The 244177-nt window shown below is 45.4% G+C and overlaps 8 protein-coding genes and 1 long non-coding RNA gene across 16 annotated transcripts; 6 read left to right on the forward strand and 3 right to left on the reverse strand.

Annotated features, from left to right (window-relative positions):
- Positions 1–46182: 46182 nt before the first annotated feature.
- Positions 46183–52869, reverse strand: LOC144097055 (uncharacterized). Its single transcript, XR_013306897.1, has 3 exons — positions 52681–52869; positions 48963–49039; positions 46183–46260 (listed from the first exon to the last, which is right to left on the reverse strand). It is a non-coding gene; the product is annotated as an uncharacterized LOC144097055 (long non-coding RNA).
- Positions 52870–69087: 16218 nt separating this feature from the next.
- On the forward strand, positions 69088–81555 carry Kat60 (katanin p60). 2 transcript variants are annotated; one of them, XM_077631851.1, is made up of 10 exons: positions 69088–69299; positions 69757–69933; positions 70632–70831; positions 71423–71627; positions 73094–73300; positions 73731–73889; positions 74376–74502; positions 75824–75949; positions 76396–76522; positions 80222–81555. In XM_077631851.1, the coding sequence occupies exons 2-10, from the start codon at positions 69763–69765 to the stop codon at positions 80418–80420; spliced, it is 1521 nt and encodes a 506-aa protein (XP_077487977.1). In that variant the 5' UTR covers positions 69088–69299; positions 69757–69762; the 3' UTR covers positions 80421–81555. The 2 variants fall into 2 exon arrangements, with proteins under 2 accessions (XP_077487977.1, XP_077487978.1); XM_077631852.1 differs by having other exon boundaries at positions 69089–69137.
- Positions 81556–83511: 1956 nt separating this feature from the next.
- On the forward strand, positions 83512–188865 carry LOC144098908 (intermembrane lipid transfer protein VPS13A-like). 6 transcript variants are annotated; one of them, XM_077631857.1, is made up of 82 exons: positions 84742–84855; positions 84966–85034; positions 85180–85321; positions 86811–86854; positions 87301–87343; positions 87484–87678; positions 89431–89486; positions 89622–89780; positions 90617–90709; positions 91274–91331; positions 91405–91526; positions 93293–93474; positions 94370–94514; positions 95133–95366; positions 96094–96313; positions 96894–97006; positions 97441–97581; positions 98443–98510; positions 100234–100312; positions 101908–101995; positions 102792–102909; positions 103822–103996; positions 106780–106906; positions 109861–110160; positions 111808–111881; positions 114337–114479; positions 115860–116056; positions 118301–118407; positions 118829–118867; positions 118950–119087; positions 119177–119254; positions 120308–120525; positions 121981–122128; positions 122764–122854; positions 123187–123359; positions 124503–124669; positions 125074–125186; positions 126576–126889; positions 127547–127663; positions 129492–129650; positions 131290–131395; positions 131492–131667; positions 132684–132812; positions 135073–135289; positions 136537–136758; positions 136888–137021; positions 139711–139821; positions 141722–141828; positions 142242–142377; positions 143050–143127; positions 143736–143816; positions 144430–144650; positions 145951–146068; positions 147109–147243; positions 147368–147457; positions 148362–148583; positions 150017–150103; positions 151486–151596; positions 153508–153594; positions 154386–154451; positions 156299–156424; positions 157638–157771; positions 158034–158169; positions 159619–159724; positions 160627–160769; positions 164116–164151; positions 165221–165457; positions 166348–166482; positions 168287–168444; positions 169680–169782; positions 169897–169962; positions 170180–170236; positions 170300–170436; positions 171475–171670; positions 172627–172702; positions 173396–173481; positions 173570–173693; positions 174578–174701; positions 175226–175292; positions 175714–175862; positions 182195–182321; positions 183471–188865. In XM_077631857.1, the coding sequence occupies exons 3-82, from the start codon at positions 85225–85227 to the stop codon at positions 183609–183611; spliced, it is 10431 nt and encodes a 3476-aa protein (XP_077487983.1). In that variant the 5' UTR covers positions 84742–84855; positions 84966–85034; positions 85180–85224; the 3' UTR covers positions 183612–188865. The 6 variants fall into 6 exon arrangements, with proteins under 6 accessions (XP_077487979.1, XP_077487985.1, XP_077487982.1 ...); XM_077631853.1 differs by lacking the exons at positions 84742–84855; positions 84966–85034 and adding an exon at positions 83512–83710; XM_077631856.1 differs by lacking the exons at positions 84742–84855; positions 84966–85034 and adding an exon at positions 84622–84717.
- A 3907-nt stretch (positions 188866–192772) lies between these two features.
- LOC144098911 (INO80 complex subunit B) lies at positions 192773–197677 on the forward strand. Its single transcript, XM_077631862.1, has 2 exons — positions 192773–193510; positions 197080–197677. Exons 1-2 carry the CDS (start codon positions 192998–193000, stop codon positions 197485–197487), a joined length of 921 nt encoding a protein of 306 aa, XP_077487988.1. The 5' UTR covers positions 192773–192997; the 3' UTR covers positions 197488–197677.
- On the reverse strand, positions 197646–202155 carry LOC144098909 (ankyrin repeat domain-containing protein 16-like). The gene is made up of 8 exons (XM_077631860.1): positions 201826–202155; positions 201613–201771; positions 201318–201440; positions 201152–201249; positions 199511–199662; positions 198886–199044; positions 198718–198796; positions 197646–197747 (listed from the first exon to the last, which is right to left on the reverse strand). The coding sequence occupies exons 1-8, from the start codon at positions 202032–202034 to the stop codon at positions 197668–197670; spliced, it is 1059 nt and encodes a 352-aa protein (XP_077487986.1). The 5' UTR covers positions 202035–202155; the 3' UTR covers positions 197646–197667.
- Positions 202156–202171: 16 nt separating this feature from the next.
- Positions 202172–204562, forward strand: LOC144098910 (solute carrier family 25 member 32-like). The gene has a single exon (XM_077631861.1). The coding sequence runs from the start codon at positions 202329–202331 to the stop codon at positions 203295–203297; it is 969 nt and encodes a 322-aa protein (XP_077487987.1). The 5' UTR covers positions 202172–202328; the 3' UTR covers positions 203298–204562.
- Positions 204563–206600: 2038 nt separating this feature from the next.
- Positions 206601–211849, forward strand: LOC144098913 (zinc finger protein 277). The gene is made up of 13 exons (XM_077631865.1): positions 206601–206707; positions 206788–206974; positions 207038–207132; positions 207218–207300; positions 207404–207495; positions 207559–207623; positions 207699–207744; positions 207842–207974; positions 208081–208157; positions 208570–208672; positions 208737–208823; positions 209561–209685; positions 211641–211849. The coding sequence occupies exons 1-13, from the start codon at positions 206692–206694 to the stop codon at positions 211789–211791; spliced, it is 1260 nt and encodes a 419-aa protein (XP_077487991.1). The 5' UTR covers positions 206601–206691; the 3' UTR covers positions 211792–211849.
- Positions 211850–212507: 658 nt separating this feature from the next.
- On the reverse strand, positions 212508–214650 carry LOC144098914 (mitochondrial intermembrane space import and assembly protein 40-B). Its single transcript, XM_077631866.1, has 3 exons — positions 214479–214650; positions 214150–214239; positions 212508–213559 (listed from the first exon to the last, which is right to left on the reverse strand). The coding sequence occupies exons 1-3, from the start codon at positions 214498–214500 to the stop codon at positions 213207–213209; spliced, it is 465 nt and encodes a 154-aa protein (XP_077487992.1). The 5' UTR covers positions 214501–214650; the 3' UTR covers positions 212508–213206.
- Positions 214651–214845: 195 nt separating this feature from the next.
- On the forward strand, positions 214846–237341 carry LOC144098912 (UDP-galactose translocator-like). Of its 2 annotated transcripts, none has more exons than XM_077631863.1 (5): positions 214846–215443; positions 215790–216037; positions 220380–220463; positions 222208–222845; positions 237146–237341. In XM_077631863.1, exons 1-5 carry the CDS (start codon positions 215371–215373, stop codon positions 237237–237239), a joined length of 1137 nt encoding a protein of 378 aa, XP_077487989.1. In that variant the 5' UTR covers positions 214846–215370; the 3' UTR covers positions 237240–237341. The 2 variants fall into 2 exon arrangements, with proteins under 2 accessions (XP_077487989.1, XP_077487990.1); XM_077631864.1 differs by lacking the exon at positions 237146–237341 and adding an exon at positions 231798–231973.
- The last annotated feature ends 6836 nt before the right edge of the window (positions 237342–244177 follow it).

The raw sequence follows: 244177 nt of genomic DNA on the forward strand, positions 1-244177 counted from the left end.
CCAGCGCCCCCTACGCAGTGCGGATGGATGCTTGGATTCCCTCTCTAGGGTGGGCCTATGCGTTGCCACGAGCGAGAAGAACCAGTAAGGGTGCCGTGAAAAAATAATAATAATAAACGAAAGCTTGAAGCATGCTGCTCAACGAGCGAGACGAACCGGTGAAATAGAAGAGCGTCCGTTACACCGGTGTTTATACTCACTGAACCACTAATTTAGTCTGGAAAATGCCGGCTCAGATTAAACTTCGATGCAATGACTGTGTTATACTGGCACCTTGGTGCATTCGTAAATCGAACACTGAAGTCAAGCGTTCGTTTGAAATACGACAAAAAGCACAGGGGGCGCTGGTGCGCGCTGTCTACTGAATTGATTCTACTGTCTAATAATAATAAGAATTGGTTTTGGGGGAAAGGAAATGGCGCAGTATCTGTCTCATATATCGTTGGACACCTGAACCGCGCCGTAAGGGAAGGGATAAAGGAGGGAGTGAAAGAAGAATAAGAGAAAGAGGTGCCGTAGTGGAAGGCTCCGGAATAATTTCGACCACCTGGGGATCTTTAACGTGCACTGACATCGCACAGCACACGGGCGCCTTAGCGTTTTGCCTCCATAAAAACGCAGCCGCAGCGGTCGGGTTCGAACCCGGGAACTCCGGATCAGTAGCCGAGCGCTCTAACCACTGAGCCACCGCGGCGGGTACTCTACTGTCTACAATTGTCGTTTCGGGAATGGCTATGGGCACGAACAGCTGTTCTCCATCGGTGAAGGTGAAGTGCAAGTGTAAGTAGCCAGTGCCAGGTGACCAGGTGACTTCGGATATAACGAACATTAGCATGCCACCTTGTATATAACATCTTCGAGGGTGTGTCAATCCCGGATATAAGTATAACACACGTTTGGCTGCGAACGCGTTCAAACGATCCACCGAGGATAACGTAAGAGTTTTTATTACAGCGACAGCATACGTTTTCGGCTTAAAGTAGTGTTTAAAGATATAAAGAAACGCCAGATTCTCGAAGGAAGTCCAGTAAGGGCCGGTGGTGGAGCCGCGAGATCCACTCTTCCCCATCCGGCGGTCAACCGTGGGGCGGACCGCGTCGGAGGAGGTGTTGCTGCCGGAGGGCGTGCGGGCAGGGGCAGGTTCAGCGGAGGTGTCCAGTGTACACCTCGCAAGTAGGAGCTGGACAGCCAGGACAGGAGCTGGACAGCCATCTGCCGGTGCAGTGGCGCGCCGCTTAGCCGCTGCGACACTGCGCCAGGAGTTGGACGAGGGCTCCCAACGATCTATGAATGAGAGAAGTAGGGAATGACCAGTTCCGTGTATATGGGCATTAAGCTATTAACTCTGTCTCGTTAGGGGACACTTAAGGCGGAGTTTAATTGTCCCCTCCAGTTTTTGTGTTAGCGGTGTATCAAAAATGAAATTTTACGTTGTTATGCCCGGGATGCCGGAATTCCCTGACAACTCCATCCTCTGCTTACACTAAGTTTTCAGGATCCGTTTCGTCCATGTCGAAGCCCTCCGCTTCTGGAGTGAGGATTTCCTTCTCTTCTGGTTCCTAGATCTGCACCCCTGCACGCATCCCGAATCGTATACGCAATGCCGAGAAGGGCAGTGACCTTTAAAAAAAACTGATGACCTTTTCGCCGTTTTCCGGGCCGAAAAGGGGACCACGAAAGCTGCATGCACCTACCAACAAGAGCGCCTACTGCCTATAGGGCACCTTAATCGCATGACCTCAAATGGGCTATCTGGACAACGCCCATTCACTGGCCTACCCGGCCAGTGAATGACGACGTGATGACGTTGATGCCGTTTACCGCAGAAAAAAGTCCCCATGGTCTTTTCCAGCTCTCTACACCGCGAACGAGTCCTCATTCAAGTGGAAAAGGTGTCAGTGAACTGGATAAAGGCGGAACTTCTGGCAGCGACTTTTAACTACACGGAGCTATAGGGACTGTGCTGGCATCAAACTCCCGTTCCATACCTACTGAATTCATTATTTTCATGATTCCGGCCTCTTACTTCTTGAAAACAGTTGCTGCCACCTTCCGGTGGAAAACGTTGAAGCTCCACATGTCTTTCGACGGTGGGTGTCGAGGGAAAGAAACTTAGTCTAGGCCTCTAGATGCCGTTACAATCGCAGCAAAATTTCTGGGACAGTGCGGTCGTGGCTGGAGCAACGCATGGGAAATGCCTTAGTTCTGACGTGAACGTATAACGCTGCTGCTGCTTTGGATGATTTTCTTTAGCTGTTAGCCAAGCCACCATACTACCATAAACTGAGCTCCTCGCTTCGTTAGCTAGCTTTCTCATTCCATTGCCACACCTTCGCATTAACCTTCGTTGCTCTCCAAGTTCCAGGCTATTAGTACGGGATGTCTGCTCCGGCGCGAAATTCGAGAAGCTCCCAGAAAGCATTGCGCTCGAGCGCGCCGGGCCCATCCAAGCGTCCAGAGCGGGAAGCACGAAGGAGCAAGCGGTGCGTTATCTGGTCGGACTTAGTGTCTGCGTCCATTCTAGCGGCGCGCTCTGGGCGTCCAGCTAATGAACGCTGGCAGTTTGCGCGCCTGCCGAGTTGCCTCTGTACTCCGTTCAACCAGGTAGTTGCGTGCACTGCTGGGAAGGCCGCGGTTATGATCGATACTATTGTGCGAGCAGATACCTTATTGCCCGACACTGGCGGCCAATCTCTAGTCTTTGTTCGAAGTATCTGCATTTGCCAGCTGTCTCGCAAGGTCACACGGCCATCTGCCGGCTGTCGAACGTTTTGTAAAAAGTGTGAAAACGTTCCTGTACTAAAAGAAAGATCGTTGCTAAATACACCTTCATAGCCTGCTTTAAGCAGACGCGGCTTCAGCATAAAATCTTGCTCACTAACAGCGTGCTGCAATTTAAAAGCGATTCATCTTGCTACTACTTCAGAGATTGCGGAGCGAGCGCACAATGTCTGGCAAGGCCCACCATCTCCAATGCCTCGAAAAAGAGTTCCGTATTACGGCGTTGTTCGGTTTGAGAAGGAGTTATCGGAATTTCGTTCATGTCTGCTCCCTACCAGTGTACGATCACCAAATTTTGTAACGGGCGTTTCCGCCTCTTTTTCGGAGAGAATTTAGTAATTGGCATCAATTCGCCAATTGCCAACGTCTCAGTCCCCAATTTTCCTTTTTTGTCTCCGAAAGATCTCTAAGGGCAATGAAGCAAGGTCAGCCGGCAGATGTCACCGGCTGTGGCACGTGCAGTCACGAGTAATATAAGAGCGAACCCTGAAGATCAAAATTTACTTACACCTCCGCATAGAACCTAAAATAAATATTACATGGATCATGTTTCTTGGCAAAAACTACTCACAGACGGAAAATCGAGCTACTCACTGTTTCGGCAATAATCATAATCATTCACTCTATTCCAATAAAGTGCCCCCCCCCCCCCCCCCTTACTTCCCTCATTTTTCTTGCACCTGTACGTCGTTAGGCAAGAACTGCGGAACACAAACATGGGCGTGAAGAGCACAATGACAGACGCGGAATCATGGGTCCATCTTTGTGTTGCGCAGTCCCTTGCTTAACGAGGTACGACCGACTTGAACAACAACGGCCACTCTTGGACCTATACAGTCTACTTGTTGACTGTAAGAAGGTATCACTGGACTCGCGAGGTGATGCTACTGCGCGACGTCGTCAACTCGAACTTACTACCTCCATAGACTTTCGAATTAACTTCCAATAACTCCGCCCGCCCTCGGTAGGCGCAAAGAGGATTAAAGCACCAATGCTGCTCCCTTTGTAGTACATCAATGCCAGTGCAGCTATTAAAAGTGACTGCTGGGCGAGTTGATGTCGAGCCATCGCTTGAAATAGTGCAACAAATACAACGGCATAGGGTTATTGCTTATTACTATTCTGCTTATCTGACAAACAACACAGAATTTCTAATTAGTTGAGTGCACAGGTGGGAATAAGTCCACCCCCCCCCCCTGAAATCTTCAAACAAAAAAGAAAAAACACAAAATCATTCAATGTATGTAACTTGAAAGGCTGACTAGGATCTTCATTATCATAGGTACGTCGACTTCAATTGACAAAGGCCTCTTCTACTGATTTCCAATTAGCCTGCGCCAACTGGCTGGGCCTGCTGTCATGCGCCAGCTCTGGTCGCCGTGTCTTCGAAAACTTCCTAATCTCATCTACCCGCCTGACCTTCTGAAGTGCTCTGCTATAGCGCACGTTTACCTTAATGCAATTTACTTCACTGACGAGGCAACCGAAGGCTGACTAAAGGAATCCAGGCTACTATTTTTAATGAACAACAGAGGCTTCGGCTACTATACTTTCCCTGCGAACTCAGTGGCAGTACTGCGTTACGACTATCAGTGCACCCAATTAGCGAAGCTGAGTGCACGACGAATATAGGGGATGCTGAGAGCGAGCAATCGGGCTGCTCTCGCTCCGCTTGCTATACCACTTCTCTGCGCCGGGGCAGAATTCGCGCGCATTCGAGCTTCGCACGCGCTCGAGGAGAGAGTCCCTTCTTGCGAGAGATCGCAACTGCCGACTCTCCACCGCCGCTGTTCGCTGGCGCAGAAAGCACGCGCCGGTCAGTGCTCGCCGGTCGGCCGAGCGCCCACGCATCCTTACCGGCCGATGTGTGTGGGGCAAGCGAGCACAACTCGAAGCTGGCCGAGCCTAATTGGGGCACTGAGTTGCTTGCCGACCTCGAGTGCGATATTATAGCAAGGGGAGTTGTCGTTCGAAACGTCTGTTACATTGCACGGAAAAGCGGAACTGGCGGAACCGACTATTAGAGAGGGTTAGAGCATAGCGCGCTCCGCGATCCGGTACTAGAAACCGGTTTCTCGAGGCGCGCCAGCTGCGCATGCGCAGATGGCCTCGAGGGGCGCACTCCTGCTACAGCGCAGGCGCAGATTGGTCCGCGCGGGAGCGGTTCAGCGTAGAGGAGGAGATCGCGGATCGCGCTATGCTGAACCTGTTTATTATGAATACCTGAGCCGCATGCACTCGATATTCTAAAAATTTCGGGTGTTTCAGTTGCTTCTGGCTAGCACACTTCGCATTAGAGTCAAAAATTATATTACCAAAAAGAATAAGAGTGGTCATTAGACAAGAAGAGGACCAGCACCTGTTTTACTAAGGGTGGACACCGGAACCACTGAGTGAAAGACTGGTTATCAGGAAATGAAAGACGCAGTAACTGTCGCACTTCTTGGCGGACACTTAACCAGAAAGAGAGATAGAGGCGCGGTATTGGAAAGCTCTTTAACGAGCACTGACATTGCACAGTACAGGGACACCTTCTGCGTTTCGCCTCCATTGAAACGCGGTCGGGTTCGAACCCGAGTGAAGGACTGAAGCAGGATGTTAAAATAAAGAAGAGAGAAATAGTTGTCGTAGTGGACGGTTGCGGATAAATTTCGACCACCTAGGTACCTTTAACGTGCAATGACATTGAACAGCACATGGTAGTTTTTTTCCCCATTTTCCATTTCGCCTACATCGTGAAGCAGCCGCCATGGAACGTACTGTCTCGTTCTGAGCAGCCGAATGCCGTAACCGCTGATTTGAGAAAACGCGGCGATGGTTTCAAGGCCACCTTTCTGGAATCGGGCCCAAAGTTCGTGACTTGAGAAGTTTTGGTATAGAAGGCATTCTCTGCAGTGTTCGTCGCTGCTCTATTTTAGGCATGAAATGCTTTTGGCTCCCATTTTCGCCAAATTCAGGCGAATATCGTCCGGAAACTGCGGCGAACCTGAAGCCGAACTCATCCGAAACCTCCGAATTTCTCCGTCCGAATCACATCCAGCAGAAAAGAACTTCGGTCCCGAGCGGGATTAGAACCATCGCTGCCGGAAACAGAGCAGTTTCGTTCCCCTATGCTTTAGACCAATGTTCCATCGCCGCAGTCTATGTTCTAACTGGTCGTCTTTCGTGCTGCTGCCTTAATTCGTCACTGCCTTCGTCATATTTCATTTGTTACTGTGGCACTTGGTACGATGAGTAGAATTCGTGGTGAAAGCGGCGGCCCGTCCAGCAGCCAAAGGGTCCGGCCAATACCCGAGTGTCACTACCCTCTATGAGGCATCCTAATGTGTGCTACGCCCTTCCTGCTTGCATTTCAGTCGTACATCTACTCTCGACGATGAGGTAGGCTACAAATTTTCACGAACTGTGTCCTCGCGGTCTTGAGAGCGTCCTAACAAGTTCTGAAGCAATCGCCTCGGAAAGCGCTAAGGCCCGTTCATTTTGTCTGAATAATCTTAAGTTGGTGAGTGCATTTTATCGGTGGTACTTTGCACTCGCACTTTTTTTTCATTTAGATGGTATTTCACGAGATATTTGTACCTTTATCTGGGTCGCCGGCTCGTTCTGTCATAAGGAATAACTGTTTAGCGCAACAAGAACACAACTCCTTCCATACAAACAAAGTATATGTGCTATATAGGACATTACCGCGCAGAGCGCAAGACTCTTGCAGCCATTACATATACATAAGCGCGGATTACACTTAGGCTATTGCTCAAGAGCAACACAAACACCAAAAGCACTCCATGGCCGCGCACTCAGTTCTCAATACGATTGCGCTTCACTAAAATTTTCGATGCATGGCCAGACATGGCCAGGCAAACGTACTTATCCAGATGGTTAGTCTCTTTTCTACCAGAAACGAGTTAGCCTCCTTCAGCATAAAGCTCCAAATTAGCCTCCTCACATTTCGACTTACGGCGAGTTGGGCTAGTTGGCATTCCATCGCAGCAGCAACGCGGATAGACGATGACACGAGGCCTATACCCTAGCTCTCGTGTCGTATATTCGCTCCGCGGTCACCATGGATTCACTTCGGGCTTTACCTATAGAAGATTTCACAAATATTTTCCGCTTTATTTCGAGCTTCCGGCATCGTTGTCAGTGATTGGACGTGCAGCCCAGGAGCAGACGAAGCTTTTTTTGCGCTGTGAACGAGTGCCTTCTCTGCCGTGGATGAACATCCACCAAGCGGAGCCTAAGCACGGGAGAGAGGCACACGTCCACCTAACGGGACACTCACCCTGTGCTGCTCCCCCGTCTGACGCGCGCCCCCGAGAACGCCGCCGCCACTCGCAGGGGGAGGGCGGCGAGCTAGGAAAGCGCGTGCGGGACCACCTGATTTATGGGGAACACCAGCGGCTGAGCCCGGCGTTCATTAAAAAGGAAGGGGAAGGGATCGGTTCTTCCGCGTGAAGATCGCTTCCTGATGGGGATTAAGAATCCCGACGGGGGACTCCGTCCGCGGCGGTCGGTCTGTGTGACTGATGGCCGAGCTCGGGGTGCCGATGGCGTCCCTCGCGTGGCGTTCGTCCTTATCGAGTCGATGGGTCGGGAGCAAAACCGGCCTGTCAGGGAAGCTTTACGGCTGCCCCGCCTGTCATTGACATCCCTCTCTGCCCAACACAAGGGGGGCGGTGGAAGTGCTGCGAGGCCCTGGGTCCTCGTTCGGCGGAGATTCGCTTCCCTATCCATTCCTTCGTCATTTTGCATTTATAGATATATAGCGTCTATGACGTCAGGTCGGAAAGCCAGCGAGCATGTTTTTCTTTTCTTTTTATCGGGCTTTCATATACCCGTTGAGTTTTAGACCGCAAATCGACCTCAGCGGTTGCTGAACTTGTGGGTTGCAGTGAGAGAAGTTATTCTCCACATCTGTGCAGAATCTCCGAAAGCGTGGGGCATAACTTGTGATTCTAAACCTGCGCTGCAATTTCTGAAATACTTGCTGCGACAAGGTTCCTACCAGAACTTGGCACTAAACGTCGCACAGCTGCATGCATCTTAAAAAAATTGGACCAAAGTGTTATATTTCAGTGGATCCCGGGACACTGTGGGCTGTACGAACTTAGCATGCTCACGCTAAATGAAAGATCGCCTTCAGCAATGGCGTACGAATACGACGGGTGGGGCTGTTTTCGAGGCCGTGCGCCGCCTGCCCAATTTACGATTTTATGAGCTGTGCGACTGAGAGACACTGGACACGACCGGGCTCTCGGCACAAAGTCTGGATCCAACTATGACCTTTACCACTCCGCGTGGCATTCGGCGTAACCAGGCGAGGTTTCTACGTAGACTGAGAGTGGGTGTCCCTTTTACGGTTGATGGCGCCTGGATTTTAATGGACGTGCGGACTCTTAGGTCTATCCCGACTGCTCTTCTTGTCACGTCACTGAGACTGTGGACCATGTAGATGGGTTCTGTATTTTTTTAGGAAGTGAAATGGCGCAGTAACTGTCTCACTTCCCGGTGGACACCTCAGCCGCGCCATGATGGGAAGGGAGGAAGGTGGGAGTGTAAGGAGAAAGAGGTGCCGTATTCGGCAGGTGACGCGGATTGGAATCGGCGTAACACAGGCGCCGGAATAATTTCGACCACCTGGGGATCTTTAACGTGCACTGACATCGTAAGGCACCCGTGTGCTGTGCGATGTCAGTGCACGTTAAAGATCCCCAGGTGGTCGAAATTATTCCGGAGCCCTCCACTACGGCACCTCTCTCTTCCTTCTTTCACTCCCTCCTTTACCCTTCCCTTACGGCGCGGTTCAGGTGTCCAACGATATATGAGACAGATACTGCGCCATTTCCTTTCCCCCCAACACCAATTATTATTATTAACACAGGCAAAGGTATACGCTTGCCGCTTTGCCGTCACTCGAGTACCTGCGTGGGCCCGCACGGCGTGTTTCCGCTCGCGACGCGCCGGTTCCTTAACGTGCACGAATCTGCATAACATTCGGTATAGAAAGTTTCGCGAAGTTCGCTTCAGGTTCGCCGCGAACCCCGAACGGTGATCGCCTGGGTTTGCACTTGTCGGCAATCTTGAGGAGTATGTCGCCACACTACATTTCTACATCAGTAGGCTTCAGCGTAGCGAATAATTCCTAATTTTTTTTAACGTGCACTGAAATCGCTCAGCACACGGGGCGTGTTTGCATTTCGCGTGCGTTGAAATGCGCCGCCGCACCTGCATGGGATCCAATCCTGCATGCTTCTTTATGCTGAGCAGCCGAACGCCGAAGCCTCAGTGAGCCAACCCGAAGGATAATGTAATTGCGTATGTGCCTGCGCGCACTGTGTGTGATTTGAATGTGTGTACACTTCATAGTTCGTCATCGTCATCTGTAGTTACCGACTGCCAGGCGTACTGCCAGACCAACTTCTTCAGTAACCACTAAGTAGTGCCTGCGTCTCCTCCTAGGCTTGTTTGATTTCTTCCAATTTACGCGAATTAAAGCGGACCCAAAGAAACCAAAGGCAAAGAAAGACAAAGGACGGCAGCCGACAGGCATAGCACTCTTACTGGGAACGCTGTGACTCCAATGTCTTTCCACGCTTCCTCGCGGCTGCTTCCGCTCCCAGAACAGCAGCGAGACTCAGAGGCGGCTAAATGAGGTTTTACCACACAGAGGTACACACATCCCTGCCCCTTTGCTTCGCGCTGTGTTGAACTTTTCGAAAGTGGTACCTCTCCACCCTTTCCCGCCCCTGGCTCCCCAGAATTGACTTGCGGCGTAGCTAGCGGGTTGTTGCGCGCCCGGCGTGATCCGATTTGCGACCGCACGGGCTCTCTTCCCTCCGGACGACAGAAGCTGACGGAGCCGGCGGCGTACCCTGCTAATTCGATCAGCGCGCCGCCGTCGCTCGAGCCTGGTGACTTGGCCCGGCAGCGCACTTGTCTCGGCGACGCTGGCGTTCGCGTCGCCTCCCGCGGGCGTCTGCTCCCCCCCCCCACCCCCCCCCCCTTTTTGGCGACAGGAGCATCGTTCTTGTCCCTTTGTCTCGCTGGTTCATTCGCGCAGTGGTCGGCGTGGAGGTGGCCCAGAAGGTTTGGAACGCGCAGAGCGAGGACGTCTGAAGAAACGCTGCACTCGGGGCCTAATGGAAGCCCGTCTCACGAGCATTTGGCGGGCGCACGAGAGTGAGGTTTATCCAGGAGAAATCAGAGAGGCGAAGAGAATTCCAAATGTGCCGCGTATTTTTTTTTTTTTTTACCTGCCACGGTGGCTCAGTGGTTAGGGCGCTCGGCTGCTGATCCGGAGTACCCGGGCCGCGTTTCGATGGAGGTGAAACGCAAAGGCGCCCGTGTGCTGTGCGATGTCAGTGCACGTTAAAGGTCCCCAAGTGGTCGAAAATTATTCCGGTGCCCTCCACTAGGGCACCTCTTCTTTTCTTCTTTCACTCCCTCCTTTATCCCTTCCCTTACGGCGCGGTTCAGGTGTTCAAGGATATGAGACAGACACTCTGCCATTTCCTTCCCCCAACAACCAATTTTCAAATTCCGCGGGTTTTTACGTATGCATTTCACCTTAGGCACGCAAGATTAGGAACACCATGGAGCCAGTTGAGCAACTTTGACATGAGAACATTAGGTTACGTTATTGTATTTTTACGTGCCATTAAAAAAAATTGGCTTTAAGAACGCTATTGCAGGCTAGTCGGTGCATTGTTTTGCCGGACTGCATAGTGCTGTGTCCCGTCCCTTTCGCTCTTATTGACCCTAGCTGTCATTCTGCGCTAACAGCCCGGGAAAACTAGGCTGTGAGGTATGCTGTAGTGGCGAGCTCCGAATTTCGACCAGGTCGGGTTCCTTAACGTGCACCGAAATCTCAGTAACAAGTCTGAACATTAGTAGGGTGGCTTGGAAATTTCACTTGCCCTCACACAGTGCTGAAAAGTTATCCAGTGACCATTTCCTACCCGGCCAATGTCTCGCGAAAGTGTTTATCGACGCGGCTCCCTGCACAGCTGTTATCGCGCGCGGCTCAAGGGTCTGTCTACACTGCTTCTGCACTTGCGCTTACCCGGCCCTGACCACGTGACGTCACAGTAAAAAGAGACGTCGGGCCTACGAGGAAAACGGCCCACCTCGCCTTATACAAGAAATTATTTTGGGACTAAGAAAAAAAATTCACAAAAAAGGATCGCTGCCCGTGCCACTCGATATACGGGCTCATCCCGCCTTATACAGCCAGCGGTGTAAAAACTGCAGTTGTTCTAGTTGGGTTTACAGAGGGCAAATAAATAACGGAGCAACGCTGGCAGCAGAGAGTGCACCACGCCGGTCCGGCCCGGTAGAAAGAGCACCTGTGACCCTATAGACCCGTGTTCATACAGCAGGAGCGGTTGGGCAGGTGCCTTCTTCTCTTTATACGCACGCGCTCTGTCCTCAACGTCCGCGAGGAAGCAATTTCAGTGAACTTGCGCGAGGCCCGTCTGCTGGACTTGTCAAGTATGGAGAAGACGGCGAGGCGTATCCCTGTCCTCGAGAGCTGCTCCTCCGCCTGAGTCGATCTGCGCAGAGCAGTGATCCATCTTGCGGCCCGAAAGGCTGGATGGCCGGCTGGCGCGAACGTCCACGTAGGAGAGGCCCGCCAATTTTGGCCTGTCGAGCAACGCGCTGCCGAGGGCTTGGCTTGGAAGAGCGCCCGAGATGGATGCAATCGTTTGTCGCTCTGTGGTCGCTTGCGCTTCGACCGCGCCATTTCGCTACGACTGCCAAGCCTGCGCCCCCGTAGGGGGGGGGGGGGGGGGGGGGGGGTCTAAATCTGCGCTGCCCGCCTGACCAAACTTATACACTTTGCTTTGACTCGCTTCACGCTGCCCGCCTGTTGTAATACGGTGCACCGTGCTGAGTGCAGTGTCGCAAAATTCTCGCTCGCCCGTACGAATAGTGCAAATGCTATATTGCGCGCCAAATGCAGATACGAACTCGACCTGGGCGATCCAGTTTGCAAGTGTGCATTTGTGGCTTGTCGGGTTTACTTTGTGGTTAACGCAGAAATGCTGCACCAGGATTTGACAGCGTAACTGTATCCAAGTGCGTCTTTCGAAATGGAAGCAATAGGCTGGGTGTGAGTTTTAGGGACGGGAATTGCAGCTTAGACAAACATGACCTGGGTGATCCAGTTTCAAAGCGTGCATTTGTGGCTTGTAGGGTTTACTTCGTGGTTAACACAGACATGTTGAAGTAGGTTTTGACAGCGTAAATGTATCCAAGTGCTTGTTTCCAAATGGAAGCAATAGGCTGGGTGTGAGTTTTAGGGACGGGAATTGCAGCTTAGACAAACATGACTGGGTGATCCAGTTTCAAAGCGTGCATTTGTGGCTTGTAGGGTTTACTTCGTGGTTAACACAGACATGTTGAAGTAGGTTTTGACAGCGTAACTGTATCCAAGTGCTTGTTTCCAAATGGAAGCAATAGGCTGGGTGTGAGTTTTAGGGACGGGAATTGCAGCTTAGACAAACATGACCTGGGTGATCCAGTTTCAAAGCGTGCATTTGTGGCTTGTAGGGTTTACTTCGTGGTTAACACAGACATGTTGAAGTAGGTTTTGACAGCGTAGCTGTATCCAAGTGCTTGTTTCCAAATGGAAACAATAGGCTGGGGTGTGAGTTTTAGGGACGGGAATTGCAGCTTAGACAAACATGACCTGGGTGATCCAGTTTCAAAGTGCGCATTTGTGGCTTGTAGGGTTTACTTCGTGGTTAACACAGACATGTTGAAGTAGGTTTTGACAGCGTAACTGTATCCAAGTGCTTGTTTCCAAATGGAAGCAATAGGCTGGGTGTGAGTTTTACCGGCGGGGAATTACAGCTTAGAAAAGTTTGCAGTTTAGACAACTATGTGGAATTTCGTCTTCAGCACGCTAACTACAATGTAACAACATTTTATTTTTATAGCCAGCGTAAATCGACAGCAGGATATAACCAACAGATCGCCGTGGCGAAGATGTCTTGGCTTTGGCTTCAGGAAAAAAAAAGAAAAAGAAAAGAATTATCAGAACAGCATTCTGAAAAAAAAAAAAGAAACTTTATCGCCGTATGCGAGTACCGATTGCGAGCACGAAGTAGACCGGGGCTGTGCTTCAATGAGAAAGCGCTTTATTGTAAAATTAGCTGAACGATAGCTACTTACGCCTCGTCTTCATTATTAAGTTTTTATACTTGTTCACGCGACACTGCTCGACGTACCAGTTGGTCTCAAGTCGTGCACGCTAGCAACATGCAAATTTGCTTCCGACCTGAAATTGACACCGTGAGGGAGCAAAACATATCCCGGGAACTCCAACCTAAACAATGGTTTGTGTCCCCCAGTGGCCGGTCTGTCTATTCTTTCTGGGGTATCGGCGTTGGCGTGCACGCAGCAGAACCTCATTCGAGGAGGGTTAAACAGAAGCCACACCCCGAAAGGGACAGACAGCTTCCGCGTCTATTCTTCAAACCGAGGAAGCAGCGCGTCTTCTCGCGCTGTAGAGCAGTGCCTCCTGAACGAGCCATGCAATCCATCCTGAGCCAGAAGAAGAGGCGTTTCCTGTGGCCTTTGCTCCACGCGTACAACTGAGTCGCACACCTGGGCAGAGTCGACGACCAGTCACTACCGCTGACGGCCCCCATCGCCTGTCACACCAGCTCCTATCAAACCAGTGCCAACGGCGTTCGCTCACAGTGCGATGGGCAAGCGACAGCCCACCGCTCATGCCGCAGTGGCTGCTCTTCACGAAACACACACACACACAAAAAACGCGACACAACGCAGCACATCACAGCAAAGCAACAGAGCAAAGCGGAGTAGATCAAAGCAGAGCAAAACAAGGCAGAGCAAAGCAAGGCACAAAGGAAGAGAACGGCGGTGAGATTTATTTACCATCCACGCGACCACAACGTTCTCACCTCCGTCACATGACAACGAATTTTTACAGCAACCTCTGTAGTACTGTGTGGTTGCAAAAGCATTGTCATGTTGCATAGGCTCGTCACACTCTTCGACACATATCGCATATCCTATCGCAATCACTGGTCATTCCTCGCGCAGAACCAAATGCATTAATGCATTTAATATATTGTGCATTTTAAGCCATTTTTAAACTATTCAAGTTTTTTTTTTTGCCCAGGACCACCGAAATATGCAGTGCTGTTGATCATTCTTTGGCAAGTTGCTCTTTCCAGTGTTCAGCAGTATACAGTCGTGGACAAAAGTTTGCGGGATGCAGGTTAGCGGTAAAAAAAAAAAACTTACTTCTGCTCGGTGAGAAAAAGCAAGCCAATAAAAAGCATAGATGCATGAGGAGAAACGCGTGCTCTACGGCTGGAAGAATCCTCGTCATACATCATTACATACCCTTTTATGTCCTGAGGCAATAAACATCGCTTTTAAAATAAATAACAGCTAAATGCCAGCGAGGAGACGCAGAAATATGTTTTTCCGCACGAATCTGCATCCGCTAACTTTTGTCCATGACTGTACACTGGCTTATTATGTGACCTGCAAATAACTTGTTCTCCTGTACCCGCTCTATAATGTCTCTTGACAGAGGCAGCAGTATTGTAAGTAAAGAAAACAGAAGAGCACAGCACAGTGCAGCACAGAGCACAGCGCAAGACAGCACAGCACATTCCAGCACAACGCAAGGCACAGGTTGAAGGGGCCCGGACGAGTGTCCTATGTCAGTAACCTTACTTAAATCAGTTCCTCAAAAAAAAAGAAACAAAAAAACTCGCAGGGCGGTTACGACTTTGTAACCAAGGTTCAGCGATAGCTGTTTAGGCGCGCAGTTTTGGGAATATTTGGTGGCGCACTGGTGTAGTGGTCACGTGGTGCACCCCTGCCATCGCTTACGCCGACGGCGACGACGGCGGACAACTACGACGAGAAAGCCAAAGACGGGAGCCTAACAGCTCTCGCTGTAAAAAGATGAATGTGGCAGATGTTTCCAGCTCCGCCTATATTTTCTCGACTGAAAGTATTGAGTACCCTATACATGTGCTCATTACGTCCTCCTTACAGGTGAAGATACCTGTTTTAGCATTAGTCTAGGGATTGGAATTTTCCGCTTTAAACCGAGAAACACTAATAAATTTACAAGGAATTAAATTATCGAAATTAGGTTCCAATCGAAAATGGTCCCAATCCTTGAAACGCGAACCACGGCTTGCTAGTTATGTAGTTGGAGTCGCACGCAGTGCAAGGAGAAAATAGCAAGGCACGGAATCCAGGGAAGCGGTGAGTCTGTGTTACCGTTGGGTCAAGTAGAACAATAGTGCGTTTTCAGGTATTGCCTCTACATTATACGCCTTTGTCGGCAGCAAGGCTTCAATCTTCGCCAAATGTCGTCTGCTAGCGTAGTGCTGATGACTGCTATCACCCGTTTAAGGCAATAACTTTTTAAGTAGTTTTCTTCTCTGCATGTATAAGCGTCATGCATAATCGTCACGAAAAAATAAACACAGAAGAATGTAAAACGAGCATTTAAAAGTCAAAACTTCAATCCCTAAGCCTTACGCAACCACCCGTTTGATCATACCCTTTTTTGTAAGCTTTTCCAAATGTTAAAGTTCGCAGCGTGCAATGGTCAGCGCAGCGCAGTAATATCTGGGAAGAACGGGGCTGCCTTGAGCTTCGTGAATGAGGCACTTTTGTTCTGTGCAAGCTTACGACGGCGGCATTTACGCCATAAAAGTCAACCTCGTATCGACGGTCTAAATAAGAAGCTTTTGGGCGCCTTCCTTTCATTTTAATCTCTCTTCATGCTCCTATACGCGTGCAACTGATCTAGGCCGGGCACACAGAAGAAAAAACTCCCATTCCAAAGAGGGTTCCTGTTAAGAACAGTCACCTTAGACGACTTAACGATAACTGCTGTACATATAAAAAAAAGCTCCGTGGTTTCGGGTCCCACCGGTGGCGTGTGGTTGTTTTCTTCTTCTAATCAATTACCTTTAAGCAATAAATATTGACGCTATTAATCTCCCATTGATCAACACCACACAAAAAAACACCCCTTTGATCCTTGGTTTCGGTGACTTGGCTTTCTTCATGCTTTTTAAAAAGGGCATTCTTAGACGTCAAAGCATTTATTATAAGCGGGGTGCTAAACCTCTTATAACCCCTAATTCTTGCTCATACATCAAAAGAGATCGGCATGAACGAAAAGGAAAATATCCAAATCCGGTTTGTGCTGATAAACGTTAGCGCCTGCACGTCTTTCTAACGAACATGTTCTCGTTTCGCGCGTTTTTCTACGGCCAGCCATTACTGTGAACCAAAGCAACCAGATGGTACCGCCAGCCAGTAATAGCAGCGCCATGGTATGACGACCGTGAGTCTGTGAGAAGGTTTGAAAGCAGATTCAAAAGGTATTTTTTTTTCTTTTTTAAGGTCCTTATAGCTTGGAACTATATTCTTCACCTCACAAGTAGTTTGCCGCGCTGTGAGCGGTAGAGCTATTTCATCCAACCTGGGCCAAGGAAGACAATGATTAGTTCCTCGAATATTTGACCAATATTGTGACTACTTTATAGACAATTATTGCAGTAATTGAAAAGGTAGTTCATGATGACGTTTTGAAAGTAGAGCGAGCGTTTCATTCACTGATTAAATTAGCAGAGAAAGTCCGCACGACCACAGCACTCCGGAGCCCTGCTGAGAAGTGCCACGCGTGCGCTATGATAGTGTGCCGCCATTCGTAAACACGGCGTCCGCGCAGTCGGCCGAGCCTACTGCGTGCAGCAGCTGGACACCGGTGCTCTTTCTTCCCCGTGATGGAGCCACCAGTCGAGGGGTGAGGGACGCGGAGTAACACGTTTTGCAGTGCATGCCGTTGTGATTGGCTCAGTTCGCCGCAGCCTACACAGCACATGGAAACGAATTTTGAGATGAAGTATAGGCCCCGCCGCGGTGGCTCAGTGGTTAGGGCGCTCGACTTCTGATCCGGAGTTCCCGGGTTCGAACCCGACCGCGGCGGCTGCGTTTTTATGGAGGAAAAACGCTAAGGCGCCCGTGTGCTGTGCGATGTCAGTGCACGTTAAAGATCCCCAGGTGGTCGAAATTATTCCGGAGCCCTCCACTACGGCACCTCTTTCTTCCTTTCTTCTTTCACTCCCTCCTTTACCCCTTCCCTTACGGCGCGGTTCAGGTGTCCAACGATATATGAGACAGATACTGCGCCATTTCCATTCCACCAAAAACCAATTATTATTATTATTATGAAGTATAGTATTAATGGCGGCTTCTTTAACACAACGCTCTTGCAGCCTGCCCACAAAGTCTCAATGTAAAGGTGCGTATCAGGTTAAGTCAGGCCTTGCAGCCAAGCAGTTCCGAGCACAGTGACTGTTCGGTCGTTTGATCGCGATTTGCCACGACTTGCCAACCGACGTATGACTATCGACGTTAAGGGATAACAAAGTACGCACAGCCGACGGCAGGCGGCGAGTGTGACTTCCGGTTGACTATATATAACCTATGGCTGCCGTCTTCGCTTTCTGGTACCTCCGGCACTGCATGCACAGACAAAACAAACACGCCGTTTTTCCGTGGCCGTGTACTCGCGAAAGCTCGGCTCCCGGATGACCCAGCTGCCCAGTGAAGCAGGGAACTCGGCTTCCGCCATTAATCTCGCCCCGGCGACAGCCTCAGCGCCCTCCCGGTATACCGTGGCGTGTCAACGGTGGCCGCGACGCATAAATGGCCCGTAATTAGCGAAAAGGGCTGCCCAGGTATACACCCCGCCAGCAGCGCCGCCAGGGGCGCTCGGCGCGGCCCCGCGGCGGCACTCTTTGTTTTGCTCCCTGATATCCCGGCAGCGCAAGTCGGCGGAAGTTTGCACACGTCGCTAGTTTTGGCGGAACTTGCGCTAAGTGGTATTCCATGCGCCGCGCACGCTAGGGATCAGTTGGCACGGGGAAGCTGCGGTGCGCGACAGTGTGTGTGTGTAGTACGTGCGGACCCCCCCATATACAGGGTGGTGCCACTACACGGAAACGCCCTTAGCGCACCACGTCAGCCTGCCGGAACGGGTTCTGTGTGCACACTGTGGGCGAAAGGAAGTTGCGTGGGTGTGCGCGCCTTGACTGCATGCAGCAGCCGAGTATAGTTGAGTATAGTAACGTTTGGCGTCAGGTGTTAAGTCTGGAACGAACTATCACGTTCCGGAAAAGACTTCATTCTGTAAAGGGAGGCTAAGTAGACACAACTGCGGCCAGGACTAAACCCCGCCGGTACTTTGGATGGTTAAAAACACGAATGTATATCATGAAATTTTGACCAAGGTCGTGGGGAACGTCGACTAGATGAGCGGAGAACTTAGCTTTAAGCTCATTTCAGTACAGGGGGCGGTAAAATGATAGGAAACAGTTTGTATTCATACAACCAAGGGTTTAGTGCGAAAGCTCTGCTTAACACGGTCAAACCCAACCAATAATCTTATGGCTTGCATGACCTTGAGCTTGACCTCGACCAACCTGCAGAAATAAAATAAACATTGCTGCGACTGGGTTTCGAACACGCGGCGGCGCCAACAGATCAGCTTCGGTGGCCACTGCACAAAAGCACTATTCTGTCGCCGCGCGCGCAAGCTCGCACGCATGCACATACGCATATACATGCACACAAAAGCAAAATCACACAACGCATAAAATTCAAATGCCAATGCGCACGACACTGCGATTAAGATTAGATTAGCTTTTGGATGTCATGCGTCAACCGGATTAAAAGACAATTTATCTTGTTTCTTTAACCTTGTCGCTCATTCATATTCTTGACCTACCGGCAAACCTACTTTTTTTTTCTCAGATGTCTTCGCCTCTTTTTCGAGGGGACGTTTGAGGGCCAAAGCCATCGTTCTTATAAAGTTCTTATTCGAGCGAATTTCGGCTCAAGCCGCTCATCGTCTCGACTCGGCTCGAAGCGGATCGTCTCCTTGTTCCCAGGGCGGAATCTCCGAAGGCCACGCTCTTCTTCCAGGGTCCGACGTCGCCGGTCTCGTGACAAGAGTCTGAGCTGATCGGCGACAATTCGTCTCCATCGAATGGTTCCTCGCAAGCGTTCGCCGGGGTCGTCTTCTGTTCGGAGACCGAAGGATTTGGCGCTTACATATTGATGCCCCGTTGGAGCGAAACTGGAAATCCCATTTGGGATCTCCCCGAACAGCGGACGAAGGCAGAGAAGGAACCGGATTAGCTCGGCTTATGGGCGCGATTACGCTTTTATGCGTCCCCACTCAATCACCCGGCGTCGGAAAGAATGACGGGATGGAAGGAGGGAGGGGGGGGGGGGGGGGGGGTGCTCGCAGAGGGACGACAGTTCGATGTCCGGCGGCGCCATATTCCTCGAGGCAGAATTGACCTTTGACCTCTTATGGTACGAGCTATAGCACTAGCGTGTAAGTGTGCGCGTGTGAACCGCAACGAGTCTCGTGATGAGGATGCTGCCTCCTCTTGACACCAAAAGTTAGGTGCAGGGCGCTGCGCGCAGTTTATTCTTTCGGGAGGGGGGGGGGGGGGGAGGGGGGGGGAGAATTGGCGGCCCCTTGAGCATAGTCCCTTGGGTTGCCGACCCCGATATTATAGCAGGTTCAAGTCACGTTAGGGTGCAAGCTTCTCAGTTCAGTTGTGGTTAGTCTTTGCAGAAAAAAATACAATCTCATTTTCAGTGTGTGAAAGTTCCTGAAATTTTCGCTAAGTGCGTCGAGTATCAGGGTATAGTAATGCGGCTTGATGAGCCTTGTAGTGGACATGTATATGCGATGGAATTTAACCTGCTGCTGTGCTCAGCGATCCTCCTCTCTGCGGCGTCACTAAGTTCAGGGGCACTCCGCACACAACACAACTACATCCTCAGGACGTCCTGAGGATGTCATCTACTGATCCGCAACAAGTCCTCACTTAGTCTTGTTGTCCGGCCTCGTATATGTCCTCTGGACATCCTCAAATTTCCTCTGAAGGACCTTCTTAATCCGTTTTCAGAATGCCAGATGACGATTTAGCCTAGAGAATGCGGATCATTATTTGCTTAATACTTGTAAGCAGTGTGCACAGGAATTGTGAAACAGCTTTCTCTTTGATTCTTTTGTCTTGGATTATAGCAAACAAATTTTGCAAAAGTTTTGCCATGTTCAGCAACTGACTGGCTCGTTCACCGCGTTTGTTGGTACCTACAGGTTGTTCTTCATGCAGCGACGCTACAACTCTCACAGGCGTTAAATTCTACCGCCTCAATAGAAAAGCCACCATGACAATCTAGTGGTCCAAAAATCTAACAGTGCACCATCAGAAGCATGCAGTACATAAGACCAAGTTTAAAAGCCGAAGTATCTTAAGATATCTCCTCAAGGCACATAATTTTTTTCAGTCACAACGCTTTCCTTCATTATATCGCTATTGTACACAAGTATCTTTTAATAAACCTGGAGTTTTTAAGTAACGAAAGCCGAGTGTGAGAGATAAAGCTGGTTCTATCTCAGTACAATGCCGCAATATTTTCTTCTGATAAGCTGTTTGCAGGACATTTGAAAAATTTTCACCCTCTAGTCGTCCAGAAAAGTACGAACTGAGGACATCCTCATTAAAACATTTGGCCGTGATGCACTCAATAAGTACACAGAATGTCCTGCTCGGGATGAGGACGTTTCGAACATTTGAGGACGTGAAACTCTCTCTGGGTCATACGATAAGTTAGTATGCGTTTCATGAAAGACCTAATAATGATCAATTTCATGTTTATATTTTTAAGAAGCAGAAAATAAGTGCGCGATTTCTTTTTTTCTTTTTAAAAAAAGAAAGGAACACGGATGAGGCGATAAACACAAGAAAGGTTTTGTGACACGTGGATAACTGTCTGAATTCGCACCGAATATAAATAGGTGGAAAATTGGCAAGGAATACAAACATTTCTCGAGCATGTACATGCGCATGTATTTAATGTGTGTAGTGCCGTGTATCGATACGCCTACGAAATTTTCTGCTCTCAAATCAAGTGCAGGTCAGAGGTGAACGCATCTTCATCGCCACTCGCGACGTTTGAGACATGAAGGGTCGAGCGACCAGCGCCGTCGCTTCTGCGGTCACCCTCTCTCGACGAGCAGAAGCCCCTCCCCCATCCCCTTTTGACGCCTATGCGCCTTCTGCTAGGGCGCCTACCTCTGTCTGCTACTCCCGAGGGATAATAGCAGAAATTTTTGCCGCTTTCTTTCATTTCCCAGTTCAATGTCAGTGCCCGATCCTCACGATGATACAACTTACAGGTTTCGTAACTCGTGCACTCGTGCGTAAAAGTGCTCCTTGGCGGTGGGATACGTTTTAGGGCGCTCTAAGGCGTTGAACATGATCCGCGAATTCCGCACGGTCGAATCGGCTGGCTCGCCTCGCATCCTGCAAGTAGCAGTAACAGGTATTCTCTAGGCACTGTATAGGCATTGTGGAATACTTCAAGCGCTAGCCAACACGACACAGAAGGGGACACAGCTCTTCCCTTTCTGTGTCGCTGTTTGCTAGCGTTTTAAGTATTCCAAAGCTAACGTTTACCAATTTGCCCAATTGTATGCCTTCATTCCACCCTAGGTATTCTAGAGCAGGCTGGATTGCCGGCTGCCGATCAACCGGGCCCGCGAACCGCGCAAAAAACCAGCTCTGTGGCTCCATCTAGGGAGCGCGGCAATAAACTGTGTTGCAGACAGCAGCACGACAGGGAGAAACGCGCGAAATCCGCTCGGCCACGGAGTCCGGCCTAATGTTCATTTTTAGACCGACCGGATGGCATCGTGGCAAAGCAGAGACTGCCTCCGAAGAGCTGAATCCGAAAATCAATTATGTTAAGGCTACGTATTGTGCCATGCTACCCGCCGGCGTATGAATTGGTAACCTATAGTTAAGAAAGTGTAGTGCTACATACCTTGGCCGAGCGATTGCTATTTTACCCTCTTTGGCATCGAAATAGTCTCGCCCTAAAGTTACAAAATAAATTTAACTGGTACAGAATGAAGTCAGACAATTACAAAATAAGGGCATATAATTATTTTCTCACAGGGTTGTATGGCTATCTTTTGTCGAGATCACACAGCCTGAAGGTGTTCAATTACCTGTCCTTTCTTCTGTGTTGCCTAATATCCTGCTCAGATTCACTCTGCATCATGAGTTTTACACGTGCGTATATGTACGCTGATGATACTGTGCCCTTTTCTCGGTTTCTGTGGATGAAGAAATCTTTACAATTAGTGCATGTATTTGAACAACAGTTTGGCGGCATTCCCTCCTCTGCGCAAACGTTTGCCGGACCTGTTTCTCCGCTGTCCGACCTACAGACCTAATCTTGAGCTCTTCTCTAAGCTGTCATCCTTTAAGTTCAGACTGTCAACTACCTGCTGATTATGCGTGCAGCCGACGCCCTAACTTTGACCAAGCCTTCGGAACTCTATGGCCTCCGAGCTTTGGGATGTTGCATAGACTGAGCGACGAGAGCTTGGGAATCTCATATACATTCGTACCATCTAACATTTGAAGTGCATTTTGTTCTCCAGAGCGTCTGTATGCAAATTTCGTCCCATTGCTCTTCAAGGGCCTGCGTCTTTTCCTGCTGTTGTGCAGAAAATTGTCGCAAATGGAAATTCCCTTGGAAACGCAGATCCTGAATATTTTGGTGCTTGGCCGTACAATTTTATTGTTTTTATTATATTGTTGGCGCTCTACTAACCAGTGCACACAACTCCACAGCTTGGTATTAATAGGAGGCGCGGCTAAAGCAGGATTTTGTTGAATCTATATTGACTTCCTCGGGGAGCAAACTTTTCGGTCAATGCAGCTGGAATTCCCGTTCACGAGATGATGCTTGTCTATTTTGGAACTAAAATTTTAGCTCAAGTGTCTCTGCTGACCCGTTCTGCGTCTAGAGTACGAAAATTTTACCATGGACAACGCTACACTGGCAACCTATGCGACCATCTGAGCAAAACTGCATGGTCCTCACTCCTAACTTTATCCTACATTCCCTTCCCCCTTTCCGGCCGACCTCTGTCTTTCCCGTCAACAAATTTTATCCCCCACCCTCTCTCTCTATTCGCTGCACCGCCTTAATAAAAACAAGGTGTTAAAAATTTGGCTTCATCAGCTCAAACTTGAAAGCTCGGTCTCCACCGTTCCTTCCATCCTTCACATTTGGACCCACTTGGAGGAATATCCCCGTGGTCACGTAGAATTTTCTCGTGTTATTGTCGCTGTTGATTTCGGAAAGGTAGAATCGAGGCTGCGCCATGCCGTCTATGCCATCGCCAGTGACGTGAGTTTATCTTATTTCGTTCACACGCACCATACATATACCAGCAGTCCTGCTACAGTTCTTAAGAAAGGACACTGTATGAACTAATGAGCTGATAACTCGGGTCCCAGTACTGCTATCTTCTCGTGACCTATTCAGTGGTGCTCCAGATTGGCTTACAAAAACTGGGAGACACGCAAAGGCGTCTATGAGGCGCAGCTATCCTGGAGGTTGATTTCGTTCTGTATACACACTACGCACCCGCGCACACTACTCTTAGGGAGGGACCTCGCCGACCGTCATGGCTTCCCTTGGTGGTGTGTTGCGCTGCTCTTGCGGAGACTGCAGAATTTTTGTTCACCAAAAAACGTGGCACAACACTTGATAGTTTTTCTTGAGTGGCAAAGGCCGAATAATACGCAATTTAATGCAAAGCAATGGTCAGTGGGTTAGGCTGATTACAAAAGGAACAGTTTAGAGACCACGACACAAACTGTGGTTTAACTCGTACACCTGTCAAAATCGGCGTATAAGCATTTCTGCGGCAGTCATTATGCTATTTCTCTGGAGACCTTTGAACATGACGTTATCAGGCAACCTTAATACAATGCCACCAGTACTCAATGGGCATCGCCACATTGCTCGCTGAGCTGTTGTGCGCTCTTGGCGCTAGCTCGGTGGAAGCGGCAGTGGAACCGGTTTGCAACAGCCCAGAGAGGAGGAGCTTGGACTTCCTCTTCGCCCGATGGGCAGGGCTGTAAACATGGGCCGGTTTATGCGCCTTTCCACCCCAGGCGTGAGTGAGTGAGTGAAAACTTTTATTGATCCATTCAAGAGATTCGCGGATTCGAAAGTCAGTGGTTAGGGCGCTCGACTACTGATCCGGAGTTCCCGGGTTCGAACCCGACCGCGGCGGCTGCGTTTTTATGGAGGAAAAACGCTAAGGCGCCCGTGTGCTGTGCGATGTCAGTGCACGTTAAAGATCCCCAGGTGGTCGAAATTATTCCGGAGCCCTCCACTACGGGCACCTCTTCTTCCTTTCTTCTTTCACTCCCTCCTTTATCCCTTCCCTTACGGCGCGGTTCAGGTGTCCAACGATATATGAGACAGATACTGCGCCATTTCTATTCCACCAAAAAAAAAAAACCAATTCGAAAGCTCCGTCGTCTTCGTTCTTGGCGCTGGCAATCGGAGTCTTCTCTTCAGCATGGGTGGGGCCCCTATTCCAGGGCTCCACTGAGCCATGCTGCATCGCCCGCGTGCCTCACTAAGGCCCCTTAGGCCGTGAGCTCGCTGCTGGTGAGATGGCTCTCCCATTGCTCCGCACTCGGGTGTTCGTGTTTGTGGAATGCTTTGTTGCGTTCGCACTCCCAAGTAATGTGATAAAGTGTGGGCGTGGCTCCGCACCACGGGCCCTGTATTGTGATGGGAACATTTTGTTGAGTATGTGTAGGTTGGAGAAGGTGTTTGTCTGTAGTCTACGCCAGATGGTGGCCTCCTCCTTTGTCAGAGCTTTGTGTGGTGGTGGATATTTGATTCTGATCCCCCTGTGTAAGTTTAAAAGTTCCGCGTATCCCCCCTCGCAGGCTTGCAGATGGAACTCCGGGGCGTTAGACTGTCCTGCTCGGATTGCTTCGCCTCGAGCTAGGCTGTCTGCCCTTTCGTTTCCCTCTACCCCCGCGTACGTGGCCCAGACGTGAAAATTCTAATAGGAAAGCCAAGCTAAACTCCATTTTCGCAATAAAAATATACAAGGAATGCATGGCTCTAATGGAACTGCCCACCCCTCCCTCAGCCGCCCCCCTACAAAACAGACCGATGAAACTACCCCTCAGTATAAAGGGAATCAAGAATGGTACAAATGCATGTTACATATTGGTCAGTTACATTGTTGTATAGCGTACAGTCTTTCAAGTGACGCAAGTGTTTGTCTGTACAAATACAAAAGAAAAAGGTGGAATCGCTCGGTAACTGTCCGATCCTGAATTCAAAACATCGTTGCTCTCGATCTCCGCGTGAATTCGTTGCGTGTCTTTTCCCCCTGCTTTCCTTTTGAGTCAGTCCGTTGTCAAAAGGTCGCTGAAGACTTTTTGAGGCGCTTTGAGACTATGCGAAAATGTTGCTTGGAACGGTGTTCCTTGTTCCCGTAAAGCACATCGCAGTTTGCTGCGGGGACTCAGGCTGCCGACGTCATGTCCCGACATGACCGACCTGATGTTGTGCGGGACCGCGCAGTGGCCCAGGGACCCAGCGGGGTCTAAAACTCACTTGCAAAATAAAGTTCTTCTGGCTGTCTGTCTGTCCATGCTTATAAGTAACATTCCGGTTTCTAGCTGTCAGTGTCTTCTTCAGCATTGTTTATACCTTCTTGAATCAATGTCCATCTCACGGTCCTTCTTCAGCAGCCTTTTATACCTTCTTCAGATAGCGGCCGAGCGATGATGTATCATACCCCCTCCGGCTCGACAGTGCAGCAGGGCTGCTCGAAGACCGCGCAAGCCTACCGAGGTCGCGGCCGGCACCGCCTCCAGTTTTTTTCTTTACCACTCCGAGGTCAAGTTGAGGGCCTGTCGAAGCGGCGTCTCTGGACGCCTCGCCTCTCGCCTCCTCCGCTGCTGCCGCCGCTGCCTCCACGCGGTCGTGATCACTCTTTGCAGGCCGCCGCCGCCAAGAGTGGGTTCAACCAAACACACGGTCATCCTCCCGACACACCGCGCGGTCACCGTGCATGCATTGCGGCGGGATGCACCGACGCCCCATGTTGACTGCCCGCTCTTCCTTGATCGAACGCGCGCCGCTTTTGAAGGGACCCCCGACCGGGGCCATGAATCATTCAGCCGGGATCGGACCTCTCGCTGGCCCATACGCGAGTCCTCGGCGATAATTGTGTCCCTGTCAGGCGCGAACAAAGACGGTGGGTTGATGTTCTCCTTGTGTGCGCCTGCCTTGCAGTCTCTGGAGGTTCCATTTCCTCGGAGTGCCTTCTCAGCCCCGAGGGCGCGGCGGAAGATAAACGATTCGGGATGAATACACCTCGTTCATCGATGACCCGGCTGTGCCCTCGAAATATGAATGTTCTGTCATGAATTTAGCGCAGGTCAGTACCGGAAGGCTAGGAAGTGCTTAATGCCAACTATCGCTTCACGAAGTGTGCGGTGTGATTCTGGGTATGCAGCCCTAAAACCACTAGCTCGGCCGCAACCACGAGTGTTTTACCCGTGAACGTGGTTACAAGGCAACGGGGATGAGACTTGTCATCCGCTTCACAGCTTTTTTATCATATACAAGTCGGGACACTCCCTATATGGGGCTCGTTATCAAGATTTCGCACTCGAAATGTTCCAGAAACGCAGATTAATCGACTGTCACCCCCCTGGCGACGTTCACATGGTTCGTGAATACTTTTGAGGTTAATCCCTCTTTCAAAGGAGCTGGTCGTAACATGAATTTGAAGTGCGTGCTCGAATTTCGAAAATATTATAAATTTTGAATACGAATGTCAAATACCAAAATTTTCAAATGATAGCGTTAAAGGCCTCGTTCACCAGGAAATCCGATGTTGGCGTTGTGAGCGAAAAATTACGAGCATGACTCTGGCAGGTGGTACTCAGAGAGCAACCTAGGAGGCAGGTGGGCCACCTTATTGATCAATTCGCTCTCGCCCTACCATATGCTAGCTGTCCCGTTTAGCTCAGTTGGTAGAGCGACTGCTCCGGAGAAGCGGTAGTACTGGGCTCGAACTCGGGACCAGGACGAATTTTTCTTTAACTATGAAGTTTATATTAAAGCTGTGTAGCTTTCCTCTGTAGCCGTATGGCTTATGGCTGCGCTTGGGTGGATGCCAGTGAGTAAGCACTTCCTTATTACAAATCTACTCCGGCTTGGAGGATTCCCCTAAACATTGGCCCAACGCGCTTATACCATAAGTGTACCCATAACAGTGCCGTGTATTTTCCTCTTGCTTTTCGGAGTGATGAATTCAAACAGGCGCCCACACAGCGTACTCCATCTTCAATGCATGTCCACACTAGGTTCAGTTCTATCATCCAAATTTAAACCGACGTGGCGCTGGTGCACAACTCCATCCAACTTGGCTTCGATATGCGTCAAGCCCAAGAAATCTGGACAGACGCTCCTAGTTTGCACGACTGTCACCACGAGCGGCGTGGCGCTGCACTCAAAATCACCGCTGAAATTTCCAATGTTCAGTACATTCCACTGATTTTCTACGACCGTCGGAAATAGTTCGTGCTACTCAGGAAGCATTTTATAGGCCAGGTTTTGCAGCGACGAGGAACAGTCGGCCATTATAATAACCATGTTCGTGCAGAGCCTCTCGGGACTCTATTTTTTTTTTAAATTCAAGTTTAATATATCCCCTCTGAGTTACGCGGCGTAAGTTACTGGCGGCCAACAGATGACGCTAGTTGCTAAGTGTCCAGGAGAGCTGGGCAGGGGCCACTCGGAGCTAAAAATACTTTTTGCCCGGTACAAGACTCAACGACACACGGAACGTTTTCATGGCAAGTGCTCGCATGTTCGCTTGAAGCGTTTGTCTGTCGTGAACAAGGCGGAGTTTCTTATATCTCTGTCCTTTCGTAGACTGAAATTAGATACTTTCGAATCGTGACGACTCCACGAGAATCGCGCCGCAGTTGCATATAAATCTACCAGACTTATAAAACCACCTTCTCATTGATTTTCGTATTCCTTTCTTTCGGTACTACTGACGAGGTATGCCCCTTGTTCTAGAAAGCTATCTTCTGTACGCTCTCATCTGTTCTCGTTACCGAGAACCACGCGACTCTCTTGGGAGCCCGAAGACGAATATTTAACTATGATACCCTCGCTCAATTATAAAACCTACTCATACGCGAAGACGAGCCCTTGTTAACCACGTCTGCGCTGTATCAGGGCAGCGAAAAAAAACAACAACAAAAACAAGACAAGTCAAAGAAAAAAGGTCGGTTCATCAATTAGCCTCAGGAGAGAAGACCACTTTAGCAGGGTGACACCTAAATCTCACGTCTCTGCTCTGACTTTAACAGGGTAATTTAGGCGACGAGGGCTTTTAATAACGAAAGGGAACGCTCTTTACACAATTATTTCAAAAGGTTTTTTACTCTCGCTATATCCGCACTATAGCTGTTGTCATATTCTTAAACAGGACGTATGTTCCGCGAGTGTAGGCATGCGGCGATTATGCGTTTCTTCTCGTATATGTGCATGCTTAGTGCGGCTAAAATCTCCCCGCCGCCCCCTCTGCTTTTTCACACGTGTAACCAGAAAACAAAAAGAACAAGACCATGAGGGGGGGGGGGGGGGGGGGTTAACGTGGACAAAGACGCAAAGCGTGTCTAACCTTTGGGTATGCTTTTCCACTTCCGGTTTCCCACCCTCATCGTCTTGCGTGCTATCCTCCGTGCGTACACGCAGACGGCGGGTATTTTTTTTATCTCGCTGGTGTGTCGACCGGGTTCGAGAGGGTTTTGATGACCCCGCCTAATGATTAAAACGCACTTAAGCGCACGAAGCCTCCATTAATTGCGCCTACCGCCGCGTCCGCCGAAGAACGCCCGGGGCTGAGGCAATCCTTCATCTCCCTTCTCCGGGGAAGAGTCGTTTCTCTCTCGGGGCTCGGCAGCAAGAGACAGATGCCCCGCCGCACATTGTTTGTTGGGCGCGCTGCACCGCGTGGAGGAGGCAGCCCCGGGAATCCAACCCAAGCAGCACAGGTAATCGGGCCAAGGTTGCAAATGGATGGCCTCACCCTGGTCCTTTGTAGGACCGGCCTTTGTCAACAAAATTAAATAATAATAATAATAATTGGTTTTGGGGGAAAGTAAATGGCGCAGTATGTGTCTCATATATCGGCGGACACCTGAACCGCGCCGCAAGGGAAGGGATAAAGGAGGGAGTGAAAGAAGAAAGGAAGAGAGAGGTGCCGTAGTGGAGGGCTCCGGAATAATTTAGACCACCTGGGGATCTTTAACGTGCACTGACATCGCACAGCACACGGGCGCCTTAGCGTTTTTCCTCCATAAAAACGCAGCCGTCGCGGTCGGGTTCGAATCCGGGAACTCCGAATCAGTAGTCGAGCGCCCTAACCACTGAGCCACCGCGGCGGGGACAAAATTAAAACACGTATCCAATATTGGGTCTGTTAGGCACGCAATATTGGGCCGATTACTTTTTCAATTTTGGGCCGGTTACGTATCCGATGTTGAGCCGATTCGACCTTCGTGAACAAAGGTCGAATGCGGAATGCAGAAAAACGAGATTAAAAAAAAATAACGAAAACACCACACTTTGCTTTCTCCGCCTCGCCTTCGCAATGGTCGACCTCGTGCACAGGATCAAAAATGGTCTGTTCGGAAGAATGCAAAACGCTCTGCGCTGGCGGCGGCATCGTTTTTGTTGCAGACGTATAGCTGTAATAAAATGAATGTTTGCCAGGCGCTTTGTGTATACCTTCGCTAAATCGAGGAAATGACTGTAGCACGGCAAATATGCACATTCAACACATTTTTTCGGAAACATTCATGTCGATATGACGTTGCGACGAAAGAGATGGGGTTATTTACGAGGCTAATAATGATGGAGTTCAGTCGGGAAGTCGTGGAAAGGTCAGTGTTCAGCTAGACCTCCAGCTCAGACCTCGTGCGCTTCAAGTGCGTCACTGCACATAGTGTCTGCACCTAATTCTGCACACAGTGTCTACCGAAGGCTGCAGATTTATTCCATTGAGTGCATTTTCTTTTTCATCCGTTCGCTGACCGTAAATATTGTCAAAGGCTGGAAAATGCGTGTTGACGACGGCGATGACATCTTCACTGGACGAGAATTTCTTTACGCCGGGATAGATTTTCATATCTATGAACATTATGAAATAAGAAGTGATCAAATGCGGAGACTAGAGGGAGGTTGGGAGGAACCAACTGGAAACCTAATTCGTGCGATTGAACCAATACAATGGTCGTATTATGAGACGACGCGTTTTGTTGGTGAAAGCGCACTTTCTTGCTCGACAATGTGGGGCGTTCTATTTAGCTCGACTCTTTTTTTTTTCAAATAGTCCCTTAACACTGTAAAAGGCGCTCCGGTTATTACTTTGCCCTTCAGCAAATAGTCGATGAGGATATTCTTTGACTGCCCCAGAAAGCCGTGCCATCACAGCCCTAACCGACACAATCCTCACTCCTTTCTACGGACGCCATCACCTAACGTGATCCTCTGCTTTGACGGCTGTTTCAACTCGGGGGTGTGGCGGTGAATTCATGTTTCATTAATGGCCATGAATCTACCAAGTATGTCTTGCAGATTGTGACTAAGCTCCTCCGGACACTATGGTGAATTGCATCCCCGGCTCTGCCGCGGCAATCATACCAATCCCGCTAATCTCTTACGCGGATATTGCAAACCATCTACGCCTCTGCAGGAGGGTACTCCCTGGATCCGCCAAGGGTCTCGACAGAACCGAGGAGTGCCACCTTAGACGGCTCCAAACCGGGTCTTTCTTAAATCCCGCCATACTAAAACACTACATTCACGGGCAGGTGCAAATTCTGCGGGCAGTATGCCGACCTACCCCACATGGTGTGGGCCTGCCAGTACAATACACATATAGCCGTTATAAGTCAGCCAACTAAGGAGGGCTGGGAGGCGGCCCTGTCCAGCTCGGACTTGGATGTCCAGACAACACGGACGTCCAGAGAGCACGGGCAGCGGCGGTGGCCAATGGCGTCAAGGAATAGGGACTGCCACCCGGCCCAACACTCATCCCCACCTCCCATTCCCAATTCAGTACAACGAAGTAATAAATGTTTTCTCCTCCTTCTCCTCCTCCACTTGTGTTTCCCTCGCAATCTTCTTTCATCTATGTCTTTCATTGTTTGCGTTCCCTGAGATCCCGTCATACCAACTATCCCCGGGTGCCATAAAGTTACTGCGCCAAAAGTCACGCGCTCCATCTTTCAGGTTTGATTACATCGCAGTGGTATAACTACCCGTATACAGATTGCGCATTGCCAGCGAGAGTTGCTAGGGGCCGTAGGGACAAATAGGGCATTATTCATCGGGAGCCAGCAAGACAACTGCGGTGACGGAAACGATGAAAGTGAAGTTGCCCGTTGCCGTACTGCGATAAAAAGTGCAATTCGCGGCGTTTGATGAGCGATGTCAAAGTTCGAAGCCGTGTCGTCCTTGCCACTTACGCAGTGTCCAAGTCTATAGTGCATTCGAACTCCTCTATAACGAAATGGCTTATGACAAAATAATGGATATACCGAAGGAATAGTCAATCCGCTTGAATGCTCACCATGTAACCCATGTAACTGATATCTCGTTTTTATGAAGTAAAATTTTCCTACAACAGGATGTCTAGCCCACTTAAACCGAACCTGACGGTCATGCGGATTGCTTTCGTTATAACTTATATCCAATGTTCGTAGTATGGGGACGCCCCCTGTTAGAGCCAAAATTACTGAGTCCACGAAAAGTGGCTTTAATTTTGTAAAAACTGCTTCATATACATGAAGCTGTTTTTACGAAATTAACGCCTCCCTCCTCGTCGAGACTCTTGCTGCCAGAAATCTGCATTTTTTAGGGATGGGGTATAACTAATCCTGCTTCAAGCGTTTACAGCAGCCGGGGCAGGTCGGCCACATTAATCAGATTCCTAGTGGCTGGGGAGTGCTCGTATTTTGAATACAACGGCAGAGCCGGGCTCAGTCAGAGCCCGGCTCTGCGATGTTGTCCCCGCACAAACGTAGTCATCCGAGTCAGAATCCGGCTAGCTATGGGTCAGCGACACGTTGGCACAAATCTACATGCGTCTGATCGTCGATGGATGGATGGAAGGTAGGAGCATCCCCTTTGAAACGGGGCAGTGGTTGTTGCCACTATGCTCAGTTTTTTTTCTCTTTACTTTTGTTTAACTCTGCTGTGTGTTGTTAATAAAATTCGCCATTTTCTTTAAAATACGTCTTCCTTCACTTTAAACGTTATGTCACCTCTATACTTTTGTGCCACCAATCCTCCAATCGCTTTTTGCTAATTTCCACCGCAGATTTATTTACATGACTATTGTTATCTCTAACCCCTAGGGCCTCAGGAAGAGTGAGTGGGCCTGCATCGATATCGGGATGGATACCATCACACTTTAGGATGAGGTGTTCTATTGTTTCTACAGATTTACCACACACAGCACATGTGTCATCTTCGTTAAATTTCTTTTTGTAGCTGCGCGTTCTAAGACACCCTGACCTAGCTTCAAAAAGGAGGGCACTGCCTCTTGAGTTATCGTAAAACGTTTCCTTCCTGATCTGCCTTTTCCAGCATCGATATAGTTCTACACTATGCTTCCTTTCCATTGAATCTATTAAATTTTTACCATCGACGTTTTTAACCTGTCGTTTAATGCTCTTTCTTTCTCCTTCCTCGTCTCTGGCAAACTTTCTAGTTCGTTTCCGCCACTGTGTGTCAACGCTCTTTCCGTGTCTGCTTTTGACAGCGTCATCTATTTTTTCTGGGCACATGCAGCGAAGAATGCAGCGCAGCGCATGGACGCACATAATGCATCAGCTGCACCATCTGCTGTAGCGCTGCCTGCACATGGTAGCAGCACATAAGGCGGAGCCGGGGCAGGCGGTGCGTGGCCATTCAAACTTCTCAAATCGCTGCCGTTACTTGATCCACGACCATACGTAGGATCTGCTGCTTCCACTTCGAACGCTTTGACTAGCCGATGCACATGCAGGCGATGGTTGGCCTTGTAGGCAATCGGCGCGTGCTTGACCGGTGGTTGCATGCAGGTTCAATGCCACCTTTTCATTTTCTTTCCGGGTCGTTGTCACGGGAGCTGAAGCGCTCATCGGTCGCCCCGTTTGCTGGAGGCACGAGATCTTCGACTTCGAGGTCGAGTTTACGACGCCTCCTCGTTCGCTGAAATCGAGTCGTACGGCCAAAGTTGTTCGTTGTATCTGAGACGATTTGCCATTGCTCTAATGCATACTTTGACAGTAGCTCCGCGAACGTTCGTTATATCTGCAGCCACTACAAGTGGGCTCGACTATAACGAACCTCCAATGAATTCCACTGGCCATTTCGGACTCAGTATGTCAATTTATAATGGTGTCAAGCCATCTTTACCGATTCGATGTGGCGAACTGCAGTTCCCGAACCCCTCAACCTCCTCGCTGCACACGCGCTACCGCTAGCGCACTCTGGTTCTGTCGTTTTATGAGCAGTTCAGTTTGTTTTCGCAGCATGTTCGCGTGGTCAAAAGTATTGGGCAGTGCGCCTGGTTTGCTTGGCAGTATCGAAGGTCCCGCTGGTTTCACAGGGCCAGGCGGCGGAGAACAAAAGTATAAAACAATTTCCATTGACCATCAGATGGTTGCCATCATCAGAGTCTGAAGTAAGCATTCTTCGCAAGACACTTCTGTCATGCGAAGAAGTGTGGAGTGTGTGCTGGTGAACTGTGCGGCGAAGCCAACCAAAACTGGTACTCGCGACGAAATCGCCATCCCGGGCACTCTTCTACAGCGGCATGGGTCGGTTTCAGCTCTTAGTAAAGAGAGCGAAGTATTCTGAATAGGTCTCCTCCCTGTCCCCTACGACAGTATCGATTCAAGACCCATTTTCTAGCCTCTGAGGCCTATGCAGGCTGCGGTAGCACAGGAGCCTGTTAACAAGGTTCACTCGGTGCGCGTGTTGAAGGCTTTCGCAACGCACATTGCCGGCACACTAAACCTCCGCTATGTTTTCCTTGGTATAAGCAATTACATGCAAGTCCATTGGCCTTGCAGTACCGCTATAACGAAGCAGCGGCTATTACGAAGAAATCGTGGGGTTCCTTCGACTTCGTTATATAACGAGGTTCAACTGTAGTTGGATATAAACACCTGAGCGTCGAATTTATATTCCATTTTATCCCTTACATCTAATTCCCCGCTACACGAGGTTGTATATGCGGCATACCCTCGAGGAAGGCCGTATGGGGCACCCGATGATATCGCGCCTGTTTCAAAAATCAGCCGAATGTAAACCACACTGGGAGCGTGCGTCAATGGCCGTAAGGAGCACGCATGCCACCCGACCTGCCGTTCGTTCCGCTCCAAATTAACTTTATGGGTTATAACGGCAGAGATAAAACTTCACCTCATTTGCGTACGCTCGCACGCATATTCGGAATCTCCGAGGCATACGTGTCATCGCTCCTTCAGTATACAGCTAGCGCCACCGCCGGGGAAAGGAGCCATAAAACCGTGCGGCGCCACTGCATGCTTCCATGCATACACCTGACTAGATAGGCGCGTTAATATGCTAATGCCCGCAAACCTGCCGATGGGCTTCCGTTATGGCGCAGGCATGCTCCCAGCGACGGCTCGCGTTTTGCACGGGCCTGATCATTCTGAAACGTAGGCAATAACCGCGTTGGCAATCAAGCAGTCGCCCCGCCGCCTGAGGTGTAGACTCCTCTGTATGCAATCTCACGTCTCGTCGCCTTCTCGCGATGCTATAACCGGGACGATACTGGCAAACTTTTTTACGGCGGTCTATAAGCGTGCCTCGACCCCTCTGTCCAATGTTGGCACAAAGTCGGGCCCGCATCGGTAGTGGGATAATTCTCCATTCGAGTTTGCTTCCGGAAACAATGTCTCATAGGCACCGTAAGCTACGTTTAGGCGTATCCTATATATAGGCTTGTTTGAGCCTTTCGCGCTGTATCCGCTATTCATTTCTGGCAATGAAAGGAATTGGAGGGAAAACGCTAAGGCACCCGTGTGCTGTGCGATGTCAGTGCACGTTAAAGATCCCCAGGTGGTCGAAATTATTCCGGAGCCCTCCACTACTGCACCTCTCTCTTCCTTTCTTCTTTCACTCCCTCCTTTACCCTTCCCTTACGGCGCGGTTCAGGTGTCCAACGATATATGAGACAGATACTGCGCCATTTCCTTTCCCCAAAAGACCAATTATTATTATTAATCAAAGATTATATTCATAATTTATTAGAATTTATTAGACGTCTTTTGAGTATTCTGGGCGGTTTGTTTGGGATCAATCCCTTGGCTTTGCAATAGGCATAAAGTGACGGTCCTGCACGTTCGAACAAGAAGTTACTGGAGCAGATTCTCATACATGCGCCTTCGGTGCGCACTACCCTGGATGTAACTTCTCACTTACACACAGCGAGCCATTAACTAGAAAGGAATTCTTTGAAATAAATATGCTACCGTGATACACACACGAGCGAGGACCGAACATACAGGACGTGGACAGATGCTACCAGAGACTGACTTAATTCTGGGCCGAAGCGCTGCAGGTAGATGCACGAGAATATATGTATGCGTGTTGGATTGAAACCACATAATAAAAATGAAGATCACCTATGAAGAGGCGGAGAATTCTTGCTACCCTAGGGGATGCATCATTATGATGCATCCCCTTACAGAAATCGCACTCCTGAGCCTGCGCGAAAGAAGCGAGGCATAGAACTCGCGGTGGGGGAGCCAACGGCAGAGTTCGGAAAACAGCTGTCACACCTGCATTCCCCTCAGTCGCGGCGCAACCCAGCATAACGTTACGAGACCGTCGTTATATAGAGTCCATTACCGTCTCGAATCATATGGACCTGAGCGGACGTTCTTGGCAAAGCTGTTCGCATGTTATGGAACTACTTTCGTTACGTAACACTGAGCAGTGACGACTGATGTATTATCCGTTACGGGAACAAGTTCAGATCGACGTTTACAAATGCAGTTATTTATCCGTGAGGGGCAGTGAAAAGTTTGGAATCTTTTAATGTTATTATTCCAACACGAATGGAGCTCTAGGCCTGGAAAGAAATGACTTCCGCCTACCCTCTATTAGGCAACAGACATAAAAGTTTTCTGTCGACCGAACGCAAGGCATACGCAACGACATTACGCAATTGCGAAGAAAGCTTTCTTTATACCGAGAAGGCCTGCAACGCCACTCAGCCCAGCCACAAGTGCAGTTATTTCTCGACGTTGTGGCCCGCGATGCGATCCTCGGTGCTACATCAGTCACGGCCCTCGTTCACGTATCGCCTCGGCACCCAGACGCTCCACTCTGCGACGCTTATATCGCGCCAAAGTTGGAATCGATTCTTCGCCCAGAGCTCAGCGCACTGCGCAGACTAATTGGCGGCGTCGTTCTTCTTCATAAAAGCCGCTCGCGCGAAACCCATTCATCCGCATTAGTGCCTCGCCTCCCCGCTCGCCTCCCAGCTCGTGCAGCGGGCACGCTCTCTGCGACTATTTTTGCATTTTCAATTTTGCATTTTTTGACCCACCGGAGCTGCTTCGGTTTATACTATACTCGCCACAGTCGGTCTGCGCCGTTGTAGCATTAATCAAACTACCTGCCTGCAGAGTTCGGCAGCGGAAGTATTTCCTAACAAAAGGGCGTGGATTTCAATCACTGGGAAATGCGCAGGAGCACAATCCTTCCATTATTTCTTTCCTCCTTTCCTTCTTTCGTTCTTTTTCACTTTCTTTCTCCCTATCTTTCTTTCGTTCTGTTCACTTTCTTCCTTCCTTTATTTTCTTCTTTTTTCCTTTCTTTCTTTCTCTCCTTCTTTCTCCCTTTCTTTCCTTCTCTCTTCCCTTCTTTCTTTTCTTCTTTCTCTCTTTCTTTATCTCCTTTCTTTATCTCCTTCTTTCTATCCATCCTTTTCACTTTCTCTTCTTTCTTTCTTCCTTTCGCTCTTGACTGAGGTACACATGCAATTTACCTCAGCCCCGAGGTACTTTGTCACGGCAGTCATGACTGCAAAAAAAGTAATGAGGCAGCTTCGCCTGTATCCATGCCTGTCTCTCGCAGGTGGCGCGGCATTACACAGGCCGGTACTCACCGGTTGTCGTGCGTATGTGTGACCGGGCTATGTGGACAGTGAGCAGCGCAAAGGTCCCGTTGCAAGGTTTGCGGTTGCAATGCTGCGTGCTTCGCGGATGCTTCGTGGGATATATAATGTAACACCGTCGGCTATAGGGAGTTCCGGTTTGATTTCGATCAGCTGTGGTTCGTCAACGCGCAACGATATCTCAATCCAAGAGCATCTTTTGCATCCAGCCTCCATTGAAATGAGCCCAACCAAGCGACCGGAACCTAACCCGCGAGCGTTTCTTACAAACGCACCGAAATGCGCTTAAGTTTCAAATTCGATGACTTAGTTTGAACTTAATCAACTGACTTCATAATAAAGTGCAGAGAGTGCATGGGAAAAAGAGCGGTGAAAAAAGTAAAGCACCTTGATTTGGCTCAGGGTTTGCGGCGACACTTACACTGATGCAAATTTATGGTCGAAAAATCTCCTTTGCTGCACTGTACCATAACAAGGTTAGATATATGAAAAACTGGACCCTTGTTAATGTGCGTTGTCAGCTCCTGAAAACAGGTCATTCTGTTTCACACAGATAAAATGAAAGACAATAAAGATTCGCTGACGTAATTGACTTTATGAAGGGTTTCAGAGAAAATAGCATGCTCTAAAAAGGCCCTCAAAAATGGAATTCGATCGCTAAATTAAAACTAAACTATCTGACTTGATTTTCAAGTGAATAAATTCAATGATAAATACAAATTTGTCCTTACAAGATCTGCTTTTTTGGGTCATCACGAAGAACAATTTGTGCGCGCAACCTCTCTCCTTTGCGACACAAAGGCGCCTCGTCATTCCAACGCTTTTGCGGCAGTGGAGCTTTCAGAGATGTCAGCGCTTGGGAGTGAACCACATCCGCAGAATAAACTTAACCAGCTCATGCAGAATACGAGATGACATTTCTTTTTTCTGAGCTCTTCATGTTTCTCTGAATAATGTGGTTGTACTGAATGATTCTGAATAGGATTATTTAGACAAGCTTTGCCGCATGACGTAGTCGGAGTGTTGCTATGAACTTTGCAGACCGTCAGTCACAGTCCGCATGCTTATTAGTTGTGCTTGTTCCGACAGCGCACTGACTTTCACACTCGCTTCTGAAAGCCAAGTCCTGCCGACTACGACCACTGCCGCCTATCAAACAAAACTCCGTACACTACTGTAATGCACTTTAGCAGCATAGCGCCATTCATGAATGGCGGCAGTATAGTGCGGCGCGGTGTCATGGTGTTGTTCGGATATTCGAGAAATCGGCGTTAATTACAGTGGCAGCACTTTCATATTATGAAACACGCTCCCTGCTTATTCTTGTGTGTCCTTCGGCAAGATCACGGTGGCACGCCTGTCTACCGCAAATGTTCCATGAAACTGGGTACTTTAGCGAAAAGGTTTATAGTTGGACTTGAAAGGCAAAGCGTGTATGTAGCGAAGTTTCTCTCTCTCTCTTCATCCGTTCTAACTGAGTCTGATTTTCTTCAATGCTGTTCTTGTCCCAACTGCGGCTGGCTCGCAAAAAATCTTGACAGCGTCAAAGGACCACGACACTCAAGCTGTCACTCAGAGTTGCACATACGACACGCCTTATTCTCGACGAGTTTATTTGGCGTGTTGTTGTCGCTGCCACAGAAAATATTATGCACATACACAATAAGTATTAACACTCTTGTCTGGGCGAGTTGGTTCATTTCTAACAAAGGATACCCTCTGTACTTGTCGTATGTGTTACTTTGTTGTGTCCTGTGTTCTTTGCGCAGGTACATTCTTTGTTAGACAATAAGTATTTGCGACATGCTCTGCACACGCGCATCGCACTGTACGAACCAAAATAAATTGTTAAAAAATGCTTTCTAGCAGACTATTGATCTGCGCTATTGAGGGAATGCGAAGGCTAAGGCTATCACACGCCGAACAGAGGTGAGTAAACACGTCCTGTGTGGTAGAACTTGCGCTTTTGCCACAGTCGGGAGTGCATACTATCGCGTCATTCATGTAACGAGCGTGCCTGGGTAGCTTGCATTTAATCTAACTCGACAAGAGCTTAATGGATGGAAATAGTTGTAGAAATCAGCCGATACCGCTGTTCTTTGCCATGCTCGTTATGTGCACGTCTTCGGCGACGTAAACATTTTAAGGCCTGCAAAATGACAAGAGCTATATGGCATTTATAGGCTAGAATTGACAGTACTTGGTTATTATTTAGCTTTTTTTTACGCCTCAGTATCTAAATGCATACAGAGGTCCATCATATAATAACGTGAGGCAGTAAGAACACCTTAGGTTCATATATACTAAAATATTTTTTTTTCTCATGATTATACACAAACACCTCGCTCTCGATGACAGTTACCACTCATCCACTAACCTGAGACTCCGCCAAAAAGACAAATTAGCGACTTGAAGCGTGGGAGCAGAATATCACTCGTTTTGCTCACATCAGTTCCTTTAAGAGCGCAAGAAACAGGCGAAATCCACAAAAGAGGTGGCGAGGGGGGAAAAAGGAAGTTTTCTGCTGCAACCGCATTAGACGAAAACCGAAAACTGTTTCGTCCCAGCAGCTGACCATTACTTTAACCACGCGCTGCGCAGGCGCTACGAAAAATAGACAAGCCGTGTCAAAATTATAGGCTTAATCTTCTATTAGAAAAAAAAAGCAAACGTTCGTTTTACGGCGATTATTCATCGGTCATAAATCGGACAACCAACCTGATTTCGTAGATTTTAATGACGTGGAGTTTTCTCCACTGGCCTGAGAACAAGACGTATCTCACCTACTAAATATGCTTCGAAGACTCAACATAACATATTGTTCGACAGTCAAGGTCAAATAAAAAAAATTCATTTGTATTCGTCGCCAACACGCACGCCATGGTCTTTAAAAATCTTATCCACTAAAAGATCCTTTTTTTACATCCTGAAGAGAAAACTAACGTCGTGACTATAAAATCTATGTCAACATTATGCAGGAATGTTGATTCGCCGCCATGCTGGGTTATGCATAAGTTGCGCCAATCACACTTGACAGCTCTTGCGTTTGGAGGTTAGAACGAGCTTGACAGATTGTTAAATTCGTTCAAGCTCCAAAATATTAATTATTTTCAAATTTAGCTGGCCGTTCCTTGAAAAGACTCGTGACTTAAAGGTCGCCGTGTAATGCCAACCATCTAAATACGCCGGCGAGAAAATTATTTCATCAGATTCAATTCATCAGATTTCATCAGCAATTTCCGAGAAGAAAACGCTGCAGCTAGCAGTCGAACACCACAGCCACTGAGCTACTTTTGCGGGTGTAAATTCGGATGTGGGCTCCTCTACCGACACCCTTATGCTTGTACATGAAACAGCAGTGTTCCTCTATGGGACACTAGGACCACCCCATTTAACTGTTGTTCACAGCAAAGATTGTTTTATTATTCTTTCTGGCTACCCTGACGTTCACCAGCCACCAAAAGACGTATTTCGCGACGAGAATATTGGATTTGAAAATCTCCCCGCCAGCCAATTCAAACCCGTGACGTCCTTCGAAATGGACGAATTACCACCGTTTTGAAGTGAATGGCGGTGTAGCGTGGCCTCTGTGATCCGCACTTAAAAAAAGATGTCGACGCACGCATTTAGTTGCGAAATCATCCGGTCGTGGCGACACATGTATTTCATTTCGAAGCAAAACGCTTCACTACGCTAGATAAAGCAGTCGTCGCGTAGGCCGGCGAATGAGCTTGAACGACCTTCAGCCCAACTAAGGATAGCCGTGTATGACCATATGTGGTATATATATAGGTATACAGCTATGGTGTAGAACCCTTGACCCCTGACTTTTAGTTGACCTTTGACATTGGGTGACCTTTGGGTGCACATTTGACCTTAAGAACATCCGATGGGGTGATGTGAAGCCACGTGATGACGCGGTTAATCAAACGCAAATTAAAATCGCCTTCTGTTAAATTGAGCGTCCCGGTAGCCGGAATTAGAAGTAAACTGAACGCCGCGGCTATGGCGGTGTAAATTTCGTATGCGAAGCTATAGTGTCTGTTTGGAAAATATCACGGCCTTGCAGACGTGTCAACGACAAGCGCGCTTCAGCCGACGAGGATGGCCATGCAAAGCTCAAATGGTGGCAACCTTGACTTTTCCTGCGTTTCCCAACCTCCCCTTTGTAACTCAGTATTCGCTTAGACCCCGTGGAAGATTTATACAAAAAACAGCTTTTGCTATTTTTTACGCGTTCCAATGACTGTATTTACTGTTGCCTTTGTGTCCTTACAATGTCTGCATGGCAAATGAGTTCAATTTTTTTTATAAGTACTCTTGGCTTTTCAGTTTGGTACGCGTCTGTCATCTCGCCTACGCGCACGCCCTCTGCTGGACCAGCGCCGCACTTTGCGAAGGGGGGTTCAGTGGGTTACGCATGATGGCGCTACGACTGTACCTTTATTCGGTTCTTGCGGAGACGCTCTGTCCACAACTTCAGTCCATAGCGCCTGTCCGCACCTTCCGATGACGATACTCATGAGCCAAGAAATGCTTCCGCGTTAAAAAAAACATTTATTATCAACTGAAGTTGGAGGGAGGCCTCCAGGGGGTGGAACCCTTAGTCCACGGCCCCATTTGCCGTAGCTGTCCGATAGTTTAGGCTATGATGTCACGCTGTTCGTCCAGAGCCGTGATTGAAAGGGCGGCTTAAGCATTGGAGTTTGAGGAGGGAGTATGAGGGGCACTGAGGGAGGATTGGGGTATTCCTATGTGGAGTGGTAGAGAGTTGGATGTGCGCCACAAAGAGGGCAATTTTCGGGGTGGCCTGTGGGATAAAATGTGTGCCCATGAACAAGATGAGGGAAAGTGTTAGTCTGGATTTGGCGTCAGGAGGCCGCCAGCTCCCGTCTGAGTTTTTTTTTTTTTTTAGATTTAGTGAGTATGTTCTGCAGAAGAGGAGTCGGTAATGTTGGAGTATGTGCGAATAGGTCAGTGGGATGGGTTCCACATCCTCTGGGTCGGGATGGCCTTCCGCTGGCGCCCAGAAAATAAGTTCTCGTGCGGTCACATGAACGCGCTCATTGCCAGGGAGAGAGAGAGACGAGCGGGCATGTAGGATGCGGGTGCGATGTAGGATGCTATGGGCGATAAGGGTGATACGAGCGCTCTACGCAGAGTAGCGGTGCATAGCGTCGTCTGCGTCCATAGGGAACCACGCAGTGGCATTTCGGACCGCACACTCGTCCTTGTCTTTGTCCAAATGTGCACTATATTTGGGAGTGTAGAGACAGACATATAATTACTCACAGAAAGGGTAGAGTATAATACGTGAGTTATGAAAAGCTTAAGCAGTGAAAAAGTTACAGCATCACGAAAGTGTCGTTCAAACTGAAGTCTATGAGCTTTAGACTAAACTAGATGCCTCATAAGGCGTGTTCCGCGTGCATGCATCGAGGAACCTTACACCGAATTTAAGTGAAACCAAATTACATTAAAAAGCCACTAGGTGGCCTGTCACTATCCTACAGTTTACTGCACATATCGCGCTTGGCGCATTCGCTTCGTGCATGAGAAAAGGCGTTAGGGTGGTAGCTCACTCCTCTCCATATACCGCGCATTCGGGACACGCCCTCCACACCCGGCCTCTCTCCAAAAACCGCGCCAAAACACGTGGGAGGCCCGAGTACGACCCCCTCTCCTAGGCGCCTACGTCACTAATTTACTAATGTAAGATGGTAGTTGCTGTAACGTCGAATGTGAAGGAACCAGCCGGCGCAAGCCCGCACCTGCTCCGGCGGGAATTGACAGAGGCGCCGGTGATGCAGACGACGCCAGTGCGCATGAAGGAAGGCAAACTCAGGAGAGGGGCCCTCGCTAACCCAGCTGCACGCCAAAAAGTGTTCCGGAAGTCCCGCGCTTTCGCAAGGACTACTGGGAGTCTGGCCAAAGGCGCAGCCAATAGTAGCGCTGGGCGCAGCTCAGTCGTCTGCTACAATGTTGGCTGCGCATGCGCAAGCGCGATGGCGGTCAAGTAGTGGGGCAGCAGACGAAGCCTTCGCATCCGGCTTCAAAAAATGTGACGTAACAGCGCCTCTCCTGAATTCTTTCCTCCATGCCACTGCGCTATGAGCCAAGGAATCTCAGTATTCCTTGCGAAAACACGTGACTTCCGGCACACTTTTTGTCATGCAGCTTGAATAGCGAGCGTCTCTTATCGCCCCTCCTTCATCCATGTGCCGTTGTAATGAAAACGAAAGGCACGCGCATGTAGCATATGTGTTGCACGCGTTGTTGTTAAACATCAACAAATTAAGTGCGCATGCGAAAGCGAAAGCCTTGCTATGTTACTTACGCCAGATGTGCCCTACAAGGAGTGTGCACGCCGCGGCCTATGATTTTTGGCCTCTTCGTATGGCGCATCTGTCCATAGGTCTCGAAAAGCTTATTCTTGAATCGATCTTAAATAAAGCTTACAATGGATAATACTTGTATGGCAGAGAAATTGAGAGAATGATGAACTTTTTAATAAACCACTAAGCATAAAATTATATTTCTGCTCAATTAGTGATTCGTTCACATTAAAGATATGGGAAAGTGCATTATGGGTAGCAGCGCGGAAGAAAAAGCCGTCCTGACAACGGTTGCCCATTCATCAGTAGGCTGGTAGTGAGATTATTGTGAAACGCTCAGAGAAACTATTAACAAAGACACTTAAAAACCAATTATTATTATTATTATTATTATTATTATTATTATTATTATTATTATTATTATTATTATTATTATTATTATTATTATTATTATTATTATTATTATTATTATTATTATTATACGGTGGAGTTTAAATGTCCACCGAGAAGTGAGACAGTTACTGCGCCTTTCATTTCCTCAAAAAACAATTTTCAACTTTTCACTGACCCGTTGCGGTGGCTCAGTGGTTAGGGCGCTCAGCTACTGATCCGGAGCACACGGGTTCGAACCCGACCGCGGCGGCAGCGTTTCGATGGAGGTGAAACGCAAAGGCGCACATGTGCTGTGCGATGTCAGTGCACGTTAAAGATCCCCAGGTGGTCGAAATTTTTCCGGAGCCCTCCACTACGGCACCTCTTTCTTCCTTTCTCTCAGTCCCTCCTTTATCCCTTCCCTTACGGCGCGGTTCAGGTGTCAGCCGATATGTGAGACAGATGGTGCGCCATTTCCTTTCCTCAAAAACCAATTTTCAATTTTCATGAAAGGCTGGGCGGTTCGGGTGTCCATCGAGATGTGTGAGAATTACTGCGCCATTTGGTTTCCTGAAAAAAAAAATTAATAATAATAATAATTGGCTTTTGTAGAAAGGAAATGGCTCAGTATCTGTCTCATATATCGTTGGACACCTGAACCGCGCCGTAAGGGAAGGGATAAAGGAGGGAGTGAAAAAAGAAAAGTGCCGTAGTGGAGGGCTCCAGAAAAAGTTCGTCCACCTGGGGATCTTTAACGTGCACTGACATCGTACAGCACACGGGCGCCTTAGCATTTTTCCTCCATAAAAACGTAGCCGCCGCAGTCGGGTTCGAACCCGGGAACTCCGGATCAGTAGTCGAGCGCCCTAACCACTGAGCCATCGCGGCGCCATTTGGTTTCCTGAAAAAAAAAAAAACAATTTTCCATTTTCAAATGCTGGGAGTATTTGTCTTCATTCTTTGAAGTCATTCAGAATAAAGACAAAATTAGAAGAAGTATAACAGAGTAGTTATTTGAAACGGATGGCATTGAAAAGGTAGCGCGAATATTAGAAAACATCTAAAGGCCCTGAACTTATGCATCTTCTCGTGTTCTATACTACATGCTGGCGAGGAGAGGGGTAGCTTTTGGCTGGGTGCAACAACATGCGGTGTTGCTGCTTGTCTCACTGTCGTTCATTAGCGCGCGCACACTTGGTTACTGGAGACACAACAGAGCGTTTAGACAGTATCCATCCTGATCGGCGTTCAGGAGGCGTCTGGCGTGTGTTTTGAGGAAGGGAAAGGTTTTAAAGCGAAAGCTTTACTGGGCGCAGGTTGAGCAGTTTTTGCAAAGTTGTCAATGCCTATGAACACCGTCGGCTCACTGGTCTTGTTTGGTTTTTGAGGAAAGGAAATGGCACAGTAACCGTCTCACATATCTCGGCGGACACCTGAACCGCGCCGTGAGGGAAGGGATAAAGGAGGGAGTGAAATAAGAAAGAGGCGCCGTAGTGGAGGGCTCCGGAATAATTTCAACCACCTGGGGATATTTACCGTGCACTGACATCATACAGCAAACGGGCGCCTTTGCGTTTCGCCTCCATCGAAACGCGGCTGCCGCGGTCGGATTCGAACCCGGGTACGCCGGATCAGTAGCCGAGCGCCCTAACCACTGAGCCACCGCGGCGGGTGCACGTATTAAGTCTCGAATGCAATTCATCACGCGCCTAAAATAAGTTAAAACTGTGTATTCGCCAATTAATTTTTGTATGCGACACCAAGCGAAGCAATCTGCAACTCCACATTCAATCTCTCTCCGACACAGAAGTCCCCACAGTCATCGCACTACAGCAAACTCAAGCTCCTGTCAGATTAGTCAACTACACTCCCCACGCGCCAATGAACAAACCCACCAAAAGGGTAGCAACCCTAGTTCACAGAGCATACAGCGCTACAGATCACCCCATAGAGGTTGAAGACAGATTGTCACCTAATAGAGTTCCTTCCCAAAACTAGAAATAGCACTAGCTTATACATCCTCAACACATACAGCAGCCCGAAAGGCAAAGCAGCCCCCTTCCTCGCAGCCATACGCAAAGCGCTCCATACCAGCGCTAAACACCCGCTTATAGTGCTCGGTGACTTTAATGCCTGACACGTCAGCTGGGGGTACAAATTTAACTGCAGGAAAGGAGCACAGCTCTGGACACTAATACAGAACGAGGGACTCACCCTCGTCAATAATCCGCAACAACATACGCGCATCGGTAACAGCGTGCAACACGACACCACTCCCGATCTCACACTAACAAAGAATATCACACAATGTCAGTGGTCGCACACGCAGACCTCCCAAGGCAGCGACCACTACATAACTGAAACGTCACTCTCGCTAAACTCAATCACCCCTTTCATGAAAAAGAAGGTGCAGATCATAGACTGGGACAAGTTTCGGAACCTCCGGAACGAGGCCCCCACCCAAATCAAACACCTTGCGAGGTGGGTAGCAGAACTCACAAAGGACGTCGCTATACAGCGACATCTGAGATCCCGAGCAATCGCGAATCGGACGCGGTCGACAGCAGTCTCCTTCGCATGTGGGAGGCTCACTCCGGCCTGCAGATACGATGGCTTCGTAACAAACACAATAGATCACTCAAGTTGATCAAGGAAATAGAAGCACACGCGGCACAACTAACCCGTCAGCAATGGGGTCAGTTCTGCAACCGCATGGAGGGCAACCTGGGCCTAAGTGACACATGGAAATTTCTGCGCTGCCTCTTAGAACCCCACAACACGAAGAGCACGCAACAGCGTAATGTAACGCGCCTCATTCACAGAATAGGTATGGATAATGATTTCCTGATCCAGAATCTCAAAGACAGGTACCTTACAACAACTCCCAAATTACCCCTCCCTTGCTACTTGGGCGCAGAAAACCCCGAGCTCAACGCGGACATAACAACGTGGGAGGTTAGAGCAGCAATGTTCAAACTTCACATCACGTCTGCGCCAGGAGCAGACAGGATCACAAACAAAACGATACGAAATTTGGACGAGAACTCCATCCAAGCCCTAACAGAACTTTTAAACAAGCACAGGAAAGAAGGTACTCTTCCCTCCGAGTGGACCCACGCGAGGGTCACTTTCATCCCCAAGCCCGGAAAACCGCTGGACGTGTTAAACCTCAGGCCAATCTCCCTCACCTCATGCTTGGGAAAGCTAATTGAGCACGTAATTCTAAAACGACTGCAAAATTACATGCAAACAAAAGAGCTCTTTCCCCACACAATGCTGGGAATCCGAAGCCATCTATCAACACAAGACGTAATACTTCAAATATCAGAAGAAATCCTACATCCCAGACATTGCAGACGCACATGAGCACTGCTAGCCTTAGACCTCACTAAGGTGTTTGACAATGTCCAACACACAGCCATACTGGATGCCTTATCCAATCTAGGAGGCGGGACTCGAACACATACCTACATAGCAGCTTTCCTACGAGACCGCACAGCGGAAATCAAACTAGGCCCCATAGAGTCTCCCTCCTTCCCTCTGGGCAGCAGGGGGACACCCCAGGGGTCAGTCTTATTTCCCCTACTTTTCAACATCACTCTCATTCCCATGGCTCGCAAGCTAGAGCGCATCCCAAACCTCTCCTTCTATGCAGACGACATTGCCTTATGGACCACCATGGGCAATGTTGGGACCATGGAAGAAACCCTTCAAGCAGGTGCGGACGCGGTAGTGGAGTGCGCAGCCTCTATAGGCCTCGCATGCTCCTCTGATAAGTCTGAACGCTTGCTACTCTACCCGACCCCGAACCCCAACAGGAAGGAAAACCCCTCCATACACGTCGATGTCAATGGTCTACCAGTGCCAGAGGTTGAAAAGATACGCATCCTAGGCACGTTCTTACAAGACAATGGACGCAACACGGAAGCCATCTCCAAACTAACAATCACGATACATCGAACCATCCGACTGATTAGAAGAATAGCCAACAAGCACCGAGGCATGCGTGAACATGACCTGAGGCGGCTGGTGCAGGCATTCGAGATTAGTTGGATGGTTTACTCCCTTCCCTACCTCTACCTCACAAAGGCGGAAGAGGAGAAGGTAGATGCACTAATAAGACAGGCATACAGAGCAGTCTTAAGTCTCCCACAACGAGCTCCCACCACCCATCTCCTACGCATTGGAGTACACAATGCACTACAAGAACTAACTGAAGCTCATCGCACGGCTCAGATTGGCACTTTCCTCCACAAATACAGGTAGATACACTCTCCCCTTTCTAAAGATTCAGCCAACAGGTCCCCCCCCCCCCAACAACACCCACGCCATCCCAACACACATCAGGGACAGACTTATAGTTCACCCTCTGCCCAAAAACGTAAACCCAGTTCACAACCAGGCCAGACGCGAAGCTCGTGCCAAGGCTTTACACAAAGCTCGTACAAAATACAAAGACGCGGTCTACGTGGACGTGGCAGATTACACCGACAATTCGGCCTACGCCATCACTGTAGCATCGCATGACCTCAAACACATAGCCTCGTGCTCGATTAAGGCAACAACCTCACTTGAAGCCGAAGAAGCAGCCATAGCGCTTGCCATTTCCTCCTCCGCTGCCACACTCATTCTGAGTGACTCTAAAACAGCAATCACCAATTTTGCACGGGGACAGATTCTTTCTACCACCCGAAAAATTATCAATTCTTGCTCCCCAGAACCCCGACCAGTTCAAATTGTTTGGGTGCCAGCCCACGCAGGCAACCCCGGCAACGAAGTGGCTCACTCTTTGCTCGAGCGTACGTCAACCGAGCAGGGCACACCGTAGACCGGGGTAGCGCTAGGGACCGGCTCGTCACCTATCATGAAATAACCCTCCATTACAGGGAGCAAAGACTCGTCTATCCCCCACCACACACCTCCCTCTCGAAAGAACAACTACCTGGAGACAGCTCCAGGCTCGCACATTCCCTTCATAGGCTTTGTTAGCCTTATCCATCCAGACCAGTACAGACACGAATACTCTCATTGTGGAGCTCCGAGAGCCAACTTTGACCAAATTTGATATCTCTGCCGCGAATTCCAACCACCATCTCGCTGGAACCTCACGGACAAAGATGGTTGGGAGATCGCGGTCTCCAGCTCCGAACCGGCCTCACAAAGGCGGCTGGTAGAGTGGGCTGGACAGGTCGCTGCACGTCATGGACTGTTGACAACCACCCGGGATCAAGAGCCAGACCAACGATAGGCAGTAACTCATCCACAAGGCTGATCAATAAAGTTTTCACCTACCTACCTACCTGTATGCGAAAAAGTAATGCAATATACCTCAGCGGGACAAGCAATAGAGGTCGGGTACACTGGCGGAAATCCGCATCTGAAAGGAAAATCACAACAGTATAGGTCATTGGCGATCTATTGATGGTCAGATACAATGCATGTATAGCGAGCGGTTCGGGGCTGTCACGCTCTGCTCATGCTCTGCGTTCGGCTGCCTTTGCTCCAGGCGGAGCGCGCCACATCGTGGATAACCGGTGAACGCGGCGTTCGCGCTGCCCTCATTCCGATTCACTCTCTCACCGGCTGGCGCGCTGCGCACGGCACCTCTCTACACGCGTGATGCGCTACAAGGGGGACAGTGAAAATGAAAATTGGTTTTTGTTGAAAGTAAATGGCTCAGTATCTGTAACATATAACACCTGAACTGCGCCGTAAGGGATGGGATAAAGGAGGAACTAAGAGAAGAAAGGAGGAAAGAGGTGTCGTAGTGGAGGGCTCCGGAATAATTTCGACCACCTCGGGATCTTTAACGAGCACTGACGTCGCACAGAGCACGGGCGCCTTGGTGTTTCACCTCCATAGAAACGCGGCCTCCACGGCCGGGTTCGAACCCGGATACTACGGATCAGTAGCCTAGCGCCCTAACCACTGAGCCACCGCGGCGGGTGGCCCAGCTTTATCCGTAAGGGAATGGACAACGGCGCGGTTCAGGTGCCCACCGAGATGCGAGACAGATACTACGCCATTTACTTTCCCAAAACACAATTTTAATTTTCTGCGACAGGAACGCCGACGCCGGCTTTCCTGCAGAACGGAGCCCTTACGCTGTCGCGTACCCGCCTCAGGCGCTCGGCTACTGATCCCGAGTTCCGAACCCGACCGCGGCGGTTTCGTTTTTATGGAGGCAAAACGCTAAGGCGCCAGTGTACTGTGCGACGTCAGTGCACGTTAAAGATCCCCAGGAGGTCGAAATTATTCCGAAGCCCTCCACTACGGCACCTCTTTCTTCCTTTCTTTCACTCCCTCCTTTATCCCTCCCCTTACGGCGCTGTTCAGGTGTCCAACGATATATGAGACAGATGCTGCGCCATTTCCTTTCACCAAAAGCCAATTATTATTATTACGCTGTCGCATAAGGATTTCCACAAATTTTAGGGTTCCAACCCTCGGCCCTTGGATGGCCAGCCAGGCACGCTACCGACTAGGCCGCGTAGGCACGTTCAATTGTATAAGGTACAAGAGGGAGAGGGGGTGATGTGTGTGTAGTGCTGGAAATTATTCCGGAGCCCTCCACTACGGCACCTCTTTCTTCCTTTCGTCTTTCACTCCCTCCTTTATCGCTTCCCTGACGGCGCGGTTCAGGTGTCCAACGATATACGAGACAGATGCTGCGCCATTTCCTTACCCCAAAAAACCAATTATTATTATTATTATTATTATTATTATTATTATTATTATTATTATTATTATTATTATTATTATTAATATTATTATTATTATTATTATTATTATTATTATTATTATTATTAATTTGAGGCTTAGTAACATTGCAATTAATGGAGCAATATAGACGCGACTATTGAAATACTAGAGTAACATTATGTGCGTAAGCAGCAGCGTGGAAGAGATAAAAGACAAGGATGTGGAAATGTGTTGTGATAATTGCGAAAAACTGTGAATGTGAGCAAAGAACTGTGTGTTAAGAGAAACCGCGGAAGGGAGCCATTACTGCTGTCGGGTCATGCCCTTAAAGGCGGAGCTTAAGTGTCCCTCTAATTTTTTTCTATTTTTTCAATTTCTCTCTGCACGAGAGGTTATTTCCTCAATTTTCTGCTTCTTCTCTTCTTTCTAACCCACCGCGGTGGCTCAGTGGTTAGGGCGCTCGACTAGATCCGGAGTTCCCGGGTTCGAACCCGACCGCGGCGGCTGCGTTTTTATGGAGGAAAAACGCTAAGGCGCCCGTGTGCTGTTCGATGTCAGTGCACATTAAAGATCCCCAGGGGGTCAAAGTTATTCCATAGCCCTCCACTACGGCACCTATTTCTTCCTTTCTTCTTTCACTACATCCGGAGTTCCCGGGTTCGAACCCGACCACGGCGGCTGCGTTTTTATGGAGGAAAAACGTTAAGGCGCCCGTGTGCTGTGCGATGTCAGTGCACGTTAAAGATCCCCAGGTGGTCGAAATTATTCCGGAGCCCTCCACTACGGCACCTCTTTCTTCCTTTCTTCTCTCACTCCCTCCTTTATCCCTTCCCTTACGGCGCAGTTCAGGTGACCAACGATATATGAGACAGATACTGCGCTATTTCCTTTCCCCCAAAAACCAATTATTATTATTATTCACTACCTCCTTTATCCCTTCCCTTACGGCGCGGTTCAGGTGTCCGCCGATATGTGAGACAGATAGTGCGCCATTTCCTTTGCTCAAAAACCAATTATTATTATTATTATTATCTCTTCTTTCTGTCTTCTTTCTTCTCCTTCTTTTCATCTTCTTTTCCTCTTGCCTTGGTTTTCTTGGACTTGGCGCCAATCCGCACGGATCGATTGCCAAAAACTGCAGCGGCCTTGAATTACACCACGTCTCACGGTGGGCTCCCAATAACGGCTCTCGCCTTAGAAGACTGCGGGTGTGACGCAGCCTCTTCAATGTCATGTATAACGTCAATATTAAATATCTCACTTCTACCTCACAGTTAAAGCCGACTGAACGCATATTCACATTTAGACTACAAAAGCTGGCCAGGTACTATCGGCAGCAAAAGTTAACAGGACGCGAGTGGGCGGAAAAAAAAGTTTTATTCGGCGCAGTCACGTAACGTAGACCTTACGATTAACAGCTGGGCGCGCCACCCCAGCTGTTGTATGCAAAGTGTTGTGCGCGTGTGTTTTTCCTTTCTTTTATTAACTCTGCACGCGCGCAACTTGTACAAATGTATTGTTACGTATTTATCACCTCTCCCTCTATCCTCACCTCTATCATTTCACTTAATTCTTCAAACTGCCCGCTATCCTTTATTTCCGCTGCCCCAGCTCAGGTGCCGCCGCCGTAGTTATGGCAGATGCCGGGGTTAGCAAAGAGCCCCGCCGCGGTGGCTCAGTGGTTAGGGCGCTCGACTACTGATCCGGAGTTCCCGGGTTCGAACCCGACCGCGGCGGCTGCGTTTTTATGGAGGAAAAACGCTAAGGTGCCCGTGTGCTGTGCGATGTCAGTGCACGTTAAAGATCCCCAGGTGGTAGAAATTATTCCGGAGCCATCCACTACGGCACCTCTTTCTTCCTTTCTTCTTTCACTCCCTCCTTTACCCTTCCCTTACGGCGCGGTTCAGGTGTCCAACGATATATGAGACAGATACTGCGCCATTTCCTTTCCCCCCAAAACCAATTATTATTACTATTAGCAAAGATCTTTTACCTTCCTTTTTTGGTTTTATTTTATATTAAACACTTACTACTACTATACAGTCACGTAATCAAGTCTCGTGACTCCTGATATTTCGCGGATAGTGCACGCTTAGGCTCTATCCGCTGGCAAGAATACCATGCGACTAAGGCACAAGGCGGATACCGTAAAATTTTTCCGAGAACACGCGTCGCGTAAACTTTTACGGCTGATAGTACATCAAAAAATTCACCTGCATTTCATTATTCATACTGTGAGTTGCCTATGGCACCGTACTATTTCGGCTAATGCAACAGCACATATTGGTTGAAATGTCCCCAAGCTCATATACTTACTCAGAAACGACAGCCACCAGAAGAAGCAGAGCAACCACCGTAAACTCCATGTGAAATTACTTAGTGATTGCAGGAAAAATAGCCACTATCGACAGCTGCGACGTTTCGAACTGGGAAGTATTCTCGTCTCTCTACCGGATGCCAGCTCCCTCGTCAACGAATTATATGCCCATCACGATGATCGCAGCAGTCATGCTTTAGTTACGAAACTCAGCGCGTAGGTGAAATTTCATTTGAAAAGGCGTTAGAATTTCTGCAATGCAAGAAAGAAGCTCACATTATTAGAAATATCAGCTTGTCATATCCGCGCTTTGCAAACATAGCGCAAACAATGTTTGAGAAACTGTCCCGGCATGCATAATTGCGCTTAAAGCCGCATCCATAGTCAGAAGTGTTCCAAAAGTGTGGCCAAATTATTTTGGTGTGGCGTTTCTATATAGGAATCGTGGCTTGTGCGTTTTACATAATCGATGTGCCCTTTGCGGTAAAGAAACGCACGCACAACTTGGGAGAAAATGGCGGAATATCCTATTATACAATGCTGTAACAAAAGTATCCTCAAATTAATGCGCTGTGACATTTTTAAGAATTATGGCTTGCTTGTTTTGCTCATAAAGAGTTCGAGAATTGCCAGAAAAATACTGAACTAAAATGTCCTTTGAATTCCAAGTTAACTGTCCTGAGAGAATTCGAGACTACTGCCTTTGAGCCGCCGTAGTGGCTCAGTGTAGTTATGGCACTCGGCTGCTGACGCGAAAGACGCGGATTCGATCCCGACCGCGGCGGTCGAATTTCGATGGAGGCGAAATTCTAGAGGCCCGTGTTGGTTGGTTGGTTGGTTTTTTTGGGGAATGGAAATGGCGCAGTACCTGTCTCGCATCTCGGCGGCGTGCACAACAAGGAAGTAAGAATGCAAAAGGAAACACACAGGAAGGAAATAGCAATGTGTTTTACTTGCTCGCTATTTACCTTAATTATTTAATTTAATTATCTAATTTAATTATTTGATACAATTATTTAATTTAATTGACAACGATGCCTCATTGCATTCTGAGTTGGCAATGCGGTAGCATTTGTAGCTGTTGTTGATTACATTACCGGATTACTCTGATTACTCTGGACTCACCAGACTACGCAGTTTAATTCTTAGTTTTCTACGTGTTCAGTTTAGTTTTTACAATGTTCAATAATTTTATAAGGGCTAAAAAGCCGTCTTGAGCGTGCAGCTTTTGAAAGGTGCACGTGCGATCGCGTCTGCTTGTTATGCGCTTAAATGGGTCCTTGTGATGTAATACACACTATATGTATTAAAAAGGTGCGAATTTTTTTTTTACGGATTGGTACAATCGATTTCGGTGGCGACTAAAGTCTGTTCGAAACGTGGGTAACGTAACTATTTTATCGTGGAGGAGTGCATTTCAATCTTACAAGAGTACGACAGCGCTGAAAACGCTTCAGTTCGTCTGAATTTATTATCATTGTGGCAAGCTGCAACAGCTTGCTCAGCCAAAAAGCCATTTATCCAGCTTTGGGAGCAAGTCAATTAAGTGTTGGAGACAACTAAAGCATACGAACTTCACACCTGCACACACAGCTTGAAGAGCGTATCGAGTCCATAGACCTACTGCTGCAGGTTTTTTCTTTAGTCAGACGCACTCTTCAAGGCAACAGGGATGGATGATCTACCACTATACTACCGTCAATGCTGTTGTCTAACGAGGAATTCGATCTCTCACGCTTACAGAACTTTTTCCTGGCTTCCCTCGCAAAACCATTGCAAAATAAAAACCCAATTCAATTTATTATCGAAAGTAGGAAATATAAAAAAAGTCCCTGCCAACAATGTTTTAAATTATATATACCTACTTATCTCTTCCTAATATCGACTGCTAAGAGCGCAATGTTCGCTCCAACCGCGGACGCGGTTTCAACCAGTTGAAGATGTGGCTCTAGAAATTATACAACAGCGAAAGTCAACGCTAGCAACGGCGCCAGGCCCTGTAACGGTAACGTTGAAAACCGAGGATGTGCATTGTACATTTTTATTAAAGAAGTGGCATTACGCAGCTGGCCGAGGCTCGTGTGATTGTACGGCAGTGCACGCTAGAGAGAGAGAGAAGTTGTTGCCAGGAAGAAAGAAAAGGAAAGTGCACAGGCCTGCCCACTGGCTCAAGCCGAGCCACAATCGCTACCACGTGCAGAAGGGAGAGTTGAAAGATGGGATAGGAAGACAGGATAGTAAAGAACGCGCTAAAGACAAGGCCGATCCCGGAGGTAGTGCAATACCGGGCCAACCGGTGGCGGGAGTGAAGCATCCTTCAAACTCTCCGCCACATTTCCAAAAATAAGTCCAATTGGACCCGTAACAGATATTCTACGGGGTCCGGACATTCGCCGCCCCTACTCACGCTACAACTAATGACGGTGCGCACTATAGTTAGCACTGCCACAGAAACTGGTCCAGGCCGACGCATCTGTGCACACAAAATGATCGATCGCTACAATACCAGATGAATTTTCCGTTCACTTAAATGCAAAATAGCGATGATAATGCGCGACGCTTAAAGCTTAAATGCGCGCATTAAAACGGCAACGATATAGTTTGACTTTTTTAACACGCTTGCCAGCCCCAATTGTTGCCATCATCAGCATCAAGAGAGAGAGAGAGACGGAAAGGCATCGCTTCTCGGCCTTTTGGCTAAGATCAAGATCAGCATCAAACTTCAAGCGAAGCTGAAGGCGCGGTTTTAGCGTGCTGGCGCTGTCTAGAAGGACCTGCAATTGGTAAAAGATGAGCAGTGCAAGCAGCGCAGCAACTGAGGCTTGGCCTTTAAAATTCCACTCGCGATATTCATGACAGCTTCATCACCGGTAACAAGAAAGCATGAATTGCAAACAACGCACCAGCTTAACGAGCTAGACCAAACCTAAATAGAAACCGGAAGCAGCGGGCCAGTGGCAACGTGCGCGGTGTCGCCAGATCACCAAGTAGTTTCGCGTGTCGTCTGCTAATAATAATAATAATTGGTTTTCGGGGGAAAGGAAATGGCGCAGTATCTGTCTCATACATCGTTGGACACCTGAACCGCGCCGTAAGGGAAGGGATAAAGGAGGGAGTGAAAGAAGAAAGGAAGAATAGGTGCCGTAGTGGAGGGCTTCGGAATAATTTCGACCACCTGGGGATCTTTAACGTGCACTGACATCGCAAAGCACACGGGCGCATTAGCGTTTTTCCTCCATAAAAACGCAGCCGCCGCGGTCGGGTTCGAACCCGGGAACTCCGGATCAGTAGTCGAGCGCCCTAACCACTGAGCCACCGTGGCGGGGCTGTCGTCTGCTGCCGAAAATATTTTTTCATTGGTTTTTGAGGAAAGGAAATGGCACAGTATCTGTCTCATATATCGTTGGACACCTGAACCACGCCGTAAAGGAAGGGATAAAGGTGGGTTGGTTGGTTGGTTTTGGGGGAAAGGAAATGGCGCAGTATCTGTCTCATATATCGTTGGACACCTGAACCACGCCGTAAGGGAAGGGATAAAGGAGGGAGTGAAAGAAGAAAGGAAGAGAGAGGTGCCGTAGTGGAGGGCTCCGGAATAATTTCGACCACCTGGGGATCTTTAACGTGCACTGACATCGCACAGCACACGGGCGCCTTAGCGTTTTGCCTCCATAAAAACGAAGCCGCCGCGGTCGGGTTCGAACCCGGGAACTCCGGATCAGTAGCCGAGCGCCCTAACCACTGAGCCACCGTAATCCGCTGAAGCCCGTTTCCTGCCTCATAGTCTCGGGTTTAACTTTCGCAAGCACATGTCGAAAAGCCTATATATAACTTTGCAATCGGTTCGCCACCGACACTCAAGAGGTCACGCGAGGAGACCATAATTAAGGCAGCGAGTTGCACGCTGTAATGCCTGTTCTAACAGTAGAGGCCTCTTCACCCACTGTGGCTTCTCTGTTACCGTCCAGCTACAACAAAACATAGGAACAAAAAACAGGCTCGCATATCTTATGAAATGGAGAAGTCATCCTCTGCAGGCCATATGCTTCGCTCGAACTGCGTGTTAACGCTGTCGTACCTTAGACAATTTGTTTGGGAAACTTTTCAAGGCTGTAAACTTTGAGAGTGTGCCCAGTGCACCCTGTTAGTTACGGACTGCGGACACGCGAAAAAGTCATCTATCTTTCTCTCTCCACTTTCTATCTCTCTCTCAGTTCCCCTTCCCACGTGTAGGGTAGCATACTTGGCGTCGCCTATAGTTAACTTCCCTGCTTTTCCGTTCATTATTCTCTCTCTCTATTTCCCTCTCTCTGTTCTGTAAAGAACACAAAGAATTGAAAAAAGAATACAGGACTTGACAGAAAAAAGAGGGAGGGATTGTATATAGCGTGCTTTCATTATGAAGACGGCTTAGCTCGAACATAAAGAACGAGAGGAGGATAAGTGCACTATACGGGTACTGTGAACGAAGCATTTATTGGATGCCCCGCAGAAGACCCGGATTTGCCCGCAAGCTCAGTCTCCTCAATGCTCCTAGAAACCTGGAGCAGTACCACCGCGAAATAGAAGAAATAATACGATCGTCAGGAGATACGCGAGTCGTTAACATCGAGTGTGGAAAATTACAGAGCAAAGGCGTGTGTTGTGTATTCTGTCTTTTTTGGGGAAAGGGAGAGTGCGTCTTCCACGAACGGCATCGTTTACTACTGCCTGTGTTTCTCGTCGCCCGCGTGCCCTCCTTTGAGTTTTGTGTGTGTGTGTTTCCTTCGCACGTGTGCGCGACGGGGTGCCATTGGGGACTGTAGCAGTGCGGGACACTCCCAGTTTTTGGAGCGCCGGTGTCTGGCCCGGGATCGGGTTTCGACGACGGCGCCCGGGAGGCGAGTTGGGCAGCGGAACGGCCGGAGGCAGCTGAAAGCGGCCGGGCCCCTCGGACTCTCGGCAAGACAGTGGCTTCTTAGACGGCAGAGAAGAGAGACGTTTGTGCCGGGTGTTCCGTCTGACCACTCTTTGTGTATCCGTAAAGTTAATACAGTTTTCCTTGTCTGTTTGTTAAAGAATACGCCTCCGAGTCGTCACTGTTTCCTGAATTATTCACCGTCGCACGATTCGATTCGCTCTCCCACACGAAGTTTTTCTCAAAGACAACAGCGTGTGCTGTGGAGTAGGTAAGCCTACGTGTGATGCATTCGCAGCCGAAAATTTAGAACCAAAGGTGTGAAGACAGGCTGACAGTTCCTGCTGATCCCAAACTATATTGGACTGATTAAAGAAAATTCCCCATTTTCTGCGCGGCGCCCTACTTATGCTTCGACTATTATGCATAATGTTTCCTGCAAAACTAAGATGATGGCAAGCAAAACTAGTGTGCCGTTAAGACTTACAGTGCTTCAGAACCTGAAAGGTTTGCAAAGACAGCAAATGAGTAAAAAACACAGAATGGCACATGTGCTGTTTTGTCTGAATTACTTTGCTTTTTATGCATTGCTTTCTTTTCCTTGCATGCTCACGTGACATATGACCGAAGATTAAGTAGTTAGTACTCAGGAAATAGTTGAAAACCCGCTAACTGTCTTCGCCTGCCGTGTGTTGACCCCAAGACAACATAAGAAGCGAGCGTTCAGTGAAAGTACCCGTTCACTACATAAGCTCGAGCACGGCCCAGGTCGGTCAGCTTACAAGTTTACGGGCCCACATACCAAACCCGGCCCCGGCTCAGGTCTGGCAAGACCTTGCTGGGCCGGGCTGGGCCACACTCGGGATTTCGGGTCAGCCCGCGCCCATGGAGTGCTCCAATGTAGACTTCACGAACGCATTTGACTATTATCATTCCATTTTACTTTTTAAATTTCGGAGACGATTAAAAGATTTTAAAATTGCGGCGGTTGTAATCACGGAAGTAGTAATTAAGCGAGTAGCAAAGTTAAAAAAAATTGAAAATTGGTTTTTAGGGAAAGGAAATGGCGCAGCATCTGTCTCAGTTATCGGTGGACACCTGAACCGCGCCGTAAGGGAAGGGATTAAGGAGTGAGTGAAAGAAGAAAGGAAGAAAGAGGTGCCGTAGTGGAGGGCTCCAGAGTAATTTCGACCACCTGGGGATCTTTAACGTGCGCTGCCATCGCACAGCACACGGGCGCCTTGGCTTTTCGCCTCCATCGAAACACTGAAGCCGCGGTCGGGTTCGAACCCAGGAACTCCGGATCAGTAGCCGAGCGCCCTAACCAATGAGCCACCGAGTAGTAAAGTGCATGCGGTATTTCATATCCTATATATGCTTGAAGTGGTATAGTGGCGCCGGCTTGTGGCGGCCACCGGAAAACCCTCACGACCTGATGTCCGCTGCCCCAACAGACCGCGCTCGGGAACTTCTCATTGTCAGTTGATGCAGTCTGTGTGCAGAGACCGCCGAAGGGGCCCATTAGTGTCTGCCTAATTTTTTTCTTTGAACGAAAGGAGGGGGGCGGGAGGCGAACCCTTTTGAACCACGTGTTTTTTTTTTGTACTTGTTTCGTGGAAAAAAGAAAGTGCAGCATAATTTGTCTACGTAAATTTTCTCGCCTGTTGAGGCAGACCACCCCCTCCCTCACAAGAATTCGAAACTCCGAATGTATGTTCCCTCGCGTTCCTCGTTAAAGGTCCGCAGGTAACTGAAGTGATCCCAGAGCCCCCCCATTACGGTAGTTCTCTCTCTCTTCCTTCTTTCACTGCCTCCTTCATCCCTTCCCATAAGGCTCTGTTGAGGTGTCCATCTAGATGTGAGTCAGTTACTGCGCCATTTCATTTCCTCGAAATCAGTTTATTTATTATTTACGCGCTCGTTTTAAAGGGTACAGCCGCAGTTCATGATCGTCGTCATTACCACGGTACAGCCGACTGTTGTTGTGTTGGCGCCCCTATATCCATTAGCTGTTTTTGTTTTGTTTTCTCTTCGTTTTATTTCTTGTTTAATTGTTTATGTATGTTTATTACCATCGGCTAGGACGCAAAATATGTGCGCGCCCTTTTTAAAGGTAAAAGCCAGACTTTCATCATCATCATCAACGCATTCACAAAGACAAAGCCAGAACCTGGCGACGGAGGCTCTCGTGCGCCTCGTGTTCGAACGCGAGCCAGTCTTCGTTTCTCTGGCTGCTTCTTGAAATGATCTGCCTTCCGAGAACGCCTCCAGGATTGATCAGAGTGTGTGGACGCATCTGAAGACCCAGAAATTAGGGCAAGAAGTAAGCGTTCTTGTTCCCAGAATCGCCTCGCACGCTTTGTGCGTGATAACGTGGGTACCAACGCTTCGTCCAATTGCGGCTTAGATCGTTCTGGAAGAAACAGACCCTGCTTCATCTGATATCACGGTGCACCATCAGGATCTTTCACAGAAGCACGAGTGGAACCCTGGATACCAGCATGGACAGCGAAGAGGGCCGTTACACATGGCGTTGGAGCCTCGGACTCTTGCTACGTGGCCTTAGCACCGAACGCTCCTGCTCCCCGCGCGAAATCGCGGAACGCTGGCTCGTCGAACAGCTAGCCTCCTGGCTGGTGGACACTGAGTTTGAGCCGGGCAAACTGCGTCTGCGCTCCTACTACGATCGAGATAACTACGGGTCTGGGTACAGTGGAAGCGGCATTTGTAACGACGACGCTTTCCTGATGGCCTCGTTGTCCAGACAACACCAGTGCATCCGCGAGGTCCGTGTGCACGACCGAACGAACTTGAAGCGACTGGCCTTCGTGCCGTCTGTCATCGTTGGACCGGCGCCAATCCTAGAACGCGCCGTGCCCGCAGCAAGCTTGAGCCTGACACCGGTTTTCTCCAAGCCTTCGGCCCACCGCAGTGTCTCCGTCACCTCGACCTCACGAACACTAACATCAGCGACGCCCTCGCACCCAAGGTGGCCGATGTGCTCAGAATAAACGCACCAGCTCTGCACATCGTCAGCTCGTTGGAAACTCGTTTGTCTTCGGAATCCGTCGGCTCCCTGCACTTCACCCTCCAGGACAGCACGTTTCTGCCTGCGACGTCACGGCACAGGACTTCAGCAGCAGCAGATTTAAGAAGCTGTGCTTGGTGGGTGTGTGCGGAGCTGGCATGAGCTGCAGGCACTTACGCGAAGACCGAGAGCTTGTATTTGCTGTTTTGACAGATCTGTCAGCTGCGCTACAAGGGTTTATAATCTTTCAGCACCTGGCACTTGAAGAAACATCCGATAATGACACGATGGGAGAGGCATTGCACAAATTTGTGATTGGAATCACCCACATCAAACGCACCCGCTGCTAAACTAGTTTTCATAGCAAAGCAGTCGCTGCACTATCTGCGAACTGATCTTTGGATCATCGCGACTGGCAGAATTATTGTCTTCAAGCAGAAATCGTCAGCGCGTTGTGCTCGGGGTCCTCCTGAGATCTGTGAAGCGTCGTGCTGCCAGAGATCAGCAACACATCGCCTGTTATCACAGGAAGAAAATCCCACCCTAGAGCTCATCAGGTTGCAGTGTCCTGGACGCGTTTAGTTTCCCATATTTGTGCACGTGCCGTCGTTCGTGTCGCCAGTTATGTATTAATTGAATGTATTATTAAGCGTAGAAATCTTTTTAAATAAACACGAATGTATTTAAAGACGAAAGCTGGGGTGTTTGTGTTCTTAAAACCGGCGTCGTCGCTTCGGCGGACGCGGTTTTGCGATGCGCGTCCATTCTTTCAACCTTTTCTCCCTTAACGTCTCTCTCAACTCTCCCCTGTCTACACGTGGCAGCCATTGTGGCTCAGCTCCAGCCAATGTTCTGGCCCGTGCAATTTCCTTTACATTCTTCCATCAATCGCAAGAACAACACGAACAACGAACCTGTCGCCACCCGTGGCGACAAAATAAAAATGGCTGTCTGGCAAAGCCTCGCTAGACGACATCATGGCTGAACAGCATGCCGGGCACGCGCGGCAATAACCCGCCTCGGTGGCTCAGTGGTGGAGCAGTACCTGGAGCAGTACCACAACAAAACAGAAGAAATAATACGGTCGTCAGGATATCTGAGACTCGTCAATCTCGAGTGTGGAAAATTAAAGAGCAAATGCGTGCTCTGTGGAGGTGGTAAGCCTGCGTGTGATGCATTCGCAGCCGAAAATTTAGCACCATAGGAGTGAAGACAGGCGCACAGTTCCTACTGGCCCCAAACTATATTGGACTGATTAAAGTAAAATATTTCTTTATAGTTTTGGACATCGTACTTATGCTTCTACTATCATGCATAACGTTTGAAGACAGGCGCACAGTTCCTGCTGGCCCCAAACTATATTGAAGTGATTAAAGTAAAATATTTCTTCATAGTTTTGGACATCGTACTTATGCTTCTACTATCATAGATAACGTTTCTCGCAAAGCTATATATAAGTTGGCGGCAAGCAAAACTATAGTGTGTCGTTAAGGCTTTAAGTGCTTCAGAACCGGAAAGGTTTGCAAAGAGAGCAAATGAGTAAGGACAGTAGAATGGCACAGGTGCTGTTTTGTGTGAATTATTTTGCTTTTTCTGCATTGTTTTCTTTTCTTTGCACGCTCGCATGACATATTACTTCAGATTAATAAGTTCGCACTCCGGAAATAGTTGAAAACGCGCTAATTGTCTTGATCTGCCGTTTGTTAACCGCAAGAGAACAAGAAGCGGGCGTTCGGTGAAAGTACCCGTTCACTACATAAGCCCGAGCACGGCCCAGGTCCGTCAGCATACAGCCTTACGGGCCCACAACCCAAACTCACCCCGGCTCAGGTCTGGCTAAACATTGCTGCACCCGGCCCGGCAGTCGGGTCGGGCCGCGCCCGGCCTTTCGGGTCAGCCCGAGCCCATGCAGTGCTCCAATGTAGATTTTACGGACGCATTTTACTGTATTATCATTCCATCTAACTTTTTAAAATTCGGAGACGATTAAAATATTTTTTAAAATTGCGGATGTTGTAATCACGGAAGAAGTAATTAAGCAAGTAGCAAAGTTAAAAAATTGAAAATTGGTTTTTAGGGAAAGGAAAAGGCGCAGTATCTGTCTCACTTATCGGTGGACATCTGAACCGCGCCGTACGGGAAGGGATAAAGGAGGGAGTTAAAAAAGAAAGGAAGAAAGAGGTGCCGTAGTGGAGGGCTCCAGAATAATTTCGACCACCTGGGTATCTTTAACGTGCACTGACATCGCACAGCACACGGGCGCCTTAGCGTTTCGCCTCCTAAAAACGCAGCCGCCGCGGTCGGGTTCGAACCCGGGAACTCCGGATCAGTAGCCGAGCGCCCTAACCAATGAGCCACCGAGTAGGAAAGTGCATGCGGTAGTTCATATCCTATGCTTGAAGTGGTATAGTGGCGCCGGCATGTGGCGGCCACCGGAAAACCCTCACGATCTGATCTCCGCTGCCCCAACGGACAGCGCTCGAGAACTTCTCAGCGTACGTGTCTGCAGTCTGTGCAGAGACCACCGAAGGGACCCGTTAGTGTCTCCCTATTTTTTTCTTTTTGAACGAAAGGAGTGGGGGGAGGGGAGAGGGGGGAGGGAAGGCGATCCCATTTGAACCACGTGTTTGCTTTACTTCTTTCGTAAATAAATTAAGTGCAACATAATTAATCTACGTAACTTTCTTGCCTGTTGGGGCAGATCGATCACCCCCTGCCTTACATGATCAATTCGCAACTCCGAATGTATGTTCCCTCGCGTTCCACGTTAAAGGTCCGCAGGTAACTGAAATGATCCCAGGGCCCTCCATTACTGTACTTCTCTCTCTCTTCCTTCTTTCACTGCCTCCTTCATCCCTTCCCATATGGCTCTGTTGAGGTGTCCATCTAGATGTGAGACAATTACTGCGCCCTTTCGTTTCCTTGAATTCAGTTTATTTATTATTTACGCGCCCGTTTTAAAGGGTACAGCCACAGGTTATGATCGTCGTCATTACCCCGGTAAAGCCGACTGTTGTGTTGGCACCCCTATATCCATTTTCTGTTTTTTTTTTGTTTTCTGGCGTATTATTTCTTGTTTAATTGTTTATGTACGTTTGTTACCATCGGCTAGGACGCAAAATATGTGCGCGCTCTATTTAAAGGTAAAAGCCACACTATCATCATCATCATCAACGCATCGACACAAAGACAAGGCCAGAACCTGGCGACGGAGGCTCTCGTGCGCCTCGTGTTCGAGCGCGTGCCAGTCTTCGTTTCCCTGGCTGCTTCTTCAGATGATCTGCCTTCCGAGAACGCCTCCAGGATTGATCAGCGTGTGTGGACGCAAGTGAAGACCAAGAAATTAGGGCAAGAAGCAAGAGCTCTTCTTCCCAGAATGGCCTCGCACGCTTTGTGCGTGATGGCGTGAGTACCAACGCTTCGTCCAATTGAGACTTAGATCGTTCTGGAAGAAACAGACCCTGCTTCATCTGATATCACGGTGCACCATCAGGATCTTTCACAGAAGCACGAGCGGAACCCTGGATACCAGCATGGACAGCGAAGAGGGCGGTTACACATGGCGCTGTAGCCTCGGACGCTTGCTACGTGGCCTTAGCACCGAACGCTCCTGCTCCCCGCGCGAATTCGCGGAACGCTGGCTCGTCGACCAGCTAGCCTCCTGGCTGGTGGACACGGAGTTTGAGCCGGGCAAGCTGCTTCTGCGCTCCTACTGCGATCGAGATAACTATGGGACTGGGTACAGTGGAAGCGGCATTTGTAACGACGACGCTTTCCTGATGGCCTCGTTGTCCAGACAGCACCAGTGCATCCGCGAGGTCTGTGTGCACGACCGAACGAACTTGAAGCGACTGGCCTTCGTGCCGTCTGTCATCGTTGGACCGGCGCCAAACCTAGAACGCGCCGTGCCCACAGCAAGCTTGAGCCTGACACCGGTTTTCTCCAAGCCTTCGGCCCACCGCAGTGTCTCCGTCACCTCGACCTCAGGAACACTAACATCAGCGACGCCCTCGCACCCAAGGTGGCCGAAGTGCTCAGAATAAACGCTCCAGCTCTGCATATCGTCAGCTCGTTGGAAACTCGTTTGTCTTCGGAATCCGTCGGCCCCCTTCACTTCACCCTACAGGACAGCACGTTTCCGCCTGCGTCGTCATGGCACAGGACTTCAGGAGCAGCAGGTTTAGGAAGAAGCTGTGCTTGGTGGGTGTGTGCGGAGCTGGCATGAGCTGCAGGCACTTACGCGAAGACCGAGAGCTTGTAATTAGCGTTTTTTTGACAGATCTCTTAGCTGCAATAGAGGGGTTTATAATCTTTCAGCACCTGGCACTTCAAGAAACATCCGATAATGACACGATGGGAGAGGCATTGCACAAATTTGTGATTGGAATCACCCACATCAAACGCACCCGCTGCTAAACTAGTTTTCATAGCAAAGCAGTCGCTGCACTATCCGCGAACTGCACTTTGGACCATTGCGACTTGCAGAATTATTGTCTTCAAGCAGAAATCGTCAGCGCGTTGTGCTCGGGGTCTTCCTGAGATCTGTGAAGCGTCGTGCTGCCAGAGATCAGCAACACATCGCCTGTTATCACAGGAAGAAAATCCCACCCTAGAGCTCATCAGGTTGCAGTGTCCTGGACGTGTTTAGTTTCCCATATTTGTGCACCTGCCGTCGTTCGTGTCGCCAGTTATGTATTAATTCAATGTATTATTAAGCGTAGAAATCTTTTTAAATAAACACGAATATACGTAAACACGAACACTGTTGTGTATGTGTTCTTAAAACCGGCGCCGTCGCTTCGGCGGACGCGGTTTTGCGATGCGCGTCCATTCTTTCAATCTGTTCTCCCTTAACGTCTCTCTCAACTCTCCCCTGTCTACACGTGGCAGCCATTGTGGCTCAGCTCCAGCCAATGTTCAGGCCCGTGCAATTTCCTTTACATTCTTCCTTCAATCGCAAGAACAACACGAACAACGAGCCTGTCGCAAGCCTTGGCGACAAAATAAACATGGCTGTCTGACAAAGCCTCGCTAGACGACATCATGGCTGAACAGCGTGCCGGGCCCGCGCGGTAAAAACCCGCCTCGGTGGCTCAGTGGTTAGAGCGTTTGGCTACTGAGCCTGAGTTCCCGGGTTCGCACCCCGCCGCGGCGGCCGCGTTTCAAGGGGGGCGAAACGCGAAGGCGTCCGTGTGCTGTGCGATGACAGTGCACATTCCTCTCTGGCAGACTTCCACACTCCGTCGCTCCCATTCTGACTACCCCACAAGTTCAAAATTCCACATGCAAGCACCAAATCACTTGGACTCCTGGGCACGAGGGGCTCGAGGGAAACGAGGCCGCGGACAGTCTAGCTCGAGGATATACTAACCGAGTGACTAACCTCCCCGACCTCACTCCTCTCCCCTCTACGTACGGCGAGCGCCTCCTCCTTCTCCGAACACAAAGACAAGTCTATCCCTTACCACACCGTAAGCTAACGGCGGCAGAGGCGAGGGAATGGCGACTACTACAGACGAACATCTTTCCTAACCTACGCAAGTACCACATCATCTTCCCCGACAGATATGACAGAATCTGCTCCTGGTGTGGCGGAATTCCAACAACATATCATGTAACATGGGGCTGCTCCTTTACCAAGCCCCCTAACTAGACAAACATCACTCCGAGGAACAGTGGGAGTCTGCCCTGCTCAGCTCTGACTTGGCGACGCAGCGAAAGCTTATATCCCAAGCAAGAGCAACTGAGGTGGACATTGGTGTCCTAAAATAAGGACTCCACCAAAAATCTGTATTTTCGCCTCTCTATCCTACCTTTTTGGAATAAATGTTTTCTACTACTACTCCTACCAGGTGGTCGAAATTATTCCGGAGCCCTCCACAACGGCACCTATTTCTTCCGTTCTTCTCTCAGTTCCTCCTCTATCCTTTCCCTTACGGCGCGGTTCAGGTGCCCGCCGATATGAGACATGCACTGCGCCATTTCCTTTCCTCAAACACCACTTTTCATTTTTTCCACGCTTATCGCCTGCGTGGACCGGGATATCAAGTGCTCTTTTATATACTTTGCGCATTACGCGATAGCGTATACAGCTCGTTTGGTCGAAAAGCCATCGGCGCAGTCGGCACCGCGTGTCTGAAATAATCGGTGGCTGCGTAAAAAAAAATCGTATCATGCCAGCCGTTTGCCGTAGAATGTTTCGAATGGTGTCATATACGATTCAGCGCTTCGTGCAGCATAAAATTACTAGTTAAGTTAACCTAGCTCGTGGCAGCTAGGATTCGAGCCGGTAGCTTGTAATCGGGGCTGCTTAAAAAAATCGTATCATGGTACTTTGTGGTTCTAGTGATTTACGGTTGATTGGTGCGTGATAGGCTATGGTGAGTTAATGAAATAATTGTAATCAATTTAAGAGGGTCTGCCAGATACTTCCGGTTCCAATTTTCTCCCACACCATAACGTCCTCTATTTTTCTATGCCCACACTTTGCCTTTTGCATTGAGCACGTTTAAATTCACTCAGACATCGGTCATCATACAGCATCATGGTGAGATCAGCGCGTGCTGCACATGAACGTGTCCTGAGCTCAGAAATCGACATTAGAGAGCTTTAGTATTGCGAGGTTTGCGTGACTGCGAGCATAGCGGATTAACGGGTCCACAGTGCGCATGCGCAGAGCGCTAGCGGAGAGAAAGCGTTAGCGTGCGCACGCAATTGGGTAAGCGTGTTTTGTTGTGCTTATAGTATGCCAGCGTAGGCTGGCTATTCTGCATATGCATGGCAGTCAGTTTCACGTGAGGTTGAACTAGTTTAACGCGTCAATCACTGAATTGAATTGAAAGTCCTTTATTCTGAGAGGAAAGCACAAGGCCACTGGGGGCCTCTCTACGAAGTGCTGAAGCGTGCACAGTTTAGCAAACGATAGATGTATTTTCCTCACAACGTGCGAAGGCTGCCAGTGGGCTAGCACAACACCCTCTCTGTAAAAAAAAAAAAAGTATTGAGAGGGTGTTGGCTGGCAGACGATACAGATATGCCACTGCGTGCGCAGTGCTTTTCAACACACCGCATTGCATACGCGTACAGCGTGTTTCGCAGTCAAACGCGCGCCATAGTACAGTGTCTAGAATATACAGCCAGTATATTCTAGGCACTATAGCCATACAATATTCAAGCTAAACTTCGCACAAACATGGCATTTGGTCGGCAGAATTGTTTTATTTCATTTTCTGAGGGTACTTGCCTGAATAATAAGAAAAGGTCGGATATTCTCATTGTCGTCGGCGAGGACGAAACGAAAAAAAAATGGCTTTGGTTTAGCTCTGGTTAAGCCTGGTTGAATTGCGAAAGCAGATTGCGAATTGCGAATTCGCGTGTAGCTGATGCAAACTGAGCCACTCGTTCGATGTCGTCACTTATTTGCACAGGTTCTTCAGTAGAAACACACCCATTTTTCCTCCCCCGCTTTTCAAGACGTTCGGCATACGCCACGGGCGGTTAGACCTGGCGTAGAATTGCTTTCGCAATAAAAGACCGCTTTCTCACCGATTGCACCCCGATTTCACCGGTGGCGTCATCCCGTTTCTAGGTCGTGCAGATTCGGCTAAGGAGGTTGGGCAGCTTGAGGGAGGTTTGAAGACACTGTACCACTAAAGCCTTCACTCTTAGTGCAGTTTTGGCCAAACTAAGATTTTTGTGATCATTGATAAATCATTTATTGAAGAGACTTCAAACCTCCCACAACCCCCCCCCCCCCCCCCTCCTCCACCCTCAATATTTGCCTAATCTTCATGATCGACCAACGAGATGGCGCCACCGGTGCAAATGCTGAGAGAGCGACCTGTTTTGTTTCGTGGTCGTTGCAGACGATGCGAATATTCGACTTTTTCTTATTGATTCAGGCTAGTACCCCAAACAAATATGGTATAACACAATTCTGCCGCCAAATCTCATTGTGCGAAATTTGATCTTGAGCAATTCACTCGTTTAGCTGTGAGGTGCATTCTACGGGCACGCGTTTAGTTGCGGAACAGTCTGTAGAAAGCCTCTTCCCATTTACATAACTTTGCATTTCGTGCGAAAACACACTACGAGGCAGAGCAGAGTCGACGTCTCGCTGTTTTTGCGATAATTCAATATTCAGTAGAACGAACGATATTAACACAGCGACTGCCATGAATCCAGCGAGCAGGGGGAGAAAGTTGAAACCGAAAGTAGCCGTAACAGACGACTTTCCCATGATCCTTCGCGCCTTTGCACTGACTCTAGAAACAAACAATTAGTGGCTTTATATTGACTTTAAAGCAAGTAAAAAAAATTATTTACTACGAGTATTGCGGCATGCATTGCGAAAATATTTTAGCCGCTCTACTAATAAACTTCTTTTTTAAGAAACTAGCGGCCTCAGACGGCAAAACTCTTCAAAGGGCACTTTTTGCGCTACAACTGTGCAGCCGGCCACAGAATACGGCTGAGGCCTCATATGTGGTTTGGCTAGGAAAGCTGCATCATAAAGGAAGTTCGCTGTAGCCGAGGTCCGTTTTTGTGTTTCGTGGTGTTGTTCTCGTGCAGTGGTGGAAGTAGTTGACGCCGTCTGCTTCGCAGCTGTCAGCGTAAACTTGCAGGTCGTTTTAACGTCGCTCCTACTGCAAGAATATCTTGAGCGCATCGTTTAATTGCCTGGAGGCGATGCGAAGGTGCGTGGTCGTAGAAATCCCGTTATTCGCTCTTCTTCTTGAAGCTATTGTTTTTAAGTTGTAACCTTTCTTACACTGTTTTGGTACTCAGTGAAGCCACCAGTATCCTGCAGTCATTCTTTTCACGCTGATACACTGTACTCTTTTACTCGGTAACCTCGCCTATTAAGAGCCTTTTGAAGCAGGTGCGACTGACCCACTTCTCGAAGCGACACTTGTTTAACTTTTTCTGTCTGTTGACTTGCTGCTGTCTGCTGTTGGGAATTCGCAGCTATAGTCACGCCAGGTTTTCGCTCGCATTTCCTGTGGTGGTAAACGTAACTAATGTAACAGAGCAAGCAAAAGCAGTAGCTCATGCAGGTGTTGTTCACAGGAACGTGACGCTTGTGCGAAAGCAACTGTCGTGAATACTTTCTACGAGCGCCCAAGCTCACTGTGCGCTTTCCGCGTTTTCCAGGCCGACATGAACATCAGCGTTGCGGATATTTGTCAGAACACGCGCATGGGCCGAGAATGCGCGCTCTTGGGCAACTACGAGTCGGCCATAGTCTACTACCAGGGTGTTATACAGCAGATACACCGCCTTCTGCAGACCATCAGCGGGGACCCGATGCGCAAGGAACGCTGGCAGCAGGTAAGGTTCCCTCGGTACATTTGCTTGTTACTTTTTATGTTACGTTGAGTACTACATTCAGCGGAACCGTGAGGAACCAGCGCTCAGGCGCAGTTCGTGTCTTCGGGTATGCTTTCATATTCATGCGCGTGCATTGTTTCCTGCTGCAAAAAAGTGAACGGCAACCGCTGTCCGCTTCGGCCCCTGCCACTGTAACGAAAAGGAGAGCCGTTGGCGTTTACTTGTACCGGACTTCTTCAGTTCACCACACACTACTTTTTGACAAGCTCGCAGTCTAGGTTCTAATGGCAAAGTTAGTTTTACTGATTCAGGATGTCGATGGTTAGGGGTCAGAGAGTTACTATTCTTTGACTCCCAGTAACATTTGGGGGCATGTGTGCATGCGCAGTTTATGCAATGGGTGTAGATGGGCAGACCGTAAATTCCAAGGTTATCTCAGAATACTCGTACCGTGCTGCTGTTATATAAGTTAGCATTTCTCTCTCATGATGCCTTGGCCCACTTTGGGCATTGATGACTGCTTGAAGCTTGTCTTTCTTTGGCATGTCTGTACTGAACGGCTATTTTAGCCGTGCTCGCCCAGACACCTTCTTAGTGCAGTGTGGAATTTGTAGACAGATATGCGCACAAAGAAAAGGAATGAGTACTGCAAAGACCTTGAAGAGGGCTTGGCTTATGTGCAATTCTTTGCTTTGTAGATTCAGCAAGAACTGGCCCAGGAATACGAATATGTCAAGGACATCCAGATGGTGCTGAATGGCTTCCGATCTGACAGCCACTTGGAGCGCATTCCCACAAGTCGCATCAGCTATGAGGATGACGCTTCTCTTGATCCTGAAGCTTGGTTCACGCCACGAGACCCTGAAGTCTGGCCAGCGCCGAACCCAGTGGAACACAAGTAGGCCGAGAGCTTGAAATAGTTCTTTTTGTGCGACGAAGGAGCACTGGAGTTGCATAACGAAAACCGCATACATTTACGGTACATTTTCGATTTGTTTCTCTGCTCCACCATATATATGCCTAGCTAGATGTATGAACCAGCCTTAGAGTGGAAGAAGATGCATCATTCTAGTGAAGTCAGTTCCTACACTGGGGCTCTGGTTCTCACAATCTTGCAGCTTCCACATAATGAGTGCACCATATTTTCCTTGAATTAATGAAAAAGGAAGCCATTAGTGTCACCTGTTGGGGGAAAGTGAGCCTTTTCATTACTCCTCAGTTCATGAGCTACAGCATCAGGTTGGTTGGCGAAAGGTATATTCATTTTTCCAGCTGTCAACTTTCTTTTTCGTGAAAGGAGCAGAGAACCAGCAACAAGAGGTTTGCCAATTGCTTGAAACGAAGTGCACTGCCTTAACAGTTAACACAGCTAATTGGGCAAGCCTGTACCATTGCATTGTAGCCTTACCAAGCTGAGAATAAAAATGTAGCATGGAGTTCTTTAGTGGCTTCTCCCATTCGTCTGTCTGACCGCTTGGCTATTGTGCAGGCCGGGTCCCTCCATTCGCCAGGTGAATCGGAGCCGGCGAACCGAGACATCTCGGACAACCACCAACCGCAGCAGCTCAAGTGGCAAGGGCAGTGGAGGCAACAGCACCCTCAAGCGAGGTGGCGACACAAAGTCATCTCGAAAGGAAGATAGCAAGCCACGCAACAAAGATGCCAAAAAAGAGGAACCGACGAGCAAGGAGAAGGTGTGTGCACTTGCGACTATTTTGGGTCATAACAGAGGGTGTTCTAGAAGTCTTGCTTGTGCAGCCACTAGCAGACACAAAGGACAATCGGATGTCCTGCATGTCTCCAAGCCGCATCAACCAATTTGAACGGGTAGAGACAGCATCACAAGAACAACTGTCAAATGCTGGCCCAGAACTAAGGGTTATTCATAACTTGCAGAGCTTAAAGAATGGCACGTGCTCAAAGAACACAAGACATTTGGGCACAACATTTACCAGCATGACTTAACTGCTCAGCTCGAGCTCGGTATCATGAGCATTGGGCAAAAACTGGATTTTAGTCTTTGCCGCCTTTTCTTTGAAGATTTGGTCTTAATTTGCTATCGTAGCACTATTATTAGCAAGTAGTTAGGCTGATTTCCTCTTTGCACTCTAATGTTTGGTTTCTTTCAAAATGTGCTTGTTTCAAAATGTGTATGCTTTCAACACATAGCACCCACAGGGACACGTACATGTACAATATTTCTTAAAGCCGACAAAGAATTGGTGCATACCAAATACTTGGCACCAAATAAAAGAAGTAGAAATAGCAAAAATAACATGACAGATATAGTGAGCCTGCTGCAATAAAAGATTTGTTCCCAAATATATAACGTGACCAGTTGGAAAAATGTGTTCAGAGTGCTATAAACGCTATGCCCGATGGGAGCCCTAGTGCAACTCAAGCCTGCTGCAACTCAAGCTGGCAGGAACACCAGCAGCCTAAAAGCTGAGCAGGAGCCAGGGCAGTAGATTAAGTTGCTTAATTCTCATCTTCAAGCTGCCGTGGTGGCTCAGTAGTTATGGTGCTCGGCTGCTGACCTGCAAGACACGGGTTCGATCCCGGCAGCGGCAGTCGCATTTCAATGGAGGTGAAATTCTAGAGGCCAGTGTACTCTGATGTCAGTGCACGTGAAAGAACCTCAGGTGGTTGAAGTTATGTGGAGCCTTCCACTATGGTGTCCCTCATAGCCTGAGTCGCTTTGGAGCATTAAACCCCATAAACCAAATCTAATTCTCATCTTCACGTTAACAGAAGTGGAATATATGCAATACATTGAAGGTACGAAGAGGGGTGTGGTTTTAGCTTGAATTCTAGCCATTTTCTATTTTATTGGTAGGGCTTTCGTACACTGAAACTGTTTGGTCTGAGTGAGGGCTGTGAACCTTGCTGGTGTACTGTAAAAAGCCTCAGGCATGTTTTCAGTCATGTTGATCAAGAGTAAATGGGCTTCCTATCATTGTTGGTGTGGGTGGACTAGAATTGTATTTACTTCTAGTCTCTCCATACAAAACTGCATGCCGATTGTCATAGAACTGTTCCTTCTATAATGAGTAAACCATTCTGTACTCTCTGATATTTATTTTGCTATAGGAAGAGCAGATTAACCAAATAGGGGGCTTATGCTGGTTGTTCATATTTCTGTCATTTGTTGTGTTTCTAGCAAGAGCCTGAGGAGAAGAAATTTGACAGCACGGGCTACGACCATGACTTGGTGGACATGCTGGAACGGGACATTCTGCAGAAGAACCCCAATGTGCGCTGGGATGACATTGCAGACCTGCAAGAAGCCAAGAAGCTGCTCGAGGAGGCTGTTGTGCTTCCCATGTGGATGCCCGACTTCTTCAAGGGCATTCGGCGACCCTGGAAGGTGAGGGAGCGGTACCTCAGCCATTGGAGCAAAATTGCTATAGGGTTATCTGTATCGGTGCAGTAAAAAAAGACACACTCCCCAACTTCCTTCAACCATACCTGTAAATAATGCATGTGCTCTTCCCAAAGCAGATGGTTCCTTTTCTGCAGATGCGAGGAGGGATTTCATACCCTTCATCAGAGAATGATGGCGGGGAATAAAATGACTTTTATGTGCTGTATAAGTGAAGAATTTTTGACCAGCCTTATCTTCTTGTTTATTTCTGGTTTGAACGGCTGGTAGCTTTAAAAATCCTCTCTGTAATAATTGAGAAATATGATACACAATCTAAGGATCATTTGATATAGGCAAATTTCAATTTGTCCTTGGTGACCCTTTAACCATTTGCTCTGGCATGCTCATGGCAATGAATCTGCGCACTCTTCAGGGGGTGCTCATGGTTGGCCCTCCAGGCACTGGCAAGACCATGTTGGCCAAGGCAGTGGCCACCGAGTGCAGCACAACCTTCTTCAACATCTCATCGTCAACACTCACCTCCAAGTATCGTGGAGAGAGTGAGAAGCTGGTGCGCCTTCTCTTTGAGATGGTAAGCCAGTTGACTAATGTAGCAAATTGGGCGTATTGGTGCCACGTGACCACAGCACAAAAAGCACGGCGAAGAACGGTGATTTCTTTGCTCGGTCCTTGGTCCTGCTTCTTGTACTGGTGTTGATATGTCTAGCCAGTTGTCGCTGTTGATTTAGCTTCATTACTGCTGTGTGATTTGCCGTGCTAGTGGAAGCTGCCCAGCTCATTCCTGTGATGTCACACTTGGACCTTGCTGCATGGGAAACTGTGAGAGGAAGCAGCTGGTGGTGGGATAATACCAAGCCTGCACTAACAAGCATGTTTATGGTCATTAGGCAACCCCTGTGTGCTACGTGGATGAGAGTCGGAAGGGCATCTTTGACTCAGACCTCTCAGTTTACTTGCTGCAGGGAATTTTTCCCACTTTCATGCTGTTAGATCATTTCAGATGTACATGGTTGTTGGAGCTACATGTGGGCTGACTTGCCATATCCTCTCTGTGCAGGCCCGTTTCCATGCTCCGAGCACGATTTTCATTGACGAGATTGACTCCCTGTGTTCTCGGAGAGGCTCGGACTCTGAGCATGAGGCCAGTCGACGTGTCAAATCGGAGCTGCTTATCCAGATGGACGGTGGGCAGCCTGTTCTGTCTATTATTGTGAAACAAGAAGGGCTAGCTTTCATAGGAACAAAGTGGTGCAAAATTTATTTATGTTCACTTATTTACCACGATGCTGTGTCAGTGGAGCATCAGCACCACTAAAGTTCTTCCACTGTTGCCTAGTGGACTAGTGGAGCCCCTAGACATGTAATGTTAGAAATAGTTGCAGCTTAAAGGGACACTAAGGACAAATTGAAGCGGGCCTGTATCAATAGATTACCGCATTCTAATGATAGACAGGTGACTTTCACTGAAAACAAGGCATTTATAAGCCAGAAAAGGCAAAAAAAAAAATTAAATATCATATTTAGTCGTGTAATGGACATTCTTCTTTTTTTTAAGGAAAGTTGACATCAATTTGGGAGCGGGGAAAAAAATGTTTCACCATATTGTTTTTGTAAGAATCGAAATTTCGTGTATCGTATACCTGTAGGTCCATCCATCCATTCGCCTGCGTGCCTGGCCCTCCAACCGGCTGTGCATCCATCCATACATTATCAGCAAAAGAACACAGTTTACATGTAGCGTCCCCGTGCCACTAGCGTTTGTGTGTCACTCATATTTAGCATCATTTACTTCAAAAGGCGTTTGCTGTATCACAGCGTGATCCAGCAGTTTTGTATTTGTCAGCGGCAGCAGCCAATCGCGGCGAGATAAAGCAAACATGCTGAACGCTGGCCCTGATGGGCGGGTGCGTGTTTTTTACATGGCATTAAAAAAAAAGAAAGTAAATTCTCAACAACAAAATTGCGGGATGGGTTCATTATGTGAGTGGGTTGATTACACAAGTAAGCATGGTATGTGCATCACCACCTACAACAGTTTTCACTGACAAATCACGATGGCATCATTTCTTTTCTTTTTTTTTAACTCGGGGACTAGGCCATGCTGTCTTTGACTTCGACACAGTGACTTGCAGTCTTTTCTAAGTCAAGGTGGTGGTGGGGGGGGGGGGGGGGGGGAGGAGGCAGGGAAAAAAATGTTCTATTTTTAAAGCCAATTTTCTGAGCAATAACTGTTTCTTTTGTTGCCGAAGGAACGCCAGCATAGCTGCAGAGAGCCACACAGTCAATTCAGCTAAGAAAAATTGGGTAGTGCTGTCCTCAGCAGGATGAGGCTGCTTGGCTGGAAATTCATCATGAGCCTGTGTGTGCCTCATGTTAGCTGGTTCATTGTTTTGTCCACAAGTAACACACAGGTGCTGCTGGCAAAGTAGGTTGAACATGCTCCGTGGCCAGATGACCAGTGGTAACGCGTGTGGTGCGTCACTGGCCTTTGTGGGGATGACGCAGGCATAACCAACAACGAGGACCCTGCCAAGGTGGTGATGGTACTGGCAGCCACGAACTTCCCATGGGACATCGATGAGGCCTTGCGGCGGCGATTGGAAAAACGCATCTACATTCCTTTGCCCAACAGTAAGTGCATGTTGCAGAGCGGGCAGGTGCACATATTACCCCCAATATCCTAAATTGCCATTCAGGGTGCAGTTATTGTGAACTTCATTTTGCACTGCACACACACGCTGCTTCTGTTTAGATCGCCCTTTTTTTTTTTTGTTCCTGTAAGCAAGTTGCCTGAAACTGTTTGCTAAGCATTAATCCACTAGAAATTCATATGGGCAATGCCAAGAAATTGACTTCCATGAACAAGGGGAAAACCAAGCCGCTGCTATACTATAGAATTCTGCAAGTCCACATCTGTTTTACTGTGTGCCTGTGTGCTCATTAATAAGTATTTCTTCATGAGCATGTGCCATACCAAAACAGGCTTGTGCATCTTATCCTGCAACTAGCTCATCACCAATAGCAGAGATAGTTCTCCCTGATAGTTTGCCTTGTCTTCCCCTTTTCTTTCTTTTGAGGTTCTGGGAGAGAGGCGTTGCTGAAGATCAACCTAAAGGACGTTGAGGTTTGCCCAGAGCTCGACGTCAATGACATTGCAGAGCGGCTCGACGGGTATTCTGGAGCGGACATCACAAATGTCTGCAGGTTGGTGCTTTTGCGTGCAAGTGGGGCTGTGTTTGAGCCTTTTTGTCACTAGTTGCAGAGGGTGGGGGTTCACTGCGTGCTTCCCTGCAACAAAAAGCATTTCACTTTCCTGTTGTGCGTGACAGTGGAAGTGCTTTTGTCACGTGATGCTTCTCAGCAAATGCTTGCATTGCATGAACTGGGCTGTTCGTTACCTTTACTGGGGTCTTTAGGTACCTAGCTGTGCTGGCTGTGAAACTCCCTCGAAGTTTCTTATAGGACAGTACCAGCCGTTGTAAAAGCTGTGAGCATTGATTAGAGAGCAGAAAGCTGCTGTTCTGCCATGAAAGACTCCTCTCGCTTGGTGAAAGATAGCTGCGCTAGGAGTATCTAATAGCAGCATTAGTTTAATAAATTGAAGTGGAGTGCGAAGTTGTCAGGCAATAAAGGTTATTCATTATTTTTCAAGCAGTAAAGGTATAATTTAGACACTTAGGCACATCTTTTATGCTTTCCTAGTGCCTCTGTGTATGTTTTAAAAGATAAATCAGTGGTCTCCGAGCCTGTGTGTGCTAATGGTACTACCGTAAAAACCCGCACATAATACGAGGTTTTTTTCTCATAATTAGCATCCTAAATTTCCGCCTCGTACTATTTGCGGATCTGAACAAAAATTTTCGAAGTTGCTCGAAGTATCGGTTTCGTTATTGCGGCGTGGCTACGGCTTGGCTTCGCTACTCTCGACAAATGACGTCACGATGTTGTTTCTTTGTTGGTGAGCCGTTGGGTGTGCCGGGGGGTCGTGGTGTGCCGTGTGCCTGTTGACAATGCACGTGCTCGCATGTAAGCCACGCTTCGTGGAGTGGATGTTTTTTTGGGAGCAAGATGTCAGGGTCTCGAAAACAGTACTTGGCTGCTATCAAGCAAAAAGTGATTTTAGCTGCAGAGAACATCGGCAACAGTGTGGCCGGGAGGCAGTTTGGTGTCGTCGAGGGAAGCATTTGTGGATGGCGACGACAGGAAGAAGCCTTTTTCGTGAGCAGCGGAACTTGACGAAGCTTTTGCGACCCGAAGAATAACGTATTCCCAGAAATTGAACTTGACCTGACGGAGTTCGTACGGCAACAGCGAGCCGCACATCTAGCTGTGAACGTGGAGCTTATGCAGGCAAAAGCTAGAGAGCTTGCAAAAGAAAAAGGGCTACCGCGCTCTGCCATCAAAGCGAGCAAGCACTGGATCCATCGCTACATGTGCCGTGCAGGCTTTTCACTACGCCGGCGGACCTTGATTTCACAGAAGCTGCCTGAAGCGTTCGAAGAGCTGCTTGTGAGTTTTCAGCGCCATGTTATTTTTTTGTGCAAGTCAAAGAATTTTCTGTTGGACCAAATGCAATGCCGATCAGACGCCAGTTTACCTGGACATGCCATCGCCCCTCATCGTGCACGAGAAGGGGTCTAAACAAGTTAGCGTCCGGTCCACTGGCAACAAGAAGATGCGAGTTACAGTCATCGTGCACTGCAGATGGCCGCAAGCTCCCCCGTTACGGGATCTTCAAAAGGAAAACAATGCCGAAAGGTGAGGAGGTGCCGAAAAATGTCATCGTGAGATGTCATGAGAAAGGGTTGATGAATGAGAATCTAGTCTTGGACTGGGTAAAGTCCGTGTGGTGTAGGTGATGTGGTGCACTGTTGTCTCTGCCGTCCATCCTTATGCTGGATGCGTTTCGTTGCCATTTGGCCGAATCTGTGAAGAGGCTGCTATGCGACTGCGGCACTGAACTCGTTGTGGTTCCGGGTGGGATGACGTCACAACTACAGCCCCTTGATGTTTGTGTAAACAAACGCTTCAAGGACGCAGTCAAGCGTTGCTACGCAGAGTGGATGTGCTCAGGTGAACCTGCAGTGACGCCAACCGGGCGGCTGAAGTGGGCTTCGCCAGCCACGCTGTGCAAATGGATCGTGGACGCGTGGGCGGCCTCCCAGAAGATCTTGTGCGTCGTTCTTTTAAGAAGTGCGGCATCTTGAACGCCCTCGATGGCACGGAAGATGAGTACATTTGGGATGATTTGTCGGACAAAGAAATGTCCGAAGAAAGCAGTGCTGAAGATGAAAGTGATTGAAGTGAAGTGCGGGATGTGATTTGAATAAATGTCTTCTCTGAGCTTTCGTCACTCTTACTGTACGCGGGCAAATTTTTTTTTTCCATTTTGCGCCTCTAAAACTTCACCTCGTATTATATTCGGGTTGGTATTATACGCGGGTTTTTACGGTAATCTTCCTTTAAATAAAGGCTGTGCTCTGTAATCAACAGGGTGCAGTCACTCAAGGCAACATCCTGAGCTTTCCAGTAGCATTGCACAGTAGTTTCATAACCAGTAGGAAGGCTTAAAAAATTCCTGCCTCCAGTTATGTCACAAGCACATCTACTATACTGACACATTATTCGTGCTGGGGAATATTGCTTAGTGTCCATTGCATACGATAACCATGTGTTAAATTTCTTTTAATATTTAGATGCTATGGTAGATGCTAAAAATGGATGCTAGGTTTGCATCTGTCCATAAGTGTAATGTTGCTTGTTGTTGCTACTCTTTGTGTTTGCAAATGAGAATGAGATTCATGGCAGGAAACACAAAACACAAAGGCTTCCTGCACACATGCTTCATTGGCCCAGTGGCTGTGCGTCCTGCTGCTGTTTGCAGTGTGACGGCTTTCATTCTCGGCCATCCTGGCCACATTTCATTTTAGGGGCAGTATGCGCTGCCATTCGTATACTGAGGAGCTGTAGGTGATGAAAATCAGCCTGGAACGCTGCTCTACAGTTTCTCCTATGGCTCATTTTGCAGCTAGGTATCGTAAAATTGTGGAAATGTGTGTTCCTTGCCTTGTACACAAACTGGTCATTTTGCTGAAATGCCGCCAATCGGGGTGTTTTCATCCTTTGTTTTTAATCGGTGTCCAAGCATGTACTTTCGCCTTCTCTGCCATGATGTGACGTGGCAGGTTGACCTAAACTGGCATTCCGTTTGCGGACTGTAGCACCGTATATACTGTGTTTCAGTGCTGGGACATGCTGGGACATTGCTGGGACATGAACCTCTAGGCCACTCTTAATTTTTACATCAGGGTCTTCGTTTCTAAAAGCTCAACTTGCTCATCACGAAGAAGCAGCAGCAAGTTGGGAGCAACTAATGGAGAAAGGCAGTGTTTCTAGCTCTGGGTTAGTGTGCTATCCAAGCCGTCTCATGCTGAGTGTACTAATCTCCTTGAGAACTTATCATTTTACTGCGAAAGCAGTACTAGTGTCATGATTCGAAGTCTACCTGTAGCCTTGGGAGTGAAGTCTCCATCCTCCAGAAGCACCACCCATCCGCAACCTCCTCACATCACTTCCTTAGCTAGGGGGCTGCCCACCACCCTCAACTGACCTCCAACCACCTTCACCCTCCTGAAAAAATCTGTTGCCTGTTTGAAGCCTTGGGTTAGAGTAAAAACATCATCCTTCATCGCAACTTTGCCCATTGATGCCTTGAGGCTATAAATCACGTTAAAAAAAAGCATCAAAGTAATCATCAAGGGTAGATCCAACTGCTTTTGCAGAACTGTCACATTAGACGCCTGATCGTCCAGTAAAGTTTTGTTCTAATCTTTCTTCTTGTTTGCGCTGATGCTCTGTGCATACTGTCCACTGTCACAGTCCTGTTCGATGTGTTCTATGCAGGGATGCCTCGATGATGGCCATGCGGCGAAGAATCCATGGTCTCACACCGGAGGAAATCCGCAATCTCACAAAGGAAGAGCTGGAGCTTCCAGTCAGCCGGGAAGACTTTGAGGAAGCTATTCGCAAGATCAACAAATCTGTTAGTCGTGAGGACCTGGAAAAATACGAGAAATGGATGTCTGAATTTGGGTCTACGTAGTTCTTTGATGACAGCTACCAGAACAAGACTGGGACGGGATTTCCTAGCACACTGTGTTTGTAGGGACGAGCCAGTCTGCTATGCATTCCTTGTTTACATGCAGCTTAACACGCGTTTCGATGCACTATACTACTAGAGCTTTTGCTTAGCAGTAGCTTCCAAAATGCAGAAATTTTTGTGCCACTTGGTTCCACGCTCAACTTGAGGCCTCTGCTGACTAACAACATTGAAAGAGCAGAACTAGCAGTACTGCGGTATCTGATGAGAAAGTAGTGCAAGCTGGAAGCCTCCTGTTAAGTACAGCAGATTCGTGCCTAAAATTCCCCCTCTAGTGCTCAAAAGTTTCATGCGAACTTTTAGATGCAGGGCAATTTGAACAGTGCTCAGTTTTTCTGTAATCGCTGATATGACTTGGTTCAAGGCCAGTAACACTTTTTCTCGGCCAAGCGGCGTTTTCACATTCCATACGGCCATGCTAACTGTGAAGTTGAAGTGGAACCGCTCATATTACCACAGGAGGGCAGCATGGCAGGACAAGATTGAGGGCTGTTCAGCTCAAGCTCTTGCAGAGGCTTCTTTTTGCAGGGGCTTCGTAAATATTCACACACAAAAGCCAGTTTATGTGACTGAAGTTTGGGATGCACTTTTGGCATGCCTATTTTTATATCTGCTTTTACACATCCAGTACACATTTCAGCCGCTCGGGTGCTACTTTCCAGGTGCACAGTCATGCAGTGGGAGTGACATTTCTGTCCAGCACCAGTGCAAAAAAAAAAACATATTTAGTTTGAAAGACGAATGGTGTAGGCATCTGTGACAGCTTGTGTAAATTGAACAAATATTATGTGGTTACCCTGGTAGCCATGTAATAATGTTATATGGTTCTAATATAATACGGTTGCCCTGGGGCCACCACAATTCAGCACTGCTGCACATCTAGGCTGAAGACACAGCTGCTCAAGTCTATCCCTGGGTTCTAGTTGCACCTTCTGTCTCCTAATGACTGCTACTATTCTTTAGCGCCATGTAGTGTTAACACTGTGATATTTTTCTTGATAAAACACCTGTAATGTCAATCACTCTGCTGGCAGAACAACTACCACGAATAGTGTTAATAAATACCTTCTAGTACTGATATCACGCCTCATTGTACATTCTATGCTTGCTGAGTGGTAATGCGGAAATGGCTACAGCATGATGAAGTATGCCTTTGTTTTGTCTTCGCTGCAGAAGGCGTTGTGCTGCCAAGCTGTGTACCTTATATTTCTGGCAGTGGAAGCTGAGTTTTGATGGCATAAAATTTCAACATTGCCTCTGTGCTGGCAGATTGTTACATGCTGCCTTAAGTAGCTTTGATATGTGTCGTTATTCTTTGTTGCTATGAGTTTGCTTTGCAGCTCCGAAACGCTGAATGGCACAGAAATAAAAAGTGCTTTGTTCTGCATGCAAAGGACACCAGGTGGTCTGAAAGGCACAGAGATGCCCTCTTCAGTGTCTGTTGTGACGTCAACCTAGTAAAAGTATTCACATTGTATACATGGGGTGCAGGGTTCGATTCCCAATGCTGCCAGGTTCTTACTGGTTTTCCAATAGGTATGAGCTTTTCTCCTGGCTTAAGTGCATGGCACCTCTGGGATAAAATGGTTTGTTGTCTCATCGAACTGCTGGGCACTAGATCACCATCTCAGTTTCCTCACCATGGCATTCCATCAAATGCTCCTGAGGGCCTTTTTCCCTTTTAATTGCACCTTACGTACGTTGCCGTGCACCTTATTTGATTTATTAAAATTCATTTTTTCTCTAAATTTTCTGCTTTGGGCAGTTGCAGGCTTCTATTCTTTGTTTTTGGTTGGCTTCCAATGGGCACTGATGCTCCCTTGGATGTCCTGGGGACGTTTCGAATGTCCAGCGGACTTTGATTCCATTAGGTGCACACTCTCTGCACTTCTCTTTTTGCCTTTTCTTGTAGGGCCCTAAACATGGTAAAATTCTAGGAAAAATGGGTCTTTTACCCATCTCACGCACACCCAAAACATGATATAGCCAGATACGACTCTAGAACAAAGCGGAAAATCACCCTCTAGGGAGACCGTCCAGCCAATCGTAGCAACCGATTTTCATGATGTCGTGGTTGATCACTGTTAACCTGGTAGCGTGAAATTGCAGGAGGTGGCAGATGAAAGGGAAAGATGAACCATGGTTTAATTGGATTAACTGCGGGGTCATGAAAAATCGATCAACACCATTGGCTGGAGGGCCTTCTTTAAAGCACATCTGCCTCTTCGTTCTTGTGTTGTACCTGACTATAGCCATGGTGCTGTTCGGGCAAGCTGACTAGCATCATTAAAAACTATGATCAGCTGTGTCGGGATAGAGAACAAAACAGTATGAAAAAGTGAGCAGCATTTTGCGACGCTACGCATTTAACATTGATTTAATGAAATGTGTATTATGAGCGTGTCTTATTTTTCTGCCTTGCTTTCACAGCAACTGTCTTTTTCCAAAATTTTTAAAGTTAACTCTAGTCGTAACAAAATTCTTGATTTAACAATGCTCTTGGCCAAAAGTACGCCTACTTTATACCAAAGAGTTCTGAAGGCACTGCTTCTCTTGTGGATTTTACTACATTGACTATGATGAGGGTGTCTTGCTCTCTCAAGACAACTGATGAGAGTCTGTGCATGCATGTAACATATAAAAAAAAAAGGTGCACTTTCTGCGATACCCACAGCAGTTAATATTTTAGAAGGGATAAAGAGGGACTGTCGCTTATGTCTTACAAATAAGGATGATTAAGCTAATTAATGATTAAGCCCCTTTCAGCACAGCTTCAGAGTCGGTCCTCCTTTTGCACCTAGACACTGCAAGCTCCAGAGGCGCACAAGATTGCACAGCTCGCTGTGCTGTGTGCGCGTCTCGACGTTTCCGCGTCGGCTTCCGGACTAAATAGACTTCTCGGAAATTTATTCGTGCCTGATCGCCGATTCCTAGGAAAGCCGGTCAAGTGTCTTGAGCGCTGGCATCAAGAGATGGCGCTACGTGTAACCCAGCCGAGCGCTGCGGTGTGACATTTGCCGAAAAGCCGCCCGGTGGACTGCGCGGCGGAACGGCATCGTGCTACAATCGATAACTGTGGGTTCTCGCCCCCGCTGTCGCCGGTGCCCTCCATGACGGCCGCTTGACACGGATTTCTGAAAGTTTGCCTTGAATTGGGACACAAGTGGCCCCGTGGTATCCGGCGGATACTGCGGCTCGGGGCCTGCTAATCGCGTCGTCTGCTACAGCTTTACGTAAGTGGCGTACACTGCTTGCTACTCGAGGCGTATGGCTTAGGAGCAACGAATTTGTGTTTCCTCACAACATGTTTCAAAGAAAATCTATATTGCTGACCCAAAGGATGGTTAGAGTCGCATAACATATATTCTACTTGCCCTGATCGCGGTGTAAATTGGATACCCGCTCGCTTAGCGTTAGGGTATAATTAAAATCAATGACATTTCAACAAACAGAAGGGCACTTGCAGCCGGGCACTGACGCACAACTGTTGCGTCAATTTACGGATCATAGATCATTTCTGCTGCACTCAAGGCGTTTTTATTATTATTATTGCATTTCCGATAAGTACGCGCGCGGTGCTTCCGCGAAGCTACCGCATAAGGATTCACAACCGGTGTACTACAATTTAATGCAATCAATTTATTAATCAGAGCTCTTATGTGTCAGTCGTTGAGCGTTTCTAATCATACTCCATTCGCAAAAAAAAAAAAATCGTGGATTTTGGGTAAACATTGAATGCGCTAGGCGCCCATATATGCGTAAGTTTTGAAATTGAGCTTAAATAACGGCCCCTTTAAATATTTTGCCGAGCCTACGGCACCGTACACTGTGAGCCAAGTGAGCCTTCATCTTCGCTTATTTATCTCGGCAGCAGCCTCGATCAGGTCGTGGTACATCGTAAAATTTCTGTTTGAAACCGTACTTGACTTCACGGCACGTACTTACAGTACTACATGGTACATACGTGTACCACCCCCCAATAAGTTTGTGTTTGTTTCACGCTTAATTATAAACGTATCACAGCTTTTTTGTGGCACTTCATGTTTTGATAACTACAACTTTCCACCCACCTGAAAAAAATATAAAAAGACGTTCTCGACACTGATCAATCCATGCACAATCAAAACCAATCCAGTTCGCGCAAGAAAGCGTCCTTGGCGCCATAGAAACAGTACCACAGTACGCGGCTTGCGCTTGCTGCGAGCTTGTGGGTTCGCTGCTGTTGATCCACACTGTGGATGTATGTTGTGCTTATCTCGGGCACCGTATTGCAAAGCGGTAGTGCACGCGGTTGTTCGTGACAATGTATAAGCTCAAGATTTTGTTGCGAAACTTGACATTCCGTGTATGGTAATCATAAACGCGCACATGAAAGCAGGTGTGTAAACACTCTGTGGGTGTGTTATCTGCTGGTCTACCTGTTGTCATATCTCGATCGCGCTGCGCCAGCGTCGACACTCGTGCTTACATAGAGAGGCATTTTTGCAGTTGATTTCCAGCGCTTGTCCCCAGGGATTTATCGTCCATAGTGATTGCATTGGGAAAATTCGTGGCCCGGCGAGTGCTGTGTTTATTACCGCGTAGTGCGTGACATGATCTTAACTCACTGCATGGTGGCCGACCGCAAAAGAGTGGTTTTAAAAACTGTCCCTCTTTTGTCGCTCAAAGCATGTGGTTGTGTGTGTTTTTTTTTTCTCTCCAGACTTCGCTACAGACATGACCAAACTCTGAGCAGAGTGGAATCAGGATGTTTGAAGGTGTCGTTGCACATCTTCTGAACAAATACTTGGGAAAATACATCAAAGACCTCGACAGTGAAAATCTCAATGTCGGAATCTTTAATGGTGAGTGCCTTTACCTCGGAAACAAATCAGTATACATGATAAGGCAGTGTTTAAGAGGGAACGCGGCTTTGAAATGACCAAACTTGTTTTGTTTTTTAATAACTATTGTATCCGCTTGTGTGCTTCTTTTTTTATGCTGTTCGGAAGTTACATAAAAAAAAAAATTGACTCGTGTACCGCGGGGGCTGTACATTGCTTGCGGGGAAACGTTCAATTGGCGTTTTTCTCCATAACGGGTATCTAGCTGCCTGGCTATACTCACCTTCAGAGCAATTTCTTCAAGACAGTTTTATCTATTTGGACCCCTTTTGTTTCGTTGCACTTCTAGGACCATAGTGCAGATCAAGGCATTTTTTTTCCTCTAATTTGTGAATTTTAAATTTCTTGCATGAAGTTTTCTTGTCACTCCAGATATGCCAACGGCAACTGCATCGCAAAAATTCAAAATCAGAGTTTGTGTTTTGCAAAAAAAGTTCTGAGAATGTCTTGACCTGTAGCATATGTCAGTACGAATGCAGTGAATGTTAAACCATATGCCTTAATTCTTGCTGCTACATTTTCTTCTCTGCAGCATTTTGACATTAAGATTCAGGAAAACAATTTTCTGAAGATAGAACAGAGAAACTGTGTGAGAGTAGTCAAATAATTATTTCCAATATGCTCAAAAAATTTCATTTAAATACATCTAGGACCATCGCAGCAGTGGCCTTTAGGTTGAGAATCTGCCTCGCATGCAGGAGGTGCGGGGTTCGATCCCCAGTGCCGCCGGGTACCCACCGGTGATACAATGGGTACAAGCTTCCCTTGACCTGGTGCTCGTCTTATTCAGGGTGAAATGCTTGGGAAATGGGTCTTCGACCCCACCTTGAGTAGAAGAAAACACCTTGTGCCATGGCGCTGTTTGGCCGCAGATGCTTTTGTGCCATAAAAATTCACTATCATCATTATCAATTCATCTAGAAATAAAAAAAATTGCTGAAAGCTCTGTCTTTCCTTAAGTTACCCACAATTAACGTATCTTCTATTTTTGACAGAAAAATGAGACTTACAGGCCCTTCAGTTGTGCTCTCAGGATCTTGTTAGGTTTGGATGAGACCTTGCAGCTTGGCATAAATTTTGTTTCAAAATTAGTGGTGCTTAATTTGTTTTTAAAAATAAGTTGTTCTTATTGATTTTGCTTTCTTTTTTTTGTGCTGTAATCATAACTTCGCCATTTTATCTACTATTCCGAATTCCCATGCTGTGTGTCGTGATGTTGAGTGAGAAATAGAAAACTGCTTCTCAGCTGTGTAGGATTAATTGTTTGTTTGCATAAACACCTATACTGTATTACATGAGCTGAACTGGAGTAGACTTTGTGTGCAGGTCACGTTGGGATATGTCTCTTTCCTGGCAGTATCTGCATCACACGGTTCAGAAAATTGGAGCAGAGAATTTTAGCACACTTATTGGAATACCTCCTCGTGAAAAGAGTGTTTTTTTCTTGCAGGCACCGTGCAGCTTACAGACCTCAAGCTGAAGGCAGAGGCCTTGGTATGTTTGTTTATGTACTCACCTTCCACCTGTACAAGGTTTTATTCACACTTGCGATTCATAAAGGCGAATGACCAGCTATGATTTTTGACCAAAAAACAGGTCAGCAGTGCTGATGGTCACACTAGCAAGTGTGTCCTGCTGGTCGCTTTCCCGAGTGGTGTCATTCATGAGAGTTGCTGGTCTTGACTCTTGCTAGCAGTGAGAAGCTGGGTGCAGAACAAGTTTCCATTCGCTTCCAATGCACCAGTGATTGGTTTAGCAGTGTACAGCTTGGGGTCGCAAGGCTGGAAAACAGAGTAACTTGCAGCCGTCTTGTGACTGCTTTTGTTAAAAACAGCCACACAACCTTCGTGACTTGCAAGTGTGAATGCACATTTATTACACGCTTTTTAACTTTTTGTTAATTTGTTAGCAGACTCTGACTCGCGGTCACTGCATTTCAGTATGAACTAGAGCTTCCCATTGAAGTCAAGGCAGGATGCATTGGTAAGCGGTGCTTCTTTCTTGTTTCTTCTTACTTGTTGATGGTATGGCAGTTCCTTTAAAAGTTGTCGTCCTGACTGCAAACCACTATGCTGTCCAGCATAGCATCACCTGGCTGAGCACTCCTCTTTCTCTTGGCACAGGCAAAGTATCTGTGGACATTCCCTGGCTGAGCCTGTCCTCGGAGCCCGTCCTCATCCACGTGGAGGATGTGCTCATCTTGGCAGGCCCCATTAGCGATGAACCATATGATGCAGAGAAAGAGCGGCTGCTGGCAAGGGCATGCAAGTCCAGGAGGCTTGAACTCTTGGAAGAGCCTCTTGCTGAGAATGAGCTTGGTGCGTTCAGGCTCATTTATCACAATCAGCTTTTGCTGGTTTTATATGGAAGGTTTACAAAAAGAATATGCAAAAGGAGGTCCCATTGCTGGTGACTCTCAGGACCTCCTCTTGTTGTCAAGTGAAAGTGCATACAAATAAAGCAGTGGGGAACAAGAAGTAGTGAAACACAAGCAGCTGGAAGAATATAACAATCAAAGAGTTCACTGAAGTAACTCTAAAGCAGGGATGTCATTTGTTTGCGGAAGTAAAAATGGTGAAATATGAGTAGTAGAGACAGTGCACTTGTGAACTTGGTATATTGACCATTCTGCTCAATGACGGCTCATCACGAATGTTTTGTTCTTTGTATGAATTCCTACCCTTTATGTAATGCCCCCATATGGGGGAACTTTAAGGTAATAAACTGAACTGAATTTACAGAGAAAAAAAAAATTAAACTAGTAATGGCTACACAGTAGTCGCGTTGTGAGGGCTTAGGCTCTTTCATGGGCTAGTGTCACAAAGTGCAGACACCCAAGAGAGTAAGACAATGGGTGATGATCAGTTGTTTTACCCTGAACGCATTTCTTACATGAAACAGAGTGAGAAGAGTCATTCTCTCGAGAAGACACTTACTATTACAACAAATGTGAAATGTCAGTTTGGGAAGTAATTACTCATTAGCATCTATCTGAGCACAGCCATACTGCTACAAAAGAACTGTGCATTTTTCTCATAAACATTATTCATTTGTTCTGTGTCAGGTGGATTCCAAGAAGTAATTATGCCTCTGACTGAAACCTACTTTTTCTTGGGGGATTCCTCTAAGTGCATTCAGCTTGTGTGAAATCTCGTACAGTGTGGCTGGCAATTTTTTCATCAGAATAGGGTAACATCAATGTGTTCTTGCAATTATTGTTGCTATTTTTTGTTCTTTATAATGTGACTTTCAGTAAGGTCTTATACTGCACTCGTTTTACGTTTTTAATTCTTATGTGTTTACTTCCACTACACACGTGTGTATGTGTGTGCTTGTTTGCATATGTGAGCTCGATTTGTTGCATACTTTTCTTGCTTAATTTTTTTATTACAAGCTCAGCAAAGCAGTCTAACAGCGTACTTAAAATTTGCACTGATGAAATGTGTGTAATTGAGGTTGTTTCGGTGATGTGACCACGCTGTCTTGCCTAGAATAGTAGCTCTAAACTTTGCTTGCTGATTTTTTTCCTTTGTTTACCTAAGATTTCTCTGTGCATGCACATGTGCATGCCATGCTGGAATTTTATGTGTTGCACCATTCTTTGGTTTCCTTTGGTTGGTATGCTAGCCACTTGGCAACTCTATGCAAGATAGTCTGACATAGGGCAACCAACAGGTGTAGCTGTTTCTAGTTTTGCCTCACTTTCATTGTCTGTAGACATGTTGCATGGCTGTCAAGCACCTTCACTTCTGAAATGCAGGGCATAGTACAGTACATTGCTCTCCACGGTTCTCAACATCAGCTCTGAAAAAGGGAGTACTAGTGCTTTCAGAAAAGAAAAGCTTCAAATGTGAATGGCTATTGCTGTCGTCATTTGTCCAGCTGCTAAAAGCTGTGATTCGGAAGTTTGTGGCATGGCTGTCTCTGTGATTTCTTTTTTCTTTGAAGAGAGCAAACAGGCTGAGAATTTTCTTTTCAAATGAATTTCTTTTTGCTTGCTTGCTTGATTGTGACCGTCAATCTGCTGTCATAACAAAGGAAGAATTTATTTTCCTTTTTTGTTCATGCAGACAAACCAAGAGGATTCTTTGAGAATCTCATTGGGACCATCGTGAACAATGTGCAGGTACGTTTTTAGTTTTTCTGACCATTCCTTTTTTCCAGCTTGAGCATACTCAAGGAAAAAAAATTGAGAATTGTTTCTTTTCATCCGGCCTGTGCTCTTCAATGTTCTCATGCAAAAACAAAATCTCTGGTGCAGATATCTGTCCAAAACGTGCACATTCGCTATGAGGATACAGTGAGCAGCCCCAAGTATCCATTTGGATGTGGCGTAGTACTCCAGTCTTTGACTGCCATCACCACCAGCAGCAAGTGGAAGCCCATCCAGTTGGACTCATCATCTAAGACCATCTACAAGGTGAAAGCCATTGTGAATTTTTCTTTGGCTTTCGTGCAGATTCTTATTTGCATGAGAGTAAAAAAATATTCAATCCTTTTTCTTTGTTTTTGGCGCAAATATGGGCTAATGTAAAAATTCTACCAGTTTTTTTGATAGCGCAGGTGCACTTTATGTGGACACGACTACGTACAGAAATAAGCTGTGACTGAACATGAATTTGAACACACTAGTTTTTTGTTTGCTTGAACAAGTGCTTAAACTGACTTTCTCACTTGTCAGATGACGTTAAGGTGATTGTGGGAACAGAAACACAAAATTTTAAAAACATGGCATGAAAAATTGGTGAAACGCATCTCATAATGTATACAGAGCATATAATTAATAAACAATATATTGATTAGTAGCAAACAATACGCAGTTATGATTGCGCTTAAATTCAAAAGCATCTTTCAAGCTTTCCATAAAAAGATGTGACATGTGCATTAAATTAACACTAAATTTTGTTTGGCTATTGGGGAAGGTTACCATTGCAAACATCAGTGCTCTGGGAAATACACGCCCTGAATGCATAGTGAGAATATTCTGCATTTGCATTATGCTCAACCTACAAAAATCCACATTATGTATCGGGATCAAAGTAATCCCTGGGACCCCTACTACCTTTTTCTCGCCCTTTCTATTATTTGTCTGTCCAGTGTCTTAAGCTTTTAGGGTTTGACCAAGTGTTCATAGACAGGGAAAGTTAGACAGCAAGCAGGCAATTGGCACGCATCACACTAGTATGCTTTCTGTGCACCAGAACTACCCTGTCATAACTTGGCACAGATATTCATGCATTGTTTCTTTGTTTGCAGCTTGTGAAGCTGGAGTCGTTCTCTGTCTACTGGAGTTACTGTTGCTCAAGCAGTGGTCTTATTCGACATCAGCTACCGTCCTCCAACTGGAAGGTGATTAACTCCTGTCAACATTATAGAAGTTTCGTTATGAGCATGAATGGTAGTTGGGTTACTTTGTGCCTAGTGCATCACGTTGAGCACTCCGCTAAGGTCGATTTCCTCCAAAATTTTCTGCTTGAATTAATAGTTAAAAGAAAAGTTTTTTTAATGTACTCTATGAACAGAAAATTATCACTTCACAGCTGTTATTTTAATTATGTTGATAATAGTAATATGATTACTAAGTTCTTGCATATTTTTCTCTTGACTGATAAGTTCACACTCCACCTAAGCACGCATTCCTTGTTTACAAATTCAAAATAACTTCAAAAGTGAGTATATATTATGCATCCAAAAGAAGGAAAAATACAACAGCACATAGCAGCATAAGCAAATAGAGCACACTTTCAGGTTTTTGTTGGTTGGATGGCCTGCTGCAGTTAATTTAATGCACTCAATGTAGTGCTCAAAAAGGTACTTACGGCTCATTGTTATATGAGCAAGACATTCATCTAATCTTTTCTTTTCTCTATCCCTCCCTCCTGCCTGTCTGGCTCCTGTTATGTCCTTCCACAGAATTTGATGAAAAAGGCCCTGCAGACATTCAGCATTGGAAACGACGAGTTTGACTTTGGTAGGTTTGTAAAGCTTGTTCAGTAAGAGCTGCTTGCTTGAATGCCTTGCTTTATACTCATGTTTTCTACCAGTTCTCAAGCCAATATCAGCAAAGGTTAAGATCATCTTCAACAAGTCTCTGGAAGCAAAGATCCCGAAGCTCCTTGTGGATGTTCTGCTGCAAGATGTGGCATTGCAGTTGTCTAGGCAGCAGGTAGGCCGCTTCTTTCTATTACTTTTTTTTGTTCAGGCTTGCTTCAAATGAAAAAAAAAAAGCACTCTTAGGAAAGGTGTTCCTCCTAGCCTGAGTTGCCTTGGGGCATTAAACCCCGTAAACCAAACGACTTGTAGGAAATAAACTCCACCTTAAAGAAGCCCTGAAACGATTTTGACAGCCATATCCTAATGTGATGAATCTATAGAAGTGGCCTTTGTGAGTGTTTGAGTCAAATTTAAAAGCTCTGCATGGACCCTATGATTTGCAAATGATTTTTAAAAATTGCTACTCACAACTGATTAAGGCGATACCTCACTGTGTATTGTTAACTGCCCCTCCCCTCTTACAAAGGGGGGAATCTGGGCAAACCTTCTCATTGGGCAGGCCCGATTGTCTTGGGCGGGATGTGGCAAGGCAGGGCACAGTTCCAGCCTGTTTTCTTTATTTTTTTTTATGCAGTGTCAGTGTGTATGAGCCAAGAAGAGGAGCTTCATTTTTAATCACTTATATTTTTGGTTTTAATGAAGCTAGCTTAAAAATTTTTGCGGTGCAGTGATGAGTGTTGGATTACCAATTACTCGTGTGCTTTTCCTAACCTTAGTAATTTTTGTTTCATGATCCCTTTAATGGCATTGTATGGAAGAAAAAAAAGCTTGCCTGTAGTTTAAAAGCTTTGTGCTCTGGGTTCTGATAAAAGCGAAGTCTAGGAGGTTCAGGACTATGGTGTAAACAAAGGTGGCCAGGGCAGTGGGAGCAGTTCTGGCGCTTATGACTGCTGTTCAACTTTTTTTTTTTTTACAAGATGTGTTATGTGTACGTTGAGCTTAGGTTGGTCTTGTGATTCCCCATCTGCAACAACCACCCTCTCCCCTCCAGAAACCTATATGAGCTTAGAAACGGGCTGATGGTTTTCACAAGCAAGTTAGTGAAAAATCAAGAAAGTAATCACTTTTTGCTGTATACCATTAGTTGACTTGAAAAAGAAATGTGCATATATTATGATGTTATGATAATAGTTAAAAAATCACAGCATTGCAGATACATGAAAAGAAAATACTGGAAAATAGAAATGTGCTGTGTGGCATTTCTATTCAACATTTAGACTGACAACCTGTTGACAACCTTTGCACTTCATATATGCATAATGCTGTGCTGACTAAGCCATAATGGTGGCCATAATGGTCACTGTCATTGTTCTTACTTTCATGGGCGTTCAGTGTGCGTGCGTGTGCATGTTGCAAGGAGAACATGCAGTCTGATGATGTCTTGTGTATTCTGGCCGGTAGATGCATGAGCTTGAACGCATTTCAACAGTTGTTGGTCTTGGTCAAGGGGTTCATCCTGGCCACATGGGGGAGTCCAAAAATAATGCAGCCGGTGCAGTATTGATGTATAACTGATGTTGGAACGAAAAGTAGGAAGCAGGAGGTCTGAAAAAGGGCTGTTTGAGCTTGCTGTTTCTTGAAGAAGGCCAAAGTGGAAAAGAGGAGCCCATTTAGGAAAACAGCTCGCTATTTGAAACAATGACACCAAGTTGAGGATATACTGTTAGCCTTGCTCATTACGGCAAGGGTCATTCATCCATCATCGTTCATTTCTAGTTTATGCAAGTCTCTGTCCTCCCATTTCCTTTCGTCTAGCTCCTTGAGTTTATTACCAGCAACAAGAAGTCTCAGTCATACTGTGTAGAATAACTGATGCCTGTCCTTAACTGGCCTGCTGTCTAGAGCTAACACTGTTCTTTGCTGACCTCATCCTTTCAGTACCTGGAAATGATTTTACTTGGCCAGTCTTTCACACTGATGGAGATCAACCAGCGCTACCGGAAATACCGGCCGAACATTCCTTGCAAAGGCAATGAAAAAGTGTGGTGGAAGTATGCCTATGATGCGGTTGTCGGAGAATATGTCAGGCCCTACTCCTGGAAGGCGATAAAGGAACACAGGTGGGAGATGGATGCCATTGTTCTGTGTGCCACTTCACAAAGTGTCCAATGAGTGCTGGTCTAGCTTCTTTTGCACCTACACCAAGCAGCCAGGTTGTGGTTTGGCAACTCTTAAAAAGGATGCTAAGGAAAATTCGTACCCAATTTTTGTTCTTCGTAAGATTGGTTTGTTTGGCTTTTTTTTGTTTCTGTTGACAGTTGTTTGGCAGCAAAAAATTTATGGCTGAGAAACTTAAATTTTGAAGATGAAATGTATTTTTTCCTGTCTCTTTATTCTACTGGTAACGTTGATAAAGGCATCAAGAGAACTATGGACTCCATTATGATCACTGACTCGTAGTCGATGGTGATGTGGGCTAGTATCAGAGATCTGCAAAAAAGTACTTCATGTGATCAGTTTTGTTGTGAAAATAACCTGGCTTGGTACTGCTTTAATTTTTTGGCCTTTTCTAGCTTACATAAATTGTGCTTAGTAAAAGCAGCCTCTTTGTCATTAGAAAATTGTAATAATCTTTTTAGGGCAAATTCATTTTGTCCTCTGTGTCTCTTTAAGCTGGTCAAAAGAATACGGAGGTTGCAGTTGTTGACAGAGCACCAACTGCTTTTATATAGTATTGCAAGTGAGTGAGCATGATTGAACAGTCTTGCGATAGAGCTTTTATTCTGTAGATTTCTTCATTCGGGGGTGCCTGGAGCAATGTTGATGAGCTTCTTTTGCGCGCAAATAAAAATCTTGTAGCTTCAAGTTATTCGTGATTATTAACACATCTGTTATCTTCGAAGCCACTGTGGTAAGTCATCTTGCTGGACGTGGCCGTGACAACTATTCCTAGAATGTTTGCAGTGACAGTTTGAAAAGGTATTTTTTTGGTGACATATGCAACCCTTTATGCAGGCAAAACTATCGCCAGTACAAGGAGATGTACATAAAGCGGCTGCAGATGCCGAATGATGCGGAAATTCGGGTTGATGTCCAGATGCTGGAAGACAAGCTGAATATTGCCAATGTTCTCATGGCTAGAGAAGAGGCCAAACTGGAAGTGAGTGTCCTTTTATATTTTGCTTCCTGCTTGTAAAAAGACCATTCAACAATGTCGGCAAATGACGTTAATTTGCGTTAACTTCTGGTAATTAAAAGAGGAATAGACAGGTTAAGGGTGTGTTTAAACATTCTTCTATGTGCCTACTCGCCCCCAAAATAATGACCAACGGGCACATCAAATGTTGTCATGCATCTAGACATCTATGCTTGTTAAACATGTAGTTGTGCTCTTATCATATGTTTTGCTTGTGCAGCAGCTTCAGAAATGCAGATAGTAGGCATTTCTATTTGAAAGGTTAACTTCAGTCCGGAGCACTAGATTGACTTCGAAGTGAAACACACATGCGCTTTCTAAATGCATAGGCTTGATTTGGTGTTTTGCTTTTTCTTGCTGTGGGCAGTATTCACTCATCTTTTGTGTGTTTGTGAACAGGTCACATAGTACTGATGAAATTTTTCAGCTGCCAGACAAAGGGTTTAGGTGGAAATCTTCTGGGGCACTTGACTGGGATTCTGCAATCCTGGCTGTGCAATCCTCTTGATCTTGTAATGTCAGCAATGTAGACAAAGCACTCAGGGTGGGAATGCGCACCTTAAGACAAGCACCACCTTGCAGCTCCTACGCAGCGAGCCGAACCGTGCTGTGCCACGGAAGAAGGATGTGGGCTGGTGGGCCTCCTGGTTCGGCAGCAGTGCAGCGGATGAGGCAGAGGAAGAGATTGAGGTGATTGGCGAGCGGGAGCGCAGCTTCTGGTCCCGCCTCACCCCAGAAGAGAAGGAGAAGCTGTACGAAGCGATCGAGTATGCCGATGCTTCCACTGAGGTGCCTGAACACTACATCGCCCACAAGGTGGGTCTCTGTTACTCTCACACACTCTCTCTAGTGCTGCTGGCACCATTGCCAGGATGGGGCTCCGCTGTTTCTCTCCTTCTGTTGTTTGTCATTTCAATGCATGGAATGCATTACTTGTTACATTTAGACTTTCCCATGTCCTGTCTACCCCTTTCTGGTCTCACGTGGTTCGCTTGTTTTCGTCTGTCTGTCCGCCCACTCAGGTGCACACCTGTATACTAATGTCACTCTTCCCCTACTCTGCTCCTGTGCTTATACCATGCAGAGGTGCACCTTTGCACCAATGCGGACACCGAATGCCATGAAACCAATTAACACGTCTTTTACAGCTAGCATTGATTACATGAGCTGCAGTGGGAGGCCACTGAAACCCGCGTGTGTTATCACAAGCACAGGTGGGTTTTTATTAAAGCTCTGGTAAGATGAGCAAAATGAGAAGTCGTCTACTGCACAAATGAAATGCACTCAGACAAAGGTAATCCAGGCATAGCACAAATCACCACATTTCAAATTTTTTGGTCATTTTTAGTTTGCTTTGCCTGGTTTTGCCACATTTCGCCTGTTGCTTTACCAATGGCACGCATTTCGTGGTAGAGAACAACGGTGCCTCACTTATGTGTGCATGTCATTTAGAGTGGCCTATCTTTCAGGGTCCTCAAATAGGACCTTGCTAATGACTCGCTGAAATGTGCCTTCAGACATGATGTGATGACCTGCCACGCAGGTGAACTTCACATTGGCCAACTGTACACTGTCCCTAGTGGGCAGCACCAGCGGCCACGAGGTGCTGGTTGCCACGCTGAGCCAGTTCCTCACCAGTCTTGAGACGCGGCCCGGTGCTCAGGCCTTCAAGGTGTCGGCGCGCACTGAAGGTTTTGTCATCGAGGGCGCTTCTAGCGACCATGACTTGGTCACCGTTCTCTCTGTCGACAAGTCAGCCAGCGGTGAGAAGTGCCAGCTTTTGTTTTGGGGAACTGTCAAGAAAAGTCTGGTTGGGGGTGTAAACGGGTGTCTTACACTCTGTCGTCTCTGCAGTTATCAATCAATCAATCAACCGATCGATCAATCAATCAATCAATCAATCAATCAATCAATCAATCAATCAAGCAATCAATCAATCAATCAATCAATTCAGTTTGCCTCGGTACAACATTTAATGCTACTATCCAATGGAAGCAAATACAGGCGTTCCTTTATGTTTTGCTTATTTGTATCTCTGGAAACGACCTGTGATCTTTTTGCTTGCCTGCATACACTTTGCTTTGTCAACTCAGCCTTTGGACCAGCCACATGTCGAATGATACAGTTTGTCTCGGAAAGAAAAAAGAGCAACTATGGACTATACCCAGATGGGGCAAGCCATTTGTTATTAAAGCTTTTGTACTTTATGTGGGAATATCGTTTTCATTGCACCAAATTAATGATATTTAATCAGTTAAAAGATTATTGATTCATTTAATGATTGGAATATCAATTTTGTCTCGGTGTGTTAATTTTATGTTTCTCTGTCACTTTGTCTTGCAGAGATCTCCCCGCAACATGTGTTTGCTTTGGACTTTGAGCAGAATCCACTAGACATAAAGGCTAACTATGGAGTTATGCTGTATGCAGAACCTATTGAAGTTGTTTACAATGAGGTAAATGTTAGTTGTTTTTTTTTTCAAACAAATATATATTATTTTTTTCCAACACATGTGGTTATTTCAAAGAAAAAAATGTTATTAGGCCAAAGAGAGTTAAATAAGCCATTGAGATTTGTCTACATTGTCAGAATATAATTTGAATTTTTTTTAATGGGCAGTCTTAATGTGTTGGTGTTGTCTTTGCAGTATCCTCTTAAAAGAGGTCGTTCAAGCTGCTGTCAGTCTTGCAGGACAACAGCCTATGCTTCCTGCTCAGTCACACTTCACCAGTAAACCATGACTCAAATGAGCTGTATCCTGCTTACTTGGTGTTTCTCCAGATAATTATTATTCACTATAATGCTTGCAGGAAAAGCAAGAGAGAACTGGACAGCTTTTATTGTAAGAAGTTTGTTGGCTTTGTACATTTTTCCTTTCTCTTATTTCAGCATTCAGTGTCAGAACTGCTGACATTCTTCAGCATTCCAACTGTTTCTGCGTCTGACATTCGTGGCCTTGCCGCCAAGCAGCTCAACACAATAGCAGAGTGGAGCAAGACTGGTCTTCTGCATGCCTTAACACATCGCAAGGTGAGCTTCGAGATTTATCCTGTCAATTCAGATTGTTGGCTGGCCATCACAATCTATGAGATTAAGTTTCAGAAGGCTCAGCTGTGTAGCACGGATTTTTGAATGATTGCCCATCAAAGAGACATGAAAGACAACTCTGTCAGGCTTTTGTTTTCAGTAAAATTCAACAGCTTGTCCTATCATGACTCTCTCAACATTTGTTTGGGAGTAGAAGATGCTTTCAATGCTAAAAAATTTGTAGTTTGATGTTGAGTTATTTTTTTAACGTGCTGTCACTCAGGCTTTTTGTCCTCAGTACAATACGTACTCAGTCTCACTAAAACAGCCTGGTACCATGGAGCCCAAGGGCAGCATTAGTGAATCGCAGTTTGCAGAACGTTTTTTAAGTGTCTGCAGTTTTGTGAATTCAGTCTTTAACTTAATGATGCTGGCTCCACTTTCTACAGTGCTATGCTGTTGTAATAAGACAGAGTGCTGTGGGTAGTCAGATATCGGCAGTGTGGACATGACAAGCCAAATCGTGCGGATTACCAGCCTCGTGTTCAGAGGGCCGTCCCAAGTTCAGAGTTATCAATGTCCTTGAATTATGAAACAGCGAGATTGCACTTTGCTTGCATACTCCATCACTGTCCTGACTAGAAATGGAAAAGCTCCGGTACCTTGTTTTTGCACTGAAATTCTGCAGATTGTTTTTCTCATGTGTCCCTTACTCCTCTGTAGTGGCTGCTTGTGGGTGCTTCACTTCCTGCAATCTTCTTTAGTGCCTTTTCATGATGCACCCATGCTTTACACGTGCTCATGTAAAAAAAAAAAAATGTGGTGTTTGAACATCTTTTGGCCGTCTTTCATTGTTTCTCCCAGACATTCTTCTTCAACATTGAATTCAAGTCCCCATACTTTGTTGTACACGAACATGGATCATTCCAGAAGTGAGTGCTCAGTTTTCTTCCTTATCTTGTTCAAGGGTTCTCAGACTGGGTTGTCCGTAGAACTCTTGCGTTCCTTGGAGTGCTTCTTGGGCTCTCCAAGGACCTGCTGTATCCATGCATGCCTCAACTTCCAGTTTTCATTTTATCACTGTATTTAGCGACTAGTCGAACTGTATTTGCTCTGTTTGCAAATATATAGTATTAATAATGACTGGTTGCATTGTTTCACAATGCACATTGCATTGCATTGCATTGTTTCACAATGCAATCAGTCATTATTATTTGAGTACTTGCACTTTCTGAGGGGCCGTATGCATGCACTTTCATTTTATATTGAGATTGAGAAGCCATGATTAAAGATTGAGAACCCATGGCCTAGTTCATGCCATAAGAGACTACTTAAACTTTACATGGCTGCAAAAATGGTTGCCATGGTTGTTTCAATGAGGGCAGGCAGATTCGTGTGGGAATTTTATTGAGAACTCAATTGCACATTAACTGTAAACCATGTAAAGTTCAGTGGTTATCAGCAGCCTGTTGTGTTGAGGCTTCTGTTCAGAATAACGGCCTGAGGGGTGAGTTGGTGCATGATGCGCATGTGGTGTCTCTTTCTTACTAGTGTCCTTGTTGCGCCACCGTTCATTTCATCAGGCTTCTGTTGTGTGACATTGTGCATGGGTGGATAGGGGAACATAAAAGACACACAACAGATGCTGCTAATGCCTGATAATTGTGAAACGGCTGAAGCACACAGCTAACACCAGTGCAGGTCCTACATCCTTGAAGATATTGAAGAAACACTAACAGTGAAGTGCTCAAAGGTGTAGTGGCAAGGCTTTGCTTTTGGCTACTTGCATTTCAGGTTCTGCACTTATATATTTGGATTGTAGACTGCATTTTCCTTTTCACTGATTTTGCTGGGTATTTTAATGTAAGGTTTTCTTTTGTCACAATGCAGGGCATCCCACTAAGAGTGTAATCAGAACCGTTGTATACTGTGGGAACGCATCCTAAGCAGTATTGTTGGCAGGTGCCTAATGCAAGCAATATTTTCATTTTTTGACGCCCTCATTAAATACTGTACTTCAGGTTTCAGGTAGATGAAAAGCTTTTGTTTACAAAAATCCCAAAGCATCAAAAGAAACTCTCAGCGGCAAACTTTTTCCTTTCCTCTACTATAAGCAGAGCAGATAGTAACTAAAACATTTTTAGCAGAAGAACATATTATGAATACTTCTTACTGTCTGTTTCCATAGTGTACCTTAGTTGGTGCAGCTGCATGTGCTATCACATCATTTGAAATGTGGAAAGAGCGCTTAGAAAATGGCTTTCTTTCTTCTTTCTTCATCCTTAATTCCTTTCTTCATTCCTTTTTTTCTGCTTGAAACTTTCCTTGTACCTTGGGCAGTTTGAAAGGTAATAATTGACATTTGCTCTTTATTTGGGTAACTACGAATAGACATACATTTCTATTTGCACTAGGCAAGTGCCAACGATGCTGCTTCAGTTCTAATTCTAGAATGTCTATCGCTCGTGAACGCCTTGTTTGAGAAAAGCAGTTTTTGAACTGTCCAGTGAAATGGTAAACTGGCCATTGAAGTAACTCTTAGGTGGCATCATTGACATTGTGTGGTGTACTGCGAGCAATGTGTCTGACTAGTTTCTGCTGAATGGTCAGCTTGGTTTGTCTTGACTCTTTTTTTTTACTTTTTTGTCTTCCTAGGAGTGGCAACATCCTGGTGATCGACATGGGAAAGTTGAGTTTCAAGAGTGATCTCCAAAGCGACTCCCTTCATCTCGAGGTGATTTCATGCTTTTTTTTCCTCGTGCTGTGTTGTCTGTGAGGGATTCAAAGTTTGACATTGGTCCAGCAGTAAATCCCATGCATACAGCATATACCGTATTTACACGATTGTAAGTCGGCCTATCTTTAAAATTTGAAAATCCGAAGTGGGGGGGTCGACTTACAATCGAAACGAAAACATCGCACTATAAGTAAAGGGGAGACAAACGAGATATCGGGCATGCTACAGCATGGTTGCATTTTTGCTGCACGGCTCCGTCACATCGCTCTTGGTGCTGGCCTTGAGCAGCTGCTATGTCAACGTACGGAACTGGCATACCATCCCCACACGTGCGGGCGGCGGCCGATGGTGGCTATTGATAAGCAGCAAACTAGTACCCCACACGTGGCTGCTGACTGCGGTTGCTGATAAGCGGCAGCGGCGGCCCGATAACACAATCGCGTTCTACGGGAAGCTCAAGCTTCCAAGTTTTCTTTTTACTTTCAAATGCGCGCTCGGCGTTCAAGGGAGCATGATAGTTGATGGAAGGGCCGCTGTTGCAATCGAGGCGGCACCCCCACTCGGAACGGCAGCGATGCCGGGGAGTGTCGGCAGCCGACGGAAGAGCCAACGCCATTCGCGTGTAGTTTCTCTTTGGCTCTGACGCATTTGACTACTGCCGGCCGCATTTCACAAGTTTTTAATGTAGTGCTTCGTCAGTCATCATTTGTGCTCCAGGTCCGGCAAGCGACCGGCGCTCGTTCATAGCTACATTCAAAATGGCTGCCATTTTTTACGCCGAAGAAACGAACAGCCGCGCGCCAGGCCGCAAGTTCGACGTTTGCAACGGGTGATACAGGTGTGGCAGCTGCAGTGAGGAAAATTTTCAGCTGTTCCATGCGATGTCGTGATGTGGCTGTTTGCGAAGTGTGGGATTTTGCTGTGCGACGACGTTAGAACGACGTGCTGTGGGACAGCAGCAGCAATCACGACGGCAGTGCTAGTCAGGATGATGGCGCAAGTGTGGACGAGTAGTCCAGTGACTAATACATTTTCGTTTTGGAATGTGTCCACGGGCACACCCGCGCGCGGCTGCCGATAGCGGCTGGCGATAAACGGCACCCACTGGATAATGCTATCGCGTTCAACTATTCAAGGCCAAGCTTAAACAACCTCGGAAGTTTTTTTATTTTTCGGAAATGGGATTTGGGGGGGTCGACTTACATTGGAGTCGACTTACAGTCGTGTAAATACGGTATCTGTTAACAAATCGAAGCATGTATGTTCCAGCCACATGTACAGCCACGTCTACATGTACAGCACATGTACATAATCCCTTGCATAAATTAGGCTGGTCATTGATAAGAAAGTTGTAAATCTTGCAGAAACGAGACCGGTGCACTATCTTAGAGAGAATTTATTTTATGAAGCAGTAAAAGTACCTTTGATGCAGTTAGGTGGGCCTGTTGACAAGGTGAAAAAGACTTTTCTGTAATGATGATGAGGTGAGGGGGGGAGGGACTTAATTATATGCAGGAAATGAATACAGGTACTTACAGTGTATGTCTCTGTGGTGAATGCCGTCTTGCTCATTGTACACTGAAACTTTTCAGGATGCGACCAAGATGGAAATTGAAGAAAAGCTCTATGACAGGTTCAACGTGTGCCTGTCTGACATTCAAGTGCTGTTCACCGACTCGGGTATGCCGTTTTCTCCTTTACCATGGCTATTAAAAGTGGAGATCTTTGGGGCACCAGCTGCTTTCGCTACTGGGCACCAAAGGGGCTCAGTAGTGAAAGCAGCCAACAGCTGAGGAGCAGAAAATAATTCACAGCTGCATGACTAGCACTTTTTATGAGGGATTCTCAAACTGTATTTCGTGGCACCCTTGGGTTATTTGGAGTGCCTTCAGTGTTCTATGCATCCACCAATCCCTACCTTTCCTTCACGTGTTTTATTTTGGCTGTAATCATACTTTAATTCCTTATGCCAGACTGCTTCACCATACAGTCAGTGATTGAATTTGTGCATATTTTGAGAGGCCATGCGTCTGCATGCTTTTTTTTTATGAATGCTTGTTTGGCATGAATGGATGAAAAACAAGACACTTGGAGTGTCTCAGCACCTTTTGAAAGCTGAGGTTAAAAAGACAGAAAATTCCTGATGCACATTCTTGCATGCTTCAGATTACCTGATAATTTCTAAAACGGTGCATTAAACTGTGAACTTGCTTTCACAGATTATGTAACACATTTTCCAGGTGTCTGCCTTGTCAGAGTTAAAGCTGATTGAGCACCATCTTAACGTTTGTTGGGAGCCTGTCTGTGGAGGTGTGCCCATAAATGTAGGCGTTTGTCCACGTGTTTCGTCTTGTTCTGTTCTTGCTTGAGGGGAGGTTGCTGCCATGCTGCTGAGCAGGTGAAAGGGTTATGCAAGCCAGTGGGCTTGGTGCATGCTTTGGCAGCAGAAATTGAGGGGTGCACTTTCTTGCCACAGGTGATGAGTGGAGAATGGCTCGCCTGCTTCCCGAGTCAGAGATGCACCTGGTGCCCAAGATTAAGGCGCAGGCCCTCTTTTCCAACAGTGTCAAGCCTGACTACCGACACCTGCCCAGGTGAGGCTTAAGTGTGTACACTTATTTGTCTCTGTTGCTGAGTTCCACTAGTACTGTGTTCCTCGAAACACTTTGCCTCCTGGGAATGCTTTTTATGTTTTCTGACAACCCAAATACATGCATGCCTCAACCCTCTCTTCTCTTTTCTTTACCTACTTCATTTTGGAACTGACCACTCTGTGATTGCTTATAGCAGGCTACCACCACTTTGTGGAAGGGCTATATATTCACGAGTTCTTTTTTTGCATGCACATCAGGAAGGAAGAGACAAAAGCCAGGATACATGGGGCTCCTGAGCACCTTTTAAAAACTGTTGTGGTGACCCAGGGTTAAAACATGTGCAGTTCCTGGTCTAGCATCGGAGACTGACTGGCCTTGGAACAGCTTTCATGACCAAGCAAAATGTTAGGTCAATCTGAAATGAAATTGATTTTTGGGAAAAGGAAGTGACGAAGTATCTGTCTCACATGTCGGTGGACACCTGAACAGAGGGAGCAGTAAGTGAAGGGATAAGGGAGGGACTGAGAGAAGAAAGAGAGAAAGAGGTGGGGTAGTGGAGGTCTCGGGAATAATTTTGACCACCTGGGGATCTTTAATTTCGCCTCCATGGAAACGTGGCCGCCGCAACTTGGTTGGAACCCCCCGGGTACTCCAGATCAGTAGCCGAGCACCCTAACCACTGAGCCACTGCGGCAGGTTAGGTTCAACCTCAAAAATGATTTTATGACATGAATATTTGTATGCATATTTTTAGCGATCAAGTGTGTTGCTGGTGTAGCAGAAGCAGTACTAGTTTTCATACCTTTGCTGGAAGACACTGCTTGATGCTTGGCAAGCACGCAGGTTCCTTTTTTTGTGATGGGGAAGGTCCCTTAGCAATGAACAAAGCGCTCTTCAACTTTTGTTTTCCAGGCACAAGCTGAACGTCTCAATTTCAAGCCTGAAACTGAACTTGTCAGACAGACGCCTTGGCCTCCTAGTTGAATTTGCCCACAACTTCCCGCTGCCGCATCTGCTGACAATTGGTGATGCCGTCGACGGGCTCAGCAAGGAACGCCTGGAGGAGATGGTGTGCGAAGCGTTCAAGGTGAGGCCTTCAGCTGGTTCCATTGCCGGTGTGTTCACAAAGCATGTCAGCACTAGTTAAGACATTATTGTATGGACGCAGTGCATCAGTCCAGCTTGCAATCAGAGTGCTTGAGGTCGAAGACACCAAATTTTTGATGTATGTCCTTTGTAATGGTGTGTAAGACATTAGTAAGTATAAATCATCACATGGAATTTGCTTACACTCTGTAAATAATTCATAGTTGAATCTCTTCTTTCACGTCATTTCAGTTTTGGTTAAACAGCTGAATGGTGACTGGGACGTCAACTTGGACTTCAGGTCGCTTGAGATGGAAAGAAAACTGCAATATGCTTGTTCATTTGTTATTATTCAAACTCTTGCAGCAGGCTGGCTTAGTAGTCAGTGTGAATTAAAGGGATGAAGTAGCGATTATATTACAGCTTTTTTATGCCGCACACGACCTGAAGACCAAGTTGAAACCAGAACAGCATGAGGGAAGAAATTCAATCATACAAAATTTTTTTACCGGGGGTGCGTGAATTCTACAAAGGTGTATACGTTTGCTCATGTCTTAAAAAGAAAATGCAAGCAAGAGAAAATGCAAGCAAAAATTTGCTACTCTTTCGAAAGAAGGGATACCAAATTTTTGTTGCGTTTTTGTTTTTATAATAGTGTGCTACGCATTTGCGAACGTGGATTGCTATGTGGGCTCACCTGCACCTAGTCAGTAATCTTTTTTTTGTCTTGAAGTTTGTTTTGGTTTCAACAGCTGAGTGGTAGTTGTGGCATCGCAGCTGGGGTGGAGGTCACTTGAAGCAAACAAACACTGTGGTATACTCACTGCTTTACTGTTGATTTCTATAGCAGCTCTTACATTATCGTTCCTCAGAATCCATAGCAAGAACAAACAGCATTACTGCTGTTTGTTCTTGCGATGGATCCTGGTGACATCACAGCTGAGTTGCTATGACAACTCCAGCTGTGATGTCATAGCAGTACAGATCTTGAGACTTGAGAGCTGCATTGGAGAAAAACCTGACCAGTGGTCATTAGAATTGCCGCGGCAAAGCTGGGACTGCAATCACCTCAGTTATTATTGCTGAACACGCCAAGCGTGCTGAGTGTCTGAGTGCACCGCAGGCGGGGTTCGTGAGAGTCAGCACAGGGTCGGGAGCAGACATCGTACACGTCTGTTTGCTTCCAGTGCCAGAGGAGAACTCGGCTCTAGTACGCTCCAGTGATGTGGCCAAGCATGGGGCACGCTGAGCTGCGCTCTGCTTCTGCATGCATCAGAATGCAAGCCGGCTGTTAGTTTTTGTACACTCCGCTTGTGGCGCGGAGGTTCTGCTCTCCTCTCTCATGCTTTTTGATGAACACTGTGGCTCTACTCTATTTCCCTTCACTTTCTCTGTGGTTCTTCTTACGATGAGGTTTCATCCTCCAACAATGGTGCTGATGTTTTGACAGAACGGCCCTGCCACTGCTTACAAGCAAAAAATTCTATTGTAAATTATTGTTCGGCACAGGTAAATTCCATGTGGTTATCCATGTTTGCTAACATCTTGCGTATTATTCACAAGCAGGAAAAAAACATGAAAATTAGGTGACCCTACTTCATTAATTAAGGCAAACGTCTTGATGATGTGATTAGTGTTTACTGTGAATGCCAGTATTTAAAGAGATAGGGACACCAGATTTGTGATTGTGCATTGTTTCTTTGGATTACACACACAGAAAATAAACAGTCAGTAAACTTCGGTTGCCACCACATCGAATTTGGCCAAACCTGATGAATAGTTTGATTTTTGTTTAATGTTGTTTTGGTTTTGGTTTCAACAGCCGAACGCTGGCTGTAGCATCACAAATGAGTTCACAGGTCACATGGGGCATAAGAATCTGCAATGTGATAGCAGTATTTTCATTTGTTGTCGTTCCAGCTTTTAGGGCAGGCTAACGCAAGATTTGGGGGGAATTAAAATGACAGAACAGTGATTTTATCGCGCTTTTGTATGACTTACTTAACGTCAACATTGACTCAGCTTGCCTGTCATGTCATAACCATCGTGCAGTGGTTAAACTGAAACCGAAACACGTTGAGAGACAAAAATTGCATTATGAACTATTTAGCGGGGGCATGCGAATTTTACATAATGATCTATGCATACCAACGCCTTACTCATCATTTCAGAATAATGAACAAGCAACCAGAAATTCGATGTCCACAGTTTTTTCAAATCTGGATACCGGTTTAAAATATTATTTAAAGCTGACCTAAATGATCGCACCAATTTGAAGACAGCACTTAAAGTTTGTTCAGGCATATCATGCTTGGTACGGTGTGACATTCACAGTGCTCCCAGAGCACCTACCGGTTCGTAATAAGGGAGCTATTACTCATTGGCCTCCACACAAGCGCAGCCATACAGCTACAAAGGAAAGCTATACAGCTGCCACACAAACTTCGTAGTTAAAGAAAAATTCATCCTGGTCTGGGGTTCGAACCCCGGGGCCACCGCTTCACCGGGGCAGTGGTCATGCTAGCAGTCCCAGTTAGCTCCGTTGGTAGAACGACTGCTCTGGTGAAGGGGTGGTCTTGGGTTCAAACCATGAACCAGGACAAAATTTTCTTTAACTGTGAAGTTTCTGTGGAAACTGTGATAGCTTTCCTTTGTAACCATATGGCAGCGCTTGGGTAGATGCCAATGAGTAATTGCTTCCTTATTACAAATTTACTCTACCTTGGGGATTCCTCTAAACTTACATTGGACCGCCTACCTGTTTCTGGTTCTTTTTTTCATTAGGCTGATGAAGACACAAAAATCGAGCCCTCAAGCGAAGAGTTGAAGCTCATAAAAAAGCACGTCACTCAGGCTCCAGTTGCTGCAGCGAGCAGGCCATCACGATCTTCCACTCAGCTTTCCATTGCTGGTACGCGTTCCAATTTATGTTCACATCTCTCTTTCAAACTGTCAGCATCAAAAGAAATGCAAATAGTACTATTCAAGCACGAACAACAAAATAAGAACATTTTATGTAAGGGACAATAAATGCTTGCATACATCTTGCATATGCACTTCAGCAATGACTGCTTTTCAAAGGTCACAACTTGTTGCATTTGTTGGTCACGTTCGAGGTGCTCTGTTTGTTTTTCACTTGTTGCCAACAATGCCACGTGCAGGAATGCCTGCTTAGTAAGAGGCCATGACATTTACGATATCTTGATGTAACCTTCTGTTGTTGGAGCACTATTTCTATTCTGAAAACTCCTGAGTTTTTTAAACATCACCCCATGAAAATTATTGTATTATGCCATCACCAACCTTCATTAGCTCTTTCCCTTTCCTCCCCTTTCCCCTGTGTGGAATAGCAAGTCAGGGTCATGTTTCCACTGGCTGACCTCTCCTCCTTTCCTCTCATTAAAATTCCTTTCTCTCTCTCTTTTGCTGAGTTTTTCTATGAACACAATTTTCTCTCATGTTATGTGTGTCAAATGGAGCTTTAACATATTTACTGCTTCATTTTACAGTTGACGACTGATTTTTTGGACCCTCTAGGTACCGCGAAAACAACCGAAAAGTCGGGCAGTCCGGAATATCAGATTTCACCGAAAAAATCACAAACTTATTACCAATATGGCAAAAGAAAGGGAGGAAGGAGCCTTGTGCATATTCTGAAGCTCCTCGTGACTAAGTTTTGCAGTGTTTCACAGACGACGGTCAGGACCACTTTCACGAGCTCGGCCTGGTTGCGCTGCCCTCGGCAAGTCACCGATGAACGCATGGGTTGGAACGAAGTCTAGATGCAAAAGTGAACACGTCACTGCGGTGACTTCACTGCGCCTGCAGTACGAAGGGCCTAGAACGAGAACGCGAAGATGGCAAAGCGATAAGAACCAATAAATGACTGAAGCAAAGCACTCCTTAGGCGTAATTAAGCCTAGCGACTAGAGCCAAAATCAGCATTGCATCCAGCGATATGCATTCTTCGGTGGCTTGCATATGGTGAGAGGCATCTTGCGTGCCATCGAAACGCCAGTTGTTTACGGTTTTACAATAGCAAAGTCAGGGTTGCGGTGCGTTTTTCCGCGGGTACGCCGACCTTGCTTTGAAGAGCCAAAATCAGCATCGCATCCAGCGATATGCACTCTTCGGTGGCTTGCATATAATGAGAGGCATCTTGCGTGTCATTGAAACGCCAGTTGTTTACGGTTTTACAATAGAAAAGTCAGGGTTGCGGTGCGTTTTTCCGCGGGTATGCCGACGTCTCTTTGAAATGCACCACCATTTTCGTCCACGATCGCCATCTCCGTGACAGTGTAAGCCTCCCACGCGCTTCGCTGCTACCTCTTACCATGTACAAGACGAAAGACCTGGCACAGATGAATTCCGCGAACTCTTGACTACTGTTCAAGTTTGTGCGGCGTCCGACGTTCAAGAACAGTGCGAATTCGAAACCACACGGGCGCAATGTACCGACTCGTTCAGAATTTCAGCATCGCAATTCAAGAGGCTCCCTTTAAGCTTGAATTTCGTTTTGTTTGACGAAGTTTTCGATCTCTTGTGCAGTTTGAATTAATGAAGTTTTATTGTACACATTATATGGCGTCTTAGGTATTAGCAACAAGAGCGAACGAGGTCCAAAAAATCTAGCAGTCAGTTGCGGTGCATTCGAAATTTCAGGCGCTCTTATACATTGACTCTATGGGCCATGTCGCAGTGCCTCGAAAAAGTCCGAATAATCAAGCATCTCCGAAAAATCAGGCGTCTGAATTATCGGTCGTCGACTGTATTAGAATAGATTTGTGAAATGCTTCCAGCTTTTTGGTTTATGTATTAGTTAATATAATCATTGCTCTCTTCAGGTGTTGAGTCTATTCATATTCTTTTATTGTACTATTGAAGGCCATTTAGCCAATCTCTTGCTGCAATATTTTGCAAAATTTTCTCTTTTGAGTCGCTTTTTTGTCAGGGATTCAAAGAAAGTGCTTGAGATTTTCAATAAGTTCATGGCTGCTCATCACTGAGGCTGAGAATATTACCGTGCCTGTGGAGATTGGCATACAGTGATGACCGCCATAGCTTAAAATTAAGCTCCTCTAATGCAGCCTGCCTACATTTGCAGGCTTGCATTGTAGCTTTGCTAGGTATTGAATAATTTACATAATTAGTCATTTCTTTTCATGCTCTGCTGGTTTCTGAGAATAATTTTGAGTGGTAAGAAAACATTTCATCATGACCAAATCATTGACCGATGATTGCATAAGAAATATTGCCATGTGCACCAAGGCATTATGTACAGAGTATGTTCTCTTTGACAGCATAAAATGACCTTCTCAGATTACAGTTAGGCTCAGAAGAACAGGCTTTCCAATTCTGATTCACATGTTCACATGCAATGCAGCTCGTGTCACCTTATCCATAGGTTTATCTGCTATTCTCACATTTCCCAAAATTCTTTGGTGCTCTCTGCTGCCTTTGCAAAGGTACTGCGTAATACAACTGCTTGAGTGCCACTTCTTTTAGTTATATGTCAATACAAATGTCAAACCAACTGCCTTGTGTGGATGCATTATTTTATTAACATTCAGTCAGTTGTTACTTTCCTTGTCACGAGCCTGCAATTATCCACTTGATGCTAAAAGCTTCTGGCACTCTGTGCAAGAATATAGCTAAAACACGGTCAAAGGAGAGACTCATAGGCAGAACTAGAAGATAGATGCCATCATTACCCTTCACTTCATGATTTTTTTTTTGTGCGCAGTAGTTAGCTTTGTTTTTAATCGGAATGAACCATCTTGGCCAAACAATTGTTCTGCTTCATATTCAAGAACATGAGGTTTTCTTAGCAGCATGGTAACTGCTTACACACAATACACACCCCAGGCTCAGACCAGTACCTGTCGGCGTCCGACTACTCGGATGAAGAGCCAGAAGACTGGGGAAGGACGCTGGACGTGCCAGGCTTCGACGACAATGTGTCGGCCAGCAACACGGTCAACTCACTGCTGCGCTTTGTGTTGGGCGAGGTGGCCCTACACCTGGCACGGTCAAGTGACCAGGCAGACAAGCCATACCTGATGCTACGCCTGGACAAGCTCTGTGCTGACGTCGCGCTCATGGAGTATGGACCAGCATTCCAGGCCAGCATCAGCGGCGTCTACCTTGTGGACAAGCTCCACATTGGTGAGCCACTTGCTTTCTGCTCTCATGCTATGGTAGCTGTTGACATCATCTGTTCACTGCCAAATTTCAGGGGTACTCTAGTTTGGTTATGACTCATGAGAGATACAAATCTTTATGGCGATAGCTGCTAAGGGCATCAACCCTGAGATCCACACCATTGTCACAGTTTTCAGCGCAGTGAAGGAGTGTGGGGGGTAGGAGAGGAGGAGGGGGAGTAGTAGGAAAGGGTGTCGGATAACTGTTACACTGTGCTATATGCACGATGTTGCTTCCTTTTACTGACATTTTTTTAGTCGCACATGTAGCACAGCATAACAGCTAATTTTGTGTTCTTGCATTACACACCATACTGTGTATGTTCGCCAGTTCTTCGTAACCTTATATCTTGTTGCAAGACTTGCATAATAAGCTTGTCGAGAAGAAAAAAAATACCGTGAACCACAGACGTGTTCACAATGCTGCAACCAAATAAAGGAAACAGCTGTTCCATATGATCCTTATTAGAGGCTCTGATAATCTCATAAAAAAGAAGTTTACAGGTCAGCTATGGACAAAATGTCAGAGAGGCCTATTTGTGTGAAATGGACGAGAAAATGCGGTAACTTGCTCAGGAACCAAGATCGAAAAAGCTGTGGTAGCACAATGTGGAGAGGGCACAATGTGGAGAGGGCACAATGTGGAGAGGGACGTTCTATTTGGCGAATTTTCTATTTTTCAGGGGTAAAACATGCCAAAAAGGGAATTTTTATGGAGTTTCAAGGAACTTTAATGTCCGATTATGTCAACTTTTCCCAAATCGATGGAGTTTTCAATCCAAATAGGGAATTTGGGTTTAATTGAGGCAATTTTCTGTAGCGGTATGTATAGAACATCACTGGCTGCAGGACACAAAAGACTAGTGCCATTAAGGAAAGTAAAAAATTTGCTGTGTTTCACTCTCATCACACACTAAAGAGCATCTAGAAGACAAAGAACAATTTAATTTTTATCTCGATTTAGTGGCCATGAGAAAAGATGGCAACAGTGAGATGAGTTTCCGTTGACTGAATGCTGCAAAAATGTATGGTGTGGAGCGTTCTGCGATTCATTGCACCTGTTGTCGTAGCCTATGCATATTTCAAATGTCGTTGCATGAACCGAGTACTTCATGCCTAATTCTGATTTCATTATATCAGGGTACATACGTCAAAATTTTAACCTATTTTACTAAAATAAACTAAATTGGAAAGCTTTCTTTCTTTCTATATACCAAAAATTTTGATTTTTGGGAATTAATCGCAAAGAAATGACGCAGTCAAATCTTGCAAAAAGTAAAATGTATAAAAATATTTTCTTCTAAATGCTTTTATACATTTGAGTTGTTTAAATGTCATCTCATTCTGTTGACTACACTATCATGCACCTCTAAGGATCCTCTTCCAAAGTATCACCAAGCATCATTATAATATGACAGGCAACACTACTGCCTGCAGCTGGCTTGTTTCGTGTTTTTCATTCGGCGGTGCTCTTTTTTCATGGCCAGTTCTCTTTTCTTTCTTGGTAGAGATGTGAACGCTTGCTTTCAGGTGCTGGCACTCATGTTGGGCTATTGTGTATAGCTTTCTTGCCTGCACTTCATGGGCTGATGGCAGCGGTCAAACCTTTCAGGTCCCACTGGCGAATATCTCGAACTGCTGAGCTCTAAGGCTGCCGAAGACATGGTCTCAATACTGTACCGCAAGGTAAGGGCAGTCTGCTTATGATACTAAGTGTACTTGCTGCACAACTGAAGTTTAGCATCAACCTGTGGGGTAGAAACTTGAAGGTTAATGAGAAAGCTTGAGATTAAATTGCATGCAATGAAGCAAGGTGGGGAAATTATCGGTGTAACATGAAAAGACAGGTAGAGAACAGGGTGAATTTAGGAGCAAACACAAGTTAACGATATCCTAGCCTAAATAAAAGAAAGGAAATGGGTATGGGCGAGGCATGTCATGCAGAGGACAGATAACCGATGGTCCTGTAGGGCAACTGAGTGAATTCCAAGAGAAGTAGCAGAGGATGGCAGAGTCAGGTATGCAGATAAGATCAGGTAGTTTACAGGGATAGGGTGGCTGTAGTTGGCACAGGAAAGGTTTGAGAGGGGATGTGGCTTTTATATTATGAAAAATGACCAAAAATTTGGGTTTTCACTGCCTATGTTACTCGTTTTCTATACTGTCATGAAGTTTCTCTGCAAAAGCATACTGGGAAGTGCTAAAAAAAATCAGTTTATGACCTGTGGTGGGGCATGATGTATGTCTTGAAAGGATAAAAAAATCAATATTTTTTAATCCTCAGTATCTTTGCGGCACCCCAACTGATCGGCACTGTCTTGTGCTTGGCAGAAAGCTTGTTTCCTTGCTTTCATATCTAGTGCTGCGGCTCAACTGCACATCCAGAAGCAGTGATGCAAAAAACAGGTTTCCCAGTCTTGCCATGTGACTTCCGTGCGTCAGCGTTGTTCTCCTCCGCTGTTGCCCCTAGCAACCAGTGAATTCTACGAGTGAGCCTATGAAACAGCGTCTGCTTTTGTGATCGGTTGGCTGCACTTACTCAATCGGCTCGGATTATATTGTTTTGGCAGCGCCATAAAATAGAGGAGGTATTGGTTTTGGGTTCAACCTTCTAAAATCCTACATTGACACTCTTTTGAAAAGTCAAGGGTTCATTGTTATGGCAGCCATAAGCGAAAGTTGCCAATGGCCAAGAATGGTTAGAAGACTTCTCTGCAGGCTGTTACTAGTGAAATTATCATGGAGGGCGTCATGGACATATATCTAAGCTCCTCAGGCTCTGCTGGCAGCGCTTGTGTCAAGTGGCTTGATCAAGTGGCTTGATGGTGCCCACACCATGGATTTGCAGCGGAGTCCTTTGTGCGCTGTTGGTAGCCGAAGACTACAGCTCTTGTACCCTCAGGAGAAGTAAATGTGGTGGTCAATTTCGAATGCTTTTGTAGCGAGAGCTACACTTGGCTACCAGTCGAGCATTTCGCCGTGGTCCGGAGAGGCCAGTTGTATACATGCGCGGCGGCTGGAGAGGAGCAGCAGGTGCGCCGCGCGTGACGTCAGAGCTTCGCCGCTGCCGGCGCCGCGCGCCGACTCCATCGTCAGCGCCGCGTGTGACATCGCATGGTTGTGCGCATGCGCGGCAACCAGAGAGGAGCAGCTGTCTGGCCTTCGCCACTGGAACCATGCATGACACACGTGGATGCTGCGTGCTAGCTATGCGCATCACTTCACACACACCTGCATGTATAAAATGCGGAGGTGACACGGTGACCGTGTCACAGTCATTTAGCATGGGTGACGAGAAGGAGAGTCCGGCCGCTGTTCAGCGGCGGTATCGACAAGAGAAGATCAATTTCTCGCTACGTATAACCTGGCATAGCCGAGCAAAGCCACTGCCAATTTTTTTCTCAACATTGTTTTTTTTTTAACTTGTTGCTCATTTTGTGCTGCTGATTTTTTCGGAAATTTTGTTTATTTTGACTGCATTTGTTTTGTGCACTCCTGGGACCAAACTACAAGTCAAGATATTCTTGTTTTTCAATTTTATGGTTTAAAATTTTTTTGCATCCAAGTTCCTTCTCAGTGTAAACATATTTATGGCAGCTGCACTGAAAAAATCCCAAACTGAAAATTATGTTCTAAAAAAAAAAGTAAATCAAGCATGCCTTGATCTGTGGCATGCTTCTAGAAAGGCAAATATAATGCTGAAGGAGACTCCTTCTGCATTTTTGTTAATTCTGCAGACTTTTAGGGGAAAAATAAATTGTAGAACAAAATTTTTTTGAGATATTAGAATGAAATTTTATGAGAGTAGTCGCAGTATTATTTCTAATATGCTGAAAAATATTTTTGCAAATTCACTGAGAAATAAAAACAGTTTTGCTGAAAGCTGCATCCCCCCTTAATTGGAGGTTAGCAGCAGTGACCTTTGTCTCATTGTGGGTGTAGTTGGACACATGATGATGATGAGCATTGTTCTGTGTAGTCTCAGCAGCTATTTTTTGTATGGACTCGCTGGTCTGAAAGTAGTAGCAGGTCAGATCTTCATATAGCAGGTCATTCTCTAAGCTTTTTTTTGCATAAATTTCTCCTTTCTCTCACTCTGTTTTGGTGAAAGAGAGTCAGTGAAATGCATGCGTTCATGCAGGTCAAAGCCAGCTGCCCAGAGTTCAAATCGGACTTCTACCAGGTGGAGCACTCAGCTGTGATTGACCTCTCTTCTGTCTCCGTCACATTTCACCGGGAGGCACTGCTCACTCTGGGGCGATACCTGCTCTACGTGTACCAGAAGTACGGTGTGCTTGGCCTTGCATGATGCCTTCCTGCAAATCACCATAAAGCAGCTTTCCCCTTTGCCTTCACTGCATTTCTTTTTTTGCTTTTTTATAATACGTGGCTGCTGTTTTCGTGTGGAGGGGTTAGCTTTAGAAGTAGGCTAGTGTTCTCTGCAAAAGTTAGTTGCTTACATATCTAAATTAAGTGTAACTACAGTGGCATTTTATTTTACTGTTTTACATTTTGACTGCCTGAAATTTTGAAATTCTTAATTTCATAAGAAGACCATTTTTTTGCATCTAGCATTGATAAATGTGGAGGCAATGACCATCATGGCTTTGATAGCAGCCACGGGGAACTAGTACATCATGTGATCTCACTCTGTGACCTTGGGCTTCAGTGTTGTGTGGTAGGTTCACTTTACTTTTTTTTCAGAAAGTATTAAAGGTTCTGTCGACTATGAGCACTCAACGGAAATTTTTGCCTGCTTTTTGCAGACTTGTAGGAAACATTGAAAATGACATTACTTCAAGCTTGTTTAGAACCTCCTGCCTTTCTATTTCCGATACAGCAAATTAGGACGTGAAGCTGCATGTGCATTTGTTCTCTGATAAGAGAAAAATCTAGTGGTTCTGCAAATTACCTGGGGTGCTAAAAAGCAGCAAAGGCTACAAAATCTGTTTCAAATGTTAGAATTGTACCACAGTGAAGGCGACCGGCACACCAGGTCTAGTTGTGAGTGGTGTCACGGGAGGGCGCTAGTGTACCTTGCAGTCGCTGAAATATGGGAGGCTGCCAGGTTGCCAGTTGGCTGTGAAAAGAGAAGCACGTGTCGGATAGGCAGTATGACTGGATGTGTCACGTGACTGTGATTGCCTGTGAGTCTGTGACTGTTCCAAGTATGCCTTCGAGAAAAAGCGTTTAAACCAATTTCCGATGGCAGGATAGATGGGAAAATATTAGTCTTGATGCTAGTGATCAATGAATCCTGTGTGTTGTGTGCAACCTCAGCCTAATGTTAACCATGGAGAGGTACCACATTTTGTTGACGCGGTATTGTTTTTGTAATGTCATGAGACTTGCTACCAATGCTAAAAAGACAATGATAGAAGAACAGTTGGAGGACATCGTGCATGTTGGTGAGGTATGTTCAGCATACGTGGTGTGCACGTCACATTTTTTTGCCTTAATTTTTCACTGGCAGTAAGTCTCACTTCATAGCAACCAACCAACAAGTCGATCTGTTTGCTTTGAACAGTTTGCAAAATTTCATTTTGTTCTCCTTGCTGTTTTTTGTGTGCTGAATATTTAATTAGCTGCTCTTGGCCAATAGCTTTGTGTTGTTAAAAAGTTAGTGCAGCTCATGGTACAAGAACACATCGTGGATGATTTCAGGCTGAACATCAAGGACATGAACTACAAGGACCTCATCCCAGAGGCAGCTGTCAAGCAGGCCACGGGGCTCTTTCTGGGTGACCAGGACCCGCCAGTGCCTCCAGGAGCAACAAAGCTCAATGTTGCCCTTCGCGTTCATGATGTCAAGGTCCGGCTGTGTGATGTCGACCTAGAGCTGGCTGACATCTCTGTCTCTGGTGAGTCTCTAGTAGGCAGGATTTTGGCAGCAACATCTGCAGAGGGCTATGTTTGCTCCAGTTGGCCTGGCTTGACAAAAACTATTCTCTCCCCTTGTTGCCTTCTTGGTTGTTATGGTTTTACTTTAAAAAGGGTGCATGTTTATTGGTCAACTTCAATACCTTTAGTGCAGACTGTACTTAAATATTTGCTATTTCTTAAAACACTTCACTCTAATATTGGGTGTTTCAAGTTACCCAATCTGTATATTTCTTTTCAAAGCTGTGAAAGGCATGCTAGCGCAGTCTATGCAGGGAGATTGTAAAGTAAGGCAGACGTTATGTTCGTAATGGAGTACATTTAAAAGGTGATTAAAATAACAAATCAACTTTTAATTTCTGATTGTAGGACAAAATCTTATATTCCAAAATTGAAAGCTGTCAGCATCGAAAGCGAGCCCACTTTTTAAAATAAAAAATTTTAACGATGCTATTTACCTGTATGTTGCATGGGAAAGCTAACCTAACAAGTTAGCAAAAGCGCACAATCCACCTGCACGGACTGCATAAAAGTATCGCTCATGACTAGCAAAATAAAAATATATATCACATGATTTGAAACAGCTAGTATTTGGTAGCAGCTGTATCACTTAACTTTCCATATTCTGTATGCTAATAAAGAAAATGTGCAAGGGTGCTGTTTTCACATAGTGATCTGTATATGCTTCTGTGCAGTAGTTTTTCAGTGGGAGATGGTATTTATGCTATGATCCTGTGATCCTTATCTTATGGTGATATGATCTCATATATTTAAGATGCAAACTTGCTGCTGTTACAATTGGAAGGTTGGTTCCACACATATGAGATCGTACGGTTTTTTATATAAATCGAGCTCGTTTTTACAAAAGCTGTCTAATTTGTCCAACAAATCAGCCTGCAACAATCACCATGCACATTGTCAGGCATGCACTGCTTTTGGTTTCTTTTGACAATTGAGTCTCTTTCCCAACCATGTGAAAAAGGGCTGTTTTTTTTTGTGGGTCTTGATTATATTTTCTTTTTTAAAAACACTTCCAGACATTATGTTGTGTTGCACATGGAAATGCAGCTAAATGGACGTGCTTTTGGAAACTGGGAAGTGTTACGCAGAGACTGAGTATTTACTATGAAATTTAGTTCGTAAAGCACATAATTTTAGTGAAGATCGGAAAAATTTTGCAAAGATAAGGCTATGTTCACAATAAGAAATGCATACAAAGAAAAATCAGCTATACAAAATGTTCCCCATTATAACAATAAAACGATCTGCAAAAACTAACGTTGTAGATCATAATGTCTATGAGGTATAAAAATTAAACTCAACCCTTACGATAAACTGTCGTGCGGCAAAACAATCCCATGACGAGGCAAAGAACAAGTTGACTTCACATGTCTTGCAGAAGGTGTTTGTTTTATGCTCCATTGTTTTATGCTCCATTTTTGTGCATTTTTAGCACTTTTTGCGATTTCTGCATGTTGATTTATGCTGGCCTGTTCTTGATATCTGCGGGTGTGGGAGGGTTATTAACGGTTGATGCGTCTTCAAGTTCGAGGACTTGTCACAAAAATCTAAAGGCAAGCTGCCATCATTGGACTCGCTGCTGCTGTCCAAGTCAGAAATGTCCATTGAAGATGCAGCAAAACTGCAAGATGCGTCGTGATACTGCACTTATGATGGGCTCGTGTTGGCAGCCATGGCTGCCAGCGGTCACGATGCAATTTCGATTTCATGGCTGGTTTTAAAATCGCACCCTGGAGGCCAGGGATCCAACTATGTAAAAACTGAAAGTTTAGTCACTAATCTACAATATGGCATGGCTACTCAGTTGGACCCGCGGGGGTAGGGATACATGGGATGGCTTTTTTTAGAAATTTTTTCTAGATGCAGATGACTGCCTGAAGGCATTTCATTACTGAGAGATGCAGGAAGCAATAAAAATCTTGTGGACACTTGCCATGGATGTCAATTCAATCATTGCACAGACAGTTTGTCTGCAGTTTTTGTTGTCGTGAGTTTCACTTGTTTAATAGCTGCGTTTGTCTGGAGTAAAAGCTGCCAGCAGTGTTCAGGGGCCCCATTTACTTGCCCATTTAAGCCAAGAGTGCTTGTTGTCGCTGTGTGTTCCTCTGTATGGTGTCCCATGTAAATTAACCATATTCTATCTCACTGTGATCAGTTACTAGCAGGGCTGATTTACCATGGTTCTTGTTGTTATCTCTTGTCAGGGCTGGAGTGCGACTACATCCAGAAAGCAAACGAGAAACTGATTGTTCGAGTGGACTTGACGCATCTCTCTGTGGTTGACCTTCTGGAGTCAACATTGTACTCCAAGGTGAGCGCTGTCGCTCCTCTTACCTGCAAATGGTTCGTGCTGTATGTGGCCTGTAATTGCAGTAGAATCTCAGTGATATGAATATTGCTTGGTTGAAAAGATATTTTTATCATTAAAAATTCATATCACCAGAGAGCGGACAAAACCCATATGCTGAAACACAGGAAATATATTCATGCAAATCTGTTCATGACTGATCATATATATTTCCAGATCTCGGCAGCCCAACTTATTTTTTGCCACTTTTGACTGCAGTTTTTTTTCTTTTAGTTGGTTTTTCTGCCCTTTGGCTTCATTAACTTGAACTATAAACTTATTTTGGATTACCAGTACATACACAGCATTGAATGTATGTGCCTTTTATTGCTTAGGCCTCAATGCAGAAACGAGAATATGAAAGGTGTGGTTCTCTGTCTTCCAGGTTTTGTTTATCGAGGACGACAAGCTTTTTGATTTGAAGGTGTGTATGTACACAACTTTTCGATTCTATCTGTGACTCAAATGTGAGCGTTCAGTGAGTGCTGCATAATTGTGCTTTTTAGTATGTGAGGAAAGCAGCACGAGCAAAGTCGATCGAGTCGATGGAGGACGAGAAGCTGAAAGGCCCTGACGGCAGCATTCGCCTGCATGTTGGGCGAGTGCAGTTGGTGCTGCTCCGGAGGTTCTTTGTGGACGTCCAGGTGGGCTTTGTGCTTTGAGCTTGATTGACAATTTCATCCTGCACACCTCGTTATTTGCAAGGTCTATATGTGGTCGACCAACTTTGCAGAAATTTCTGGAGCCATTCGTGCAGTTGGACACAAAGTCCGTCATGGTCAAGTCAGCCGAGAAAGCTGTTCAGCAGCAGGTAGGCTGCATTCTGCTTTTCAGCTGACTAGGATTGAGCTCTTGGGTCATTTTCTGGGGGAAAAAAAAATTTCTAAAAAAAATTGCTACTTTTGTGTAATGTAACTTGAGTATGGTGTAGTATTTTTGTTTTTGATGTGCATTGTGGTGTGGGTTTTGGTGTGGGTTGTGGATTGTGGATTTGTGCACTATATCCTCAGTTCTAAAAGGTTTGCACTTCTGCTTCTCATCTTGGCGCAAAAGCAGAACATTGTGAAACACTATATTATCTGTCCACTGCTGTAAGTGTGTTTTTGGATTAGGGATTTGTTGTAAACATCCAAAATGAACTTATGCCATGTTGCTAGGTATGCAGGGTGTTTCACCTAAGATTTCACACAATTTTTAAAAATAGCCTTTTTGAGTTAGGTTTTTTTTTTTTTTGGCAACATTTTTGGCAATATCGCGGCAAAATACATGCGCTTTCAAGAAGCTTGCAGGCAAAGCAACCTCTCCAGTGCACGCAACTCGTCGAAATAGTTCAAATTTGTTGGGCCACAGCACCGAGAGTAGCCGCGTTTTCGAAATTTAAAAAAACTGATATGGACATTACTTATGGTGGGCTGCATGCTCACAATAAGTAAGAAGTCTAACGGTAATAATTAGAAAGTTAACTATTAAATATTAGTTAACCAGGCACGTCTTAGCTATATTCTGATGTACTACACTGGTGACAATGCTATGGCAAAAAAAGCGCTCTTCTAACTCAAAAAAGTCTATTTTTTTAAATTGTGTAAAGTCTTAGGTGAAACAGCCTGTATACAGACATGCTTGCGAGATGATAGTGCTGCTATCTGTCAGTCAATATTGTGGTGACAATATCATTATTAGCAACTTTTTAAGAAGTCACATTTTCTTGATTACAAGATTAGGAGCACTTCGGTTCTCGAGTTTACTGCTGACATATTAGATAGGCATAGCAGCTGTAGGCCATCCAGATACCTTTCCTTGCCAGTGTGCCTCTTGCAGGCCTGTTATGGTTTCCAATCTGTGTAAGCAGGCAGCTCTGTTCCAGGTGGCTGACTTTGCCCAGAAATCTGTGATGCTTCAGCTGTCGATTGACATCCACGCCCCAACGATTCTGGTTCCCCAAAAGTCCGACTCGCCAAACCTGATTGTGCTCAGCCTGGGGGATCTGAACATTGAGAACTTTTTCAAGGAGATCTCGGCAGGGCCCAAGCCAGACTATGTGGACAACATCCTTGTGCGCCTCAGCTCACTGCACATGACCAGGTCTCTTCTCCTTTCCTTCCTTTGCTAGTACGCCCACCCTAACAGCAGCTGTGCCCAGTGCGCAAGCAGAGGTTTTATTGAAATATAATACATGAAAATATTTGTACTTGGGGGCAGTGTACTATCGGCAGCACAAGTGAAATTAAGATTAATAAAAATGTCCGCAAGCAGACTAGAGCAAGAGTTCTCTAACTGTGTTCTGTGGAATCCTTGGTTTCTTGGAATGCGTCTTAGATTCCTGGAGCACCTACTATACTATCCACACTTAAAGACCCATCTTTCCTTTTACCCACTTTCTCTTGAAACTGACTATACTACAACAGCTTACGGCAGACTGTTTTACTCTAAAGCCAGTCATTATTATTGAATTTGGTCATTTTTCTGAGGGGCTGTGTGACTACGCTTTTTTTTTGTGTGTGCATGTTAGGCAAAAGATGGAAGCCAAGACGCATGGGGTTCCTGAGCACCTTCTGAAAACTTTTGGGATTTTCTGGGGCTAGATATATTGAGGCTTTTCTGAGTGAAAACCATTCAGAAACTTGGAGAAAGCGCACATTATTCTTGCTCCGTATTTATATTTTTATGTTATTTATTTCCGCACTTGATAGAGCCGCATGGTGTATGTAAATTGCATTGATTGCTTTTTCTGTCTCTTCAAAGTGTAGTGAAATTTAAGACATTCTTCCTGAATGATTTTCATTTGTAACACTTGTGGGCCTTTTTTTTTCTGACTACTTTTACGAACTGTTGGCTTGCCCCCAAACTACCATATTTACTCACGTAATTTGCGCCTCCATGTAATTTGCACCCCTATGTAATTTGCACACCTCTAAAAAAGAGAAAAAAAAATGTAACTAGCACAGTTTACACTCCCTGCTGTGCCAGGCCACCAGCATGACGTGGCTGCGCGCTAGGAAGGCTTGGAAAGATCGGTACGGCTGCATTGCAGTATGCAGCTGCGAAAGATGCGAGTGGCAAGGGGACGTCTCCAAGCCAGCCCCCTCCCCCAAAAATTGAATTGCACGCTGTTTACCCGGCTCGCTCTTGCTTGCAGTGGACGAATAGTTGCAAGAGCAAACCGCCAGTAACCTATAGCGTACCGCAATCGGTAACTACCAAACTGTTTGCTGTTCGATTTGCTGCTAGTCAGCCGGGTCCCACGTGAGGCTGCTGTGTTATCACCTTTTATCTCCATTTTTCTGTAACTGCAGCCTTTTGTAATTGTATCTATTTTTTTGGCCAACAAGATGTGCAATTTGGGGGTGGTGTCGATGTATAGGCAGCAATATACGGCATGTATTATGCTTATGACTTTTGTATAGATTTTAGGGCATTTTTGCAAAATCTTCATGCAATTTTCATGTCCCCTTTTCGAAGCTTTAATTTAAAGAAAAGAAGTTTACAAACTAATGTGCATTTAAATATGGTATTTCATTTATTTTTTTTTCCCCGTAGAGCTATTATTTTGCTTGATGGAAGCACCCAGCCACAGGAGTCTATCCTGGAGCCAATGAAGCTCAACCTTGATATCAAGAGAGCACTGACACTGTTCAACCGAAATGTCATGGAGTATGAAGTACGCGGCACAATGGACTTAGTTAAGGCAAGTAATAATAGAAAAATTCTTGCATGACTTGTTGAATCACTGTGGGATCAGAAGTAGTGATCTAGGTCTGTTTAAAACAAAGAATGTTCAGTACTCATTCCTTGAGTGGAGCCAAAGGGTTGAGAGTAGCAGTGACATAAAATCAAATAATGGGTTCTTAACTTCTCATGTACAGTCTTGGACAAAATTTTACAGGATGTAGGTTTGAGAAAAAAAATGGTTTATTGCTGTTTGGTTGGGTGAAATCAGTTCACTGATAAGCCTGGAAGCATGAGGGACATGTGCATTCTGTCCACAGGAACAAATACAGCTGACTGGGTATTGAGGTAGTGCAAAAGTAACTATTTTTTATGCACAACTTACCTTATCACGTAAAATTTTGTTTATAACTGTACATGTAATAATCTTCAGATCTATTCTGTGTCAAAATGTGGTGAGATTGCAGAAAATATCTTGTAATTTTAGAACTGTTTTGGACAGCTTTGAAAGTGTGCAGGGCAATAGACATCATATATTTTGATGGCGTAAATAGAAATACTTGTGGTTCACAAAGAAAACACAGATGGGAACAAAATAGAAATTACTTTTGGCTGCAAACAGCACAAACTGATTACGTTTCCTTGAATGATCAGGTCAACATTGGACAAAAGGACCTCAGCACAATCTTTGCCATCTTCAAAGAGAACTTTGAAGAAAAGGAGGTCATCGAGACTCACAACCAAGGTACTATGACGGGCTGATAGGTGTGACCCACTCCTCTACATGCACCTAAATACTGGTTGTTATATTCCTGCTAAACGTCTTTAAGGATAATTCATGAGATTGAGGCAGTACCACCCAGTACTCGTTTGCTTTTCATGTGGGTTTAGCTGCACAACTAGATGGCTAATCAGTTTCTTAAAAAAAAAAAAAAATTTTGCAATTTCATTTTTGTAGAACTGAGTATCTTCTGTATGTAGCTTTGTTGCACTACTAAGGTGGAAGGCAGTCTCTTCCTTGAAAAATATTACGTGCAGTTTGATTCCCGTGGGGCTCAACTGTTCTGCTGCTTACAGTTTCAACACCGGTGTCTCCGCCGCTTGTGGCCTCCCCGGCTCCTGCGGATGATACTGTCAAGAAGCTGCAAACATTCTTGACTACCTCTGTTGATGTCTACAAAAAGACAAATGTCTTTTTCACCATGGAAGGGCTGCATGTTGTGCTCTACACAGACGCAGAAGATGCTCAAGTAAGAAAAGAATCTGTTGTGTTTGGTGCTTTTAGTAAGCCATTTCAAACTACTACATAGCTGATCTCATAACGCTGAAAACTGAGTGGTGGTTGTACAGCTTCACACAAAATGCTAGTGTGGCATTTTTTTTACAGCAACACCTATCAAGCGCCCGTTCCTGGGTTCATGTTGTCGTTGCCGTCGTAGTAGGGGTATGCTGTAATGGTCGGCATAATCGATGCGTGCATTGCCATGGAAACCACTTGGAGGGTGCTTGCCGTGGAAGGAGGATATGGTGTGAGCAGAGGAATGTGTAACTGGTGGGCGATTACTACTGGAAGCACCCAGAAGGTGGTTACCACAAAAGGAGGAGGGTATCGTGCGGGCAGAATCGCCAACCGGAGTATGGTTACCATGGAAGGCAAAGGGAATGGCGAGAGCATAAGAAGGAGCAACCAATGGGCATTTTCCATAGAAACCGTCTGGAAAGCGGTGGCCATGGCAAGAGGAGGGTGTGGCGAGAGCGGGGAAATTGCCAACTGAAGGATGGTTACCGTGGAAGGAGGAGTGCATGGAGGGTAAGATGGTTGCCACCAGAACCTCCCAGAGGGTAGTTACCCAGAAAGGAAAAGGAGGAGGGTTATCGTGGAAGGAGGGCATGATGAGTGTAGAAATGGGTAACCGTAGGGTGGTTGCCACGGGAACCATCCGAAAGGTGATTACCATGGAAGGAGAAGGGAGAGTATGGCGAGAGCAGAGGAATGTAGAGGAATGTGTGGAAAACTAAAGAGTGCGCTTTAGAACTATATAGATATAAAGTCACTGTTATATTTTCTATCTCATCTAATCGTATAATATGAATACAGGTGTCATTGAATCTCGCGTTACACAGTCTGAACTATCCTTTCAGTTTTTTATTACTTGTTTAGGACGCAAGTTGTCTGTTCATTTCTTGTGCTACTTATAGCTTATACTTCATTTTCACCACTTGCTTATTGTTTACTGCATGAACTTTGAAATATAATAGTGGCACATTTACAGATTATATAAAGGTGTGCCTTGGTTTGCATGTGCACCTTGTGGGTGAGGATGAAAGCATAGTTTCTGGCTTGAATCTCATCAGGACGGCAATGTGCACTGTTTTGTGATTATCTGCTTCAGCTTTCGTCACCTGTACGAGACCCACTCCATGCTCTCTCAAGACTGGAGCTGGAAGAGGTCACTATAAACCTCGACCTGTTCAGTGACCATTCACTCGAGGTCAAGTGCTCCCTGCAAGGCCTGCTGCTAGAGGACACACGCAGTGATGCCACGCTCGTGCACACCCGGTAATGCTGCCTGCCACCTGTAGCATGTTCGATTTTCTGATTTCTCGATTTCATTCCCTGATTCAAATCCATGATTCAGTTCCTTGATATCCCCTTCAGGCTCTGTGTTCACATTTGTGAACACGATCTGAACACTGTCCTCTAATGTGTCCTCTAACACAATGTGCTCTAATGTGGATGCAATAAAATGTGTGCTGAGATCTGAAAACTTATGTAGAGAAACACATCAAGCCAGGCATGTGAAATAAATACAGGAAATCATTTTTAAAATGGACTCATTTTTGTGTTTTACGGTAGCTGTAATATGGCTCCATTGAGTGTATGTTTTCATTTACTTGTTTTGCTAGCATGAGGCCCTAAAATGCCCTGATTTCTTTATGATGCCTTGTGCCTTCCTCTTGCAGGGTGTTTTGCTCCAGCAGCGGTGATGCTGAGACGATGGCTGCTGGTATCAGCGTCAGCTCTCCAAACATGATTGACATTACGTACAGAGAGACCACCTCAGGCGATGCAACTGGTGAGCACTAGAGCATGATGGTATCAGCATGGCTACCCTTTAAAAACTGAAAAATTCTTAACTAGGTGCACTTGAGACGCATAAACGTTTGTGAAGAGCAAATGCAGTTCTCTGTGGCATCAGATGTAAACTGAAGCAAATCAAGGTGTTGGTTACAGTTTGTGGGCAAGATTTAAGTCTATAAAAAATGTGAAATTTTTAGAGCGTTGACTTGAAGAATGCTTTGGTAATGTGTTCCTCAAACTTGGTAACTAGAAATGTGATTTTTCAGAATGTTTATCATTTAGTAATGACAAATCCAAAATACATTTCAGTCCATAAGAAGATGAAATAAGCCAACATTCAAAGGGTTAACAAACTAAGCATAAAGTTGCGTGACATGTGACAGCCATGCCGTAAACTGCAGTTCTACTTTCCTCATTTTTACGTGTACCTAGACTAAAGTAGAAGGTACCAGCGGCTCCAATATGAAAGGGAGCACATTATCCCTATTCGACCAATGGTTGCGCCATAAGTGTGACTGAAAAGCACACGTTAAATAGTTTTCCTTTGGACATATAATCTCCTTTAGACATTTTCAACTTCAGTGTAGAAGCAACAATGGAATTTGTTCTTGCATGTACATTCAGCGGCTCAGTTTTATAGTGGTTTTGGCGAAAACACAACGCCAACTCAAGCAAAGCATTTCAGCGCAGCGGGCTTTTGCAGTCATGCCTTTCTATATTGAAAAGAAACCTTGTCTTGAAATAAACTATCTTATACTATCAGCCATTTGCTTTACACTAGCATAACATGTTGCTGCGAGAGATTTTTCTTGAAGCATGTTAGGAGAGTCTCTTCTTTTCTGCAGCTTTGCAAAATCTATCTAATTTCAAATCGATTTCAAGGAGTTGCATTTCTGAAAAGCATTATGGAAGGTGCATTAAACTGCTCTGAAAATTTAATGATTTCATATCATTGAATGCAGTAAATTTTCTATTAAGCCACGCTGAAACAAAAATCGACCTTCTCCAAACTGCTTCAGAATAAATTTACACCTGGTACTCTGAAGCAGAGTACTTTTTGTTATAAAATTTAACCCCATACTTCTTTGTGCTGCACTAGTCCGCGTGAAATAATGAATGCCCAAGTGCTTTAGACCTGATGAGACGAGATTAGGCATAGAGATGCACACATGGTAAACTACTCTGTCCTATGCATGTTTCAGCATCAAACCTTTTCTGAGTAGCCCCAAATAACTAGTGCTTGTCCCATAATGAATAGCATGTGTTTTCTTTTCTTTTTGTTAGAGTGGTTTGTTTCCAGCCCAGCTGACCACTGAATTAGTGTTACAGCTTAGTCTCTCAACCCAAGTGCTCTGCTCACAGCTTCTGTGTGTTTCCCCTGCAGTGGACGTACTGATAGAGGAGACATCCCTACGGGTGTCTGTGCCCTACCTGCTTGCTCTACTGCACTTTGTTTATGAGGCCTTGCCTCCACCATCAGCCGACCTGCGTGGTGCCACTGAGGACCCTCAGGGGTCCACTGTGCCACGACGCCGTCTGCCATCGGACAACACAAGCGGTTACCACTCTGTGGTGAGCGGAGCCGCCGCACACTCGGATGATGCCATGGGTGTCTCCTTGTCACTCGTGCTCAAGAGGCCCGAGATCGTCTTCTTTGCTGACCCGAGGGACCAGGAGAGTGAGGTCATCGTCCTCAAGGTGAGTGCTTTGGTTACGAATTGTGGGGCCCCTTCCTGCTGTCTTGAGTAGTGTTATACACCATGCTGCCGCAGCCTCACGATAGTTCACTCACAAATATTTTGTACTTGCGGCTTAGTTGTGCAAATAAATGAGAATTTCAGTGATTTGGTAGTTAATTGCAGGGTACAACTGCTCTTTTTTATTGAAAAGTGCTGCTGAAAACAAAATTGTGATAGGTGAATGCTGGGTACAAGTTGATAGAATGTTCATTGCGTGATCTTCATTGGCTTTTATATCGTCCTGGATTATATATTTCCATTCATTATACTTTAGACATTCATCAAGCTTAATTGCATGATTGATTTTGACAGAGTTGTTTGCCATGAGCACAACTCATTTTGTGAGAATGTTGTGTTTAAATGCCATCCTCTGACCAAGTGCACTCTTGGTTTTTTGTCAGAGGAAATGTGCACTTTGCATAGAAAACTACGAACTATGACTATGAGTCAGCAGTTTTCCTTTGTGCAAAGGTACAACACACAAGAAGCAGCCAAGAGAAAGTGAAGGTGGCAAAAACATGCCTCATTAGAGGAATTCTGTTGTGCATTCAGCACATTCTGAGATGTATGTTGGAGTGCGTGTTTGCGTGTGGTTGAGAGGGCACCATGTTTTTAGATGGACGTCATGGTGGACTACTGCCAGAACATGGGACAACAGACCATGACTGCCTCTGTAATCAACCTGAATGCTTCGTCATTCTACTGGGGACGAAGAAAGGATACCACATACACTGTGAGTGGCTGACGTGTCTGTGCAGTACAAGGTCTTTGATACTGACTCGTGCATGCACTGGCCCAGACCAATCTTGGAATGTTTTACAGCAATAGCTGTTGGTGGCACACACCCTAGGGACCACAACATTGGCGTTGACATACACATGCCAAGGGTGGGTAGGAGGGGTTATGAAGAGGGAAATTTGAAGGGGGTGTTGCATAGCCCAGTGTAACAGCTATCGTTGGGTCCTCACATTATGCAACATAGCCTAAAATTTTGTTAGTTTTTTCCCTAGGGAACACTTATCTGGCAACTGGCTCAACTCGGAGCGGAGACTTAACAGACTGCAATAATGTAAAGTGATGCTTAGGAAGCAAGAAAACAGGGTATTTGTTGTGAGGGCTGCTGCAACGAGAAGGGTCCTGATCACCACATTGTCCAGCATGTGAGCTGTGCTTTCTGCAATTCTTCATCATTGGAGCTTATGTGAGAGCATCACACAAGTGCTGCTCTTTTGTGAATGTAACATTATCCATGGGGAGTGCAGGACACAGTTAGAATAGGTATGCACCTCAAGGCTGATTTAAATGCACATGTATCTTGAATGTGCACGCCTGTAGAACAGGCTTCAGCAGTGATTGGGAAGATGCAGAAGGAATAATGCTGAGCCTCATATCTGTGGTGGCTAAAATATGTGTCACTACCTTTTCTGCCCACCTTGAGCGTAAATACTGGCCTTTACCTCCAAATTAGTGCACACAGTGTGTGAGAGGGCAATTAAATTTTTTTACAGATCACAGAAATTTTGTGTCCTTTCATGTTGAAGAAAGGTAGCATTACGTATATATGGCACACAGTAACAGCAGTACACATTAGCGAACTTGTGAACTCAAAACAAAAATCTTACATCTTACGCAGTGCAAGTCATCTAAGGATTCAGCTTATAGATAGAAAACTCTCAGTAGTTGCCCAGCCACTGGAATGTAAGCTACTTGTGCCCACTGATTTGATGGAATTTTTTATGCAGAAACAAGCACACTTAAGTTTTACTATCTGAGGTCACCAACACTTGCCATAGCTACACATTCTGAGCTCTTTCACAAATATGTCAAGTGGAGAGGCAAAAGAAGGTCCTGGTTCTTGTTTCCACTTCCCTTTTGTGTTTCCACTTGCTGTTTGAACAAATGCTTGGCTGTTTAGTTCATAATCCTGTGTTTACAAATCTAAGTTACCTTTCTAGATGTTTTCATGACCAACATTGGAATTATTTATCAAAAATTTAAATAATTATTAATGTTTGTTATTATGTAAAAAGCACTTGTTTGCTATTTCACATGATTTGCTGAGTGACATTGATTACACTTTTAATTCACTCCAGTTACTTCTTGTTGATGTTCAACACACAAGGACGAAGGTGCCTGTTCTAGTCGTTTTGAGTCTTTTATCCTTGTGTGTAGTATCATGCTGTGAAGTCAACATGAACGGTCACCAACTGGCCCAAACAAGAATTTCGATCCAGCATACTTCTTGTTCTTTTCAGTGATCATTTGTTTAGAATCTTGCCTTAAAATCTATAGTACAATATATCATGCCATGGCTCAGTAGAAGCAGTGTTGCCCAAGACATGGAAAAGTTTGTAATATCGCACAAGCACAAGGCAAGACATGGGACAGATGTGCTTTTCCTATGTCCTGCTTCGTGTTCATGCAATTCGTTCAGACATTTCTGCGTCTCAAAGAATGGATCCACAAGCCCAACACACTCTGCTCGAGAAAGAAAAGAAGTGCCATGTCTTCATGTGCTGTGGTAGCATTTCTGTTGCTCATGGAGGTACTCAATTCCTCAGGTGGTCAAGCCATTCAACCTAGAACTGAACCAGTCATACAAGCCAAGCAGTGAGGAGCAGAAGATGTTGGCCAAGTCGAGTGACATCAGTGTGCACCTGTCACCGCATGTGATGTCAACGGTGGCATCGATAGTTGCCGAGCTGCTCTCCAACTTGAAGGTGCTGCTTTCTTCATTCATGCTTTGTTTACTGCAGATAGTTAATTGGTTTGAATGCACGTGGCCTTTCATGTTGCATTGTGGCTAGAGCAGGTGCCTGCCACTGCTGGGGTGGACCAGCACATGCATGTTAACGGGATGCTGAGGACAAATTAAGCGGGCCTATATCTACTGATTACTGTGCTTAGTGGTGAAGGGGCTACTTTCACTGAAAATGCAGGTTTTATATGCTATAAAAGACAAAATAATAAATTACAAATGTTGCTGCTGCAGGCCATTTTCACAAGCAAACTGCGACGTTGGGTGCTTTTCTTTGTATGCGACCTCTGAGGCTAGACCTCACCACCGCTCACTTACAGCTGGTGATCATGAAGTGTCGAATGCAGTCGACATCATTATCAGAGGCATGAGTTTGAATCAAGGAGTGAGGAAAAATTTTCCATCCTTAACACCAAGTTTTTCAGCAGTAAACAAATCTTTTGCTGCTAAACAACATGAGCAGAGTCACAAAAAGCCAAATCCCCAAATTTTACCAAGAGCAAAAACCTTATGGAGTTATACTCAGTGTGCAAGCAGTTTAAACAACAGTAGGGCACAGCAGGTCTGCAGTTTAAACTTTCATAACTATGGTTGATTCTGTGTGAATGTTTTGGAAGGCCACATTCACATGTGAAATGCTGTTTTATTTATTTATTTATTTATTTATTTATTTATTTATTTATTTATTTATTTATTTAGCAAATACTGCCGGCCTGTGTTACAGGCCTTAGGCAGGAGTGGGGTACAAACATATTGATAAAAATGACAAGTACGTTGCAAAAGAAGCAGATAGCAAACAGAGCAAAAACCAGTACATACAACATAAAATCGATTACAAAGACATAGAACATATGATGACATCGATCCTGGCAGCAAACGAAGGCATCGGACTTGGCCCAAAACAAGGGTACATAAGAGCCCTATACATCCTTCAGAGCTTGTAAAAATAAATTCACCGATTCGCAATTGACAACATCAGCAGGTAAACCATTCCACTTAATGATAGTATGGGGAAAGAACAAATACTTAAATACATTAGTTTTGCATGAAAACGCGGCAACTTTCTTAGTATGGTAAGAGCGTGTAGCGTGTCGAGATGTGTGCTCAACTAAAATTCCTTCCTCTATTGTTAGTTTATTGTGATAATACAAGTAGAATAACTTTAATTTTTCTCAATGACGACGCATGGCCAGGTGTTCAAGTCCTGCGGTTTGCAGTAGGGCTGTTGGGGAAATATTCCAACTGTAACAATTAAAGATAAATCTAGCAGCTTTGCGTTGGACATTTTCTATTTTAAGTTTGTTACTTTCGGTCCAGGGATCCCACACTGCCGCAGCATATTCCAACATTGGCCGAACAAATGTTTTGTAAGCTAAAAGCTTTATTTCTTGTGTGGATTGTGCCAGCGTTCTTCTCAAGTAGTGCAGTTGTCTTAGAGCTTTTTTTTCTATATACGATATGTCCTCGTTCCATCGAAGGTCTGAGGCTATCTGAGTTCCTAAGTATTTAAAAGCATGCATCACTCTTGAGCTTGTGGCACCTTATCGTATATTAACAGGGGCTGAGGTGTGATCAAAATGTGCACCATTCTTTCCTCAAAGGAGGTCACCACTCCAGAAGATCGGCTGTCAAGACAGGATTCAGCAGACCTTTTCGAGCTGTGGTCGCCGAAACCAGTGAGCCCGCCGAGGTTTCTGGAAGAACCCAGTGAGACAGGCAAAATTTCATTGTTCTTTTTTTCTTTTTATTTCTTTTCGCTTATCTCTGCACTGCTGTCATTATGGCACTTCCTGCGTCTTCCAGGCGAGCAGGCAACCATCAGGAAGACCACTTACCCATCAAACACGCCAACCGAATCTCTGGAGATCAGTATACCAAATGTGTCTGTGCTATTTGAAATGGGCACCGGAAAGAAAAGAGTGCCAGCCTTTTTTGTGAAAGCTTCGTTGGAGGCTGACATCCATGACTGGTCCAGAAAGGTGACTCTGCGATTAGATCATTTTGGTATTTGTATGTGAGGTCAGTTTGTTTTCTGTGATTATCTTGTGTCGTGAAATGAGCCAGTGCCTCCTCGATTTCATTGCCAGCCAGGTCAGCCAGTCCGGCCAGTGAAGCCCTCCAACTTAGTGCCCTTTCTTTCTCTCTCGTTTGCTGACTTTCGTGCCTGCTCCACACGTGCCACCGTGAGAGGGGGCAAGCATTTCATTACTAGCAACATGTCACAGGAAATGGGGGAGCAATTTTTTTTTATTGCGAAGCAATACTACTTTAGGTCGCACTTCAGCCCGTTCCGTGGCGAGGCGGTGGTAGGCACCATTGACTTTTAGCGTGACCTCGCTGCGTGACGTCACACCACGTGACCTAGAGTGACGTCACACCAGCTGTGTAAAAACGGGGCCCCATCTCACGCCGTCGCGAGGTGAGGCGGCAGCCACCAACGGCGGCCTAACTCCCGCTCCTCTCACCAGGGGCGCTACGGTCGGTGTGACGTCACACCAGCTGTGTAAAAACGGGGCCCCATCTAACGCCGTCGCGAGGCGAGGCGGTAGCCACCAACGGCGGCCTAACTCCCACTCCTCTCACCAGGGGCGCTACGGTCAGAGTGACGTCACACCAGCTGTATAAAACAGCTCCGCTCCTCTCGCCAAGGCAGTCATACAGCCATACTACCAGCTGATCCGAGAATAACACACTATTGCTTCGCAATCACCAGGCTTAACCAAGCTAAGCCACTGCCGTTTTTTTTAGTTTTTTCTTTTTCTTTTCGAGGTGGCACTTTATAGAGGAGCAATCGCCAGTCATGCCAGTAGCACGAGCTATGTTGTAAGCCACTCCTCTCCACAAGTGGCACCACACTGCAACGGGTAAATGAATAGAAGAGTTCAGACAAGCCCCACTGTGAAGCAAGTGATACGGCTGGCATTGAAATATAGTAGGCATGAATGAACAACAGAACTGAAGTGGGCCTACGCTTCTTTCCTGATGGTTCCTGCAGATGTACTTGACAACAGATGTGAAGCTGGAGGCATCATACTACAGTGAAGAATGCAGCACTTGGGAACCACTCATAGAGCCTGTGATGGATGCTGAGAATTGCTATCGTCCTTGGGAGCTGGTGATCAAAGTAAGTTTGCTGTAACTTGAAAGCACAGCATCGACATCCTTTGCTTCTTGTCTTCAGTCAGAACAGTGCCATAGAGTCGTGAGGTGTCATTTGGTTCAGCATGTAGAGTTAAAGGTGCCGAGTTGTTGAAATCTGCCAAATTGTGGCTCATTGTGGCAACATGGTGGCACATTTGGCTGTAGCAGTATGAAAGGCTGTTTTTACTTGCAGTGTTGCGTGCTTTGCTTGCCAACAACACTAGAGATGCCAGATGTCTCTGTCGTGAAGCATTTTCTGAGCTCACTGAATGTAGATCTTAATTAAAAAGTTGTTGCAGCATTTCAGTGCGACAGCATTGTGACCCCCTTTCGCTGAAGCCACGATGATGTGTCATCCATATAAACCACCTCAGTGTCCCTAGTGAAGCAGAGCTCAACTAGCACTCACTCCGAAGTTCTGCCAGAGCAGTTCGAGGAGGTGGCGTGGCAGGAAGAGTGAACCAGTTTGGTTTGTTGCATCAGACCTTCAGTGTTGCACGCCAGCTAGTGCCTCATGCCCCGCGCTACGCTCAGGCATGTTCGGGCTTGCATTTGCAATGGATGCGCCCAGTCCCTTGACTAGCGAAGGCGTAGCGACAGCCCAGCTTCCCATCAGCTAAAGCGGCAGTGGCAGCGGGAAGAGCAAGACTGCAGGACTCGACTGTGCAAGCGGCCGAAGTGGAGGCAAAGTGGAAAAGACATGATGATCCAGTGATGCGAGCAGCCTAATTAGAAGCAATGCGTAAAAAATGCTAAATACAAGTGGAGGTGAGACAGGTGACACCCTGCTTACAGATTTGTCATGTCACATTGTATGATCCTTCGTCAATTTTTTTCACTGTAGAGAACAATGCCTTTCTTTCTGAAAATTGCCGTTGAACAGTAGAATTTTGAATGACATTTATAGTCATTCATCAGCTCCACCATAGCACAACGCAGTGACTTTCCACTTCTTTGTCCAACTCGGGAGTGTGTGGCTGTTCTTGGTGGCCGCCAGTGCATCGTTTTTATGCACAACCTAGCATTACCACACTTATGTTTTCGCTGCATGTTGACAGTTGAGCCCATGAGAAAAAAGCAAGTCAGATGGTTCGACAAGTATCAGGTGCTGTAAATTGAACTGGCTAATGTGTTTGGAAACACTGTGAGACTAGCCACACGGGAAAATCCATAATTTTCAAACGTTCACTAGGTTTGAATGTTTCTAATAGTAAAGGTGCAGTGTGAATCAAATAGCAAGTGTTATTCACAAAGAAGTATTAAAGATTTCAAACATTTGCACACCCTTAGTGGTCATGCTTCTTGATTCTGTGCAAAGAATCTTTGTGGGAATAGTCATTTATCTCAAAAGTGCATCCAAACAAGGCATAGGCTATGCTTTGGTAATGCAGAAATTTCATTAAGAAAAAATTCAAATTAAATTTCAGCAAAATTTGAGGTTTTGAACTGAAAAGCATAATTAATAGCGTGCAGGTATTGTGACCTAAGTTGCATTCTTTAACTCAATTTTTCGGGATTTTTTTTTTAGCACCATTGGTAGGTATACAGTGGATTCTCGTTAATTTGAACTTTCTTAATTCTAACCTTTGGTTTATTCAAACTGGTCCTTTTTTCTCATCAACAACAAATGTATTGAAAAGGTCCCCTTAAAACTCCATGTAATGGGAGTAGACTTTTGGCCTTCTTTGTATTTGAATTAGTGAGAGTTATACAGCGAAGGTAAGAAATCCTAAATCTGAATGTTCTAAGGTGACTAGTTGTGAGTATGGATACCTGTTTGCAATATCAGATTTGCAGTCTTATTTTTCTCAGTAGCAATCCTTTTACTTATTCTTAGCAAGTTGGAGAGTGAAATGATGCATGGGATTTTTTATTTAAATCAGGAAAATATTTCATTGAGTATTTAGCACTACCTTAAAATACTTAAAAGTAATGGTTTAGTGCTCTGCTTTTTCTGTCATTTTTGTCTTTCTTTACTGGTAAGTAACATCGATTTCTTTATATTCCGCAGGTCTGATTCTTGCGAGTTAGTACGTGTTAGGCACTACTTTCACATTGATGCTCGTTAATGTTATGACAGCAATCTTGCTTCTGCTAGTTTGCTAGTTTTCTTTCATTTGGTTAGTGTTTATGCCAAATTTGCCAAGCTTCGTACAAAGTTTCGCTTTTGCCAATGTCATGATACCATCAGCGATATTAGCTCAGTGATGTTGCAACAGCTGTGCCTCATATGTGTGGTGCAGATGTTCAGGGATCGGAGCTACCCGATCCTGTCCACTCGCAATGGCTGCCGCTCAAACCTGCTGATGGATGCAGTAGATGCATTGGATGGGGCATCGACTGGCTCTGGTGGCAGTGCGAGCACATCGGATGACGCCAGTGAAGATGAGACTGAGATGACCGTCATCCGGCGGCACCCACCGGCACGGGCCCGTAAAGCACTGAGCCACAAGTCGAGGGGTACGCACCCTCTCTCTCACGCTCATCCCATCATTCCCCAATACTTTCAGTTTGCTGCGCTGTGTCCTGCCTGGCAACAGTTTGTCCTCTGTACTTTGCTCATCCTTTCCTCAGTGTGGCACATATCGGTCTTTTTTTTTTTTTTAATGTGCGAGTTTTCTAGCTCTCCCAAGCGCTTTTCAGTGTGCCTAAGTCCCTGTCCCTTAAATTGTACGCTGTTCCTTAGGTTATGCCATATTTTCTGGTGTATAATTAATTTTTTTTTCCCAATTTTTCGTCAGTATTTTACAACATTGTGACTCATACATGGTGAGAAACAATATGCACCACCATGCCATCTTTTGTCATGCCCAGTAACTATGTTTGATAAGAATATCGATGCTAAGAGAAAAAGGTCAGGTTATTTTGATCTCAAGGCTAGAATTATGTAATCTCGACACAACCAAATTGAATGCAGCAGCGGCACAACGCACGCTCTAGTCCAGCCAGTCCAGCAAAATTTCAAAATTTTCTGAAGTTTCGATTTTGGTGTCAAATCTATTAGGCTTCAGGCATATCTTGCCTGCGGCAGTGCGAGGTGAAGGCGTTCAGTATGAGCAAGAAAGTTATACAGCACTGGTGAAAACGTGCTAGAGAGCTCTGATCTTGCGTCTGGCCAATCTGGCAGAGCTTGAGGATATCATCCATGCGTGACAGCTGCCACAGGCTTGTATTTTCGTTGCACTCTCTGACAAAAGGATCCACAACATGTCTTCATAGTGTTTTTCAATGAACGGGTGCTTCATATACATCAGTGGGACTTATTTGTATTTTTTTTTCGGAATATCTGCCATCTTCAGAGCGTGACTTATACACAGGTGCGACCTATAGACTGAAAAATACGGAACACTTGTTGTATGCTTTGTTTTCCAAGAGAAAGGTTCCTCCGTCTCTCTCTCACTTGGGTGTCCTTATGACTGCGCTTTAGATTTCTTGATGCTGATCATTAAGCACAGCTCTGAACTTTGTGCAGCTTGCTTACTGTGCAGGCTGGTGGTACTGTTCAAGCTTCAAGGTGTTGTGTCAACAATTTTTCAGCGCAGTGTATCTCTTCTTTCAGCAGTCATACAGTTATTTTATTTTTCCCTTCTGTGTTCCCAAATGCAAAAGAGCCTCTGTTGAGCAAGTATTCGTGCATCATGTTGCCACTGTTGGTGGTACTGCTCAGACATTTAAGCACACATCTTGTGCTGTTTTCATCCTTGCAGAGTCTTCGACCCTTGTGGCAGTGGACTCGGATTCAGAAGGTGACGAGAACGTCCTCCAAAGGATTGCCCATGCCTTCGGGCACCTGTTTTCAGACCACAGTAGTGGGGACGAGCAGAGTGAGAATGAGGCTGCAGCTGAGGCCAAGTCTGAGTCTGAGGAGACTGAGATGGCTGACAATGAGCTTTCAACTACGGAAGACCGGCCAGTGTTTCTGGAGAAAGGTGCCCCAGCTTACTCTATAGTCTGGATGAAAATGTATATGATTAAAGACAAAAAAGAAACATTCTGAGATCTTCCAGAAAGTTTTCAGCTTGCCACTGTAATCATTAGTTTGTGTATGTTTACCACAGGTGACACCCATGATGGTGCACAAGACAATTCCTGTGAAACCACACTGTCAACTTACGTTCTTGTGGACTCTCGGGACATGCTCAACATGAATCTCACCTCTACTGCAGTCAGCATTTTCTTCAAGCTGTGGAATGTAAGCAGTAAGCTGTACTAATTGTTTTTATAATTCTTCGTTCAACTGATGACATTTGTGATATGTATGCATACAAAGGAGTCATGGTCATACGTAAGGCACAAGCAGCACCAGTGAGCTTCAACTTGCTCATTATGTGTCACCGTGAGTCAGCTTCAGCTCGCCCAGCTTTTTGTCTTGCTGCAAACATATGAAGTCACTTTGAATAAACTCCAAACTTGGTATTCAGTTAATTAATTATTAGTGTGTAACATTAATTAATTAACTGGCATCCTAGGGCAATGCTGCCTCACTCTCCTTCGATGTAAAATTCTTTCCTTGGGAACTCGTAACAGAGAAATCCTCTTATATTCGAAGCATACTGCAAGTTCCTCTTTTGGGGTGGCCATTGGCTGTTGTGTTGCTATTTCAATTTTTCCCGTTGAAAGTCTGTAAACTTTTGCCTTTCAAATGCGATCAGCTTTTGAAAAAGTTACATGGTATCTTGCCCAGACTTTACAGGGAAACGAGCACACCCATGGGGTCGCATGCTTTCGCCAAAAACTCTGTGAGGTGTAATTGATGGCCAGGCTTGGTGTCAAGTTGCTTCACAATTCTGAATGCAACATCAACTCTGCACATAGACTGATTTATTCATTGGGGTCTCCCTTGCCGTTAAAATTTATTAGAATGAGAGTGATCACTGATGCATGCACAAAGGGGTCTAGCTTACAAGATGGCCAAGTAGGAGCAAGCGAAGCTACAAATTTCAAAGATGTTACTTTACTGTAGAACTCTGCTCTTTCATTTTTCATGGTACCATGGAAAAAAAGAACACACCAGTCAAGAAACGTAGCACGTGAAAAAAAAAAATGACGGACGGTTTAGCGTGGTTCGGCCAAATGCGAATTAGGTGCACTAGAACTTCGGTTTTCACTTCAGTTTTGCAGTTTCAGTTTCACTTGAGGAGACACTTAAGCTCCGTTTGAAGGGCATGACGCGATAGTGTTAATGGCTTAATGCTCATATATGCGGAAGTGGTCATTCTCTACTTTACAGTCATAGATCCCTGGGAGTCTCCGTACCACTCCTGGTGCAGTGGTTAAGCGATCCGCCACTGCCCGGCGATGGCAGGTGCTGCCACAATTGGGGCTTGTGAGACCCATGTTACTCTTGCCAAGCCACCTCTTATGACGAATCATTAATTGAACTGCCACCTTTCACAGTGGGCAGTTTGCTCACAATCCAGGGGGCAGGCTGTAATGACATCACAGGGCCATGTGACCTATGTGGCCCACCTACCACCTGGAGGGCCACCTAGGGTTGGTTGCCCACGACCCGATGGGCACACAGAGGGACCTCACAGACAGTAGCTAAGTGGCTGAGTGGAAGCTCTAGTGCATCGTTGTCTGCCGCTTTTTATTATTTCTTGTAAACGCAACATCCTTCTCTGGAATTTTTAATGCTTTTCGGCTCTCGCAATTGTTTTCCATGTGCAGAATGTCGAAACGCCTTGTGATGGCGCTTCTTTACCTGAGTAGCTGTCGGTGGAACAGAGGCAGGAGCGAGGATAGGGCGTGTGCGGAGCAAATGCTCTTGCGCCGCGTGTGCGCTTTTGCGCTGTTTTCACTGTGGCCGCTTGAATCCTGCACAATCCTCGTCAATTGGAATCTACCAACAGAGTCTTTTGGGCTCCAGGCAGCAAGATAATGCAGATGACACAAACAAAAGCATCAGAGCCAGTCTACGCAACCGCACCTCTCACAGCGCTGTCGGCGCGGCCGCAGATGTCGCATTCGTTTTTGCCCCTTCAGTCGCTTGCACTCGCATCGCAGCGGTCATGGACTGCACCAACAGCCGCAACAAAATTCATGCCACCCGTAAGCATACGTGGCATTGGTGTGGGGCAGTGTGCTGGAAGCCCCTGGACGCCGGGACGATCGAGCACTGATGGAGTGTGACGCCCCGCTTTGGCCAGCATATTGTCGCTGTTTCATGTGCGCTACGGCTGTCATAACTGTGATGTAACAACCGAGTTTCTATCGTATTAGTTCTATGGGAGCTACGCCGGACTCACCCCCGTAAACGTAGCAGCTGTTAAAACACAGCAACACAGCATCCGGGAACATAACAGCAGGGTTCTTCTGTATCTGGTGGAATATTTTTTAGCTAGACCATGTATGCAAAAGCGCGAAAAATTTTTTTCTTGCACAGTGGTCGCCTTATTCAACATATTAACTGCATATTTCTCTTTTTGTCTTCACATATGGTTCTTTAAGCTCATGGTCATTTGCATCAGCTTGCGAATTTCAAAAGCGGCATTTCTCTAGACTATTCCCATATTTTTCTTGTGTTTAGCCAGAGCCAACTTGAACATCTCTGCTCCTTTTATCATTTATTTAATGCTGTTCATCTTTATTGATTGCTTTTTTTTGTGCTGGATACAGCACCGTAATGATTCTAACCTCAGTTATGGCCATTAAGTTTTTGAAACGAAAAGGACTGTAAACAAGTGGAAACATCTTAAATATCTGCGTGTCCTCATAGTTATGATCTGATTAGCACAGGATTTCATGATTGTGCAGTTCTTCTATGACAGTACATGAAAATTCAAAACTTTATGAGGTTGCACCGACTATGCTTGCAGTCAACAGGGTAATGTAGTATACTATAGCATTTACACTTGGCATACTTCTTTTTCTTTGTCCAGGACATGCAAAAAAAGCACGAAGCTCCTTCACGCCAACTTGCCGCATCTCAGGAATCCCTTGCGATTGACAATCTTCTGGGACCAGAGGCACTCGTCTCTGTGCTCGTCAAGGTAAGCTGTGTTCACCATACCTCGAGTGCCGTCTGGTGTAGTTCAGTTCCATTCAGTTCCGTTTTTACTATTTCACATACGTTACATGCTCATGAACAAAACACCTGCGCTCTTGACCACCTAGGCTTGTCAGTAGGCCTTTGCAAAAATGATAGAGACAACATGGGAGCAACACAGCATCTTACTAACTCAGACTAATGGTGATTGCATTATAGGAAATTTCAGACTGCGAGGATAACAGCAGAACAGCAGTAACTAAGAGATTATTTATACAACACTTGTTTTCTTCTCAATGGTAGTGTGAATAAGGCCCTGCATGTCCCTACTCAATGCCTTTTTGGCGCTCAAGCAATGTGTTGAGCTTTATCCTGAAGTCACAGTGAAAAGAATTTTCTTTCAGACATTCAAATCGTTCATCTGCGTATAACTGTTTGTTTGGAAGAGGTCTGTGAGAAGTTGCCTACCTGTATTGCCCTCACAGCTGATCACCCTGGTGCAGTGAACAGGACGAAAATGATACGGAATCCTGATTACTATGAATTAACTATGAGTTTCCAACTATCCCGTTTGCCATTTTACAGAGTGTGCCTTCACCTCAATGTGTTTGCTCAAGGATCATCATCTCCCATCATGTGTGGTGTAGTGTGGTTGGATATATGGAGCATTTAGTTTTTATGTGGTGAGGCTTTCATAATGGGATCAAACTTTTGCTGCACTACTTGAGAGGATGCAATGTGCAGTAAGATAGGGCCATGTGTGTCGTTTCCTTCTGGCTCGCAAACTGAGCGGCACGTAGGAGCTTTTGGTGTAGCCAAGATTCTCACGGAACAATCGTCTTCTAGGGCAGCGTTAGGAGCTACTATCACTATTGTCACATTGTTCTGTGGGTGGAACTGTTTCTTAACAGACATGATAGCCAGAACATAACACTTTTTCGTTGACAGTTATACAAGGCTTCTCGTCAGTGTCCTTATCCAGTGTCAGTGCAGAGGTGAGTAAGGTAGTGGAGAAATGCCTCAGAGCGCATGACTGCACTGCTTAATCCAAAGGCGCCACCATCTCGCCACACCCATGGCTGGCGTAGATGATTAATTTCCTCCTTTGTTGGGGTAATTCCTACTTAATAGCAAGCTAGCTGTGGCATCTCTGCCATGGATACTAACCTTTTTCGGTAAAAACCAAATTTTTTAAATTGAACCTCTGCTAACCTTTTTTTTTTTTTCAGTTTAAACCGAAAAGTCCAACCCCTATTCATAATTTCATCAGCACCCTGGAACTTTTGTGAAATACCATAATGCATTAGGAAACACTTGACTTTGCATGGCAATGAAGGAGCATGCCTGAGGTATCATGACATAGAGGTTCACAATTCGAAAGGCTAATCAAGCATTAGTCACTTGATTAATCACTTCAGCTGGACAGCTAAGCTTCCATGTGTTGGATGAGAAGAAGGTTATGAAGAGAGGAAAGGTGTGGTATGACTGCCTTGCTTGGGATTTATATCTGAGCCATGCTGCAAGGGCAGGGATGAAGGGAGTTGAAAGGGGGAGAGAGAGAGAAAGTGGTGTGGTTGTGTACCATGCATCCTGATACATGGGTGGGTACAACCCTCTTGTGCTGGTGACTCTGATGCCTTGGTGTCACAACTCATCAGACGTCTGTGGATTGCAGGTGCCCCTGTGGGTCCTTGTGGTCTCTTGCTAGACAACCCACTTACCTTTGTATCTGATGTGTGCAATATGACCAGGAGCGGACATCGTTGGTGCAGGGTTTCGCATGTGTAGTCCGTTTCTGGACAGTACACCGCATCTGTTTGCATGTAGCGCTGCGGCGTTTCAACAGGGAAGAAAGGGTGACGAATTGTTTGCTGTAGCAGCAGCATGTTTTCACTCTGGCACAGGATGAAAACGAGCGCTTTGTCATCGCCCAACAGGCGTGGGGACAGGCACCGGCCTTCAGCCCCACTGCAAGTAGCGCACCCACCACCAGTGGTCTTGACTCTGCCAGGTGAGCCCCTCTCCGCCCTTGCTGAGTGCCCATGCTGTCTGGAAAGGAAAGTGGTTGCAAATGTGAAAATGTGCACTTGTTTGTTTATGCTTGGAAAGAAGGAACTCAGTTGAAAATCTATCAACTTTAACTGAACCAGGCACAGCAAAATTTGCAGGACGAAGTTGATGGAACATGTACATGCGCAATGAACTGTCTCTGGTGATATGTATTGCATTAGGCTGGTGAGGCACCTATCCTGTGGTACACTCTCACCATTGACAGTAGTGAGAGCCAAAGCAAAAGTACCTGCACATACTGGGTTGGCATTTTATAAGCCTTTGTTTGCATTTGTACACCTGTGAACAGCTGTTGAAAAGTGGCAGGCCCAATTATACCAACTGTGTGCTGTGCTGTCCATTGGACTTGTGCAGGAGGCAATCTTCGCTCGACCAGCGCAATGATGATGTGGAGGCTGCTAGCACACCCTTGATTTCGGTCGCTGTTTTCGAAGAGAAGCCTCTCTGCGATCTCTACAAGGAGAAGACAACAGAGAAGATCGCAGTGGAAGTAAGAGGACTCTTGACATATGCCAACCGAAAACGACTGCTTTTTGTCTTCTGTGAACACAGTTGGAACCATTTGGAATCTGAATCACTTCAGCTAGCTTCCAACTAGTCCGAAACAAGTTTTTGGAGTTCCATTTGGTTCCATTTTGTTGAGGATGTTGGCAACACTAAAAAGACCTGGAAGTGTAATGCGGAATGCCGAGAAAAGAGAAGCTGTGCTTGCAGACATGAAGAATACTCCATTTATGAGTCGTTGAAGGGCCATACCAAGCTAAAAGTAACCACTTTGCAGTTTTCAAACTATGCCTGCTTTGGGTGAAACCAGTAACACTTCCCTACGTTAGGTACTTTATTATAGTGTACTGTTTGAAGTCCTTTTATCACCAAGTAATAAGTAATCAGCTTGTGCTCTACGTTTTTTATGATATTAAAATTTACAAAAGTGACAACAGACCTGTTTAGGACAGGAGATATAAAGAGCTTGAACTATAAGTGCAGTGCTTGTTACATACACATGTCATAAGTCATGCTATAGCCTGAGGGTTGCTTTTCATGTCTTGATCTTACTTTGAAAAACGGGATTAGTTTTCTTCATTGCTACTTGCTTTGTTTTTTCCTTTCCTTTTCTTCAGCATTGTTATTGCCTGCATATGCACCACATGTTTTTCCTCAGGTTCCAGGATTTGAGAAGTTTCAGTGCTGGATGCCAAGAAAAGCAGGCAGTTCACTGTTTGCCCTTCACCCAATGAAAGTGAGTGAATGCTTGATTTTGTGTGCATGTGTTGTGTGTGTGTGCATGTGTGCACATGCATGTGTATGCATTTACAGTCATGGCACGAATAGTATGGAACATTCTTCGGTGATCAACTCTTTGATTAGCTAACGTAACCTAACCCTAAACCTAACCTAACCTTACCTTACCTAACCTATCCTATCCTATCCTAACCTAACCTAACCTAACCTAACGTAACCTAACCTAACCTAACCTAACCTAGGGGCTCTGTATTCTGGCTGCGACTGTACAGGTAGTTCCAGTCTTAAAAGCCAGTTTGCACACAGTAGCGAATCCTGTTGTTTCCGCACCAAAGCTCTGAACATATGTTCAGAGGAAATCTACCAACATAACAGGAAAAAAGTGCGCTTGTCACTCATACTGGTAACAAGTTGAATGCTCATAATGTGTTCCCTTCCATATTTGAGCCACCTGAACATGCACGCACTAGTACCCTGCTTTTGCTCTGTGTTGTGCTCGTGCTCAACCTGGCAATTGTTTGTTTGCCATTGTTTTTCTCTTACAGCATAGTGTGCTGGTTGGTAAATATTGAGTCTCATTATTTTCTTTTTCTTTCCGTCTTTCAGAATAAAATGAGGTACTTCTTTATCCTGGACATGAAGATTGGAAACGGAAAGAAGACCATCACAGCTCGATCTCCTCTGATGGTGTGTTCTTCTAGCATGTCGGATTTACTGACAAACTTTGCACAGTGCTGCTTTATTTTAGACACGCGCTTGCTATTTGGGGCTAATGACTTTGACGTTATCGAATTTCTTCTCTCGCCTGTTTCGATTGGAACAGCCGAGCGATGGCTATGACGTCAAAAGGCGAGTGTAGGTCACGTGAGGCATGAAGAAAACCACGATGTAGTCACTTCTTCATCGTTTTAATTCACTAAAGTGCTAAAGCCATCCTGCCTCAAGAGCCAGCCTCACAGCGAGTGAAGAAGCAGTGATTATATTGCAGTTTCTCCATGTCTCACATTGCCTGTACTGACCTTTGACATCATAACCACTGCTCAGCTGTTGAAACAAACAGGTGAGACTCATCTTGGGTGCACCTGCACGCCTATGTGGAAGCAGTATGCCATGAAACTGGCCAACGTCCCTTATACAGCTGGCGCTTTAAAACAGAGGCTATCAGGTTGAACTGCAAGTTCTCCTGCCATGTCTTGTTGTTTGAATGAAAGCAAAGGAAAAGAAGCAGGTGGTAAAAAATCAAATTGTGCTGCTGTCATTTTCTTTTATGTTTTCCTACATTTGCATGGAACAAAAACAGCTGGAGAACCACTTGCCACGGCCGGTCCAGCTGCTGTGCGAGAAGTCCAGCCTTGAGGCAGTGGGCGTGTCGGCCGAACGTTATGCTAAGAATCCTTTCCACGAGACACACATCCGACTGGCCACGCTCAGTCATGGGGAGGTGTACCACGTACCCCTGTTTGTGGCCCACCATTCAAGGATCTACCTGCAGCCAACATCGGTCACCAGTGACTGTGCAGGGTGGGGCCCCTTAGCACAATGTCCTCCGCAGCGTCCTGTGCTTGTTTTCCGCTTTTAGATGCTGCTTGCTATTTGTATTCAAAAAATTTTTTTTTTGGTCAAAATAATTTGAGCAGGCCTCAAGAAAGCAAATGAAAGTTTGGCAATGCGAAACACAAACTGTTAATTTTCCACAGGCAGCAAAACTTTACGGAATGTGTGTGTGTTGAAAAAATATTATTTTTGACAATTCACTAGCTAATCACTTGAAATGCCTGTCGGTATAAGAGAACATGCATGCCCCATCCAATAATATCAATACTAGGCAATTAGGTTGCGAGGAAATGCTACAATAAATTTGTTTCCAAGCGCACACGTGCCATACTGTACAGGATTTTTTACAAAGCACCATAGTGGTTGGAACTCATTTGTCAGGTTTGTCAGGTAATTACACGAGAAGTCATGGGATCATATATAGTATTTATTATTATTATTTTTCAAACAAGCACGCGGCACTAGAAACCTAGAAAATGATATTTTAAGGGGTAACAAAATCTGTGTACATGTCTATATCAAAGGATTTGCTGCCAGGCTTATTCTGTTCAGAAATATTATTTACTGTGCTCAATGGCTACATAAGAAAGCACCGCAGGTGCAGTATGAAAGTTTTTCTGAAATTAAGAAATTACCTTGCAGAAAAAGCTGCGAGTTCATTATGTACACAATTGCATACATACCTAGCATCTGAAAGCATTAATCTTGGGAACTTTACCAGAATAGATTTGGACCTTCATGTCTTCGAGATGTGTGTGGGTGGATTGCATAAAGTCTTGCATGTACTTGCGTCTCCTTTTTTTTGGGGGGGTAGAGCACATATTGTTTTTGTAAAACTTTCAAACAGCTCTATGAAATTTAAACAGCTATAATACTTTCTGGGGACTTGCTGACAGTTACAAATAGGCAGCAGCACACTACAGTCTTTGAAGCTATTCTCTGAGAACATTGTTGGTTCTTTTCGCTTTCTTTTGTATCCTGTTGCAATAACCAACGTTTTTCTCAGCTGCTGCATTTTTCCGGCATGTTTTCACAAGTCTGTGAAGCCCTAGTTCAGCCTTTGCTTTGGTATCACAGCATGGCAAAGTCATTAGGGGGTGTAGCTTAGTCTAGGTGTTATTCCATGAGCCTACAGTACACAAGCAAACAGGGTACTCATTCCTGTTTGTTTCTGCACTGTTATCTTGCATAGTTATGTGGAAAATCTTGGGGCTCTACACATAGGTTTGCACTTTGACCCCGTATTTGGACGATTCATTTCTTCCAGGTACGAGCCCTCCACAGACGGTCTCTGGTCGCAGGACATTGTCCTCTGCAACAAGAGTGCCAAATTCCTCAGCTGCAAGTCAAAGGACCCTCGGGAAAAGTGTCCTTTTTGGATAAAGGCAAGTCTTGGACTGCTCTCCTCTCTATGTAGCTGTGCTGTGCATGGAGAGAATAGCCCATGTGTATTTTTTTTTTATGTTGTTTCCTGCACAGTTAAGAAAGGATGGCAATGCAGTGCTTTTCACTGGGATATAGGGATGCTCTGATATGCTAGGCTTACTTTAAGAATTTCATGCAGTTAACCTCTTGGAAAGTAAAGTAACATCATGATTGCTCATCCACCCTTAAATTATTGTAAAGTGTGAACTTTGTGTATTTTGCCTGGCTTGCATATGTCTGTAAACGTGGATTCAGGCATAAAAATGACCAGGGTAGCCACTTGGCATGCACACGAATGTCGAAGCATGGTACGAATGTCGAAGCATGGCATGTGCCATTTCATTGGCTTTTGATCTCTATTTTCCTCCTACCGTTGGCCTTACGATTGCATCATTGCATGTTGCTCACTTTTGAGAGATCTCGTATTGTGTTTGCGCTACGATGCCATCCTGTGATGAGTATCTTGCCAAGGATTCAAGGAAAAAGTTTACTACTGTACGGGAAATGAGTGAAGGAAATAGGAGCAAGGATATAATTGTGAATGAACTACAATGCACGCTGCAACAAGGGCAAGTAAAAGAGGACTGCTACAATGTCGAAAAGCAAGCTGTAGAGATACATTCTTCTTTTTCGACTCACTAGAGCTGAAGGGAAAGGAAAACAATGGTAACTTGTATTTGGTTCAGCTTATATGCATCAATATATGGTAACCTGTGCCTGTAGAAAAAGTAAACTAACAAGCAGCTTTGTGGCAGTTCTATGCACTGGCTTGCTGTCTCGTGGTTTTAAGAAAGGGCATAATCGCATGAAAAGAAATATTGCTTTTTTTGTTGTTGCGTCTGTGTGCTGCTGATGTGTTCGTGTGCTACACTTACCACATCAGTTTTAAAACGCCCAGACTTATCTATTGCACTTTGCCACTGTAGCCACACTAATGTAGTTGCCCATGAACACACCGTTTTCTTTACTGTTATTAATCAGTCCACTGAAAACCCTGCAGGTGGTGTGCCAGGAGAGTCGGGATGCTCGCATGGCATCACTGGGAACCATGCTGGTGCCAAACTGCACCTTGCACATCGTGCCACCCATTCTGATTCACAACTCTCTGCCATACCCTGTTGAACTGCGAATCACGGTAAGCTTTGGCCTCCCAAAAGCTGTACAGTAATGTAGTTATCCTATTTCATGCACTACTCTGTTCAGTTCCTTTCATCTTTTATTGTATTTGCTTTAAAATATTTACTCCAACTTTTATGCAGAAACTGGCACAAGAAATCAAGCTTGAAGAAGGGGACTCAGCTCCTGTCTTCTCTGTGTCGCCAAATGATACTGAAGAAGTCTCCATTGAGGTGCGTGTTTGCTGTCTTAGTGTCGGCTGTTGCCTAATGTGTCTCTTGGTTCTCCACTGAGCTCTGCGAAATTCATTTTTACAATCCTGCACTGTAACAACACTAGGGAAATGAAAATTAAAGTTGAAAGCAAACAAGTGAGGATAAGCAAACGAAGAGGGAAAAGCAATAGGCAAAGTTGAAGTGACTGAAGGTGTGCTGAAAGTGGGCCGATATTTTGTGCTCGGAAAGTTTGCAAACTTGTGTACGCTATGCCTTGTGATCTCAGATGCACCAAGATTAATGGAAGAATTTTAACATAATGATGATGCACAAAAAGAGCAATCTAAACTACCTGAATAATGCATAGACACATTGGTTTACTGAATGTTGCCTAAGAGGTTGACCTACGAGGATCCTTCCTTACTTGGTTTTTTAAGCACACAGTTACCTGACTTGTTAATTGAGCATAAGCTTTCTAAAGCAGTACTCTACTGATATACTGATTGGGTGTGCTCATAATCTGAAAACCACCCTTGGAGTACCCTCTACTTTGTGGTAGCTGTGAAAGGCAACATTCTTTGGCACTTGTGGTGCATCCCTTCATCTCTAGACATGAGCACTTTGTATCACACATGTTAATGTTTAACTACCTATAGAGGCTTATAGAACAAGATAGTCTGTGGCTGTGGCATTGAAGCAGCAATTGCTCGTCCCCCTGTGTATGTTCCCCTTTTAAATAGTTGCATGAGCAGCGTGCTGAAACAGCGGATAAGGAGAAATGCGCTGTTTGTAAGTTCAGCGCTGACTGATAGCTCTGAATTAGTGCTGCCAGTCTGTTCCCCTTGTCTCTTCGTGTACTAGCTTGTTCGTGCCATGTCTTGTCCACGGAGGCTTACATACCTCTCATGTTGACTGTGGCTAGGTTCCCTACTATCTGGGCTGCTCATGGAAGGGCCGGGCAGAGCTGTCAGCAAGTCTGGATGAGGGCAAGACAATCAGCATGCAGCCACAGCAGACCCTGCCTGAGCGGATGCACCGCCAGCTGAGCATCGCTACCCACCTGGCCACGGAGAAGAGCCTCGAGCTGTTCCTCTACTCACCTTACTGGGTCATCAACAAGACGGGCCTTCCACTGCAAATTAGGGTCAGCGTGCCTTTTGTCACGAACCGCCAGGGAGCATTAGCACCTGCAGCTAACATGTCTGGTGCAGAAGGGAAATCGGGGGGGTCAAGTTTTGGCATCTCCCTGGAATCAAAGCAAACGTGTCAACCACTAAGTCATGCTATTGACTTTCTTTTTGACATTGCCTACATTGCTCTTATTCTGATCTGTGTCAAGCACTATCATGTATGCCATTCTGAAGTGCACTCATTGGTCACCAGGGAAGCCTCTAGTTAAAAGTAACACATTATTCTGAGCATCACTCACCTTGCATCACAGAAGATGTGTGCTTAAACAATCAAGACCTAGTTGCTTCAATACCAGGTTAGCAAATCATAAAAGTTCCTGCATGAAAAAAATTGCAGGCCAGGCTTCTACTCCGTGCTGCACAAGCGATATCGCTGACTTTTAACTTGTATGTTTTCTGTCCTTGTCAGTAATCAGAAGTGCTCGGTGAAGAATGCAAGCACATTGTGCTTGTGGCACTGTCATGTAGCCAGTGGCTAGACAATCCAGTGATCGCATACCAAAGCTCACAGTCATGACAGCAGTCTTTTGCATTTACTGATGTAGGCATTTGGGCTAGTTGGTAGTTTGTACGCACAATAGTTTCCTGTGCAACATCAGTACAGGGAAAAAAGTCGCATCCTGCACTGATTTTGGTAGTTTACAAAATGCTTGATGTTTATAATGAAGCATTCAATGTATCTGCTTCCAGTGTTTTTAAATCAAGTGATTATGTTTCTCTTTAGAGCCTAGTTGTTGGCTGATAACTTGTACAAAAGGGCAGGAGTTGAAATTCTTCTGTAACACGAGCATATCTGTGAATGTTTTGAGTGTACAGTCGACTCCATATAGGACGAACTTTAAGGGACCAGAAAATTTGTTCGTTTTAACAGCAGTGCCCCCAAAAAAGGTGCGTGAGCATGCCAGGTGTGTCCAAATATATGTTGCATGAAAACAATGAATCAAGCAGCCTTTCAGAGAGGATAATTGCATATAGAGCATTTGTTGCACTATGCAAGAAGTGAGCTGAAAACAGAGCTTGAAACAACTTTATGTTATCCTGCTTTAAGAAGGCATTGGTGTAGTTTCACCTTGTTCAACTAGTTGAACTTATCCGAGAATTCATCTTGACCAAGTTTGTCTTGACAGGAGTCTACTGTATGTCAAGTTGAACTGGTGTTTTTTGTATCATTGGGTCAGTTGTAATCATGATTAATATTTGCCCTTGCAAGTGCATATAGTGGATTTTATTGCATTAGGGCATATACTCGCAGTCTGCCAGTGGTCACTTGGCCTCTGTCAAGCTGTGCATGCAGCTTTCTTGCACAGAGAGCCATTATTATTTGCCTGTGTTGAAGATAAATAGATCGCATCAAGCCCCACATCTTAATAATATTTTTTTCTTCCAGGGCTCTAGCTCGGACATTATTTATGACTGCAGTGCTTCCTCTGAGGAATTACTTCTGTTCCGCTTCAAGAAGCGCAAGCACAAGAAGGTACGTGAGAACTGACAAAATCGAGCTCATTTTCGTTTAGTTGTGGGCTAAAGCTTGAATGGATGAAAACTTTTTCATTGTTAATTCAAATGAGAACGGATACAAAATTCACTGTTTGGGAGGCTGAAAAGAGGGCATAGAATGCCCTCATTATGTGTCAGCACTCTCTCCCATTTCCAGTGACTCTCAACACAAAATGCAAGCAACGTCAGACAAGAAAGAACATCAGATACCAAGATGGTTGCAAACGCTATGCATCTGGTGGTGGTGGTGGTAATAATAATAATAATAATAATAATAATTATAATAATAATAATAATAATAATAATAATAATAATAATAATAATAATAATAATAATAATAGAAGAAGAGCTATTTCTAAAGCAATGGAAAATATTTTTCAATCTTTGTATTTATAATTTTTAACATTTAATGGTAATGACAACATTGTGATGGCTGAAAAGTCTGTGGCCTTGGATTGCTTCACTGTGGAAGTGCTACAGAGCCTATAGAGCAGCCTCTGTTATAGAGTAGCCTCATGGCTTCTCAGATACCCTCACAACATCATAAACTGTACCACCTATGGTAATGGTTTCCACTCCGTACTTTTCAGTTACTGAGAAAGAGTGGATGAGTGTTTCTGGCTGCATATATGTATAAGATGTACGAGAGTGCCCTCAGGTTACAGGCCTATGCCATGAATAGTAGAGGTCTTGACATTTGTCTGAAGTGTTGCCATGATGAAGTAGTAATTGCTAGCAGTGTAATGCAAGACTAGTCTCATCAGCACCTGGCAACAGACTCATCTTTTCTGTTTTAGTGTGCCATATTTTTAATCTTACTCAAGTTATGAATTCTGCAGAAAGCTAGTGCGTGTCTGCCAGTCGATTTGCCCTTGGCCTCAATGTCAACTTTGTGGGAAAACGTAGTCAATAAATAGGTGCATGTTAACATTTACTCTTTTTTTGTGTCTGTGGGCAAAGGCATGTCGCCAACAAAATTAGTGAATATCTTCTCCCAAGAACATGATTTCTTAATCTTGATTGACTTAAGTTACTACGTATTTATTGACCCATGAATGAATCTTCAGAACTCAACAGGTTCTCAAGTTCTTTTAGTGTGATATAGCATTATTATGCTAGGCTGAGTGTCAAAATCCTACTTATCATTGTTTTTGTGCAGCTTTATCTTTTGCCTGCAGCTTATGTGAATGAGCTTCCATCGTATATACTACAGAAAAAACTCTCTATAGGCATTATTAACAAAAAGGAAAACAAACCTAACACCTGTTTGATCAGTTTCTTTTTTGTTTGTGGTTCTGTGACTACCTTCTAAGTGGCATTCTTCATACATACCCTGGCTTTCTTTTCCTGCCTTTCCAGGCCAAACTACGTGTCTACAACTCCAGTTGGTCATCGTCCTTCTGCCTGGACACAGTCGGCAACAATGGAGTGGCCATGTGCAAGGACAAGGAAAGGAACAAGAAATACAGGGTGTGCAGTTTTCCACTACTGTTTGAGGAGGCTCTTTGAACTGAAAGTTTCACAACACCTGTCCCAGAATAGGCCTGCACAATGCTGCCTTACGTGGAGCTGTACTGCTGTCCACTGCTGCAGGAGAGGCACCAAATTCTTTCATTACAGGTTTTTTTCTTTGGAATGGTGCTGAAGACATTGGTACACATAAATCACCACATGGGACTCTCTTCCGCCTTGTAAATAATTTATAATTAAACTTCTTTCACGCTGTTTCAGTTGTGGTTTCAACAGCCAAATGGCGGCCATGATGTTCAGGTCTTGTAAGAAAAACAAGGCCAGCTACATTGTCACTGCCTCATTGCTTTTATTCACTCCTATTGCAATAGCAGCCTGCCTCATAAGGTGGAATGAAAATGAATGGACAAGCAGACGTAATGGCATTGTAATGTGACTGTCATGTCAACTATGACATCATAGCCACTGTTTACATGTTGAAACCGGAACTGCAGTTGCATGGAAGAAAAAAATTCAATTATAAATTATTTGCCTGCAATAGGTAGATTTTTTTCTTCAAGTTGTGCTCACTAATGTCTTGTGCATAATTACAAAGAAAGAGCACATAACTAGAACTTGGTGTCTTTACTGCTTCAGGCATTACTTACCATCGCGAGCGTTACTTTCTAAGGTACCATAAAGATGTTCGTCTTATCATAAGTTTATCTTAACAGAAGTGCATCAAGAAAAGAAATGCTAGGTGTGTCCAAGTATACGAGTATTACATGGAAACACTGAATAAAATGGCCTTTCTGGAAGAGGATAATTGGAAAAAGAGCAATTATTGCTCTATGCATGAAGTGAAGTGGAAAGTTAGTGAGTAAAACAAGCTCATGTTGTCATATGTGTAAACTGCATGGGGCTGATTTTCTTTTTTCACTGCCTCTTCTCTCTCATCCATACCGCAATCTCTTTTTCTGATTTTCTGACACTTTCTTTTGCGTAAAAGCATTTTATATACTAGTTCCTCTTCCCTTGATTGAGCTGTGCAGAAACGCCGCGAGTCCCGTTGCGTGGTGTCGCCGTTGTTTGGAGTCCCTGTGAAATTTCATACCGAAGCAAATGCAAAACAGTTCACCTTAAGCGGATTTTTTTTTCCATTGAATTCTGTGGGAAACCAACCAAATGGTCTCACAATGTGCACCTTATCCGTGAATTCGTCTGAGTTCATCTTGGAGGGAGTGTGCTGTAAATCCAAAAGACTGCTATGTTGCTGATGGAAAGAAAAGCCCTTACTGCTCATGCTGCTCGAGTGTAGTACGTGTGAATTCAAATATGGGAATGGGTCTTTATAAAAATGTGAAAATGCATGATAAATGTTGCAGAACTAGTGGACCGCTTTTGCTGAAACTTCGCTGGTATTTCTTTTACAACTGGAGGAGAATGTCTGACTAGGCTTAAAAACAACTGTATTCAGAAATCGCTTTCAAGTGTGCTTGGCTGTTTTGAGTAAGATGGTTTTTTGTGAAACCTGACACCACTGTCCCCACCATATTTTGTATGTGAACATGTTGATCAGTGCAGGAAGGCAAAGATGGCCAATCTGAAGGGGCGTTCGTGCTTTAAACAGCTGTATGCATTTGTGTAACACAAAACATTTCCAAAATTGTGAAAGTATGTGTTGCATAAGAGTTGGCTTGTATTCCTTGCACTCACAGTGTGATCGAACAATCTGCTTGCATACAGAAAGCTAAAGCTTCCCACTGATGCAATTTTTAAAGCAATGGACTGGTGTGAAATGTTCCAGTGCAGTTTTTTTCATGAGCATGCATTCTTTATGCACTTTTTTCCAAATTGGCAGCTTTTTCTAATGTATCTTATAAGAACTATCATGTCATCAATCAGTCTTGCATATTTTTCGCATCTTTGCAGTTCTTTCTACGGATCCAAATGTCGAACCTGAGTCTCTCCAAGATCATCACCATCACACCTTTCTTTCTTGTTGTAAACAACACAAAGGTATGTTTCCTGTAGAGCCCTGCTGCAGTCATTTCCATCTGTTAATTCATTAATTCAAACAATGAGCAAAAGCACCTATAGCCATCCTTAAACGCTTTGTGTGGAGGATAACATGTGAGGAAGCAAGTAGTCTAAGTCAACATTAGCAGGAAAATGATGCACTTAAGTACAGCATTCTCCAGCAAGTGGCATATCTCTATTAGGATATGTGCCACTTGCAGGTGTGTCACACATTGTTCAATATACCAGGTGTCTCAGGGAAGATGATCAGTAATTTTAAAAATAGGGTTTTTGAGGTAAAGAAGCTTTTTGTGGCATAGCAGTACCAGTGTTGGCGGGCATCAAAAAACAGGCAAATCATGTTAACAAATAAAGTGACTAAATTCTAATAGTTAACTCTTTAATTATTACCAATAGGCACCTGATTGCAATTATAGATTTGTAGCTGGCCGTTAGTAATAACAATATCAGCTTTTAGAATTTCGAAAACGTGATTATCCTGTGGCTACATTTGGCTACATCGTGCCAAAATACATTCGCTTTCGAAAAGCATGCAGGCAAAGCAACCCCTCCAGTGATCGTAACTAGTCAAAATAGCCAAATTTCAGCATTGTTTTATTCGGGACTGACTATTGAATTCGTTGTATGTGTATGAATATATGTATGCTGTAACATCATCATTAATTTTTCAGCCAGGGAACATACTAGAAGTTATTTTTGCTTGCACCTGAATCTTGAGCCTAAGTGAGTAGTGCACTAATGCAGCTGTGTCGTGTCGTACCTTGTGACAGCACTACTTCCGGTTCATGGAGCAGAACGAGGCTGCTGACCTTTGGTTCGACATTGGCCCGCACGAGGTATGCACCTTTGCAAGTACGCATGCTCAGCTTTGCTCATGGGCAGACTGCAGTGGCAGTAGACTTGCAGCATTTCAAACCCGGGTAATTTGTACTCTCAGTTAATTCAAACAAATTTCAAAATTTTGGCTGGCTGGCTATATATTTTCAATGTATTTTAAAGCCGCTAAATTTGTACCGCGATTTCTCTTAAATTCGGTCAATTCAGACTTTTTGTTTTGCTCCAACACTCCCAGCACGCGAAAGAGCGGCGGCTGAGGTCGGATACACCAGGTCTGTGGCATCGCATGGGCTGCAAATTTGGCCTCTACAACCAGTTAACTCAGACGTTGTGTGCCGGGGGGGCTGTGTTGATCGGAGTCGCCTCGTCGCTCTGTTGCCAGGTAGTTTCATTTTCTGAACTTCGTTATCAATCCACGACGATTGCAGCTGTCGGTTGTGGTTTGGATGCTAAGTGGCTCGTCGCTCGCCATTTTTTTTTCTTTTAGAAGCGTCTCACCATTCCAGCGCGAATGTGCACTTTCCTTGCCTATGTCCGCGTGGTCCTGTGCGTCGATAATGCGCACTCATCACGAGCTGCTTGTTTTGTGGCGAAGCCTCCTTACATAGGCACCACTGCTTGTGAGGAAACTCCACCGCTACTGCATTGCACTTGTGAAGGAGGCCGCCTATTTTGGAGCAGTTCTGCTTTGATATTACCAACAGTGGGCAAGCAGTACAGCATGACAGAATTCCGGATAATTGCCATTGCCGCGCAGTCTTCACCAAGAGAATTGCCTATATTTTTCATCATTTAAATTTCCTGCAGTGTGAAGCTGTTTCTGAAATTGTTTTTTGTAGCCATTGGTTTATTCGACATTAAGATAATTCTGCCCTTTCTTCCAGCTCTTGAGGTCTTAATGTGGTTTAACTTTATTGGGAAAGCAGTGTAGTATTGATAACTTTTTTTCAACCACACTTGAGTAAACATGTCACTGCCTTTCACCCATATTTTATGTTGAGCTAAACTTTTTGCTGCATTTGCATAGAGAAATAGATCCAAAATACTCTTTGTCTGTATAAATATCCATAAAGCAAATCACATTTAGTTTGGATCATATTAAGGTGGACTTCTGATAATTCAAATGAAAATCTCTGGTCTCTTGAAGTTTGAATTAATGAGAATCTACTGTATCTTTTTGCAGCAGCAGCTTTGATGTGCAAAGGAGTGTGGGTCACACTCAGAATTTTGAAGCAGAGCTTTTTTTTTTTTTTTCACATAGCCCCAGTTGACTTGGAAATAGTGGCCAACCAGAAACCATGAGCAATCATACCACAATAATGCATTTTTTTTGTTTGATCTTTCCAACATGTGCTCAGACTTCCTGTTAATACTGCTGGCATTCATCCTGCAGCCCTTGCAACCCTTCTGGCAAGAGTTCTGCCATCTTGGTTTGGTCAGCTGTGGTATATAATGAAGTATGCCTTGCAGAGAGAGATGGAGAGGTAAAAAGGAAGGCATCAGGGTTAACCAAACAGTACCCAGTTGGCTACTGCTTGCAGAATTTCATGTAAGGTCAACAGGCTGTTTCATTTGCTGACCGTGCTTGAAGAACTCGAGTGAAAAAGAAGGCACAGTGTCATTTACAGCAGGCAAAAGTGGACCAAATCAGGTATCCCTGTGTGTGAAGGATGTCTGAAACACTGCTATAAAATGGAGTTGTCAGCAGGGATGAGCACCACTCTGATAGGGTTTACATTTATCACGATGTGTAAGGATCGTGGTTTGTACCTTCTACCATGCGAGTGCCTGGGAAATGCACAGCCGGCTGTAGCAGTGCTGTCTGTGTGTGTGTGTGGTTCTGCAGTGCCTCCCGTTTTGGCCAGACACGGACAGCATGAAGATGTACCTGCGCCACAAGGACAGCAGCGTCACGTCCCAGCACTTCCACTTTGGGCAGAGCCAGAACACCGTGCTACGCATGGACAATGGGGCAAGTGTCTCCTGTTGAGTAGAACAGAAGTGCAGGGGCTGCAGGGTTTCTTGCAGTGTCAAAGGCATAGTCCAAAGACATCAGGGAAAGGCCAATTTGCCAAAGCTCTCTATTCTTTAATGCGATGTCAAATTGGATGCAACTGCAGTTAATGCAGCCTGTTTGGTCACTAGGTGCACTAGCTATTAACGCCGCTGTAGTAATATGTATAGCAAGATTTTTCTTGTAGTGCAATTATGCTGAATTTTTACCTAGTTCAACCATGCATATGCATGGCCCTGTTAGTGTCATTGTTTTCCCAGCTGTCCATTATTTTACGCTTATGATACTCTGGTATTTTTTTTTTTCTGTCAAATTTGGATGAATTGAACAAAAATTTGCTGTGCAGGGTTAATTCAAGCAGATTTACAGTGTATTTTGAGCAGCTTTAGGTTTTAATGAAGCCTTCTTGCTGAAAGCTGAATGGGAACCATTTACTGCCATCATGAGGGGTTCAAAAGTCTTGACATGTTGGCTGTAATGGCCTAATGTACGGATTTTTTTTTTTTTTTTGAGGATCGCTGCATATATGCAGGTGCATTTGGTTCATTTGTCTCAGGCGAGAAGTACCTCTAGTGCTGATATGCACTGCAGGCCAGATTGTCTTTAAAATATCTTTTTGAAGTGAGTCTTAATGAAACCAGAAGGGTTGTACACAAGAATTCTTTTTGTTGGCCTCTCGGCTCAATAGTGTTCTGAGTAATTTGTTCATGTGCTCTGCTTTTGAAGCCTGCTTGACTTAAAATTATTCAAAGAATGCTGTGCGTGAGTGAGCGTGTTAGAAAATGCATTTGTTTTAATGAGAAGAATGCAAAAATCAAGTGAGATTGAGGAAGAGGAAAACGAGAAAGCCAGCAGCGAGGAGCATTTGTTTCAACTGTGTTGCACAGATCTTTGATGTCGTATTCTTTATATAGTACATGACTGAATACAACCCTTAGAAGTGGTCGTGCATCTTGCTGAATTTGTCTTTGACATTGCTAGAATGTGTTGAAGAGAATTCTCAGAAGTAAGTATTTCAAGCTTTGACTTATTTTTGACCTCTTCTTAGCTGTTGTTGTAGTAGCTGTACTTTGGAGGTTGCACTAACGGTTAAATTGTATATTAGAGGCCATCCTGCATCAGAGGTTTTCTGTGCTCTAGCACTGACTTCTTTGTTTTCTTTAACATGCAGTCTGCAGTGTGCGTGGAGGTCTCTGGCGGCATCACTGGTCCCATGAAGATATTGCTGTTTTCATACAGCAATGGTGATGCTCCCGTAAGGGTGGAAAACTTGTGCGAAGACCTCTTCTTGAAGATTCACCAGAAGTAAGATGCCGTGTTTCCTTTCAGTCTGACAGTTCATTCAAAGCTTCTGTACAGCTGTTCTGTGGAGGTGTTGGGGAGCTGCTGTGGAGTCAGCATTTGAACATTGTGATTGCGGTGGTCGTTATTTAGGCATGCACCGATGCCGCACTGAACATAGAGAACACTGGGGGCAATCTTAGATGCACACAAGCAGTAACTGACTGCATACATGTTGCACTGTTTCTGTCCCATGGCCAGTGTGGTAATTTGATCTCCCACCCAGGTGCCTGGGCCAGGTAACCCTGTTGAGCCCATACCAGTCAGTGTTGTACACCTGGGACGACCCAACATTGGAGAGGACGCTCATGTGGAACGTCTACAACCGCAAAAAGCCAGGATTCATTGCACACATACAGCGGGTGGGTCCCTTTTTGCTTGCAGCCCTGTGGCGTGAAGCCTCAAAATTGTGCGTTCCTGTGACACCTCTTGTATCATGTACCTGGGTGCAAGTTTTGTAGTATTACTGTACTTGCACCCCTGTATTTGTACTTGTACTGTACTGTACTGCAAGTACTGTATTAGTACTCTCATAGTAGATTGAACTGTTTTAACCCATATATGCTGAAGCTTCAGAAATTTAAAAATTATATTTTTTCATGTAAAATGTTTATTTCACTTCTCAGTTCAGACTCATCCTTTTATTGATGGAAACATTTTTCTCAACGCCAACTTCTGAGCCCTCCTACAATGTAAGATACTAGGCAAACTTTGTACCTGTTACATGTGATAAACCTTCTAACATTTGACATCGACTTTAAAATCACACTTCTCGTCACGCACAGTGGTTTCCTTATGACAGTGAGCAAAAATTTTGTTTTTCTTGCAAAATTATGATGTAGCCAGTGGGGTCAAATTTATAAAAAAATAGCATTCAGAGAAGACTGCCATATTTTTTTGAGTGCACACAATGCACAATACTGAACACATACAACATAACTCTTGCACAGGAAAAGTTTAGGCCCTCTTATACCTACGCTAGTGGGCGCAAGGTTTTACACAGTAAACTTTTAGAGTTACTGTGGGAAAAAAAGTGATGTCCTACATGTATGACGCTAGGCATACATGTGGGATAAATTGACTTTTGCATTTACAGTGTACCTTATTTAATGACAGAACAAGGGGATACTATACCATTGTAAAGCAGAACGCTGTACACTATGGCACGATTGGCACTTCGAAGCAGAAAGCTTCAACGTTCAGAACGTGGAAAGAAATAAGCGAGTGAAGCCTGGGAACAGACCACATGTCATTCCATGGTGTTTTGTCCAGATGGCTTCTATAGCATAGTTTTGGTGCATGCCAGTTTTTCAGTCCTTGTCTGGCTCAGTGCTTGTTGGAGAATTGTGATAGAGTAAAGAGGAGGATGGAAAGAAGTTGAACAGGTACCTCAATGCAGGTAAATGTTGCATAGAAAATTATGTGTACTCCTGGCACCACTAATTTTCTTTCCTTCGCCTATCACACCGCTTTTTTAAAAGCAGTGTGACAGTGTACTTTCCCAAGTATACGTTCCTATCTGCAGTACATTTGCTTGTTTGGAATGATGGCTTGCTCTTACTTTAGCACTGCTCTAACCATTTCGGCAGGGGGCCTGCCTGTTTGCTTAGTGTTGTTTTAATCTGACTGATACTTAACTGTTGCATGTTGCGATGGCTCTGATTATTATCTCTCATAAGCTTATCTCTTACAATCTGCATGAACAACAGAAACCGTCGTATTATGCCATGCAACATAATAACCCGTATATCCTAACATGTAGCCCCAAGTAAGTGTCCTGTACTAAGGGTGTACGTTGTGCTCTCGCATAGGATGGTTTTGGCAAGGAGAAAGTTTCATTTCGGTCACTTCGCCCAGCAGTCACGGAAACCAAGAAAACTTCAAAAAAGTCATCTGTTGATCAGAGCAGCACAGATGGTGAGTGTTTTGAGGGTTGTACAAGCTGAAAGATCACTTTATTGAGAAGACAAGGGAAGGGAAAAGAGGGGCTCGTTATGACAAACATGGCGGAAGCCAACAGTCATCAAAGCCAAGAACATAGGGAATGTTTTTTTTTTTTTTTGTGGTGCTCATCAAAAATTAATACGACAGTTATTTTAAACATAATTGATTAGAAAGCAGAAAGCACTACACATAGATACCCCCAAAAGTAGAAGATTGAACAGCCATCGCCGTAGCTCAGTTGGTGGAGCACATGACGCGAAGTTCGGAGGCCGTGGTTTCGGAGGTCGTGGGTTAGGATCCCACCAACGGCATGTCGTTATTTTTTCTTCTACTTTCTAATCAATTATTTTTTAAATAATTGCCATATTAATTTGTCATTGGTGAACACCACAAATTTAAAAAAACGTCCCATGTGCTCCTAGGTATCTGTGACTCCCTCTTGGCTTCCGTCATGCAGTTTTTTGAGAGTTACAGAGTAGAGTAGCAGATCTGACTGGGTGTGCGGTTTTCATAACCGTCGAGTTGCAGGACTCATCTGCAGACGCAAATGTTACTGTTATTCAAGCACTGCATTTCCCAAACCTGCATTTTCTCCTGTCCCCCCACAACTCTGTTTGAGACTGGTTTCTCTAAGTGCTTTGCTGTGCAGCTGACACTAATTACACTGAGCTTAAATCAGCAATAAAGGGAAAGAAAAATAATAGTGGACATATTTGTACTTTCAATAGGCAGGACATTGCTAGTACTCGAAATTGCCAAAAAGAAGGTGCGACTGTTTCATGAAAGGAAAGTTTTGATTCTTGTGGGCTTTGATACTACTACTACAGCTGGTTCCTACTTTGCTTTGACATGTGCATCTGTCATGCAACTTGCAGATGACAGTGAATCTGAAATTGGCCCGCTGCCAAAGAAGACTCGCAGAGACATTGTTGTCGTCTACTGGATTTCGTTTCTGGATCAGAACCAGAGGGTGCTGCTCTTCACTCAGGACGAGAGGGTCTGGAAGCATGCTAGGAAGGTGCGTAACACTGTGGTGTGAGTGTGCACAAATTGCATGTGGTGCTATCAAGTCTTGGTAATTTGAACTCCAGGGGGGCTGCACAAGGGGCTGATGCATTGCCTAGTGTAGGTAACTGCATTGCAGGTGCATCAGCGCGCATTTGCCTTTTCGTGTCTATGCAGGTGCTCAGCACTGAGGGCAAGTGACAGATATGCACTGGCCTCAGATGTGCACCAACATTATGACAGTGTCGCCAGTTCTCTGTGGTCACCATAATAAGCCAGTCCTTTGCCAATACAGGCGCACAGGAAACGTGCATAGCAGGCAATATGCATAGTGTGTACTGGGCAGTATGCATTGCTTGATGCATAATGTGGAGAGGGCAACATGCAGAGTACATGCTGGGCAGTGAGAACACAACCAGTGATAAGCAGTATATGATGATGGTAGAAGGTCACAGGGGATACTGGCAAGCCCTGTGTGCACACCTCACCAGCAACACAGTGATAACCCTGCATTCAAGGCAGACACATGATCAGCTGTCATATGGTTATTGGTGTGTGACCATTTGCTGCTGAGCCGCTGTGCTGGCATGCTTTGTCGACTGGTGCAGGTTGAATGTGCAGCCTGTTCAAATCAACTGTTACATATGCTCGTGTGTTCTATTTACCAAGAGCTTTCACTTATTTAAATACGTATGGTTCTTTCAAGGCTGAAGCATCAGTTTGAATAAATCGGAAATTCGAACTAACGAGATTCTACAGCGAAATACAGTCACTGTTTCAGAAAGGCTCTCAAACCGATAGTCTAATGACTCGATGGAATTGAGAGCTGCTTCACAGGCAGCTTCAATAGCAGTTGAGCCAGTAGCCTGTCAAGTTTGGCACAGTAGCAGCTCTCTTAATATCGAGCGGCTGCAGTATGCGCCTTCAGATCTAGGGCATTCATAGCCATGCTCTCAAGAATGAGTTCATTCCAAGAAGGTCTGCCCTCAGCCATTGAATGGGGCAGGGTAGTAAAGGGTTATCATAAAGTTAGGGCATTAATGAACTTAGAAGTATACCCCATTTCATGGAAATAAAAAATAACACAGCTGGGAAACTGCAGCACACAGAAAACTAGCATTGCCAGTCATACAAAAACACTCGACATCTTCTCACTAAAAAGTGCACGCGTATTACTTCAGTTAATCAAAACCATGCAGTTGATAAATTAGGACTACTTTTAAAATATGAAAGCCTTATTTTTTCAACTTCTTAGTTTAAACCTGTGAACTAACCATTGACGTGCCCGTGAAACCATCGGTGGCAACAGTGACACCCCAAGTACTTGGTGTGGGATTATGGAACCTCTCGGTGGTGATTAATTTTGTCATGTAGCTGTAACTGCTTCCAGTTTGATCGTGTTCGAGAAGCGCCAAGGTTCTCACCTCAATCGCCAAATGAAAGTGCCCTTGTGACACTAGTATAAGCCAAATAGCAGCTTAGGGGATCGGCTCTGTCTCTGGCAGAAATGAACTCTTTCTGGAACCTTCCTCTTGAATGTTTCTCGCCTGATATCCTTCTGTGAGATGGAGTTGTTGTTTAGTCTGCCTGTGGTGGCATGTGTGGCCCCAGGACATGTCAAAGTGTCAGTCAGAGACATTGTCAGTCAGATGTCACGGATATTGCACGGACAAACGTCCATGAGGACAAGCAGAGCAAGAACAGGTTGCACAAGTTCCAAGTGGAACAACTATCAACTCTCAGATTTCAAGAGAAGTGTTCTCAACATGCTGTAAGTCTATTGGTGTCACTGATGGAGGTGGCTGGCGTACATGGGGTAGCGCTGCTGTTGCCACCACTGAGAAGTGGGCAGCATTTCGGGTATTTTGTTTCAGGTTTACCAAACAACTTGTGATAGAATTTGTGATAGTTTCTGTGTAATCAAGAAGTGCATGCACAGTTGACACTCATTGACTCTAACTCACACATCTAGAAATATTGTTAAGTCAAAAGTATATTTCTTGACACACAGTGTACTCCAGTTGGTGCTGTGTGTTCATTAGAGTGTGATTCCTTCTGCAATGGCAGCAGGGCTGATAAGAGACGGGGCATCTGGTAAGGAGCAAGCATCTGCGACAACTTCCACTCCCTGGGAGCAGCATCTGAGCAATGGCAGTGATGGTGACTGCTACTAATGCCAGCGCATTATCAGGACATCAGTGCATTGTTCTCAATCAGCCTTGTTTCTTGCACTGCCATGTCGCTGCACTGGACATTTTTTATATAGTTGAGTGCTCATTTGGCATGGCATAGTTTATGTCGTAGAATAAAGCCTGATAGAAGGCTTGAATTTTTCATAATGCACGATCAGTACACTGAAAATACTCATACTTCACTGATTTCATAACTCTGTTTACCTTGAAAATTTTGTTAGTTTTTACAGCTTTGTGTTTGCAAGGGTTTGCGATAGTAATGTGACGGAGAGAGCACTGCAAATAACCACAGTTTCACAGATATAATGCATGTACACAGTTTGCCAGGTTACCAGGTTACCAGTTGCCACAGTGCAGATTGTCTTTATTCCTTTCTGCTGTCTACAGTTGTTGGCAAAATTTTACAAGATGCGTGTGCTCAGAAACAAATTTATTGTAGCGTTTTCTCACAACCCACTCGGACGGTATAGTTACCAGCAAGGGGAGTATGCATGTCCTTTTATACTTGGAAACATATCAGGTGATTGGCTGGTATGACTGTACCAAAATAATTTTTTTCTGCTGAGCCACATCCCGTAATCTTTGACCACTCATTGCGCATGCTGCATGCCTCATCAGTACCAACTCCTGCAGCTAAAACTTCTCTCCTAGTGCCCTCTGTTGGTGCTGCCTGCTACTAACTAGCACTGCTACCATTTCATCACTCAGGTTTTCGCACCTTTATGCTTGCTTCACACACCACACGACTAGTGGGTACTATCACCACTCTGCATGTCTTGCGCTGTTTATAACAAACGGATCACTTGTAAAACAAAGACGGCTGTCTTGTTGTGATATACAATTTACTTCTGAAGAAAATTTGTAGTTTGCAATTTTACGAAGTTTGTAATACCTCCAGCTACTGCAGTTTGCGAAAACACTACAGTAGTGAATAGATAAAGGTACTGCTGGTTTGTGGAGAATTTTACGAAATTCAAACAGGTGTCTAAAGCTTGCAATAGTTGTAATAAGAGAAGGCACATTAGGCGGCGGGTACCTAGAATATTTATTCCACGCTAAATGTTGCTAGAAATATAGCCGAAGACTCAACTTCTTTTTTCTTTCTTTATTTCTTTAGTACTCCTTTTTCTCTGCTTAACTCACAAATCTTTAACTTTGTTTCCCCAGTGTTCAGCAGTGAGTCACAGTACTTGTTTCCGTTCGGTAAGTGCAGCACTGTTTTTGTTTTTTTCTTTGTTTATGTTTAAAAGACCGTGTTTCGTCCACATTTTTTTGTCAATGTAGCTCCAGCTTCTCTTTGTCCTAGCAGTGGATGCATGCAACTGCTTGGAACTATCAGCATTGCACTTGCTGCTGCAGAGATCTTTGCACTAACATGGTGATTTTATGGGGAAAGCACTGCACTGCACTGTGCTTTAACCTGTCTATTCGATACTCACGTTTTATTTTTGCTATTTTGATATTATCAGAACCGAAAGCATGAAATACAGCCATAAAATTAGCTGACGATTACACTTCTGGGTAATGTCGCCTTTTAGCACAGCGGCTGTGATACTCGAACCATGGGTTACTCCATACGAAACACAGTGCTGAATGAAGATGGCTCTGGGTTTCCGAGCACGTAGTGTTCCACTGCTGATGAGCTTCACCTCCCCATGGGCAAATGGTCTGCACATTTAGAGATGATAATGATGATGTCCATACTGGCAACCTCTTTGGAACTGGTGGTCACGATGTAATGTACAGCCAAAAATAGAAAAAGAAGAGAGTGTGCTACTGTGGTACCATTTCTGGGGAGCTGTGCATACCTTATCGGTGACATCAGCGAGCAGACGACGGCGTGCACTACTCTTCTCTACTCTTCATGCTACCACCGTTTCCTCCTACACTTTCTTCCTCGTGTTCTCTCCACTATTGCTGTCTTTCCTCCTCCACACTTATTTACGCCAAGGTCCAGGCACATCGCTCAACGCAGGAATGGGCACCTAAGAGCTGCGCTCTAAAACATAACAGACCGGTAGGCGGCAATTGCATTTAAATTATTTTAATTAATTCCATTCCCACCTGCCATGGTGTATAGGTTGCCACTTGCCCACCATGGCAGGTGGGCCACCTGCTTTTTCGTGACATGGACGGACGGATGCACGTTTTTCTCGAGAACGGGACCGCTAATGCTATTGCATTATAACAGTAGCCTAATAGGCCACACAAACAAACTCAAACCTACAAGAGAAGAATATCCCGCCTTAGTGAAATTATGTTGTGGTTGCAGGCTGTGGACGGTGAGCTGTCGCAGTTGGAGTGCTTCATGTCCCTGCATGGCGTCGGGGTGTCCTTAGTGAATGGGGCACTGGTGGAGGCGGCATACCTGAGTCTATCGGGCGCTCCTGCCCTGTGGGAGGTGCGCGTCAATGACGCCTGGAAGCCCCTCACCCTGGAGCTGGCTGCCTGGCTTGAGCACCGCTGGACTGCCCGCAGTCGGACTGCTGAGCTGAAGGACTATGTGCAGGTACACATGGAAGGGGCCTGTGATTCCTTTAGCAGTGATGTCGTCTAGCAGCATTTTGGCCACATCTTGTCTCACTAAAATCTACAGAGTGTTCCATATTTATATGCCTGGGTTGTAAAAAATTCTGCTCCCACATCATGTCTCACTGAATTGCACAGAGTGTTCCATATTTATATGTCTGGGTTGTAAAAAATTCTGCTCAAACTACTTGCCTGTTTGGGCTCAAGCACAGATCATAAGGTAGCTTATGATAGCTTATATGTTTTTTTTATAGATAATTTAACATCACAAGTTGCGTGGACTGCCCGGAATCTGTGAAAAACTGGGGTCGTCTGCGCACAGAATTTTCATCAAGTTGAGTGGGATAGCTGATTTGAAAGGCAGCGCCATCTGGCGAACTGCGAGGCAACCAATATCCCTGCCCTCAGAGCTGTGGTAGGTCTCATAGTACTCCACATGGCACAGCCTGTCAAATCTGTTGCTCTGTTCGCCTGGACGAAAATTCTCCATGCAGACTACTGCAGTTTTTCAACAATTCCAGACAAATCAGGCAAGTTCTCATGTTAAATTATTTATAGAAAAACGCAGACTATCATAAGCTACCCTGTGGTCTGTGCTTGAGCAGATATAGACCAAAGGTTTGGGCAGGAGAATATTTCACAACCCCGACATATAAACTCTGAACACCCTGTATATATTGAAAGGCAACGAGTTTGCCCTCTCTGTCGTTTTCTTTCTTCCTCTCTCTTCCTCTACTGGCTTTGTGCCTGCTGTGCACGTCTTTGTTCTCGAAAATGAGTTATCTGGCAATATGTGCACACTTAGACTGCCTGAGCAATTTCTTGCTCCCACCAAAGAATGACTACACGTAAACTGTGTCTGTTTTGCAGGTGGACTTTGAGAAAATGCAGATGTCCAAGCCTTTCTTAGGATCGCTGCAACGCATTTATCATCCGGCCCTGTGGCTGCAATATCGACAGTCAGGCCACCAATCTCTTGTCCTGGCCAGCCTTCACAGGATACAGGTAATGGCAGTATGAAACCTTAAGTTCAGCGTTGACAAATCTGCCATTATGTTATTTAACAGTAGTGGGACACTGTCAATACAGGGACGTAAAATGCTGCATGTAGAGAAGTATAAATTCGGGAGTGTGGATTATTGAAGGAAGAGAACATCTAAAGGTCCATGAAGCTCATCTCAAGATGAAAGGAAATAGGAACATGGCTATAATGAAGCATAGAGCACTGTGGGCATACACTACTAGATATGAAGTAATACGAATACTGTGGAAGAATTAATTGACTCCGGGGCTGACATTTGTGAACGATGTACTCTACTTAAAATCCGATGTGCTACAAAAAGTAGAGACTAAATTAACCAAAGAACGGTTGGCAGATTGGCTCGAGGGGCTCATGAAAAGACTTTTGCAAACGAAGCTGTACATGGGGACTTGGGTTGGTTGCCCTTTTGAAGTATGGGACACACAGAGCAAAATATCATTCGAAAAGGGATGAAGAAAACTGGATGAGAAGAAGTGGACAGTCAAAACCTTCAGGGACATGCACAGCAAAGAAATGAACACTTTGTGGAGGAAAAAAAAGGCCGCCACCATCTGGAAGGCGTCAAAGTAACAAGTGTTAGCTGTTTGGTGTACTAGAAATGATATGAATGAGATTAAAGGGAGGTACATTCATGTCCTTCTTCAAACACATTGTGGTGGTGAACGTATCGGCGAAACAAACGCTTCTGAGAGGAGCTCTGGAGGGAGACGGCTCATTACAGATGGATGGATGGAACATAAGAGCGTCCCCTTTGAAACGGGGTGGATTGCCACCATGCTCGGCTGCGCGTCGTGCACACGTGCCACCTAGCGGAGCGATCGACGCCTAGCGCTATCTATCAAAGAAATTACAATGCACGTCTACCCGTTGTCGAGTTACATCCCCTCAAGATACGTCCTAAATGCAATTTGGCTCGTTTGGGTGTCAGGGGGGGCCTAGAATTCGGCTTGCAGTTCAATATGGTAACGCTTCAAATAGTAATTGCATGTATACAATGTTTACCTATTATTTAATTGTGGTTTTATTTCTATACCACAACCCATAGTGTTTTACTTGCCTACCAAATTCGGTACAAAACTGTCCCCGGATGGGTGCCCCTTGTTGTCGGAGTATATATAGCAGAACGAATGTATAGATACAGAGTGGTCCCATAACGGGACAGTTTTCCTACCTTTTGTAGGATATTTGTTGGGAGGGGTGAGGGGGGAAAGGGATGGGAGGGCACAACTACCTTTTCTTGGATTCAAGAAACCGAAGCTATGCTGCCATTTCGTCCCCTGACGTCATACTCACACAGTTCCACCTCTATCCACCATATTGGACCGGGACGTCATCAGTGGAATGCCGCAGATGGTTGTTTCTGCAATGCTATTGTAGATGGCGCTACAAGTCTCAATGCGCGATGTGCTGTTTTCTAGTTGCTGCCACAGATGGCGCTGTGACCAGGGTGGTAGCAGACCCCACAAAATCTCGAAACGTGATGAGTAAGAGCTAATGCTCTTAAGAGACTAGAAAGCTGATGACAGGCCATATAGGCAACAGCAAGGAGAAGGAAGTTACCACGAACATCAAAAAGAAAGTGGGTGTGCATGAGAGAGCAAACGAACGAGTGAGGTGAACAAATGAATGGTGTAAGCACTGGGAGAAAATGCAAGGACCAAAAGAAAAGGTAGATGAAACTGAACAGCAGAGTCAGTGTCACTGTGCACAGCTGTGCTTTTGTGTCCCTCCCAAGTGCTGACCCTGACTTTTGCGCTACTCCATCAGCTGGACAATCAGCTCCCGGATGCAGTGTTCCCGACGGTGCTGCACCACCGGCCAGCCACTCCCCGGGGGCTCCACTCCCCTTCCTCGACTGTCAGGCCCATGCTGGAAGCGGCCCTGCTGCTTCATCATTCCGACAGGCTCAACCTCAACACTGTCAAGTACGTGCTGTCAGGATCCAGTTGCCTGCCCTGACGCCCATTCACACATGCTTGCTGTCACAATGCATGGTTACTAACAGTGACAGACCCATTCAAATAATATCGAACCCATCCCTTAGGCAGGCACTGTGTTATGCTGCTGTAGTGTTTGCCTCTGGTTATGGTAAGCACGATCCCCAACTTGTTCAGTTATGGTTCTTTATTATTTTGGGGGAGGCAATATTAAATTTTTATATTTACTGCTTCTTGGTAAAATTGTGCAACACTAAACTCTTTCGCACCATTTTAGACACTTAATATCCTTTGTGTTAGGCCCAATATGTGCAATATGGGTAGAATGCTACTATATGCTGTACTGGCCAGAGATTGTAAATACACTGGCCTAACATTGACCCTGCGTTTTGACCAGCAATGAGCAAAGGCCTACCCAGAAGAGCTGGGTGTCATTTTATCTTCATTTTATTCTCATCATCACTATTAAAAAAGGGGGGGTTCAACGTGGCGTGTAGCCAGTGCTCTACAACGAAGCTAAGGCTGGACAAGTTGAAAACTATCCACATGGTCAGTTCCAGTTGCAGATTTGGAGAAGTCAGCCAGCTGCACAACAGAGTCCCAGAATCCAGCACAGAGACCCCCCTCCAAATCTGCGTTTGTAACGCCTGTGCTCCGGTCAGAGCCAGCTGGGTGGTGCTTGCATGCCACTGACTGAGAAAGTACCCAGCATTCCTTGCATTCTCCTGCACACGTTGTTTGCCACGTAACAGAGGACAGTGAGGCTCTGGAAGGAAGTGCGCTGCTGAAAAACATACGTCACTCAAACTTCTGACGAATCTGCCAATTTCGGCGGAGCAGTCCGGACTGGTGCTCAGAGCCATCTTCGCTCGGCAATTGCTCCCAATATGTGATTGGAACAAGTTATCTGTGTTCTTAAACTGCCATTGAAGTAGCCTTGCTCAAAAAAGAGCGAGAACAGTTTATTCAGAAGTGCTTCGAATCCGTGATTAGAATTCTACAATAGTAGCTGGCACTAACAAATGAAATAAACAATAAAAATACAGAGGAAGGAATGCAGGACAAGTGCTGTCTTCCTGTTGTGCATTTTCATTGTTGGTTGCACTGGGTCCCTCCCACTATAGCTGCAGTTGTCAGTACTTTGCTGGAACTTTATGAATCTGAGCTTTCCTTGTCAATGTTTAGCTGCATGCTGAGTGTGCTTAGATGTGTCTCTGTTGCAGGTACCTGAAGCTTCTGCTGCAGGAGATACACATTAAAGTGGACAAGGGCTTCCTGCTTTCCACATACGACTTCTTCAGTGTCATGCTAGCCAATCCAGATGAGGTACTTGACTGTTGTGAGCATGACCGTAAGCCCCCCCCCCCCCCCCCCCCCCCTCTTTCCGTGGCCACAATGTTTCTTGCTGCTATAATTTTTTTTTTCTGCTCTTGCTTGCAGAAGACAAAGCTGAAGTCTGATATGAAGTTGATCTATGCACCATTGCATCCTTTCAAGTCAGACCTTGTGAGTAATGCTTACTTCCACTTGTCACGTGTTTTTCTTGTGTTCCTCACGCAGAAAGTATTGCATTGCTACTCCACTGCCACCATATTATCTGTAAGATAGATCCTATTTCTGGGAACTATCCAAAACATGCATTGCTTCGAGGGTGCAAGCCACAACTCGTTTAGTTTTCAATGTCTGAGTCATTTCTTTTGCTTTTCTCTCTTTCTCATTGCAGGAGATTGCACGAACTCAGCGAACTGTGTTTGAATATGTTCATCTCTCACCAGTGAAGGTAAGTCACAGGCTATGAAATGGAAGTAGCCGGAGCGGCAGCGCAACCGCTCTTTCCCTACAGATTCACCTGAGCTTCAGCCCACGCGGCACAGTGCACAAGACTGTTCCGGATCAAGCAAGTCTGTCTCAGGACATCCTGGATGTGTTCCTCAACTCTGTCGGAGCCACCCTGAGTGAAATCAAGGACGTCGAGCTCAGGTGGGAAACAAAGAATGTGTCGTAAGTGGGACCACTTGCACGCTCGGCGAACTTGGCAGAGTGCCAAGACGTTGTGTGCTCTAAGCTAAGGCTTAAACATTCGCATTACACACTCGTGGCCGTCCTGTGTGTTTTTTTAACCTCACGTAAAAAACGCGCACCTGACCTTCAGGGCTGGTGTTCAGCATGTTCACATTATCTTGCCACGATTGGCCGGCGCAGCCGGCTACCACCACAAAATTGTCGGATCGCGTCAGAGTGAACGGTACTAAACGCCAGCAGCGTGAACATGTCTTACTGCATGTGTTTGTTGATAACGGAAGGCTGGACGGAGGTATGATATGAAATTTCGACCCTTCCAAAAAAGTCTGTTGAAACTTTTTTTCACACGTAATGAGCACTCCCCCCAAACTGATGTCAACTTTTCTGGAAAAAAAGGTGGGTTCATTACGCGAGTATATACGGTATTTTTTTTTGCGTGCATCTAACAAGGCAGTATGCAAGGACTGTTATTGGATGTGAATAGGGCTCTACATTTAGCAGCGTGAAATGAACAAGTGCCTCTGTAGACTTGAAAACAGGGCAAAATTGTTGCTTTAATTATTATATCAATGTTGTTTGTCATGCACCACTACCTTTCCGGCCATCTTTGTATTAGGACCAGCTATCCTTCATTAGCATTCAGTTCGCATCCGAATGTAAAAATAATCCGTGGATTTATACATGCCAGTGCCAGTGCACTATTAGCATGCATATAGAGGTCACTGGGCTCCTTCATTGCCAAGTTACATATACTGTTGCCACAAGCAGTTTTCTTCGTAAGTGCAGTCCAAGGACATCACTGACTGCTCTTACATATGCCCTGTCCCAAAAACTGACAGCCCCCGTGCTTTTGTTGTTGCAGAGAACAGCCTTTCTTACTGCGCCTACTTGTTGTGCTGCCTTTTCTTATTATCATACCCATTTGTCCTTTCTGCATCCTTGTGCATGTACCCTGCCATGTGGGTGGTACTGCTCGAGCCATTTTATTGCTTGCAGGATGGCCTTTTTTGAGCAGAAGGGGCGCCTGGTGACTCCAGCTGACCTGATGGAGGAGGTGAAGTCGCACTATGTCTCCCAGCTGGTGCAGCAGTGCTACGTCTTGGTCCTTGGGCTGGATGTGCTCGGCAATCCCTATGGGCTGGTGAAGGACTTCACCAAGGGCCTCGGGGACTTCTTCTATGAACCCATTGCGGTGATTGCTGTTTTCTGTGCCATTCCACCCATTGAGAGCGACCGGAGTCTCTGATTGTCAGGGCATAACTACCATGACATGTTCCCCCAGTGGTTAACGTTGCAGCTGAATACAGGAAAACACGATGCCCTGATTAGCTGTACACCTTACATGTGCACCTTGATGCCCAGAAGCTATACCACTGATTCAGCACTGACAGAACAGCATTCGAACAGTGAGACTGAATGTGAGGAAAAGGCCGAGTCCAAAATGATGAAGAGTGCCCTCCTTTTGTCTCTCCTTGCAGCTGTTCACATTTGGTCACCTCCAGAAAAAATACAAGGGCCGGATGATGCCCTTAAGAGTACTGTGAGCATTACTCCACCTCAAGGGCCCTCAGTCTTTTTAGCATCAGGGAACCCCAGTAGCCTTCAAGAGATGCTACGAAACCATGTGTGTGTCTTGAGTTCTATACCTTTCTGCCTAACATGGATACAGCAGAGAGCTCTGACACACATACCCGCAAAAAATGTCCAAATTCAATTTAATAACAACTGGCTAAACTGTGAAACAATCTGTTTTTACGATTAACCTTAGAGTAAAGCATGTAAAGGAAAGGAGGTGATTGAGGCATGCATGAATTTAGGTGCTCAGGGAACCCAAGAAGCACACCAAAGGACCCAATTTGAGAACACTTGCTCTAAGTGGACTCGAGTGCTTAGATGGATTGGGGAGGAGTGTAGCAGTTCACTATCACTACTTAGACATTCTACTAGCAAAAACAGAGGGCTCATTGAATTCTGCCATGCAAGCTTCTGTTTATTTGGCCGCTGCCCATTCATAACAGTTGCCACATTGGCAGGTGCTACGACCACTGTGCACTTCTTGCAGATCAAAGTTGCTACGTGTGGCTATTTGGGAAACACTAATAATGTTCGGCCTCGCCGTGTACTAGCACAACTTTTTCTTTCATGCAGGCATCTATTCAGGCCCCTGACGAATTTGCAGAGGGCCTGTCAAGGGGTGCGCAGAGCCTGATGGGCCACGTCGTTGGTGAGTGGTTTGTACTAGAGAGGCAATGTACAGTGTAGCAAGCTAAAAGGGACAAATAGCAGGGCAAGTTGGTTAGTAGTTTTAAATTTTGACAGCACAAAAAAAAAACGATAACACAAGAAGTGACACATAAGTGGCAAGTAGTTATGTTGAGTTTAATGTCCCAAAGTGACTCATATCCATGAGGGACACCATAGTACAGGACCCCAGATTAGTTTTGTGTTCCTCGGGTTCTTTAGCGTGCACTGACCTCGTACAGCACACATGCGTTTTTCCGTTTTTTCTCCATCAAAGTGCGGCCGCTGCGGTCAGGAAATTGGTAAATTGTGACAGGCCAAAAAAAAAACAGGGACAGACATGAAATTAATGACACAGATGCTGACATAAAAGAGAAACAGAGCTCATATTATTGGGAATAAAGCTAAAAAGGGCAGATAGGTGGGCAGGTTGGCAATAAGTGTTCGTAATTAACGACCCACTGAAAAAATAAGGCCTAACGTAAAGGGAACAGCACCAGCGGTTCTATTCCTTTCATGTTCATCCTTATGTTTTCGTGCTGTCGTGAGTTATGAAATGTGCGGCCATTGCATTTTTGTGTCTGTGCTTTCAAGCAACCTAAAACGTTCTTTGTTACAAGTTGAACTGCAACAAAGAGGTACCCGGTGTAAAACCAGTGCTCACTCGTTTCTTTAGGGAGTTCCGCTGGTTCCATCGCACTGATCACAGGATCTCTGGGGCAAGTCCTGGCTGTGCTTTCTTTCGATGAAGATTATCAGAATGTGAGTTTGCACAAATGCTTGCTCAGCACGGAAAAAGCGCTCCTCGGGGGTTATTCACTTTTAATCCTATTTTTTCCTTTACTTGCAGAAACGGCGGAAAAGGATGGAGCAGCATTCAACCTCTTTACCAGAGTCCCTGGCAGTGGCAGCCAAAGGATTTGTGCTCGGCATCCTGCTAGGTGTTTCTGGGGTTGTGATGAATCCTGTCTCAGGTATAGTAGCAGTTGACCACTTCACATGCACGCACATACAAACACGCTGTAGTACCTTCTTTTCATTTTTTTGGATTTGATGCCAATTTGGCAAGTTACCTTCATTGCAGTACAAGCATGTCCTGAAAGCAGTGCAGAAAGAAGCCTCTGTGGAGGACCAGTACACCACTGTCACGGTCATTTCTTGGTGACAGGGAGCGGCAAAAAACGCTAGGAGCATTTTTGAGGGAGCAGTTTGCTTGAGTGTGGGAAGATTTAGATAGGGCTCCTTTGCTATGGAAAAAGTTCCTCCCAAATTTTTTTGCTGCTCACTGTTTGTGGTTCCACATAAATATGGCGGCTCTCTGAAGGTCTATGCGGCACCTTGCTTACATGGTCTAGCAGGAATCCGTTTGCGTCTGGTTGGTGGTGAAGTATATGGCTGTTGCAGTTTTTACAAACCCCATGCAAACAAAGGAAAAGACAAAGAAGATATGAGAAGGCTGTTTGTTTCTCTTAAAATTGTTTGACGTACTGTACATTTTTTTTTTTTCACAACACATTTCTTGTCTACTTGTCTTTACTGCTGCATAAGCATGTGTGAGCCCTACTTAAATGAGTAATGCCATCTAAGAAGAGCTTCAAATGGGTCTAGTCGGTTTGTAATCTTTAACATTGTTATTGCGCTACTCGTGGTTTACACAGACAAGAACGACACTTACAGACAGGGCAGTACATCGGGCCTTCTTGCACCCTGGCTGTACGTGTCGTTCTTGTCTGTGTAAACCATGAGTAGCGCAACAACAATGTCGAAGAGTAATGCCAGTTGATGTGGACGTGTTAGGTGTCATGGCATCTAGTTGTCTCTCTACTGCTTACACAGTGCATATGTAATTTCATCTTAGGGGCTCAGCTGGAAGGGCTCGAGGGGTTCTTCAAAGGCATTGGCAAGGGACTCATGGGACTCATGACTAAGCCCACCGGTGGAGTGGTCGACATGTTCAGCATAGCCTTCGATGGCATTCGCCGGTGAGTGCCCTCCTTTGGCTGGGGATGGAATAGTGTCTGAGGCTGATTGAAGCAGTGACAGGGTTTTCAAGCTTGCACTCAGGTTTCCTTCCAAGGTGTACAACTCATGTCCAACATCTGCATCAAATGATGCTACTAGCTTTAACAATGAAATTTGTTGTTTTTTTTTTTTTTTGCTCAGTGACCGACGAGGAGTTGAGTGCTAGGACACAAAAATGGGCATTCATTTTGCAGCTCACAGTCAACTGCACAGTCACTTTTTCTGCCCTACCAGCCAAGACTTGCCTACGGTACTGGGTAGCTTGGCAGCCGAACATGTTCACGTAACAGCCCTATAGCTGATCCTAGACTACTATTAATCTGAATTTGGTGTATCTTCGCAATTCAAATGCACAGAAAAATGTTTCAGTGATATTTGCTTATGGAGGCATGCTATGAAAGAACTACACATTAGCAGCTGTACCTCAGTTATGTCTAAATTATGTGTGGATGTTCCTCCTGTCCTTTTTCTTCTGGTGCTGAAGGGCTGCGGAGATGGGCAAGGGTGTTGTGGTGAGACAGCGGCTACCCCGGTTCATCAACCAAAACCTGGTGAGCCACAGATTTTAAAACTTGTTTTGTTCCACTATGCAGCTGGAGGTGATGTCGAGGCTTATTCAGGGGTCCTGGTAAAATGCACCCATATTGCTGGCCATTTTCTGGCTAGGTAGGAAGGCAGCCAGCAAGGTAGGCTGAAAGTGCTTTTCCAGCAGCTTGGACGTGTTTTGTCACTGCTTGCTTCAGCATTTTGTTTCACAGCAATGTTGTGACTGCAGAGAGAATGGTGAAAGAGGGAAAATGTGCACGAAGTCATGTTGATGAGAGAAAGGAAGTGCAGAGAAAGAGCGCGCGGAAATGCTGAGCACATGACGTCAGCATACATAGTGCTTGTAGCAGCATGCTCATGTTGGTGCTGCTTTCTGCCTTACTATGTAGTCAGCAACTTGCTAATGGCAGAGCTTATTCCTTGCAGGGATTGAAGCCCTTCTCCCAGTACCAGGCAACGGGCTATCGACTGCTTTTGCAGCTGAGCAAGGGGCACTACTCGCAGACAGACACCTACTGGGCCCATGCGCCTTTGGGCAGGGATGACAGGGCCAACATCGCCATGATCACTGACAGGTGGGTGCACCTTCTCCTTTGGAGTACTAGTCTGTAGGGAAGTGCAGAACTCTGTCCTACACACGCTGACAATGCTGTTTCATGACAGCACAACCAGTATCCACTGAGCTGTCCTCCCCGCAAGGGGGCATCTGCTACATGCAGACGTTGGTGAGTAGCGACACCATGGGTTCCCGAGCATCCGCAGGGACATCCCCGCAAGGGGATGATGGTGAGCAGTGCATCACCACAGACCTGAGCACCCACACCGAGCCGTGCGTGACATTGCCATGTCCGGGGAAAAGGGGATCCTGGTGGTTGAGCCGATGCCGGGCGTTTGGGCCTTTAAGGCCCCTCGGCGGAGGCAACACACCACTTTGACCCCAGCCTCCTGTAGACGGCACCTCTGGCCTTACCCGACCGGGGGAAATCGGCAGTCGCCTTTTCCTATCCTCCCCTTCATCTTTCACTTTCCTGTCTTCTTTCTCACAACTCTTCTGTCTCCTATTCACTTCTTAGATTTCCCTTTTTTTTCTGGCGGCGAGGGTTAACCTTGTGTGGCCAACTACCCTGAGTTGCGTCATATTTGGTTATAGTTGCGGCGTACAGCTGGCGTGGGCAGGACTTGCTTTCAAGCGAACTGGTCATGTCCCGTCCCCTTGTTGGACTCCATGGTGGGTGGCTGGCACCATGACCGAAAAACTAAATTTTTTTATGGCTCCCCTCCTTTCCAAAGCTGATCGCTCACTCAAAAGAGAGTGGAACGATGAAGACTTCTTTCGGAAGAGAAAGATAACATTTCCTAAATTCCATGTGGTCCATAGTGAAACAGAGGATAAAAAAGCTAGACTCATATCCCCATTCCAAGTCTCAAAATGCTTGACGAATGCCTTGTGCATTAGCTATAAAGTGTCAAAAATGGCTAGCGGCGATTTACTTCTCGACCTGTGCGACAGCGTACAACACAAAACTTGCAACCATTGTATCCATTGTCACTCCACACCGGTCTCTGAATACTGTGCGAGGCATTATCTCTGAAATTGATTTTGTCCACTTTTCTGAGAAAGAAATGCTTGCTTAAGAGGGCTTACTGACCAAGATGTAATAGATGTACACCGGATCAAGATAAGGAAGGATAGCAAGGAAATGGACACCAAACACATGATCCTGACCTTCAACACCAGCACGTTGCCCGAAACCATTGAAGCGGGATACATGAATATTAATGTACGACCATATATACCCAACCCTCGCAGGTGCTTCAATTGCCAGAGGTTCGGCCAAGGATGACAGAGTTGCCGCAGTCGAAAAACTTGCACGAAATGCGCTTCGAAGGATCACTCTTCTGATGAATGTGACTGTGTGCCACGCTGCGCAAACTGTGAAGCAGACCATGCTGCATACACCAGGGTGTGTCCGTCCTGGAAGAAAGAAAAAGAAATAATCATGCTGAAAACAACTGAAAACATTTCTTTCAAAGAACCAAGAAGGCGATGCGCTGAAACAAACAGATTCCCCTTCACTGCAAAAACAAACTTCGCTGATGTGGTGCATGGATGCGGCACATCACACCAGGCTTCGGTACCTGCCCAGGCCACATGCATTGAGCCTGTAGCAGGGCCATCCGCGCCCCCGGGTGGAGTAGCCCACGCTACTCCGCCAACCTTAAAGGAAGCCTCATAGACCCCCGGGTCGGTGGGCCTCAAGACCTCTTCCCATAGGTCGAGGTCTAACTCAAAAGTCAACATGCCTTCAGCACGGTCGTCCAGCATCTCTGCAGAGGCGATGGACACGACCCAAGGCAGCCCCATGCCGTCCACATCGGACGAACGGCAAAACTCCTTGGATCGATCAAAAAATTTGAGGCCCCGAGTCTCGGGGCCAAATACTAGTTAATCTAGTTTTAGCTTCAGAAACACACAACATTAAGATGGCTTTCATAATACACTGGAACTGTAGAGGACTCATAAATAACTATAATGACATAAAGGACATTCTGAGCACAATTTCTCCTGTTGCTTTATGTGGGCAGGAAACCAATTTAGGCCTCAGCACACAAATGTTCTAAAGAAATATACTGTATTCTGCCGTGACCGAGATGGGGCGAGCAGACTGTCGGGAGGCGTAGCCATCATTGTGCAACCTGGAGTAGCAGCTCGAGAGCTCAAACTGAAAACTAGATTCGAAGCCGTAGCAGCCACTGTGGTTGCTTACAAAACAATTAAACTTTGTTGTATATATCTTGAACCACACCTCGAAGTAACACAACATGAATTAGAGAACCTTTTAGAACAGCTACTGGAGCCATACTTGGTAGTTGGAGATTTTAATGCACACTTGTTTTTGGGGCAGTGAGAAAACGGATAACAGAGGTCATGTCATAGAGAATTTTATACTATCCAACAATATTTGTTTATTAAACACCGGCAAACCTACTTATTGCTCTCCTAGTTCAGGAAAAATGAGCGTTTTAGATTTGTCTTTTAGCTCTCCACCAGTTTTTAGTGATTTTAAATTAGATGTTTTAGACAACCCATATGGAAGCGATCATCTCCCTGTTAAAATCTGCCTGCAATCCCCACCATCAGTCACCCCGACAAAACCATGGCGTTGGAAACTCAATTTAGCAGACTGGCAACCTTTTAGAACAGAAGCCACGTTAGAAAATATTGCGTTAGAAAATCTTAATGTCAATGAAATAAATGAAAAGTTCACAAATTGTATTCTTGCTGCCGCACACTTGGATATCCCTCAATCTTCAGGAATAGTATGACGCAATCATAAAGTGTGGTGGACACGAGATTGCAAAGAAGCAAAGAAACAACAAAATAAATCTTGGGGTATATTTCGCAGATACCCCACACAGGAGAACCTTATAAACTTTAAAAAAGCAAGAGCTAAAGCGCGGTGCGTATGTCAAAATGCCGAAAAATTATCTTGGCACAGTTTCATTTCCTCGATAAATAGCCAAGTCTAAAAAAAAAAATGTGGGAGGCAGTACACAAACTAGATGGTCGCTACTCTCCATTCACAGTTCCTCTTCTGACAGCCCCTGGTGTACAGACAAATATAAAAGCACAAGCAGACATATTAGGTGAACATTTTCCCACTGTATCTAGTTCCTCTCACTATACAGAATCATTTTTAAAATATAAAAACACAGCCGAAAAACAAAGACTGCCGACGACGGGCAGTGCTCACAAAGAATATAATATGTAGCCCATTTACACTACAAGAAATTAACAGCATACCTTCTTCCGGTAAACAGACTGCGCCAGGACCAGATGATATACACTACAAAATGCTCGTCATTCTGTCCGAACCCGCTGTATAATTGCTTCTGAAATTTTTTCACAAAATATGGGTATCAGGAGAGATATCAGAGGCTTGGAAAAAAGCCATTATTGTACCATTGTTGAAGCCAAGAAAGGTACGTACCTCTTCTGGCAATTACAGGCCTATAGTCCTAACAAGCGTACTTGCCAAATCCTTTGAAAGCGTCCTTAACATTAGATTAATGTTTCTATTGCAATCCCGTAATCTTCTTGATATCCATCAGTGTAGGTTTAAAAAGGCGTGCTCTACAACCGACCATCTAGTCCGTCCGCCTAGAGAACACAGTCCGAGAAGCATTTATACACAGGCAACACTGCCTTGCGGTCTTTTTTTGATTTAGAGAAAGCGTATGACACCACATGGAGGTTTGGCATACTGCAGGACCTTGGAGACCTTGGAATCCACAGTAGAATGCTTAAATGCTTGAGTGACTTTTTGATCAACCATTCATTTCAAGTACGCCTGGGTGCCACTCTTTCTAAGAAGTTCATTCAAGAGAACGGCGTGCCTCAGGGGTGCACTTTAAGCACCACGCTTTTTATAGTAAAAATGAATTCCCTAGCAAAAATAATTCCAAAGTCCATCATGTATTCAGTCTATGTCGACGATCTCCAGATTGCTTGCACATCCTCTAGCGTTACATCGTGTAAGAGGCAAATAGAGCTGACAGTAAATAAACTAACAACATGGGCAGATAAAAATGGTTTCAAGTTTTCTGTGCAAAAGTCAGCAGCTGTTCTGTTCTCGCTTAGAAGAGGACTGCACACTGATCCCTCCCTGTATCGAAATGAAGTCACGCTACCAGTTAAAGATGAGTACAGATTTCTAGGAATAACTTTTGACAAAGAGCTCAGATTCCTGCCTCATATCAATGCAGTGAAAAAGAAAGCCTCCCAATCCCTTAACATACTCAAAGTACTGTCACAAAAACATTGGGGTGCCAACAGGACATGTCTTTCAAAAATTTACCACTCTGTAGTATGCTCTACCCTTGATTATGGATGTATAGTGTATGGGTCAGCAAGACCATCGTACCTTAAACGACTGGATACAGTACATAATTTAGGTTTGCACCTTTCTACTGGTGCATACAGGATGTCACCCACAAACAGTCTTTATGGAGAAACCAATGAACCACCACTTACAGACCGAAGAATTATGCACAAACCACTAGCTATAAGGCCACTCCTCCTGCATTTTGAAGAGATGTGCCAAAACCTCGGCGTACTAGACGCATTACCTGCAATTGCTCGAAGACGATATCCACTGCCTCCACGGTACATTTTTCCTGCAATCTGTGATTTCACTCTTACACAGTTCCATAAAAAACAAACTCCACAACAACATATAATACAAGAATTCCTTGCTCTCGAAGAAAAATGCAGTAGTTTTACAGACTTTTATACTGATGGTTCAAAAACAGATGCTTACGTAGGAAGTGCAGTGGTACGAGGGAATTCGGAGAAAACAATACGACTTCCACAGTGCGCATCCATCTTCACTGCAGAAAGTTACGCAGTCTGTGTGGCCATAGAAAAAATAGTAAACGAGAACCTCACAAACAGTATTATTTACACAGACTCCTTAAGTGTACTTACAGCTCTACACTCTAGGAACACAGTCACTCCTATACTTAGTAACATCATACAAAACATAGTAAGAGCCACAGCTCGAGGACAGAACATTCTCTGCTGGGTCCCGAGTCATGTCGGAATAAAAGGCAATGAGAGAGCAGATTTGTGTGCTGCTAAAGCTTGTGGCAAGGAAATAAAAAAGTATATACCCTTTAATGATTGCATGAAATTAGTACAATGGACGTTAAGGAAAAAATGGCAGTCAGCTTGGAACAGCAAAGTGAATAATAAATTACACTTGGTAAAGCCGGTTTTAGGTGAATTTAAGACATGTGTGCGCCAGGAATGTTTCAAGGAAGTGATTTTATGCCGTCTCCGAATAGGCCACACGCACCTTACACACAACTTCCTGCTAACAAAACAAGACAAGCCTGTTTGCGAAGAATGCAGAAATGAACTTATGGTTAACCACATTTTATTCTCTTGTGTGAAATGGAAAAACTAAGTAAAAAGTACTTTACTCAATTTTATAATGAATGCATACCCTTTCATCCAACACTACTTTTAGATGATGATGCCATTGTTAACATACCTTCTGTTTTTAGTTTTTTACAAGAAGCAGGCATACTTGAAAAATGTAAATTTTGAACCACTGGCTCGCTTCATTACATGATGCACCTCAGCTGCTTTCTCGTCCCTGAGAAGAAGGCCGAGGTTTTTATTTGATTGGTTGGTAGCCTCAGGATCCTTGCCCAGCCAAGGATAGCCGCTGAGGCTACCTGACCTTCTTTAAGGCTTTTACCATCAGCCATTTCCAAATTTCTTCTCGGTTATTACTAGGCAGTACAACCTTTTAAGGCCATCTTCACCATCGATGATTTTCCACACTTCTGAACATCCTACAGAAACCGTATTCTATACCTTGAGCTTGGCACATGATGGCCTTAGCTGCTTATGTGTCATAAAACGCAACACAACAACACAACAATTATTGAGCTGTCCAGCTGTTGACTGTCACAGAAAGGTTGTCTACAGCCTCGAGCTTGCCGTACTAATTAGAATGTGTCTTAACCATGAGGCTGCCTCATCGACTTATAGTGTGAGAGTTTTGCATGTGTCATTACGAGTTCATCCTAGTACGCCTAGGGCTATGTCATTATCAAAGCGCTGGTCCTAGACTGTGATGAGCCAAACTTGAGCATCCCAAAATCTTGTCATTCATGTTGTAGCTTGGGAAGCTGTAATTTTGAATTTCTTTGCCAAGCTTTGGTTTTTTGGCTTTTTTTCTTTCTTTTTTTAGTTTGAGATTCTGGGCACAAAGGACAGAATAAAAATAACTGGGTCTTAAACACGAGCTGGGACAGTTGGAGCAGTTTGAGGTTTGGAGTGTCCTGTCAGTTTTGTTATGCACACTCTTAGTATTTCCCCCCTCGCCATGTGCAGGCATGTGTTCCTCCTGGAAAAGTGCCGCTTCTGGGGTGGCTGGGCGATCCAGTGGAGCATTCGACTGGAGGACGTGGTCTCGGTGCCATCCATCTCTGGCAACAGCCTCATCATACGGGTCAGACAGGTCAGTACACAAATTCTAATGCGGAAACCTCAAACTGCAGTCATCGAGACAACACCAGAAAGAGATGATCTGCAACAGGCCAGGGGATAGCTCGTACCGATCGAAGAACCGATAAGTACCCAGCAGCACTAAGGGTCAAATCACTCACCTCTCACATAGGAGGCGGATGCTCAAACCACTAGGCTACCGCAACCATCTGCTGCATAAAGAGAAAAACACACTTGGCATATTTATTTATGTATAGGTCAACGTATTTTTTTAAAATTGCGCTCTGCAAACTAGGGGGTTGACGATATGCAAATTGCGGCCAGGGTGATACGCAAACCTGGCCACAAATGCAGGAAAGGAAGGGAGAGAACACTAGGCATTGTGTAGAAAGTCCTCCATTCTGGCTGTCGTTGCAGTTGCTACAACAGTTACTACACAGAGGTTTCAAGTATCCGTGCTTTCTCTCAGATAAAGCCAATACAAAGATAAGTACAGTACCCCAGCACGCCAACTTGCTCTTTAGAGGCCTCGTCGAAAAACAACGCTTCCAGTCGCTCAGTCGCGTGGTGAGGGATGCCTTCCAAACATGGATGACCATTCTGGTAGCATTTAAGCAAGCCATCATCATATGTGCGGAGGCATAACAAAAACTGAATTTTCAATGCTGCCAAAAAGTGTGTCAGATACTGGTGAAAGCAGCAAGAGCACCTTTTCACTTGCAATAACAGTGCCAAAGCTTTCCTTACTAACAATGCCAAGCTTTTCTTACAGTCGTAATCAGTTGCGTATTGGCTGCTAGGGGCTCCCATTGGTCAACCTGTACGACACTCCAACATTTTTGTTCTGTTTTATTTTCTGGCTCACAGAGTTAGGGGGTTGACCTATGCAATGTATCAACCAGTATACTAGTAAATGCAGTAATCAAATGGATAGTTAACAGCAGCTGACCTTATTTGGTACACCTGCAGCCACAAAGCAACATGGATGCCAGTAGCAGTCAGCTATACAGCAAAAGCCTACGAAATTAAAGCTACTTCTTGCACCCAAAAAATGTCCTCGTGCAATGAAGTTTTCTCTTCTCCACAGAACACAGCGTGCTGTTTGAACCACAGTCTCAACTGCAGCTCTTTGCCCAGTGCAATGTCTTGTCGTTCTTTGCAGGACGAGTCTATTAGCAGTTTCACAGGCAATGAACGCTTCCTCATCTGTGAAGATCGCGATGTCCTGGAGTGGCTGAAGCTGAAGATTGAGACAGCTCTGCTGGTCACCTTGGAAGAAAGGCCATGCTCGCTGGACAGCTAAGTCACTAGGATTGGCTTTTCTTTTTTCTCCCTTTTTTTCCAGTCCTGCTAAGCCCTAACCCGAGTGAGTACTAAGCAAGGCATGGTTTTAGAAAGTGTTTTGAGCCAGGAGTTGGCAGTGCAAAACACTGGCCAGTAGTCAGAGAGCCGAGTGAGTTTGTTTGCACATGCGGGTTGAGCAAGAGTCCGTGCCATCTTAGTATAGACTGCGTGATAATCCAGCACGGGACCCTACTGCTTCCTGCAAAGTAAATTCTGTTTCACAGTTTACTGTGGATTACATTTCACTGATTACTTCTTCAGATTTCCTCAGCAGAGGGTTCTGGTGCTGAGCAGCTTGGCGCAGTGGGGAGTTATACGGTGGTGTCATTGTTTCGGAGCTGTCTTGCTTCCAGTGTTGCTGTTTGCAGGAGGTACATCAGGAGGCTCAGTAAAATGTGATCAGGTTGGAAAGCAACTGTGACGAGATGACTTTCACTGTGCCATCTTTTTTGGTGCCCTCAAATCTCCAGTGCCGTGCTCCAGCAACTTGAGTAGCTAGTTTAGAAGTCACAAATCCACCGAGACCAATATAGTATATGATGTCCCTGCTGTGCCAGGATGAAGCTGTCACAGATGCAGCCCCTCTTTTGAACTCAGCCATTTCCGCCTTTGCTGTCTCTGTTGTGCTGAGGGCAGGTAGCATGCTTGGAGTGTGAGACATTCATGGCCACTGGTATTCTGTGAAGTGCGAGAGCACCTTGCTGAGGCCTGAGTGGGTTAGGCCGTGCTATGCTGTGGCTGCTGCCTTTACTGAAGTGTGCTAGAGTGAGCAGTTGTGTCCCCACCCACCTCTGCCAAAAGGAAAAAAAAAAGTAAGCCATGCCGTGGACAGACCTAGATGTAGAAATCCTGAAGAGTAGAATTTGTGTACTGTATGTGTATACCTCAATTTGTATGTGCAGCTTTTTAAATCGTATAGCGAGAGAGCGCGGGCAGAAATCCTGAAAGGTGTTTTTCGAGGGTCGCATTAAGCTGTCTTTCTTTATCTGCTTTGCAGACTTTATTTTTATGTGTAGCTGTTTACTTCAAGAATGGCAGGTTGTAGCATTCAAGGTTTGCAAACCCACAAAATTGTCTACACGTGGCCGGCTGCGCGTGAAATGTTTTACACGTTGCTGAGGAAGCGCCAGTGTAATGGTGCTCTCTTGCCATTCAACGTTAATGCTTATTATGTTCTATATGCTGTCTACTCAAACATTTTTTGTTGATACATTGTAACCAGCCTTCAGTATATATGCATAATGAACACTCCAAGTGGCTGACACTCTATTTTGTGACGGGCATTTTGATTTTCATATCATGTTAATGGGACTCAGAGGACAACTCCACTCAGTTAATTGTTATGCTCAGTAAAAGTAGTTTGTTGGCTCTTTATGTCTATAATGAAGTTTATTCGGCTGCAAAAGATGCATTTATTGCTGAGAAAGATGAATTTAGAGATTGAAAATTTTTTCCTTCCACTGTTCAAACTTATGGCATCAATCCAGAAAAGGACTCGTTGATCATCACTTGGAAGTGAATGGCAGCCTATTCTTAGAGATTCGGAATCAAAACAAAAGTATTGATGTCATTGCAGTTTGCTTGCAAAAACAGCCGGTGGCAGCAATACCTGTATTTAATTTTTTGGTCTTTTATAGATCATAAAAGCTCTATTTTCAGTGAAAGTAGCTTTTTTGACATTAGAGTGTAGTAATCTATCAATACAGGCCAACTTCAGTTTTTCCTCACTGCTCCTTTAAATGCTGACGCAAGTATTGCTGGTAATAGTTTGCATTAGTTGTGGTCATATGGCCATGCTTTAGCACCTTGTGACGATTATAAATCTTGCAGAATTGAACACTGCTGGATTACAGCGGTATTGAGGCACAGAGCCCACGTTAGATTATAATATGGGCCCGGTTTTCAGTGTGGACAATGCTAATGCATTTGATAATGCATGCAGTAGCTTGGCTTATAGATAAATTTTACCTTTGTGTTGCAGTTGGCTACAAGACTGACCTGAAGGTCAATTTTGAATATGATCTTGTGTTAACTTACGGGAGCACTGCTGTTAAGATTAAAATGCTGTTAACGAGCAAGCGGCACAGAATTTCTCAAGCGAAAACGTAAATTCCTTTCATTCAACAATCCTGTTAGGTCAGTTTGCTGAGGGGTTTCATGCTTCTAAGTGCATGTCTTGCCTTACCCACCGTCTTGATTTCAGCATAAATCAGCACTGACCACAGGTTCTAAAATGTAACTGAAATATTCGCTTTTAGCCAAGTGGCATTTGTGCCTACAACCAACAGGCTGCTATGCCCGTCGATTCCTGGGCATGACTGAAGAATTGCTGCAGATCAGTCGAGTACAATTTGTGTTTATTGCTGAGGATTTGTGCATTAGTTTATGATTATCATTATATTTAACATTATTTGAGAGAGTGTGCCGGCGCAAAGAATGGAAAAGTGGCATTTGTTTTTATGTCATTTTTACATGATTGAAGTGCAGTGTTGCCTGTGTCAAAAGATAGTGACACCGGCTTGCTTGCAATGAAGATTTGACAGGGAGGCATCATTTGCAGCTGAGATTTGCCAAATAAAGTAAAATGATTGGCTGCAGTACTTGCCTGCCTCATCCAGAAAAAATAAAATGCAGCTTCCTATTTGGTGAGGCCTTTCCAGAAATGTAGAGCTTGTCGGTGCGGCTGGTGCACCACCTGTAGGGAGAGCAACAGGTTGCAAATGTGAGGCCATTGACCTCATGACAGATGGTGCCACTGCAACCCGTCTGATTGGTATACTTGCATGTGGTTGGACTGTGCTGCAAATGTTGCATACTGCGATCAGATAGGTACTGGATGGAACCCAACACTGAATGTCTCCCATTTGTCTGAATCAAGTGCAAACAAGTGGGGAACTTGGACAGAGAAAGTGTTTAATCAGACTTGACGAGTGATGCAACTCTCAATACATATTTGCTATTTTGTATATTCGTGATTATTGTTATTTAACTCTGTTTGCCTGCCATGAGTAGCCTTTGCAACATGCTTTATTGTGTACAAAAGACTCACTCTTTTGTGAATATGAAAGCTGTTTCTTCTTTCTTTTTTTACAATTACATTTGAAATGCTTTCAGTGCTGCCAAGTTTTTGTTCGTCAGAAACATTGTCTTGCTGTCAGTTTTCCATTTTCACCTCTTCTCCTGCCATCATATGTTACACTAAGCGAAGCACATGTTTTTGTTTGGTTTGGTACCTTGTCTTACTCAACAAGAGTGTAATCAGCATTCGTGCACATAGTGCTCATCTGTAGTCATTCCTCTATGCTGCTCAATGCTTGCAAGTGAGGCCCTGCACGTGTGGAGCCATTAGCCTCTTCAAGGCATGCAGGGGTCTTGCAAAACTTTAACTGACAGATGCTCGGGATCTGGCCATAGGCACACCAGTGTTAGTCACAAAGCTTGTTTTTTATATTTAGGACACCCACACCGCAGGGCTGATTGGTGTGCATTAAACCGGTAAGCAGATGAATACAGACTGCTTCACTGATACTATGGGAAGCATGAGAGAATTTAAAACTCAGATTATATGATAGGTCTGGCTCATACGAGCTTATGCCTGTGCACAATCTTTGCCCACAAACTAATATGATCAACCACGCTACTTTGTTGTCATATCCAAAGGGGGGGGGCCGCTCGGCATAAGCTCGTATGAGCCAGACCTACCTACGAGGGGGCCTGGCCCAGTACCCGCCCACCAGTTAGAAGAAATTACCTTGGGCCCCTCCAAAAAAGATTCCTGGCTACGTGCTTGTGTCAAAAGTTTGCCAACTAGATGGTTTCAAAATGGGCTTCAAAATGTGTCCAAGAAGGTCATGAATTTGGAAATGACGTGAATGACAGTAGAGGCAGTGTGAAAAACGAAAAGGAATTTATATGACCTGTCAAGCAATCTTAAAAAATAAGGCATAAACTTTGCATATCTCAGCGCCTTTGACTCCAATAAAAGAGAGTGATGGTATTGAAAGGATCGGTAGCATCAAGCGGAAGTCGCATGTGTGGCAAGAGTGAGTGCTCTCAGAATGAGTTTATCAATGAAGCAAGCAGGTTTTGCAGAATATCAGTGTACAGTAAGGGCTCTACTATTTGAATGAGAAGCAAACCTTGCAGCCTGGTTATTTTTGGCAAAGGCTGTACATTTTGTACTCCCCATCCATCAAAATACAGCCCTTGTGTCTAGGATCGAAAGCCCATCCTCATACTCAGTATAGCAAGCACTATAAGTACTAGTCACTATTGCCGTGCAAAAAAAAAGCATAGATGTGAGGTACTCCTGATTTGCGATGCATTTATTGCAATGTAATTCCATGCCGTTTCTTGAGACTATTTATTCTTAGCTTCACTGTGGTGGTTTTTTCTTGCGTTCTATTTTTACTTTCATTAGTTTCTGAACAGCAGAGAGACATTCCATTCTGCTGGACAAAATAAGTTTGAAGTAATGCATTGTGAAGGAAAAGCCACAAATTCAGTGGCAGTTTCTTTGCAGGTTGTGGAACGTGCCACCCGCTGCAACTCTTAAACTTGTCTGTGCATAGTATGTGCAAGCAAGTCAGGCACCCGAAATAGTTGCATAAGGGTGCTCAAAAGACATCTTACTTGACGAGTTCAAGTGGCAATTCAGGCTTATGTCACACAGGTCACAGTTCAAGTGGCAGAGCCTGACACTAGCAAGAATTCAAAAATGAAGTGAGACAAGGGTCTGCAGTACATGTGAGTTTCATTAAGCATGGAAAAATGATGTGCAAAGGATGTGGATTGACTTGAATTCAGCCCCTAGTATGATATCTTCTCATTTTTTGCTGATATATCCAGGTCTATGACCCGATGATGTTTGTGGTTTGCACAGTCACTCAGGTAAATGCACTTGTATCAACCTTGTGCTTTCCATGGTATCAGTAGCATTCGGCTCCTATTATATGCATGTGTGGCTTTCCACCAAACCATTTAGATGCCTGCTGGTGATGGATCTGCTGTCCCAAATCTCTGTTGAAACGTATGATCCAGTTGTTGGACTTTAATGTGCATATGTGTTACTTGTCCAGTTGTTTATGTACCTCATTGATATAAGTGCTCATTTTCCTGGTGGAGAAGACACCTGCTTTGTTCATTTGAAAGCGATGTACTTCCTGTTGACAATCTAGTCAAGAGTTGATATATTAAATTGTGTTGTACTTTAATGAGTGTACTGTTTCTGTTAATTTTCTGTGTTCTGAAGCCTGAAAGTTTTCACATGTGCTAAATCTATTTTTTTTTTTGTGCACCTCACATGACTGCTTTGGTACAATCAAGAGTACAGCTCCTTATCTAGTCAGGAACAAACTGCTTAATAGACACTGACTGAGCTAGCAATGAAAGGCTATGTGAAGGTAAATCTGTGTTTATGTGGACCAGATATGCAACGTAAGTGCCATGAATATGTACAGGGTAGTGTCCAGCTACTTTGATTGAGATTGTGCGCGGTGATCCAATTATGCATTGATTCCAAATAAATGCTTAATCTTAACTTTTCTTGAGACTCAAAGCCTTGGCAAGCTCGGAAGGAGCTCTGGGTCACATGCAGATTTCTGGTATCATATAGCTGTGCTGCTCCACATGTTTTTCACAGATACCATTTTAATGGTGTTTATCCAGGATACTGATCTCATTATGTGAAAAGGAGTTGTTAGAACTGAACAAAAGCAGGGTTACAAATTTTGGGTGTATTGAAACATAACCATACCAATGCAGGAAAGGGGGAATGTCAGGCAGCATCTGAAATACAGGCTGAAGTTTCAGAAGAGACTAGAGTGTTAAAGATGAGAGAAAGAGAGAAAACATTTACTTAATATAAGCAGAGGCTGTACAAATCACTACATGTTTGTGTTCTCGCCACCTATGCTAGGGAACTTATTACATGCCTGCTTGTCTTTTACATTCATCAAGATGTGCTGCAGTTGCTGCATTGCGACCTACAACATGGGCAATCTGATGGTTGTACTTTGCATGACATGATTTGTTGTGCAAGATACGCATGGAGCAGTCATATTTTTCTTTGAAGACGTAGTGCTAACATCACTCATTTTTTTGACTAGTACACAATAGGAGTTGTTAAGGAGATTGGTTAATTTCAGCAAACAGTGGAGGCCAGACCTGTTTGGCCAATATGACCGTGTGCATGCCATAAGTCTGTCAAACATAGCGTTTTTCAGCGACAAGAGATAAGTGTCAGGCAGAATCCGTCTGTTAGCTACTTCCCTTTCCAATTTAAATTTTTGGTGCGACACCAGTTGCACACTGTCAGTGGATACTGTAGGTGTGCTGTGAGCACGCAGAAACGGACAATCCCCATAGGTAAGCCTGCATGCATTATTGAGCACATGCACTGCAGCCGAGTTCATGTGCATTTAAATGAGTTTAATGCGCGCGGTCATTATATATATTTTTTTTGCCACAGTTTCCCTGCAGCATGTAAAGATGGCAGTGGGATAGCAAATGACACGTACATAGTAGTCAGCTTCATCGTCCCATTGCTGTAATGCAGGACAATCAGCGATACACAAATAAACTATTGGAATAAGGATATAGTGCAGCAGCTGGGATGAAACAAGCCAGCAGTGCAGGGGGAGAGAGTTGAAAATGAAAATTGGTTTTTGTGGAAAGGAAATGGTGCAGTACTATCTGTGTGCATATGGGCAGACACTGAGTGGGACACCTGAACAGAGCAGCGCCATAAGGGAAGGGGTAAAGGAGGGGCTAAGAGAAGAAAGGAAGAAAGAGGTGTTGTAGTGGAGGGCTGGGGAATAATTTTGACTACCTGGGGATCTAAGGAGCCCATGTGTTGTGGGATGTCAGAGCTCAGTGCAGATCCCCTGGTGGTCGAAATTATTTGGGAGCCCTCTACTATGGCACCTCTTTTTTCTCAGTCCCTCCTTTACCCTTTCCCTTAACGGCGCGGTTCAGGTGTCCGCTGAAATGCAAGACAGATGAAACCCGAAATTGTGATAGACGATTTTCCCATGGTCCTTTACCAGGACCATGCCTTTACGTTGATTTCTGAAGTGGACGTCAGCTCCCTCTATGCCCTCAGAAATTCGCTCGTATTTAACCCGCCGCGGTGGCTCAGTGGTTAGGGCTCTCGGCTATGATCCGGATTACTTCGGTTCGAACCCGACCGTGGCGGCCGCGTTTCGATGGAGGCGAGACGCAAAGACGCCCTTCCCTTACGGCGGACGAGGTTCAGGTGTCCGCCGAAGTTTGAGACGGGCACTGCGCCATTTCCTTCCCCAAAAACCAGTTTTCAATTTTTTGACGCGCACTCCACACAGGACGCCAGGGAACGCTAAATATTGTTAAAAAGGTGAGTTGTGACTGAAGAAAGAATGAAAAGGAAAGTACATGGGGCCTGCCCACTAGCTCAAGCTGAGCCACAATCGCTGCCACGTGCAGACAGTAAGGTTTGAAGAGATGTGAGAAATAAGATTGAAAGAAAGGACGCGCGTCGCAACAGCCGCATCATCTGAAGCGATAACGACGGCTTAGCAACAGATATTCCCTGTGACAAGGAGCCCTCGCATCGCCAGTACCACCGATATTCTAGGAATGTAGCGCTCTAGCCATGGCTGTGGCCAACGTTTGCTGTAGCGCCATCACAGACGAACAAGCTTCGTGTTTTAGCAATGCAGCAGGAAAATAATACAAAAGGTGTGGTCTTTAAAAGTAATGTATGTTTTAATCTCGGAAGCTATGCATATTGCATCTTTAGCATCTTCAGACGTCACCTCCAAAGCCTCTCGATACAATGACGGCCTGCCATATGTTTTGCACAGTCATTTGTAAAATGAAAATTGGTTCTTGGGGAAAGGAAATGGCGCACTATCTGTCTCGCATCTCGTCTCGGCCGACACCTGAACCGCGCCGTGGGGAAGGGATAAAGGAGGCACTGTGCCGTAATGGAGGGCTCCGGAATAATTTTGGCGCCACCTGCGGATCATTAAAGGGCTGCGAAACACCGCTTGAACGGATGCCGGTTACACTTCAGATGGATTCTTTATGTAACAGATGCTGACTCAAAAAGAATTACGAGAATCAATGCATAGGAACGTACGGGAGTTATTCAATGAATAAATTTCAAAATACAAGCAAACAAAATGCTATGCAACCAACAGGCAAAACAATGCACTGAAAATGTGTTTCGGGGCCCCTTTAACGTGCACTGACATCGCACAGCACACGGGTGACACGGGCGCCTTGAATTGCGTTTAGCCTCCATCGAAACGCGGCCACCGCGGTCGGGTTCGAACCCGGGTACTCGTGCTCAAATTGTACTGGTTGAAATGGAAAAATGCACAAATGGTAATAATAATAATAATTGGTTTTTGGGGAAAGGAAATGGCGCAGTATCTTTCTCATGTATTGTTGGACACCTGAACCGCGCCGTAAGGGAAGGGATAAAGGAGGGAGTGGCAGGAATTAAGAGATCCCGTAGTGAAGGGCTCCGGAATAATTTCGACAACCTGGAGATCTTTAACGTGCACTGACATCGCACAGCACACGGGCGTCTTAACGTTTTGCCTTCATAAAAACAGTCGTAGTGACGTTTTCAGCCACCGCGCTCTCTCGACATGCCCAGCCAGACAGGACCAGCCAGGATAATTAAGCGTTCGAGCTACTTGTGCAGCGTGCGCGTTGGTGTGTAATTGTGATATTCGTTGCTGCCTGCCTCTCTTGACGTCACTTTTTAGGCATGAGAAGTCGACCGCAGTCCATGCGAATGTTCTTACACGATAAGGCGTTGTTTCGAGCCCTAGGCCACTCGTGCTGCTGATTCGCACATAATTCGCACCTTCGACCCTTCGCTGCCAGGGGCAAGACGTAGGACCAACTAAAGCCCCTAAATATGCTTTGCTGATTTATGGACTTAGGTTTCAGGACCAAGCAGTCCCCTTACTAAATGATGATGATGATGATGAATGAAATAATTACTCGCTATTGTATAGCAGCGCCGCGGCGGCGCCGCCTACTACTAGATCCCTGCAGGCTTTTTTCAGTCGAAGGGCTATGTTTATCAAGAGGCTGGACCGACGCCTGCTGACTCTAACGCCTGCAGCCTGCCTGCGGCAATCTGCGGACAGTTGCTGTTTCCGTTGTTGCGGGTGAGCGCCTGGCTCGAAGCCTGGCTTTTGGAAGAAAAAAAAAATGTTAATTAGATTGGCAGTAAGTTACCAAATCGTTAGCTGAACAAGGAACCTATGCTTACGATTTAGTGCCGCGGGCGAAGGCAGTTAGCGGTCCTTAGGCCGAGCCTATTTTGGCGTTGCGCTCCTCCAAGCTATGATGCCAAAGAAGAGGGAAATCGCCAGCGCGAAAGAAGATGCTCCTGTCGACATCCTGAGCCTACCACCGCACAAGCGCCACAAGAAACACAAGCACAAGAAACACAAGCGCAAGCGTGGTGGCACGGACCAAGAAGAGGACGGCGCGCCGTCACCGCCCGCGAGCCCACAGAGCGGGAGCGGAGACAGCAAGCCCGCGCTGAAGCTCAAGATCAAGATCGGCGGCCAGACGCTGGAGAAGAATGTCACCAAGGTGAAGCGCAGCATTGCCGAACCCGACACTCCGAGTGTCATGTCGAGCAGCAAGGCCAATTCGGGAGACACTAGCGCGGACAGCGATGACGAAGAAGAGGCCTGGCTCGAAGCCCTCGAGTCGGGCCGGCTGGAGGAGGTGGACGACGAACTGCGCAAGATGAAAGACCCGACCTTGATGACTGCCAGACAACGGGCGCTGCTGGAGAGCAAGTCGCTCAAGGACAAGGAAGAGGACAGTCCGACGCCGCTCCAGCAGGTGAGCACGCGGTTCTAGCGTTGTTATACAGTGTTGAACCTAAACAGCCATCGGCCGTGGCTTTCGTTTGGGCACTTTCACCATACAAAAGTGTCATTCCTGTACGACGACGTCTGCATAGACGCCTCGATAAATGTCACTTTAAAGCCTTGACGGTCGTTTTGGTCAGAATTACTTTTAAGAGCGAAAGTTACCATTTGCAACGGTTACTTAAACTTTCCCATAATTCACGATCGTTCAGCCTAACATATTCGTGATGCGAGCCCCATCAAAGCGTTCTCCAGAGTGAAGACGGGCCAGAATTTTGGGTTAGGAAACTCTCATGCAAGCTGTTTTTTCATAATCGTCATCCTCCGCGAGTTTCAGTGGGATGTGTATGTCTGTCGTTTGCAGGTTCTCGAGTGATCAGGTTGTTGAGATTGCAGCATCCTTTTGGTTACAGGGTATTTGCTAAGGTGTTAATAGAGTTGGAACAACTATCAATCATGTGATGCACAGAATACAGCCAATCTGTATATGTAGCCCTCATAGATTATGAGAAAACATGTGATTAGGTCAGAACATCAGCATTCATACAGGTATTCATCATCAGCATTCTTGACTGCTTGGGAGTATGAAGAGGTATACACAGCTAGAAAATGTCTATAGGGGCTCTGCAGCGACCATGGAGACACGATCTGTCCGCTACTATTCACCGTGTGTGTACAGGAGGTATTTAAAGAATTTGATTGCAATGAGGTAGGGACAAAAGATATTAGAGAATGCCTTAGTAGTCTGCGATTGTTTGATGACATGGCCATGCTAACAAACTTTGGGGGTGGGAGGTGAATTGCAGAGCATGATTGAGGAGGGGTGGGAGGTGAATTGCAGAGCATGATTGAGGACCTAGGCAGATAGAGCAGGATGGTGGGTCCAAAAATTATGATTAAGACTGAGGTAGCGCTCAGCAGTCTCTGAAGGTAACAGCTGTGTACTGGGCTACAGAGGCTTGGAAGCTGTAAAGAAATGCATGTACTTAGGGGATGTAGTGACTGCAGATCTGACCACGATAGTGAAGTGGCTGTAACAAAGAATGGGATGAAGTGCACATGGCAGGTACTGTCAGGTCTTGAATAGCAGCTTACCAGTATCCCTCAAGAGGAAAACATGTAATAGCTGTATCTTACCAGTATTCACTTGGGCAGAAACCCAGAGGATAATGAAAAGGCTTGAAATTAAATTGAGAACTGTGCAGCTAGCTGTGGGAAGGAAAGTGGTGGGCGCAACATTAAGAGAGAGAAAGACAACAGAATGAGTCAGGGAACACGCCTGAGTTAGTGAAAAGTCGACAAGAAATGGGCATGGGAAAGACATGTAGTGCAAAGGGAAGATAACCGATGGCACTTTAGGATAACCGGGTGGATTCCAAAAGAAGGCTAACATAGCAGCAGGTGGCAGAGTCAGCTGAGCAGATGAGATTAGGAAGTTTACCAGGACATAGTAGCCGCAGCTGGTGTATGGCAGGCCTTTAGGAGGTCGCTTGGAGAGGCCATTGCCCTGCAGTGAATGTTGTTAGGTTGATAATGATGTGGCACACTTGTTAACCCATTCGCTTTTGCTCGCCGTCCGCAACGGCACAACAAGAACTGGTTTGCTGGAAAGGATTAGCAATAACTCTCGCTGAAAAGTGCGCATACGAGAAAATTTAATTGTATTCGGCTCTTAAAACAATTACAAATATAGAGCTTGTAAAATTTTTCTTTGTGAAAAATCTTGGAGCCAGGTGCTTGAACTGCAAAGTGGCACTCTTCGCACTCCCAACAGCTTTCGCTGTTTTTTCCTGGGCTTTCTACAGTAAACATTTACATGATGTTTTCTGCTATGCTGTCATTGGAAGGTATTTGATGATAAAAATGGTACCCTTGACAAGCCTCTGGACTCATTTAGGATGTAGCTACAGCTGGTTCCCATGCTCTTGTGCCGGGAGGTCTTTTCGACGAGAAAAATTTTTCCCTCAGCGTAGCACATACTTTTTCAGTCACTCTTGGTAGAATCTATACCTGATGTAAACAGCCAAATATATGACATTGACGAATATTTCGTTCCACACTTTCAGACATCCAAGCCGGGACTTATGCTACGTCAGAACTGCCAGGCTCAGAGTCCAAGTAATAATCCTCACCTTGAGGACAAAGTCACAATCACTGCTTTCACTATCATCTAAAATTTTAGGGCATTTGCAGTCTGAGACTGCCAAAAGGGAGCACATGAGTTTCAGCCCCCCTGAAACTTGTCTTCCCGCGATGCCATGCTCATGTTCAAAAGAAGCAGCGAGAAAACAATTTTTTTCCTGCAATATATTTTCTAAACTCTTGAGCAGCTGGTGTCATTTGGCGTGAAAACTACTATCTAAAAATTAGCAGCCAAGTATCTGGTGCCATTTCTGATGCATATTTAAAGTGAGGATGGTGCATTGCAGTCTTTGGAAGGGAATGGGTTAACCGAAGATGCTCTTACCAGTGTAGAGCTTAGTTAAGCTCATTAAAGGCTTCTGCCACTATTTCCCTTACTCTCATACAAAGGCACATCCTTTGCAGTGGTGGTTGACTTTGTCAATTGCACCCATGTTTTTGCTCAATTACATATGGAAGCAGACAACTGACAATGGGTGCAAGAACGTCGTGCAAAAATCACAAACATCGAAGTGCTTTAGCATTTGTGTCCTTGTGTCCATGTCAGAATAAGCATGAAATATTATACCATCTTGCCTCATTGAAAGCTGGTGCTAGTGACAGTGTGGCGTCCTCATAGTTGCCTTCATCATGTTCATCCATGCTGTATTAAGAATAATGGATTGTTGCGCAAGTTGGTGCATGATGCAAGAGAACAGCGGCGCATCTAACACTGCACAAGAAAGAACATGCATGTGTGCATGTGCCGTGTTCTTTCCTGTGCTGTGTTAGTTTTGCTTCTAATCTCTTGCATGTGATCTCTAGGGCACATTTTTAATTTTAAGCGTAAATAGCCAGCCTTTCACATCTGTACCTGTTTGCGGACAAGGATCCCGTGTGGGAGCTGGAACGTCATGTAAAAATTAATTTTTTATTTTGGTCGGTGTTCTGCATTCTCCTTCATGTACACCCCCGACCAAATGGGTTTCCATCCAACCCTCGACTTCATCTCTTACATGTATGCAAGGTCACTGTGCTGCTTCTTGTAAAACAGGCAAAGTTGGAATCATTCTAAGGCTTCGACTTGTGCTCAATATGGAGCTGATTATATACTGGGCGAAACTGTTGTCAGTAAATGCTTTGGTAAAATCCTAAAATAAATAATCACCTTCATCTGTGGCACCCATCAGGAATTATTTGTAGCTTCTCACCTCTAGGTTGTGTCATGCTTGGCCAGGAGAGTTACGTACACTGCACTCGCTCTCTGCTGTACATGCTTAAAGAAATCGGACTTGCTGCAGTGAGGGGTTATGTCAGCCCCTGTTTCTTATCCCTTAAAAGTCTCCAGGCAATCAAAAATGTTAGAATAAATATATAAACCATTTTGGCAAACACCCAAATAACACAGATGATTTGCAGGTAGAGCCTGCCAAGGAGATGACAGAGGAGATGATTCAGCGGAGGATGCAGCGCGCCAAGAAGCGCAAACAGCAAGCTGAGGAAAAGAAGGAGAAGGACAAGAAGCAGACCATCGAGCGGCTCCTCAAGAAGTCAGACTCACGGCTGAGGGCTGGCAAGAAGCTGGCCAAGAAGGCTGATGCGCCACCCAAAGTGTCACTGGTGCGCAGTGAGGCTGGCACGATGCTCCTGTTCCCCACCGGTGTGCCATTTCCACTGGCACCTGCCGGTCCCCGTGAGTACCCTCAGCGGACACTGTGCGGTATTAAGGGCTGCACCAACCCAAAGAAGTATTCGTGCTCTAAGACTGGTGTGCCTCTGTGCAGCCTAGAGTGCTACAAAGCAAACATGCTGCAGATGTGTGTTTGAACATCTGTTTTCTGCGGCACTGGCTGGCTTTAATTTCTTCGCATTGCTGTGTGCTGGTGCATTAAGAGGAATGTTCATGCACGGTAAGGAAGACACTCGTCCTTCATGACCAAGGTGGGTCAAGTGTAAATGAATGTCAGCTGGCATGAAGACTTGTACAGTTTGCATATAAAAGACTATTTATTGTTGCTCTCTTGTGCTTTGAGATTGCAAGAGTTCGCAGCAGCTTTTATGGCCACCATCTTTTGCCAGGTCGTAAGCTGTTGAGAGGGAAAACAAAGCAAAGAACATTGTCGGAACTTATTTAAGGAAAGCAACCACTGCAGTGATCATTCCCCATTATCCTTTGGACTGCCTCATTTGGTTTTGTCAAGTTTGTAACAAATGATTTACTCAGAGCAGGCACACAAAACCATGACTGGCTCTCCACACGATGAGAATCGTCCACACTCTCACGCCCAAGGTTGCCACTGCCCAGTTTCGTACACCACTAGTACCAACACAACAGCTTGCATCTATGCCAAATAAAGTACGCAGCTACTCTGACAAATCCCTGTGGGTAATACAGGTCTAGAAATTGCAGCCTATACCATAGCCGGAAGATGAACCGGCTGTGTGACTGGCATAACTGAATTAATGGTTTTTTGTCACCCAGTACATTCTGATCACCAACATCATTTCCCCTGCTGTTATGTCTGCATATTTTCTTAAGACATGCATTATGCGTACCACAGTGTTTATTAAGCATGATCTGCTCACACAGGAAGTTGGTCAAGTTTTGACCAAGTTCTTGCAGAGTCTTGGCCCTACCAATATTTCACCACCCACTGTGCAGTGAAACAAAACCATTTATCGATTGATACGGTAGTAATTCTACAAGCATGCTGACAGTCTCAGTTGAACCCAACCGCGGCGGCCGCGTTTCGATGGAGGCGAAATAATGCAACCGTGACATAGTCTTTGTAAAAAGTTTCTGGCTTACAGAGTTCATTGTCAGGATGTGTAGTATGCACCTTTGCAGATTGCAAGGCTGCCTACTGGAGTGGTGCTGGAGGTATTTCAATGCGTGGCTGAACGGCCAGTGAACTCTTGTGTTCCAGATATTTCTGACAAAGGCTGTATGTACACTGCTGAGAACACACCTTATGTGGTGGGCAAGGGTGTCTTTCATAGAGCGGCAAACTGTATACAGTTGTGGACAGAGAATGGAGAACTGAAGTGTGTGCCCACCTGTGCGGCCCTTATTATCCATGGCATTGCACTTGGCTCCCAGATCAAACAGCAGTTGGATTGTGTCAACATGACCCATCTGGAAAAGGCAAGAAGTCTGGCTGATGAATTGTTCCCCGCCCTGTCATTTCAAATGCTCCTTCAGATTCAGCTGTAACATGCACTTGCCTTCGCAGACACATGGAGTGGGGTCTGACCCCAAGCGTTGACACTGCCAATGTCCACACCGTAATTCTCAACTAGACATCGAATGGCTGTCAGGGCACCTGCTTGGGCTGCCAGATGCAAGCTGCTGTTGCCTAGCACGTCTTTCTTGGTCAGATCAACCTGTCTGAGAAGAAGCAGTCTGGTTTCAGAACAAATCTCATGCTGGCTCCTTTCAACCTTTGCCATCCCATCATTCACAGCTCTCCGTGCTAGCGTCAGAAGAGAGTTTCCAGAGAGCAACTAGCGCTGTGATATTGGCATTATGTAACACTACAAAACCTCACAGGTTTTATGCTGTGCATAGAAAAACAAAAATTCAGTTTCCTATATGTCTACACTGTAAGGCATCATGCTTCTAAGCTGGTTATCTGCACAATTTCTAAACCTAAACTGTGTTTTAAGCTTTGCTAGCTATTAAGAGCCTCTAAAAGCTGTGATAGTACTTACTACAACAAACCACATTAGATTTTACAGTTCTGTTACGGTACTATCTGCAAATTCTCTCCGAGCAACAAAGCTGAGAGAACGCTAGCAGCAACGTGATAAATATCTCGTGAACCCCATTTCAGAAGGGAAACAGGTGCACCTTGTGGAGCTCTGCCAGGCAGTCCATGACAGCCACCTGGTCAGCCTGAGCAGCATCCATGAAGGGAGTTGTGCCACAGTTGTCTACCATGTCTGGCAGATCACTGCCTCTAGTCAGAAGCAGCTTTACACACTCCAAGTGGCCATGCAAGGCTGTAGAAATGAGGAAAATTGTTCACCTGGTGAAAGTGTAAAGTAGCAGGAATTGTAAAAGCAGGGCATATCTTTGTATACTACATAATATGCTTTCACTACGCACTACTTATCATCATAAGGGAGTAATTACTCACTGGCATCCACCCAAGCGCAGCCATACGGCTACAATGGAAACCTTGGGGGATTCCCCTAAATATTTGACCAATACTGTTCCCACTTCGAGCCATTGATCAATTCGCTCTTGCCCTACCATAAGCTTGCCGTCCCAGTTAGCTGAGTTGGTAGAGAGACTGCTCCGGTGAAGTGGTGTTCCTGGTTTCGAACCCCGGACCAGGATGAATTTTTCTTTAACTGCGAAGTTTCTGAGAAAGCTGTATAGCTTTTTTTTGTAGCCGTATGGCTGCGCTCGGGTGGATGCCAGTGAGTAATTACTCCCTTATTACAAATCTACTCCACCTTGGGGGGTACCCCTAAACATTTGACCACTATTTATCATACTTCGCAGCCTTCGCAGAAGGCCTTTGGCAGGAGTGAGCATACATGGTGAAGAAAGTACAAAAAAGCGCTACAAGATATAATGATAACAGTGGTGTCATCCGCCTGCTTGAGCAGATTAACACCGAGAGAAAAAAGAAAAAATAAGAAAGAAAAATGCTTTGTACAAGCTCGCGCTGTTCAGGCATATAGAAACAACACTGGCACATAACACAAGAACACTGGCATCAATAGCACGCTTTAGTAAATAAACACTAACGGTAGACATACGCTGATCCATCAGCAATGACAATAATCACAACCACAAAGCAATATCAATAGCGGGAACCAAAAACGCTTAGGTTGAGTTAACTTATGCACTTCAATTTTGATAAGAAAGATTCGACAGTCGGGCATTCCACAGCGTCACAAGGCAAAGTGTTCCACTGACGGACGCTTCTCGGAAAAAAGGAATTTTGAAAGGTATCTGTTCGGCACATATATTCTTTTAATTTTTTGGAATGGTTTGATCGTGTACATCGCCGTATAACATGTTCGATATAAATGCTACTATCTATACCTAGCTTACTATTGTAGAGTAGATGCATGTATTCTGCCTAAATCTATGAAAAACATAATTCAGACAATAGATATAGTGGAAAGCACTGCTCCAGTGTTTTTATAATGACGAAGTCCTCTGAACAGTTCCAGCTTAACTGTGCTTACATATTGAAAAACAGACAATAGTTACTGCAAGTAATCACATGCTACCACCTATCTTCCAACTTAAAGCGAGAGGTACAATTCTCACATGCTATAGAGAATAATTATGATTCCCATGTTTAAAGTTTACAGCATCTTGGGGCATTAGACACACCCTTAAGCACACTGCACACTGTATTGGTGGTTTACACAGATGCTTTTCCATGACACCCAAGGCGGTGAACGTTATCCGCATTTATGAACTTACACCAAGCAATTATGACATTCGACGCAGAGTTCTAGATCTTACCAGCTGTGTGAAGTGGGGTTCTCTTGTTTTTGCTGCTACTGCTCCACGCATCTGGACACACATCCATGAGGTAAGATACTATATCCACATGGCCTTCCCTGCGTAGAGAAACGACGTAGTGCATGTCGGTGCTATTTATAATAAGAAATTTTGCAATAAACGTCACCTGCAAGCGATGTGGAACGGTGTCCAGCCATCTTTATTCTGCAACCTTACATTTGCGCCCCTGTGGACAAGTGTTTGGACCACCGCCAGGTCGTTCTTGGTGCAAGCCAACATGAGCGGTGTCCTGCAGCCAATGCGTAAAAATAAACCGAAGAGGGAACACTATATAGGAATACAATACTTTTTTCCAGTATGAAACGGTAATTTCATGCTGTTCAGGCTAACACGGCCCGTGTACGACCTAAACAAGTCTAGCAGGGATGTAGTGTCTTGGTGGATCCAGCCAAGCATCTTACCAGTCAGCCCTCTTTAAGGGGTCAATATGACATCCTTGATCGATAAGAAACTGCACGACATGAAGCCGAGATGATTGGGCAGCTTCGTGCAGGGGTCTTTTCCCGTCAAAGTTCTGGCTTTCAAGGATCGCCAGGCCTTTGACTTCCTCGCACAAGAACCTGCAAGCAGTTCACTTTAGCATCTGCTTTGTTTTCGTGCCAGATGCCACTCACCTGAGTACATTTAGAGATCCGTACCGCGATGCTACATGAGCCAAAGTGTCGCCAGATTTCTCGTAGCTAACGTCTCGCAAGTAGAGCGCACGTTTTTCAGTATCGTTACCGCAGATCTGGTTGAGCGTAAGCCTCAGATTTTCGGCATCGTCATGCTGAGCGCACTCAAGGAGCCTTTGGTTCACTTGCTCTGAGCCGCAGTACGGCATTTTTAAAGCATGTTGCGCGACTCTACGAAGGGGCAAAGTGAAACGGGAAACAAGCTTGACTCGACTTGCTTTCGGCTACGTGCAGCCAAATCCAAGGCCGCAATCCACAAGGCCACATCCAAGCCAAAGGAAGGCGAAAGGAGATTTCGCAGTCGCGCCGTGTCGCGCGTCGTACTCAAGGAGCGCGGTTGGTGATAATGCAGAAACTGCAGAGACATTGCGCCTTCGCTCGACTCTCGCCTTGCGGGTGAACCTCTCGACAGTGGGGTTACTGTAGAGCCGATTGACGGAGCAATGTCCAGTTCGCTAAAGATGTCACGCGATTGCGCCGGCAACGGTGATCGCTACAGTACTGGCATCTTCTCATTTTTGTCCCACGTGAAGTCAGGCCATTTGATCGCCGGTGTCTCTGGAGGAGTGGCATCAACTTTGGCCGTGCATCCGTTCGACTTGTTGAAAATACGGTTCGCCGTCAATGACGGTACAACTTCGAGTAGGCCGCGGTACCGTGGCCTGCTCAATGCGGTTGCCACGATCTTCAGGCAAGAAGGCATCGTGGGATTCTACAGAGGTGTGACTCCCAACTGCATCGGCGCCGGTGCCTCGTGGGGTTTCTATTTCCTCTTCTACAACGCCATCAAATCCCAGATGTCCGCGCGCTATCAGAAAGAGCGTCTCGGACCGGGGCAGCACATGTTGGCAGCAGCGCAATCAGGTGTTCTTACTTTGATCATGACGAATCCGGTGTGGGTCGTAAAAACGAGAATGTGCCTTCAGTACGGAACGTCGGAGCTGCCGGAAGAGCTCCGGTACCGGAACACGCTTGACGCCTTGAGGAAAATCTACCGCGTCGACGGAGTCCGGGGTCTTTACCGAGGTTTCATCCCGGGCGTCTTTGGGGTGTCTCACGGCGCGCTGCAGTTTATGGCGTACGAGGAAATGAAGAAATTCTATGACAACCACTACAGAGACGACGCCACGAAGCAGTTGGGTACAGTGGAGTACCTCGTCTTCGCGGCCCTCTCCAAACTGTTTGCGACGACTGTGACGTACCCGTACCAGGTGGTGAGAGCGAGACTGCAGGATCAGCACAAGAAGTACGCCGGTGTCTTCGACTGTATAACCAGAACCTGGCGACACGAGGGCTACAAGGGTTTCTACAAGGGATTGGTGCCTAACACGCTCCGTGTCACACCGGCCACTGCGATAACCTTCGTTGTGTACGAGAACGTTGCAAAGTGGCTTGTGAGCAAAGATAATTGACCGGGAGCCTTTTGCTGTGATTGTGCCGTAAAGCTGGCTTTTTTTAGGCAGAGTAAAGTGTATCGTTGGCAGTTCCTAAGTTACATAGCAAGTGTAAAGTATAAAAATGATAGTTTCTAGAATAGTATGAGTAATGAGCATATTTTTTTTGTTACCTGGTTGACGCTCATTGTTATGTAGTTGATGTATAATGTGTTGCAAAGCAAAAGACATAGTCAGCATTGTTGTTAATGTTGTTTATATGTTTTAAAGCTATAAGTTCTGTTACATTTGATGCCTGGCCAAAAAGGAACTAACAAACCAAGTGATGGTGGGCATTGTGATCTAGTCTTATGATGCAGCTTCCTTCAGTGATATTAAGTTCATTGGTATGAAATAAAGAGATGTAAAATGGCACAAAATGCATTCTTTTTTAGCAGTTGCTTTCCGTTTTTAAGCACGAAGAAAATACCTGCATAAGGTTATCATTTTAGGGGGAAAGACCAGTGATCTCCAGTTACTCTTGTCTTGCATCAGACATGGCGTCTGCCAACTTTATCCCAGCCAACTTCCCAACATCGTCACAATAGCCCCTTAAAGGTATTCTAGCTTCTTAGTGCCAGACACAGTGTTGTAGTAAAGGTATTCTTTCTCTCTCATTAATGCAGCTTTGCCTTCGTTTCTCTTCTCTCCTAGAATTTGCTTTGTCACGCTCACTTTGAGAGTTATCTTGGTTCCAGTTATCGGTCGTCGGTTCTACTTCAGACGTTTCTTGTCCATGTTCAGTGGACATCGAGACAGCAGTAGTGGGAGTCTGTGAAGATAAAAATAGAGAGCAGGAAAAGGAAAGGAAACAACATTGCAAAGAAAGATTTGAAAAAGTAATGAAATGGTGATAAATTGAAACAAATATCAGTAAATGAATACCTGAGCAAGAGAAAAATACTATATATGATTGTTTTTAATGTAGCAGAAATAGTATTTTCTATCATCTATAGTATTTTTCTCTTGCCCCAGTAGGTAAAGGTATTTTATTCATGAAAAGGCAGTAATAACAAAATACAAGGAAATTGTACTGCTATATGTTGAAGAACTGTTGTGTCTGATTAAGTTGTGACAGATCAGCTTAAAAAGAAATCTTATGGTATTTTAGAGATAGATAATTTAATAATTTCAGTGTAATGGGAAAATTATCGCAAAGTGTAATGACAAAAATTCAATATTGGAGGTTTTTTTGCTGTCACTGCTACAAAATGTGGATCATAAAAACTTATTCTTGGAAGCTAGTCTGGTGTGTTTGTTGTTATCATTACATACTCTATATACTTGAGGTCAAGGCATTGCATGTGCAGGATTGCGAAGTTTTCATGCATATTATTTTTACTGACTTTCAGTAGACCTGCGATCACGGGATCTCCTGCTAATTGTCCCCTCTTCATTGCTTATAAGACTATGTGTGTCACAGCCAGAAGTTCAATTAAGTTTAGTTATTGCATCTAGGATTTGTCCCTTGGTTGGTTTGGCTGCCTCACGAATCGGGAATGAATTCTCTGCTATTTTAAATATCTTATCCCAGTATCCAGCGACATTGCCATCTTTCTGTCTTACTGCATGCATGTGGTTTTTAACTATGCCCTATCTATTAGTACGGCCTCAGTCTGCTTCGTGTTCGACTTCTGGGTGTAGCTTACTTTTTGCTTAATTTTTTTTGCAATCATTGCACTTGTTTACCAAATTTTTAGGGCTCAAGATGTCCACGCTTTGACATTAGCTTTCTTGATGTGCTAGCCCTAGCTTACAGCACTTAGGCTTCAGGTGCACACAGTGTGAAATATTGTTAAATGAAGACAAATGACAGTTTGCTGCAGTTATGCTCACTCATTAGAAAACAATTCCTATTTTCACCCACAATAAGCTCTTCTGGGCAAATTTGGTTCACATGGTTTCAAGTGTTGTATATACAAGGCCAGGTGGGCCAGTGCTTTGCACATCATAGTAATAGCTTTTGTCTGTCTGCACTATGTAACATATGAGCTGAGCCAGTAATTCCAGAGGAGATTGTTGGTTCGTGGGCCCCAGACACCTCGGAGCCAGTCGGCTGGCACAGCAAATTGTTCACGATGATGCTAATGCGAGGGCCACCTAGCAGTGATGCCCCCGAGGCACTTCACCATCCCCTGTAAGATGTGGTGCTGGAAATTTTTCAGTATAATGCAAGGCTGAAACTATTTTTGCCGACTGTCTTCCACAGATGCTTCCTTTCCATATGTTCAGAAATGAATATCAACTAGTTTTCAGTTACACTGAGGATCGGCCACTTTCATAATTTTTAGATGTTTAGTTTTGGGCGTTCCAAATAGTATACCTGTTGGCCAGCAATACCAACCAGCATCCTAAGGTGTATTTGGTCCAGATATTGAATTCTGCTCAACACTGCAAAACATTAGCAGAACCCAGGCAAGCCACATCATCAGGAGGGTCGTAGTTTACATAAATTTGTTCACATGCGTTCAGCAGTGTGCCTTCGAATGCTGATTTGGCCTGCATTTTTGCTACCAAGCATTTAATATCTTGTGTACTAACAAGTAAAATAACTAGCTATTGTGCCTTGCCTGCAGCACCCGCACTTTACAGACTATTCATCACCTCGTTCCCGCTTTGTGGAATTTATTGGCCGTCCCTGGCAGGTGGCATACAAAATCAGGGTGCACGAATGGGTGCAGTGTCCCTGCTGGTTGAAGGAACTTTGTAAAAATCCTTTACTGTCCGATTGTTTCGACCGACACACACGGGGTACATTCCGCTTTATTCAAAGCCACACGCGAGGGGCAGCCACCACCGCTTCTGGAGTCGCTATTTCCCGGCAGATTACGACATTCGATTCTTTTGAGAGCCAGACACTGCACTACCTCTGAACGAGAAACAATCGGTCTCTGAAAAAGAATTTTGCACACGTGCACAACGTAAGTAAGCTGTTCGCGGCATACCTCACCATGAATTTGAATTGCGGCGTCATTCACGCAACTTCTGCGGAAGGTTTCTACCATAGAGTTTCAAAGTGTACAGTAAGAAATTCTGTGCTTTATAGTATTCAGTTTTTTGTTCTCTACATATCGACGGTACTACGACGAAGCAATCGAAATCGAAACTTTACCGTAAGAATACGTTAGTAATAAATATGTGAGGTATTCAAAACATTTACACATTGTTTATATTTTTTGCCATTTTTGTTGTCGTAAGCAAAAATGCGTTACCTAAATTTGATGTTTTCACTTTTTAAACGGACATATGACTCAAGTGCGGCGTAAGCCTGTGCGAGACAAGACAATGCAACCCTAATCCAGTTTCGGTTCGTTCACTTGTTGCGTTCACTTGTGATAAGCAGCATGCTCTAGAGCCCGGTGCTCTGACATCCATGGCTTCCTCACTTGGTAAGCGTTCGTTGTTTCTTTATAAGGAACTTGAGTGGGGTGCTCCTAGAATAACGGTAGGTGTGTTTGTTTTATTTTAGAGCCACTTTTTTTGCCGTCGAAAGAGAAAAGCACGAAAGACGACTCCACCACCGAGGTGCCCTGCATATTCTGCGACATATCGTTTCTCGTCGACAAGACAAGCAACTTCCAAAATTTGTTGAAGCACTTCTTGAGTGAACACAAGTTTGTCATCAGTAATTTCTCTTGCGTGGCCGATCCTCCAGGGTAAGACCAGAAAATCTGATCATATTAGAGCTACGCAAAAGCGTATCCCTGTCTACTTTCTAGATACTTTGCGTACTGGAAGAAACGGTTTCAGGAAATTTCTGATTTATGCGACGTCTGCGTAAAGATAAAGACAAACAGCGGCGAGAATGACGTCGGTAAGGTCAACATCGAATTGGCTTCTAAGTTTTGAAAAGTTCTGAAAAAGTTATCTTATTGACATAGTAATTGCTGTTGACGCAGGTGCAAGTGAATTCTATTTCTTGCTTTCTGACAAGTTGCCTGAAGATGATGCCGTTCGGAGAAAGCTGCGAAAGTCGAAACTGGTACTGCATCCGATAAGCACTTGTTTATAGATCTTAAGGTAGCAACCTGCGTTTTTAATAATCTTTTCAGTAATAAACTGCGTTTTATTTTTGTGCTGTATAGGATGCCGTGCTTGCTTGTCAAGAGCTTGAAAGGTCCGACACAACCTTCCGAAGGATGTGTCTGTTTTGCAAGAAAATTTTCACCGAGAACAGGTAAGGATAATAAGGTGCCATCTCGTGTATGTATCTCTAATCATGCCTTGACTTGCTCCGCAGGGCAACGCTTCTTAATCACATGGCTCATGACCACAACTTTAGTGTTGGGAGGCCTGACAATATAGGTAAAATTAATTTTTGTTTTCTGTACCTACATGGCCATTCATGGAAGCAGTCTAACATTTTCCTCATTGTTCCAGTCTATGTCGATGAGCTTCTTGACGTCTTGGAGGAAAAATTAAAAAAGTATGTTGAATCTCCTAAAATTAGCTTTTGTAGCATCATTCGGTATACATCTTTGAACGCTAATACCACGTTCACCTCGTTTTTTATTTTCCTTAAGGATGCTGTGCCTCTACTGTGAGAAGACCTTCAAAGACTGGCAGACATTGAAAGAACACATGCGAAAAAAGCAGCACAAGAAAATAAATCCACGAAACACTTCATATGACAAATATTATGTCATCAACTACACTGTAAGTAGCCTTTCCCGTTGGTGACAAGCTCGCAACTTTGTTTAGACAAGCAGCTGCTGAGAGCGAGCAAGCTGAGTTTTAATGACATCATTGCTCTGCTTCACAGGGACAAGATGTATGTGAGCTGCCGGGGGAAGTCGAGGACCTGGAGCCAGTGGATGACGGATCTGATGCAGATGAAGTGTAAGTAATCTTTGTTAATTGCTGCAATAATGTCTTGATGATTTTCATGTTGTACTTTTGGGTTTCCTACTAAATGACGAAGAGGAGTAGGCAATGCACCTTGCTTGTGTCGCTGTTGGTACACATGGTAGGAGTTGTTCATAAAAGATCTGCATAATCGTTAGCCTGTACCATAGAAGACAGCTGTGGGCAGTTGCACTGAGGTCTATACTTATTGTGTTATGTAGAAAGGAAGTGTACACCTTCCATGCAGTGACATATAGCATTCATACATCATCATACTTTGATTTATCAAGTTAGTTCTGCTGTTTCACTATGCACTCATTTTATGGTTTTGTCCTGGCGACAGACATTATTTGCATATGTAATGTAAAGTACAGTCTGCGTTTATGTATTTTTTCAATATTTCCAGAGGCTGGAAAGACTGGGAAGATGAAAGTGAAGAAGCAAACCTAATATGTTTAATGTGCAGTGAAGCCTGTACAAGCATCCCAGCCCTCACAAGGCACATGAATGTATGTCCGCTGCAAATTTCCACTCTTTCTTCTCACAGTGATATTTTTTCTATTAAAATTCCAGGATGCACATAAATTTGACTTTACAAAGCTGAGAGATGGTCTGGGCTTTTACCAGCAAATAAAGGTCATAAATTTTTTAAGGAAACAGGTGAGTACATGATTCTTGTTTTGAAAAAAAAAAAAAAAGAGGGGGAGTGAGGGGACATGTAATGTTGCTCATTATAAAGAGGCTGTTTTTCATGGTCTTGTTATAAGGGCTGTAGGTAACTAGATAACTTTACCTATAAAAATAGATGTTAATAGAAGCTGATAGTTGGGAAGGCACTCTTGCCATTCTACGCATTGCTGAATGTGCAATGAAGCTTGCTTTTAGGCCACCAGATGTCTCCAGTATACAACTGGCTTAAACCATTTGGGATAACATTTCATTGCGCTGAAAAGTAGAGTTTCTGCTTGCTTTAAAATTGCGATGACTTTTTATGTGCACGTGGCAGGTTATTTTGTCGAAGCGAGTCTGTGTTATTTGCTATGAGATTGTTCAGTTTCACTACAAGTGGTGCCATCCGGGAAGTTCACAAAAATTTGTGTGCTACCTCAAAAAAATGGTTGAAAGCCAATACATATGCACAAGGCAGGTGCAGTCCACTTCCACAAGGTGCCAACTGTGCATGCAAAGTGGCAGGTACCTGCTTGACAGCTGCTGCCATCTGTTGCTCGCATTTGTCACCAGCATGGACTGCACTTGTGCACTAGAACTTGGAGGTTTGTTTTCAACCAGTGGTGCTCGGGAGAGAGCAGAGGAGGAGAGGTTTGCATGCTGTGTGAAAAAGGCGGATTTTATGTCAGGATCTCACTGCTGTGAACTGTTTCATGTTTTGTTGGCAGGTTTACCTGAACGCATGTTTTGTGTGCTCAGAGAAGTTCCAGTCCCATTCTAAGCTCCTTTCCCACTTGTCCAGTGGTGTGCATGACAACAATGCCATCAGCCAGTGTTGCTGGGATCAACCACAGTAAGTTTGAGGTTGTTGGAAGGAAGCAAAAGTTTGTTTTTGTTTTTAGTAGCACCACATGGTGTCGCTTAGTGTTTTTACTCATTTAGTATGTGTAGTACAGGTTATACCTGCTGTCTCTGGTTTGGTTTGTGGCACCTGTTTTATGCAAAGAAACTGATCTGGTGAGATATGTTGTTGCTGTGCTCCAATTTTTAGCTATTTCATATGAACCTCTGATGTATTTGAGAGATTTTGAGAGAAAGAGGCCAAATGCATGTACTAAGCTGTATAACATGGGCAGAACTCAATGTCTGCAGATTCAGCGGACAAGATCAGGTACTCTTCTTTATTTTTATGGCTTTTCTTTTAAGTGCAGCAGGTCACATAGATGCATAGGGCATCTAAAAAATTGCCTTTAATGTTATGTTGAATGACAGGACTTCCAGCACTTGTGTTGGGGCTGTCTTCTGAATTTCAGTGTCCAATCACTGGCACTTTCCAGTGACTGGACAGCTGGCAGAAATCTGGGACAGCTTTGCAGCAGAAGCTGGGTGTAATCGTTAGCCTGCTAATGAAATCTTATGTAGCCAGCTATAGAGTTGTGTAGTCATGAAAATAGTGCATATTGTAGCGTAATGCTTCAACCTCACTTGAGCTAGTTGCTTTGTTCGTGCCTGCAGAGCCAGGTATCACTGCACAAGTCTCCTTTTGCATCCAAGTCTATTGCAGTCATCATCAGCATAACTATGTCCACTGCAGGACAAAGGCCTCTCCCATATCCTTCCAGTTAACCCTGTCCTGTGCCAGCTGTGGCTTCCTTATCCCCGCAAACTTCCTAATCTAATCTGCCCACCACACTGCCACACGCTGCTACATTTGCATTCCCTTGGCATCCATTCCTTTACTCTAAAGGCCCATTGATTATCTTACCTTCACATTTTATGCCCTGCCCATTTCTTCTTGACTGCAACTAGGATATCATTAACATGCGTTTGTTCCCAGACATTCTGCTCTTTCCTAGTCTTTTAACATTACACCTATTATTTTCCTTTTCATAGCTTGCTGCACTGCGGTACTATGTTGCTAAGAAGAATGGCAGACTATAAACTTTCATATTTTTCAGTTTTCTGTGGACGATGGAGTGACATGAATGGCTGTGGTGCTCATACTCAACAACGCCATTTAGGGGGGATTTAATACCCCAAAAAATCCCTCTTATAGCTATTGGTGTAAAACTGAAGAAAGCAAACAAAAAGTTAGTTTCTTTCTCCCCAGCTGTCTGCCTCTTCTACACATAATGGAACACACTGTCTGGGCTGATTTAGAGTTTTCTACCTATGCCATGCAGGCACATTTGATGCTATTTGCATGGTGCTGCACGCAAATTTAATGACATTGGCATTACTGCAGTTTGTAGTCACGAGTTCACCGTAACGCATTCACCTATAAAATGCGTACTGTTGGCCCCGTTCCTCATGCAAATAGCAATGATTTATTCACAACTTTCAGTTGGATGAGGCATCTTTAGGATACTTTTGTTGCCACTGGAACCGTTTTTTAGTCCTATTTTCGACTAATACTCTTGGCTTGTGTGCAGACACTTTAATCAATGTTTTCTAGGCTTGCCTACTAATAACAGCAGGATTTTCTGAAAGATAACTTTGGTATTACATTCTGTCCAAATTGAGGAGATTGTTTGCTTAACTGTTTGAAATTGGGTGAAATTTTATTGCTGGTTATCAGGTGTTATTGCAACATATATTATGACATCAAGTCTGGTCATGTAGCACTGGCTCTGAGAAAATGCCATCAACAATCTCTAGGTATTAAGCATTTGATGTCATTTCTTGTGTGCATGTGGCACAGGTATTAAATCCATCACACAGATTGGCTGGAGTTTGAAACAGGAGCCCTTTGCAGCAGCAGCAGCAAAGTGAAAGTAGTGGCATTCAATGCTTGCTTTGCTGTTGCAGGTTCTACTTCCCTACCTACGAAAACGACCAACTACTATGTGCACTGGAAGATGAAGTTTTACCGGAAGGATCAGCGGACGAAGTGGTCGTGCCAGAGGAGTTGGTGCCACCAGACAGGTGTGTGCTTGAAGCACTCAGTGAAAATGAGTGAGCACACGCACGCATGTACAGATATTTATTTATGAACAAGAGCATTCAGCTTGGACTGCGTTTGTTTCGTTTTCCTGCTGTGGTGTGTGGACAGGGGCAACCAACACGTTTCCACTGGATGCATTTACTGTGTGCAGGCACTTATTTATATACAAAGTGAAGAATGGCAAATCGCCCTTTAAAGACTAACTACTTGTTCACATAACTGCATCCTCACATTAGCGTACGTCACACTGCTCTCACGCCGACTTTTGCTCCATGTGAAGTTGTGCCCATGTCTGGGACAGGGCTCAGACCAGACCAAGCTGTGCCTTCCCTGTGCATTGACAGTGACAGGGCACCACTGCCAGACTTTAAATGTAATTTATAAAAGAAGCTGTGGGCTGTGATGGTTGCTGTGCTAATATACTGACAGTTGGAATTTAGTGCTCAAGGAAAACATCAGGGTTTTCTGGAATGCTAAGGTAGTATGTTAGTGATACCTGAACCTTGTCTACCAACAGTTCTCTAATCCAAAACAAATCCCCATTACTCCTTGCCCTCATTTAAAGAGTGCATAAGTGAGCAGTCTTTATCATAACGAAGGAGAGGCAAGCTAATGAGAAACTTTAGTCAGGCCACACAAGCAACGAAAAGTGGTCAATCTGCACTGTTTTGTGAGCTGTGTTGGCATATTTACAATGTAAGAGCAAAATAACTGCTGAAATGAAATGGAAGGAAACGGGAATGACCAAAACTTTAGTATGTCTTCTGCTGTACATCATGATTACAGGATTATGTCAAGGCTCTAGTGAGATTGAAAAGTGCATGCTATAGAAAGAAAAGCTATTTATGTAACCTAATTAGACGAACAATACACATAAAATGGCTCCAAATACTTTATGCAATAGACTAACTGTATTCATTAGACTAGTGGCTACGGTATACACAAAAAAATTGGTTATACTAGTACAGTTGACTTCAGCAAAGCTCGAGTCAGCACTATTAAGGCATGCAAAACTGAAAAGTTTGCATATTTCAAGACTACTGAATTCAAAGACAATGTAGGAAAAATATGTTTAACAGAAGATGGTGACAAATAGCACTGAGCGCAGTATACGCACTGCTGTCAGGGTCGGCAAAATGTTAACGAAATGTGGCACATTAAATACACTACATGTTACCTTGGGTGCTACACAACATGCGTTGGCAATAGCACTTTAACCCTGTTGGCAGGAAAAAAAGAGGGACTTTGTGGCAATTTTCACAGACCTGTGCTATCACGCAGCATATCACAGCGGCTCACCAACGGTCTGCTCCACCTACCTAAGCACCTTCGTTTTGAACACAGCCAGAGACTTGGGTTAAAACAAGAGAACCTGGCTGCTACATCATGCAGCTCCATACCGTTGAGGTCTATAATATTTACAGTCACTCTCATTGGCTAGCTACTTGCTTCAGTTGTTCGGGTGGCTCCTGATCTGTTACAGCACTCGTTTTGGAAACGGCGTCCCCCAGAGCAGCTACTTCCCCCTTATCAGGGTCGACCTTGTGTAGTGCCTGCTCGTCGTCATCGTCGTCATCATCATCAGCAGGGTAGAGGGTCGGATACTTAGACATGCATTCCTGCATTGTCTTGAAGTGCTCAAAACACTCGCTCCCTTTGTTCTCCGACTTGCTGTAGTGGAAACAAGAGAAGGCCTCTCGGAACTGTGGTCCACATGGGCCTGTTGCCATGCCACCCAGGCATGGACAGCTCCAGTTGATGTCGCCATTGGGAAGGATCAGGCCTGCGAAACATTGCAAAGAGGTGGCGACCAGACACGTATTGGGTCATACAAGCTTGCACTTAATGAATGATTGTACCTCCTTTTTTCGAAGTAGATGAAGAAAAGAAAAGGAACTACTCATCACATGCAATATGATCCACAGGACACCACCGCTCAAGAAAAAGAGAAATCCAAAAGCACTAGATGTTTCATGCAATCGGTGCGGCACGCATGCTGAATGCTCAGAGTTCTACAGATTACACCTGATGTAGCGGTGTGCTCTGCTAGCAAATCAATGGACAAGCCCAAGAATAATGCCTTCTGTAGTTGACGCGCTGGTCATGGAAAGCGAGCGAAGGATAATCTTGATTCGGTGATAATTATGGCAAGCTTAACGAAACGTATTCGTCGATTCTACGTGAACCTTCAGAGTTGAATCGTCAGACCGGTAGCCCAGAGAATGCCAGCAGCACACGGCGCGGCGTTATCGATACCACGTCTGAGAAAGCAAAACCCCATCATGCTCTGCCCTCTCCATGGAGCTGCTAAGACAGACAGGAAAAGTCGAGATAAAGACAGGAGCGAGATGGAAGCCGTGACATGAAACTTACCTCGTTTTTCGTCTTCCGGGTCGTCGGGCAGTTTTATCGTGCTAGGTTTTTCGTGATCTTCTTTCGTGACGAAGATTACCCGGTCTTTGCCTGTCGAACACAAGATGTGTACTTTAGCACAAATCAGTTAGAAAAAGAGCATTAAACAACAAAACGCTTGCGCAAAGGAAATTATAAGATTATCTGCGTTATATAATCAATATGAATAAATAACTAGGAGATCAGACAGCAGACCGACGAAAAGCTGAAAAAAGCCGGCGCATTTTGTGGCGCGTTGCATCAGTCGCGAGTAGTCGCGACAAAAACGGGAAGCAAGAACAGGAGCTCACCAAAGTTCTTGCAATACGACATTGGCTTTTTCCGCTTGTGAGCGATTGCTAAACGACGCTGGTAATCGCAAACGGCGGGTTCCTAGCGCACGTGCTTTCCTGGATCTGCCGTTCGCTCGAGCTAGAGCGTTCTGCTCGGCGAAAAGCAATCGCAGCACAGTTGTGAAACGAAATGCCGATAAGCCGCCTGATATCGTAAAGTTAGCTCCAAGGCTGCCTTTTTTGTTGTGTATTAAATCTAAACACTCTATAAAAATAAATAATGTATGAGTGCAGGGAATAATTATTTAGGTGTTTTACAACACTCTTTAGTTCGTTTTTAAGTTTACGGCAATACATGTTAGTCGCACTAACCGGCAGGTAGCGCAAACGTCGCTTCCTCGAAATTTGTTCTGGTAGTTTTTGCTTCGTTTCGTTTTGTGCCGGTGAGAATTGAGCGCTGTAATGATACAGCTGTTCTCTAAAAGGGTTCCACGTGGATCGTCGCGCCGATTTGACGAATGTGGGAACCTTCTTTGACGTGCGCACACGCTTGCACGACGCCCGGACTGACGCTAGCGCTGGTGTTCTGAGCCGGCCGTACACGTAGGCACTGTAGGCGGGACCCGTGCACCACAACGGCATCTCCATCACCCGGCATTTTATGAGCCTGCCAAACGCTTATATTTGACGCAACGGTCTTCCAGCGACCCGGCAGCGTGTGCTCTTCGCGCTGAGTGCCCTAGTGTTGTGGTCGTTTCCGACGTGGTGTCTTCGAGATGCAACTGCGGCCCGCTCAAGCCCGCTGCTGCCAAGTTTGACACAAACCTCGTCGTAGATTACGAGCCTGGGTGTCTTAGTGCTCGATACGTAGATTTTTTTTTCTGACGTTCGTAGGTAGCTGCATTCAGTCATGACCGGCATCAAGAAAGATGAGGTGTTACTCATGGGATCAAGCGCTGCCGTCGCTGAACAGATCAAGACAGGTATGGTGATCCCTGCTGAATGTTTCTTGTAATTCTCGTCTGCGTGTGTCTCCTTTACATCCTTTTGTTTCTTAATTAGATGGCTGCAACATTTTTATATACGGCACTGCTACAGTTTTCTGTCACTGTAAATTTGTGCCCAGTGTAGGTCCGTGCCCAATTTCCAGAAACTGTGGTAATTTGTGAGTGGTCGCTTATTTGCTTCTGTGCCGTCACTAAAAAGTAAAATTAACCCCCAAGCGGCGGCTGTTCTTAAAAGCCAAGATAACCCCGCCAATAAATTGTGCGTCCCGTTAGGCTCGCCAGAAAGTGACGTGCACCGGTGTTCTCTTTGCCACATGCACAGGAACGCAGCGGACGTTAAAGTACGCATCCCTGGTGACGCTGACGGTTCAAAATGCGGCCCTCAATTTAACCATGCGGATGGCACGCACACAGAAGGATCTGTTCATAGCGAGCACAGCCGTTATAATGGCCGAGGTGATAAAGCTGGTGACGTGCCTCATCATGGTGCGTCTTGACGAAGGCAGCTTTCAGAAGTGGCGCTCCTCCCTTCACCGAATTGTGGTGCTGCAGCCCTTGGACACACTGAAGGCAAGTGGACACAGCATTTGGAGAGGTTGATTGCTTGTGCTTCAGTTTCGGGTGTAACGAACAGATTAAAGGTATACGGTGTCTGTGAAGAAATACAATACAAAAGTAAAATAAGCATCTAAGAGATGGCACATTGCAGCTGTATGCTGTATAGTCTGCTAGAGATGCAAAGTGGGAAAAAGCTTTAGGCTGACAGATGCAGAGTCTGGGTAGTAGAGAGAATGTACCACTACTGTATCGAAAAAAATTATGGCTTTGATGAGAGAAGAGAAGCACATTTGATTTACAGTGTTAGCAGTTCCTCCAGCCTTGCAGAGGAAGCCTATGTATGGACTGGCGTGCACCAGAGTGATATGCAGCTTCGTTAACAGTTTGGGACAAAAACGAAAGAAAATCCCACTACTGCATATGTACTGCATTGCAAATCAATGTATTCAGTCTCGAATTGCTGAAGTATCTGGATTTTAACCATTGCTAGTAGCTTGAAGTGGAACAGGCATCTGAAGGACATCTGTGCAATAGTGTATGATAAACTGTTTTCTACACGAAAAGTTGATGCTAACCTGTTTGTATATATATATTGGTAGATCACCCAGTTAAAGAGGCTGCTTCATATGCTGTGTTATAATAAAACATGTTCATTGTGTATGACTTGCCTTTGCTGTGTGTATTAAGGATAGTTGCCGGGCCAGTTGGTACATGATCTTTCCTAAGAACAGCGCGCTTATGAAAAAATGTCGCCACCTGTGACACTGAGGTAATCTACGAGATACTGCTGCCATGTGGAGCATCTTATGTGGGTCAAAGTGGGTGCTGCATAAACGACCGTTTATGAGAGCACGCCAATAACATCTGCATGGGATACGGCAGCACGCTGCCAAAACACGTCTGTCTGTCAATGCACTCCTAACCTTGGATGAAGCCAGATTTTGAGACGGTTTGATCATCAGCAGAAGCGCGAGCTGTATGAAGCATTCATCATAGATAGGAAAGGCGTGTCATGCGTTAGCGCACCATCGATGGCATTGACAAGAAAAGAGATTGAATATCTTGAATGACCATGACAACATTATGTGACAGAAGGAAATCTTCCTCGCCTTCCTTTGGTTTTTGTTTTTCTTTCCGGTATTTATTGCGAGCAATGCAATAAACCTGCAGTTGTAAGTCAGCGCTGTGTTTGTGCGTTTCTTCTTTCTTTGTCCCATGTAAGCGCGCTGTTTTTCGGTGAGTGCTATGTGTAGATAGGTTAGCCAGACTCAACCAGTCTAAAATGATTCACATGGGCTTTGCAAGGACTGAGCTTTTACACAAACCTTTTATTCTTCACGCAGTTGAATAAAGGAACATTATGCCAGCATTGTCGCGGGTCTCGGTCGGCTTGGGAACATGCCACTTGAGCAATTCAGTGCTTTTATGTGTGTCGAGTCGAAATGAGTGATGGAGCCCAAAGAGCCTTGAGTTGAAATGAGTGAGTGCGTGAGTCCAGATGGGACGTGAGTCGAAGTGAGTTGTGAGTCGTAACAAGTGGCTGACCCCGATCAGTCGTGAGTTGAAGCGAGTCCAAATGAGTTGTGAGCCTGAGTGAGTTTGAGTTCTTCAGAGTGTGCCTGGCCCGTGGCAGTATGAGTTTGAGTGAGCCGATAGGTTGACCAAACTTTTGTGAGTGAGCCTGGGTGAGCACTTGTGATTTTGTCGAGGTATGCCCAGGAGCCAGAATAGCAGTGAATGGAAAAAACTTCACATGCTCTCAAATCAAATTGGGGTGTCAGAACAACAGTTCAGTTTCTGAAACTGAAATCCAAACTGAGTGGGAGAAGAAATGCAGTTTTAAATTATCTACTGGACGCAGGCAAATTTCACATGGTGGTCCATGTTTACTAATGCCTTGTGCATTGCTAAAAAGAAAACACATAGTGAAAAATTTGGTATCCTTGCTTCTTTAAACATTTTAAAGCAAAAATAATAAAAGGAGGTGTAGAGGTTATAAAACTTGGTTTCAGATAATGCAGTATTACACTAGCAAGAGGCCGTGGCAAATTTGTTCACTGAGCAAGGAGCCGAAAAACAAACTTGTATTTATCATGGTTTCTTTCTTTGTCCATTCATGCCACAGCTGACACATAACATCACCTGTTACCCTCCTCTCGAAGACTGCCTATTCCACAGGTGTTCAGGATGCTTTCATTGTTAACATTTCAAACTGATTTCCTCAAACTGAAAGAAATATTAGAAGACAGTAAATATTTTATGGGTTGAAATTGCTGTAGGGCTGCTATGCAACCAGGCACAGGCGCAGAACCCTGCGTAGTCAGCAGCAATGGCTTCCAGGATGCATTTCTCTGGAGCAAATTTATTCCAACACTGCATCGGGACCCATTTGCCGCCTGGTATTGGTACCAGCAGATGGAGTGTGCACATCCAGTCATTCCTGTTGGTATTTCAGATGACTGATTTTTATGGCGATGTCAAAATAGATGTTTTTTTTCGCACACCCACATCCTATAAACTTTTGCCGCCAGCTATATTCATACATATTTTACTGCTATGCCTCCAGAATTGATATATTGTTATGATCAGCCGGATGAGGAGTTATGCTTGTTAGGTTAAATGATTTCTGGTGAGATTTCCAACAATTGCAGAATGTAGGCGAGGAAAGGATTTCCATCATCCTTTCTATGGACACAGCCTTTTTTAAAAGGGCTCTGAAAAGGGCTCTCAATGAAGGTGCGGTATTCCTGGGATGTCATAGGATGCCACTTCACAAATATCCTCCAGCAAGTTTTTTTAATAACTTTTGTAGCTGAGTTATCTGTAGTCAGCAGTGACACTGCTGACTGGCCACTGCCATGGTAGTTACACAACGCCTGAAAGAATCTAACCAATAGCTGTCTCTTAACAGAATTATGCAGCAGCGTGCCACCGAGGAGGGTGCAAGCATGAAAATGTCACCGAAAAGGACTCTACAAATTTCGCGCATGATTGTGGGTTCCTTGGTGCACGTAGAAATGTAAAATTTGCCTCAGGTGTTCATGACGAGAGAATTTAGTGATTCAGCGAGTTTATATACTCCCCTGAGAATGTGTTTGAGAGCCCCTTTAAGGTAAACATCTATAGTGTCTACATTACACACCAACACTGTACATTGGGTTTTTGCACTCCTCAGAAGAGAAAAGGTCTTCAGTGTGTTGGTGCCCGCTGAACTTTGTTCTACAATTTTTTGGGGTTAAAATGGTTCTTATCTATGGTATTGGAAACACTACATAGGTCATAATAAGAAATCTAAGCAGCCAGACACCTTGTGATGCCTATAGTTGTGAACTACTCAGAAGTGGTGGCTCTAATATTTAATAATATGCACTTGGCTGTAACAGAAAGAACTCACTTGTTGGCTTAGTTTGTGTAGTAGCTCTTGGGCTTCCATGTGGACCTTGGTTTCTTCCAGTCTTGTGCTTAAACATTTTTTATTTATGAGTGTAAGCTTGCTAAAAACAAAAAAATAGGTAACACACCCTCAAAATTTTGTGTATGTAATTCAATTGAGTGAGCACGGCAGTGCTTTTTATGACCAGTAGAAACTTTCATCATCGTCATTGTCATTGCAATATGGATAAGATAGTTACAGAAGCTGAAGAGTTCTACACAAATCTATACAATAGCCAATGTAATCGGGACATAAATGAGAGAGGCAGTAACGCACAGCAATGTGACATCCAGCCAGTAATGAGAGGAAGTGAAGAAAGCCTTAGGAGCAATGTGAAGGGGGAAAGCAGCTGGTGAGGATCAGTTAACAGCAGATTAGTTGAAGGCCGGAGGGAGATTGCGCTAGAAAAACAGCCACCCTGTATGCACAATGCCTTATGAGCTCGAGTGTGCCAGAAGCTTTGAAGAACGCTAACATCATCTTAATTCATAAGAAAGGAGGCATCAAGGACTCAAAAAATTATAGACCAATCAGCTTACAGTCCGTTGCTTATAAGTAGGGGTCGGTCTCCTTGGTTTCAACTGAAGAAAAAAACGATAAAAGTACGGCGAGTTTAGTTTTTGTGCGTGAACTACACGTCCGAGCCATTGGTCGGTTGATGAAACCGAAACAGCACGAGAGAAGAAATTCAATTATAAATTATTTAGTGGTTGTAGGTGAATATCACGAAGTGATCCATGTATTCTAATGTCTAACACATCATTTGAAAGAAGAAAACATGCAACTAAAATTGGGTGTCTATAGTCCTTTCATAAACCTGCCACAAACTTAAATCGAACATTCTTTTTTTTTTATGATTGCAATTAATGCCCAGATATGCATCTCCAACTTGATGCTTTCTTCTGTGCTCATCCAAATCAGGTGGCTGTGCCTTCTTTGGTGTACAACATCCAGAACAACCTGCTCTATGTTGGAGCCACCCACTTGGATGCAGCCACATGCCAGGTGAGAAGCTTGTAGTTGTGGATGGCATATCGCCCCCATTGCCCCTTTCATAGACACAATTTGAAAGTGCCTTGAGATGAAAACATAAAATGTTGGCTAGAGATGTAATGAAGTCTCATCAGAGAAGCTTTTAGCGGTGTCTTAGCAGAGTAATATTGTGATATTAAACACACTAAGCAATTGAAATTAAAAATTTAGTGGGTCTTACTGCCAAGGGCAGGTTTGGGTTAAAAATACTGTGATTTTCTTGACAATACCCTGACATCACAAGCGCTGCCATAGCCCACTAAGAAATGCCGCATACTGAAATCTTTTGATAGTAGGTTTAATCCACTCGATTATAGTGTTAGCTATCAGTGAGTGGACCCACCTAATTTGTGAGGGCAGACAGGATACACTGTCAGCCCTTTTAACGCTACAGTATTAGAGCGGACGCTTGGAGGAAAAGCCATGCGCATTGTCAGACTGTCAGGATTGGTCGAGAGTTTTGCGACATCACACGTTCAGCTGTGGAATGAAAATGATAAAAACTGAAGTTAAATTAGTCCCTATGACCCTTGTGTTGCAAGTCAGACTTGTTACCCTAGGCCATTGAGACGCGTTTGTTCAACTCGGGGAACACTTGTGCGTCTTGTGGTGTATCACTTGGTTTAGTATTCCCACTGATGTAGACTAATTAGTGCATGTAATTAAGAGGTACTAATAAAGAATGAAGGTAAAATTAACCATTAACACTGTTGCATCATATCCTTAAGGTGGAGCTAAGTGTCCCCCTAATTTTTAGTTCCCATCACTACTTGCAAACATTTAAAAGATTTTCGTCAAGTTGTTTAAATGCCCATCTGAGTGAGGGTTGAAAACTTGTTTGGCTCATGCTCTTATTTCTGGGAATTAATTTTTATTAGGATGAGATTAAAATGAGATTTGAGGAACTTTTTCTAAGAATGTAGTGCAAAACTTAGATTATGATATTATAAACATTTCTTGCTTGGTACATTTAGGACAGTAGTGCCATGTTTAACGTGTGTTGTGCATATGCTGTAGCAGTGACATGACACAATCTGCCTCTCCTAGACAGCAGGTGCAAAAAGAACAATTCCTAGCATTATTTGCTTTTTTATATCTCTGCTCTGGATAATAGAGCAAAGTATAGTCTTTACTTGTAAAGCAACGACAGTGTGGAAGGTAGTACATCTGGTGTGTGCCCCTATTTTACATGAGTCTTCAAGCTTTGTGCCTGCTACAAAATATAAATATGCTGTGTTGATGACAAGTGTATTGTATGAATTGTATTTGTTTTATTGTCATTGCTGACTAAATGCCAGACTTTTGCTTGTTAGCATGTAGTGCACCACTGTATTGCCACTGCTCCCTGCTATTGCTGTAGACTTAATAGAGACGCGTTTAATCAGGCTGCTTGTTAATACTGTGTCATTGTGATGGATTTCTCAGCATAGCTTTAGGCATAGCCAGCACACAAAAGAGCAGGGCAACTTCCTCGTTTTCAGTGCATGCTTAGCATTAGCGCATGCCGTTAGTGTAAACAGCAATGGCTATGGCACTGGCAGCAGTGCCAGTGAATAGTGCTGAGAAACGAAGGGCTGGCTGAAGGGCTGTACCTCAACTTCTGAGCTGCCTGTCACTTTCCAGCTCTTTTTTCCTCAAGATAGGAGTCAACCCGGTTTCTTTCTTACCTTGAAGCAGGTAACAGTGTGTGTGTGTGTGTGTGTGTGTGTGTGCACAGGTGACCTACCAGCTGAAGATCCTCACCACTGCCTTGTTCTCCCTGGCCCTACTCAACAAGAAGATTGCACCTGTGCAGTGGATGGCGCTTTTTGTGCTCTTTGTGGGGGTGGCACTGGTTCAACTGGCGCAACTGGGCGCACCCAGTGTGGCGGGCCATGTGCAGCGTCCCCTGGTTGGCTTCTTGGCCATCCTGGCAGCCTGCTGCCTCTCTGGCTTTGCGGGCGTCTACTTTGAGAAGATCCTCAAGGGCAGTGACGTGTCTGTCTGGATGCGGAATGTCCAGCTGAGCACCTTTGCTGTTCCTTTTGGTCTGCTCACGACGCTCATCAATGATTACTCGGAAGTCCGCGAGAAGGGCTTCTTCTATGGCTATGGCATGCTCATATGGATCGTCATTCTGCTGCAAGCCTTGGGTGGGCTCCTTGTTGCAGTCGTTGTCAAGTACGCAGACAACATCCTTAAGGGCTTTGCCACCTCGCTAGCTATTGTCCTTTCGTGCGTGGTGTCAGTATATGCCTTCGAGTTCCGCCTCAGCTGGCAGTTTGTGGCCGGGGCGGCGCTTGTCATGGGCTCTATCTTCCTCTACAGCCGGCCCAGCAAAGGTGCATCGCAGTCGCACAGTGCGTCACGCAAAGTGTAAGTACCCACCGCAGCATGTACTGTCATGAACTGAGTGTGCTCTGCAGGAGGCACCAGATGTGCACAAAAATGTCTGGGGCCAACACTCACTGCCAGCGGGCATTGGAAGGCAGGCCCATTGGTGTTAGTACCACACCACAACATTGGTGTTAGTATATAAAGACATGCTGGGCAAACCAGACAGTTGACAATTTGTAGCTTGTATACCATAGCTCGCTAGATGCAGCCTCAGCAGTTAAAGTTAGAAGTGCACACCTGATTTTGCTTGGCAGCCAGTTGTTGGTGTTGAGATAAGAGACTAAGAGTGAATATATATAAAGTGTTCGGCTCTAGTTTCTGTGCTAAAAGTGAGAGGACAGAAAAGTAACAAATATTCGCAGCTGAATTTGCATTGTATTTTCTGGTTGAAAAGAGGTATCGGATTTGGCGGCACAAAAATATGCTTTCACTTACATCAGGCCTAAGGCGTTTGTGTCGTAATTTTTTAGTTTTGTTTACTATAGACAAATTGGATGATAGGCTCTTGCAGAAATGGCTGGGACCTAGTCTCCCTTTGTTTTCCGAAATTTTCCTGTTCATCGGTTGCCAGTGATTGTAAACCTATTTTTACCTCAGTGGAACAGCGTGAGTGGCCTCGCTTCAGAAAGAGCTTGAAAATTCCTTGCTTGAAGCCAGAGTCTCGAACAAAGTTACTGACCTAACCTTTTCAGCCATTCCATCATGCTAACAGTGTTCTGCTTTAATGTGACTGTCCATTTAGAATGTCATCTGTGACATCGAATAGGTGTTCAGTTTGTGCAAGGCTAGGCAGATGGTTGCATAAACACTGCAAATGCAGATAGCGATGTAGGTGATGAAAGAGCATAAAGAAATAAAATGAAATAAGTATTATTCATTTCTTATTTTCATCACTGAGAATTACCTGAAAAGACGTGAACTGTGCAGTGGTGTCTAAAATAACCCACTTTGCACACAATTTTGAATTGAAATAATAGCGTCCGATCATTTGTAAAACCTGAAAACGGAGAACCCAATGTATATGGCAAAAACTTTCAATGATTCTAATGTCTCTTTTATGTGTCTACAGTGCAGCAATCTTACAATGCGCATGCATAAAAATTCTCTACTGTTCTGCAATTTTTTTTCTATATTTATTGGTCATGTACATTGGTTGAAACAGTAACCTCTAGAATTTCACTTCCTTTATTTTAACATCCCACCGTATACACTGGGTGCAGAGTGCCCGTAATGGTGGACAGATGGCACTTCAATATTTGTACAGGTAGCAAAGCTTTACAGTTACGGAGATGAAGTTTTAGTGTGCTAGCACTGAAACACCCAATCTCAGATTTCGCCGATGTTGGTCTGTCCAAAGCCTCATTCCATGCTTAGGAACAGCAACCTTGGTGTCACAAGCTCCACTTATGGTGGCTAGAAGGGGTAGGTGACGCGACCGGGAGGCGAGCGCCGCGCTTCCATTTCATGCCATGCGTAGGTGGCGCTGCTGTCCATAGTGCGATGCAGCGAGCGCGCTGCGCGCAGGAAAGGCTGGCTGCGCCGGGTTCGCCGCGCGTGCAGAAAGCTGGATTTTTTTTTTTCGCGTTCACGCTGGATGCACCCGCGCAGATTGGTCTGAAACTGAGGTGAAGACTTTACAGCCTACAGTGATCATCAGTCTGCGTACGCTTTTAGCTCGTCAAAGCGCTCACTATAGAGAGTAATCTTGCGAGTCTCACACGATCTCGCAACTCTCAATAAAGGAGCGCCACAGAAATAAGCAGTCCTGTGCAAGCAAACCAGCATGTGAATATGACTTTTATTACACACTACGTTCAGGAACTTATCACGGAGGCATACTGCACAAATGGGAAACTATAAAAGTGACTCGATCGTTAAAAAATAGAAAGCTTAGAGGGTAAGGATATCATGTATCACATAGACTTACTGCACGTAACAGAAAAAATAAAGTGACTCGTTGAAAAATAGCTTAGACCATCGTCAGGAACATCATGTATCACAGAAACATACTGCACATGTACATTATGACTGAAACTATAAAAGTCGTTAAATAAAAAGTGGAAAGCTTAGAAGGCACACTTCAGAGCACTCGTCGAAGTTTTAACATCTTCATTCGCTCCCGCGTTTCGTCCCGTTTTGCGTTCTGAGATTTCACGTAGAAATGAAGCCTTGTGAGCACATAAAACTTGATGATTCTGTTTGTGAGTGCTGTTTTGTGTTCTGGGCAGCCTACAAGATTCAACTTTGTAAGCTGGAGAAAAGATACCATGTCCATTAGGCTGTCGCTTCTTACTTGCTTCACACTGAAGCAGTGGGTGAATGTGTTTTCTAGTGACGTCACTAGTGCATTCAGCTGGTCAGATGGATATAAAAGTCCTCCTCTGTCAACAGCTGCCGTGAGGGCTGCTTCAGCTGGCGGACTACCACCCTTATTCTGCAGAAGCTCCTGGCAGCACTCAGCACACTTTGTGGTCGCAATGCTTTTCCGCGCAACATAACCGGCCACGTAAAAAATCAGCCTGGAATCACTTGCTTGAACACACATCGCCCGGTGATCAAGGTCACAAGCACTGAGGACTTCATATGCTTCTGTAAGGTTCCCAATATCTAGAAGCTCGTCAATTCTCCTCTGAGAACTCGTCTCTTTTGCGCTAGAAGCATCAAGAAGGCTCCTTATAAGTCCCGAAGAGACATTGCTTTTTGCTGGTGATCTTGCTAAGTTTTGAAAGCTTAGCGTGTTCACAGATATCAAAAATTGGCTGGCAGTCGGGTGATCGTTACAACCAGACATTTGTCGAACGATGCCAAAAAGTCTTTCGATGGGGTCCTGGCACAAACGACTTGTCATGAGATAACGGAACCCCACCTCGGTTGTCAAATACTTGAGAAGATGTAGTGTGCTGGTCAGAGTCACGCGAAGACCTTCAGCTGTGCTACTGCTAAGGAAGCCTTTCGATGCAGCTGTATCTTCCCAGGAGTTCATATAGGACAAGAAACTTCAATTGACTTCTTCGTGGTGATCTCCAGGTCTCAGGGCATCTGAGATGCACCGTGATGTCATCGCTTTAATCAAGCTTCTCATCGTTTCGATAAAACTGACGGTCGCCGCAACGCTGCCCAGCTGTGTCTCGATTTTATCTCGGTAGAGGAAAAGACCTCTCAGCGTCTCCTCACTAAGGAGCCAAAATGCATAGTTCACTCTTTGTTTTTCGAAGCCAGAAGGACGAACAACTGACTTGTTTATGTGGGGCAAGGGTAGAAACTTGGGCGAGTCGGTAACGGTGATCCATGGAAAGTAAGGGTAGCGCAAAACGGGACAAAGGGACATAGAAAGACAGACACAACACAGGCGCTAACTTCCGACTGAAAGAAGCCAGGGCGGCCAAGACGAACGTAATCCGTGAGGGGAAACAGGCGCATGCGCCCAGAAAGATAATGAAAAACAGGTGAATGAGGATCTACGGATGTGCACGATTCAGCGTTTCTTTAAGAAGGCCAGCTCTCTTTTGGACAGGGAGATAGACGGCTTGCTTACACATTTATCGTCCAAGGCAGCGATACGAGCTGCTTCAATAATCTCTCGCGTTAACTGATCCCGGTGTCTGGCAACGATCGAGCACTTGTCCAGAAATGGCACACAACCACACTCCTTGCAGTGTAAAGCCAGATTACTGCCAGTAAAAGTTCTCAAGTTATTTTTGTGTTCGCGAAGTCTCTCATTCAAGCACCGACCTGACTGACCAACATACCGCTTACCGCAAGAGAGAGGGATGTCATAAACAATGCCTTCAGTACATTTCACGAATTTCTTTCTGTGGTTAATGGTGCACTGCAGCTTTTGGGGACGTTTATCAGCGGGCAAAGTTTTTTTGGAAAGCGCACTTAGTTTTTCAGGGGCAGAAAAAACGACACGAACATTAGCTTTTGTCCCAATTTTCTTGAGATTGTGGGACAGGCAATGAATGTAAGGAATAACGGCAATTTTGTCTTTTTTTCTTTCTGAAGGCACGGACGGCAGTTGACCTTCCTGGCGCTTCTTCTTTAGTATGCCTTCGGCGACAGAAACACAAATATCAGCTGGGTAGCCTGCTTGATGGAACCTTGCGAGTTGTGCGTGAAAGCTCTCGCTGATGAGGTGGGGGCATGACTTTTCCAGAGCATTCTTCCAGCAAAAATTAATAATGCCCCTTTTAACGAGTTTAGAATGGGCAGATATATAGGGGAGTAGAGGTTTGTTTGCCCAAGGTGCATAGCTCCAACACAGGTGGTTGTCCAGGAATTTAAAACGGATATCAAGAAAGCGAATCTCGTTGTCGGTTGGCATTTCGTTAGTCAATAGCAGCGGTGAAAAACACTCTTGTACCTTAGCTAAAATACCGGATGCAACTTGCTCTAAGCACGATGGCGTACACTCAACAAGGAAAAAGAAATCGTCAACAAAACGAAAGATCTTGACGACATGAGGGCTGGTAAGCCTCTCTTGGAGGCTCCTGTCAAGATGTGCCAGATACAGTTCACTAAGTACAGGGGCTAGACAAGACCCAATGCATATTCCCTGTTTCTGAATGTGAGCAGCGCCTTGCCAGTTTATGAAAGTGGAGCGGAGATAAAAGTGAGCAATTCTAAAAAACCACTGACGGATAAACCGGATTCATTCTGAAATGACACAGCGCCGAAATGATGGATCGAATCTTCGACAATTGTAAGCAGGTTATGATGGGGCAAGGAGTAATAAAGATCTTTCACATCAATTGAGAAACCAAGAAGGCTCTTGTCAGAAAGCGATTTCACAGCACTTAACACTTCCTCTGAACTACGTACTAGAAATGGGTCATCTATCGTCAACATGTTTAGTTTTTCTTTTAGGGGCATTGCCTTGAGAGTGGTGTCATGCATTTCATCGCACTTTCGAGCAATATCGATGTGATCGACAGTAGCATGTCCTTCTGGGATTTTCACGCCTGTCTGAACAAACGTGTTCCTCACGCATTTTATCAAATGTGGAAAATCTGATACAAAGTAGAGGAAACGACCCGGTTCAGTAGGGTGCTGCGTCCTGCAAGCAACCTTTTCTTTTTTTCCATAGATGCCAAAAAAGCGCCACATGCTCCTGTTCCATGTAGCTCCATCGCATGTTATGAAGTCAACATGCAGCCCTGCATTCTCACACATTATCACGGCTTCCGTGACAATCTTGGCTAGGATATCCGCCTTCACATTGCTGTGCGAGGCAAATGCACCAATTATCTGGTGCCACTTCCCTGTGAATGGTTGGAACAAAAGAACGAGGCCATGATCACAGGTTTGCGAGCGTTGGCTTTCTGCAGTGAATTTCCCCAGATCAACAAATCCTTCAATTTTTCCGCTCGACGAAAAGTGAAGGTTCTCGGCAAGTTTCATCTCGTCAACGAGGAGTCCTCCGTGGCACTGGAAGCGATCCATGGTTTTGGTCTTCTGAGCCACAGCAGCAAAAACTTTGTCATTCAGGCCGAACCCACTCTTGTAATTCTTCACATATCGACGCAGAGATGTACGTGATGGCAATATCATAATTTTATTTTTCCTGATATGCTGATAAAGCCGAGGACTTTTCATGCACATAATCAAGCATTCTAGAGCCCATTCGTTTTCGTACTTCATTCTATGTGTGCATTTACGTCTTGAAGCAGCGAAACATGCCCTCACTTGCTGTTGCTGCTTTACCAGCGAAACATGCCCTCACTTGCTGTTGCTGCTTTCCCGGTAGGACCTTGATTGCGCTTTCAAGCACTGACGCTTCAATTTTAGAATTTTCTTTTTTCAAATTCTCAAACTTAGACTTCACCTGAAGCATGGCTAGCCTGCTTCGCTTCAGCTGTTCTGTCCGTAGCTTGAGTCTGTATGAGAGTGTTCCAGTCCTGGGCTTTGCGGCCCTTCTTTTGTATGATGCCTGATTAATTAGAAGTTTCCTTAGATACCTGCACTGTGGGCACGCTGCTCCGGGCGCCTGGGCTATTCCGGGACAGGAAGCACTGAAACTTTTCATCCCACAGGTCTTCTCTCGGTGCTTGGAGTTGGCTTCGAACTCTCCCTTTTTTCCAAAGCCTTTGCATGGAATAAGGGAGTCTACCTCTAGAAGATCTTCAATCATTTTAGCATCGGTAATCTCGACGCTTCTGACTTGGGTTGCTTGCACGAACACCGTCGCTTGGATCGCGCTGCTGTCCGACATCACGAGGACTACCTTTTCAAAGTAGAGATTGTGGTCTTCTAACGCACACACAGTGAAAGCCGTGACGTTATCAGAACCAGCGATCTGGTGTCTGGACCAATACACGCTTGGTAGCTCGCATCTTTGAACGCAAAATTCAGATGCAAGAACCTGCTGATCTGAAACACTCCCTTCATCATTTGCGGTCTCTACGCCTTGGGAACAGGCACCCATTTCGCAACATTGGAGCTTCGAGGGGAGGCCGCATGTCGACGTTTTCGATTGCCTCTTCTGAAGGGCTTTCTTGGAAAGGTACGACGGAGCATTTGGGTAAATCGTTGGAACCGCGTCGCTTGTAAGCACAGGTCGATCACGGGGAATCTTGACTGTTGCTCCGTTGATCACGTGCGTGAAGTGCCGGACAATATACTGTTCATCAAAGTGAAGTTCACAGAGGGCCGAGTTCTCGTCGAGAGCTTTGTCAGCCCGGGGCACGGCTCGTCGCCATGCTTCAAAGCGTTCGGGGTCCTTTGGCACAGAAAACAAAGAGACACGCTCACCCGACTTCCTTGACGATACGTAGCCAGACGTACAGTTAGGCGCAAAGCAGTGCGTTTGTCTCGCTTTCTTTGCACGATGATCCATTTGCTGATCCAGGACACGGACCTGAAGCATGCATGCCAACAAGTACCCCTTCACAAAAGAAACACAGCGAAAAACACGTGGGAGCACCGTCGAGACGAGCAGACGACAACCGCACGTGCGCACGCATGAGCAGGGAGCGCGGGAGGCATCGAAGTGCTGACCGCAGCGCCGCTGCGGCCACCGCGGTGGCGGCATGAATTGACGGCGCGCCCTTTCGCCGCGAACGCGCCGGCGTTGACGCCACCTACCCCTTCTAGCCACCATACTCCACTGGTGGCAGCACCTGCCAACGCAGGGCAGTAGCACATAGCTCAACCACTGCGCCAGGAGTGGTATGAGGACTCCTAGCGATTTATGAATGTAGAGTAGAGAATGGCCACTTCCACACTTATGAGATGGGTTAACACTATCGCGTCATACACTGAAGGCTGAGCTTAAGTCCGATTTCTCAGGACTTTGCCTGAAGCCGGCTTGACTTGAAAACCGACTCTCAAACTGAAACTGAAGTGCTAGCGCACCTAATTCGTATTTGGCCTAAACACGCTAAATCGGGCACCTTTTTTTTGTTATTTAGTCATTTCTTGCTTGAGTATTGTCTGCAAGCTGCACCATGCACTGGAAAGGCAATGCCGCACCCACTGTGACATAGAAAGCGACACCATATGGTGCTACACCAGGCGCCCACCAAATTGCAGGGTTATGATGGTTTATTTACTTTTCCTTCAGAAGAATGTTGTCCCCCACCATCAATTAATACAGTGCACATTGCTAGTGTTAGCATTAACAGATGGCCTTTGGAGGTCAACAGCAACCGTGCAGCCCGGCCTGTTTCCCTTCCTTGATTGCAGTGTGCACTGTAAGGTAATGAGTAGTGTCTAATTAAGTAAAAGAAAAGGGCACATAGTTTCATTAATTCTTAATGCCGTCACACTACGAGGTTGTTCCCTGTATATGTATTTGCTGCTATTCTTTTCTCGTTTTTTTCTAATTCGCGAACGGGTTCAAGAATCCAGAATTGAGCTGGTGTTTAATTTGCTGTTTGTTTTTCACCTTTTGGTTGAATGAAAGTACTAAAGTTACTGTGCTTGCATAGTGTCAAAACAAATGAATTTTAGGCACAGCATCCGGCATACAAAGCATGTTTTTTTTTTTTGTCACCCGTGACAAAATATGACTCATACATGTGGCAAAGAGAGAGAACCAGTGTATATTACTTTCTGTCGAGCCTCTTCCACATCAGCAAATTTTGCATTTGCCTTTCTTTCATTTCCCCTTTATTATGTTAAAAGCAGCCAAATATCATGAGACCAGTCTTGCTCAGGTACATGAGCAAGGCATGACTGCAAAAGATTGCCGCTTGTTAGCAAAACAGCCAGAGACGTTGGACGTACTGGTCTGCTGATCTTCTGAAGTATGCTTTCATAGATTGTTGACACAATGAGTGAAGGGAAGATGACTTTTAGTAGCGATAGCTGCATTACGGTAGCATTTCGAGCCTTCAGCATGGCGGCGCCGTGGTGGTGGTGGTGCGCCACCCCGTGGTGGCGTGCAACCCTGTGGCGGCGCCGCCACGCTTTCACGTGGTTGGTCACATGTGGAGCAGCTGCCGGCGGCGCGGTGCTGTGGCTGATCACGTGGTTCGTCACGTGGTTGGTCACCTGACCAAGTTCCTCTCAGCCAGCTGTAGCTATCGCGTCACTCCAGGTTTCACCAGAGCTAAACCACCGCCAATTTTTTCTAAAAAACCATCAATACCTTGCACATTTATGTGAAGATCGTGCCACGCAGCTGAGCACTGTGTTCAGTTGGAACGTATAATGCAATGCACATACAAGCATGTTGCTGGTGCAAAAACATCCAAACAAAAGCTGGAATATCATTCATGCATCCATATTACACTGCTTGGAAGCTCAGTGCCAAAACAGCACCACATTAATTGTGCCATGCACACAACTTGCTTCCAGTACATATTATGATCACTAATAGCTCAGTTTCACCCGTACTGCTTTTTAGAAGCATCTTGCATGCTTTGAAAATTTTCATGGGCATTGTTTGTAACACCACTACGGTCTAACAGTTGCTTCACTCTTTTACAGGCTGCCATATTCGAATGCTACCGTAACGCCACCCACACTGTAGTATAATGGCATGTGAAGTTTGAAATGCCACTGCTGAGTGAGTCACTATGGAGATCACGAGACCAGGCGGAAGGCATCCTTATTGATGCTGAAATCCACTGTTGCATTAGTTATCACTACAAATGATGTAGGGTGTGTGCCAATAACAGGAAAAGCAAGATGCTGTATATGGTTGAAGTAGATGCTGTGGTAAAGGACATGTGGTGTCGCTTACTATGTCACTGATATTCCAGTGATAAATAATGCCATTTATATGTCCTTGCAGCCAATAGGCATGCATAAGCCCCCTTGTTTTTGCTGAAAGATTATTGCATGCAATGCTTGATCTAAATTGTACATGTCAAAACCTTAATCCATCCAAGTCCTTGTTTTTGTCTTAATCTGTCAAAATCCTAGATGTTACCTGGGTAATTTGAGTCTCTATTTGGAGGATCTTCATTGTTGAAATCTGTTTCTTTTCTCCATAAATTTCCTTGAATATATATGCCACTTTTTCTCTGTTGTTGAGATTTGGCTGTGCTTTATACCGCATGTAAGCTTGTAAGCTGTGATAGCTGGAACTTTTTACTTTGCCAGCATGGCGTCTTCTATGCAAAACTATTCAATGTGTTCTTCCTTTACTTGATGTGTTAATTTTTGTGCATATACCTTTAAAAATGCAAATATATTGTCTCTGTGTGCGCAGATGGGCTGTGCTGCGTTTTTTTTTTTTTTGCAAGCACATGAGGCTTATATTTTGTGCTATTACAATACTGATAGGGCAGGATGGAGGACATCCAAGATCTTTTGTCAGAAGCTGTGCTCTCATGCATTCGTGCAGGATACAAGAAAGGTTGTATTTCTTAAGGGCATTATTGTACTAGTGTTCGTACCATCTATTAAAGAACCCCTGCCATTGTTTTGAAGGTGATTTGAAATGCATGCATTACATAGAATAAAGGGTATTTAGCTTTCACGCCGCGTACCAGACCTCAAAAGCGCGTCAGTAATTTAGAGTTAATGCTTAAAATTCCCATAAGCCTCGGCGACATCGGTGCCAATCTCATGCGAATTCTTCCTTTCTACATCGTAACATTGCACGAGAGAGACGTCAGCACTGAAGGGCAGCCATTGGCTAACCGAAAACCGCTATTATGTTCCTAGAGGAAGCACGTGAAGGAGGTGGAAGCAGATGAAGGAGGTGGTGTGCATGGCCCCTGGAAAATTGTTTTTGAGGAAAGAAAAGGCCGCAGTATGTGTCTCACTTCTTGGTAGACAGCTCAACTGCATCCTAAGGGAAGGGAATCCAAGAGGGAGTGAAAGAAGAGAGAAAGAGGTGCTGTAGTGGAGGGCTTGGGATTAAGTTCTACCTCCTAAGGATCTTGATATCACATGGGCACCTGGTGTGTTTGGCCTAAAGGTGGCCGCTGCGGCCGGGAACGAACTCCGCATCGAACTTGGCTCCTCCACACTCCTCCCTTCATTGTTGTACCGTGGTGGGGAAGCCAGGGGGAAAAAAAATACCATAAACAACCGAATTGGACAAAGCTTTTAAAGGAACGTAGGCCCGGCCTGTAAGCTTTTTTTTTTCTGGCTCGCTCTGATGTATGAGTTTAAAGGGGAAAAAGCAGAGGGCCGTTTTTAATCGCTGATATCTGTGGAGCTTCATTAGAAAGAATCGGAAGTTTTTGCGGGCGGATTATGGTCAATTCAGTATATCTATGTTATGGCTTTTCTTGCCATCGGTGAAAACCTTTGCATGCACCCTTTAATGCATTTGAATATACATAATTTGCACTGATGTCATAGCTGTGTCAAACTTTGGATAGCGCAGTGAAAGCCTGAGGGTTTCCCTAATGTGCTTATCGCTAAATGGTTCCCACGTACAGTACACTGGAAGCTAGCCTGTGTGCCAACAGGTGGCAATCATGAAGTTGTGTAAACTGTCTATTGAACTTTTGTTTTTTCGCTGGCAGATGGGCACAGATTTCATGGTGTAGCTTTGTGCAGAGTAAAGTACTGTGCAGCATTTTAGTATAATTAAATTTGTGCAGAAAATTAACTTGTAAGAGAAAAAAAAGTGAAAAATTGTGCTTTGTGATGGGAATCTGCACTAAGTTTTCTGCATCCCATTGAAAGTTTTTTTTACCACCTTATGTCAGTTTTCTGGTACTTTATAGGTGTCTTATTGCATTGTTAATGCACAGTGGGTTGCTGTCGCAGTCTTCGTGTTCTGTTCTGTTTTTAGTGCCACAAATGCATGTTATTGATGTAAGGTGTCTTTCAGTAGTGCAGTCATCTTGCTAAAATGCTTATTTGCTAGCCCTTTAACTTGGAGCTACTTGTGTAGCTCTTATAACAGCCCACCTGAATCTTTTGCAAATACGAGCTTGAGAAACTGCAGGCAAACTGGGAAATGTCACAATGTGAAAGAAAAGAATGAAGATTTTTGCTTGTGCCTTTGACAGCCATGCATTGTTCTGATTGTTTACACTCCACTAAACTTACGATCTCTCAGCATTTTCTCCTTCATGACTGGTTTTATCATTTTTTCTGCTTGTGTTATAAGAGAGCTTGTTTCTCACTAAGACTTCTGGGTTGTTCTGATTGTTTACACTCCACTAAACTTACGATCTCTCAGCATTTTCTCCTTCATGACTGGTTTTATCATTTTTTCTGCTTGTGTTGTAAGAGAGCTTGTTTGTCACTAAGACTTCTGGGTCATGTACTATTGCTATTGCTACTCTTGCTTCTGTCCAGGTTGAAAATTGGGCCTGTTTTTTACCACAGGCATGAATATATTCAAAATGTTGATGGCCAGCAAGGAGATGCATTTGTTATGTAATTATTGTATGTTACGCTTTTCTTTTTTTTGACATCTGACCCCATGCAGTGTGGGAAAATTGCCCCATGTGTGCTGCTTGATAGAGCTTACTACGATTTTGCTAATTATGACTTACGTCCCAGTTTTGCAAATTTCTTTTTTGACAATGCGATCACAGCCAAAATTAACAAAGACATCAGTACATCATAAAAACTTTGTTGTAACTGCGCTTGTTAGAGCTGGGAAATTTGAATAATGGTTTATAGCTTAAATGAATATACTTTTCGTACAGAAGCATATGAGCAAACTGCCATGTTACAAGTGTTTCATTTGTGTTGCTTGCATTTTGTTTTAGTAGTTGATGAATCTTTCTTTCATGATTTATTCGACATAATGCTTGATGGTAATTATAGCAGTCTGTTGTTAATTGTAAGTCACTTAATTCAAACTTCTGGTTTATCAAGAGTGATCTTTGGCCCTGTCAACAGTATGTATTAAAAAGGCTATCCTTTTTCAAACTTCACGTGATTCGAACAAATTTTCTATCTCTTTCGAGTTCGAACTATCGAGAATCTGCTCTGGAAAGAGAAAGTGACTGAACGTCTCAGTTTGAATTTGCTTTTGTATTATGTACAGGATTGGTCAAAAGTTTCCAGGCCACAGGGTCTTCTTGTCGTCGGTATACCCTGGTGCTTAAGATGCTCATAAAGCTATCAAGGTTCTCAGACATGAGAACGATACTTCTCCTACCGTCTACAGATATTTTGAGCTTCGGGGATGTCGCAACTACCTGACTATAGCGATCAAAAGCAGAACCTGTGGCCTGGAAACTTTTGACTGACCCTGTACATTATGTCATGTCATTTGCCTGAGCCAATTTTCAAGGCATTCTCTCTTAACCTGTATGTGTGCTGCATAGACAAGGCCTTTTTTCTAAAAATGTGTTGGAAAATGTCACGGTTTCATCAGTACTAATATTTTTGACTCTCCAAAGTTTTGAGAAAGCTGTGCAGTGGTGGTCTCATGCTCACATCAGGCTTTAGGCAACATATTTAGTGTATGATGCTTATAGGCTACATGGTTTTTCTGAGTGAATCTGAATGGCATTCTCTTTGGACAAGAGGGAGAGCTTTTGGTTATAGCAAACTACAATGCCAACACCGCCATTTAACCTGGAGAAACTCCCTTGTACAACTATCACCATAAAACTTACGTTTGGTGCTCAAGCATCTCCAGTCTTTGGCTTCTGCATCACGTCCTGCAGTTCAGTCAGTAGGAATGGCAGTGGAGAAAAGAATCTTGATCTTGTGGGGAAAACAGTTTTTCATTACATTTGTAAACCAAGTACCTCAGTGCGTCTGGAAAAGGACCACAAGAAAAGCTGGGAAGGGGTAGGATTGCTCTTTGGGGACGTGCTACACATGTGACATGGCAGAACGCTTCCTTGGGCTGCAAGTCTGAAACTGGTAATGTGGGCCTTTTTTTTTTTGTAGCTGTGTGGCTGTGGTCAGGTGACTGCCACTTGTGATCATTTCCCTGCTTTGTTTTTTGGGGCTCCCATTTATTTTTATTTTGCCAGTATTATTGGATGTGTGCTTTGTTTTTGTCGGTATTGTATTCATTATGGCTTGTGAAAAGATCTGCTGGCTTTGTTTGACTGTTTGTTACTTGCTGTTAGGGACAGTTTTGATTCTTCTAATCTTCATTTTTGTTTTCCCCTTAAAGACTGAGTGGTACAATCATTGTTCTTTATAAACTTGCAGTAGTGTTGAAAAATAACCGGAAAAAAAAAATTGAACAGCGGCTTGTGTGCAGCCAGGAGAATGTTTTTGGCTTTCTTGTGTACAACAGCTTGGAACCTTTTGTCGCTTGCAGATGTTCACTTGCAAGGTTTATCTGGTTGCAAACTCTTTAGTGCACTGCAAAACCAGGATATTATCAGAATCCTTGCATTGGGAATCGTCAGTGGTTTTAGATAGCTACTTGGAGCACATCACATCTATTGCTTGGTATGCTGTGAATGGTTCCTGAACTATGTTTGGCTGCCGTCAAAAAATAGGTTTAAGCATGTTTGTTACAAGCATAGCAGTGTATGTCCTTGCTTGGTAAAAATATCTACCATCCTTTGTTCAAATATCTTTGCATAAGACTGATGATGTCAGTGTAAAACGGGTTAGTATGACCTCTAGTTCATTTGTTTCCATGTTCTGCCTGAATTGCATTAGTATCAGTATAATTTTAGGTGGCCAACCTTGTGGTGGTCTATTAAACCCCCAGGAGTGTATGCAACGTGTATAGATGTGTGCAGAAAATGTAGACTGAACCAGCATGGCATGTTATTTTTTGTGTACATTTTGTTATGAGTGGTTTTGTCAGGTGCCGGTGTTCGTTTGCCTACATTATCGTTTTCAATGTCTTTTTTGCTAGCCATCTTGCATTATGACTCCAATGAGCAGCATTTACCAAATATGTTTTTATAAAACTTTCTTGCTTGCCATTGCAGCTTTGGAATACTGCGTGCGGTACCTGTGCGGCATGTTATGGGTGGCTGGCTGATAGGCAGTTCGAAGGTGCAGAAGATCCTCATGGAAGTGTAAAGAACACGTTATTATGTGCAATGCTGCCATGGTGAACTCTTTGAACTGCATCGAAAGTGCTTGTACATATGCTAATTTCGTATTAAAATGATGTGACATCAAGTGCTTTCTTCATTGTCTCTTGCTTGCTGCACCTTGTGGAAGTACGACGTTCAGTCTTCCGCCCTACACTATCATCCAGCGTTTTCGCTCTCTAACTGCGTAGGGGTTTGCACTCAAAGGAACAAAGGGAGGGATGACAAACCGTGGCCATTCATGTGCCTTTTATTGCAAATAATACACAGAGCAGGACAGCCGGGTATTCACATGCGTGCCACATTTATGAGACAAAGCCATCCCTGGGAGACAAAGCCATTCAGGGGAGGCAGTGAGAGCGCGCATTTGCTGCGCTTGCTTCGCTGCCCCTTGAGCTGCCCTGAACCAGAAGTCCGGCGGCAAGGCATGACAGATCTCCATGCGCCTGCCGTGGGACAGTCAATGAAGCGACAGTCACCGGAGTTCCGCGTAGACTTTGGGGTGGGCCCCCTGTCGCTGCCTCTGCTTCTCTCATAAGGGATCTTGCCCATGGCTTATCCTTTTCAAAGAGCAGACTTCGCAAAGGAGCAAAAACTTTCCTTTTAATCATGCATGTGCATTTCAGCCATTGGTAAACGACTGTAATGTTATGTTGCTTCATGGATCATCGGAGGTCTCCTATATTGCTTACAGTGTTGCAAGTTGTGTGGATTGTCCCAGCTAAATATCTCCAAGAACTAATAAAAAAAATTGGCAGAGCTCTTGAGCATGTATTGGCAGATATTTTTCCTAGTCCTGTTTAACCTACTGCACGAGTAAAGCTACCCACCTGGCAGTTTCACATGGGAGTTAGCAGAAAAATTATGAAACTTATCTGGTTGCACCATTTCCAGCGATTTGTTGGTATGCCTGGTTTTCTCGAAGCCCCCCACCTAGTTAAAAAGTTTTTGGAGTTCTGCCGTATTTATAGCTAGCACTTGATCCAGCAAAGAAGCAGCGGCGACAGCTGAGACGCTACCTCACGACTGAAGCATATGCATCCTCCATCATCATTCGAAATTGACTACCATGCAGCACATAGTGCACTTATGACAACTACAGTGTCACTAAATCTAGGTTATTGACATTGAGAAGATACTTTGCAAACGCGAGGTCCATCGCTGTGCGATTATTTGTAATTTGCAAGTCAGTGTTGTATTCTGTCTGCCCACTTTTCACTTTGTCTCAAAGTGGTGCGTCGCTCTAGATCTCCCATTGTTGACAGCTGCTGCTCTCCTTTCATCAGTTTGCTGCGCACATCGGCTTAGCGCTTTGCGATTCTCAGTTCATCACTTGGCCCGCCACCATCATGTAGCTTCGGCAGGGCTGCATTTGCGAACGACTCCTTGCTCGGCATCTAGCACTCCTTCAGATGGTGTTTACATGTCGACTGCAGCTGCCTCCGCTTCCTTGATCGCACGCACATGAGCATGCTAAGTTCATTTTGATTGCTCACTGTGTGGCAAAGTGTGCGATGATTTACGTCATTCAGCTGCTGAGAAAGAAAATATGGGACCAAATTTTGGTCGCGCGACCTTGTTTCGATGGAGGCAAAATGCAAAATGTGGCCATGTGCTCTGCGATGTCGGTGCACATGCTAAAAACTCCAGGTCCCAGACAATGCAACTGCATCCTCAGATCGTCCTGAAGATCTATTTCTGAGGACGTTGTGTCCTCCTACAGATTCTTAACAAGTTCGCACCTGGTCCTCTTGTGCGGCCTTAGTTCATCCTCATAAATCCTTAAAATTGCCGTGGAGGACCTTTTTGGCGCAGAGAATGCCCGTTATCATTTGCCTGCTAACTATGGGCATGCATTCACAACAATTGTAAACAGCTTTCTTTCCCTTTGTGCTGAATTCTGACAAAGAGTGATTTCGCAAAAGTTTGGCCACTCTTAGCCAGATATGACTGGTTTGATCACCACCTTTGTCAATGCACCCGGGTTGTTGTTTGGGCAGTATTTTCATATAGCGATGGCTGCTATGCATGGTATACTTCGCAGTTCGGCCATAGCACTGTCTAAGATATGGTCTGTTGATGGTGCTAGTTGCGTTCTTAAAATGGCCAGACACATCCTCGGGACGTTTGGGGATCTTCAGGACATTGCTTCGTTCTGAGGACGTCCTCTACTGATCCTTAACAAGCCCTTACTTGATCCTTGTTCGGCCTCAGTACATCCTCTTACTTCCACCGTAGAACCTTTATAGTCTGTTTTCTCAACTTAACTAATTAGTGCAAATTGTGTGCATTATTGCTAATTGCAGGAAGCATTCACGGGAAGTGTGAATCAGGTGGAAACATCTTTTTTAATGTGTGTGTTACGGCTCCCGTTCTGCAGAAAATCTGACGTCTGCGTTGAGTGAAAAAGCAGGTGGTGCAGGTGGTCCACCTGCCACCTAGGTCATATGACCTTATGTCATCGCAACCTGCCGACCGTGGCAGGTGGCAGTTAAATTATGATGGCCGTGAGATGTTGCTCAGGTAGAGCAACCTAGCTGGGTCCCATAAACGCCACCGGAGGCTGTGTTTGATATAGCCACCTGCTGGGGCAGTGGGAAAGCATATCAGCAATGGCTGCTTTGGAATGACCACCAATCAGCCCTATAATCATTAGCCAGACAGAAAAACAATAGCTCAACCACTCTTATCTTTCTTCCAAGGAGCTCGCCACCTTTGTGTACAAAAACAAAAAGTGGGCCGAGATAATCTCCATCAAGGCCAAAAAGCTTTCACGCGACAATTTTTCTGCAAACGCAGTGCCAGCCTCCATTGCCACCACCATCCCAGTTGCAAACCTCAATTGTCAAGCTTTCGAACTTCATCTTGACTCATGATGACGAGATTTTCCTGTCACATGGCCTAAATTGTTACCCTGCGTCTGGTTGGTTTAATGAGTTTCAGCTGCTTAAAGACTTAGAAAATCTTGCCCGTAATATGAGGAGCAGTATTTCCATGACTCACCACAATATCCCAAACGTGATGGTAATTTGCCTTCGCATATTTACTGGAGCCAACTCGGAGAGAAAACTGTACTGCACAAGTGCTACACAGCACTACAGAACGTGTTACACTATGTTGGGCAAATCTTGTTGTGGTGAGGGAGTGTGTTGTCAGTTGTGGTCACCGAGAAGGCCGCATCCCAGGCCTGATAATGCAATTCCATCGACACGCGGATTTTTTTGTAGCGAAAGCTACATTGGCCACTCTCAGTTTCGCGGTGCTCGCAGTCCCACCGTGATCGCACCGTACCACGTGACCAGCCACAGCGCCACCTCCTCGCCATCTGGCGTGACGTCAGAGGAGGAGCCGCGCGCCAACCAAGCTATGCATTAGCTTTCGCTACATAGATCCTGACATAGCTGAGCTAAGCCACGTACTGCTAACACTCGATGGTACCCATTAAAGATGGCGTCCTCATGCAACCTGGCAGCTGGCGGTTAAATAAATGATTGGTTGTGTGAGGTTGCTCGGGGCAACCTGGATCGCAAGTCCCACCGGTGGCAGACCTGCCATCCTAGGGCAGTGGCTCGCCGCTTAACAGCTACACCACTGCGCCAGGAGTGGTATGGGGACTCCCAGGGATCTACGAATGTTAAGTAGAACCAACTGCATATATGACCCATTAGCGATCGCGCCATGCCCCTAAGGCGGAGCGCAGGCCGCGGTACGTCAGCGAATGCCTTCACAAAGTTAGCACGAAGATCAGAAGAGGTGCAGCGGCAACGTAGAGCCATGCAGAGGTAGAACTGCCAGCTGCGTGGCATCGGGTTTCATCGCGCTGCAGTGCGCAGCGACTGCTTTCACAAAGCGAGCGGGCGGGCTTACGCGTTCTCAGTCATAGCTGCACTAAAGAGGATTTTGAGCTGGTCTTTCTACCGCGGGAACTCGAGCCATACGCTCCGAGCATTCTTAGAAACTTCGAATTACGGTCCCCTGTGACCGATTTCCTTGTTAAATCGAATTAACGTCCCGCCTCCGGCCTTTTTTTTTTTTTCAACTCACCTCCGAAAGTAGGAGTCAACCAACGCGTGGAGTGCCTTTCAGCCAGTTGCTTTCCTATTTATTTTCTCTTTTTTAGGTTTTCGTGAATAAATAGTTCAGTAGCAGACAACACAGCCGCAAATTAGGCCTACGGCAATAAAAATACGCGTGGACTTTTTGATTAGCGTATTACTCCGCTGATGGGTGAGCGGAAAACCGCCGCGCGACTGCCTGAAAGGCACTCCACGTGCTGGTTGACTCCTCCTACTTTCGGAGGTAAGTTTTAAAAAAAAAAGGCCGGAAGCGGGACGTTTAATTCGATTTAATAAGGAAATCGGTCGCAGGGACAGTAATTAAAGTTTCTAAGAATGCTCGGAGCGTATAGATCGAGTTCCCGCGATAGAAAGACCAGCTCAGAATCCTCTTTAGGGCACTTTGAAGAGTTGCGGTCAGCGGAGAACCCGGCGTCATGATAGCCGTTGGCGTGTCGAGAAAATCCGGATTGGTCGAGGTGGTCGTGACGTCACACGTGGAGCTGAGGAATTGAAAATTGAATAAAGCGTTAGATAAATTGTGATTATAAGCTCGCAACATGATGTAAACGTTATTATGGCATAAAAGTAAATTATTTGCGCTCAAATAAAAATTGCGCTATATGGTAGCTAGTCAGACACCCGACTGCGCGGCTATGGAGGCACGTTCGTTCTACTAGGTTAAGAGAAGGCCTTGTGTGTCTTGTCCAACAATGTCCGTGTCTGCGAAATGATATGCAAAGAGGACCCTGGACCGCTTAAAGTACCCATTAATGCTATCGCGTCATATACCCTTGAGGCGGAGTTTTCGTGTGCTGTGTCTTCACTTCCACCACTTTCCAGACGTCACACGAATGCAGCCATCTCTCAGTTTGCAGTTTCGTAATTCAACAAGCACGCGGAAGCTTCAACAATAAATCACTAATGCCACAAAAAACATCGCTTTGACTACGCAGCAGATAGTTTAGGTTTACTGATGCTTGTTCATTTAGTATTGTGCTATAGAATAGTGAGAAAAAAATAGTTCATTGTAAGTAGAGTAGGAAACTATGCGAAACTCGGGAATGTCCGCTCTAAACGTTCAGATAAGAAAAATTGGCAGTGGCTTAGCTCGGCTATGCCAGGACATACGTACAAGAGGTACGTTTCCCTGGCTGAGCTTTTGTTGTGGTCACTGTATATTTAGCAATGAGAGACATTGGGCTCAAGCTCAGCGGCTATGCGCCATCTATTACGATCGGCAATCTGGCATCTCCGTTTGGCAAGCCGTTCCTCTCTCTGTTCGGGCGTCTCCGCTGCTCTCTTCGCCTTCTTACGCTCATTCTCTCTTTGTTGAGTAGCCAAGTGCCAGGCGACAACCTCAGGATCGGAAGAGTTAAAGGGACTATGCAAAGAATTCAAAGTCGCTTGTAAATGTTTTCTATGTTCAGAAATGATGCTAATGAGCATTAACACCAAGTATAAGTCTGTGGAACGGAGCCGGATATTTATTATAAATAAAAAAAACGTGTTTTTTTTTAATTCGCCTGCCGATTGGTGTGCTCGTAGTGACCGATTTTGGAACTAAAATCGTGGAAGAAAGACGTCACAATACCAATGACGTCGCCAGGCCACCACACGCTGTCATTCGCTGGAGCCACGGCAGCCTCGACGTCACGGGCACACTTCCGGTAGCCGTGAAAATCGTCTGCTCGTGCCGCCGCGCGACCCTCTCGGGCAAGCGCGAGCCAGGGCATTGCCTTCGCGCATATGGTTTCAATTTTCCTCTGCCGCCTCCTTCTGTCAGGTGTTCCGGAGCCACTCGCATGGCTCTTCGTGGGCACGCATAGGGCTCGATGCCCATCGCGGCTGTAAGAGCGAGCAGTCTCGCCTCGAGGTCCGGGTTTATTACTGCTAACTACGACAGACGACAAACAAGAAATCCGACGCGCGCCGCAATCCAGGAAGGCGAAGAGAGACCGGAGATATGCCGCCACGCCGCCGACGCTGCTGCTGGGGTGCTAGGAGCGGCAGCCGGAAGTTGCAAAGCGAACGTCATCTGATGACGTACTCAAAGGCAAGGCCCAGTCCCAGACCTGTTTTCTTTTATTTTTGCCTGGTGCCCCGCGTGTACGAGTTGAGTGGGGAGAGGAGGAGCGTGATTTTTAATCGTCTATATATCTTCGTTGTTATCGATGCTAGCTTAAAAATACTTGCGTTGGGGTGACGAGTGATGAAATGCCTATCCCTCGTCTCCTTTACGTAATCTCAATTAATTTATTGCATAGTCCCATTAATCTTCTCTTGTCTATACCGCCGTTTAGCAGCGGCTGGACTCCGCTTCTCTGCATCCATGTCCAACGTTGTGATACAGCCGCCCATTACATCTCCGCCTTTTACACGCAATGCTGCGCATGCGACGCGCGGTTCGGCTGATAGAGCGGCGAGACGGCGACGGAGCGCGCGGCGCGCCTTCTGCTCCTCTCCGGTTGCCATAGTAACGGCGCATGCGCACAACTGTCTTCTCCCAGCCACCGCGAAATGCTCGACTGGTTGCCCCGTGCAGCTCTCGCTACAGAACTCGGGGTTGCACTACTAGTGTGCTTTTGGCAAAGGCAGGAGCCTGTTGGGCAGGAGCGCTCATTATGAAGGGTATAGGGGAGCGCGTGGCCTCCGCACTTCGCGAAGCGCTACCGCCGAGAGCCGGCGAGAATCGGCAGCAAAGACGCATGCGTAGTAAAGTTCGCCCGGCTGCTACTTTCTGCGCATTTAGTGCCACCTATTCTCTCCGGCTTTCGGCGGGAACGCTTCGCGAAGCGCGGAGGCCTCGCTCTCCCGTGTACCCTTTTATATTTAGTGACCCTGAACATTCAGCTCGTCGAGCCAGCTT

The sequence above is a fragment of the Amblyomma americanum genome, chromosome 7, assembly GCF_052857255.1.
Source record: "Amblyomma americanum isolate KBUSLIRL-KWMA chromosome 7, ASM5285725v1, whole genome shotgun sequence".
In the NCBI taxonomy this organism is placed as follows: Eukaryota; Metazoa; Arthropoda; class Arachnida; order Ixodida; family Ixodidae; genus Amblyomma; species Amblyomma americanum.

Coding starts and splice junctions, on each gene's coding strand:
- Kat60 (XM_077631851.1), top strand. CDS start 69,763: ATGAACATCAGCGTTGCGGATATTTGTCAGAACACGCGCATGGGCCGA. Junction 71,628..73,093: donor AACCGACGAGCAAGGAGAAG/GTGTGTGCACTT, acceptor TTGTGTTTCTAG/CAAGAGCCTGAGGAGAAGAA. Junction 73,890..74,375: donor TGCGCCTTCTCTTTGAGATG/GTAAGCCAGTTG, acceptor CTCTCTGTGCAG/GCCCGTTTCCATGCTCCGAG.
- LOC144098908 (XM_077631853.1), top strand. CDS start 85,225: ATGTTTGAAGGTGTCGTTGCACATCTTCTGAACAAATACTTGGGAAAA. Junction 153,595..154,385: donor TTGTTGTAAACAACACAAAG/GTATGTTTCCTG, acceptor ACCTTGTGACAG/CACTACTTCCGGTTCATGGA. Junction 168,445..169,679: donor CTCAACCTCAACACTGTCAA/GTACGTGCTGTC, acceptor TCTCTGTTGCAG/GTACCTGAAGCTTCTGCTGC.
- LOC144098911 (XM_077631862.1), top strand. CDS start 192,998: ATGATGCCAAAGAAGAGGGAAATCGCCAGCGCGAAAGAAGATGCTCCT. Junction 193,511..197,079: donor GTCCGACGCCGCTCCAGCAG/GTGAGCACGCGG, acceptor GATGATTTGCAG/GTAGAGCCTGCCAAGGAGAT.
- LOC144098909 (XM_077631860.1), bottom strand. CDS start 202,034: ATGCCGTACTGCGGCTCAGAGCAAGTGAACCAAAGGCTCCTTGAGTGC. Junction 199,663..201,151: donor AACCCCACTTCACACAGCTG/GTAAGATCTAGA, acceptor TCATTTCTACAG/CCTTGCATGGCCACTTGGAG. Junction 199,045..199,510: donor GCCTGGCAGAGCTCCACAAG/GTGCACCTGTTT, acceptor CTTCTCAGACAG/GTTGATCTGACCAAGAAAGA.
- LOC144098910 (XM_077631861.1), top strand. CDS start 202,329: ATGTCCAGTTCGCTAAAGATGTCACGCGATTGCGCCGGCAACGGTGAT.
- LOC144098913 (XM_077631865.1), top strand. Junction 207,745..207,841: donor TTGGAGGAAAAATTAAAAAA/GTATGTTGAATC, acceptor ATTTTCCTTAAG/GATGCTGTGCCTCTACTGTG. Junction 208,673..208,736: donor CCCTCACAAGGCACATGAAT/GTATGTCCGCTG, acceptor TTAAAATTCCAG/GATGCACATAAATTTGACTT.
- LOC144098914 (XM_077631866.1), bottom strand. CDS start 214,500: ATGTCGTATTGCAAGAACTTTG. Junction 214,240..214,478: donor GTCGTATTGCAAGAACTTTG/GTGAGCTCCTGT, acceptor TGTGTTCGACAG/GCAAAGACCGGGTAATCTTC. Junction 213,560..214,149: donor CCCGGAAGACGAAAAACGAG/GTAAGTTTCATG, acceptor AATGTTTCGCAG/GCCTGATCCTTCCCAATGGC.
- LOC144098912 (XM_077631863.1), top strand. CDS start 215,371: ATGACCGGCATCAAGAAAGATGAGGTGTTACTCATGGGATCAAGCGCT. Junction 215,444..215,789: donor CGCTGAACAGATCAAGACAG/GTATGGTGATCC, acceptor CCACATGCACAG/GAACGCAGCGGACGTTAAAG. Junction 220,464..222,207: donor TGGATGCAGCCACATGCCAG/GTGAGAAGCTTG, acceptor GTGTGTGCACAG/GTGACCTACCAGCTGAAGAT.